The following is a 241,178-nucleotide window of genomic DNA, read 5'->3' as shown; positions in this document are numbered from 1 at the left end:
AGCAGCACCAAAATACAAAGTCAAGGACGTCAAGCAAAGACAGCCACTCCTTATTTATAGGGGAAATGATTTTTATTAAATAACATTGTGTATTGACATCAACTCATTCCTAAATTCAAAAACATACAGGAAGCCTTACTGCACCGTAAAAAAAAGTCAGTTTTATGAGAAAAATCCATTCAGATTCAGTAGTGATTTATAAAAACAATTCAGAATAAAACCACACCTACCAAGGAACTTTCAGACCATTACTAAAAAAAAAAGTCTGCTGGGGGTGGGGGGTAGACAGCTTTAAATTTTTCAGCATCCAGAATACCACAAGACATTCAAAAGGGTAGCAGCTGATTGTGGAACAGAGTTTTAAACATATAACGGTCTTGTGTTAGTACTATAAAGTTCTGAGACTAAGAAGCTCCAGGATGGAATCTCTAATATATTCCCGACACAGTGGCATGCTACCTGCATGACATGGCCTGGTTCACAAAAAATGCCCACGGCACATACTGTGTCAAGAGGCTGTGATGCTGGAGAGACAATGCTTTGTTCCAAAATGGAAAGGAAGAGGTGTCTCAGCATGCTGATGGCTAGGAGTCAAGCTCTACATTTAATCCCTTACTCTTTAGAAAAGCCTCCTGGTTTGGGTCCCGGCCCAAGAAGTTCCTTAGCATGTCTGAAGCATCTAATGATCCTCCTGGTTTCAGAATACAGTTCCTGTAATCCATACCAACCTATAAAACACAAACAAGATTGATGGAATTGGAATGTAGGAGTAACCAGAAGACAAACTATGCAAAGGTGACATAGAAAAATGAAGGAAAAGACCATATGGCCTAGCCAGTGTGCCCACCCATGCCTTCTACTATCTCTTCCTCTCCTTTTACAGATCCTATGTACTTGTCCCAAGCTTTCTTGAATTCAGACAGTGTCAGTCTCTACCACCTTCATAAATTCACCACCCTTTCTGTGAAGTATTTCCTCAGGTTACTCCCGAGTCTTTCCCCTTCATCCTATGCCTCCTTAATACAGATTCCTTTCAATTGGAGGTAAACAAACATCTATCATCTCTCCCGCCTTTCTTCCAAAGTATATGTACTGAGATCTTTAAGTCTGTCCCTATATGCTTTATAACAAAGACCACTAACCAGATTAGCAGTGACAAAATCTAGGATGGCTAGAACAATGTAAGAGCACAAGACAGAGAAGGCAGACCCAAGGGTGATGGGATGAGGTTAAAGCACTGGATCATGTGATCAATTACTTTGCAATTCATGGGTCCTTCCAGCTTGAAGCGTGTGTAGAACATATCTATAGAAAACACTTCACTCCAAAGGTAGCCATAATATTGGGCATCGTAGCCTCCTGCAAGATGACCGAAAGTGGCTGGCATGTTTGTACCTTAGAGATAAACATATGAAGAATCTATGAGATGGAAGTTCTCTGAAGCTCTTCTCCAGTCTTTCCACAACACTTAACATCATTTTCCAATGCTGCTCATTCTTTTATGCTTTCTCCCATCCATATAAACTTCTCCAAGCTCCAGCATCTCCATGTCCACCCAGGAACAAGAATATCTAACTGCTCTTTATTTATTTGCTACATTTGTACCCTACATACCTATTTGCAGGCTCAATAAAGCTTACATTATGTTACAAAAGATACAGTTATGAAGAGGTTTGTTCTAAATTAACATATTACTATATAAGAAATAAGGAAAATATGTCTGTGGAGTAATTTACATAAAACATAAAAAAACAAAAAACAATAATATATGATGATCAATAATGATAATATAGCTAATATAATCAATTCAGAGGGATCGGTAGGTGGTTGGTTTATAATTCACTGAAACACAGGTGATGACTGTAGAAAGGTTTTTCCACATGTAAAGCCTCTTTTACACAAGACAAAAGGAAGTTTGTCATTATTATGTTATGCATGCATGTATGTATACATAGGATCAGAGTTACAAATGTATAAATGCACTTTATCAAAAACACATTTATGCATCGATATTTATATCCCACATTATTATTATTTGTTACATTTGTATCCCACACTTTCCCACCTTTTGCAGGCTCAATGTGGCTTGCATATAACCGTTAACGGCGTTAGCCGAATACAGTCTGAACAAATACATCGTATGAATAAATACAAAGTGATATTGTGGTAGAATGAGGTACATGTATGTAGGTACAGTTGGGGGAATTTAGAGAGGGAAAGGGGGAAGAAGAGTCACGTAATGTCCGTTACAGTCTTTGGTTACATTGTGTCACAGGTGACCAGGTATTTTTATGTTGGGTTGGTGGGGTATACTCTTCTGAACAGTTTAATGTGGCTAACATTCAATTATATTACAATGAAATTTTAAGAAAATTATAGTAGTACTGGACTGAATGAACGTGATAGGTATACAACAGGAAATAAGCACAACCATTTATACTGGGGATAATTTGTGAGCGGGAGACTCATCCAGAGGCAGTTGGGACTCAGTCAGTGGGAGAAGGGTGCTAATGTACAGCACAAGCAGAAGGTGCAGGAGGACCTGAGCTGTGCCTGGGGCAGACCCTCTAAGTGACTGAGGGGTAGCCCCAGGCAGGTGGCTAGGTGTTCCGTTTCACCATGTTTTGCACTTTTCCTTATAATGTAAAAGAAAATTAAAATATTTATACCCCTCTGAGCTATGGTAGATGTGGGGGTAGAAGTTTGTTGTGGATCCCTCAGCAAAGGACAAGTCTGATTTTTATACAATACACTATGCTTACTATAAATGCCTAATTTGGGGGTGGGTTATATTTTAATAAACTGAATTTATTCACTAGCAAATCTGACTCCTAATATCTAAGACTCAAGTGTTCAGTAAATACCTTCTGATGCTGGGATCCCTAGTATTTCCTGGCACAGTCGGTCATACTCCTCTGCTGCATCCACATTTTCGTATGTATGTAGAATCTGGTCAAGTCTGGCCAGTACTATCTGACGCAGATTAAAGATACCTAAATAATGAATGCAAAGAGAAGAGCTTAGATAATCAAACAGGGCCTGTGTACAACATAACAAGGAGGTCGTTTTAGAAGTATATGCACATGTGTAAGTGGTTCAGTTTCAGGAAGTCACTATGTATGCTTGTAAAGATCGCCAGGACGCTGAGATTTCAAGGGGCTCATTTTAGACATGGCTAAGGTGGCCCAAAAATGTATTTCTTATTTTACAAAGGAAAAACATATTTGTCAGAAAAATCCCCCATCGACTTTTGTACCAGCACACATAGGTGCAGTATGTGAGCTTTCAGCATTGCTGTTTCAGCGCCAGCATTCACAATAATTTTGTCCATAGCCAAAATTATTGCTAGTTTCACTGCAAGAGCCCAGTGCTACCTGCTGCCTCTCACCCTGCCCTCAAGTTCTCAGGAGCAGAGTCTGTGCCAGCTGGGACAGATCTTCAGGAAGCCTGTTCTGCCTTCCCTCACAGGCAGTGCCTAGGGCAGCCCTCATTTCCCTTCTGCTCAAGGACCCCCATTTGCTCCTAAGAATTGTCCCAGCTGCACAGCAGTGTGCAGACACATGTCCTACTTCCGAGAAGCAGAGGTCAGTGGGGAGGGTACATAAGAACACAAATTAGGAGCAGATAAGAGGTGCAAGAGTACATGTGAATGTGTGTGGTGTGGACACCTCCATGCCCCCCCTCCCACCACAAACTGTTGCTGTCTTGGTGACGGCAAAAATATGGGGCATGTTCTGTGAGAAGAAATTATTTTGGCCACAGCCAAAATTGTGGCCAACAGTTCTACACCACTGGCACCATTTATATGTGTACGTCAGTGGTTCCCAAGCCTGGTCCTGGAGGCACCCCAGCCAGTCAGGTTTTCAGGATATCAACAATGAATATTCATGAGAGATTTGCATGCCCAATTTGTGTGCACATTTGCCAAACAAGCGAAACAGTGCTGCTACCTGGGTGATGGCATTCATTTAAATTTACATGTGCATATTTTGGCACCAGGATCCGCAAATAAATTGTATGTGAAGCATGAGAGGGTTCTAGGTGGATCAGGGGTGTTTCTGGAATTTGCACACAGTGTTAACAGAATAAGGGATATCTGTGCCTGTTTTAGGTGTGAGAATTTACACCAGGTTTCAGCTGGTGTAACTCATGCCTAAAACTGGGCGTGGATCCCGGTGCCAAATGCTGTTCTATAAATGGAGCCCAACTCTGAGCACCGTTCATAGAATAGTGCTTAGCGCTAATTCATTTCGGCACTATATACAGAATTTAGTCCCATATGTGTAAGTGCTGGTGCTTATATGTGGAAGCTGCCGAGTGATGCCACTCTGTTTTTCTCTGTATACTTTTATAAAGTCGATGCTTCCCCTGCATTTGCCAGAGTCCTATGTATTTTACAAAGCCTTTTGTAAAAATACCAGGGGAATTGTTGACATTCAAATTCCTTCCTTGCTCAGCTATGCAAACTTAGGCTTCAATTTTAAAGATAAAGCTCCCTGTGCAACCATCTCAGACAGCACAAAGTCAATGTTATTATGAAGACATTTGTGTGCCAGTTTCTCTTAGATGTAGAAATGAAAGGCCCATGCAGTGAAGAGGAATTCCTAGAGCATTTGATTTAATAAAAGAATACACACACCACACAGGATTTATTTCAACTACAATGGAAAAACAGACAGCGAAGAGTTCTATCCATGGCACAAAGCAGCAGATTAACAAAGAGGTTGCACACTCAAGACAAACTTTCTCAAGCTCACATTTACATTCTCCTATGCTGAATTCTACACAACAGTCACTCTACTGACCAGCCACCGACAGTACCTGTATTTGCTAGCCTGGAACTCACAAGTTTGTCCAGCAGCTCCTCAGACAAGGGACTGCCGGTTCTATAATGCTTGGACATGCGCCGAAGTGGCTCTCTTTCCCAAACCCAGTTCTCCAGCATCTGGGAGGGAGCTTCAACAAAATCCCTCTCCACACGTGTTCCACTGAACATTGCAAACTCTGCCTGCAAGACAAATGTGGAAAATAAAGGCAACTGCAAGGCAAATAATGGAATGAATACTGGGATAGAGACAGTAGTCTATATACAGACTAAGTAAACTGCCTTCCAGTAACACAGAAAAATCTAAAAACAAAAAACAAAGAGAGATTGAAAAGTTAAGAAAAAGACAAAGAAAAGAAAAATCCCACATTTGCCCCAGCTCGTCAAACTTACTACCCCACAAACATCCCAAAAGCCTGAACATAAAATCGTTTTTGCTACATAAGTCTGCATCCTTGATTGATCTGTACAATATATAGATTCATTCTTTTTTCACTCACAATTAAAATCTTCATTCTGAAGATGAGGAGCCAGTATGCAAAGGCCTAACAATGAGTATATGGGGATGAACACCAAGTACGAACATTGCTCTGCCTTCCAACTGCAGACACCAGTGTTTACCTGAGAGCACAGCTGATGCATTACATGCCCAAATTCATGGAAGTAGGTTTCCACTTCATCATGCTGCAACAGGGACGGGGCATCAGAAGTTGTTTTGGTGAAGTTTGCTACCATTGCCGCAATTGCGATCTGTCTGGAACCATCTGGCAGAAAACAACCAGGCTGGAGCCCAAAGCAAGCAGCATGCCCATACTTTCCATCCCTGAATGACAGACAGAAAGGATTAGAAAGTAGTAATTTAACAACTCACTCTGTTCGTCTGCTGAAGAGGAGCCAGGGTCCTGTTGGACCAAGTCAGAAGGAACATTAACATGTCCTGCGCTTTCCATGGAGAAGTGCAAGGATTTTGGGGGTGGGGATGATACGCTCACTTGTTCCTTTTTACTCTTCTGTCTAGGCCTTACCGTGGATGTAAATCCAGATAGAACTTCCCAATTAGTTCATCTGAAGCAGCATCCTTTACAGAATACAGCATTACATCTTCATGCCACACAGAAGCATCCTTTTCTGGTTGAAAAGTCAGGCCCAGCAGCTCTTGATAAATGTCTAAGAGACCAGAAGTCACCACCTCCAAGGGGAAATATTCCTTCAGTAGGTTCTTATCCACATTGTACATGGTCTCCTCCACCTGATTCATATAATAACGCATATCGTAGATATGGAGTTGCTCAGTAAACTCAAGTCCAAGTTTCTCACATTCTTTCCTCTTTAGATCTAACATAACTTCCCTCTCTTTCTTCCCCAGTGGCTTCAGTTTCTGAGACAACTCATCTAAAAGGCAAAATAAAACCATTCACACTGTGTACTAATATAGTATTAACTGTCTGGATGTAGAACTCATATCTTGCTGTTTTACAAAAGCTGTAAGATTCCCTTTGGAAGATGTTATGCTTTACTATTTTACGCACTGACTAGAAAAGCCCTCTGTAATGGCTAACAGAGCTGCATGCTCACTACATACTTCCAACTGCACACAAATCTCATTCTGGAAAATAAAGTTAGCTTTACAATGTTCCTCCAGAAGTTGAGAACAAGAGTATGTGTGTCTATCACAAGAAATGTTAGTTTTACGTGCTGTTATGTGTGGAAAAGAAAACTTTCAAAATGTATAGATGACAACCCCATTTAAAGACTGCCCAATGCAGTGTACAAAATAATCTTTTTAGAAATATTCCTATCTCACTCTTCTTTACACCCATTAGAAGCTTGAAGAGATGCAGGCAGAAGCACATGGTACCTAGGAAAGTGATCACATTCTTGCTGGTTTTAGCCATATTCATTTCCACAGCAAAGTCTGCATGACTGCTGAAATTTAGCAGTCTGGCTTTCTCAGCTCGCAGCTTCACTATCTCCTCAAGGATCTGACAATTTGCCTGCAACAAGAATGACATCAAGAGGTAAGCAGAGTACTGCCCCTGCCCCAAATTTGTACCAGGTAACAGGGCTACTGTTATTACCAAAGTTTACAACAGGTAACAGACATGAGGCTCACCCAGAACTTGTGTGAAACTATTTAGCCTAATACTGCTAGAAATGGCAAGAGATGAAAATATAATAGAGGAGAGAGGAAGGGAAGGCTTTGGTGTCCCGATTCACTGACAGAAGAGGAATCTGGCAACATGACATAGCTGGGCACAACTTACATCTTTACACCGAGAATTAAATGCTTGCTCCATCTTTTTGCGCGTCTCCAGCACAAAACATTTCTTCATAAGAGGAAAGTAGTGTGGATATTTCAGAGTGATCTTCAACTTTTCATCCTCCATCCTCTCCAGGGAGTTTATAAAATCGTCAGGAAGCCCTCCTGGAATAAAAGAACATTGAAAAAAAGAACATTAGGTAGATACAAACACCATTAATCTAGAAGGAAGACAGTTTTGAAACCATGGAACAAATGTCCTCCTCCTTCAAAACATAGTCCATGTGGGAAAGAGGACTGCTGGATCTGAGGATTATGAGCGGGGGCATGCAGCACAATGTCTTCTGCCCATCAGGGCCATATGAGCTGAGGATTGAGGAGAGATGGAAGATAGCTATTATTACAGTGGTGGTCCTTAATGGGTAATAAGTGATGCTATGCCACCCATCCATCCTTCCAAGTAGGTGAGAGTTCTTTCACCTGGATACAGATACTCCCCCCCCCTTCCAGATGTTAAGACAGAGGACTAAAAAGAGGGAAAGAAAACAAAATGAAATTGTATTTAATGCCATATATCTAACTTCCTTTGAAGAAACCTCTAGAGGCAACTTACAAACATTAAAAAAACAAACAAAAAAAAACAATGCATAAAACAGATAACCGATAACATTTCAAATACAGTAATAAACAGATCAACCATATCTATGATAATAGCTCAATTCACATCAACATGATTTTATATCGATGGCCTAATAAACTTATCACATATTTGAATGTGACTTCCTCAAATGCTCCGTGAGACAGCAATGCTGGAATAACTTTATGGAAATAAAGACAGTGCATAAGAAGTGTAAAAGCTCTATGAAATAGTCTCTTGCGAAGCTAGTATCCAAAGATTATTTCTTGTACATCTTATGCCTTGTTTTGATGTGATTGTGACTTCTTATGTGAATGTATGACATATCTGTTCCCCAGTGCATTTCCCTTGTTTGTCCAGCAGATGGTGTCTCTTTTTTTTTCTAAAGCTGTTACAGAAGTGACCGATTTTTCCTTCCTGAACTGTGAGGTAATTTTTAGCCTCAGTATGGGAGCACAGAGGTAAGCATCTCTGTTCTGAGACCCTGTTCAAGGCATGTGAGCAGTTATTATCCTGAAACTCCACAGGCACTACCCAGGTAGTGAAAAAGTGTTTACAAATAGATAAGATCTGGAACTCTTTGCCAGAGGATGTGGTAACAGCGGTTAGCATATCTGGGTTTAAAAAAGGTTTGGACAAGTTCCTGGAGAAAAAGTCCATAGTCTGATATTGAGACAGACATAGGGAAGCAACTGCTTGCCCTGGGATTTGTAGCATGGAATGTTGCCACGATTTAGGTTTCTGCCAGGTACTTGTGAACTGGTTTGGCCACTGTTGGCAACAGGATACTGGGTTAGATGGACCATTGGTCTCACCCAATACTGCCACATTTATGTTCTTTTGTTTAGAAAGTTTTAATATTGACCCTTATTCAGTTACCCGTTATTGCCTGTTACTTTTCCATCTGTTTTATATGGTTCACTGTTCTAATTCTGGCCCAGATGCATCAACCAAACGTAACAAAATCAAAATCGTAAAAGTACTTAGCAAATTTTAAAAAACGAAGAATGCATTAAAAAAACAGTTCAGAAATGTTCAGTGCGGTATTGAAAAGTACAAGGTATCATACGTCCGTAATCCCCGTCGGTAAAAGGACCCTAAAGCATGCGCAGAGCAGCCAAGCGTTATGCTGGCTGCTCTGCGCATGCCACTGTCAAAACAAAAAAACAAACAAACACGTGGCTCCCAAAATAAAAACAAAACTCAAAAAAGGACCGGGAGGGGGCAAAGGCACTCGTCAGGAGCGTCCTGTTTGAACGGCCTTGCCCCCCCCACCCCGTCCGAGGTTGCCGCTGCTCCCCGCATTATAAATTTAAAAAGCAAAACGAAGAAATCCTTACTTTAGAAGCCCCGGCCGGCCCCCTTCCTTTCCTCTGTATTCTGTCAACCCCACAGCTCCGCCTCCTGACTGACACCCTCCGCCCCACCTCCTTCGCGGGTCCTCGCCGCCATTCCCCCCCTCCATCGGGCCCCCTCCCTCTTACCGGGCCCGTGCAGCGCCTCTCACCTCTATGTGAAGGCGCTGCACGGGCAAGAAGATCAGCTGACGCCTCTGTCTTCCATTCTTCCTTCGAGTCTCTCTCCTTTTGGGCCCGCCCCCGTCTGACGTAAGTAACCAACGTCTTGCCCGTGCAGCGCCTTCACATAGAGGTGAGAGGCGCTGCACGGGCCCGGTAAGAGGGAGGGGGGCCCGATGGAGGGGGGGAATGGCGGTGAGGACCCGCGGAGGAGACGGGGCACAGGGCGGAGGGTGTCAGTCAGGAGGCGGAGCTGTTGACAGAAGAGTACAGAGGAATGGAGGGGGGCCGGCCGGGGCTTCTTAAGTAAGGATTTCTTCGTTTTGCTTTTTAAATTTATAATGCGGGGAGCAGCAGTGACCTCGGACGGGGTGGGGGGGCAAGGCCATTCAAACAGGACGCTCCTGACGAGCGCCTTTGCCCCCTCCTGGTCCTTTATTTTTTAACTTCTGGATTGCTTGCAGAGGGAGCGGGGAGCAGCGGCGACCTGGGGCGTCAATAAAGGACGCCCCTGGCGCGTGTTTTCACCCCCTTCTTTTTTTTTTTTTTAGTTCTACATTAGAGTTTTTAGCCGGAGAGCCCTAACGAGAGGTACAGACCTCTCGTTAGATTTCTCGGCGTTTTCCTTCGTTAAACCAATCGGAAAACGTTAGTGCATGTCATTTCAAAAGGGTTTCTACACTAATTGCTCATCTGCATTCCATTTTCGTTAGCTGCTACGGTCCTCGAAAAATGGGCTTTAGTACATGAAACGGTTGGCAATTTCTTCGATAAAGGGTTGTTAAAAGTTTTGTGCATCTGGGCCCCTGTGACAATAAATCTTGTTAGGTATTGGCTCTGTTGTCCTGGACTAAGAATCCTGGTGTAAGTAATGCCACACTGGGAAAAGACCAAGGGTCCATCGAGCCCAGCAGCCTGTCCACGACAGCGGCCAATCCAGGCCAAGGGCACCTGGCAAGCTTCCCAAACGTACAAACATTCTATACGTTATTCCCGGAATTGTGGATTTTTCCCAAGTCCTTTTAGTAGCATAAGTACATAAGTAGTGCCATACTGGGAAAGACCAAAGGTCCATCTAGCCCAGCATCCTGTCACCGACAGTGGCCAATCCAGGTCAAGGGCACCTGGCACGCTCCCCAAACGTAAAAACATTCCAGACAAGTTATACCTAAAAATGAGGAATTTTTCCAGTCCATTTAATAGCGGTCTATGGACTTGTCCTTTAGGAATCTATCTAACCCCTTTTTAAACTCCGTCAAGCTAACCGCCCGTACCACGTTCTCCGGCAATGAATTCCAGAGTCTAATTACACGTTGGGTGAAGAAAAATTTTCTCCGATTCGTTTTAAATTTACCACACTGTAGCTTCAACTCATGCCCTCTAGTCCTAGTATTTTTGGATAGCGTGAACAGTCGCTTCACATCCACCCGATCCATTCCACTCATTATTTATACACTTCTATCATATCTCCCCTCAGCCGTCTCTTCTCCAAGCTGAAAAGCCCTAGCCTTCTCAGCCTCTCTTCATAGGAAAGTCGTCCCATCCCCACTATCATTTTCGTCGCCCTTCGCTGTACCTTTTCCAATTCTACTATATCTTTTTTGAGATACGGAGACCAGTACTGAACACAATACTCCAGGTGCGGTCGCACCATGGAGCGATACAACGGCATTATAACATCCGCACACCTGGACTCCATACCCTTCTTAATAACACCCAACATTCTATTCGCTTTCCTAGCTGCAGCAGCACACTGAGCAGAAGGTTTCAGCGTATCATCGACGACGACACCCAGATCCCTTTCTTGATCCGTAACTCCTAACGCGGAACCTTGCAAGACGTAGCTATAATTCGGGTTCCTCTTACCCACATGCATCACTTTGCACTTGTCAACATTGAACTTCATCTGCCACTTGCACGCCCATTCTCCCAGTCTCGCAAGGTCCTCCTGTAATCGTTCACATTCCTCCTGCGACTTGACGACCCTGAATAATTTTGTGTCATCGGCGAATTTAATTACCTCACTAGTTATTCCCATCTCTAGGTCATTTATAAATACATTAAAAAGCAACGGACCCAGCACAGACCCCTGCGGGACCCCACTAACTACCCTCCTCCACTGAGAATACTGGCCACGCAATCCTACTCTCTGCTTCCTATCTTTCAACCAGCGGTTTATGGACTTGTCCTTTAGGAAACCGTCTAATCCCCTTTTAAACTCTAACAAGCTAACCGCCTTCACCACGTTCTCCGGCAATGAATTCCAGAGTTTAATTACGTGTTGGGTGAAGAAATATTTTCTCCATTTTAAATTTACTAAACTGTAGTTTAATCGCATGCCCCCCAGTCCTAGTATTTTTGGAAAGCGTGAACAGACGCTTCACATCCACCTGTTCCACTCCACTCATTATTTTATATACCTCTATCATGTCTCCCGTCAGCCGTCTCTTCTCCAAGCTGAAAAGCCCTAGCCTCCTTAGTCTTTCTTCATAGGGAAGTCGTCCCATCCCCGCTATCATTTTAGTCGCCCTTCGCTGCACCTTTTCCAATTCCATTATATCTTTCTTGAGATGCGGCGACCAGAATTGAACACAATACTCAAGGTGCGGTTGCACCATGGAGCGATATAACAGCATTATAACATCCTCACACCTGTTTTCCATACCTTTCCTAATAATACCCAACATTCTATTCGCTTTCCGAGCCGCAGCAGCACACTGAGCAGAAGGTTTCAGTGTATTATCGAGGACGATACCCAGATCCCTTTCTTGGTCTGTAACTCCTAACGCGGAACCTTGCATGACGTAGCTATAATTCGGGTTCTTTTTTCCCACATGCATCACCTTGCACTTGCTCACATTAAATGTCATCTGCCATTTAGCCGCCCAGTCTCCCAGTCTCGTAAGATCCTTCTGTAATTTTTCACAATCCTGTCGCGAGTTAACGACTTTGAATAACTTTGTGTCATCAGCAAATTTAATTACCTAGCTAGTTACTCCCATCTCTAAATCATTTATAAATATATTAAAAAGCAGCGGTCCTAGCACAGACCCCTGAGGAACCCCACTAACTACCCTTCTCCATTGTGAATACTGCCCATTTAACCCCACTCTGTTTCCTATCCTTCAACCAGTTTTTAATCCACAATAGGACTTTTCCTCCTACCCCATGACCCTCCAATTTCCTCTGTAGCCTTTCATGAGGTACCTTGTCAAACGCCTTTTGAAAATCCAGATACACAATATCAACCGGCTCCCCTTTGTCCACATGTGGGGTGGAGGGTGTTAGTATAGAGCACATGCCCAGCTGCAGGTGGGCATTGAGCAGTACAGAGGACAGACCCTCTAGGTGGCTGCAGGGTTAACCCCAGGTGGGTGCTAGGCGTTTCGTGACAGCGATTTATTCACTTGATATACTGCTTCCATCAAACAAGACAAAGGTGTTTGAAAGAGGAATATGTGCAAAGTAGATCTCTTGAGAGAAATGCCATACCATATGTACACAAGGGAGGCTGAGAGAGCCATGTTATATTGCTCACACACAGGTGGAGGAAGGGAAAGGGGTGTTCAGGAATAGGGGAAAATATGGGTCTTACCCAAGTTCTCTTTGGAGAAAGCCAGAAAAGTGTTATCTTCATTCAAGTTCTTGTTAAAATCAATACAGAGGTTGCTCAACTTTTTCTTAATGTTTTTAATTTGCTAAAAAGAAAAAAAGAAAAAAAATTAAGCCTTATTTAGGGTTTGTTTCATGGGATGCAGCTTAGCTGCACAATAACATTTCATGATGGTAACGGTCAGAATATTTCTTTCTACATGTTTCTGTCCATCTTGATTCAATTGTTTATTTTGCTATTGTCAGATGTGAGCAGGGATTGTGTCAGGGAGGAGGAAATAGCATAGAAGAAGCATCAGTTCACATCTCTCATATCTGTGTTGTCATGTGTTTATAATACACAATGGAAAACAGAATCATAATTTAAATGTGCAAGATTTGATAGAACTGCAGAAAGCATATCTCACTTCCTGTGTTGCCGGGGAGAGATGCAATCCATTTCTCTTGCCTAATTTGAGCAATCTTTCCAGATACCTCTTAGCTTCTGGCCTGAGAGCATCTGGAGACAACTTTTCCTGCAACAAAAATAAATTGATCCAAGGTTAGAAACAAGCAATCTAATGAAGTGTTCCTTTTCTGCACCATTGTTTTCACCCACTCATCACCAAACCAACAATGCTTAAAAAGTAAAGCAGAAAGTACAGCCCTGAGGTTCATTTTTGAAGGATTCACATGTGCAGATTCCCCAAAGCATAACCTTTCAGAACGTACCACATTTTAACAGGATTAAAAAAAGGTTAGGTTTAGGGCAAGAGGAAAACTGAATACATTACACAGTACACCCACAGTTCACTAGATCACCTTTCAATATAGATAGGGAAGGTATACACAAAGGAATGTAGTCCTAGAATTGAGAAATAGAAACAAATGGGGAAAGCATGCTGTACATGGCCCATATTTATTTCTCACATTATCCCAAACAAATTTGTGTTCAATGAGGCTTACAATAAACAGTATAGGATACATAGCTAAAAATAATGCATAAGAATAATTTGTTGTAAGAATCCAATTTTACAATACAGTACCATTAACGTACTGGGATTGCTATGGATGTTTAACATTTATTCTTTCCAACCCCTCTGCATGCCTATTTACACATTACCTCTCTGTTCTGTGTGTGCACTGCATGTGTTATGTCTGTGGGGTACCTGGAGGTGGGGGTACAGTTGCATGGAAGTACATTTCTTGGGTGTGGGCCAGTTTGCAAAGTGGTGGTGTAGTTGTGGGAATAGTTTTTGGGGATGGGCAGTTTGCAGGAAACGGGGTAGCTTTTGGGGGTATGGCAGTTTGCAGGGGGGGGGTGGAGCACTTGTAGAGGATAGTTTAGAAAGGTGAAGCAATTTGTCTGTCCCCATAAATATGTGCACAGTAAATTATAAACATATTTTAAAAATGAATAGAATAAGTAGTGTTTATGAACTTTGAATAATACAGATATACATTTGAACTTATGAAAACGAGTGAAACTAATGGTGATGGTGATAAAGAGAAACAAACTTCCATTGAGTTGTAATGATTTTGTTTCTCTTTATCACCATCACCATTAGTTTCACTCGTTTTCATAAGTTCAAATGTATATCTGTATTATTCAAAGTTCATAAACACTACTTACTCTATTCATTTTTAAAATATGTTTATAATTTATTGTGCACATATTTATGGTTTGTTCACTTAGGGCTTTATCCAAATGGATTAATTTTGCGCATACCAGGACAGAAATTAGCCTTCACCAGTACCGCTCTTTTCATCTTTTAAGATTGTACTGAATTTATCGTTTGTATATTTATTCATTCATGTTTTTCATTTACTGTTTTTTAGAAACTGCCACATCCCTGATGCAGGCAGATGCTGAAACATGGCTATGCTTGAATAAAGTTCTTTTGTTGCCATATTGGTGTCTGCCATCGCTTTGTTTCGTTTCTGCTTTCTCCTGACTAGGTTGACTATTGTTGATCAGAACAAAGAACAATTATAAAATAATAATGATAATAATAAAAATGTATAATTTTGGTAAAATGCAAAACATATATAAATTGAAAGAATAGCATCACTATGAATTGTATGTATACATAGATATTGCTTTGACTTAGTCTAAAAATGATAAAATTACCGTATTTTTCGGACTATAAGACGCACTTTTTTCCCCCAAAATTTGGGAGGAAAATGGGGGGTGCGTCTTATAGTCCGAAGGTAGATTTGGCTGGCTGGCTGGCAGGCCAACCGCCCTCCGAGTTCCGGATCACCGTCAGGGTTACCTCCTCCCCCCCCTCCCCCCCCCCCCCCGGCCCTGTCACCACTTCTCCCCTCACGCGATCTTCCCTGGTGGTCTAGTGACGTTGGGGCAGGAAAGAGCCCCCTCTTTCCTGCCCAGCGCGCTGCTCTCCATCCTCCTGTATGCAGCCTGACGGCGAGATTCAAAATGGCCACCGAGACTTCAATTCTCGGCGGCCATTTTGAATGTCGCCGAGACCGTCAGGCAGCAATGCATACAGGAGGATGGAGAGCAGCGCGCTGGGCAGGAAAGAGGGGGCTCTTTCCTGCCCCGACGTCACTAGACCACCAGGGAAGATCGCGTGAGTAGGGAGAAGTGGTGACAGGGTCGGGGGGAGGGATTCGGACAAGACGCACCGGAGCACCTAGGTTTTAGAGGAGGGAAAAGGGATAAAAATTTTTTTCCTATTTCCCTCCTCTAAAACCTAGGTGCGTCTCATGGTCCGGTGCGTCTTATAGTCCGAAAAATACGGTATATTTTTATGTAGTAAATCATATAACAAAATTTCAAAATACCAAAATTTGTGTATATGATATTGTTAAAGAAGAAAGAAGGATACATATACATCCTAGAAAGTCATGCATAAACATTCATTTGTGAATATATAAAGGTGAATTGAAATACTTTAAAAATATTTCAAAAATTTTTGTATCAACATATAAAAATTCAAGGAACTCAACACAAATCAAAATACATATAAATGAAATGTCCATGTTCATGTAGCTATCATAATTTGAAGCTTCATCAAGATGCAGATGCTGAAACATGGCTATGCTTGAATAAAGTTCTTTTGTTGCCATATTGGTGTCTGCCATCGCTTTGTTTCGTTTCTGCTTTCTCCTGACTAGGTTGACTATTGTTGATCAGAACAAAGAACAATTATAAAATAAAAATGATAATAATAATAATAAAAATGTATAATTTTGGTAAAATGCAAAACATATAAATTGAAAGAATAGCATCACTATGAATTGTATGTATACATAGATATTGCTTTGACTTAGTCTAAAAATGATAAAATTATATTTTTATGTAGTAAATCATATAACAATTTCAAAATACTAAAATTTGTGTATATGATATTGTTAAAGAAGAAAGAAGGATACATATACATCCTAGAAAGTCATGCATAAACATTCATTTGTGAATATATAAAGGTGAATTGAAATACTTTTAAAATATTTCAAAAATTTTTGTATCAACATATAAAAATTCAAAGAACTCAATACAAATCAAAATACATATAAATGAAATGTCCATGTTCATGTAGCTATCATAATTTGAAGCTTCATCAAGATTTATATCAAGAACACAGAAAAAAGAAAAACACAGATGAATTAACAGAGCTATAATTGGATTGATATTTAGTATGTTCATATAGATTTCCTAGACAGCAAGTATTGATGACAAATTCTTTTTGTGTCATATATTGTCAAAACATGTATGTATAAAAAACCATATGTTTTAAAATAGTAAAAGCCAATAATTAAAAAGATGTATATAAATGGCTTGCTAGATGGTGTTTTCTTTATTTGTCATAATTATTTAGGGTATTCTGTTTAAAAAGTGTATCAGGGAGAGTGTTTAATAAATCAACAAACTATTGTTGAAAGTGACTAGAGTTCTTACCAGGGTTTGATTGTGAAATATACAAGATATATAGGTCCAATGCCTATGAAAAAAACAGGATAAAATAAAATGAAACAAAAACCAAAAAAGTAAACATTACTATTGTTGGAAATAAATGTGTCACGCATGATTAATCCATTCTATTTAAACTATAAATTTGGAAAATAGTGTTGTATCTGAAACTGCTAAAGTGCATTAGTAAGGACTCAGTCTGCTATCTTGGAGAGGTCATAGAGTCTTTTCCTTATTACTTAGTTTGTAGACTCGCTAGTAATAATGAGCTCAAACTCTGCAAACGTTTTGCATAGATATGCTGTGTTTGCTTAAATTATATATCGAAGTATGTAAACGCTTTGTGTCGATGTGCTTATCCAGTGGCGGAAGTTTATTCTCGTGCTTAAGTGAAGAAAATCTTCAAAATCAAGCGATTCTGTCAAAACAGACAGCTGCAATGTAGGGAATAATCTCCTGCAATAGCCTTTTCTATAGTCAAAAAAAATCGGTGAGGAAGCCTGCTGTTAGTCTTTTGTAACAGACATAATGGCGCCGAAACAAGAAAGACGGAAATCACGTCAGGTGTGACTTCTAACGTGGTGATGGTGACGTGTTGATGCAGCGTAATTAGATGGTATACTGTTTTGCTTTTCTGATTAGTGCACACAGCATAAATGTAAATCTAAAGGGCATAATTTTTGGACGATCTCATTTTTAGTAAAAACAATTGGCAAAATCTGCCGGGCAGCCTGCTATTAATCTTTTAAAACACAGATAATGGTGCCAAAACAAGAAAAAAATATAAAATACCGTCAAGTCCGACATTCTAACGTGCTGACATACTAACGCTGCATCATTGAATGGTTTATTTTCTTAATTGACACGGCATAGATATAAATACAAGGCTTGAGTTTTAGATAAATCTAAATGTACATTAATCTGAGTGATACATATCTTGATTGAATAAGTGCTCTTCTTAGAATTTTTTGTTTTCATGTTTGTGAATACTCCTAGATGGAGAAATGTGTAAGAACAACACTTATTAATAAAAAATGTAAATGAAAAGAAATAGACAATTCCTAATTTATATTATGAAGGTTTGTTTTGTCAGTGAATATAAATAACATACATTATAATTAAACTAGTAAGAGAGGCCCGTTTCTGAGCCAATGAAACGGGCGCTAGCAAGGTTTTCGTCGGCAACACCCCCCCCTGCTAACCCCTTCGTTGTTGTGGCATTGCTCCGCCCTCAACGTAATGACGTTTGACGCGAGGGCAGGGCCCGTAGCTATTTCCCACCCGCCCGCCTCCCTGCCAACCCCTTCGTTGTTCTGCCCTTGCTCCGCCCTCGAGGGCGGGGCCCGTAGCAATTTCCCACCCACCCCCGCCTCCCTGCCTCCCAACCCCTTCGTTGTTCTGCTTCACCACCACGAACCTTCGAACCTTTTTGAGGGAAGTCAGGGCTTGGCTTCACTGACGTCACTGTCTTCAGAACGTTGAGGGTGAGTTTTATATATATAGATAAGTGCTCCCTGGTAAGAAAAACATAGGTTGAAAAGATGAATACACCTTATTGGGTGTTATTGTTTGAAAAAAATATATAAAACATGAAAAACTAAGAAAAAACAGTTAGATCCAATTCTGCGCAAAAGCGAAGATCACCAAAATTATGGGACTGTTCTATACAGTGTTGGACTAGGGGAGCTGAAACATTCCCTCGTCTGATGTTGCTCCTATGTTCAAGCGTTCTGGTTTTTATCTTACGAATGTTTTTTCCTATGTAAATCAATTGGCAAGGGCATGTGATTAGATATACCACTCCTTCTGTATTACAGTTTGAAGAGTGATTTAATAAGTAGGATTTCATAGTGCGTGGATGTATAAAAATTGTGATAGACCTAGATGACGCGCAAACCGAGCAGGACCCACAGGGTTTGTGTCCAATGATTGGCTGAAGAGGTGGTCTTATAGGTGGTAAAGCAGAAGGCCCAATGATTTCCTTAATATTTTTGCTTCTTGTATGAGCAACAGTGAGCTGTTTGTTTTTGAAGCAATCGTGGTTTTCCAAAATATGCCAATGTCTTCTTAATATTTTTTGTATATCTGATTAAAGGTTAGAGAATCTAAGGCTGTACACTATTTTGGGCTTCTTGCGTCTTAGATGTCCTTCTAAAAGTTCATCTCTATTTGCCATTCTAGCCCTGTTCAGTCCTTTTGTTAACACTCTCCTTGGGGTAGCCTCTGTTTAGAAACCTTGTTGCCATAGGAATTGCTTGATCTTCAAACTCAGTATAGTCACTGCAAAGTCTTCTGAGTCGAAGGAATTGAGAGTATGGTAAATTCTGCTTCAAGTTTCTATGAAAACTCTGAAAATGCATGAAATGATTTTTATCTGTTGGTTTTCTGTATATTGTAGTGGTGAAATTATATATGTTTTTCTTTATAAGGATGTCCTGATGCAGGCAGATACTGAAACATGGCTATGTTTGAATAAAGTTCTTTTGTTGCCATATTGGTGTCTGCCAGCACTTTGTTTCGTTTCTGCTTTCTCCTGACTAGGTTGACTATTGTTAATCAGAACAAAGGCATCCCAGATCCAGGAGTGCCTACTTAAATAAGCCACCTGTACATTGCGATGCCCTCCCAGCAACATGAACTGTTGATAATGCTTGCAGGTGAGACTCTGAACAGCACAGCAGAAGTGAGACCTCCTGGGTTACTGCTGCACTCCTCCCGTCTCCTTGCCCGTTAACATAGGCCACTACTGTTATGCTGTAGCATAATACGTCTGACCACTCTGCCCTGCCTGCAGAGTTCTTTGCGTGGCTCTGGTTTCCATACAATTGATCGATCAAGGTGATTCTGTTGCTGACCATTGCCCCTTACTACCTGCTTATGGCAGTGCACTCCCCAGCCAATTAGACTGGCATCTGTCATTAGCACCACCCACCTTGGAGTCTCCAGAACCATGCCCATTGATTGGATGCAAAGAATCTATCACTATTTCAAGCTTGTATGCACCAAGGCTGTCTACTGGAGGCAGCATTTGTAACTCAGACTGTACTGACTACTGATCCAGAAGAGAGCTCTGCAGCAGGTGCATATGTGCCTGCACCCACAGAACCTGCATGTAATTCCATGTTTCCAAAGCTCTCTGTGATAGAAGTGCTCAGATGTAGGTTTAGAATTTCAGACTCTTCTCTGCACAGAACAGCTTCCCTTTTCTTGTGGCAAATAAAGCCCCAAGACACTGGGAGGGTTGCAGGTTGCTCTTCTCAAAGCTGATCACCCATCCCAATGACTACAGCATTCAAGTCACCCATGAGGTAACTTTCCTGTTTTGTGTATTTATTACATTTTGGAAAATTAATCTCAGATCTGACCTTATCTCAAAATATTCTGCTTAGATTTTGTTTTGCTGCTGGGAAGGTGGTTTTGGCTAGAGCTTGGAAAACTGAAGGGGTGAATCACGACAAGAGGCTTCATAAACTATGGTATTTTTACGATATGGAGCACTTGTTGGCAGCTTGTAAGAAAACCCTGCGCAAGTGGGAAAAGATTTGGGGTCCCTTCGTTAAGCTGCGCTCTTCTTGAAGTGCTTTGTAATTTCCTTTTGCTGTTTTTGTGGTTTGGAGATGGTGTGTGTTTGGTTACTTGTTTGCTTTGATCTTCCATGTATTCTTTTTGGTTTCAAAAAAAGACTTTCATAAATTCAAAATAAAACAAAACTCCTTTGCGTGAACAGATGCAGTCGCTGACTGCAATGTCTCCATCAGGAAATGCAAGTCCCTCAGTGACCATTCAACCCTTTCATCTTTAGAATGGGACAGAAGGAGCCTTCTTTCTTTAGAACTACGAAGTAGATGCAATAACGTCCTGAATCCCCACATTTGGGAATGGGGACCACCATTCCCAAACTCTCCAAGATCTCCATGACCGCCATCTTCTTGGATGCAGCATGGCAAGGGGAAACAACAACAACAAACTCTGTGAGAGGGCAGGAAAACTAACTTCTTCTCCTACCTGATCAGTACCCATTGCTTGATGTAATCCCAGTCTATTCCTCAAAGAGCTGGTACAAATGCCCTCCTATATGTTTGAATGAGGGGACCTGCAGCCATCACTGGGGGCTGCTGCTACCTTTGTGCCAAGCCCAGCTCCTTTCCTGTCTGAACAAAAGGAACTGGATTTGGGATGGAAACCAAGAACACTGTGAGAAATCTATCCTGCCCAGATGGTAATGGCATGCCTTCTGGAATTTAGATCACCCTGACGAGGCACAAGCATAAGTAGACAAAGATCTCAATATGTATACTTTGGAAGAAAGGCAAGAGAGGAGATATGATAGAGACATTTAAATACCTGCGTAGCATTAAATGTACAGGAAGCAAGTCTCTTTCAAATGAAGTACTGGAATAGGATGAAGGTGAAAGGGGACAGACTCAAAAGTAACCTGGAGGAAATACTTCTTCACGGAAAGGGTGGTGAATTCGTGGAACGGCCTCCTGGTGGAGGCGAAAACTATTTCTGCATTCAAGAAAGCTTGGGACAAAGTACATAGGATCTTTAAGGGAGAAGAAGGAACAGCAGATAGCATGGATGGGCAGACTGGATAGGCCATATAGTCTTTATCTATTTTTCTAAGGCTAACTTGGGCTTATACTCTGGGGGTTTGATGTCCCCAGATCCTTTATCAACTGCTCCAAATCCTCTCCCAACAGCAGCTTCCCCTAAAATGGAAGCCTAATGAGCCGGGTCTAGGAAGCCGTATCCGCTGCCCAATTTCTCCTGACTAGGTCCATGGTTGACTACTATTGATCAGAACAAAGGCCTCCCAGACAATATCCAAGCCATAGGAGGCACCTAAAGGAACATTCCATAGACCATTATTAAAATGTTCTTGGGGAAAATCCACTGTTTATCTGAAGCTGACTCCATGGCAGTGAAAGGTTGAAGGGTTCGTGCTGCCTCTAACGCTGTATCCATCTCCTGAATTGACGTCACGTACTTCCGGGTTCGTCACAAACAGCACTGACCAACCATAGGATAGCAGCACAAGGCACAACCTCAACATCTATAGCCTTCCCTTCGAGTTTGTTCCCTCAGAGTCCTGCCCTCGCGGAAAGAGGAAATGACGTCAGCAGGCGGGACTCAGAGGGAACGAAGTTGAAGGGAAGGCTAGACGGGCAGGGCTTTCAAAGACGCAGCCGCTTCGACGGAGGTAAACAGGGGAACGAGGAGAATCGCTAGGTGGCTGGAGGGGGTGCAGGGGAGCGAGGAGAATCGCTGGGTGGCTGGAGGGGGGGTGGGCACGGGAGAGAAGAGCATCGCTGGGTGGCTGGAGGGGGGCAAGGGAAAAAGGAGAATCACTGGGTGGCTGGAGGGGGAGCAGGGGACAGAGGAGACTTGCTGGGTGGCTGGAGGGGGGCAGGGGACAGAGGAGACTTGCTAGGTGGCTGGAGGGGGGGCAGGGGAAAGAGGAGAATCACTGGGTGGCTGGAGGGAGGGCAGGGGACAGAGGAGACACACTTGCACCCAGCAGTCTCACTCTCTCTCTGTCACACACACACAGTCACTCTCTCACACACACTCTCTCAAACATACACTCCGACAAAAACCTTGCTAGTGCCCGTTTCATTTGTGTCAGAAACTGGCCTGTTTTACTAGTTTCTAGATAAGCAGCATAAAATGTATTGCACTGTTTTGGGATCTTGGATTGGTCACTGTTGGAAACTGGATGCTGGGCTTGATGGACCTTTGGTCTGTCCCAGTATGGCAATACTTATGTACTTATGAGATCACACAAGGCATCCAACTATGTATGCCAAGCTCAGATCCAAGCACAAACTCCTTTATCTCAGTCCTCCTCTTCCTGAGGATCCATCTGACCTTGCTGAACCCAGTGGAGACATGCCCTAGATATACAGGTATTACAGACCACTGCCTAGAACACCAAAAAAAAAAAAAACTACCTCAGAGGACTGCTTCAAGAATTTCCAGCTTCTGACCTTGGATATTCTTCAAGGCTACTCCATCCTCTAGGGGAATGGTAGATTTCTTAGTTACAGCTGTTACCAAAGCTTTGGCTGCTTCAGCTTTTTTTTTTCTCCTTGGGAGCCAATGGTTAAAGCTTCCCCAAAGACCATCCCACCAGCAGACCAGCTTCCAGCATCTCCCATGCTCTGAAATCACAGTACAGATCAATTGATGCAGCAGGAAGGCATTTGTGGACCTAGAAGGTCCCATCCTGGAGGGCATACTTAACGTCCTGCATCCTGAACTAGTGCCTCCAAGATGCTCTCAAGTGCCTATGTAATTAACACCAACAGCTGTTCCTTTCAAAACAGTTGGACCACTGAGGGGCCATCCTTTTCTGTTACTGGAGATGCCCTTACACAAAGGGATCCAGCACTGAGCTACTCTTCTCAGCCACACTGAAGGCCATTTCCTAGTCCAAACCCTCACTGGAGAGGACCAACTGAGTCTTCCAGCTTCCTCAGCTTTGCTCCAATTGTGGCTGCTTTGTCTGCAGGGGCTCAGCAGTGCCCCCCAGCCCTGGGACCCACTGAATGAGGCAGCAGAGTCCACTGGAGGACACCCTGAAAAAAAAAGGTCTGGGGTAGGAGTAAGAAATTCAGCGGAGAACAAAGAGATACAGCCATGTTTAAAGTCCTGGCAGAACTCAACAGTGGAGGATCCAATACAGCCACCACTCCCGCACTTTCAGTCCCTCTCATGCAGCACTAAAATGCAGTTCCCACCTCCTCCACACCTGTGCTGCCAGACTTCCCCACTTCTGGACAGATCTTCCAGCATCAAGAGGCCTTGATCAGACTGCAACACTACTCCCCCGTTGCAGGTACTGCATTGTCCAGCATTGTTTTTCAGCTCCCAGAGTGCGAGCAGTGCTTTGTGCACTCAGAAGGTACTTCCATGCTCCCACAACACACAAACTTTGATCTGCCCACTATCACATATGGAGGGGTCCTGCTCCCAGAACACTTTGCGCGGGTTTCTTGCAGCTTTCCCTCCTGGTGTGAAAGGAGTGTGAGCTGCACAGTACAGGCTTACAGTGGAGGCTGCATGCCACTAGCATTGCCAGATGTTTAATTTTTTATTTGGGGGGAACGACGACGACAAACTTTTATCCCAATCTCCAACTCTCCTCCCGCTGCAACCCCTAAATACTCAAGCCACCTGGTATCCACAAACACTGCCAGCGAAAAGAGGTCCTCCTCTGGTGGCTGGAAACTCTATCAATGGTGGCTGACAGCACGTTACATGGGCTGCCACTGTGCCAGACCCTGACAAATGCTCAGTTTTCACGTATGTGCAAAAACTGAGCATGCAGGGGAGAAGGCTGGCATGGAAGCCCATGGAATGAGTCATGACTGCCAGCACTGGAGAGTTTCTGGCTGCCAGAAGAGGACCTCTTCCACTGGTGGGGCTTGGTGATCCCCACCGGTCTTAGTGTCGCAATTTTGAGAGGGCCTGAGGCCAACCACTGCTGCACGCAGAAGCTCCCTCCTGCTGCCCCAAGCCAACAACAGGTTGCTGCCTGTTCTCCCCAGTGAAACTGGTCCTGCTCTGATCCAGGCTCAACATTACCTCTAGTGCCAAAAATGTCTTTTTTTAAATTTAAGCTTCAGCAGCTGGGGGTGGGGGACATGAAGACATTCAGGGACCATGAATCCTCTAGATGTTCTCCAAGCCTGTGAATAGGCCTGGAAGAATCCTGGCATTTTCCTCTCAGATATACTCAACTGGTGCATTAACTCTCCATCTAGGACCAGGAGCAGCCCCCACCAGATCCAGTTGCACAGTTATGTCTGCCACCATCTGCTGGAGACAGAGAATACTGGTGAGTACAGGCTGCACGGTACCAGGGACAGGGCGCACAAGAAGTTGTTCTCTGTCTCCAATCTGCTGGTTGGTGGACATAACCCACTGGTTCTGGACTGGTCTGGGGGACAATAGAAAATGTACACATGCACTTAGAGAGGGTAATTTTATAAAACAGCACCTAGGTTGTCAAGGTATATAGGCCTATGTTGCTTGTATTTTTATAAAATTAGCCCAGAGAAAGTAGGAGCACATGTTTATACCCTTCCTCAGGCAGCTGTAATTGTGCACATGTATGTGTTCCTAAGAACGAGGTACTGTATGTGTGTGTATATTATAAAATACTATATCCTGTCAATCTCTGCTCAGTTTGATTCTTGATAAACCACCTTTCTGTGTTACAACCAAAGTGGTTTACATATCACACACACACACGTACTACATTTTCTCTAGTGGACTTGCAACCTAAATCTGCATATACCATGTACAGTACACACTAATTTCTCTGTGCTTATATCAAGCGATTTTCTAAGAGCTACTTGAGCATAAAAACCACTGTTGTTGGATGGTACAAACTCCTTTTAGTATTTCCTTATTCAGGGATTAGAATATGTACATCTGTTGAGACTTTTCCCAGTTTGAAGACAATTATTAGAGAATTAGTCGGGTTCCATGTCCATGGCACTCCTGGCCCAGTCTTTACTAGCACTAACCTGCAATTGCTTGAGTCTTTGATACACATCTTGCCTCATGCTCATCTCCACATCAAACTCCGACAGCTTTTTGTCAGCTTCCGTACTAGCATTACGGATGTCTTTGTGAGGGGATACATGCTGAGGGAAATCCAGCATGTTCCTTTGAACTGTAACATTAGGAAACAGCATTATGTCACAGCCAGCTGCACAAAGTGTTTCATGGATATGTCACATAGCACACATGTGTTAGATGGATTGAGAACAGTTTGCAGTTTCCAGCTGCACTTCCGAACAGTGGGACAGTGCAGAGCTTCACACAATGCCACAACTTGTGCTGATCGAACAACATGGTCTTAGCTGGCAAATCTATGTTAGCAAATATACTATAATATCCTACTATTCAGTTTATCTCCTTCACCCTGCAACTGCTGCATTCCATAGAGACAGTTACCTTGTTGAAGTTGCTTCCATAACCCCAGATAACTTCAAATAAGTCTGACATGATTATTATTAGTATTATTAACTGCTTCAAACTCAAGGTGAAATATAAAAACCCACAGTATCAAAAGTATAATTCCAAATTTTGAACATGTAGATGGCAAGAATGAACAACTTAAAATTAACCCAAACAAAGGAAGATGCAATAATATGCTCTGCAGGATTTTACTAGCTATCTACTTTATAACTCCACTTGTAGAGTTAAAAAAATGGAACAGAGAATATAGTTTTTTATCCCACATTGGTAAATGTCTAATTAACTTCATAATACTACATTATGTGACCTACCTACCTCCCTGTCCCAATAATAGTACAGAAGCGTTTTTCAAATGCATTTACTTTAGTTAGAATGGATTTAAAATGGAAGAATGCCTCTGTTCCTATAAGATCAAAGATGTCACTTTAAGCATGGCAGCAGCGAAAGATAAAAAGTCAACATTTAACTACTAGTATTACTACTACTACTTCTTTCTATAGCACTACAAGATTTGAAAATGAAGAAATAAGACCTTACCTGCTACTTTTCCTTCCTTTAGGCCCTCCAAATCAGTCAAGACATTTGGGTTATGCATACCTAACAGCAGATGGAGACTGAAAATACTCAACTCTGAGAACTGTATAAAACCCCTGTGCAGTTCCCAGCTAGCCAGTATTTCTACGACAAAATGAAGTGAGATCCCTAATGGCTGTACTATTACTCATAATGTGCTTCTCCATCAGTATTTAATTAATTAACATTTTTTTCCTCCTAACAACTATGATCAGGAAAATCAGAAAAGTAAGACAGAGAATAAGAGAACCAGAAAAACCACAACTTCACATCTTCCATCAATGTTCAACAAAGGGTGGGCTCTTGACCGGTTGAGGGTCTAAAGGAAAGAAAATTAGTAGGTAAGGTCTAATATCTCCTTCCTCAGCAACCCTCCAGACCAGTCAGAATGCTTGGGAAATACAAAAACAGTACTCATTATGGGTGGGACCCCCAGAGAATAGGAGTCAAGACAGCTGCCAGCTACAAAAGGCCGCATCCTGCTGCACCTGAATATCAATCCTGTAATGCTTCAGGAAGGAGTGCAAAGTAGATCAAATTGCGTCTTACAAATATCCTGTGGCAAAATCAAACTCTCCATCCAGGAGGCTGCTCCCCCCCCCCCCCCCAGTGGAATGTGCCTTAAGAGGCTGAGGGAATCCTGCCCTTTGAAGAGATAGGCCGAAGTAGCCTTTCTTAGCCATCTCACCATGGTCACCTTAGAAGCTGCCACTCCCTTGTTGGGACCACCAATAAACAACCAACTTATTTGAGAGCCAGAAGTCTTTTGTTCTTTTTTAAAATATGCCTTCAAAACACTCATTTCATATTCAATCAATCAATCCTGCCAAATGACGATGAATCTCATCTCCAGACACATCTAACAGCAGTAAGGAAATATACTGATTTAATAAAAATCCATCACCACTTTTTTGGGTAAAGAAAGGGAACTGGCCTCAAAGAAACCTTCTCCAAGGGGGGGGGGGGGGGAAGGTGGGCTCCTGACACAAGGCCTGTAACTCCGAAATCTTCCAACCTTAAGCAATTGGATCCAGAAATACAGTCTTCAACATGAGATCTTTGGAAGTACTCAACACTGCCAAACCTAGATTCAGATTTCAAGGAGGAATGAAAGGCCTTTGGGGCAGACAAATAAGCTTAATTCTCCGAAGAAAAATGTACCAAATCTGAAGAGTAGCCAAGGATTTCCCTTGAATCTTTCCACGAAAGCAAGCTAACACTCCAACCTGCACATTCAGGGATGCCAAGGCCAAGCTCTGTCCAAACCATCCTGAAGGTAAATCCAACACTTCTGCCACTGAAGCCTGCAAAGAAAGACAACCTCTTTTCTGACATCATCCCTCAAATATACGCTAACCCCCGACATAAACTAATGACCTTAACATGGTGGAAATAACCTTGAAGGAAGAGCCAGGCCATAAGTAAGAATGGAGATGGGTCTGGAATTTGAACTGGGCCCTGAAACAGAAAATCACTGGTTCCCTGGGAGGTGAAAAGGAGCACCTACTGCCAGCTGCATCAGGTCCTCATGTCATGACCTGTGAGGCCAATCTGGAGCTACTAGGATCACTGGGCCTGGATGCAACTTTATTCACTGGGAACACAAAAAGAGGGATCTGGGCTGGCCACAGAAGAATCAATGCATCGATCCCTTCTGACCAAGCCTAATGCCACCTACTGAAGAACTGAGGCACCTAAGCATTGCTGAACATCACCATCAGATCTACCACTGGCTGTCCCAAAGCCCAAACTATGCTCTCGAAGATGTCTTGACTTACCATTCTCCCAGGTCCAAGGTGTGTTTGTCTAAGAAATTGGCCTGCACACCGTCTACACCTACTACATAAACCACAGAGATCCAAAGGGTGAGACTCTACCCAGTGCAGAAGAATCATCACCTTTGACACCAGACTACTCTTTTTGATGTAGCCCACCGCTGTGGCATTATGAAAGAGCACACAACGATCTTCCCTCAAGAATTGGTTGCAACCTTCCCAGAGCACAACAAATTGCCTGAGTTGCAGCCTGACCACTCCTCCATCCAGTGACCTTGCAATCACCTGACCGAGGCAATGAGCACCCCAGCCCGACAGGCTGGCATCCATAGTCACTACTGTCCATTCCAGAGACTCCAGGCTCATGCTCCTCTCTAAACTGACTCTACAGAGCCACCAATTAAAACTCCGTTGTGCTGTCTCTTGGAGGAGCAGTCGCATCCCCAAGCTGTGTCGCCGAGGGGGTCAGCAAGAGAAATGGGTCTGCTGCAGAGGATGCATGTGCGTTCTGGCACAAGGTGCTATTTCCAACGTAGCCACCATCGACCAACACCTGCACATAATCCAGCGCTCTGGGAGATCGGTCAAGGAGGAGAGCCCAAATCTGATCCTGCATCTTGAGAATTTATGTTTATTATCAAAATTTAATATACCACTTGGCTTTAACAGATCATGGTAGTTAACAATATAAAATCACAAATTTAAAAGAAAATGAATACAATTTATATTGACAGGAGAGACCTAACAGCATGCACTCAGAGCACTTACAACCAAAATATTCACAAAAGAGTATCATCTTCCCATTAATAGAATCCTAATAGATCCTAAATTGAGTTTGTTCAATAAAAGCAAATGCTGGCTTAAAATACAAGTAAGGTCTTAAATTTCTTTGAATTTAGTTCTGCATGTATATCTTTTGGAATAGCATTCCACAAAAGGGGTGCTAAACGAGAGAAAGCTCTTTCCCTTGCCCAGTTTCCCCTTTTCTAGTACGTGAAGGATCAACCATCCTAAAATCTTGCATCAATCTAAGAACCCTTCCTGGAATGTATGGGATAGTCAAAGTATTTAAATAAAAGGTTTCAACTCATAAAACACTATATAGTCTAAATTCTGGTTGATGGAAGATTGGACAGAAAGGAGGGCTCAAATCTGATCCTGCATCTTGAGATGTCCTGTCAACAGAAGACTCAGTCTTTTTGGCAACTCAGTCTTTCTGGCATATTGAACCGCACCCCCAAATATTTGAGGACCTTCAAGGGTGCGAGGTGACTCTTGGCAGCATTCACTACCCAACCAAGATGCTCCAAACACTGTACTACACGTGCTGTAACCTGCTTGCTCTGCTGAAAAGACTTTGGCCAAATCAACCAGTCATCCAGGTATAGATACACCAAAACACCCTCTTTGAAACTGCTGCCGCCACCACTACCATCCCCTTAGAAAAAGTGTGAGGCGCCATCACAATCTCAAATGGCAGCACACAAAACATAGGAATCTTTGATGAGACTGATGAATGTGAACATGAAGGTACACCTCTGTAAGATCCACCTCTGTGATGCACTGCGACAACAGAACACAGTCTCCATATGAAAGGAAGGAACCTTTAGAGCCCTGTTCTCTCTCTTTAGATTTAAAATGGGCCAAAAGGTATCCTCCTTTTTGAGGAGTAAAAAGTAAATGGAATAACTGCTGGTTTGCTCTTCCCCCGGAACAGGAACAACCCCTCGCAGTTGAAGGAGACGTTGCACCGGAAGCAACAGGGAGGCACACAAAAAAAGGCTGGAAATGGCCGCTCAAACTCTAAAAAAAAATGGTAAAGATCTCTCAACTGAGCTCCTACAGCCACCAGAGGATAGACCCAAACACCTTCATTGTGAACACCTGACCTGCCCGATGAACCCCAGGCCAGACATCCTCCACGATGACCCCCATCCTTTAGACCGAGATTATACACATCTATCAAGGGCTCATGGCTCACAATCTAGAACTGACTACTGGTTACTTTCCACTGAGTTGTTCTCGCGGGTGCGGGAGGCGGGAATAGGTCCTTATGGAGTATCGGACCATGCTTTTGTGTGGTGTGATCTGGAATATGGAGATGTGGGAGGTAAACAATTTTTTTGGCACTTCCCCCAGCAGTTATATCAAGATCCCCAGTTTAAAGAACATTTGTTGAACAAATGGGCAGAATATCAGCTTCACAATGAAGAATTTAGGCAGCAGCCGATTTTATATTGGGAAGCTGCTAAAGCTGTATTGCGGGGTGAAATTTTGCCATATTCCTCCTTTAAAAAGAAATCTCGAGATAGGGAAATATTAAGATTAGAGGAGCAGCTAGTCAAAGTTAGGGTTCAATACGGCAGGAACTCCTTGACCCAGGGCAGAAGTTCTTTGATAGCGCTTCAACAACCCTGAATGAACTCTTACATGAAAGGGCTGTGAAGTCGGCACAGTATTATAAATATCAGCTATTCTTACATGGGAATAAATCTGGTAAGCTTATGTCTACTCTGATTAAACAATCAAGGGGTTCGCGTATTATGGCACAAATATAAGGGGAGAATGGGTTGTTAGTGCGTACAGATTCAGAGATAGCTGCAGTTTTCCATCAATATTATCAAAAGTTATATGGACGCCCACAGGAGTTGCCTTTGGATGGAGATTTATATTTGGAGAATTTGGATCTGCCAAAACTGACAGAGAGGGAAAAATGTAAACTTAATAGGCCAATATAGAAGAGGAGGAAGTGGCCTTAGTGATTCAGCAGCGTGCTTTGTTTAAAGCGCCGGGGCCAGATGGATTTAGGGCCGAATTTTATAAGTTGTTATCCCCGTCAATTCTTTCCATTTTAAAATCATACTTCACACAATTTGTGGAGAGTGGAACTCTTCCGCAGTCATTCCAATTGGCTCAAATAGGCCTGCTTTTGAAACCTGGAAGGGACCCAGAAAAACCTTCTACATATAGACCTATCTCCCTTTTGAACATGGAGACTAAACTATTTGCAAACAGTTTGGCTAATTGGTTGTCTCAAGTACTCCCGAGGTTGATTTCGGAGCAACAAGTTGGGTTTGTGGCAGGGCGCACAATTACCCATAATATGCGGCAGCTCTTGCTCTCCATGGAACAAGTAGAGAAAGCAGCTACCCCTTCTTTATTTTTTTTTCCCCACTTTAAATATTTTTATTAATGAAGCAACTTGCAACATTCAAGACAGTACAGATAATGCCAAGTTGACCTAAAATATTGGACATCCATATAATATAACAGAAAGAACAAAACAACAACCCAGTCACCCTTATGGTGAAATTGAACTATCAACTCCCAATCACTATAAACAAGGGTCTACACCCTCAGCTCTGTCCTACCCCCTTAAATTTGTTCAAGCATATAATTGCCTCACTTCCCCCTCTTCCGTTCCTCCCTTCCCTACCACCACCCCCCCTCCCTTCCTCCCCCCTCCCCAACTATCACCCGTTCCTATCAAAGTTTGATTGTCCCCACCCATTCTTGCAGTTGAGACCATCCTCTCTTGCGCCTTAGCTCCCCATCTCTACAGTATGCCATTAAGCATTCCATAGCTATGAGTTGTTCTAATTTTGCTTTCCTATCCCCCAAGGAAGGAGGGCCAGTAACTCGCCACTTCCGAGCTATCAGGCATTTTGCTGCCGCCAGACCCCAATGTAACATTTTGCTCCGTTCCCATGAGTCACTGTCATTATACATCCCCAGCAAGCACACCTGTGGACTGCACACCATGGAATCTCCAAACATTCTTACCAATGCTTTTATCACTGCCTCCCAAAACGGTATCAACCGGGGGCAGGACCACCAAATGTGCAGAAATGAGCCCTTGTCTTTACCACATCTCCAGCACTGGTCAGAAGCATTAGGGTACATATCCCTAATTCTCTCAGGAGTGTAATACCACCTCGATAGCACCTTGTGTGCATTCTCTTGCACTAGAGCGCATGTGGAGGCCTTTTGAACCTCCCCACATATCCTCTCCCATTCCTGATCATTGAAGCAGCAATTTAAGTCTGATTCCCATGCTCCCTTGAAGCGAAAGGGGGCAGGGTCACTGCCTCTCATAAATTTGTATAGCACCGAGATGGATCTAGGCACCCTCCGTAATATACACCATAAATTCTCCAAGCTCTCCTTATCCTGAGTGCTGCCACCCCTCCATCCCATCGCTCCCATAAAATACTTAATCTGTAAGTAAGAAAAACGATCTCCTTCAGGGAGTCCATATTGTAACCTCAATTCCTCAAAGCTCTTAATCTGGGCCCCTTGGAGCACATCTCGAAAACTCGAAAGGCCCAAGTGATCCCATCGCACAAAACCTGATTATCCTTCCCAGCCCCGAACTTCGGCTCCCATCTTATCCCCGCCCTAGTGGAGACCCCATCTCCCTGTCCCTACTTCCTCTGAAAATGTGCCTAAGATATGGGTTATCCATGCCCGCCAACACCCCCCCCAATCCCTCAGTGGTCCATAGTAACGATTTTAAACCCCTATGTGGGAAGTACGATTGTTCCACTTGACCTGTTGGCTTAAGCCTGCCCCCTTCCCACTCCAGCACCATCTTGACCTGAGCAGCCTGATAATACCACTCAAGCCGAGGCATTGCTCTACCCCCTCTTTTAATCTCTCCCCATATCACCCTTCCCGCTAACTGGGGTTGTTTTCCGTCCCATACAAATTGCAATATCTGGCGTTGTAATTGCTGCATCTCCCGCTTGGGGACCGCCACTGGCAAACACTGAAACAGAAACAACAGCCTAGGCAAGACGTTCATCCTTATTACCGCCATCCTCCCCCACCACGACAGCCACAACCCTTTCCACCGTGATTATTCAATTCTAATGCACTCCACTATTTTGCCATAATTAAGTCCATAGACTCTACTCAGATCTCTAGGAATACAAACCCCCAGATACCTAATATGACTTCCGGCCCACTTAAAAGCAAACCTCTGCTTCAAACAGTTTTCTTCTTCCTGGGAGACCGAAATGCCTAATATTTTGCATTTCTCCATATTAATCCGCAACCCCGCATACTGTTCAAATTCCCCCAGGACATCCACCACCTCCTCCAACATTTTCCCTGGATCTGTCACAAAGCAACAGATCATCCGCATACAGTGCCATGCGATGTTCCCTTTTCCCCACTGTGAAACCCCAAAACTCCGGATAGCCATGTAACCTCTCTGCCAAGGGCTCTATATATATATATATAGCAAACAATAGGGGCGACAGGGGGCAGCCCTGCTTGGTTCCACGTTCAATAGCAAAAAAAGGAGGTATACCGGCCATTGATCTGTATACAGGCCTTCGGCGCTGCATACAAGGCTGCTATCCACCTGCAGAAATTATCCCCAAGACCCATACGCAGCATAACCTCTTTCAGAAACACCCAGTCAACCCTGTCAAACGCTTTTTCGGTGTCTAGTGTTAACAGTATTGCCCCTGGGAGTCTCTTCTGTGCTTCCCATTGCAAGTGGAGGGTACGGCGAATGTTGTCACCCACCTGTCGACCCGGGATAAACCCCGACTGGTCATCCCCTATCAACTTTGGTAGGACCCGTCCCAACCTGTTGGCCCACATCTTGGCCAGTATCTTTACGTCAACATTTAAAAGTGAAATGGGTCTATAGGAGCCACATACAGGGATCCTTTCCTGGCTTAAGCAACAAAGATATCCCTGCTTCCATCATTAAATTCGAGATCCCCCTTCCCTCCAATACTCCATTCCCTAGCCTGATAAGCTGGGGCCCCAACTCCTCCGCATAACACTTAAAAAACCGAGCGGTGTAACCATCCAATCCCGGGGCCTTCCCATTCGGGAGGTTCTTAATTACCCCATATACTTTCCCCCATCTTATCGGTTCTCCCAATCGTACTCGCTCAGCTTCACTAAGACACGGGAACTGTAGCTGATCTAAAAATTGTCCTATTTCCCCCCTACTCATATCCTCCCCCTTCTTATACAATTCTTCATAGTATGTCCCAAAGCTTCTAGATGTATCCACATCTGCATAATGCCAACCCCCCTTACCATCTCTCAGCCTTTGAATAAGTGTCTTCACTCGCCTCACCCGCAACCGACGTGCCAGAAAAGCGCTTGATTTATTAGCAAACTCAAAGGTCTGCTGTTTCAGCTTGGTTTGCATATATTCAATCTCTATCATTTGCAATTGTGCCAATGCTCCCCTTACTGCTGTAAGCTCCTCCCCCAACTTTTTTGTGGGTTGCCTCTTATGTTGTTTTTCCAGTTGCACTAGGTGAGCTCGTAACTCCAAGGATTTCTGACCTCTTTCTCTTTTTCTCCGTGCACCCCATTTAATAAAAACTCCTCTAACCACTCCTTTCATAGCGTCCATAAGGATCCATCATTAACCTCACCATTATCATTAAGTTGATAAAATTCCTGTATCGCCCTCCTGATGTCCTCCCTCACTGTTTCATCTCCCAATAGAGTCTCGTTGAGCCTCCATAGGCCCCCCCTCTGCCTACCCCCCAGCCCCTTAAACCTAGTCCATATAGGAGCGTGATCAGAGACCTGACAAGTCTCTATTTCTGCTGCTTCTATCATATGCCAACTGTTGCGGTGTACCCACAAGCTGTCTAACCTCGCAAAAGACTGTGCTGCATGTGAATAATGGGTGTAATTTCTCTGTGTTCCATGTAATAATCTCCAGCAATCCACTACCTCACATTCCTTCAAAAAGTTCAACAACGCCTTACGACCGGCACTTCCAACCCCCTCCTTCCCATGGAATGATCCAAATCCGCGTCTGGGGCAATATTGAAATCCCCCCCTATGACACTTGGCCTTTAATAAAACCTTGGATTTCCTCCTTCAGAGAATCAAAAAAATTGCTTCTGACCTTCATTAGGTGCATAAATATTAATAAATGTGATCTCCTTACCTTGTAGAAGTCCCCTAATCCCCAATCATCGGCCACTCGAGTCCCGAAATTCTTCTTGTATGCTTAGCCCACAGGTGTGCCGCACCATTATAGCTACTCCCCCAACCTTTCTGGCCTCCCGTCCCTGATGTACCAGTACTTCTCTAAAGGGCCGGCGCCGCAATAAATGCGTGTCTCTCGGTCTCAGATGTGTCTCTTGCATCATCGTCACATCCCATTTTAACCTATTCAATTCCTTAAAAACTCGGCCCCGCTTCCCCTGATGGTGAAGCCCATTCACATTCCAGGACCCTACTGTTAGTGTTTCCCCAGATCCCTCCCGCCTCCCCCCGCCTTCCCTCATCTTCACCCCTCCCCTTTTCCCTTTCCCTCCTCCCCTCTCCCAACCCCCCCCCTCCCTTTGCCGATCTCTGGTCCAGAAGATCAGCCATAGTAGGAAAAGTAACGTACGTTTCCAGATGCTTTGATCATATATATCATTAGACAAACCCCCCTCCCCACTCCTCTTATAACCCTTAAACACAGGCTACCCCCCCCCCTACTCGTGTCTGTTCCTTACCCAACTCTAACCCTCTATTTCCTCCCCCCCAAAACTCTCTTGTCTAACATCAAACTGCGCCAGCACAAGTCCTATGTGTGCTTTCTGAGCCACTCATACAGTCCGGATGTCTTCCTCTCCCAGAAACATCCCATCGTTCTGGCAAACCAGATCTTCCACTCTCTTCCTCTCCAGCCTCAGCAGTTCAGCTTGAAGTCAACACCACTATTCGGTATAACAGCCGCTCGTGACGCACTCCAATTTGGGTAGCACAGTTCCACCTGTTAAAGCGATTACTGTCAAAGCAACCAAGTGACTTGCCCCAAACTCCACATCAAGCATGCTAACCAGCTGTCCTTTCGAATCCAGGTTTGCTCTATTGTCCAGTGTAGCAAAGCGGTAACAACCCATGTGTCCGTAATGTCTCAGCAGCCCCCACTTTAGGAAGCCTGCTTGTCCCTCTTCTTTCCTCGCTCCACCACCACTTGCCATGCTGAATCTCTCCTAGGAGCCGCTTGAGTTCGTGATTCCTGATTCTGCACCGGTACATCTTGACATCCCATGGCCCGCAACGCCGACCACGCTTCCTCTGACGTTATAACCTTGCGGGATTTCCCATCTACTGTAATCCAAACTGCAAAGGGGAACAACCATCTGTATCTGATCCCCTTAGTACGCATATATCCAGTAACTTCTCTGAATGATCCACGCTTCATCGCTTCATCAGCGTTGTGCGTGCCAAATCCTGAAAGACCCCTATTTTGTAATTCTTCCAGGTAATTTCTTTGCTCAACCGGACCTGTTTCAGGATTAGTTCTTTTACGGGGAAGTCTAGAAAGCAGACAACCATATCCTTCGGGTTTGAATCTCTGCGGGGTCCCTGTGCTCGATGCACACGTTGAATGTGTATCTCCGGGGGGGGGGGGGGGGGGGGGGTGTCCGACCCCGAGGCCAAAATATGCTGGCATAGTTCTTTTATAACAGCCTCACAGTTGGAAAAAATATCTAGCTCAGGGATACCTTTAAATCTTAAATTGTTCCGCCGAGACCTATTCTCTAGGTCTTCAATTTGCTCCCTGAGCCGGCCCAACTCCTCCTGTTCCTCAGTTGCCTTCCTCCGCATAGAGTCCATCTCCGATTGAAGGGTCACCATCCCCCCTTCTACTTTGTCCACTCGGGACCCCAATTCATGCATCTCCGCTCTGATGTCTTTGAGGGCATTTTGAACATCTAATCGGATCCCCGCGAAGTCAGATTTTAAGTCTTGAAGCAGCCCTGCTACGTCCGATTGCAACATACTTGCAGCCTCTGCAGGTTCCTCGCTCCGTACCGTGTGTTCCTGTGGGGCATGTGCAGTCGCCATCTTGGATCCTCGCAGCTCCGGCCCCACTCTCCCTTCGTTCACTTTTTCGCGACGCTCCGGTGTATATCGAAATCACTCAAGGGTTTTTTTTGGTGGCATAGCCTGGAGGCGTACTCTCTGTCGTACTCGATCCGTCTCTCACTGTATGAGCAAGTTTGTAGTGCCAACAACTATCAGCCCCGGCAGAGCTCCTCCTTCAGACCACCACCTTGGATCGTGACGTCATTTCCTCCCAGCAATCCGTTTTTTAATCCAAACAAAATTATCCTGCAGATACCAGGTCAGGAGTTAGCTTCCAATGTCACATGTCACCACTCCGGCAACTCACTTTCTTCCTTAAAGATGTATCATATGCTGCAGGCTAGCAGTTAATTATCACAGCGTGAGCTCAATCCCAGTACATAAACTGCTTTTATTCTCCAAGTCTGCCTGTTACAGCCCGGTGCAAAAGATCCTGTCAGTCAACCCTCCTCCACACAGTCACTTCATAGCAAAGAAGGGAGACACAGTTCACAATGTAGGAAGCTCACAGATCACAGGGCTCCTGAGATAGCGAGGAATGCAGCCCTTCACATAAGAGACTCCTGGGCAAACACTGTACTGGGCTCCGGACAGGCAGCTGCAGCTCTCTGTGTCCTCCACGATATTCTCCAACTGTGCTGAAATCTTCACACGAGCCCCGTCTCTCAGCAGCCCAGGAATCCCTCGTAACAGGGATGTCCTGGCTCAGTGTTAGCTCACGCTGCTTCCCGCCTTGTCCTCAAGCAGCCTGTCCGACCCCCACCAGGTAGGAGAGAAGGAACTTTCATCTGCTGCTCTCTCCACTCTCTGGCCCAGATGCATTAAAGACGTCGGTAATTCCCGTTCCCTACCGATTCCATAGCGAATCGGTAGGGAACGGGAATGCATCAACGATAGGGAATGCAAATGAGCTACTCGTTGTAGCTCACTTGCATTCTCTATTCCTTCGGTACCTGAGTCGGAGAATCGGAACGTCCCTTTAGATTAGGCTCCTCTTCCTGGTCTCTTCAGCCAATCAAAGCGGGCTTAGCTGGCTGTTGTCAGCGAAACGCGCTCTGATTGGCTGAAGAGACCAGGAAGAGGAGCCTAATCTAAAGGGACGTCCCGATTCTCCGGCAACCAGGAAAATATAAAAGTTTTGCTGTGGAGGGGCGGCGAAGACAAAATAGAAGGGGGGAAAAAACACCAGCGCCGGCAGAGCTAAAAAAAAATGCAAAAAAAAAGACATCTCTCAGAAGCGCAGGGAGAGTATGTCCTTAAAGGACGCCCCTCACATGCATTCCCTGCTTTTTTTTTTTTCTACCTTTTTTTTGGGGCCCTTTTCCTTTCCGATTCCCTCACAGGAGCCCTAACGAGAGGTCAGACATCTCGTTAGGGTTCCTACGGTAAGGGAATTGGAAAAACGGTAGTGCATCTCATTATAATGGGCTGCAACGGTAGTGCAGCTCATTATAATAGCTTTTCAATCATTTGCATTCCGTTTTCGTTGCCTGCTACCGTAGCAGGGAAAATGCCCTTAGTGCATTCCCGGGGTGAACTACTTGCGTTTTAAACTGGCTGGAACCAGTTTAAAACGCAAGTTGTGGGCTCGTTAGGTTTTGTGCATCTGGGCCTCTGTCCCTTCTTCACAGCTCATTTATCCTCAGCTGCACAATCTCACACCTTCTCACCCTTCAATCCACACCTAATAGCCTGTCAGTGCCTGGGGAATCGCTGGATACCACATAGCCCCAACCGAGCCTCTTGTTTAAGCCTCCATTTTAGATGGTAACGTCACTTCCTCTGCTCACTATCCCTTCCTTATTAGTTAGCTTTGATGCTGAAAAAGCATTTGATCGGGTGCACTGGGAATTTCTTTTTGCGGTGTTGAGACAATATGGGTTTTCCGGGGGGGGGTTTTTTTGCAGGCGACATATGCGCTTTACAAATCACCGAGGGCAAAGATACAGGTTAATGGACAATTCTCCGCGGAGATAGGGATACATAGAGGCACTAGGCAGGGCTGCCCCTTGTCACAAATGCTTTTTGTCTTATCAATGGATCCTTTGATCAGGGATATTATGGGGAATCCTCTATATTTCAACTTTTTTATTGAGATCAAAAATTCTCAGAATTACAGTCTTCAGCAAGTATATATTGTCATACCTTCAAATTATACAGCAACTCAACGTTCAGATCCATTCTCATATTTTAGCCTTCTTAACTTTCTCTATATCCCCCCTCCCCTCACCCCCCCTTATACCTCATATAAATTCTCTACATAAACATCAAAACATTTACCCCCTATATTCATAATTTATTAAGGCTTAGGCTTCTCCCCTGATGTGATAACTTGGCTAAATAAGGATTCCAGAGCTTCAAAAATCGGGTTTTACGTTTAAATGAGCCTCTAACCTCTTGTGCTTCCCATGTAAGTACTTGATGTATTTGGTTACGCCAGTGCCAGAATTCTGGTGCGTCCGATGAAGTCCACTGTTGCAATATACATTTTCTTGCAATCAAACATAGCTTACGGCACAACAGCACCTCTCCCGCTCTGAGCCCCCCAAAGGAACCCGGGCAATCAAGCACCACTTGAATAGATGTCCCCTGAACATGGCTTGACATCAAAAGGGAGAGGAAAGCTGCCACCCTCCTCCAAAAACATCTTATAATCGGACATTCCCAGAGCCCATGGTATAGAGAATTATCAGCAACTTTACATTTCGGGCAAGTAGGTGTTTCAATTCCCCCCGCTCGAAATAGCTGGACCTGTGAAAAATAGGCTCTGTGAACAATTCTGTATGCACATTCTCGGTATCCTGCCCCGCTAATTAATTGGGGAATGCCCTTAAGATGAGCTGCAATATCCCAGAAAGCAAGATCACATCCCACATCCAACTCCCATCTTCTCCGAAGCTGGGTCAGCTCCTTCCCAGGTGCCAAAGACCAGATTTTCTTCTGTAGCTTGGATATGGCTGGCGCCTCCTCTGAGATTTCCGTAAATAAATTCTGTATTCTCTCTCCCAATTTAAACTTAAGTGCTTCTTTGTCAAGAGAGTGAACATAGTGCTTCAGCTGGCAGTAGGCAAAATTGTCACCCCAGCTAATTGATTCATGCGGAATCAAATTGTCCAGAGCTCTAGGCACCCCTGCTGATCTACCACTGCTCCCAAGTTACGGAGACCCTGAGCCTCCCACCGCGTAAACACTGAATTCTCCTGTCCAGGTCTGAACATTGGGTTCCCCCTTATCGTTAGAAGTTCTGATACCCTCGGGTCACCTCCAAATTGTTTACCCAGGAATCTCCACGCTTCCCATACAGGGCTCAGCAATACTGATTTTCTCATCAACTGAGGCAAGGACTTGTATATCCCCCTGCAGTAATGACACCAGCTGGTATGGTTTAAACAGCTCTTTTTCTATCTCCAGAGGTGTGTGGTATTCCGAGGCAAAGATCCAGTCACGCACATGTCTCAAATTGCATGCAATGTTATAGTATTTAATGTTGGACAAGCCTATTCCTCCCTGATTCCACCCCCCCCAGTAATGATGACATCCGAACCTTTGCCTTCTTATATGCCCAACAAAACTTCATCACTATACAGTAGAACATCCTTATATCTTTCTGTAATAACTGCAAAGGCAGAGTTTGCATTACATATAACCACCTGGGGAGAATTACCATGCGAATTAGACACACGCGCCCTGATAATGACAATGCCAGTCCTTTCCAGGCTTCCAATTGTTGTTTTGTTTTGTCTAACAGCCACTGCACATTTGTTCTATAAAGCACCTTTGTCCTTGGTGTTAAATAAATGCCCAGATAGCGGAATGAATCCTCCACCCATTTCAGTGGGAACTGTCCCCTCCATGTTCTACGAGTATCTGCTGTTATGGCCATCGCTTCCGACTTGTCGTAGTTTAATTTGAACCCAGAGTATGCCCCGAATTCTGAAAAAACTTCCAAAAAGATCACCTAATGACTCATGTGGGTTTGTTAGCAATACCAACAAGTCATTAGCGAAAGCCGCTACCTTAAATTCCTGTTCTCCAAGCCGCACCCCCCTAATTGTGGAACATTGATTTATGTCTCGGATTAATGGGTCCATATATATTGCAAAAAGTAAGGGCGACAGCGGACAGCCCTGCCGAGTCCCTCTCTTAATTTCAAATTCCTCAGAATACATTCCATTCACCCACAGCTTAGCTTTTGGTGATTCATACAATGCTGCTATCGCCCTCACAAACCATCCTTGGATCCCATATTTGTCCAAGGTAGAGAACAGAAAGGGCCACTCCACCCGATCGAATGCCTTTTCGGCATCGAAGCTAATCATAATAGATGATTCACCCCCAGCCTCCAGGCGTTCCAGGGATGCTAAAATACACCTAAGATTTCGTGCCACTGATCTTCCCTGAACAAACCCCACTTGAGCTTCATGAATAATGCATGGGAGGACACGTCTTAGCCTATTCACCAGTATCTTAGCAAATCATTTTACTTCTTGGTTGAGAAGCGAAATAGGTCTATACGAAGTTACTAAGGTGTGATCCCTTTTAGGTTTAGGCAAAACTAATATCTGGGCCAAGTTAAGATGTCCCGGCAAATGATCTTGGTCTACCCAGGCATTGAATGCGCGAGTTAAAGACGGTACTATCGAGTCTCCCAGCAATTTGTAAAATTCTGCTTTAAACCCGTCTGGGCCCGGAGATTTACCAAATTTACAACACCCTATTGCCCAACTCACTTCATCACAACTTATAGGAGCATTCAGAATTTTTCGTTCTTTCGATTGAATTTTAGGGGTTGAGACATTGTCCAGGTAAAGCTCTTCGCTTAGACCTCTCTCTTCCCCTGAGCCATACAGTGATTGAAAAAAACTTTGAAAAACGTCTCATCTCTTTATCTGTGTGGAGTAGTTTCCCCCCCTCATTCCTAATAGTTAAAAAAGTGTCTGGAAGAACTTTTAGACGCTATTAGCCTTGCCAGCATCTTACCACCTTTATTTCCTTGTTTGTAAAGTTGAAATTTATAGTACGTTTGTGATTTATCCGCCCGGTCATGGAGTAAGGCGTTCAGAGTTGTCTGGACTGTTATAATATCTTGTCTAATTTTGGGGGTTGGCTTTTTCCCAAATTGTTTTCGTAAGCTCAGTAGTTGTTTCTCCAAGCGTAAGATTTCTCTATCCCTGACTTTCTTATGATGACTTACATAGCTTATAATGTCCCCTCGCAGTACTTTCCCAACTTCCCAAAATAGTACTGAATTATCTTTTACCCCTTCGTTGAAGTGTGAATATTCTCCCCACTTACTCACTAAGAACTACTTGAACTTCCCAACATTATATAGGTAGCTAGGGAAAGACCAGCTTTTTTGCACCCCCTCCTGACTCCCCAAGTTCCAGGTCATCCAGACCGTCGCATGGTCTGAGATTATACAGGGGCCAACTTCAGCTTCTCCTACATCTGAAAAGAGCTCTCTCGAGATTAACAGATAATCGATCCTGGAATGAGTACCATGAGCCCTGGACTGATGAGTGTATTCCTTTTCTAAAGGGTGTAGTACTCGCCAAACGTCTATAAGGTTAAGTATAGAACAGAGGTCCGGCAAGCCCCTCGATGTTTGTGTCCCTCGACCCTGCACAGGATTAGATCTATCCAACTGCATATCCCAAGTCATGTTAAAATCACCCCCTAGCACCAATGGGACAGGGTCTACCTGAGTTAGTATTGATACTAGTTTCTTATAAAATTTAAGGTCAAGTTGATTAGGGGCGTATATACTTCCTAGGTTCACCGGCTGTCTAGCTATTACCGCCTTACAGAAAACAAAACGACCTTCTGGGTCTTTTAAAATGTTAGTGAGTTGCATGGCCACCCCCTTTCGGATGAGAATTGCCACTTCTCCTCTACGTCCCACTGCCGCCGAAGATACGCATTCCCCTACCCACCATTTCGCCAACTTGGCATGTTCACTCTCTGACAAATGTGTTTCTTGTAAAAATACTATATCAGCTCGGATTCGTTGTAAGTAATGCAGTATTTTTGATCTTTTTATGGGGGAGTGAATACCTCCCACATTCCATGTGATTATCTTAGTCATTTTTCCTTGCATTTAGTGTGTATTGTCCACCAGATAGTTACCTTATTGTCTGAGAGGAGCCAGCCCAGCCTCTGACCCCCCTTGTGTAATCCAGTAGTTCTCTTCCAAGCCCACACATCATATTGAGTAATTATCCAAAGTAATTGAGCCCTCATCCTTAGTGTTAATGCCCATCCACTTACTTCCCCTCCCTGAGACCCTCCCTTCCCTATCCCTCTCCCCTCTATCCCACCCAATACCGTCTTCCCAAACCCCTTCTTACCCCCAAGATCCCTCCCTAGGATCAAGTCACTTTAAACGCCGCCCCCTCAATCTCAAATCAGGCCTATTAACATAAATGTTTTAAAAGTTTTATTAATATCCCTTATGATATCTCAGTTATTTAACCCTACCCCCCTCCATCTCTCCAATTCCCTCCCACCTTAACATTCGACTTCTCTTCTTCAGATGAACCCCCATTTAAAAAAACAAATAATAATAACCATATCAATCAAACATGGATTCTTTCAATCATATATATAGTCCACATAAGGAGAGGAATAATTCTTCTTATCACCAGTCCCCGTATGTCAACAAGTTCTTGCTGTGGCTCTAAATTTCAACAATACTTCTTTATGCCATCGGGTTGTAAGTCCCCACAGTTCAATTTCACAGAAAAAATATATACAAAATCAAACCTTCTCCCTCGCTCTTATCGCATATGTCGGGCAGCTTATGTTTCCTCATTACTGCTTCAAATCAGTGATTCAGCGATTAGAATCCAACTGCCGCACAAACTTCTGCGCATCCTCAACGGAGGAGTAGGTGTTCGTTGATGATTGATAAGTGATCCGCAATTTTGCCGGGTACATCAATGCAAACTTAATTTTTCTTTTCACCAACTCAGTGCAAATCGGCGAAAATAATTTCCTTTGCGCCGACACACACCCCTGCCGAATAATCTTGGAAACATAAGATTTTTTGAGTGCCACAAATCAGCTCTTTCCCAGAGAGCAGTGCCTGTAATAGCGCTGTTTTATGCGCGAAATTGAGGATTTTGCAGATGACCACTCTGGGTCTTGTTGAATTCGCCTGCTTTATGCCCAACTGATGGGCCCGTTCGATTCTCAAGGGGCCCAGCTCCGTCGGCAGCTCCAGCTCCTTGTTCAGCCACGCCTCCAGGTACCTTTTCAAATCGTGGTCCCCTTGGTTTTCTGGTATGCCTACCAGCCTTAAGTTATTTCGTCTGGATCTGTTCTCCAGATCCTCGATTTTATCAGCGTAGGAGTCCACCAGTTTTTGTAATTTCGTTTGAGCCTCCTCGACTTTCTCCATGGGGTCTTCAAGTTCGCCAGTACGGCACTGAAAAGTCGCCATATCTTCTCCAATTTGTGTGACATTATTATGGAGAGCTTCCAGCTTTTGCTGTTAATGAGCCCAACTTTCTCTCCAATATTGTTTCCATGGCGGTGGTAACCTCTTCTACGATCTCGGCGGCCCATGCGGATCCTACCTGTGAGGCCGCTGGGCTCGCCGGAGCCGCCATCTTGTCGTCCGCCAATCTGCTTTTCTCCTTATCTTTGCGCCATCGCGGAGAAGTGTGTTGTTTAAAGTTGGGGCTTTGCTTCCTGTGGTGGTTCGCCGATTTTCTGGGTAACTGCAGTCACTTTTTTGGGATATTCTATGCTGATTCGGCTATGAGGGAGCAGGAGCGAAGCAGCTAGCGTCCGCTCCTCTGCATAGCGTCACGTGACCGCATGGGGAATCCTCTAATTAAAAGGTATTGAAATTGGCTCCCAGGTATTTAAGATATCACCATTCGCAGATGACTTACTGGTACATGTGGTGGATCCTCAGGTCTCCTTAGAAATGCTGATGGCGTGTTTTGTAGAATATGGGGATTTTTCAGGGTTTTGTTTAAATTTGGACAAATCAATAGCAATGCCCACTGAGCTGGTGGAAAGAGACAACTGGGTGGGTTCTTTTCCTTTAAAATGGGAAATGTCTCGTTTCAATACCTGGGTATTCAGCTACCTCGTCATACAGGGATGCTCTATAAGGTAAATATAGCTGTTTTGCTAGGTTATTGTAAATCCGTGCTTTTCAAATGGCAGCAATTTCCTCTCTCGCTTCATGACAAAATTCAGTTATTTAATATGGTACTGTTTCCGAAATGGCTATACATCCTTCAAATACTACCGCTTAGGCTTTTAAAAAAAGATCTTAACGCACTGTATAGGATGTTGTCCGTGTGTTGTTGGGGGGGGGGGGGTCGCAAACCAAGGATGCCTTTTAAGCAGTTACTTGGTTTGTGGAAATATGGGGGCTTTGGAGTACCGGATCTGTCCTTACATAATTATGCATGTCTACTCCATCACCTAGGGGATTGGATTCTAGAAGAGCAAGGTTATACCCCAAGGCAATATGGGAAAATTAGGTTCTTACCATGATAATTTTCTTTCCTTTAGTCATAGCAGATGAAGCCATTACGTATGAGTTGTGTTCATCAACCAGCAGGGGGAGATAGAGAGCACTCTCAGTGCCTCATGGCCAGCTAGCTCCACTGCCTCTTCAGTATTTGAAGCTTCCAAAGCAGTATATCAAACCTCAATGGGAATAACATGAACTTTCCTCACAGCGAACGATGGCCCCTGAACAAGGGCATGAACTCAAAAAAAGGAGGGAATGAACTCATCCTCCTGGAGGGAATAAACTCGTCCTCCACTTTGTATAAACAGAGGGAATACTTGCATCATCCTGGAGGAAATAAACTCATCCTCCCAAAACATGAACTGGAGGGAATGAACTCATCCTCCTATAACTGTAACAAGAAACCTGAAGACTGTTTTCCGACTCCCCAAGGAAGGAATATAACTTCAGGAAACAAGAACAGCACCTAAAATCAGAATCACTGCAATTCAGATGATCATACAGGGAGGGCTCATGGCTTCATCTGCTATGACTAAAGGAAAGAAAATCATCATGGTAAGAACCTAATTTTCCCTTCCTTGTCATCAAGCAGATGAAGCCAATATGTATGGGATGTAACAAAGCAATCCCTAAATAGGGTGGGAACAAGCCACACCACGCGCTAGCACCTGTGCTCCAAAACGCGCATCCCTCCAGGCAGCCACATCCAGCCTGTAATGTCGGGCGAAAGAGAGCTTAGAAGCCCATGTTGCAGCACTGCAAATCTCATGAAGAGATAGTGCTCCAGTTTCCGCCCAGGAAGAGGAAATCGCTCTTGTGGAATGTGCCTTAAAGGCTTCAGGCAGAGCCCGGCCAGACAGCAGATATGCTGAAAAGATAGCTTCCTTGAGCCAACGGGCAATAGTGGCTTTAGACACTGAAGACCCTCTGCGAGGACCTGCAAACAGCACAAAAAGATGATCAGAGGTCCTGAAAGAATTTGTAATTTGCAGATACTGCAACAGAGTCCTGCGCACATCCAAAAGGTGCAACTGCCCAAATGAACCTGGAAACTCCTCCTCAACAAAGGAGGGAAGCAAAATAGGCTGGTTTAGGTGAAACGCTGAAACCACCTTAGGCATGAAGGAAGGCACGGTCCGGACCGTGACCCCTGACTCTGAGAATTGCAGAAAAGGGTCTCTACAGGACAGCGCCTGGAGCTCTGACACCTGTCTCGCCGAGGTAATGGCCACTAAAAAGACGGCCTTCAGTGTCAAATCTTTCTCTGAAGCACGCCGAAGCGGTTCAAAGGGAGCACTCTGAAGGGCCTTCAATACTAACCCCAGGTTCCAAGCTGGACAAGGTGCCCACACGGGAGGATGGAGCCGAAGCACCCCTCTAAGAAACCGTGCCACATCTGGATGAGTAGCTAAGGACACGCCTTCAACCTTGCCACGCAGGGAGGCCAATGCTGCCACTTGCACCCGCAGGGAATTATAGGCCAAGCCTTTGTGTACACCATCCTGCAAAAAGTCCAGAATCGGCGAGACAGGAGCCCGCAACGGAGAAAGCGCTCTTGAAACACCAGACTTCAAACTGGCGCCAAATCCTGGCATAAGCCACGGAAGTGGAGCGCTTATGGGCCTGCAGGAGAGTGGAAATTACCTTATTTGAGTAGCCTTTATCTCTCAATTGCGCCCTCTCAATCGCCATGCCATAAGACCAAAGCTGCAGGCGTCCTCCATGGCCACCGGACCCTGTGACAACAGGTGCGGAACCAGAGGTAACGGGAAGGGAGCCTCCAACAGCATCTGTCGGAGGTCCGCATACCAAGGCCTCCTGGGCCAATCCGGGGCGATGAGCACCACTTCCCCTGGATGCAGCCGAATCCGCAGGAGCACTCGCCCTATCAAGGGCCACGGAGGGAAGACATACAGCAAGCCCAGGGGCCAAGGTTGAGCCAAGGCATCCAACCCGGCAGAGCGAGGATCCCTCAGTCTGCTGAAGAAGCATGGGACTTTGGCATTGGAACTAGTCGCCATAAGATCCATCACCGGCTTGCCCCATTTGGCACATATCTGCAGGAATACATCGTCTGCTAGTTTCCACTCCGCTGGATCGATCCGATGCCTGCTTAGATAGTCGGCTTGCACGTTGCTCTGACCTGCAATGTGAGCTGCTGACAGGGACTGTAGATGCAGCTCGGCCCAGTGGCAAATTTGTTCGGCCTGCACGGCTAGAGCTCTGCACTGAGTGCCGCCTTGTCGATTTATGTAGGCTACTGCTGTCGTGTTGTCCGACATCACTCGGACAGCCAATCCTTCCAGGGTCACTTGAAAGGCCAGAAGAGCCAGAAATACCGCTTTCAACTCCAGGCGGTTGATAGACCACTCCGACTCGTCGGGCATCCACAGACCCTGGGCATGCTTCCCCTTGCAATGTGCGCCCCAGCCCTTCAGGCTGGCATCTGTCACCACTAGGCACCAATTGGGGAGCGCCAGCGGCATTCCCCGCCACAACATGCTGTCCGACAGCCACCACTCCATACTGAGGCGGGCCACAGGGAACCAAGAAAGTCTGCACTGATAATCCTGAGATACTGGAGACCATCGTAGAAGTAGAGAATACTGTAGAGGTCTCAGGTGCGCTCTCGCCCATGGCACTACTTCCAAGGTGGCCGTCATCGATCCGAACAGCTGGACAATGTCCCAAGCTCGCGGGCGGGGCATCCTCAGGAGCAGACGGACCTGATTCTGAAGCTTGCACCGCCTTTGCTCGGGAAGAAATACATAGCCCGAGGCTGTGTCGAACCTGGCCCCCAAATATTCTAGAGATTGCGAGGGGGTCAGGTAACTTTTGGCAATATTGACGACCCAGCCCAGAGATTGAAGGACTGAAACCACTCTGGCTGTAGCTAGATGACTCTCTTTTTCTGAGTCTGCTCTGATGAGCCAGTCGTCTAGGTACGGGTGAACCCGTATACCCTCTCGCCTGAGAAAGAAAGCTACTACCACCCATTACCTTGGAGAAGGTTCGGGGAGCTGTGGCGAGGCAAAAGGCAAGGTCCGAAACTGGAAATGTTTTCCCAACACCGCAAACCGCAGAAACTTCTGGTGCGGGGGCCAAATTGGTATGTGCAAGTAAGCTTCTTTCAGGTCCAGAGACATGAGAAACTCTCCTGGCTGTACCGCCGCAATGACAGAGCGCAGAGTTTCCATGTGAAAATACCGCACTCTTAAGGACTTGTTTAGCTCTTTTAAGTCCAGGATCGGGCGAAAAGACCCGCCTTTTTGTGGCACCACAAAGTAAATGGATTAGCGGCATAGACCTTGTTCGGTGGGAGGCACCGGGGTCAAAGCCCCTATCTGGCACAGACTGTGCAGAGTCTCCTCTACCGCCGCCCGTTTGGCGGCAGAACCGCATTGGGACTCCACAAACACATCTCTCACTGGGGCATTGAATTCTATTCGGTATCCGTCTCTGATCAGATCCAAGACCCACTGATCTGCGGAGATTTTGGCCCACTCCTCGAAAAAGAGGGAAAGTCTTCCTCCGATGACAGGAAACGAGGAGGGGGCCGGCGCACCATCATTGAGAGGGTCGCCCCTGAACTCCAGGCCTTGAACCGGCAGCTGCAGAACGTTTGTCCGAGCAAAAGGAGTTTCTCTGCTGAAAGTGGGCACGCAAAGTGAACCCAGCAGCACGCCCCGGGCGGTACCTTCTAGCTTCACGGAAGCGAGGTCTGTAAGAAGAGCGGACCGCCTGACCCTTAGAGGAAGGCTTCGGCCTATCTTCGGGCAAGCGCTGAGGTTTGGAATCCCCCAGGCCTTTAACAATGTTTTCTAGCTCCTCACCAAACAGGAGAAAGCCTTGAAAGGGCAAATTCACCAACCTTTGCTTTGAGGCCATGTCCGCCGCCCAATGTCGTAGCCAGAGTGCGGCGAGCCGCCACTGCTACAGCCATTTGCTTAGCCGAAGCTCTGACCATATCATAAAGGGCGTCAGCCAAAAAAGAACAAGGCCGACTCCATCCGCGGAGCCACTTCAGATAAGGTCTCCGCTCCATCACCGGGCTGTTCCACTGCCTGCTGTAACCAAGCCAGGCAGGCTCTAGCAGCATAACAACTGCATGCAGACACCCGAACAGTGAGACCTGCCAAATCAAAGGACTGCTTCAGAGCTGAATCAAGCCTGCGGTCTTGAATATCCTTCAGGGCAACACCTCCTTCAACAGGGAGGGTAGTTCTCTTTGTCACAGCCGTGACCAGGGCATCCACTTTAGGCATTGCAAAGCGAGCCAAATGTTCCTCACTCAGAGGGTATAATTGCCCCTTAGCCCTGTAAACCTTCAAAGGTCCTTCGGGGTCAGCCCATTGAGCCGAAATAAGCTCTTGGAAGGAGTCATGCAAAGGAAAGGCTCGAGCAGGCTTTCTGGTACTAGCCATCCTTGGATTAACCGAGGAGGCTGTGCCACTCCCAGGATCTTCAATCGAGAGGGCTTGTAAGGCATCTGAAATAAGCGCTGGCAGCTCCTCGCGGTGGAAAATCCTCACCGCAGATGGATCATCAAGCTCCTGTGGCAATTCTGCACCCGACTCTGGCTCCTCAGCCCAAGAAGTTCTGCCAGACCCCTCAGAATCCTCATAGCCCAACCATGGGGGGAAAAGAGGGGTGCGCCACACTCAGAAGGGGAATTAGCCCTACTTATCAGGAGGATACGAAACAGGCATAGCCAACCCTAAAAGGCCAGGATCCACCGTGGGGGGGGGGGGGGGGGCAGGCAGAGGGTCCGAAGATCCCTGTGGAAGAGCTCTTTTAAGCATGTATGCCCTATGCAGCATTAAAACAAAATCAGGGGACAAAACCGCTCCCTGACCGCCCGGATCCTGCCCAGGGCTATCAGCTCTATTATTAGCCTCACTCAGAGGACCCCCCCCCCCCCCGGATTCAGGGCTCTCTGTTGCAACGGAGGCCGCGCCATGTGGAAAATCCAAAATGGCGTCCGCTGCTTGCTCAGAGCGCAAAAGATCGTCACTCTCCATGCTCGGGCCGGCTCTACCGTCTGTACAGCACGAATTACAGAGTCCCGCTGCTGATTTGCGCTTGCCACATTTAGAACAGCGCTTTACAGTCTCCGCTGCCATCGCCGAAAACGGCGGTAAAATTCAAAAATGGCGGTTCGCACCAAAAACGTCCCGATCGTGGGCCCACCCCGGAGGAGTCAGAAAACACTCTTCCCTCACTAGACCGAGTATCACAGCTCCGGTCCTGCAGAAGAATCTCAAGAAAAAAACCTCTTTTCCAACATCGCTGCGCTAAAGCGTGACGCAACTTTAATTATTTATTTTTAACGCTGTGAGGAAAGCAGAGGCAAAAGAGGTAAATAAAAACACTCCGGAGGCTCAGATAAGTGGGAAAGGCAGGGAAAGGCGAACCAATGTGCCTGCATCCACTGAGTGGGAAAGGACAGGGAACAGCAAGCTAATATGTCCACATTCACGGGGGCATGGGTAAGGCAGGGAAAGGGCTGACCTATGTGCCTTCAAAGTGAAGCTGCTATAGCCTCTAACACCCCAGCTAACAACTGGCAAGCCAGGAGCTACCCCCAGGCAGATTTTTGATGGAGCTCGAAGAAGCTGCAGCCACCCTGCTTGGGGAGATAGAGAATACTGAAGAGGCAGTGGAGCTAGCTGGCCATGAGGCACTGAGAAAAGTTGAGTGCTCTCTATCTCCCCCTGCTGGTTGATGGACACAACCCATACATAATGGCTTCATCTGCTTGATGACAAGGAAGAGGCAGCTTTCTATTCGCCCTGGCATGTAAATGCTCTTTTGCATTGCCCACAAAATTCCCTCCCGAAGGAGAGGAAGAATAGTGTGGTACTAAGGTCATTGCGTTTGGCATGGCGCTTTCTGGTGTTACAGTTAGAAGGTAGAGTCAATCTTTCAGACCAACTTCCGATTGGGGGAAATATGTGGTTTGCCCCTGAGAGGGAGAATGCCAGCTTCAATCGGTGGGCGAATAGAGGAATTTCCTTGATACAGCATATTTTAGACTCTGAAGGGCAGATGATTCCTTGGGAAACTTTGTTAACGACAAAGACAGTAGAGACGCAGGATCTATTGGCTTACCTTCAATTACGTCATTATGCGTTGTCACTGGATCAGGCGGCTCTTGTACCGTCTTTGGGTGGAAAGTTACAGGCTTTCTTTGATAAGTTTAGAGAGGGGGGCCTTTCGGTCTCTGGTTTACATAAGGCTTTGCAGGCAAATTCCCTAGGAAGAACCTATGAAGGTGTTAAAGAAAGATGGAATCGGGATCTAGGGAGATTTGGAATCGTAATATAGCCATTAAACTTGATCAAACGGATTCCATAGATTTCGGTAAGTGCTGAGTTGAGAGAATGCAATTTTGAACGTTACATAGGGCATATTTTACCCAAGACCGATTATTTAAGATAGGGGCAGTAGAGACCCCTGTGTGTCAGAAATGTAAGCAAGGAACAAACTCATATTTTCATTCCTTTGTAGGGGAGTGCAGGTGTTTTGGAGAGCAGTCTTCCACTATCTGGGGAAATTGCTTGGTTGTGATATACCGCTCACGCCGGCAACCGCGTTGCTGGACTCCTATGGACCAATTGCTAATGTTTGTCGTGGGCCACACATTTTGTTTCTTAGGAAAGCAGGGGTTTTGGCTGAGAAAATAATATTGGGGGTCTGGGTGGGGGAGGAAGTGCCATCATTTTGGGCGTGGAGAAATCGATTACATGCTCTGATGCTTTTAGAATGCCAATATGCTCGACTTACCCCTAGAAGGAAAAAAAAACTTTTCAAGCAGTGTGGGATATATATGTAGAATCCCTCCCGCATAGGGCTAGGAGTCTTTTGTTGAATTCTCTTTAAGCTGTAGGTCGCATAGAGTCGAAAAAAGATGCTCCATTGTTGCGGATTTTCCTAGAGAGCATAGAAGGGAGTCGGGAGGTCCCGCCCGGGTAGGGGTCTCTCTTCTCGGGAACTGAGAATTTTTTTTTCTTCTCTTTCTCATTCTCTTTGGGTGGGTTATGTAGCGGAGCTTAGAAGGGTGCAAGGGATGGGGAGGAGGAACTGTTAAGGTTAAAAATTCATTGCTGATGGTTATAGATGGGCTTTATCGGCAGAACTTTGATATACGGATTAAATAATCTAATGTAAAGCCTTGATATATGTCTCTTTTTGGGGGGGGGGCATATGGGGGTTATGTTCTCAATGAAGGGGTGGATTTATAGGAGGGATGGGGGTGGGGTTTATAAAGTTAAAATTTTGATGATGATCTGACTAAGCTTTGCTTTTGCTGTACCCATTTTCTTTTATGTATTGTTATGTGTTTTGATCTGTCATCAATAAAATATGTTGAATCATAAATATTCCAAATGGAATAAAACCCTTCAAAACCAAGGACCACCCTGGGGACTCTGTCCCTCCCCTCTCCACCCAGACCGGTACAGACTGTACATCCACCATCTGCTGGGAGACTGAGAAATATTAGCTAGCTGGGAACTGCACAGGGGTTTCATACAATTCTGAGTCAGGTGTTCTCAGTCTCCATCTGCTTGTAGGCGTGCACAGCTCAAGTGTCTTGACTGGTCTGGAGGGTTGCTGAGGAAGGCAAGGGTTTTTCAACAAAGAACTAGGTATTTGTCTACTACCCAACATTTTGCAGTTCAAATAAGAATTACACAGGTAACATGTATAAAACGGGTCAGCTAAGTATTTAGCACAGCAACTCTATTGTTCATTTGGTCTGTTTTTTGTAACTTAAAAAAAAATTCTTGTATTTTTAAAACAATACAAAAGCTAGGATCCTCCTCATCCAGCCTTCTTGTTACACAATACAAAGTCATTAAAATAACAGTCATAAAAAAAACCCTGCAAGACCTCTCTCTTCACTAACACAAATAAAATATCAGTGGCAGCAGAATTGAATGTTCACATACCTGTGTAATCCACCTCCATATCGGCAAGAACTTTCAAAGTATTTTCATAGGAAACATCACTAAGGTCCTGTAAGCCCACTTTGTCATACACCTCTTTGCATTTTTGTATAAGTTCTGTGGTCATCGCTGAGATTTGTTCTGCTGTCAGATCCCATCTCAGTTGATTCTCTGCTGTCTTGGAAGACCACATTTCCTTTTTGAAATCTACAAGTAGCAAAGTTTATACACTCTATATAAAAACATTTTTTTTTAAATAACAGATAAAGTAACAAAAGAACAGCCATACTGGGGTTCATCTAGCCCTTTATGCTGTTTCAAACAGTGGCCAATCCAGGTCACAAGTAATTGGAAGAACCCAACTAGCAGCAACAGTCCATGCTACCAATCCTTGTGCAAGAAATGGCTTCTCCATGTCTTTCTCAATAGCAGACTATGGACTTTTCCTCCAGGAACTTTCCAAACCTTTTTTTAAACCCAGCTATGCTAACTGCTGTTACCACATTTTAAGGCATAGAGTTCCAGAACTTATTTTTTCACGCAATTAAAAGTTATTTGTTCTTATTTGTTTTAAAAGTACTTCCATGTAACTCCATTGAGTGTCCCCTAGTATTTGTACTTTCTGAAAGAGTAAAGAGATCGATTCACTTCTACTTGTTCTACAACTCTCAGAATTTTGTAGACCTCAAATCATATCTCCCCTCAATCGTCTCTTTTCTACACTGAAGAGCCCAAACCACTTTTGCCTTTCCTCATATGAGAGGAGTTCAATTCCCTTTATCATTTTGGTTGCTCTTCTTTGAACCTTTTCTAATTCCGCTATATCTCTGATACAGCGACCAGAACTGAATGCAGTTCTCAAGGTGAGGTTGCACCATGAAGTGATACAGAAGCATTATAGTATTCGTGGTCTTATTTAGCATCCCTTTCCTGAGGGAGAGAGATGCTGGACAGACAGACAGAGAGAGAAAGAGAGAGAGAGAGAGAGACAGAGAGAGCGAGAGACACACAGAGACAGAGAGAGAGAGACACACACACACACAAACAGAGAAAGAGACACAGAGAAATAAGGAAAAATACAGAAAAAGGGATTTATGCTGGGGCATGTGGGGAAGGGGAGAGACGCTAATTAGTGGAGAGAGGAAGAGATGCTGGATCATGGGGGTCAGGGGTTGAAGGTGAAGGAAGAAAGCAGAGGGAAGAGGGTGCCAGAGACCTGGAGCAAAGGGAAGGGGAAGAGATCTTGGACCTAGGGAGGTAAGTGCCAAGTTAAGCAGAAAGAGAGAGGAACAAACTGGACTGAGGGGCAGAGACGCTAAACCTGGGAGGGAGGGGGAGAGGGAGCAAGTAAAAGATCACAGATTTGATACTCAGCCTCTCCGTGGTACAACCAATGGGGCAGGGGAGAGAGATGCTGGCCCCAGGACAGGGGTGCAGGAGAAAGAGAAGTGAGGGGGAGGAACAGCAACACAAAGGCGAAGTACAGGACAGATTGGAACACAGAATGAAAATGAAAAGAGAAGAAATATCAAATAGGAAGGAGACTCTGGAAACAGCAGAAGATGGATGGAACATGGAGGGTGGGGAAGAAGGGAATAAAGTAGATGAGTGGGACTGGGAAAGAGAAAGAGGGGAACATAGCAGAAGGTGGATGGTACTAGAGAAAGAAGAGGAACAGAGCAGAACATGGATGGTATGGGGGGGAGAAAAGCAGAAGATAGATGGGACTAGGGGGAAAGAAGAGGAACAGAGTAACAGAAGATGGATGGTATGGGGGGGGGAGAGGTTCAAAGCAGAAGATGGATGGGAATAGGGGGAAAGAAAAGGAACAGAGCAGAACATGGATGGGATGGGAGAAAGGGAACAGAGCATCAGCACACCTTAGTAAGAGGACCCCTGTGTATTTCTAAGGTCCACATTTGGGGGGGGGGGGGGGGGGGGAAGGAGAGGCTGAAGGAAGGGAGAAAGAGCTGGACTTTTGAAAAGGAGAAAGTCAAGGTGGTAGTGTCAGGTCTAGGGAAGGGGGACAGGGAAACTGTGCTGTCCCCCCTTGCTATGAATGTGAGAGGGGGCATAATGAGAGAAATTTCCCACTGATGGCTAATTTTTGTTAAAAAAAATTCTCCATCTATATATCTTCATTGTTTTGATATAGCAGCTTCCTATTCAGTTTGTTTTTTGTCTTTTTTTTTTTTTTAATAACCATAATGAATATGAAGGTGTACGTATACAAATGAATATGTTAATGTGCCACACCCCATCCTTTAACACCCCCCCCCCCAAATGAAACCGTTAAACTACGCCCATGATTAATGACTTTTGAACACGAGTCTTGTCTGAAAAACAAGGAGTACACCAAAGCCAAACCACAAAGGAAGTTAAGAGTTCAAATCCTACCAACACTCTTTGGGGGTCTTTTAGTAAAGATTAGCTCATGTTATCTGCCACAGGATCCATTTTATTCCTCCTATGCTTCAGATAACATGCCTTAATCTTTACTAAAAGATCCACTTTGTGACATTGAGCAAATCAATTAATTCTCTATTGCCTTGGGTACAAACTGTAAAGGCAATTCTATAAATAAGCACCAAGGGTTAGGAACCAAATACCTGCGTATGTTACAGAATAGCAGAACATATGTGGGCAATAGATGTCACAAATCAGAACTTACCTGCGTATGTGGTGGCACTATTCTGTTCCTGCATATGTGCAAGGGAGGCATATACTGTACAAGGGTGCAGCATGGGTAGGATCACAAGATTCATGTGCAACTTACAGAACAGTGTAAATTATATACAAAATTGCTGGCACAAACACACTTATGTCTGCCATTGACATGGCAAGGCGTAAGTGATTACGGCTACTATCTCCCTCTCTATTCTTGTATTCATAATGGCATGAACCCGCATACTTAACAATATAGAATACCGCTTGATGTCACTGTGTAGGGACAAAAGGCCCCTACATACTTATAATAGCTGGCACTACAATATAGACTCTGGTTAATGGAAACTTTCCTGCAGAAGCCCACTGCACCATAGCCTACAGACACAGAGACTGGTATGACTCTGCAAGATCTTACCAAGGTCTTTTGGAAAACCCCTGCCAGCTTGGCAATTATAACATCTGCATATTGTTTATTGGAACAAAGACTCATGATCAATTTGACCCTGAAGCATGATTCAGGTGAGACAATGTTGTGGTTCCCCCAGTCATAACATCCAAGACATGACTATTGTGCAAGATTTTGAGGGTCATTGTCGCCCCAGAACTGTATAAAAAGCCTCTGAAAGGGGTCACGTGACGCGATGAGCAGGAGAGGACGCTAATCGCGCTACTCCTGCCTTCTCCTCAAGAATCTTGTAAAATAATCACTCTCAATCAAGCTATAAACCCCCAAAACTAACAGCAAAAGCTGCCCAACATACAGCGATCGAAGAAAAGAGGCTTTTTGGAGAATATGGCAGCTAAAACACCCAGGAAAGAAAAAGAAAGGAACCGGCCACCGGATGACAAAATGGCGGCTCCGGCGAGCCCAGGAACATCGGCGGTGGGATCCGCATGGGCCTCGGAAATTGTAGGAGAGGTCACCCAGGCGCTGGAAGCTATCTTGGAAAAAAAACTGAGCACGCTGGACAGTAAGCTGGAGTCCTTACATGATAATGTGCATCACATCCAAGTAGATATGGCGCAGTATCAGCAAAGGGTGAGTGATACAGAAGACCGAACGAATAACATAGAAACAGAAGTAAATCGATTGAAAAAAATAATTAATACTTACTCCGATAAGACTGAAGACCTCGAAAACAGATCGAGGCGAAATAACATCCGAATCATAGGGCTCGCCGAAGATCAAGGTGACCGAGATCTGGCGGGATATTTAGAAATATGGCTGGCCAAGGAACTTCAGATACCAGACACGTGAGGACCGCTCCGAATCGAGCGAGCACATCGCCTGGGCCTTAGACAAGCGGCAGAAAGCAGGCCACGAGTGGTTATATGTAAAGTTCTAAATTTTGCTCACAAAAATGCAATTTTACAAGCAATGAGAAGTGGCAAAGAACTCCACAGCAGCAATCGAAGAGTCCTCTGTTTTCAGGACTATTCGGCTGCGGTAGCAGCGCAAAGGAAGAAATTCTCCCCGATATGCTCAGACTTGGTGAAGCGAAAGATCAAATTTTCCCTACTGTATCCAGCCAAGCTGAGGGTGAATTATCAATCGGATACCAAGATCTTTGCCACAGCGGAAGAAGTCAACGAATTTATACAACAGCTGGAGGGAGAGAAATGAAGCGCTAACTTCACCATGCGCGTGCAGAGTAAATGTATTGGACCTAGAAGAAGAAACTGTGAACTGCTAGCTGATTTAAATTACAGTTCAAAACTGCTGACATGAACAGCGCAGACAGAAAGATAATATGGAGAAACGACACGGGACTGAGACCAAACATAATACAATACTGACAGAGAACTTAAAGAATCAATAAGAGATATGATCGGTAAAGCGATGTTTATTGGATTACAACTGCTGCCGATTATGGAATTGGAACTTTGGACGGAAACCTGAATGACCAACTGAGCGAACTGATACACAAGAAGACCAATGGTCGTTAAATTGGCAGCAGCTGAACCAGTGGGACGTACAGAGGCCACAGATTTCTGAAAGTAGAAACGTAATGTTACACATAAGTGCAGAATTGATTATGATGATGTTTATAGTTCTGGTTTGCTTTATAAGGTTTAAGTGTTTGTATGTATCATGAGCAGAGAAAAAGGCTAATTTACTCTTGTAGAGTGGGGGGGGGGGGGGGGGAAACATGAGAGGGAGGATATAAAAGCACTTGGGTTGTGTGAGAAGCGAAGGAGATATAGGACAAATTATCATAGGGTCCAAGGGGAGGTGTTAAAATTAGATAGGGAAGAGACTTCAAGGATAGGGTTTCATGGGGAAAATACATATTGGAGCACAGGATATATATTTGAATGAGGAGAGGCGTTGGAAGTGACCTTATTCCGCAAGGAATAAAGAGTGTACAGAAAGGGGGGAGGAGGGTATGTGGGTGGAAAAGGGAAAGAGAGAAAGAGTTAATCTGACACTACAATTGCTATATGAGTGGAGAGAAAGACTTCAGAATTGGGCATTAGGTAATGGAGAGGGGAGCTGGAGGCTGGGCTGGCTCCTCTCGGGCATCAAGAGCACACAAATATGGACATGGATGGGCTACATCAGGCACATAAATTAAGGTTGTAACTTGGAATGTTGGGGGTATTCCCTCACCCATTAAAAGATCAAAAATTTTGAGACATCTTCAACGAATTCGTGCTGATATAGTATTTATGCAAGAAACTCACCTGACAGACATCGAACATGCTAAATTGAATACATGGTGGGTGGGGGAGTGCTTGGCCTCTGCAGCAGCGGAAGGGCGCCGAAGAGGGGTGGCTATCCTTATTAGAAAAGGAATCACAACTCAGATACATAAGATTGTAACAGATCCAGAGGAACGTTATATTTTCTCCCTCATTACAATTAATAGACAAAAAATTCTGTTGGGCAGTATATATGCACCAAATGTCTTAGACCTTAAATTCTACAAAAATCTAGTAGCAAAAATCACGCAATTGGAATCGGTGCCCATAATATTAGGGGGCAATTTCAATATGGCGTGGGACCCTCAATTAGATTGCTCCCACCCCAATGGAACCACTCAACGAACAAATACTAGGGGACTGCCTGATTTTTGCACAACGCTAGATCTCATAGATGTTTGGAGGACGTTACATCCAGGGACAAGAGAATATACACATATGTCAAGAGCACACGGAACCTCTTCTAGGATAGATTATCTGCTAGTTTCGCGCACACTCTTCACAACAATTAGAGATGCAGACATAGGACCATGTGTTATTTCAGATCACGCTGCGGCATACTTGACTTGGAGCGGAGGTCAGGATGAAGAGAGGCTAAGGGGATGGACGTTCCCAACTTATCTAGTAAAAGATGTGAAGTTTACAGAACACCTACACGAGAAATGGGCGGAATATAAACATTTCAATGAGGGGTCAGTGACAGAAACTACTAACTATTGGGAAGCCGCAAAAGTAGTTTTAAGAGGCAAGATCATAAGCTATACTACTCAATACAAACGTTCAAGAGACCGGGAAATATTAAGATTAGAGAAACAACTTAGGGGAGCAAATAGACAATATGGTTTGAATCCTTGCCCTCAACTTAGACAAGAGATACTAGAAATACAAACCGCCCTCAACTCTTTACTTCATGAGAGGGAAGTGAAATCCCAAATCTATTATCGTTATCAACTATATAAGCATGGGAGTAAAGGAGGTAAATTCTTGGCACGAGTTATTGCCCCTAAATATGCATCCAGAACCATTACTGCTCTTAAAAACGAGACAGGGAACCTGATACATACCAACCAACAGATCAGAACGGCATTTCAAACATACTACCAACAATTATATAGGTCCACGGAGCAAGACGGACTCCCGGGGGAAATGTATATGCAAAATATCAAGACCCCGAAGTTAACAGAGCAAGACCGTAGCCAACTAAATGCGGAAATTAGTGAAGATGAGATTACATGGGCTATAGGACATAGTAAAATAGGTAAAGCACCGGGCCCTGATGGGTATAAAGCAGAATTCTATAAAGTAATGGGGGAATCGATAATACCTACATTAGCTAAGGTGTTTAATGAATGGATAGAAAGTGGTAGAATGCCGGAACACTTGAACCTAGCACGTATAATAGTGTTTCCTAAACCTCACCGAAATGTGCAATTGGTAACATCATATAGACCCATATCGCTAATCAATCACGAGGCTAAAATATTCGCAAAAATTCTAGCAAATAGACTAGGCCGAGTTTTGCCTAAGATTATACATGAAGCTCAGGTTGGGTTTGTGAAGGATAGATCAGTAACAAAGAATATTAGACGAATTCTGACATCACTGGAACACTTGGGACATATCAAAGAACAAGCCTTAATAGTCAGTTTTGACGCTGAAAAGGCGTTTGACAAAGTGGAATGGCCCTTCTTGTATTCAGTGATGGAAGAATATGGATTACAGGGAAAGTTTATGCAGGCGGTGAGAGCACTGTATAAAGATCCTCGTGCACAGGTAATGGTCAATGAAACCCTCTCGGAGGAAATTCATATTGGAAGGGGAACGAGTCAAGGGTGTCCGTTATCACCACTACTTTTTGCGTTATATTTAGACCCACTAATTAGAGACATATACGAGTGTACAACAGTGCCTGGAGTGGATATACAACAACAGAAATTTAAAGTGGCAGCATTTGCTGATGACCTCTTAGTGATTTTAACGAACCCGAGAGATGCCTTGAATAATTTACTGGAAATCTTTCGAGAGTTTGGTGAATACTCGGGGTTCACACTAAATTTGGATAAATCAGAGGCCCTAGCTATAAATTGCGAAGCCCATAGCCTTTGGCCAGCAGACTTCCCCTTAAAATGGGCAAACAGCCATTTTAAATATCTAGGTATATTGCTTCCGGTAAACACAAGGGACTTATATCGGTTAAATATTAACAGGTTACGTGAACAGACAATGCAACAACTAGACTCCTGGAGTAACCTAATGGTGTCATTGGCGGGAAGGATATGTTTAACAAGGATGGTGATCCTGCCGAGATGGTTGTATGCCCTTCAGACATTGCCACTGCAACTTAAACAAATAGATATAAAATATTTTTATAAACTACTGATGCGCTTCTGCTGGGCTGGAAAGCGAGCTAAACTTCAGCAGAAGTTCCTATTGGGTGGGTGGAAACAGGGGGGAATGGGGATTCCCAACATTAAGTATTATAATATGGCTTGCTTGCTACGGCAGGCGAGAGATTGGTTACTTTCCACTCAAACTCATACTCCACTTGAATATGAAGAAGCTTACTTTGCTCCGTATAAACCTATCACGTTACTACATACTCAGAACAATATGCTTCCCAACAGAATTAGACATAGTGTACTGCTGCTGCCCATCAGAGGCGCGTGGAAATTCTTAGGAAAATTGCTGGGGGGAGACCCATCTGTCACAGAACTATTGACAATCAGGGGTAACCCGATGTTTTTACCGGGAATAGAGAACCAAACATTTGTTACTTGGGAACAAAATGGCATAGTTAATTTGCAGGATGTAATAAGGGACGATGGACATATAAAAAAAGGTAACACAGCTACAAACCATAAGGATGGCAAGTTGGAAGGACCACTTTGCACATTATCAATTACATCATTATCTACGCACTCTTAATAGAGAAGAGCTCAATAAGAAATTAGGGGACCGGATTAGTAGGTTTTATGAGGTAGTTTCTGAGAATGCTCCATCCTTATCAAGTATACATTCAAAACTATGGGAGTTGGTGCCTGGGAGGGAGGTAGAGCAGCTTCGGAAACGGTGGGAAGTAGATCTGGGAAGAGAACTGACAACATGGAATATTATTACACAAATAAAAGATATCCCAGGATAATAGGAGGGGCAGGTCTTAGGGAATGCGCATTTCGAATGCTGCATAGAGCTTATTTCACTCAGGTGCAATTGTATAGATCGGGGGGAATCCAGACGGCTACCTGTTTGAAATGTAATAGGACAGATAATACATTATATCATGCAATCTGGGTCTGCCCATTAATACAACGGTATTGGAGACAAATAGCTGCATTTTTATCTACTACTGTGAACAGTAGAATTGAAATGAATCCACTGATGTTAGTACTGGATATACGAGATACATATCCTAGATTAAAAGCAGAAAGAATAATGTTTTGTCGTAAAGTATGCTTGGTGGCAAGAAAATGCATAATGCAGCATTGGACTTCAATACATCCACCAACTTTTTGGCACTGGCGCAATCAGATACATCAGCTGCTGACCTGGGAAGCCAGAGAAGCGAAAGGAACATACAAACGAAAAATATATTTCCTTAAAATTTGGGGGTGTTACCTGGATGGGATGACTCAAAGAGGGAGAAGCCGAATTCTCAACACTTTGTAACAATAATTGTGTTAATTGTAGTGGTTCAATATACAAATAATAGGTTAAGTAGAGAGGGAGGGGGGAGAGATGTTAGCATATAATGATAGGTTGGATATATAATGTTAATGGGAACATTGGACATTAAAGCGATAGAAAGGACACAGAACGAATTTAAAATAATTAGGAATAGCATTAAACATGAGACATACGTGGATGATATCACTTTATTGCATAATATGTTAATCTACGATCAATAAATTCCAAATCAGTATGCTCAATCTCAAAGAGGGGGATGGGGGGTGGGAGGGAGGGAGGGAACAGGGGAGGGTGATATGTAAAATGATGTTGACAGAAGTTGATGTTATATATTGTTGACAGAGATGTATATGCTTCAAGATATGTTGTAAAGTATAATGACATGGCAAATATTCTAATAAAAAATGCTGAAACATAAAAAGCCTCTGAAAAGATAAGAGGTTATCTGAAGATCTGCTGATACACAGACCAGATAACTTAGCCCAGATCCGAGCAGCCATGACCACAAACATCGAAACAGCAAAGGAGGGGGTCAAAGTGCAGCTAGACGAAGACAAAAACAGCATCAAGGGCCTTCAAGCATGGGACAAGTCAAGAGTCTTATTATTAGAGAGACCCAACAAAGACTGTGTTTCGGCACACTATGCACATGTGTCAGGGGTCTATTCAAAAAAACATACAGAAAGGACACGTATAAAAACTAACAAAAAAAATTTTTGTAAAACAAATATTAAAATTATACATGACAAAATGTGAATGAGTGATCAACACCAGATGCTAATTACATGCAGAAATATTAATACAGTGTTGATATAATATCAACAAGTGACATGAAACAGTAAAATCCATGCCTAAATATAAATAAAGAGTTGATGTGAGAAACCATGAATTACATTGACAATTGATTTACCTTTTACTGATTTATTTTTTTCCCAATAATTTTATCCAGTTATTTTATGAACGATTTATTAGCTTTCTAATCTAAAAGGTGAAGAGTAAATGGTGCCCAAATCCAGTGAGTGATCCAGTGAATAATGAAAATTTAAAATGAAGAAATATTACTGCACCTCAACTCTTGAAAGATATATAAAAATATCAGCAAAAAAATAAACAACAACAGGATAGATCCCTCAATGGCCAAGATCTACAAAACAAAGGTAAAATTGCTGTGGGTAAAATTATAAAGTAATGAGCCGGTTGAGGCATATTACTAAAGGTGACAAATATGCCGGCCTTAAACACTGTTATGACAAAGAAAAAATATATACATTGAACAAGTTGTCTATTAGAATGGTGGGGGAAAAAAAAGGTAAAAAGAAAAAACATGATCTCATGTAAAATCATTGCCGAGGCAAGCCTTATGAGAAAACGTTGCCCATGCAAACTAAACAACTAGAAAGCAACAAAACAAGCGGAAGAAATCCAGAAAGACCAGACTGAAACCACAGATTCCCCACAACTAAACAACTAGACCATGTCCCACAAAGTGAAAGTAATCAATGCAAAAATGTGTAATTAGAACACGGGCTGAGAAGCACTCCAAGTTAACAAGATTCATTTAAACAAAAAAGTTTTTTTTAAGTTATATGGTCAGTGAAGGACACAAATTTAATAAGAACTTACTAAAAATGTAAGAATAAAACCATGCAACTTGTGAAAGCTAACAAATGTCAGACATTGAATGCAAAGTGAACTGTCATAAAGCCAACAGACATCAAACATTAAGGGCCTCTTCTATCAAGCCGTGCGGCAATGCCAATGAAGCCCATTCAAGTGAACAGTCTTTGCATTACTGTACAGGGACTGCTAACGCGGTTTGATAAAATAAGCCCTAAATGCGAAGTAAACTTCATAAGGCCAACCTTGAGTATATACATTATAAGAAGAAAGTTAAAACTAACCTGTTTAAATCCACAGCAACAAGCACTTTAAAAGTACAGTGGTTGCTCAGCGTTTCCTCAGATCAGGTCAGCACGCCAAATGAAAGACACAATCCATGCATCAGAATATTTATGAGGGGAACCGTGGGAAGATTGCTGCTTCGTGCGTAATTCATGAACATGTATATCCCTGCTTGTTGATGCATGTGGGGAAAACTATGAGAAAACTAAAAGGTCCGGATGATTGAACATAGGAGTAATATTAGAAGTAACACTGCAGCTCCTATTGTTCAGCACTGCCTAGATTTTTCCCATACCTTTTCCGATTTAAGATTTTTGGTTCTCAAGACTGTTAAACCGTCATGGCGTGGAGGCAATATTAACAACATTTTGTTATAAGAACAGCGTTTTATTTTTGAGCTAAACACTGTCTCTCCGGCTGGGTTTAAATGCAGAAATGATCTGTCAGTGTTTCTACAATCATAACTCAATAGTACATTTGTCTGTAACATTCATTATGGAATAACTTTTTGGATAATTGAGAATACTTTGATTTATCAATTTTTATATCAATTCTCAGTATACTTTTATCGTTAGTTACATTTTTGTCTCATTATGTATGTTTTGAATATAGAGAATTATGTTTATGGTTTTATATGCACTTTTAGATAACATGATTTCAACACTCTATTTTTAGTTCATTCCCCCTGCTCATCCAGTGTTCATTTGTTCTAATTAGTACTCTAGAACATATTTTATTTTTTTAATTTAAGCTAATGTATGAATTATCTTTACAGTCAGTTCTGTATTATGTAAACAGCATGTTTTCAAACTGCTTTTCACTTATGTGACTGCCTAAAATTCCAGTATTAGTTAGTGTGGAGTTCTTTTCAGGATTTCCCTTTTGGCAATTCTTGCCTTCCCCTTGTTTTAATATCTTAAAATATATATTTTTTTCTTTTCAGCACGTAACTCTTTTTTTTAGTATTTTTTTTTTTAATTACTAGTCCCAATATTAAATGTTTTAGTAACCTCGGAGCCTTGCCGTGGTTCATGAATTATGCATGAAGAAGTAAACTTCCTTCGGTGCCCCTCATACATATGGATTGTGTCTCCCATTTGGCATGCTGACACAAGGTGAGGAAATGCTGGGCAACCAATGTACTTTTCAAAAGTGTTTTTTTGCTGTGGATTTAAACAGGTTAGTTTGCTTCATTCTTACAATATGTGGTTTTAACTTTCATCTTATAATGTGTATATTCATCGTAATGAAGCTCACCATAATGACAGTTCACTTTGCATTTAATGTTTGACGTTTGTTAGCTTTCACTTAACAACATTTAAGGTGCTTGGTTTTATTCTTACTTTTTTGATAAGTTCTATTTAATTTTAGCATCTTTAGCCAAACATATAACTTATAAGAACATCAAGATCAAAAAAACAACACATGGTACATTTTCATGTTTTCACTCTCCCCCCCCCCCCCCCCCCAATAAGAAATACAAACAACAGTCTAGATCGCCCATGTTGCTTATTCACAGCAGATCACAGTGGGAGTTGCATCATGCCACCAGCAATTAAAATACATTTTCTGGCCAAGAAGGCTTTATGTAGAAGCAGGTTAGGCTCCGAGCAGAGGCCCGAAGAAACAAAATTCGAAAACAATTGAATATCCACCCAAAGGGGTAGCCTTCTGACCAGGATCATGGCAAAATAATTCAGCACCCACACCAAAATTATGTAATCACCTTGTTTAAAACATGTGCACCAACATGGCTGGTACCACTCGACAACACGGGCACTCAACCATACCTGCCATCCGAGCCAAGTATGCCCAATGAGGACAGATATACAGGTGAAACAAAAACTTGTACTGTTGTTCCTGAAAAGAGGCTGAGCGCGAGAGGCGCTTCCAGTGTTTCATTAGCATCTGGAGGCCATCCCCAGTAAAACACTCATCTCACAATTCCCGATTCCAAACACCAGCCAAAGCTTCATAGTCCCAGACAACTGTCAGACTACGCGGGCTAATCTGGTAGAAGGACAGGCCTGCCTTGGTTGTTTGGGACAGGAGCAATGTTTCTGTAAGCTTGTCCCCAGCATCCTCATTAAGGAGTAGAGGAATCCAAGGTACCAACATAATGTTGCACTTGCCAATAGGCCAATCAGTAGCTCGCAGAACCCCTCCTCCTGTAGCAGAGCAAAGGATTTCAGGATCCCATCCTCGGTAATAAGATCACAGACATAAGCCAATCCATTCTGGGACTAAAGCTTTAAACAAAGCTTTGCTGTATCAGGGTCCAAATCTCGATTTCCCCACAAAGGTAGTAACCTAGTATACCTGAATGTAACACACCTTTAGCTACTACTGAAAAAGGTATGAGAAAAATCCAAAATGCAGTAGAAGTCAGGGGGAGCTGCAACTGCTTACAAAGCCAGTGCCATTCCCAACGCATAGTTTTCAGAATATGATGTGCAGCAGCCGATATAATTCGCGTGAGATGTTTTGTATAAAGATAGTATAGCAAATGGGTGAATGCTATCAATTGTTGTTCCAAAGTCGTAGCAGTAAAAAAAAGGCAGTGCCTTTAATCCAGTCCACAAGGTGTCTCACAGTACAGGCCACATTATAATGTCTTAGATCAGGTAATGTCAGGCCTCCCCAACCAAAAGGCAATCACAGCTGTCGCAAAGATTATCTGGCCTTTTTGTAATTCCACAAAAACTAGTTTAAAGATTTTTGGAAAAAAGCTACATCATGGTTAGTAAGGTATATTGAATAAGCTATATGCCCAGTAAGAGACAATGGTAAAGAGGCCCACAAAGCAAAAACACCAAGCGACTTTTTCAGGAGAACTGTATAATTTTCCCTATAGGCATCAGTCACTCTACTGGTAAATCGCCAAATACTTCAACTAATGGTGCACCTTTTGCAAAGGAAAATCATCCCGCCAGTCCGGATATTGGTACCCCAGTATGGCCACGGACTCAGACCATGGGAGTGCATCAAGTGCAAAAGTCGAGTTAAGAACTGGCAGGGTTGAGTAAGGAGACAAAATATCAGCAGCGAAAGTCATACATTTCACAACCACCCCTCAATATTGAGACCACCCACCTCTGCATCTGCCCTCAGTGTCACCAAAAGAGACTCCAGTGCGAGAACGAATGAACAATGGTAACAGGGGACACCCCTACCTGGTGCCCCATGCCAAAGTGAAATATCCATAGAGCCCATCAATGTCAACAGAGGGGAGGAATATAACATTTTTATCATATCCAGAAAGGGACCCCCCCCCCCCCCCCCCCCCACCAAACCATACTTATCCAAAAAGGAAAACAGATAGCCCCAATGCACACAGTCAAATACCTTCTGGGCATCTAATCTTAATACCAAAGCCAGAATTTTCCCAACAGAACAAAAACCCAAGGCAGCCATGACCCTGTGGGCATTCCACACAGCCCGTCGAGACTTTTTAATAAGTCATGTAACTTGGATCGCTTCTCAGCCCATTTCTAATTACACATTTTTGTACAGATTACTTTCACTTTGCAGGACACAGTCTAATTGATTAGCTTGCACGGGCGATGTTTTTCCACGAAGTCAGTTTTTTTCTTTTTTTTACCATTCTAATGGACAATTGTTCAATGTTTATTTTTTCTTTTCATTTGTCATAACAGTGTTTAAGGCCAGCTAAGTTATTTATTTTTTATTTATTTATTAAATTTCAAATTTTTACAAATGAATATCAATTTGTAAGGTAATACAGAGAAACAGTTATAAGGCAATTACAAAATAAAAGATATATATATCTAATCGTAATATTCTAACTCTCCCTTTAGTAATATGCCTCGACCAGCACATTAGTTTATCATCTTACCCACAGCAATTTTATCTTTGTTTTGTAGATCTCAGTTGTTGAGGGATCCATCCTGATGGTTAAGAAATGGTAATATTCTTCATTTAAAATTTTCATTATTCACTGGATCACTCGCTGGATTTGGGCACCATTTACTCTTCACCTTTATTGATTTTTATCCAATTATTTATGAATGATTATGAGCACTCTAATCTCAACTGTCGATGTAATTCATGGTTTGAGACATCAACTATTTATATTTAGCTATGGATTCTACTATTTCATGTCACTTTTCATGGTTTTACATATTAACATTGTATTAATATTTCTGCATGTAATTGGCATCTGGTGTTCTCTAATTCACATTTGTCAGTTATTGTATAATTTCATATTTAAATCATTTTACTGAACATGCTCCAAACCATATGCAGCAACCAATAAAGTCTAGAACCAGAGAGCATATTCACTTTTTGTTTTTACAATAGACTCTTCCCATCCCACCATCCTCCTCCCCCGGGGACAGGCCAACCTAATAAATCTGCCCTATCACTTCAAGGGTGGGGCCAGAGAAGCGGCTTAACAGTTCTGGATCCTGCTGCGGGCAATCAGCATTAAAGTGGAACAAAAGGGTTCCCATGTAACCTGAAATTGATGGCCTTCTGGAAAGATCAAATAGTGCCTCTCCATCGACAGGGCAATCATCGCTGCACGCCAGTGTTGCACTGTGGGTACCTCCCTTGCAAGCCAATCATGGAAAATGACTTTTAGAATCATCAAAACTCTCCACAGATCAAAGCAAGATGCACCCCGGTGCCAAGGAATAAACCTGGACCGCAAGCCAAAGCACAGGTCTGATGTCACTTAACTATATGCTTCAAAAGGCATATAGTTAAGTGGACATATAGAGGACAGGACCTGATCCCAGAAGTTCTGAATCTGTGGGCAGGTCCATAACATGTGCACTAGGGAGGCCTCTGCATGTCCATATCCAAGACGAGAAGCATTCACACAAATTTTCATGTGGGGAATAATAGTCTCATGTTGACTTTATAGCAAAGCTCCCAATATGGTACATGAGCGGTTAAGGAGCAGAGGCCCTTGATTCCAGCAAACAAACTACCCTCAAGACACTGCCATGCCTAAAGCTGCAGACCATGCTTTCTCCAGCTTTACAAAGTTTGGGGGTGCTGCATGATCCTTGAGATGGCGGTGATGAGAAGTCAATGGAACCTTCCACTGCAATTCTAACTTCAGCTCCATGTCCACAGTCATCCAGTGCAGTAACATAGGAGCCCTTTTACTAAAGGGTTGGTGTGTGGCAACATGTTTGCCGTGTGCCAATCTAGAACTACAGCCGGGCTACCGCAGGAACCCTGTGGTAGTTTCAGCCCCCAGTGCTCCATTTCCGGTGCTACAAAAATATTTTCAATTCTGTAGTGCTGATGCTTAGCGCGGGAGCCCTTACTGCCACAATGGATGGCGGTAAGTGCTCTCCCGAGAAATGGCTGTACAACAAGTGGTAAAAATAAATGTCCTTTTACCCACTGTGGTAAAAGGGGGTCTCAGTGTGCACCAAAAACATTCTACCGCAGTTTAGTAAAATGCTGAAGTTGTAAGTAGGAAAACATCGCTTTGTGAGACAAATTAAATTCAGTTCACAAGGCTTCAAAGGTCTTAATGAACCCACCATCCTGCAGTAGTTGATACAGATAGGGTATGCCCTTGTACAACTGGCAAAGAATTCTGAGTCCGTTCCATAAGGAAATTCCTTGTTATGATGAATGGGGAGCAGTGGAGTAATGGAGGGGGTCGATCCTGGGGAACCAATACAGCTATCGCCACATGGCTCATAATTATTTTTTTTTTTTTGTTACATTTGTACCCCGAGCTTTCCCCACTCATGGCTGGCTCAATGCGGTCAGAAGTGAACATAATTCCTTGGAACAAAAGGCAGTGCCCATGGGCTAGCATGAAGGTAGTAACCAAAAAAGTATCTTGTCCAACAGGTCCAATTCTAGGGTGGTACAAGTAAAATAGTCTTCTCTCCTGAACCAATCATTGAGATGTAAGGTATTTAAACATCATTTGTTAGCATGAGATATTAAGGCAGCCCAGACACCCCACCCCCCAGGTAGAATTGCAATCCTACAAGGTAATCTTGGCCTTTTTCCTTGCCAAAAATACTGCTTAGATGTGTTGTTCTACAACAAGTGAACTTCAACTTCAAAGGCGGAGATAGGAAATTAGTGCTCCTCCAGCAAGAACAAAAATGGATTTACAGATAAACACTACACACCCAGGAGGGTTAAACTTGAGAATCGAGTGGAACCACTTTTTCTAAAAAGATTCTGCTGTAAGACTTCTTTAAATGTCTGGTTATGACAGGATTTTATTATGAAGGTAGGATTCTTTATTTAGGTTTTCATACTGATTAAATGCTCTGGGACACCTATAGGCTGGCATAAATGGAAGGAGTCTGACGTCATTATAAATAGGGAGCGCCATATTGAAGGCTCAGAACTGAATTAAGAAGAAGAGAGATTGCAGCAAATAAGTGAGGTTATGCTTGAGTTGTACACGGAAAGCGTGAAAGAACAGGGGAAGCTTTGCAATCGGCTACAATATTTGTATTTTTGCTTTAGACAGTTGCGTGACCATGGACACTGAAGAAGGACCCAAAACTCTGGCCACAGTCGGCTGTGGACAGCATCAGACTGTATGACTGCAAAGATAAGTTAAAAAGTTTTAACATTTCACTTGACTCTGATTTAGAGCAATTAAGATTCAGTATTGAACAAATAAATTTGGACACACTGGAGGTTTTATGCCAATGATGCAAGCGAGTACTCCATAAGTGTACGACAGTATAACTGCGAAGTTCGGCGTTACGTCACGACACGCGAGGCTTTTCCTCCAGTTTAAAGATGATAACACGCTGTTGAATATAGAAATGATTCTGATTAGCTTGTATAGTATTCCTTTATTTTGCTCAATTTGAGATTGAGAATAACATCCATTTACTGTCATTCCAATGCTGTGTTCTTAATTAAAATCTCAAAATAGAGCTGTCCTAGATATCCAATAATAAGAAATTCAAATAGCAGTATATGATATCCCAAATTAATCCTGATGTGTGTTTATAATAGGAGGAAAAAAACTCAAATTCAAAGGGAACACTCCGTTGTTAGACAACTAACATAAGGGAGAACCCTTAAATCATCATGGGTAAAAAACCTCCTTTTAACATGGCTACTGCTCAATACTCTTAGAAAATATATATATAACATAGTAACATAGTAGATGACGGCAGAAAAAGACCTGCACGGTCCATCCAGTCTGCCCAACAAGACAAACTCATATGTGTATACCTTACCTTGATTTGTACCTGCCTTATTCAGGGCACAGACCTTACAAGTCTGCCCAGCAGTATTTCCCGCCTCCCAACCACCAGTCCTGCCTCCCATCACTGGCTCTGGCACAGACCGTATAAGTCTGCCCTCCACTATCCTCGCCTCCCAACCACTAACCCCTCTTCCCCCCACCTGCTCCGCCACCCAATTTCGACTAAGCTTCTGAGGATCCATTCCTTCTGCACAGGATTCCTTTATGCATATCCCACGCATGTTTGAATTCTTTTACCGTTTTCATCTCCACCACCTCCCGTGGGAGGGCATTCCAAGCATCCACCACCCTCTCTGTGAAAAAATACTTCCCGACACCTTTCCTGAGTCTGCCCCCCTTCAATCTCATTTCATGTCCTCTCGTTCTACCGCCTTCCCATCTCCGGAAAAGATTTGTTTGCGGATTAATACCTTTCAAATATTTGAACGTCTGTATCATTTCACCCCTGTTCCTCCTTTCCTCCAGGGTATACATGTTCAGGTCAGCAAGTCTCTCTTCATACGTCTTGAAACGCAAATCCCGTACCATTCTTGTAGCTTTTCTTTGCACCACTTCCATTTTTTTAACATCCTTCGCAAGGTACGGCCTCCAAAACTGAACACAATACTCCAGGTGGGGCCTCACCAACGACTTGTACAGGGGCATCAACACTTCCTTTCTTCTGCTGATCACACCTCTCTCTATACAGTCTAGCAACCTTCTCGCTACGGCCACCGCCTTTTACTGTTTCGTCGCCTTCAGATCTTCGGATACTATCACCCCACGATCCCTCTCCCCTTCCGTACCTATCAGACTCTCACCGCCTAACACATACGTCTCTCGTGGGTTTCTACTCCCTAAGTGCATCACTTTGCATTTCTTCGCATTGAATTTTAATTGCCAAACCTTAGACCATTCTTCTAGCTTCCTCAGATCCTTTTTCATGCTTTCCACTCCCTCCCGGGTGTCCACTCTGTTGCAAATCTTAGTATCATTATATATATAATATGAACCGTTTATACTTTTTTTTTTTTTAACAGATAATCATGCACTTATCTTTAACTTTACAGTCCTAAAGCCACTGTCCACGGTGCGCTCAGCACAATCCTCCCGCACTTGTTTGACAGGTCTGTCAAAAGCCCAAACCTGTCAAACACAGGGGCTGGAGGTCCATGGGACCACCAGGCCCCAACTACCCCTGCCCCAAGCAACGGGGGCTGGAGGTCTGGCAGACCTCCGGTCCCACCAACGATCCCCCCACCAGGTGGGTGGGTGACCGACCAACCCCCCCCCCCCCAGCGACAGGGGTTCAGGGAGGACTGGAGATCCGGTGGGTCTCCAGCCCCCCCTAGTCCCCCAGCAAGGGGTCCCTGGTGGTCCAGTCCCCCCTACCTTGTGTGTTGGAGGAGGGAGGGTAGCCTGCCTCCCTCCTCTTCTTGTGAGGCCCAAAATGACGGCGCACAGCCCTGCCCAGTGTATCCTTGGATGCGCTGGGCGGGGTTGCGGCGTCGCAGGAAGAGGAGAGAGGCAGGCTACCCACCCTCCTCCAACACACAAGGTAGGGGGCACTGGACCACCAGGGACCCCTTGCTGGGGGACTATGGGGGGGGCTGGAGACCCACCGGATCTCCAGCCCTCCCTGAACCTGGGGGGGGGGGGACTGGAGGTCCAGTGGACCTCCAGCCCCCTGTCGCTGGCAGGTTTGTTGTTGGGGGGAATGGGGGCCTGACTGCTGGACAGGGCTCACCATTTCTCCCCAATGATCTGCAAACCCTAACGCCAGCTCGGAGCTGGCGTTGGGTTTGCTGCTGCCAGCGACCCAATCTTTGGCGCGCTGGCCGCTGATCATTGGGGATGAATATGTTTAGCTCGAGGGCTCTGCTCAGGGGGCGTTAGCAAATGCTGGCGCTAGCATGGCGCTAACAGCCTCTAGCGCCGGCGTTTGAATCTGATCATCCCCCTGCTAAAGGGCTACCTAACTGCAAAAGGTAAAACACAGATACAGCGGGATCCTCCAGGATTCGATTACAACAAAATCCTGAAGCCCACAGATCTGGCTTTTACACAGTTCCCCTGCCTAACTGCTTTTGATGTCATACAGGTAGTGCGCAGTGGCAGCGAAAACGGACACAAAATACATACTGGAAACATTATGTTTACACTGAGAAACATTACCAGTTTTCTGTAAATAATTTCTTCACACCCTACCTTCATTTTGAGTCATCATATAATTAATGGGCCCCATTGGCACAGAACCAACAGAATGATGAGGTAAATACAGACACCTCAGTAAAAGGAAAGCCGAACGTTAGAGACAGAATGTACGTGAACATCCGACACCGAGGTAACAGTTCTACTACCTGTAAGCACCAAGGCAACGCTCCCCACTCCTTGTTCCTTACCACTTGTCCCGGCGTGTGCCATGCTTCTTTCAGCTCCTCTTTAAACCCTATTTCTGAAATTGTGGGAGGATCCAAGGAGGAGCTTTAGGATATGACCGCTTTGCGTCAGAGTATCGCCTAGTTGCGTCTGCGCACGCATATAGTCTAGGACTCGGACTATCTGTGAGGAGGAGCTGACCGACATAACCCATCTATCTTGCGCATGCGCAGAAAGAGCTTCTCCGTGTGTGTATACAGACAATCCAACAAGGAGGTTTAATAAACAGAGTGGAAGTGAGACTATCTAGTCCACTGTTAGGACTATCTAAGTTTCCCCTTCCCAGCGTAGCCGTCTCCCCATTCACTCAAAACAAAGCAAGCAAACCTATGAGCTGCTGCACCCACATTGTCGGGTTTTTAATTGTTGAGCCATCTGTAACAAGTCTAAAGCTGTTATCAATTGGATAGGCAGTGCCTTAAAAGGTGGATGTCAACAGTTTTTGTTTTGTTTTACTTATTGGGCAGGTTTTTAATTTATTTTAAAGCTTCCTATATGTAGATATAAATATCATGAAATAATTGATTATCACTAAAACAGCTTAAACATATCATAGCTGCTAGAAACAGCAATTTTAACTTTAGTTTGTGCTCATTTTTGTACACTAGGAGTGGAGGAGTGGCCTAGTGGTTAGGGTGGTGGACTTTGGTCCTGAGGAACTGAGTTTGGTTCCCAGCACTGCACAGGCAGCTCCTTGTGACTCTGGGCAAGTCACTTAACCCTCCATTGCCCACTGCATAGAGCCTGCCATGAGTGGGAAATCACAGCGTACAAATGTAAAAAAATAAATACACTGTATACAACACAGATGGCCACATTTCAGTGAGGATATCCTGTTTCCTGATGGGTTCATCTTAAATGTTGGTGTAATCTGCCTTGGGAAGCCTGGTGTTATAAATATGATGGGATATATTGAAATTAAATTAAACTCTTCTTTCACTGGGGCACATATAATCACATCTTCATCTGTTTTGTATATCTTTACCTTTTAGATACACAAATGGACTAACCTTTTCCGGAGATGGGAAGGCGGTAGAACTAGAGGGCATGATATGAGATTGAAGGGGGGCAGACTCAAGAAAAATGTCAGGAAGTATTTTTTCAGAGAGAGAGTGGTGGATGCTTGGAATGCTCTCCCATGGGAGGTGGTGGAGAGGAATTCAAACATGCATGGGATAAACATAAAGGAATCCTGTTCCAAGGGAATGGATCCTCAGAAGCTTAGCCGAGATTGGGTGGCAGAGCCGGTGGTGGGAGACGGGGCTGGTGGTTGGGAGGCGGGGATAGTGCTGGGCAGACTTATATGGTCTGTGCCAGAGCCGGTGGTTGGGAGGCAGGGATAGTGCTGGGCAGACTTATACGGTCTGTACCCTGAAAATGACAGATACAAATCAAGGTAAGGTATACACAAAAAGTAGCACATATGAGTTTATCTTGTTGGGCAGACTGGATGGACCGTGCAGGTCGTTTTCTGCCGTCATCTACTATGTTACTATGGATTATTCTGTTGTTTGAGCATGTTTCATGGACAAGTGGTTTATAAGTCAAAATAATAACAATATTTTCTGTCAAACAGATCTCTTATTTGTGGAAACATAACTAAATGGGCTATAAGCCCCTAATGCAGACCATTGGTTTTCTTATATGTTGTTCTTGTGATGACTTATGCTGTGCCACACCTGGAAATACAGTGAGACAGAATATTAGAATTCATTAGCATCCAAAACTTATTTTTGATGTTTTAATCATCTTTATTAAAAGCAAAATATGTTGGTTGATAAGCTTGATACAGATAAAAATAAAAAAAAAACAGTAAACCATCCAACATGGCACAATAACAACTTTTACTTTTAACCCAAGAACCCTTCCCCTCCTCCCTCCCTATAAGCCCACCTGACTGTTTCCACTCGCCAAAATAACACAACAGGTGTACCAATCAGTAGGACTCAAAGCATTTCATAACAAGCACCGCCTCCACTGTATGCAAATCTCTCTCATGAATATTAATTGTCAATATCCTGACAAACCTGACTGCCTTGGGTAACTCCAGGACCAGGTTATCCTAACTACCATAAGAGGCAGACACTGTCGTATAATTAACATTATAATTTCATTTGTATTTGGGTAATAACTGAGAAAATGCTGTTAACAATTATATTACAACGCGTGAAGTTTACTTGGTTAACTTCTACTGTATATCAATCAGTAGTAAATAATAGTAATAATATTAAGTGCATTTTTTATAATATATCACTGCATTCTTCAAAACAGAAGGAGCAAGTTCCCATGAACCAGCTTTCAAATGCTCCCTGGTTTCAACCTAATACATGTTAAATGTGGGATATGAATGTCATAAATACAAAAATAGATAGAAACTTGGATATTTGAGCACCTGATTCTCATAAAATTATGTCTGTTTTAGTGGCCTATTACCAGGAGGAAAAAAATCTCTGCACAAATATAACATGTGCTAGGGTGTTGTCACAAGGCTGAAGCCGGTCTCCACCCAAGGAGGTTTTAAGTAAGTCAAGGAGGTTAGATGCACAGGAGACGAAGTGAACCTATCTAGTCCATTATATGAGCTGAAGCCAGTAGGCAGAGCTTCCAAGCAGTAGGCGGAGCTTGACGCCGTTTTAGTTTACCCAAAACAATAGCCAAAGATTATTAGAAATAAGGCACTGCCTATATGTGGTCCATCTGTACAAAGTCAAAAGCTGTTCGTTGGATAGGCAGTGCCTTAAAAGGAGGACAAAAGTTGTTTTTGGCTTTTATTTTTTACTTATTTGACAGCTTTTTAATTTTATTTTAAAGCGTCCCATATGTAGATATAAATATCATTAAATCAAAACTGAATATCACTAAAACAGATTAAAAATAATTATAGCTGATGGAAATAGCACTGATAAGGGTGTATTTAGTACTAATTTTGTGTACACTGTTCTATACAATACAGCAATACATGGCCAAATTTCAGTGAGGATATCCTGTTTACTGATGGGTTCATCCCAATTGTTGTTGTAATCTGCCTTGGGAAGTCTGGTGTTATAAAGACTGGAAGTAAAATTAAACTCTCCTTTCATTGAGACACAAAGAATCACATCTTCATTTCATCTCTTTTGTAAAACTTGATTATTCTGTTTTGAGCATCTTTAATGGACAAGTGGTTATCATAAGTCAAAACAAAAATAAATATTTTATTTCATGCAGATCTCTCATTTGTTTAAACCAGTGGCGTAGCCACAGGTGGGCTTGGGTGGGCCAGGGCCCACCCATTTATGGCTCAGGCCCACCCAACAGTAGCACATGTTTAGTGGTAACTGGTGGGAATCCCAAACTCCGCCAGCTGAAGATTTTCCCCTGATGGTAACGAAAACGCTACTCTCCATGACACCAGCACCTGCACATGCTCAGTTTTCAATGCATGCCTGCTGCTAAGGTAGAAAGAAGCGTTTTCCCACCAGCTGAGGTATATTTTTTTTATGGGGGGGGGGGCAGAACACTTGGTGCCCACCCAATTCTTCCCTAGGCCCACCCAAAATCTGTTGTCTGGCTACGCCCCTGGTTTAAACATAACCAAATGGGCTATATGTCCCTAATGCAGTCTATTGGTGTCCTGTTTCTAGTGGTGAGCCCTTAGCCCTTAGGACAGCCGAGCACCCCGAATCTTCACCCGCGGCGGCCGCCGTTCACCAAGGGTTGAGCCCTCAGCTGCAGGCGGCCAGCAGGACTGCTGGAACCGCGGGGTGACGGCTGACCTGGCTGGTAGTCAGTAACGCAGTCTTTAAGGGACGGCTAGCAAGGGCGGCTAGCACTCCGAGAGGGAAAAAGCACTGTCTCAGAATGAAGGCTAGCAGGACGGCTAGCCAAAGGCACAGTCTCTGAAGGATAGCTGGCAAGGGCAGCCAGCCAGTAGCACAGTCTCAGAAGGAGGGCTAGCAGGATGGCTAGCCAAAGGCACAGTCTCTGGAGGATAGCTGGCAAGGGCGGCCAGCAAGTAGCACAGTCTCAGAAGGAGGGCTAGCAGGACGGCTAGCCAAAGGCACAGTCTCTGGAGGATAGCTGGCAAGGGCGGCCAGCAAGAAGCACAGTCTCAGAAGGAGGGCTAGCAGGACGGCTAGCCAAAGGCACAGTCTCTGGAGGATAGCTGGCAAGGGCGGCCAGCAAGTAGCACAGTCTCAGAAGGAGGGCTAGCAGGACGGCTAGCCAAAGGCACAGTCTCTGGAGGATAGCTGGCAAGGGCGGCCAGCAAGTAGCACAGTCTCAGAAGGAGGGCTAGCAGGATGGCTAGCCAAAGGCACAGTCTTTGGAGGATAGCTGGCAAGGGCGGCCAGCAAGTCGCACAGTCTCAGAAGGAGGGCTAGCAGGACGGCTAGCCAAAGGCACAGTCTCTGGAGGATAGCTGGCAAGGGCGGCCAGCAAGTAGCACAGTCTCTGGAGGATAGCTGGCAAGGGCGGCCAGCGAGTAGCACAGTCTCAGAAGGAGGGCTAGCAGGACGGCTAGCCAAATGCACAGTCTCTGGAGGATAGCTGGCAAGGGCGGCCAGCAAGTAGCACAGTCTCAGAAGGAGGGCTAGCAGGACGGCTAGCCAAAGGCACAGTCTCTGGAGGATAGCTGGCAAGGGCGGCCAGCAAGTAGCACAGTCTCAGAAGGAGGGCTAGCAGGACGGCTAGCCAAAGGCACAGTCTCTGGAGGATAGCTGGCAAGGGCGGCCAGCAAGTAGCACAGTCTCAGAAGGAGGGCTAGCAGGACGGCTAGCCAAAGGCACAGTCTCTGGAGGATAGCTGGCAAGGGCGGCCAGCAAGTAGCACAGTCTCAGAAGGAGGGCTAGCAGGACGGCTAGCCAAAGGCACAGTCTCTGGAGGATAGCTGGCAAGGGCGGCCAGCAAGTAGCACAGTCTCAGAAGGAGGGCTAGCAGGATGGCTAGCCAAAGGCACAGTCTTTGGAGGATAGCTGGCAAGGGCGGCCAGCAAGTCGCACAGTCTCAGAAGGAGGGCTAGCAGGACGGCTAGCCAAAGGCACAGTCTCTGGAGGATAGCTGGCAAGGGCGGCCAGCAAGTAGCACAGTCTCTGGAGGATAGCTGGCAAGGGCGGCCAGCGAGTAGCACAGTCTCAGAAGGAGGGCTAGCAGGACGGCTAGCCAAATGCACAGTCTCTGGAGGATAGCTGGCAAGGGCGGCCAGCAAGTAGCACAGTCTCAGAAGGAGGGCTAGCAGGACGGCTAGCCAAAGGCACAGTCTCTGGAGGATAGCTGGCAAGGGCGGCCAGCAAGTAGCACAGTCTCAGAAGGAGGGCTAGCAGGACGGCTAGCCAAAGGCACAGTCTCTGGAGGATAGCTGGCAAGGGCGGCCAGCAAGTAGCACAGTCTCAGAAGGAGGGCTAGCAGGACGGCTAGCCAAAGGCACAGTCTCTGGAGGATAGCTGGCAAGGGCGGCCAGCAAGTAGCACAGGGAGAACCACTGTGACGGCTTCAGCAAACATCGAAACGGAAACAGTGAGTTCCCCTGTCTTCAGGTTTAAATATCGCGCCGTCCTGCCCCCTCCCCGGGAGAGGAACCAACCAACCTGACCCCAGGAGGCAATGGGGCCTCGGGATTGGTCGGCCCGCTCTCCAGGCGGGGTTTCAGGACCGGCGCGCCAATCCGGCGTGAGGTGGGCGGAGCCTCCGCGCTGGTCCGCCCTTGGAGGCGTCGATGCTGGCGCCGCCATCTTAGTTGGCGCAACGCCCCGCTCTCCGAGGCCGGCACTCGCTCCAGCGGGTCGCCGGTCCCCGCGACAGCGTCGGTCTCTCCGGAGGTCCCCCCTCGCTGCCCCGGGCGTCGCGAGGGCCGCCGATCATCGCCCCCTACACCCGGAGCGCAGGTAGGACCGGGGAACGAGACAATTGGTTTTCTTATATTTTGTCCTTGTGATGACTTCTACTGTGCCAAAACTGGAAATACAGTGAAATAACAGAATTCAGTAACATCCAAAGCTTATTAATTAACATTATAATTGTGTTCACATTTGGGTAATAACTGAGAAAATGCTGTTAAAAACTGACTTGAAGAAGAAATAAATATATATACATAACTGAAAAATGTTGTCACATTTAAACTGACTCTGGACTTCTCCATGAATGTAGTTCTGCCCTCAATATTTAATATATTTTTTTTAAATAGTAGTAATAAACAATATTAAGTGCATTTTTTTATAATATACCACTGCATTCTTCAAAACAAAAGGAGCAAGTTGCCACACAAACCATCTTTCTCTTTTGATCTAGACACAGTAAAACAATATTTTAAATGCTTGCAGGTTTCAACCTTATTTATGTGTAATGTGGAATATAGTTTTCATAAATAAGTAAACAAATAAATAAATAAATAAATAGATAGAAACTCTGACAGCAATAAAGAACAACAACATGGATGCAGTAGATCATATGTTTATTTGCTTTGTTATGAGTGTACTTGAATGACAGCTGTGTGTGGGAGAGGAATCAGAGATTAACCAAAGTGGCTTAAACGTTTTGATGTCATCCCGTTCCCAATGCAACCTCCGCTATCTTGGTACACCCGAAACAATTAAATTGATAGGGTGACAAGCTCCGCCTACTGGCTTCAGCCCATATAATGGGCCAGACTGGCTTATGCTGTCTCTTGTTATCTAACCTCAAGGAGGTTTAATAGACAGGAGATGAAGTGACGTCAAAACGCTGAAACCAATTAGGTTAGTCTGAGTTTTCCCTTACCCGCGGTGCTGTCAGGGCCGGTCTTAGCAAGTGCGGGGCCCTATGCAGACCAATTTGGTGGGGCCCCATCCTAGCCACACCCCCACCCTAGCTCCACCCCATTGATAAGATTATTCCATATTTAGAACATTTTTTTATTTATGAAATTTCAAATAAAGACAAATGAAGCTAAAGTTGTACAAAAAAACTAATTGAAATAATAAGCACAATGCTATCATGAAACCTCCCCTCCCCAGAAATTATTCAGTTCAAGTCCACTACAATTAGTAGTTCCAATTCTCATAACAAAGGAGAATAAAGCAAAAATATTAAGAAAAGATTCAGTACTTTCAGATTCCCCTATTACTCTGTAACCCATCAAACCTGAGAGGCAAGTAGCCACATCAGTTACTAAATAGTTTGAACTGATTGTACCTACTTTATATCAGATTTTGCTACATGATTTCCATTCTCAGATTTTAGCGTAGTAATCTTTTCTTCCTGTGATTGCAGTCTAGCTTCCAAATGATTAATTTGAGGTGTCATATCATTAATTACTGGAAGCAGTGTTTTATCTAAATCTGCTATTGCCATCCAAATTTTTATCAGGAGAAATATCTGCAGATCTATGTGAAAATAACCCAGATATGTTAGAAACAGCCTCTTCCAAGCTAGAAGATCTTACTTACTCAGCTTCTCCAGCAACTAATGTTGTTGGGCCAAATTCCTCTCAGGGAGGCAGACATTTCCAACCCTTGCATCGTCCGTAAGCGTCGTTAGATGAGAGAGACACTTCTCCTGATCTCCTGCCTGCATGGAATCCGATTTCGATTTGGCATAAGTGCATAACTGTTGGCGTCAGCAACGATGGCTCACCTCACGTCCTCACCAACTCCGACCAGGCTCCAGCTTTTCCCGCTCAGTAACTCCCGCCCTCGCGTCCGGAAACAGGAAATACATCAGAAGGCGGGACATTGAGCGGGAAGCTGGAGCCTGGAGGTGAGCCGTCGTGCTGCAACTGTCTGTCATCGCCGTCGGGGCTGTCGCTGCCTGGGCTGGCTCGCTGGCATCGCTCAGTTAGTCGCCAGGGTCCAGGGACTTGGGAGCTGACGGCGGGCTCAGCGGGCCCAAGCCAGGAGTGGGCGCCATGCCGGTGGTGACGGGAGCTGAGTGGCCGAGCCGCGGGAATGGGGATCATCTCAGGCGACTAAGGCGAGCAGCGGCGGAGGTCGGAGCGGAGTTATGAGCGAGGCAGAGTTGAGCGCGGGGCCCCCTTAGGCACGCCGTGCGGGGCCCCCTTAGGCACGGGGCCCTATGCGGTCGCCTTGGTCGCCTCTGCCTAAGACCGGCCCTGGGTGCTGTCATCCCCGTATACTCAAAACAAAGCAAGCAAACCTATGAACTGCTGTATCTACGTTGTTGTTCTTTATTGTTGGCAGCATTTTTATTTAATATCACTTATATTTTCAAACATGCCAGCTTGTGTAGCATACAGATGTACACAGAGGAAGCATAACAACGGGATAACTTTTCATAGGTAGAGTAGTAAGTTGTTATAAATCTTAATCAGTGATCAGTTGGAGGGGCTAGTTACAGGGACACCCTAGAAAGTGTTATGTTTGTGCAGAGATTTTTTTTCTCCTGGTAATGGGCCACTAAAACAGACATCATGTTATGAGAATCAGGTGCTTAACATTCAGAGTTTCTATCTATTTATTTATTGATGGCAGTCATATCCCACATTTAACATGTATTAGGTTGAAATATGGGGTATTTCAAAGTTTTTTTTTACCTGTCCCTAGATGGTTTGTGGGAACTTGCTCCTTCTAGTTTGAAGAATGCGATAGTATATTATAAAAATGCACTTAATATTGTTTATTACTATTATTTACTACTGGTTGATATACCGCAGAAGTTAACCAAGTCAACTTCATGCTTTGTAATATACTTTTTAATAGCATTTTCTCAGTCATTACCCAAATACAAATAAAATTATAATGTTAATTATATGACCGTGTCTGCCTCTTATGGTAGCTGTTGTTAATTAAAGCTGTGTTAGAAAAGTATTTGTAGGTGCGATTTTATTATACAGGCAAACGATACACTTCCAAAATACAAAATAGCAAGCACAAAAAGTATTAGTCGCCAAGTTTATACAAAGTTGATTATTTTCAGTGGAAAATAAATCTGTTGGCTGCCTGCTATGTGAATATTTCATCACTGTTTAATTATTGCTATCAAGTAGTACATATTTAGGCAGAGCCGTAGCGAGGGGAGCTGACACCCGGGGCGGGTCGCCGCTGCGCACCCCCCCCCCCCCCGGGTGCAGCACGGCGCACCCTCCTCCTGCTGGAGCGCACCCCCCCCCCGGAACGCATACCTGCGGCGAGGGACGGGCGGGAGGGCCGATCCACCCCGACTGCACGTTGCTGGGGTGTGTCGGCTCCGCACTGGTTCACTGCTTTCTCTGTCCTGGAACAGGAAGTAACCTGTTACGGGGCAGAGAGGGCAGTGCACCAGCGTGGAGCCGACACCCCCCAGCGGCGTGCACCCGGGGCGGACCGCCCCCGCCCCCCTTCCTACGCCACTGTATTTAGGGCATATGCCTTAAACATAGATTGTTTACATTTGTTTATCTAGATCTTACATGTACATGGTATTGCTTATTAAACCTGAAGGCAAAACCAAAGTGTGGTTAAACAATTTGGTATAAACTGTGTTGTTTATGGCTTTACCTGTTATGAAATGTTCTTAGGCCTACTGACCTGTACATCTGTTGTGTTATTTTGGGCTTATAGGGAGGAAGGAGAGTACAGGAGGGGAAGAGTTCTTGGGGTAAAAGTACAAATTTTTATTGTGCCATGTTGGATGGTTTACTGTTTTGTTTTTCTTGGTCTGTATGAAGCTTATTGTGAGAAATGTGTAAAAATATTGCTTTTTCACTTAATCGCAAAGATAGAATATATGCCCTGGTAGAAAGGAACTCTTTAGAGGTAAGGGTATAACTATATTTGTGTAGGCCCACATGAAGGTTTGAAGATAAGAAAATGTAAACCGTGTAGAAGAACTAACAATGAATAGTGGCTCTATCTATGGAAACGTTTCAGAAGGGACTGACATATGATGACCAGCTCTGATGTAACAGGGGGTAAATGTGATCCATATCCAATGAGAAACTTAGGGGTAGACACCTAATGTAACCAGAGAAAAAGAATATATAAACTGTAAAAATGAAGGAAGGGTGTGCCTGCTTGCTTTCAGAGACACCCATTCTTGCAAGAGTATATTTTTGAAACAATAAATTAATTAAGACTTATTTCACCAATTTGCTTTTATAAGTTATTTTTGTACAGGTTCTCAGGTTATCTGGGAGCTATTTATAACACTTATCAACCAACATGTTTTTCTTTTAATAATGATGATTAAAACATAAAAAATAAGTGTTGGATGTGACTGAATTCTAAAATCTCACTGTATTTCCACTTTTGGCACAGTATGAGCCATCACAATAACAAAATATAAGAAAACCAATGGTCTGCATTAGGGGCTTATAGCCCATTTAGTTATGTTTCCACAAATGAGAGATCTGTTTGACAGAATATATTGTTATTATTTTTACTTATAAACCACTTGTCCCTGAAACATGCTACAACAGAATAATCCATTTGTGTATCTAAAAGGTAAGTTCTACAAAACAGATGAAGATGTGATTATATGTGCCCCAATAAAAGGAGAGTTTAATTTAACTTAAATTTAGTTTAAATATATTCCATCATCTTTATAACAACAGGCTTCCCAAAGCAGATTACACCAACATTTAAGATGAACCCATCAGGAAACAGAATATTCTCACTGAAATGTGGCCATCCGTGTTGTATACAGTGCATTTATGTAGTTGTAGAAAAATGAGCAAAAAATACAGAGTTTAAAATCGATGTTTCTAGTAGCTATAATAATTTTTGAAGCTGTTTTAGTGATATCAAATTGTTAATTAATGATATTTATATCTACATATTGGAAGTTTTCAAATAAATTAAAAAGCTGTCCAATAAGTAAAAAAACAAAAACTGTTGTCCTCCACCTTTTAAGGCACTGCCTATCCGACTGAAACAGCTTTAGACTTGTTACAGGTGGACCAACAATTAAAAAACGACAATGTGGATGCAGCAGCTCATAGGTTTGCTTGCTTTGTTTTGAGTAAAAGGGAATGACGGCTACGCTGGGAAGGGGAAACTTAGATAGTCCTAATTGGCTTTCTTGCTTACAATGGACTAGATAGGCTTTCGTCTACTCCTGTTGATTAAACCTCCTTGTCAAGTATGTAACCAGCTGGCGGCGTAATGGCGTCACTTCCTGCAAATGCATTGACGAATCTTCCTTTATCGATGTTGTTTAGGCATGCGCTTAGAAGCGGTGTGCTTGTGGAAGGTTTATTCTGTGGTTAGTGGGGCTTTTGGGGGGTAAGTAACCTCTGTTTTTTCTAATATTACAAAGTAGAGAGTTCCCATGCTGTTTTTGTGTACTACCCCAGAATGTTCTCTATATTTTATGCTTGCATTACCTGAATCAAGGGAGCTGCTCATCCCTTTTGCTTCCTAGTACCGTATGTTTCTCATTACTCCATGGAGTGAGGGAAATATGATGGAAATATAGGAGTTAAAAAAGGAATGGATAAACACAAGATCCTTAATTCAGCGAAGTAGAGAAGATAACTCTAGGGGGTGCCGTGCGTGGTTGAAAGGGTAAGGAGGAAGATTAGATGCGTCTTAATCTCTTATCATGTTCTGCTTCTTTTCCAGTGTTGGTTGCATTGGATTTTAGGAGTGGTTGCACGTGCCATAAAGTTTAAAGCAACAGAAAAGAATCTAATTCTGGATAGCTGTATTTAATAGTTTAAAATAATTTGATATACTACCCTATTTGTAAAACAATTCAGAGTGGTTTACAACAATAAAATCAAAGTCAGAAAAGAACGCCGATAATAGAAGAAAAGCCATTCACTTCAAGAGCAATCAACCAACCAACCAACACGTAACCTTTGAACATTACTTCCCTGCCAATTGTCTATTTGAGTTTTCCGCCTTGTGTATTTGCTTGTAGTATTTGTTTATAAATCGTTTTGATGCTTTATGAAGGGTAGCATATAAAAAAATATGAAACAAGATGCAGTGTAGTGTAATATTTCTGTGCTTTGGGTGGCTGTAGAGCATGCACATGTATTTATGTTGCTATTCTAAACCACTGGGATTAAACAACAGAAAAACAGAAGACTTTTGTTATCTTACTGACAATTATCCAGGAGTGCCTTGCATAGACTAATCTTTTAATGAAGGGAGCTTGGTTTCAGATGGTTCTGTTATAGCTGAGGGAAACCTTTGCTGGTTAAGTAGTTTAACTGGATATTAAAATGCACAAACTATAAAATGAGCTGCAAAGTCGTTAAATCACGGGAGGATTGTGAAAAATTACAAGAGGACCTTACGAGACTGGGAGACTGGGCGTCTAAATGGCAGATGACATTTAATGTGAGCAAGTGCAAAGTGATGCATGTGGGAAAGAGGAACCCAAATTATAGCTATGTCATGCAAGGTTCCACGTTAGGAGTCACAGACCAAGAAAGTGATATAGGTGTCATCGTTGATGATACATTGAAACCTTCTGCTTAGTGTGCTGCTGCGGCTAAGAAAGCAAATAGAATGTTAGGTATTAGGAAAAGAATGGAAAACAAAAATGAGGACGTTATAATGCCTTTGTTTCAGTCTATGGTGCGACCGCACCTTGAATATTAAATTCTGGTCACCGCATCTCAAAAAAGATATAGTGGAATTAGAAAAGGTACAGAGAAGGGTGACGAAAATAATAAAGGGGATGGGACGACTTCCCTGTGAGGAAAGGCTAAAGCGGGTAGGGCTCTTCAGCATGGAGAAAAGGCGGCTGAGAGGAGATATGATAGAGGTCTATAAAATAATGAGTGGAGTTGAACGGGTAGATGTGAAGCGTCTGTTTACACTTTCCAAAAATACTAGGACTAGGGGTGCATGCGATGAAGCTACAATGTAGTAAATTTAAAATGAATCGGAGAAAATGTTTCTTCACTCAACGTGTAATTAAACTCTGAAATTCGTTGCCAGAGAATATGGTAAAGGCGGTTAGCTTAGCGGAGTTTAAAAAAGGTTTGGACGACTTCCTAAAGAAAAAGTCCATAGACCATTATTAAATGGACTTGGGGAAAATCCACTATTTCTGGGATAAGCAGTATAGAATGTTTTGTACTTTTTTTGGATCTTGCCAAGTATTTGTGACCTGGATTGGCCACTGTTGGAAACAGGATGCTGGGCTTGATGGACCTCTGGTCTTTCCCAGTATGGCAATACTTATGTATTTCTCTCAATAATGTATCCAAGGAACTGAAATATAAATACGGTAGAAGAAAGTTCCAGTCTTAATGGTTAGCTTCTCTACATCTAACGTCAGCCCTTAGCTTTCCTACTTTATTACTCTGTATCTGTCTCTGGTCTCTCTGTAAACTGTTATTCCCCAGTTTCTCATATCTTGGCAACCACATCTGGGTATATCGGCCAGCTAATGCAGTCTACTCCCCCCTCCCCCAGCCATATTATTATAGCAGCAGGCTAAGAAGTTCTCTATGTCTCCATTCAGTCCCTTACTCTTACCTCTGTATCAGTTCTGTCTCCTGTATGGACCGTTTCTGCCCTCTGTTTACCCTGTTCCCCTCTCCCCATTGATCTTGTCTGCTGAGCCATATTGTCGCTCCACCTGCTGTGGAGATACCTTTATCCCCACATTGGTGTGGTGCATTTCCTGTCTTTGTGCTCTTTTAGCTTTATACATCTGTTGGACACACTATATATATTGTCCTCAGTTCCCAGCCTGTGCATGCATGGTCCCATATGACTGAAACATGGAACATCCATACAGCCCAATCATGCTGGATGTAAAAAACAATGATCCTGATATGCACACTCTTAGGATGTCATTAGTACTTATGCTAAGGTTCAGATTTACAGTTTGCATGGCAATCTTTAGCTATAGCCGTGACAGACACATTAGCTAATTTATCAATGAGCATGCATAACTTATATAAAAAAAAAAAGTCTGAATTTGATATTGGCCTAGTAAAGTATGGAGTAGTATCGGAAGATGAGCAATCACACATGCTATGGACCTAAATTTTGAAACAGAAAAATGTCTAAAAAGTGTCATAAAGCACCATTTGGACTAAATTATTCTCAAAACGTCCAAATTGGTATTTTTGAAACCTGTTTTGCAGACATCTATGTATGCAATTTGGCTGTAGTGTATCCAAATCACAAGGGGTCATGGGGTTATTTTGAAGGCGGGATTAAGGTTCACCTAACACTTGGACATTTTACAGCCATAATGGAACAAAAGGAAAATGTCCTGAGCAAAAATCTAAACTGTTTGGTCCACACCTGTTTTTATAATGAATAAGGTACAAAAAAGTGCCCTAAATGACCAGATGACCACTGCAGAGAATTGGGTATGACACCCTCCCAACCCCCCCCAGCCCTAGATCTTATAGCCAGATCTATTAGAGCAGCATGCAGGTGAATGCAGTGCATGACCCCCTCCCAACCCTCCCCAAAATGTGAATAAAAATATTATTTACCAACGTCTGACAGCCTCAGATGTTATAGCCAGGTCTGTGCAGTGCAGTGCATTGTTGAGAAGAGGACTCAGGCCTGTGTCCCACTCTAATGTTACACTTGTGGGGGAAACTGTGAGCCCTCCAAAACTCACCAGAAACCTACTGTAACCCATATAGGTGACCCATTCACCCATAAGGGCTATTATAGTAGTGCTGTACAGTTGGGGGCAGTGGGTTTAGAGGAAGGGCTCAGCAGACAATATAAGAGAGCAACGGTGAGATGTGTACCTGGGAGCATTTATATGAAGTCCACTGCAACTCCCCCTAGGGTGCCCCGTTGCTCTCCTGGCATATCTGAAGGATCGGTCTACTAAAAATGCTGGTCCATTTTTCACTTGTACTTAAAAAAAACAAATGACTTAAAAAGATAACACACACAGTACAAAAGCTCGAAAATGGTAATGTTTCCTATTTGGATTTGGGACGTTTAGCACAAAACGTTCAAAGTCCGACTTAGATGTCATATCGAAAATGTCCCTTCATATCACTTTCTGTAACTTTGTTATAGGAGCATTAAATATGAACCCTACCGTGCCAAGTATAACCTGACAGTATATACAGGTTGTAAGCTATAGAACTGTAGGCTTTCATTGGCTGGGTCTTGGTGTTGGTTAAGTCATATAAAACAATTTATAAAACTCATTTTTGAAAATAAAGCTCTTTCTGACCTTTGAACTCATCTTAGAGACTGGAATAACCCAGCTAGTATTTTCAATTGATGAGAACCATTATAAGCACAGTTTCTAAATGAAAACTGGTATGGTACTTTGTACCCAGGAGCCTGCAAATTCACTGCAGAGTTTCCTTTTGAAAATTCACCAGCCATCCATACAGTAGAGGAGTATTTAAGCTGCAAATAAAATAAGTGAAAAGCAGCTTTGTGAAAAATGAAATCCTCATGTTTGCTTTTGAGTGCACCTCTTTTCCTTGTGCCCCAGAGACCACTGGCAGTTTTGGATGGGGTATTGTCCTTAGGTAAATCCCCATTTTACCCTTGGTATAAATTGCCCCTCAAAGTGCTTGATATCAGATCTTAAAGTTCACATCCTGAGCTGTTTTACAATGACATTGATCAAAGTCTATAAATGGCAGTTGATCATGCCTGCAGGGCAGTGCCAGTTCTTAGCTGTGTATCTTTAATGTCATCCTTCACCTGTTTTTGGAAAAATAAAGGTTTGATGTGCATATGCTGTACTTGTTAACGCTTCCATCTTCCCCTCCACACTCAGATGCTATCAGTAAAAACAATAGGAATGGAAAACGAACAGCATTTACACCCTCAAGTAGGTGCTGTTAAAATTGCCTGAGGTAAACATCCATAGAAGAAGGTGCTCACAAAACTTAGTGCCTATCTTTTTTTTTGTGTAATATACTTGTAGGCATATCTGGGGGTAGGATAGGCGGTTATACATGTGTTTTATAAAATACGTGCAAGAGTGCCGATGCTTGCCAGCACATATAATCAGAGGTTACTTCTGCCTCAGAGTAGGTGCAGCTTTGTGAAGGAGCTCTGTATGGTGCTATTTTATAAAGGCACACAGGCTCATATATTGCTGTTACAAAACAGGCACAGCATATGCACCTGTGTGTCTTTCCTGCCTAGGCACCCTGTTATAAAATTACCTTGAATGTGCTCAAAACCGCCCTGCTGCATGTATGAGTGAGAGTTGGTTTGCTGCAGTCATTAGGTAGGTTAAATTTTGTGCTGCTGTTTTCAAATTCAGCTCTTCGAGTGCCTTGGTGGGTTTGAAGGCCACAGACGTGTGCGGACAGGATGGAGAATAAATATCTGGCATATTCTATCATCCAGTTTTTACACGACCAGCTATGCCATGGTGGTCTGTCCCCTGATGCTCAGGAAAGTTTGGAAGGTAAGTAGCCTTCATAAGTGAAATACAGTCGACCCTCAATTTAACAGACTAATTGGGATAAGGAAGTGTCTGTTAAATTGAAATGTCAGTTTTCTTATTAAAAACCACAAATTTAGGTATGTGTGAGAACATTACATATCATGCATTTAGAAATAAAATTTTTTAATTTATATGTATGTACTGTATAAATCTTTTGGCATTCTTGGCTTCTGAAGTCTGAAATCTTGACTGCAATGTCAACACTGTCGTCATAATGCACTCACAGCTGCCGGCAATGTATCCATTAAATGTTAAATTGAGGGTTGACTGGATCTTACTTTTAAGCTTGTATCTGGCAAATGCTTGTGTTGTGCTCAAATGTGGAAGGGCTTGGAATTTCTGAGCAAGGTGTTTTAGATGTCGTGGGGGTTTTGCATTTACATTATTCTGGAGTTGGATTGGAGACTATTTTTTAATTCTGTTTTAAACCTAATTTATTACTGATTTTAATCCCACATTATGGGCTCCTTTTACAAAGCGGCGCTACCGATTAGCGTGTGTTGAATATAAAGCAGCCCATGGGAATTGAATGGGCTTCTTAGCATTCAGGGAGTTGTTGGTAGTCGGTAGTGCTGCTTTTTGAAAGGAACCCTTTACGTTTTGACAAGGATTAGATTGCAGAGACACAAAAAAAGAGGAGCAAAATTACAAGCTGTAGCCCAATGCAGCAAAAAGCACTGGTGAGCAATTGCTAGTCAGGGAGACAGTGGAAGAATAGAGACTGTTCCAATGAAACCCATGAATAAAGTAGCCAGTCATTTGGATTTCTACAGGTAAAATGAGAATTCTTTAGGATATCAACACTCAGGACTAACAATGTAGTAATTTACTTAGTTCCATGTATACACCATTTCCATATCATCAAGCTGATCAATCCATAGACTGGTGGGTTGTGTCCATCTACCAGCAGGTGGAGATAGAGAGCAAACTTTTGCCTCCCTATATGTGGTCATGTGCTGCCGGAAACTCCTCAGTATGTTCTCTATCTCAGCAGGTGGTGGTCACACACAGCAGCAGCTCTGGCTAGGCCTCCAAGCCTAATCCTTAGGTTTTGTTGAGGCCTGGGGTTGAGGGCTCTTTTGAGCAAGTGCAAACCTGGTGGTGCCAGGTCCCTCCTTTTCTCCCCCCTCCCGCTGGCTCCGTTTATAAAAAAAAAAAAAAAAAAAAAAAAATTTTAAACGTCTTTAAAGGCGTTTAATTCGACGTTTCTTTAAACGTTCATTGCAGCTACTCACTGGGACACCAGTTCGTTACAGCTCGGAGCGGCAAGCAGGTAATTTTACCTTTTTATAGCGGGCAGGGGGTTCCCCGATTCTTCTCCTCGTGGCAATGGCGTCGGAGGGCGAGGGCGCAAAGGGTCGCTCCCCGGATCGCTGGAGCGCTTCTAGAGGGGATGCGGGGGTTTTACAACCTGATTCGCCCTTGATGGGTGATAGTTTAGTGACCGATGAATGTCCCGGTCGTTCCTCCGGCGTGGCGGTTTTTTCCCGCCATAAACGCCCATCCCCTGCTCCTCGCCTCCGCCATCTTGGCCGGCCACGCGGCTCGGACGGCTTCTTCGGGGCCGCCCTTGAGGTTGGAGACATTAATGCCATGAACGCCCTTAATTTGGGCGACGGCACAAAAGCGGCTAAAGTTAAGCGCCGTTCTTCCCGCGCGGCTCCTTCACGGAGTTTCGCGCCGGACGCCATTTTGGATGCGCAGCATGTCTCTCCCCCGCTATTGCGAGCGCCGGTTGAGAGTGCGTCTAGGGCTGTTGCCCAGGCTGCGGAAGTGCACAGTCTGGGGGGTTTCTCCCCCGAGTTTGTTTTGCTGCTGCATCAGGCTTTCCTCATGCAAAACGCTGCCCCTGCTCCCTCTTCTGATAAAGAGGTTGAGGTTCCCAGAGGTAAACGCCCTCGGGTTGATTTCCAGGCCTTGGAGGACTTTTGTCTCCTCCGATGTAGATGAGGGCAGCGTGTCTGAGGTCTCCCAACGATCCTTTGCGGATTCCTTGGAGGAGATAGATCCCCGCTCGGATGGAGCGGATGACCCCTCTGCAGCGCGGCTTTTTAGCCCAGAGGATTTGCCCAACCTGTTGTTACAGGCCATGGACACTTTGAAGATTTCCTCTCCGGAGGACGTCTCTCCCTCAGCCCCTGTTGGCTCTGCCATTATGCTGGGGACGAAGCGCCCGCCTAGAACCTTCCACGTGCATGATGCCATGCACACCTTAATTGCGGCTCAATGGGATGTCCCGGAAACGAGCCTTAAAGTGGCTAGGGCTATGTCCCGCCTCTATCCTTTGGCTGTGAGTGAACGTGAGGCCTATCTGTGGCCTACCGTGGATTCTTTAATCACTGCGGTGACTAAGAAAACGGCGTTGCCGGTGGAAGGTGGCACGGCCCTAAAGGACGCCCAAGTCAGAAGATTGGAGGCGGCCTTAAGGTCGTCCTTTGAGGCAGCTGCTTTAAGTTTGCAGGCCTCAGTTTGCGGCTCCTATGTGGCCAGGGCGTGCCGGACTATGGTGCAGCGGGCTTCCCCCTCGGATCATTCCTTGAGGGCTGATTGGCCGGCCCTGGAATCGGGCTTAGCCTATTTGGCAGACTTGCTGTATGATGTCTGGAGAGCCTCAGCTAAAGGCATGGCTCAGACAGTCTCTGCGCGGCGGTGGCTTTGGCTGAAACATTGGTCTGCTGACCACGCCTCTAAATCCCGCCTGGCTAGATTGCCTTTTAAAGGCAAGCTGCTCTTTGGGGTCGAGCTGGACAAAATCGTGACCGATCTCGGCACGTCTAAGGGCAAGAAATTACCAGAGGTCAGGGCTCGGGTTAGTACTCGTCCCGATACCTCCAGAGGACGGTTGCAGGAAGCCCATCGGTACCGCCCGGGCAAGTCGGGTTCCTCTGCCCCCTCTTCCTTCAAGAGGAATTTCTCCCCCAAGCAGCATTCCTTTCGCAGAGACCGCCGTCCCGGAGGTGCTCCCTCCGGTCCTCCCCCAGGGTCTCGTACCCAATGACGGGGCCTTGGTCCACGCCCCAGTGCAGATTGGAGGACAGCTGTCCTCGTTTCTGGGCGAGTGGACCACTATAACTTCAGACGCGTGGGTGCTGGAAGTCATCAGAGACGGCTACAAGCTAGAGTTCTGCCAACCCTTAAGAGACGGGTTTGTACTCTCTCCCTGCAAGTCTCCGGTCAAGCTGTGGTAGTGCAGCAGACCTTGGACAACCTGATCCGCCTGGGTGCGGTCGTTCCGGTGCCAAAAAATCAGATTGGCAAGGGACGTTACTCCATTTACTTTGTGGTTCCAAAGAAAGGAGGTTCTGTCCGGCCTATCCTCGACCTCAAGGGGTCAATCGGGCCTGGAAAGTGAGGCACTTTCGCATGGAGACTCTCCGCTCTGTTATAGCGGCAGTGAAGGCAGGAGAGTTCTTGGCTTCCTTGGACATCAAGGAAGCGTACCTGCATATTCCCATCTGGCCTCCTCTCCAACGCTTTCTGCGTTTTACAGTCCTGAGACGACACTTCCAGTTCAGAGCCCTCCCTTTCGGGTTGGCTACTGCTCCGCGGACCTTTTCCAAGGTAATGGGGGTCATAGCGGCCTTCCTGCTAAAGGAAGGAGTACAAGTCCATCCTTATCTGGACGACTGGTTGATCCGAGCCCCCTCTTATGCAGAGTGCGGCAAAGCTATGGACCGGGTAGTTGCTCTTTTGAGCTCCCTGGGATGGATCATCAACTGGAAGAAGAGCCAGCTGCGCCCGACTCAGTCCCTGGTGTATCTGGGAGTTCGATTCGACACCCAAGTGGGCAGAGTGTTCCTGCCAGACAATCGGATTGTCAAGCTTCAGGCTCAGGTGGACTAGTTCCTAGTAGCCTCTCCTTTTGGGCTTGGGACTACGTGCAGCTGTTGGGCTCTATGACGGCCACGATGGAAGTAGTGCCCTGGGCCAGGGCTCATATGAGACCACTACAGCTATCTCTGCTGCTGCGCTGGACTCCGATGTCGGAGGATTATGCTGTGCGCCTTCCCGTGGACCCAGCAGTGCGCATGGCGCTGAGCTGGTGGACGCAGACAGACGAGTTGTCTGCAGGATTGCCTCTGGTGACCCCGGAGTGGATTGTCGTCACGACAGACGCCTCTTTGATGGGCTGGGGAGCCCACTGCTTGGGAAGGACAGCGCAGGGGCTCTAGTCTCCTGCAGAGGCAAGTGGTCTATCAACCTCCTGGAACTCAGAGCCATTCGGTTGGTGTTATTGGAGTTCATCCCGGTACTGGTGTTGAAGCCTGTACGGGTCCTGTCGGACAATGCCACGGCTGTGGCCTATATCAACCGCCAGGGAGGTACCAAGAGCGCCCCTCTAGCCAGGAGGCTATGAGTCTTTGCCAGTGGGCGGAAGCGAACCTGGAGCAGCTTTCAGCGGCCCACATTGCCGGAGTCATGAATGTCAAGGCGGACTTTCTCAGTCGCCATACCTTGAAGCCCGGAGAGTGGCAACTATCTGCTCAGGCGTTCTTGGACATCACGAAGCGCTGGGGCCAGCCGAGCCTAGATCTGATGGCGTCATCGGCCAATGGCCAAGTGCCGCGCTTTTTCAGCAGAGGACGGGACCCTCGATCCCTGGGAGTAGATGCTCTTCTCCAACAGTGGCCGACACAAGAGCTCCTCTATGTGTTCCCGCCCTGGCCCATGTTGGGCAGGGTGCTAGACCGGGTGGCAAAGCATCCCGGCAGGGTAATCCTGGTGGGTCCGGATTGGCCCAGACGTCCCTGGTATGCGGACTTGTTCAGGCTCTCAGTCGACGATCCTCTGCGGCTGTCAGTGGAGCAGGGCCTGTTACATCAGGGTCCCGTGGTGATGGAGGATCCCTCTCCCTTTGGTCTTATGGCCTGGCTATTGAGCGGCAGCGTCTGAGGAAGAAGGGCTTCTCGGACAAGGTCATCGCCACTATGCTGAGAGCGAGGAAGCGCTCTACTTCTACTGCTTACGCCAGGGTTTGGCGTATCTTTGCAGCATGGTGTGAAGCAGGCTCACTTTCTCCCTTCACTGCTCCAATTTCTTCAGTGTTGGCGTTCCTGCAAGAAGGTCTGGAGAAAGGCCTGTCGCTCAGTTCCCTTAAAGTCCAGGTAGCGGCTCTGGCTTGCTTCAGGGGCCGCCTGAAGGGTGCTTCCCTGGCTTCGCAGCCAGATGTGGTGCGCTTTCTCAAGGGAGTTAATCACCTGCGCCCTCCTCTGCACTCAGTGGTGCCTGCGTGGAATCTCAACCTGGTGCTAAGAGCATTGCAGAAGCCGCCTTTGGAACCCTTGTCGAGGGCATCTCTGAAAGACCTGACGTTGAAAGCAGTCTTTTTGGTGGCTATCACTTCAGCCAGAAGAGTTTCCGAGCTCCAGGCGCTCTCATGTCGAGAGCCTTTTCTGCAGTTCACTGAGGCAGGAGTGACTATTCGCACAGTGCCTGCCTTCCTGCCCAAGTTTGGTTCTCGCTTCTATGTGAATCAGCAGCTCTGTCTCCCTTCCTTTCGTAGGGAGGACTACCCAGAGGAGTACTCCGCTCTTGAATATCTGGATGTGAGACGAGTCATCATCAGATACTTGGAAGTGACCAATGATTTCCGGAAATCGGATCATCTGTTTGTCCTGTTTGCAGGTCCTCGTAAGGGTCTGCAGGCTGCTAAGCCTACAGTGGCAAGGTGGGTCAAGGAAGCCATTGCAGCGGCTTATGTGGCCGCGGGGAAGGTGCCGCCTATCTAGCTGAAGGCTCACTCCACGAGAGCTCAGGCGGCCTCGATGGCAGAGGCCGGATCCGTCTCCTTGGAAGAGATATGCAAGGCGGCAACGTGGGCTTCGGCTCATACATTCTCCAAGCATTACCGTTTGACTGTGGCTGCTCGGGCGGAGGCCCGGTTTGGAGCTTCAGTGTTGAGGTCAGGGATTTCTATGTCCCGCCCTGGGTGAGTACTGCTTCGGTACATCCCACCAGTCTATGGATTGATCAGCTTGATGATATGGAAGGTAAAATTATGTATAATCATACCTGATAATTTTCTTTCCATTAATCATAGCTGATCAATCCATAGCCCCTCCCAGATATCTGTACTGTTTATATTCTGGTTGAATTTTAGGTTCAAGTTTAGCCTTCAGTTACTTCAGGAGGACTTCGTGTTCAAGTTCTTCTTTCACTTGGATTCTTCAAGAGTTGAGACGAGTTTGTGTTACAGTGAGCTGCTGCATTCCTCTCCCCTCCGTTTTACGGGGCTGGATTGAGACATAAATTCTGCCGGCACTCCCTCCCGCTTCGTGCGGCTGTAGGGCAGCTTTGTACCCCTCCCGCTTCGGCGGTGTTAGGGTCAGTCAGCTCCTCCCGCGGTTGCGGTTGCAGGATAAGCCAGATCCCCCCGCATCGGCGGGTGTGGTGTCCCTCCCCCGCTCCGCGGGGATGAGCTGGACGGATTCCCCTCCCCCACTTGTGTGGGGATGAGCTGGGTTAATTCCCCTCCCCCGTTTCGGCGGTGGTGAGCTGGGCAGAGTGTCCCTTCGTGGGTGTAATTCTCTAAGTGCTGAGTCCTGCGGATGGAGCTTTGATATCGACATACTGAGGAGTTTCCGGCAGCACATGACCACATATAGGGAGGCAAAAGTTTGCTCTCTATCTCCACCTGCTGGTAGATGGACACAACCCACCAGTCTATGGATTGATCAGCTATGATTAATGGAAAGAAAATTATCAGGTATGATTATACATAATTTTACCTTGTAGAAAGGCACAAATCACCATTTACTATAGAAATTGGCAGCTCCTTCTAGTAGTATTGCGCTTTATCACAGTCCAGGAAAACTCCCCTGGGCAGACCAAATGGGTCAGTTGAATTTTATCTGCCATCCATACTATGTTTTGTCTTAGCATTTCTTCCTGTTCCTTTGGGCTTCTGCCTCTGCTGGAATGCTACATTTTGAGACTGGCCAGCTTGGACAGTGCTGCTTTGTCCTCTTCTGGAGGCACACCTAGCTAGTCAGGATTTTAGTATTTCTGCAGTGAGCTAGATTTGCATGGAGTGGGATCTAGTATATGCAAATTTATCTCATACATATTCATTTTGATAATCCCAAAAACTTGACTGGCTTGGTGTGTTCCAAGGAGAAGGTTGAGAAGCACTGACATAGGGGGTAACTTTACAAAGCTTGTTCTGCATGTAAAGTTAGTGCAGAAAAGGGCTTATACAGGACCATATATTCATGTATAAAGTGCACCTAGTTTTATACAATCTGTGCATAGGCATTCCTGGGGGTGTAATTTGTGTATACGTTACCCACTATCAGAAGAAGTGTCTGTAGGAGTAGTGTCTGGAACTATGTGCAAACAGTTTGAATGTATATATGAAATCTAATGTTTCCTTGTCATCAGCAGCAGATGAATCCATTACGAATGGGTTGTGTCCACCTACCAGCAGGGGGAAATAGAGAACACTGAAAACCATAGTGCCTCTAGGACGGCTAGCTCCATCTGCCTCTCAGTATTTCTCTATCTCCCAGCAGGGTTGGACGCAGCTTATTCAGCTCATTCAAGATTCTGCTTGGGGTGGCTCCTGTGTTTTTGCCAGTTGTAGCAGGGGTGTGTGGCTAAGTGGAGCTCACTTTAAAGGCACATAGGTTCGCCCTTTCCCTGCCTTTCCCACCCTCTTCTGCCTCCGGAGTGCCTCTGTAGCTGTTTGCCTCCAACTTTCCTCACAGCATTAAAAAAAACAAAAACCACGCTTTTCAGCGCTACTATTTCTGAGGCTTTTCCTGACAGTCGTGCAGCGTGACCGGAGCTCGTGGACTCGGTCCTTGGCGGTAAGAGCGGTACTCAGCTTCTCTGGGGAGGGCCCGCGGACGGCGTTCCGATCGGGGTGATTTGGATGGGAAGCCGCCATTTTGAATTTTATTCCACCATTTTTCGGTGATGGCTGCTGAGGGAGTTAAGCGCTGTTCCCGTTGTGGCAAGCGCAGATCAGCAGTGGGACTCTGTAAAATGTGCTGTTTAGACGGTAGAGCCAGTACAAGCATGGCGAGCGATGATTCTTCCCGCTCGATGGAGCTGGCAGCGGGCGCCATCTTGGAAGTGCCGCATGGTTCGACCCCCGCGGTTGTGGAGGAGTCAGAGCAGAGGGGCGCCTCGGGCCAAGGCTACCAGAGGAGCTCCGTTCCCCGTGGCTCCTTATTCTGAGACGGGAGGTCAGGGTGAGGTTTTCTCCCCCACGTTTGTGCTTATTTTACATAAAGCCTTCATGCTGAAAAGAGCTCTGCCGCAGGTGTTTGACACTGCGTTGCTACCTGGTCCCCCTCCAACGGATGATGGCCCGGGGCTGATGTCAGAAGTGGATGCATGCTAAGCATAGAGTGGGCCCCCCCCCCCCCCCCCCCCCCCGTGGTCGGGCTGTGGGGACTCTAAGGGATCTGGCAGGCCTTCGTGGTCTGAAGAGCCAGAGGAAGGTGCCGGTTTGCCACGATCTGGATGATCCCACTGCGGTCCGGATTTTCCATCGCGATGAGCTGCCAGCACTTATCTCTGATGCCTTACAGGCCTTCTCTATTGATGACTCTGTTCAAGGCGAGGCCTCCTCTGGTAATCCGAGGATGGCGAGTACTAAGAAGCCTGTTTGTGCCTTTCCTTTGCATGACTCCATCCAAGAGCTTATTTCGGCTCAATGGGCAAGGGCGATGGGGCATCTTTACCCTCTGAGTGAGGAGCACTTGGCCCGTTTTGGGATGCCTAAAGTGGATGCCTTAGTCACGGCAGTGACAAAAAAGACCACCCTCCCAGTAGAGAGAGGGGTCGCCCTGAAGGATATTCATCAGAGCGGTCTCGGCAGAAGAGAGTCGTCATGTAACAGCCAGAGTGGTCTCAGTACTGCAGTCTCTGGGTTGGGTCGTCAATATACCCAAAAGTCACCTGACCCCCTCTCAATCTCTAGAATATTTGGGGGTCCGGTTCGACACGGCCTCGGGGTTTGTCTTCCTATCCAACCAAAGGCGGTGCAAGCTTCAGAATCAGGTCCGTTTGCTCCTGAGGATGCCTCGCCCGCGAGCTTGGGACTTTGTCCAGCTGTTGGGCGTCAATGAAGGCCACCTTGGAAGTGGTGCCATGGGCGAGAGCGCACATGAGACCTCTGCAGATTGCCCTGCTTCAACGATGGTCTCCTATGTCCCAGGATTATCAACGCAGACTCACGTGTCTCCCTGCAGCCCGGCTCAGTATGGAGTGGTGGCTCTCAGACAGCATGCTGTGGCGAGGAATGCCACTAACGCTTCCCGATTGGTGCCTGGTGGTAACAGATGCCAGCCTGAAGGGCTGGGGATCACATTGGCTGGGAAGCTATGCCCAGGGTCTGTGGACACCTGAGGAAACGGGGTGGTCCATCAATTGCTTGGAACTGAGAGCGATATTTTAGGCTCTTCTGGCCTTTCACAAGACTCTGGAGGGACTGGCTGTCCGAGTTCTGTCGGACAACACGACAGCAGTGGCCCACATAAATAGACAAGGCAGCACTCAGTGTCAGGCGCTGGCCGCAGAAGCTGCTCAAATATGCCACTGGGCCGAGCTACATCTGCAGCTTCTGTCAGCAGCTCACATAGCAGGTCAGAGCAACATGCAAGCCGATGTTCTAAGCAGGTATCAAATCGACCCTGCGGAGTGGGAACTGGCAGACGAAGTGTTCCTTCAGATCTGTGCCAAATGGGGAACGCCCATTGCGGATCTTATGGCCTCAAGCACGCAGCTGTGGAATGCTCTACCTACAGACCTGAAAGCTATTGGCGAAATAATTAACTTCCACAAATCCTTGAAGACTCATCTCTTCCAAAAGGCCTACAAGAAAAATACATAGCCTACAAACTACTTCAACAATCCACACAGTTACCGCAGTTCATCTCTAACCTACCTAACACTTTCCGTCTATCCTCCCTTACCTAATCTTTAAACAGTAATAACTGTACTTGCTATCATGAAATGACTATGCCTATCTTCTCTTACCAACATTCAAAATATAAGAATTGTACCTGTTATCACGAAATGATTATGTCATAACCACACTCTGTAAGCCACTTTGAGCCTTCAAATAGGTGGGAAAATGTGGGATACAAATGCAATAAATAATAAATAAATGCCAAAGTCCCGTCCTTTTTCAGCAGACGGAGAGATCCGCGCTCGGTGGGGTTGGATGCCTTGGCTCAACCCTGGCCCCCGGGCCTCCTGTATGTGTTCCCTCCTTGGCCCTTAATAGGGTGACTTCTCCTGCGAATTTGGCTGCATCAAGGACTGGTGATCCTCATTGCCCCGGATTGGCCCAGGCGGCCGTGGTATGCGGACCTCCAGCGGATGCTGGTGGAGGCTCCCCTTCCCTTGCCTCTGGTACAGAACCTGTTGATACAGGGCCCGGTGACCATGGAGGATCCATGCCGCTTTGGTCTTACGGCCTGGCTATTGAGAGGGCGCAATTGAGGGACAAGGGCTATTCTAACAAGGTAATCTCCACTCTTTTTCAGGCCCGCAAGCGTTCCACTTCCATTGCCTATGCTCGGATCTGGCGCCAGTTTGAGGCTTGGTGTGTTTCTAAAGTGATCACACCTATGCGGGCTTCTGTCTCGCCGATTCTTGAATTTTTGCAGGATGGTTTACAAAAAGGCTTGGCCTACAATTCAATGCGGTTCAAGTGGCAGCCTTGGCATGTTTTCGGGGGAAGGTCGCTGGCCTCTCCTTAGCTGCACATCCAGACATTGCACGGTTTCTTAGAGGGGTGCTTCGGCTCCGTCCTCCTGTGTGGGCACCTTGTCCGGCTTGGAACCTGGGGCTAGTATTAAAGTATCTTCAGTGTTCGCCCTTCGAGCCGCTGAGGCGAGCTTCGGAGAAGGATGTGACTCTAAAGACAGTCTTTTTGGTGGCCATTACATCGGCGAGACGGGTGTCTGAGCTCCAGGCGCTGTCCTGTCGAGACCCATTTCTGCAATTCTCAGAGTCGGGAGTTACGGTACATACTGGGCCTTCCTTCCTGCCTAAGGTGGTTTCAGCGTTTCACCTAAACCAGCCTATTTTTCTGCCCTCCTTTACTAGGGAGGAGTTTCCGGAATCTTTTGGCAGTTGCACCTTCTGGATGTGCGCAGGGCTCTGTTGCAGTATCTGCAGATGTCAAATGCTTTCAGGACCTCTGATCACCTTTTTGTATTGTTGTCAGGTCCTCACAGAGGGTCTCCAGCGTCTAAAGCCATTATAGCCCGTTGGCTTAGGGAAGCCATTTTTTCTGCATATCTGCTATATGGCCGGCCTCTGCCTGATGCCTTTAAGGCACATTCCACAAGAGCGATTTCCACCTCTTGGGCTGAGACGGGAGCACTCTCTCTTCAAGAGATATGTAGCGCAGCTACTTGGGCTTCTAAGCTCTCTTTTGCCCGTCATTACAGGCTGGATGTGGCTGCCAGGAGGGACGCGCTTTTTGGAGCACAAGTGCTTGCGCGTGGTGTGGCTTGTTCCCGCCCTATCTAGGGATTGCTTTGAACATCCCATTTGTAATGGATTCATTTGCTGCTGATGACAAGGAAGGGAAAATTAGGTTCTTACCTTGGTAATTTTCTTTCCTTTAGTCACAGCAGATGAATCCATGATCCCTCCCTGATTGACTCTGTTTTGTGTTCAGTTTTTCCTGTAGACATGTTCCCTCATTGGGAGAAGTTGGAAAACAGTCTTCAGGATTTCTGTTCTACTACAGGAGGTTGAGTTCGTCCCTCCTTTGTGTTATTGCTCCTGTTCCGGGGCATTCGTTCGCTGTGAGGAAAGTTCATGTTATGCTACTTTGTGGTTTAACAGTGCTTTGGAAGCTTCAAATACTGAGAGGCAGATGGAGCTAGCCGTCCAGGAGGCACTATGGTTTTCAGTGTTCTCTATCTCCCCCTTCTGGTAAGTGGACACAACCCATTCACAATGGATTCATCTGCTGTGACTAAAGGAAAGAAAATGACCAAGGTAAGAACCTAATTTTCCCATAAATTTTGAAGGTGTAAAGGTACCTTTCTGGGATCATTTTCAAATGAGAATACATGAATATGGGTTGAACTTATAAAATTTTCTCAGGGTGTTGTCAGGTTCTGATGGCCGAGACTCTTCTTTTACTTGCTATGAGTGGTGAGCGTTGTTTCTTTAATAGTCCCCTGCCCAGATCAGCCTGAACAGAAGTCAGGTTCATAGCTGAACATCTTTATCGTTTGAGTAGTGATTGTTCTCCTGACCTCTTTCAGTTTGTAGGAAAGACTAGACCAGAGACAGGGTATAAGCAGAATATACATTTTGAATTTAAAATGAGCCTATCTGGTTTCTAATACTGATTATCTTGCTTATTCCAACCTGCATTATGTAGTAACTTAGTAGACGAACTGGCCCATCCAGTCTGCCCAGTTCTTGTTAACTACAAACAGTTACCAGCCACAAGAACACCCCTTTTGCAAAGAGGTTTTATGTATTTATGTTAAAAAAAAAAAAAAGTTGCACATGACAGTTTTAAAAGTGATTTTCCAAACAGTTGGCAGCCAGGTGTGTTTGGAATTGGCTGTATAAGGTCTCATTTAGTTTGCACCCAGCACCCTTCCTTTCCTTGGATTAAGCTACAACATTACTAGTACTAGTGTGGCTGTTGCCCAGATATCCAGTCTAGAAGATCATCATGGCCTTTATGGGAGGCAGCCTACCAGCAGTGATCTGGGGAGTTGTAGCTTATTTACATCATTGCAAGTTTAACAGCCATTGTAGCGCATGCTTATACTGCGTTTCTTTCTATAACACTCGAGACCTAACTTTGACGTATTCTTGTTGACATCTACCCAGTCTGTCTGGCCGATTACTCCTGCTACTTTGAAGCTGGTATTGACCCACTTACCTCAATGGCCCGCAGTGTTGCTAGTCATTGCTTCAGTTGCTCTTCCCATAGTTGTATTGCATTCATTTTGACTTATTTTCATTCTCATGTAGATAAGCTGAAGCATTTCTTGCATGGCAATATGCATGTGTATTATTAGCCCCACTTCCCATCCACTAGAACTTAATGTTTCTCACATGTGACATCTGAAGTAGGGACCTGTGTAATTCTTTCACTGGTTCACTAAATGGCATCAGGACCTGCAAAGCATCCTGTTTTCTACAGTTCTGATATGGCTGCTAGAATTTGCACTACTTTCATCTAATGCAGCCTTGCTTAGCATTACAGGGCATCTTGTACAGGTTGTCTTTCTGGCATTATTTACTTCAGTATGAATGACTGCTTCTGTTAGTGTAAAACAAAATTTATTTTCGTATGATACCTGGCTGATTTGTTTACTTTTCATACAGTAAATCATTTTGTGCATGGTTGAAGACAAAACATTAAACTAATGATCACAAAACAAATGCAGTGTTTCTGAATCAAAGAAATGCTATCCAGACTACCCTAAACTATACAACTTAGGATGAAAAGAGGCACATCAGTATTTTAAAACAATTAAAAATTGTAATTTTATTCCAACTAGACCTATATTTCTTGAACTGAAATATTAGTGGTGTATGTTTCCATAAGAAATGTTGACATCTCTTGAAATATATAGAAGTGAAGTGCAAAATCTCAGTATTTCCCTTTCATCCCCAGTTGCAATCCAGTGTCTGGAGACAGCCTTTGGGGTTTCTATGGAAGATCATAACCTAGCAGTTTCTAAAACACTACCCGAGATTTTTGCTGCAGCTTCGCTAAAGGTATGAGATCTGTACTCAGCGAACATTCATCCTGTAATAAGATCAAATTAGTTTCTATGAAACTTTCATTTGTGCAGTAGTGGAGGTAGATTACCTCTCAGCTGGAGCATCCCAGTGGGCAGCACAGGGAATATGTTGACTCTCTGTGAGATCCTTTGGGGAATAAGCTACTGTTTAATAATATGTGTGGATTTTTTTTCTTTCACAGGAAATTCCCTGTGTCACAGTGAATTCTGAAACAAACTCTCCATCAGACAGTGATACTGCTGAAGCTGAGAGGCTGAAGACAGAAGGTAACATAAGTGTCCAGACCTATAATTATGAGGGCTCATGCCGGGTGTTCTCACTGTAGTATTGTCCTTTAAAACTAAATATTGTATAGAGACTTAATCATGTGGCAGTCTTCAGTAACCTGAATAACATCTTTGTCTCTGCTATATGTCCACCAACCCTGCTTTCATTTTCTGATTGTATATACTTTGGTCAAGGGAGGCTTGCTATACCTACCTCTGTTAGTTTGGCGTGAATATTTTGTAAAGAATTATCTAAGCTGTGTTCCAGTTATAGACCAGTGGCGTCTATTCCACTGTTTTCAAAGTCATTGGACTGGTATGTGTACAACTGAATGATTATTTGGTAAAGCATAATGTTCTGCACTATTCACAATCAGGATTTAGATCCTGGCACAGTACAGAATTGATATTGGTGTCAATTATAAAACTAGGTCTTTTGTTATGTGAAAATTCTTATTCTGCAGTTCAGTCTATCCTCTGCATCTGATCTGGTGGATCATGATATTTTACTCTGAGGTAGGTAATATTGGTATCACTGATAAAGTTTTTTTTTTTTTTTTTGTCCACCAGATCTTTAGAGTGAAGCAGAATGGAGTTTTGTCTGATGGTTGGATGAACCCCTGTGGGGTTCTACAGGGGTCGCCTCTTTCTCCAACACTTTTTAAATGTATTCTTACATACCCTAGGTTGGGAGTTAGCAGATAAGGGATTTTAGTTATACAGATATCACTGTTAACATTTCAGTTCTTGAAACCCTGAAACATATTTCTTCATCTATTCAGTGTTGAATGTCAATAGGCAGTGTTTGGATGTTAAAACTATAAGCTTAAACTGAATATTGAAAGAACCAATTTTTTGTTATTAGACAATAATCCTGATCCAATGGTTGATCATTTCTTATAGATCAAGATAAATATCTTCTCTCCCCTGTCATCAAAATCCTAGGTGTTTTTGTAGATCAATCTCTCTCAACTAGAACCTCAGGTTAACTCTGGTTAAAAGCTCCTTTTTTTTCTAATGAGAAAATTAAGAATCCAAAGATTTGAGATCAAGAAGTTTAGACTGCTTATTCGATCTTTACTTTTGTCAGATTATTGCAACTTGATATTCTTGGTGCTCCTGGGTATATCCTTCGATTGGAAACAATTCAAAATACTGCTGTTAGACAAATGTTTTCCTTATGTAAAAGGACAGAATTCCTAAATTTTATGTGTAGCTTCACTGGCTCCCAATTGAAGCCAGGATTCAATTCCCACAGATCAATCCAGAGACTGGTGGGTTATGTCCCTCTGCCAGCAGGAGGTTCTTTATGGTCATGTGCAGCCATCCAAACCTCAGCATGCTCTCTATCTAGCAGGCGGATGGTCATAACACTGCAGCTCTGGATTTGGGACTCCTCGCCCGTTCCCTCGGGATGAGTTGAGGTACCCCACGGGATTGAGAGCTCGCTAAGGTGCTGAGCAGGGATACCTGGTCCTCCTAGGTTCCTCCCTTTCTCCCCCCCTCCCGCTGTTTCCTTCTCTGTCAGGAGCACGTGAGTGGTATTCTCCTAATTAAAAAAAAAAAGGGAAGAAAGAACAAGTTTGGTGTTCTCAAGCTCTCATAGTACCAGGACTTTGGTCTGAGGAACTAGTGGAGCGGGTGGGGAGGAGTGCTCCGTGAGTTGTTCAGACAGGGTGTATGGCAGCCCCTTCTGAGTCTGTTAAACGCTGCTCCCGATATGGGAACCGGAGAGCAGCGTCTGGAGCCTGTGATGTCTGTCCTCGAGCATCGTCGGGGCAGGGAGACTCGCCTTCGGGACGAGAAAAATTGGTCCTCGGGAGGAGAGCAGCGGGGACGGTTCCATTGTCCGGGAGGCCTTCCCGTCCGGCGGCCGATGATTTTGGCGCCGTTGAAAGGGCGATTGGCAACGGAGTCCGCGCCTGATGCATGGAAGCGGCGAACACCTGATTCGCAATCAGCTGGAGCCGCGGACTTAGTGCAGACAGGCTCCGAGGAAGCAGAGAAAGCGGTTCAGACAGCGTGGCATTTTTCCCGCTCTGAATCCCCTCACGCTGTTTTGGCAGACGCCATTTTGGGTTCGGGGGGAGAGCACGTGGCGGGGCCTTCCCGGGCCTTGTCTAAAAGCCCGTTGAATTCGGACGTACCTGCTGATGAGCTGCAGGTTGGTCAGGCGGAGCAGGGAGTTCCCTTTTCTCCCGAGTTTGTGCTGTTATTGCACAAGGCATTCCTGCTGAAACGCTCTGGGGGGGGGGGGCCCTTGCTGGAGATGACACCTTAGGGTCTTCTCAGGAGGAAGTTTCTATCCCCCCTTCTTCTCTGGCTAAGAGAACTCGTTTGGATAGCCGGGAGATGGATTTTGGGTCAGATTTGGGCCCTGAGGTAGAGGACGGTTAGTGACTTCCCAACTGACCCGGTCTGATTTTCTGGAGGAATAAATTCCGTCTGAAGGGTGTGATGACCCGATGGCGGCACGGTTGTTTTGTCAGGAGGAGTTGACGAATCTTATTGTTGGGGCCTTGGAAATATTGAATATCTCGGCTCCGGATTCTTCTGCGGCAGCTCCCTCTATTATGTCAGGGACTAAGCGTCCGTCCCATACCTTTCACATCCATGATGCGATGAGGGTTCTCATTGCGGCGCAGTGGGACACCCACGGAGGCGGGGTTGCGTGTGGCGAAGGCCATGGCTCGCTTATATCCTCTACCGGAGGATGAGAGAGAAGATTTGCGTTTGCCTACGGTAGATTAATTGATCACAGCGGTCACTAAAAGGACTTCTGTGTTTGTACAGCGCTGCGTACACTTTGTAGCGCTCTAGAAATGTTAAATAGTAGTAGTAGTACCTTGCCGGTGGAAGGCAGGACGGCGCTTAAAGATCCGCAGGATAGGAAGTTAGAATCTTCTTTAAAGGCATCCTTCGAAGTGGCAGCCTTCTGCATGCAGGCGTCTGTCTGCGGGACCTAGGCGGCCAGGGCATGTCTATCTTGGGTTCAGAAGGCGACCAACTCGGAAGAGCTAGTAGCAAATGTGCCTGCTCTCGAGGCTGGTCTCTCGTATTTGGGGGATTTATTGTATGATGTGTTGCGGGCTTCGGCCAAGGAGATGGCCCTCGCGGTGGTAGCCCGCCGTTGGTTGTGGCTTCGTCACTGGGCGGCGGATACGACTTCTAAGTCACGCCTTGCTCGTTTGCCCTTTTGGGGCAAACTTCTGTTTGGTGAGGATCTGGACCAGATAGTTAAGGATCTGGGAGATTCTAAGGGCCGTCGTTTGCTGGAGGATAGGCCTAGATCATCTCCTAGGGCGGTCCCTGCTCGGGTTCGGTTCTGTGAGGCGAGACAGTGTCGCCCAGGTAGATCGGTAGCCTTCTCTAAGCCCCGTTTTCCTCAGAAGCAGCAGCAGCCGTTTCGGGGGGAGTGCTGCTCGGCGGCGCGAGCTCCAGAAGCACCCCAGGCACCCCAGGACCTCGTGCCCAATGATGGGGCCTTGGTCCTTCTTCCAGAGTTAATAGGGGGACGGCTGTCCCTGTTCCTGGAAGAATGGACCAGGGTGACGTCAGGCGAATGGGTGCTGGAGGTAATCCGGGACAGTTACAGGCTACAGTTTGCTTGAAATCTGTCAGATTTGTTCTTGGAATCCCCTTGCAAGTCTCCAAGGAAGATGGCGGCGGTCAGGGACATGTTGGAAAATTTGATTCGCTTAGGAGCCGTGACTCCGGTTCCGGTGGCGCAGCAAGGTCTCGGCCGTTATTCCATCTATTTCGTGGTTCCAAAGAAAGGAGGTTCCTTTCGTCCGGTACTGGATCTCAAGGGTGTGAACAAAGCTCTGAGGGTGCATCACTTCCGCATGGAAACTCTGCAAGCGGTTATCGCCGCAGTTCAGCCAGGAGAGTTTCTCACTTCTCTCGATCTCAAGGAGGCTTACTTGCACATTCCCATTTGGCCGCCTCATCATCGGTTCCTGTGGTTTGCGGTTCTCGGTCAGCTTTTTCAGTTCCAGGCGCTCCCCTTCGGTCTAGCTACGGCTCCTCGAACGTTTTCCAAGATTATGGTGGTAGTCGCAGCATTTCTGCGGCAGCAAGGGGTGCTAGTGCACCCTTATTTCGACGATTGGTTGATAAGGGCGTTGTCCTTTCAGGACAGCGTCCAGGCGACAGACCAGTTGGTCAGTCTGTTACGGTCGTTGGGGTGGATTGTCAACCTGGAAAAGAGTCACCTGGATCCTTCTCAGGCCTTGGAATACCTTGGAGTCCTTTTCGATACCCGGGTAGGCAGAGTATTCTTGCCAGATGGCCGGAGGTTGAAACTGCAAGCACAGGTGCAGAGTCTTCTGCGCAAGCCAGCGCCCAAGGCCTGGGATTATGTGCAGGTGCTGGGATCAATGGCAGCTACACTGGAAGTGGTTCCGTGGGCCAGGAGTCACATGAGACCTTTCCAGTGACCCCTGTTGAGCCGCTGGTCTCCGGTATCGGAGGATTACTCAGTTCAGTTGCCATGGGAGCCGATGGTCAAGTTCGAAATGCGTTGGTGGCTCCGGAGGGACAAGTTATGTCTTGGAATGCCCCTGACAGTGCTGGAGTGGCTTGTGGTGACTACGGATGCCAGTCTTTCAGGATGGGGAGCCCACTGTCGGGGACTCACGGCACAGGGTGCTTGGTCTTGGATGGGGGCTTCTTGTTCCATCAATCAATTGGAACTGAAGGCAGTGAGGCTTGCATTGAAGGCATTTCAGGCGGTTCTGGAAGGGAAGCTGGTGCGTGTTCTCTCAGACAACGCAACGGCAGTGGCCTATATCAGTCGTCAGGGGGGCACCAAGAGTGTTCATCTGGCCAAGGAGGCGACGTGCCTATGCCGCTGGGCGGAAGAGCACTTGGAGCAGCTCTCGGCGGTGCACATAGCGGGAACGCTGAACACAGAGGTGGACTTTCTGAGTCATCACATGTTGGATTCGGGGCAGTGGGAGCTCTCCGCCCAGGCGTTTTCGTTGATCACGAGTCAGTGGTGAGTTCCGGATATGGACCTGATGGCACGGGCGGACAACACCAAAGTGATGCACTTTTTCAGCCGAGGCAGGGATCCCCAGTCGCGGGGAATAGATGCTCTTCTTTAGCCTTGGCCTCGGGACGTTCTTCTGTACGTGTTTCCGCCATGGCCTATGATAGACAGGATTTTGGGCCGTGTGGCGAGACGCCCAGGTCGAGTGATCTTTGTGGGTCCAGATTGGCCCAGGCGACTTCGAGTCGACAAGCCGTTGCGGTTGCCCTTTCATCGGGGTCTGTTGTGGCAAGGTCCCATCCTTATGGAGGATCCCTCCCCCTTTGGTCTTACGGCCTGGCTGTTGAGATGTAAAGGTTATCCGGAAAAGGTGATTGCCACTATGTTGAGGGCTAGAAAGCGTTCCACATCGAGTGTGTATGCTAGAGTGTGGAGAACCTTTGAGGCGAGGTGTGTGGAGGCAGGTTTTGTCAGCCTTTGACGCTTCGGTGCCTTCGATTCTGGTTTTTTTTGCAGGATGGTCTTGACAAGTCTCTGTCTTTGAGCTCCTTGAAGGTTCAAGTGGCGGCATTAGCTTGTTTTAGAGGACGTTTGCAAGGGTCTTCCTTGTCCTCTCATCCGGATGTTGTTAGGTTTTTGAAGGGAGTCAATCATTTGCGTCCTCCGTGGATGGCGGTTTTTCCTTCTTGGAATTTGAATTTGGTTTTGAAGGCTTTCCAGCGGCCTCCATTTGAACCGCTGTCTTTTTTTTATTTTTATTTTTTTTATTTAAGTGTGTGTGTTAGCATTTTCTTATCAAACAAACATCATACACATCGCATCCTAAACAGCATATCTTTACATCCCCATCAGAACTGTACAATATCCCTTCGCCCTTCCCCCTCCCCCCAGGGTATTCAGAAGGAGAAATCTTATCCCAGAACAAGGAGACAACCGCCTCCACTAGAGATCACACTGATAAACCCCTCCACCCCATGTATGCAGTCCATGTTTTTAGAAACCGAATCATACCACCTCTCCGTAAAGCAGTAAGTTTATCCATTAGACAGCAGTAGTCCACCTTAGTCAAAACCTGATCCACCGTTGGGACCGCAGTTTGTTTCCACATTCTTGCAATTAAAGTCCTGGCTGCTGTAACAATATGAGCCATCAGAGAGTGTTGCGAACCATGGCTCATCTGTGGTGAGATATTCAGCAAACATAAGCCTGGACTAAGGGTGACCGCAACTCCCAGGCCTCCCTGCAATCGGACTTGTAAGTTTCTCCAAAAATGTTGAATCACCGGGCAGTCCCACCATATATGCCAAAAAGTTCCTATGGACCCACATTTACGCAAGCATTGTGCCTCACCAGTTTTAAAAATGCGGGCTATTCTGCTAGGGGTCATATACCACTGATATAACATCTTGTACCAATTTTCCACCATTGGAGTGGCAACCGGACAATAGATTCTTATAAATCCGACCCCACCGGGCTGGATCATATTTAACTGCTAGTAAGGACTCCCACTTATGAACACAGCGTTCTAAGGGTTGGGATCTAAGTAATAGTGCATGATAAATCCTGGAGATTCCCCCTTTCCCCTCTCCATTCCTCATTGCCATTTCTAATTCCGTTACAGGCAGGGAACGTTCCGATTTTGCTCTCCGATACACAAAATCCCTGATCTGCATATAAGGAAATCTATCCTGATCTGTGAGGCCAAACTCATCCTGTAGGGTGTTAAATGAAAAGCAAGTCCCCTCTTCCCATATCTGCCCCAACAGACGCAAAGAAGCGGCTGACCATCGCCCATATACTCCCTCTACCCTACCAGGAGTAAAATCTGTCGCGTATATAATGGGTGTGGTCAAGTGATATTTACGCCCCAGAAACCAGACATTCCTACATCGTGCCCACTCACCCAGTGCCACCTTCATCTGACCAGTTAACCCCGATAGTAAGCCCCTTAGCAACGGCATGGGCAACTATGGTGCCACCCAAATAGGCACCCCTTTCAATCCACATTGTGCAGCATGGGTCCATAATTTAGTTGGCCCTTTCAGGCACATAGCTAACATTTGAAACAGAGCAGCTTTATAGTATAACCCAAAATGCCATGGGTTCCCATACCCCCATTTTTCCGAAGCTGATATAAGATCTTGCGGTTCACCCGAGGAGGTCTCTTACACCAAATAAAGGCGAACACCTTCTTATTAAGTGTGTGGAAAAATGTATGCGGAATAGCAACCGGCACAGCCATAAAGAGGTAAAGTAGCCTAGGCAGTATGGTCATCTTCACTGCCGCTATTCTCCCCATCCAGGACAAGCGAAGCCCCCCCATCTATCCAATTTCCGAAATAAGTCCTGCAATTTAGGGGGAAAGTTTTCCAGGTATCAATCCTCAGTTTTAGGTGTCAAAGTAACTCCCAGGTTTCTAATACCTTTAGGAGTCCATTTAAATGGGAACAGCGGTTGTAATTCAGCTTTGAGCCCCTCTGGAAATTGTAACGGCATGAGTTCAGATTTTTGAAGGTTAATCTTTAGGCCAGCGGCCACTCCATATTGCTTAAGAATCTCCATCACAGCTCTCAAAGAAGTCTGAGGGTGTGAAACCGTGAGCAGCACATCATCCGCATAAAGCAGAAGTTTAGTTTCTTGCCTCCCTATTCTGATACCTTGCACATCGGGATCCCGTCTAACTAGGATCGCTAGGGGCTCCATAAACAACGCAAACAGCAGCGGTGATAGAGCACATCCCTGCCGTGCGCCCCTATAATGTTCAAAGGGCACCGTATTGGAGCCATTAATCCGTATTTGGGACATGGGGTGTCGATAGAGCGCTGAGACCCAGTTCATAAACTGCCCGTTAAAGCCCACTCTTTTCAGCACTGCAAAGAGGAAGGGCCACAGCACTCTATCGAAAGCCTTCTCGGCATCCAAAGAGAGGAAAACCGCCAGTTGTCCCACCTTCTCAATCCGCTCCAATATATATTGTGCCCGCCTGGTATTATCAAAAGTTTGTCTGTTCGTTATAAACCCGGCCTGGTCCTCGTGAACCAGACGGGGCAATACTTTTTGCAATCGCCCAGCCAAAATTGTGGTCATGATCTTATAATCTGTCCCTAATAGGGAGGTGGGCCTGTAAGAGCCGCAGCTTTGAGGATCTTTATGAGGTTTAAGTAACAAAACAACTGTTGCCAGCCTCCACGATCTAGGAAGAGTCGTGTCCGCCTGTATGGCATTAAACAATCTAAGTAGTATGGGCGCTAAGAGTGATTTAAAGCATTTATAAAACCTATTGCTGTACCCATCCGCCCCTGGTGCCTTACCCCCGGGCAAGCCTTTAATGGCCCCTATCACCTCCTCCAGTTCTATAGGTGCGGACAGCATATCCTGCTCGGACCCCCTCAAAGTCGGCAAGTCCACCCCATCTAAAAAGGACTGCATATCAGCATCTGACAGAGGAGCTTCCGGCTGGTAAAGCTTCTGGTAATATTGCAGAAACACTCTCTGAATGTCCTCTATTTGATCCCAGTGCTGCCCCTCCTCATCGCTCACACTACCAATGGCATTCCGACCTGCCAGTTGTTGAACCGCTGTCTCAATTGTCGGTTAAGGATTTGACATTGAAGAAGGTGTTTTTGGTTGCGATTGCGTCAGCGAGGAGAGTTTCCGAGATTCAGGCTTTATCCTGCAGAGATCTGTTTCTTTGTTTTACGGAAGCAGGTGTGTGTCTCCAGATGGTTCCGTCTTTTTTGCCCAAGGTTGTTTCATATTTTCATATGACTCAACAGCTTTGTCTTCCCTCTTTTCATAAAGAGGATCATCCGACTGAGTTTCGAGCTCTCGGGTGTCTGGATGTTAAGCGGGCTATTATCAGATATTTGGAGGTGACTAATGACTTCCGTTATTTGATTCATTTATTTGTCCTTTTTGCGGGTCCTAGAAGGGGACAGCAAGCTTCTAAGGCAACGGTGGCTCGTTGGTTGAAAAGGAGTCATAGCCTCAGCTTATATAGCATTCGGTATGGAGCCGCTGGCTCAGCTTTGAGCTCATTCTACTAGGATCTCAGGTGACTTCTGTAGCAGAGGCTAGGTTGGTTTTGTTGGAAGAGATTTGTAGATTGGTCACCTGATCCTCGGTGCATACTTTTTCTAAGCACTATAGGCTGGATGTCGTGGCAAGGGCTGAGGCGGCGTTTGGTGCTTAGGTACTGCAAACTGGGATCTCAGGGTCCCACCCTATTTAAGAACTGCTTGGGTACATCCTACCAGTCTCTGGATTGATCTGTGGGACGCTATGGAAGGAAAAATTAGTTATTACCTGATAATTTTCTTTCCATTAGTTCCGACAGATCAATCCAGAGGCCCTCCCTGATAATTCTGTGTGGCTGTTTTGATGTTTTCTAGTTTTCAGGTTTGCAGTTCCAATGTGTTTGGATTGTTATTGTTTCTTCAGAGTTCTTTGGAGCAAATTCCTTGTTTACTGTGAGCTGCATGCGTTCCTCCTGCACTTGTGGTGGCAGGGTGTCCTTCAATTCTCAAATATAGGAGAATAGCTCTCGGTTGGGAGTTGGACATTTATATGGCTTTGATATGGATGATAATGAGGTTTGGATGGCTGCACATGACCATATAGAGCCTCAGAAGTTCTCTCTATCTCCGCCTGCTGGCAGAGGGACATAACCCACCAGTCTCTGGATTGATCTGTCGGGACTAATGGAAAGAAAATTATCAGGTAATAACTAATTTTTCCTTCTCTTGAATATTGCACCACTTGAATGGTGATTGCCCTGAATATCTAATATCCCACTTTGAATTTGTAGTTCCTTCTAGGAGTAGGACTATAAACTGTTCTGTTTGCCCTTTCTTCAGTTAAGGGTATTAAGCGATTTAAGATATGTCGGGCTTACGAAGCCCCTAAAGTCTTGTATACATATGCCACTTGTTTTACAATTAATCTTGAATACATTTATTTTAGGAAGATGTTATACATTTTTGTCTTTCTTTAGGAAATGAACAAATGAAGTTAGAAAATTATGAAGGTGCTGTATCTTTCTACACAAAAGCATTGGATCTAAACCCCACAAATGCTGTATACTTCTGTAACAGGTATGGATTTGAGTTCAGGTTTCTTGGTGTGTGATGAACAAAAATCACCTTTACTGAAACCCAGACTGCCATGATAGTTTGATACATACAGAAGATGAAAAAAACTGTCAGAATGGCTCTTTTGCATATATTGCAGTCATGATAGGATTTGATTTCTTTTAATAGTTTCTAAACCAAGCCTCTTTCAGAATTGAGTACTATACCAAGTGCATAGTACTGAATAAGATACTTAAACAATGAAACTCCAGAGTGTTTTAGGGTTTAAGAACTAGAGTTGAGCTGTACCAAATAGCATATTTTACTATTCATCCGAATACGAATAATGAAAAACATTTGGCCGAATATGAATAATGGACATTGAGCTTTAACATAACAAATAATGAAAGAAGCAATGTGAAATCAGTGATCGTGTGTATTTCAGTAGGATTTAGCAGAATTTTGATATCTGATGGCAACACCTAAACAAATAGCAAATGAAATATTCGTGTAAAAGTAAATGTAGATCGGTTTTGGGATGCTATTGAAAATTTGGCAAGTTTTCTTTCAAGAAAAACTAAACGTTCCAAATCATGTCAAACAAGTACTTTCAGAAAAAGTGGTCCCAGCATTACTGAAGAGCCTTTCACTCGGTACACTGGTTTGAGGAATGGCCAAAATAGCTTTAGCATATATGCTCAAGTTTGGATAAGTGTGTTCATGTTGTTTCCATTAGTCCTTGGTAAGCAGGGTTCTGCAGTGAATTTGTTGATTGATTTTAGTTTCAATCTCAGAAGGGTGTCGGACTTGTGCCATCATAGCATACTTGAGAATTAGAGCAGTCCCAAGCAGCCCAGAAGTCAAAATTGCCAGAAGAAACTTTTGTTTTTTAACAGGGAGGTTCAGCAGCTTTGTCTTGTCAAATCCTGGTTGTCCTGCTTGTCTGACAAATGTGGTGATTGGAATAATGTTCAGCAACAAGTTTGTGAACAGATGAGAAAAATTTCAGTTTTGCCTCTATTCGTTTTGGGTCAAAAGTTTCTGTCTGTAATTTAAAGCTTGGGTCAATGCAAGTAACAACAATAAGAAAGTAATCTTCATTCACAGTTTTCACCGTATCTGACAGCATTTTTTTTTTTTTAATTCCATCATCAGACAAGTTATTCAGGAATAGGAGCAAAACTACAGAAAGTGTAGATGACGATTTTCTTACTTTTGCAAGTTATTTGTTCAAATGGCTTCAATAGAGATATCACAGTGCTTTAACTTCTGTTTAAATGGAAAAGCAGTAGTATTTTTAAAACAGCACCATTCAGAATTGAAACCAGATGCTTGCATGTCAGAACTGGCATCACTGCACCTCGTGAACCTATGCCCATTCTCCCAACAGATGCAGTTCCCTGTTCTCTCCCCCCCCCCCCCCCCCCCCCCCCCCCCATTTTAGGTCCTGCTCAACCACAGCCATACTGCAAACTTTTTTTTTTTAACCTTAAAACCACTGCACTGGCTCTCACTGTCTGCTGTCTCAGAACTCAGAGTTTAAAGCTGCTCCAGCCCCCAACTTGGGGAAAGTGCAGGGGGTGGGACTTACCAGCTGCACTTCCCCCAGTCCCGGCTCTCAACTCCTGTGCGCAGTCAGACAGCGGGACTGCTGATCATATCATTGCGGGGGGCTGGCTCTGCTGCCTGCAGTGCTTCCAGTCCCTGGAGGTGGGTTTCCTCCAACTGTCACTGATTCTGCCAGAATTAACAGGCAATCCCTACTGGTAGTGGTTGAGCAGGTGAGTGGGGAGGAACTAAAAGGGATTTCATGAGGTGTGGCGGGAGAGAGAGTGTCACAATTGAACCCCAGATTATTTGACTTTAAATCACTATTTGGATGAATCAATTCAAATACGAATATTTGTTACAGCTCTAAAAGCAAGGTCTAGAAATGTAGAGCCTCAAAAGTATCATTTAACTCACAGTGAATCTACATGTCATAACCGCACTGTGTTTGTGTTAGTGGTTTTCTATAAATTATGCTACTGCAAAATAAACTGTTCTAGGACTTTTGGCACTTGCTTCAGAGGTGGACCAGATGAGCCCATCTGATTCGGTTTGCAGTGTTGAATCTGGAATATTTTTCTTTGGAAAATTTGCAAGGGCCCTTTTCAAAGTATACCCCTGGATTCTATATATGGCACCCAGAATCGGGCGTCAATTCAAGATATGCACCCAACTAAATTAGCTCACAATTCAGTTGGTGCCAGTAATCGAGTGCTAATTGGCACTAATCAGCACCAATTGAATTTGCATGCACATCTTGCTATGTGCTATTCTATAACAGTGTGCCCAAATCCCATAGTGTGCAACCTAGGCATGGGAGGAGCATGGGCAGGTCAGGGGGGTTCCTAAAATTTGCGTATAGTGTTAGAATACTAGGGATGTGTGCCTAAATTGGGCGCTGAGAATTACACTTGGTGTCAGCAGGCATAAGTCCTGGCACCTAAAGTTGGGTGCCGAAATTGGCACTCAGTGGGCCGATGATCAGAAGCAAACGCAGGCGCTAGAGGCTGTTAGCGCCATACTAGCGCCTGCATTTGCTACCGCCCCATTATCAGAGCCCCCAAGCACGTGAACAACGCGCTCGCAGGCTCCGAATGCAGCTAGCATGCTAATGCATGCAAAACAGGGCTCTTAGCACAAGTAGCATGCAAATGCATGTTAAGCCTATTCATCCCCAATGATCAGCGACCAGTGTGCCAAAGATTGGCTCGCTGTCTGCACAAACCCTACCAGCTCAGAGCTGGCATTAGGGTTTGCAGACCATTGGGGAGGAATGGTGAGGCCTGTCCAGCATGCATTTGCATGCTAGCTGGCCCCCATTCCCCCCAATGCAACAGACCCTCTCAGGAACCCCAAACCAACCCCCCTCCCTCATCAACAGGGGGGCTGGAGGTCTGGCAGACCTCCGGTCCCCCGACTCCCTCCCCCCGACACAGGTTCGGGGGGGGGGGGGCTAGAGATCCAGTGGGTCTCCAGCCCCCTAACCCCCTCCCCCCAGCATCCGTTCGTTGTTCCTGGTGGCCCAGTGGGCCAAGGGTAAGTCCCCCCCCACCTGGTGGTCTAGCGGCCCTTCTCTACCCCCTACCCGCAGTTCGATGCACAGGGTGCCGCCATTTTCCAGGCCACCTCCCTCCTCCAATTGCAGGTGGGGAAGGAACGCTAGACCACCAGGTGGGGGGGGGGGGGGAGGGATTTACCCGCGGCCTACTGGGCCACCAGCGACATCGGACGGATGCTTGGGGGGGATGGGGGGGCTGGAGACCCATCAGATGTCCAGCCCCCCCTGAACCTGGGGGGGGGGGGGACCAGAGGTCCGCTGGACCTCCTGCCTCTGTTTCGCTTGGCTCGGGTGGGGGTAGCTGGGGGTCTGGTGTGATAAATAAATTGGAGTGAATATTATAGAATAGCAGTGAGCACCTTTATTTTATATATATATATATATATATATTTTTTTTTTTTTTAAAGCACCATTTCCTGAATCTAGCCCATAATGACTAATCTTAAAATGCTGCACTTTCTGCTTTCTTCTAAAAACTATATGTGCTGTGCTTACTGTACTTGGCTTCTGTAGTTAATGCTGTTCAGTCATGGCAGCTTCCGTGGGTATTTTGTTTTTCTGTAGATTAAAAAAATAAAAATTTGGTTCATGAGTAAGGATTTGTGAGGTTATGAAGTCAGAAGGAAGCCTTTCTAGACCTAAGGAACCTGCAGCTGTGCCACTAAGCTTTTGATATCTCTCTCCTATTCAGGGCTGCAGCATATAGTAAGTTGGGAAATTATGCAGGAGCCGTGCGGGACTGTGAGCAAGCTATTGGGATTGACCCAAACTACAGTAAGGCGTATGGTAGGATGGGGTATGTACTGACAGCTCTCTCTTCGTGGAACCCTCAAGTTCTTGACTCGGCTCAAGAATAATAAGTCTAATGCATTAGGATGTTTAACTGCAGGGGGATGGGTTGCTGTAGCTTGATTTTCCTATCTTCCTAAATTTCCTACGTTTTAAATGTTTTTATTTTATGTAAACCGCTTTGATTCCTTTTGGAGAAGGGTGATATAGCAGCTTGTAAATAAATAAAAGCATAAGATGAGAAAGCAAAAATGTTTCATTTCTACTCTTGGGGCTTTATAAAAACAATATTTCTTGAGCAAGACTCTGAGGGGCCCTTTTACTAAAGCTTAGTGTTTGCTAAGCTTTAGTACAGTAGTCTCCAACATGCGGCCCTGGCAAGTCTGTTTGTTGCCCCATAACCAAAAACAAAAAAATGAAATTGACTCACCTGAAGGATGCGGCACTGTCTGGGTTGCGTGTGCCTGTGTGCCATGTGTGGTCACATTATGCTCATTCAACCCAGGGGAGCTTTGTGGGGCCTCTTCTCTACCTACCTCCTGACAGTGCCATACCCTTCAGGTGAGCCAATTTCAGTTTTTTGTTTCCGCGTGTACTAGTAGAGTAGAAATGCTTCAGAGAATGGGTGGATTGTGGGTGGTTTCATGAATAGGGATAAATGTCTGTACCCATTTGCTCAGATTTTATGAGCCATGCAAAGGCGCTTCATGTCCAGCTAAAATCAAACACTTCGGATTGACTTCGCCAAGTTGAACCCCCTCCATTCCCAGTTAGTCAAAAGATCCCATTGAGCTGGAAACATTATTAGTGATTCTGAACCTCATGAAAATTTCTAAACTTTAATGGAACTTCATAGGTGGAAAGTGAACATTTAAATCTTATATTTACTTTTCCCAGTTAGTAAAATTTGTATAATAAGGAGTCTCATGGGTTTTGCAACAGTTAGTAAGCCAAAATAAAGTGAGTGTTTTTTTTTTTTTTTTTAATATATTCTTGTAGAATTAAAATTAGCATTTAAAATTACATGTATAAGCCTAAAATATTTTGGTGGCCCCCCAGAGCTTTCTCGTGTCCACTTTGCAGCCTGTACATTAATTGGTTGGAGACCACTGCTTGAGTAAAAGGGCTCCTAAGTCTTTGAGTGTGCTCCATATCTGTGAGACACAAGGTATATACTAAGCAGGCAGGAGTTCATGGACGCATGAAACAGTTTTTAGTGGTGGTGAAGGAAGGGCAAAGCCAGAAATAAATTAGAGCCTGCAGTGTTGTACCAGAGAGGGGAAATGTACAGACTAAATGAACTTTGCTGTCGTATTTTTTTTTAATTTGTTTTTTTTTTTTTTTTTTGTGTTGAGCAGTAATGCACGTATCAATCAAACTATTATGTCCCCACAGTCTCTCTGTTGCCTTTATGCTCCACACTCTGTCTGGGAGATAGCATAGTATATTTATTTATTTATTTTAGAGCACTTTTACCTTATCTTATCCCACAGGATGCAGACTCAAAGTGGCTTACAAGAGACTGGAAAGGCTAACGCCAAACCAGAGATGAGAAGAAAAGGCACCTGGCTGTTTACAAGTCAGCTAAACTGTCTTGTGTAGGAGACTTGACAAAAGAAGCCACAGCCCCTGAAAGTTTCAAATGATATTGTTACCTATTTAATTGTTTGTTTTTTTTGTTGTTTTTATAGCTTGGCCCTTTCAAGTTTGAATAAGCACAGAGAAGCTGTTGTTTATTATCAGAAGGCACTGGCACTGGATCCAGACAATGAAACATATAAATCAAATCTGAAGATAGCAGAACAAAAGATGAGAGAGACTCCTAGCCCAGTAAGTATACTACTGAGTGCCCTGGGCATGTTATAGAGGGCTACTAAAACCAAGCTGAAAACATCACCCACCCTCCCAACCACAGATTCCACGCTTCTACCATCCAAAGGCCCTCCCTGGGCCTACGTTTAGAAGCACTAGTGGTGTTTTGGGGGCAAAAGTGATCCCCAGTCGCTCCTGCCCATGCCAGTTCCAATCTCAAAATCTCTGCTGTTACCTCCCGAGGAAGTCTTGGGAGTCATTTTGACAGCCGAGCTAGTAGGGGCAGGAGTCACTTTTCTGCCTCAAAGAGGCCACAGACTACCAGAGCTTCTAAGTTAGGCCTAGAGAGGGCATTTGGGTGGTGTGAGGGCAGTGGGCGGAGAGTGTTTGCATTGTGGTCATGGAGGAAGGGGTGTGGTTTCAGCTGAACATGCACTGGCCAGTTTTGGTGCTGAAACCGAAATTAATTCGGCCTCTAGCATGCTATATATGTTTTAATATGCAGTTTCAGGCATGCTTTCTGAGGGAACCATTTCATTTACATCTCTTTTGTTTGTGAAGAATATTAACCTGAAATGCCCCAAGCTTTCCTATGACTGGTAACATCTTGTAATTGTGAGAGGTTTCAGGATCACTTTGATGACTCTTCCAGGTTTGATTGGGGCACCATTATTAAAGTGAGACTAGAACTGGAATGGCTTTGAACACATTGCTAGAATTTCTTTATTCAAAAAGCAGCAAGGCAGATGGTCTGCCAAATCCAATATGGAAGATAAAACAACAAGACAGACCTTGTAAAAATCAGTTTTTATTAATAGATTAAAAGCTCCCAGAAATTGTGGTCATGCAGATTTTAAAAAGCAGCAGTGACAAAAGAGCACCTTGGATTACTCCATTAAAGGTTTAGATGGGAAATATCTGCTTCTAAATATACACATTGGTATCTATCCTCCAAAAGTGATCTAAACCAGCACTAAACAGCCTCTTCCACAAAAGAGAACGACCTAATGTGCCAAATGCAGCACACAAAATCCAACAGCACTAGCAATGTATCCAACCTATTGTCCAAATAAGTCCAACAGCTCTAACACTACATCCATGGTACTGTCCAAATAAGTTAGTAGTACTAGCAATATGTCAATGCTACTGTACAAATAGTCCAACAGCACTAGCATTGTGCAACAGAACAATTTCTACGCTATGAAGCTTTTCTAAACCCAGATTGGTACAGCTAGAACCCTCCCTGTTGAGGTATTCTGCAGTTGTGTTAAACTGTCTTTTCCTTTGTTCCACCAGACCAGTCTAGATGTCCATCAACCAGCAGATGGAGACAGAGATCAGTGAGCTGCAAGCTCTGCACTATAGAAGGCACTGTGCAGCCCCAGCTCATCAGTATTGTCTCCAGCAGATGGTGGCAGACATTCCTTTCAGTTTTGTTTTGTTGTCTTAGCTCCTGGTTCTTACATATATTTGTGGAGGGTTGAGGAGAATTTCTTTCTGGTTCAGGGGTTAAAGGTCTAGGACAGGGCTCCTAAATAATGCCATTGAGAGTGTCACTCCCTCCCTCCCTCCCCCAATCCTATATAATAATTTGCACCTCCAACATTCTACATCTGGATGCCTGGGTTCGTAACATCCATTCCCACTCATTGCCCCACCCTCGCGTCAAAACGTAATGACGTCAGAGGGCAGAACAATGAGGGGGAAGGGAACGCTGGAGGCGAGATGATATCAGGAGGAGAGAATCACAGGACATCGAGGGGAGGGAGGAGGAGAATTGATGGATGGGATGGGAGGACAGTCATAGGCGCCCTGTATAAAAGGCTTGGGGAGGCTAAGCCTCTCCAGCCCAACCGTGACCTTCCCCTGGCTGCTGCCCCCCCCCCCCAAAAAAAAAACGCAGGGCTGCCTGGTGCAGCAGCGCTGCAGCCAGGCAGCTCTCAGTCCCTCGGCTCCTTTCCGCCCTCAGCTCCCCAATCAACAGCCCTCCTCTCCGTTCCTCCCCCCCCCCCTTGCGCGTGTTTAACCCTTTTACTTTCAGGCGCAGTGACGGTAGTGAAGAGGACAACACAGTGGGCTCGCCTCCAGCTTCTCCCTTCCCTCTTGCAGTGTCCCACCTTCTGTGATGATGCATTTCCTTTTTCCATGAGTGCGGAACAATGTGTGAGGGAAGGGAGAAGCTGTGTTCTCTTCACTGTTGTCACTGCGCCTGAAAGTAAAAGGGTTAAACGCGCGTGGGGGGGAGGGAGAGGAACGGAGGGCTGTCAGGGAGCTGAGGGAGAGCAGGGAGAATCGCTGGACATGGATGGGAGGGCAGGGGGAGAGAAGAGATGGCTGGAATTGGAGAGGAGGGCAGGGGAAGAAGAGATCACTGGACAGGAGAGGAGGGGAGGGCAGGGCAGGGGGAGAGAAGAGTTGGCTGGAATCAGAGAGGAGGGCAGGGGGAGAGAAGAGATTGCTGGATAGGAGGGCAGGGGAGAGAGGAGAATTGCTGGATATGGATGGATGGAGGGGAAGGCAGGGGAGAATGGATAGTTGCTGGACATGGATGCATACAAATTAGAAGGGGGTGTTGCGGAAGCAGGGTTAGGGTGGGCTTAGGGTGTGCCTAACACTTGGATGTTTTACAACCATAATGGAACAAAACAAAAATGTCTAGGGTGACAGCTTCAATATTTTGGTCTAGAAATGTTTGTTTTTAGAATGAATAAGGCACAAAAAAGGTGTCCTAAATGACCAGATGACCACTGGAGGGAATCGGGGATGACCCCCCCCCCTCCCCATTGATGTGACAAAAAAAAAAACGTACTTACCAGCCTCTAAGACAAGATTCAGATGTTATAGCCAGGTCTATTAGCGCAGCAAGCAGGTCCCTGGAGTAGTTATAGTGGCCAATGCAGTGCACTATTGAGAGGTGGACTCTGGTCCAATCTCCCTCTACCTGTTCCACTTGTGGTAGAAAGTGTGACCCCTCTCTATACCTTATCAAAAGCCTACTGTACCCACTTTCACCCATAAAGGCTATTGTAGTGGTGTACAGTTCGGAGCAGTGGGTTTTGGAGGGTTCAGCAGACAAGATAGGGGAGCAACTGTGAGATGTGTACCTGAGAGCACTTAAGTCCACAACAGTGCCCCATTGCTTTCATGGGATGTCTGTGTGACCAGTCTACTAAAAATGCTGGCGGCTCCTGCATCCCAAAGGCTTGTTTGCGTTTTTCACTTGGACTTTTTTTTTTTTTCTAAAATGGACCAAAAGGTAAACGCACAGAGCATAAAAACATGTTACCTGTGGTATTTCTCAAAAAAAAAAAAAAGTTTTGCTGTTTCGAAAATAGCTATATTTCTTATTTGGATTTGGGACATTTAGAGCAAAACATCCAAAGTCCAATTTGGACATCATTTCGAAAATAAGTACAAAAGTACATAAGTAATCCAACACTGGGAAAAGACCAAGGGTCCATCGAGCCCAGCATCCTGTCCACGACAGCGGCCAATCCAGGCCAAGGGCACCTGGCAAGCTTCCCAAACGTACAAACAATTCTATACATGTTATTCCTGGAATTATGGATTTTTCCCCAAGTCCATTTAGTAGCAGTTTATGGACTTGTCCTTTAGGAAACTGTCTAACCCCTTTTTAAACTCTGCCAAGCTAACCGCCTTCACCATGTTCTCCGGCAACGAATTCCAGAGTTTAATTACACGTTGGGTGAAGAAACATTTTCTCCGATTTGTTTTAAATTTACTACACTGTAGTTTCATCGCATGCCCCCTAGTCCTAGTATTTTTGGAAAGCGTGAACAGACGCTTCACATCCACCTGTTCCACTCCACTCATTATTTTATATACCTCTATCATGTCTCCCCTCAGCCGTCTCTTCTCCAAGCTGAAAAGCCCTAGCCTCCTTAGTCTTTCTTCATAGGGAAGTCGTCCCATCTCCGCTATCATTTTAGTCGCCCTTCGCTGCACCTTTTCCAATTTCACTATATCTTTCTTGAGATGCGGCGACCAGAATTGAACACAATACTCAAGGTGCGGTCGCACCATGGAGCGATATAACGGCATTATAACATCCTCACACCTGTTTTCCATACCTTTCCTAATAATACCCAACATTCTATTCACTTTCCGAGCCACAGCAGCACACTGAGCAGAAGGTTTCAGTGTATTATCGACGACGACACCCAGATCCCTTTCTTGGTCCGTAACTCCTTGCATGACGTAGCTATAATTCGGGTTCTTTTTTCCCATAAGCATCACCTTGCACTTGCTCACATTAAACGTCATCTGCCATCTAGCCCCTCCAAATAACTTTGGAAGTCTATGTGCTATGAAAATACGCCTCTTAAGGTGTTTGGTCCATCTTGGAACCTTAATTTAGTTTTTCACAGTTTCTGGTAGCCCTTTTGAGCCTTTAAAAAAACTTCTTTAAAGGATATTTCCTTAAAATAGTTTCTCTTGTGGCTATTTCTTCAGCCAGTAGAGTTTCAGTACTACAGGCTCTTCTTGTCAGGATCTCTTGCATTTTACAGAAGCTGGGGTTTTGATTAGGAGGAAAGAGGAACTGCCCTGAAAGTTGTTGCCATTCCTTGTTAACCAAACAGTGGATTTACCTTTTTTCTGTATGAAGACTGAGGTCAAGAATTTAGAGTATTAAAATCTCTAGATGTTAGTTGAGTGTTGATGTATTATCTTGATGCCAAAAATAAGTTTGTTTTTTTGTTTTAAATAGATTTGATTAACTTTTTGTGTTATTTAGGGGGCCAAGAAAGGGTGAAGCTGTTGCAAAGGCGATTGTAGTGCACTGGTTGAGAGGCATTTTCTTCTTGGTCTTGGGGATCATTCAGTTAGGAGCATTGGAACTTCAAGGGCCGAGGCCCAATCCGTTTCAGCAGTAGATATTTGTAAGGTTGTCACTTTATGGTCTTTGCATTATTTTGTGAAGTTTTACAGATTGGATATACAGGCTAGGGAGGGCACTACTTTTGTTTAGTCAGTCCTTTCCTTTCAGCAGGGTTGTCTTCATCCCACCCAATGTGAACATCCCATCAGTTCTGGACTGGTTTTGTGGGATGAGAAGGGAGGAAAAATGTGGTTTTACTTTCTAATTTTCTTTCCTCGAGTCCAACCAGACCAGTCCCAGATACCCGCCCTATAGCCTGGAGTGGACCCCTCCCCGCCCTCTTTTCTTCCTTTTTTTTCCTATTGTGGAACTTTAAAGGAGGATTGTTTGACTCTGAAGGGTTCCTCAAGCAACCATGCCTCTGAAAGATATTACTTTGGTTCTTTTTTAATTTGTTTTGTCTTGAAGCTTGTTCTCTTTGTTCATTGTTACAGAAATACTGATGATCTGGGGCTGCGCGGTGCCTTTATAATGCAGAGCTTGCAAGCTTGCAGCTCATTGGTCTCTGTCTTCGGTTGACGGACATAACCCATCAGTTCTGGACTGATATGGTTGGACTCAAGGAAAGAAAATCAGTAGTAAGATCACATTTTTCTTTCTGCTAGATTTGATAGAACAGTTTGTAGCTAGTTATTCTCAGGTTTACTAGGATCGAACAAAGGGGCCCTTTGACACGGCGGCAGTAAGCCGAATGTGGGCTTACCGCTCGCACTTCCGGGGCTATTGCCAGTGGTAGTCTTGCCCCAGGTGCGTGCCATTTCCAGGGGAAAAAGAAAACACCCGGAAAAGGCTTGCATGACGATAATCCAGTGGTAATCGGGCATTGCCGCATGCTGCCCAGTTACTGCCGGGTTAGTGCGGTAGCCCTTATCGCCACCTCAGTGGATGGCAGTAAGGACTGCCCACTGCATGGCCATGCAGAAGGAGTTTTTTGGGGAGGGGGGAGGGTGCTATTACCGGCTGCAAAAAAAGAATGGCCCTGGTGTTTGGGAAAAATGGCTCCCGACGCTAGCGCAGGGCCCTTTTTCCTGCAGCTTGGTAAAAGGACCCTAAAATTTCTTCAAAAGCAGACAAACCACTGCATTTTCAAGCCTGAAGAACAATCTCTTGCCGTGGTAAATTATTTGCCATGTGCTGGAGCAAACTGTCTGTAGCATCCTCGGCAGGGTCAGAGAAGAGAAGGTAAAACAGCATACAGACATAAACAGTAACAAAAAAAGGAGCAACACTGGGCCGTCAAGATGGAGATAAATGTAGTTCTTTTTATTCTGAAAGAGACCCGACACGGGCCGTGTTTCAGCGTACAAACGCCTGCCTCAGGGTGAGTACCAGCAGATAGCCAGCCAGGAACTCTTGTTACTGTAACATCCTCAGCAGTAGACAGAAAGATTGAAGGGCATGGATGAAACGTGAGAGAGGGATAAATAGCATGAATTCATTTGTACTTCTGTAACAGAAAATTTTCTAAACATTTAAAACTAGGACTTCAAAGGTACAACATTGTCATGCTGTCCTTGACTAGCAACTCATTCCGTCTTTGACTAATAGCTTCAAGTTTGTCCATCTTTACTTAATTGTCTGTACTTTTTCCAGGTTCAGTTGAATGAATTCCCACTATTTTTTTCATGAAAAAAAGCAGAATAACTACCTTCAAATTGCTTCTTGAAGCAGTAATCAGATTTCTTTTTTTTAAGATTAAAATTTTGTTTTGAACTATTTGGAAGTTTCTGGAATAATTAGGAAAAATAAGTGGTTTTAAAAGCAAATAAGTGGTTTTAAAAGCTAATAAGTTTTATTTATCTTCTTGAGCTTCCCACTACATTTCTGCTCATGCTTTTGATTTACACTACACCCTTCCCAATGTTTTCACCTGTTTTTTTTTTATCATTCTAAGCTGATCAGTAAACCAGGGGAAGATTCTCAGTTTGATGCCAAACTTCCATATAATACCCCAACCTGTGAATTCAAAGTTTTCAGCTTTATCTTCTAAAGATAAAAACAGATACTCAGTTGTGAAAGGAAAATCATAGTAACTGAACTACCCAGTGAATCTTCTGCTTTTGTTTCCTACAAGACAGGTGGAACTGGAGGGTTCGATTTAGCAGGTTTGCTGAATAATCCAGGCTTCATGAGCATGGTAATTATGCATAGACACTTTGCATATAACCTTATATCACCTGAACTTGATGTGATATGGAAGAAGTTTCAATATCAAAATTCTTGTCTTTTGCTCCGAGTGTGGTTTTTAAAAATATTTATTAAACATGTATATAAAAGTACTGCAGCTACAAACAGTTTAGCATTGTAAACTGCATTAGTTAGATCTAGAAGGAATCTTGAGCCTGCTTTCTGTCTTTAAGCAAGTAAGCTAAAATTAGAGGGAGCAGGGACCATTTGAAACCTAATAAAACGTAGGATATCTCACCATCCTAGGCTATAATCTCCTTAGGGGGGGGGAGTGGAAGGAGAGAGCAAAACAGTAGCAACTGAATTAAAGGGAGAGCAGGGAGAAGCTGAATAACTATAGGTTGCTCTGGAAAAACCTGAGATACATTTTTATATCTGGAGGCACATTGGAAGGAGGTAAATATTAGCAGCATCCCCAGAATGGTGCGCAAAGGAGAAGTCTTGTTTGTAAGTGTCTTGAGTTTGCCAGATGTGGGCTGGAACCTGCCTACTGGAATATCAGCTTGTATGCTCTAAAAGGGGAGTTTAGTAACTTGGTATACTGCGTTTCATTTATTTATTTGTTAATTTGTACACCACATTTTCCCACCTATTTGTAGGCTCAATGTGGCTTACATAGTACTGGAGGGGCGTTTGCCGATTCCAGTGTGAACAAATACAATATGGTTTGTGGTAGGATAAAGTCCATATGGCAGAAGTCACATTAGGGATCATAGAGCGGAAGAGTTGTGTTATGTTCATTATGTGCTTTGATTATATGCTAAAGTGGCTTACAAGATAATAGCTGTCATAGTTTTTTTTGTTTGTTTGTTTTTTTGTTGAGGGACACAGTGTTAGAGATTCAGGATGTAAAAGATATATGTTTGAAGCACAGGGAGGGATAACTGTTAATCAGAAGCTGAAGTACTTTCCTGAAAGGCCAGTGAGAAAAGCCAGGTTTTGATCCCAGTTTTAAAATAAGATCTGAAAGCTCTTATCACTAACATGGCCTACAACAAATTCAAAAGGAAGGATACTACATAGCAGAAAAGTGATTCACACAGGGATGGAAATGCAAGATTAAGCTACAGGATATAAGGGAACATTCAGGGAAAGGAAATCGGCAAGTCTGAGATTTAGGCCAGGGCACCACAATAGAGTGCACGATGCATTAGCATCCGGGTTTTGAATAGAAGTCAGAAAGATGGGTAGCCAGTGAATCTCCTAACCATTACTCACTTGCCCTGTCCTTATTCTTACCTATTTATTCCCTTACCCTTAATTGTTCTGTCTGTTTACCTGTCTTATCTAGATTGTAAGCTCTTTGAGCAGGGACTGTCTTTTTGTGTATGGTGTACAGCGCTGCGTATGCCTTGTAGCGCTATAGAAATGATAAATAGTAGTAGTAGTAATATGATCAAACTTCTTAGCACAGCTGTATTTTGGATTGTTTGTTGAGGTATGGTAAGGGGCTATTTCAGACATAGTATTCCTTAGGCAACCAATGGAAGAATTCACTTGGGGATAGGCTAAATTAGATCTGGTATTTACAAATGGTCAGTACCACTGACGAACTCATAAAGGAAAACCTGTAAACTTTGAACCATGCTAAGATTCAGGTTCTAGGCGGACTTAAAAGGATGAGGGATAGGGCCTACTTATTTCTATCAAGAATCTGACAGGCATGTTGGTCGTCATCGAAAAGATGACAAATCTCTGTGTAAGGCTAGTTAAACAAGGTCAAAGGAAAAAAGATGGCTCTGGTTCTCCAAGGAGGAAGTAGAAATAGTAAGAGAAAAGCGAAAAATAGAGGTACAAGAGGACAGGCATATATGGTGGGGGAGGGGGTTGATTTGGTGGTAGTGATAAATTATGTTTCCTTAGCATCACCAACAGATCAGACTAGACGAATGGGTTATGCAATCTACCATCAGGTGGAGAGAGAAAATACAGAATTGAGTTCTGTGATAAGAGACAGCGTGCCTTTATTCCAATTCAGTATTCTCTATCTCCAGCAAGTAGAAGGTGGCACCTTCTGCAGCCTCTGTACTGATCTGAAGACACTTGCTCCTGGTTCAGGTTTCCAAGTGTATTTAATTTTGATATACCGCCAGTGGTGTACCTCCATGGCAGTTTACAATAATACAATTAGAATTTCATTTAAAAGAAGGAAATTGCATCATCTTTAAAGAAAATTGTAGGTATGTCTATGTTGTTCTGACCCAATGGCCCTGGTTCTAGTTAAGCTGTGGGTTGCTGTCTTGTTAGTTGCCCTTGGGGGGGGGGGTACACATAGTGGTGCGAAGTGCCCCCCCCCCCCCCCCAACTTAAACTCACTTTAAATTGGACTCCTTCCTCTTTAAAAAATAAAATAAAAAGGATGCAGAAACGGGCTAATTTTGCATGGAGCAGTGTGCAGGTTTGCCTGGGGAATGTTGTCTTTCCCGAAAAGCTTGTTTTGAGTGTCAGTCGGTGTACTGTATTTCTTTCACTATTAACATGCACATTGTATGCTTTTTTTTTTTTTTTTTGCAATCCACACAGTGCCCCCCCCCCCCCCCCCCCATTATATGCGTGGACGTGCTATACCGGTTTATTTTTACTTGTGGCTCATGATTTGATAACTATTTTGGTAAACAATTTGATTTATATGGTTATGTAGTTCTTCATGTTGTGTCCTATTCAGTCTATTAGCTCGGTTAATGCTATCGTATTCTGAAACCAAGCGGTAGGCTACCACTAAATACCATTAAATAACAATAGAGATCATGAAGACAAAAGTTTTAAGATATAACCAGGAATTTATTATTATCTTATTCTTATTTTCTTAATTAAAGAACTATTTTAAACTATTTACATAAATATTTTTAAAAGAACTTGAAAAATTTGATCATCCTTATCGCCTGAAGGCTCTTCAGATCCTTCAAAGTCCATTTTGTTGTCTGTGTTGTTCAAGCATTGCAGTGCAGCATGCAAGCGTTCTTTTGTGAAGTCTCTCAACAATGCATCATCAGTGTTGTCGTAATCTCCATTGCCACTGTCTGTTTTGGATTGTTCATGGCCTAAAACTCCTGCCTTCTTGAATCTGTTGCATATTATTATTTTGCCTCATGCCATGACCACCTATTTGCATTATGCATATTCAGCATAATTTGCTCGGTGTAATGTGTGTGTTCTGTCTGCATCCATTCTGAGCACATGAATGTCTTAAATAGATGGTTCATGGCCATATGCAAAGGCTGCAGCATGCAAGTTAGGCCTCTTGGAATAACTGCTATGTCTGTCCCAGCAGAATTGATCAGTTTTTTAAACACTTTTTTTCCTTTTGGGCTGCCATCACATTAAAAAGAAGCCACCTAGTTTTGCCTTAAAGCATTTTTTAAGCCATAGCCTCAATACCATTAGGTAAGTGTTCTCTTGTCATTGTTGCTCTTTTGAAAATTGTAAGCAGCTTCAGTTCAACATTGCTTGCAGTGCAAGCGAGGATGACTGAAGCATGTCCTGTTGTTGAAATGGCGACAGTCTTACTGCCCATAATTGCAACTGTTCACGTCACTGGTATGTCAGATGACATTGGAACCTTATCCATGTTTATGTCCGTGAGTGTGAAACGTAGCTCAGATATTTCAAAAGTCAATGGCCTTTTGCTTCCAGTTATCTGGAAGCCTCTTTCTTACTATTGTTCTCCTCAAAGACAACTAATTTATTTTCATAAATTTTGAAATCCATGCAACCAACATTAAAATCCTCAATGCCCCTTCCAACTGCCATTAGTTTGTCTTTCCTCTGAATGGCACCGTGGAAATAACTTGATTCTTGTTGTACTAGCCTACGAAACATAACATGAACCTTGATGGAGATTCTTTTAAAGCAGAGTTTTGGTGTAGTTGCTTTGGCAGTGCACGTGGCTATTTGCGGTGATTTGGCTTCCAGGGCTTGTTTTCGTTGGGCTGAGCGTGTTTTGGACAGGGAGTTCAATGAATGGGGGCTTGTGGACCAGAAGCTGGCTAAGTTGGAAATGGTGCCTCTGACTTGCTTCATGCTTTTGTCAAGTCATAGCACTCGATGTGGCGGTTAGGAGGTCTTTGTGGCTTCAGGACTGATCGGCTGATGCAGTGTCCAAAGCTAAGCTCTAAAGGTTTCCTTTTAAGGGCTCCTTATTTGGCAAGGAGCTTGACAAGCTGGTGAAGAGTCCCAGTGATACCAAGGTTCCAAGGCTGCCAGAAGATAAGCCCAAATCTGCAGGAAGAGGTTTTTCAGCAAGTGGCTGTTTTCATGAAGCACATCGCTACAGACCTGGTAAATTATTTCCAATGGACCCAGTCCTTTCGGGCGAACTGCAGAGGTGGCTGTAATTTCAGTCTTGCTGAAGCAGGGCCCAGTCATGGTTCTCAATGAGGGTGTTCAGGTCCACCCACCAGTTCCGGTCAGACCCAGATCACTTCAGATCAGTGGGTGCTGGAGATATTGCATGATGGTTATTCTTTGGAGTTCTTGCCATGCCTCTTGGAAGGTGAGGGCAGTGCAGGAGACCCTGCAGAGGTTGGTGAACCTTGGGGCAATCGTCCCAGCTCTGTGTGACGAGGTGGGCACGGGTCGTTATTCCATTTATGTTGTAGTTCCAAAAAAGGGGGGTTACCTTCCATCCCATCTTAGACTTGAAGGGGGTAAATTGGACCCTCTGTGTGCCCACCTTTTGCATGGAAACATTGCAATCTGAATAGTGGTGGTACAGCCAGGCAAATTTCTCACATCCCTGGATCCTCATGAAGGTGTATTTTCATATTTCCATTTTGCCTGCGCATCAGTGCTTCCTTTGCTTTGCAGTTTCGAGAAAGCATTATCAGTTGTGTGCATTGCCTTTCGGGTTGGCCACGGCCCTTTGGACCTTTTCCAAGGTAATGTTAGTCATGGCAGCGGCCCTCAGGAAGGAGGGCATTTTGGTTCAGTCTTACTTGGACAACTGCTGAGTCGAGTGAAGTCCCCCCAGGAAAGTATGTTGGCTACTGATGTGATTCAGTTTTTACAGTCCCTGGGCTGGATGGTCAATCTGGCCAAAAGCCATCTGGTTCCCTAACAGTGGTTGGAATATCTGGGAGTTCGATTCGAGAAGCAGCTAGGCCAAGTGTTTGTTTCTTCCAGAGGACTGGATCAGGAAGCTCCAGTTGTAAATTCGGACCTTTTCACAGTTTCTTTGTCCTCGGAAGCAGGATTATCTTCAGGTGTTAGGGTCCATGGCATTGAGCTTGGAAGGCTCATTTGCAACCGTTGCAGGCCTTGTTTCTGTCGAGGTGGTCTCCCTAGTCCCATCTAGTGGGGATGCCTCTTCCTCTGCGTGGTCTTGCATGGCACAGCTTGCGCTGATGGCCGGACTTAACCAGTCTTTCACAAAGTGTGTCTTTGGATCCACCGCTGTGGTCAAATGCCAGTCTTTTGGGCTGGGGTGCACATTGTCTGGGCTGCTTGGTGCAGGGTCAGTGGTCTCCAGAGGAGGCCTGTTGGTTGATCAGTTGGTTGGCGACCAAGGCCATTCGTCTAGCCCTGTTAGCTTTCCTCAATCTTCTCTGGGGCAAGGTGGTACGGGTCTTGTAGACAATGTGACAGCAGTGACATTCGTCAGTCATTGGGAGCACCAAAAGCTGTTTGGTGGCACAAGAGGTGGCTCTCTTGATTGTGTGAGCAGAGTGTCATTTTGTGGATTTGTCCGCAGTGCATATTTTGGGCCTGGAAATTTTCAAGCTGACTTTCTCAGCAGAAATGTGATAGATCTGTCTGTGGGAGACAGCACCTTCAGTCTGATTGTCAACAGGTGGGGCACTCCGATCATGGATCTAGTGGCCACTGTTAACAACACCAAGGCCCTGTGCTGCATCAGTCAGAAAGCTTAGACACACTGGTACAGACATGGCCGACTTGGGCTCCTTTACATGTTTCCTCCGTGGTCAATGATAGGCAGGGTTCTTCAGAAGATCAGTCATTAACAAGGTGCTGGTGGTGCTAGATTGACCCTGCAGACTGTGGTACAGGGACTTAGTTTGCTTCTGGTCACAGAGGATCTTCTGTCATGGGGTCCAGTTCAAATGTTCAACCTGGCTCCGTTCAGTCTTATGGCCTGGCTCTTGAAAGGGCTTGCTTTCAAAAGAGGGGATACTCGTAGACTGATTGCGACACTGTTGAGTTCCAGGAAGCACTCTACATCCTTGGCATATATTCGTGTGTGGAGTATTTTTGAAGGTTGGTGTGTCGATTGCCATGTTTCTCCATTTTGAGCGTCCTTACCGCACATCTTGGATTTCTTGCAAGATGGTGTAGACAAGGGTCTTCCTTGTGTGTGCAGGTGGCTGCTTTAGCTGATTTCCAGGGCATGATTCAAGGTAAACGCTTGACAGCTTATCTGGATGTAATTTAGTCTCTGCGCACAGTGTAGCTCCTTTGTCTGCTAGTCCCGTCATCTCTGCCTCCCTGGGGTTTTGTCAGTGTTAGTCCATCCTCCATTTGAACCACTGGAGAGTTGTTCCCTCAAGGATTTCACCTTGAAAATGGTTTTCTTAGTGGCTATCACTTCCAAACATTGCATCTCGGAGTTGCAAGTGCTTTCATGTCAGGAGCCTTTTGTTATGTTTTGTAAGGAATAACTAATCTTCAGTCCTTTTCCGTCCTTTTGCTGCTGGGGGAGCGTAAAGGCTCAGTGGAGCAGCAGATGTGAAAATTGGATATTCGCAGGGCATTAGACATGTATGTCTGCAGGGCGCAGGAGTTTCAGCATTCATAAACATATATAACACAGTAGATGACGGCAGAAAAAGACCTGCACGGTCCATCCAGTCTGCCCAACAAGATAACTCGTATGTGCTACTTTTTGTGTATACCCTACTTTGATTTGTACCTGTGCTCTTCAGGGCACAGACCGTATAAGTCTGCCCAGCACTATCCCCGCCTCCCAACCACCAGCTCCGCCTCCCACCACCGGCTCTGGCACAGACCGTATAAGTCTGCCCAGCACTATCCCCGCCTCCCAACCACCAGCCCCGCCTCCCACCACCAGCTCTGGCACAGACCATATAAGTTTGCCCAGCACTATCCCTGCCTCCCAGCACCGGCTCTGGCACAGATCGTATAAGTCTGCCCAGCACTATCCCTGCCTCCCAACCACCAGTCCCGCTTCCCACCACAGGCTCTGGCACAGACCGTATAAGTCTGCCCAGCACTATCCCCGCCTCCCAACCACCAGCCCCGCCTCCTGATCTTGACTAGGCTCCTGAGGATCCATTCCTTCTGCACAGGATTCAGCATTCGTATTGCTTCTTTCATTCTGCTGGGGAAAAGTTGAAAGATGAGGTGGCCTTTAAGGACATGATTGCTAGATAGATCAAGGAAGCTGTGGCATCAGTGTACCTATTGCAAAAGCCCATTTCCAGCCTTTCTTAGGCTCATTCCACTAGGTGACAAGCTGCTTCTTCGGTGGCATGTTCTCTGGAGGCCCCTCAGGACATTTCTAAGGCAGCTGTGTGGTCTTCTCTACATTTCCTTTGTACAGCACTATCGGTTAGATGTTCAAGCTTGTCAGGATGCAGTTTTTAGGGTGTGCATGTTGGAAGTGGGGTTCGTGGGGTCCCACCTTTAATGGTCTGCTTTGGTACTTCCCATTCATTTGTGCCGGTCCGGAGGGATGCTATAGAAAGCGAAATTAGGTCCTACCTGCTAACTTTCGTTCTTTCATTTTATTTTGTTCTTTCTCTCCAGACCGGCACAGAACCTTCACTTCAAAATTCTGTCTTGTGGGTCGTGCTGTAATATTGTTGTTCCCGTGGTCGAGGGGAGTTTGTTATGGGCAGCAGCATGTGGTCCTCTTGGTTAGCTGGGGGACTCTCAGCTCTGAGAGGGTGCCTTAGGTTAAGATGATGTTGGGTATTTGATAACCGACTGTAGGGGGACTGCACAGCCCACTTACTGGTACTTAGAAGTCAGTGGTTCTCAGTCTCCATCTGCTGGTAGAGGTGCATAACCCAATTGTCTGTGCTGGTCTGGAGGGACTAAAAGAAAGAGAAAATTAGCAGGTAAGGCCTAATTCCACCTTTATATACCCAATTTTGTTTGCATAGAAAGAATATAAAGTTACATTCATTGGTATTTTTTCTCAACAGGCCTCGAACTTAATGAACAATCCACAAGTGCAACAGCTGTAAGTATTTGCAGAAGCATCAAGTTTTGTTACTGTTAGACTGAGAAGATCTTCATGGGACAGAGCAGCTTGGGCCAGGAGGAATATAAGCAGGGTTGTGCTGGTAAATTGTTAACAGGGGGCTCTCTCTCGCCAGCAAAGTAAAAGAGAATTCAGGAGGGGCCCAAGCCCACATTTTGGGATCCATTTGTTAAAGTATCCATGGAGAACCGGCTCCCAAAATTCTTAAAAACTTAACAAATGGCTCTCGAGAGCCTGTGAGAGCCTGCTCCAGCACACCACTGGATATAAGGGAGGTGTAGTCGAACCCCAGGAGAATATGAAGGGCAGGGGAGTGGATTGGAATCATGGATGGGAGGAAAATTCTCATATGAAGCAGATTAGATCAGGAGGAGGGCATGTGCACAAGAGGCGAGGTGAATTGGGTCTGAGGGATGCACACAAGGGATGTGGGAGGTAGATTGGGCTTAGAGATGCTGTACATTCATAGACAAATGAAAATGGGCCTAGGTGCTGGTGATAGATAGGGCTCTTGGATGTTCATGGGTTGAGCATATTAGGTTTTGTCTTTCAATTATGTTGCCTTAGGATAGATGCATTTTCTAGTTTGCCAGGCTGGTAAGATCAGTGCACTATGAATAAAGCATCTGGAGTTGCTCAGTTAGGTTAAGAATGATGCACTTTTACCATTATCTTGAATTTAAAAATATTGTCTGTGCCAGGATGTCAGGAATGATCTCAGGTACTCACAACCCCATGACTGGGGCCGAACCTGGAGCCATGCCTGCCCCCGGTGATCTGGCCAACCTTATCCAGGCGTGAGTAAATGGGTGTGATTGCTTTGATACCAAGTTTGCATTTCAGTGCTTGAGTAAGAAGTATGTTTTCCAGAACTGTTATACTTCTATGTTTTTTTCTTGTACACAGAGGTCAACAGTTTGCTCAACAGATGCAACAACAGAATCCAGAACTAATAGAACAACTTCGAAATCAGATTAGGAGTCGAACCCCCAGTGCTGGCAATGAAGATCAACAGGAATGAGAGAATGTAGTGTATACAGGATCCCTGATTTTTTTTTTTTTTTTTTTTTTTTTGGGGGGGGGGGGGGGGGGTTGTGGGGAGAGGATTGATATACTAAAAGGGGTGTTGGGATAAGAGAAGGTTTGTTGCCCTATTAGGGAAAGGAAGGGGGAAAGGTTCATGAGTGTGAGCAGTCTGTAGCAGGTGAGCTTTCAGCAAGCTTTTGGATGTGTTTTTAAGTTCAGGTCTCATTCTTGTGTGTTTTTGTTGGTACTCTAGGCAGAATCATAAATGATTGCTTATTAAAGCACTTTATTAATCCAAATGACAGCCATTTGTCCATCAAACTGTTTGACCACAAGAACAGTAACCCCCCCCCCCATCCATAACAAATCGATGCCAAACCCCCTCCCCAAGTATACAAAAGCTGTTTTGACTCCAGGGAAAGCGTTACAGCTTGCTTTTCCGTGAGCATTAAGCTATTTGGTGCACTTCTCTATTGCCAGGAGGAAACCTTCAAATTTTTCTTAGCCACTGAACTCACTTTACGAATAAACAACCTTGGCATACTGTCCCCTCACCAGAAGGGACTTGGATATGTCTAACATTGCATCCGCTGGGAAAGCTTTACCTCTTGTCAAAAAAATACCCTTAATTATCTGACTTCCCAACTGATGATCCAAAGTACTCACTCTCCTTTTGCAGTTGAGAAATTGTTCTGAAGTGGCTTGATGCTATTTAAAGACCCTTATCCTTGAGATGTAGGACCTATGTAGGATTTTAAATTGCATTTATTTCCTTGTAAGTTGCTGCAGCCACCGCCATCTGCAGAACACCTGATTGTATCAATTGTTCCCTTCTGTAACCCTAAATCCCATTCCCACTTAGTGTCTAAAAACTTACCTGCCAATCTGTTTTCTCCAGAGACCATATTGCTTAATGTATTCTAGACCCATGAACCTGTTCTGAAACCTCCAACTGAAAAAAGTCTAGCAATTTCTCCATTAATCCCCCTGTTATAAATGTTTAAAACTCCCTAAGGGGCTGTGGTTGTAACAGGGTGTTTTATACCAAGGTGTTTTTATTGGCAGAGAGGGTTGCTCCCCTCCTTAGGCCTTATGGTAGTCCCTTTGATTGGCAAACTGTACAGAAAGTTTCTTACTGGCTTGTTGGTACGTTGTCAGTATAATGTATTTGACATATGTCTTGACTTTTGTTCTGCAGCTGTAGAAATATTTTCTGCCCATAGAAACTGGAAGCCATGTCTCATGTTGGAATGTCCAAGTGAAAGCAGAAAAATATGATGAGACCTGCATGTTTGACTGACTGATTCTCTGTCCTTTCCCATGTCCCTTTTCTGAAGAGCCAGCAAACTGTATAAACAAACCAGCAGTTCCCGATCACAACACTTTTATATATTCAGGTATTCTCCCAAACTTGAAGGAAGGTGGAACGATTTTAATTTCTGATCACCCACACAAGATGTCTGTTAAATCAAGAACTTCCAGGTCTGGCTTTTCATTCTAAAACCTGCAAAATCAAACTGTTTGAACTCCCATTGACAGAAGATCCTCATACACAAGGAATGTTAATCAAAGGCAAATAACCTGGGACCTTAAAATCAAGCTTGTGTTGTCTTATTCTTTTATTAAAGGTTGTTTGTACACAGGAACACTGCACTTTCCTTCTTTTTCTCTGTGATCTTCACACAAGTGTCTGGTTCCTGTATGTTGGAGCAGATGAGCCCTGGAGAATGTTTGCCCTAATTTCATTAGGGTCAGCTTCCTACTGTCACTTCTCACCACTCCCTCCCCCATGCTTTCTCTTCAGATGCTTTATTGGGGATATGATAACTTTGCAGAGGTTCTTTAGCACATTCACATATCCTTTGCTGTTACTCAGGTTATACAACTCCAACCCACTCTGGTTGTCTGAAAAATGCCAAGGTTTTTCTATATTGTAATGTCAAATATTGAGCTTCCACTACAAGTGAAACTGAATCTATAGTATTGTTTGGAACTTAAAGTTCTCTGTATGCAAGTGGAAGAGTGAGGAAGTCCTTACCTGCAGAGATAGAGGAGTGGTCAGAGGGTCAGTATGTTTAGACATGGTCATAAGGGCACAAGAGTGTCTCATCTGTATGTTGGGGGAGATAGGAATAGACCTATTATCTGTGCGATCAGTGGTTGCTAGGGGAGGTAATAATCTGAGATGTACTTCAGCACTTGCTGACTCTTAAGGCACATAAAACCAAGACTTACAGGCAGAAATGACTTATAAATTCAAGCCTATATCATCTGGATAATTTTTAAAATAGGACACATAGGTGAGCCTTCCAAAAAAGTGCCAATTTTATAAAAGCAATGTAGGCACCTATTTGCCTTTTATAAAATATACTCCCACAACTGCTCCAATAGTGCACAATTGCCAGTGCACACATTTGTCATTTATACTTGTTCTAAAGTTGATATAGATGTATATGTATATTATATGTGTAACAGCATATTTTGTAAACTTTGCCTCTGACTAACCTTTTCTCCCTGGAACACTTGCACACTGTGCATATATATATTTAAACAGCCATACAATTGCTTTTCTGAAGCATAAAACTAGCTTTGTGCATCAAAAAGCCTTTATGAAATTACTCCTCCTGTAAATAAGAATATTACATAGAGCCTGACTTGAATGGTGATAATTACTTGCACACATTTGCATCTGGTCTTATACCCAGATTTAAAAAAACATGTGTCAAATTTTGTTCCTTAGTCGTGTTCTTGTTAATGCCTTGGCTCTGTGTGAGTAAACTTGATTTCTAAAACTGCCACCATAGTATGGTTTGTGTAGATTTAGATGCAGGGCGTTTTTTGAGGGGGTACTTGGGGGTAGTGAGTACCAGCACCTTTTCCATTGTCTGCTAAAATTGACCCATGGTCCCCAAGTTATAATTAAAGAACTCAGTCTCTACACACCAATTCTGCCTTGTCATTGATTCTATGACTGGTTGCAGGCGGCCTGGCTATTGTGGGGTGGGTCCCTCAGTGATCACCCCACCCCTGAAGGGTGGCCTGGCATTTGAGTACTGGCACCTTTTTTGCTAGAAAAAAAACAGACTGTTTAGATGGATTATGTAGAGGCCACCCTAGGAAAGGATTTTATCACATGTACTTAATTTATATGCAAATGGAAAAATGTGTGGGATAAACACAGAGGAACCCTCGAAAAAAAAAAAAAAGACAACTAAAGCAACACTTAAACAGGGTAGAGGGGTGCAACCTTTATGAACCAGCAGGTACAACACTGGATGCTTTAGTGGGCAGACTGCATGGACCATACAGGTTTTTATCTACTGTCATTTACTCTTAACCTTTTCCTATGTACCTTAACGTTCCCCTGAGAAAAGTCACAACTATCCATGCTACCTCAGTCATACAGGATGTGACTGTTTCATACTGGCAGTGATGCTACAGTGCTTTATTCCTTCCAGTAGATTCAGAGGTGAAGTAGCGTAATGGTTATAGCAAGCAGATGAGAACCAGGGAAGCCAGGTAGAAATCCTACTGCTGCTTTTTGTGATCTTGGGCAGATTACTTAATCTTCCATTGCCTCAGGTACAAACTTAAATTGTAAGCCCTCTTGGGACAGGTAAATACATACTGTACCTGAATTTTATTTGCCTTTCATTCTTCAAACTGAAAGGTGCAAGCTAAAGAACAAGTCCTCATTCCCCCTACACTGGCATGGTTTTACACATTGCCTAAGTAATAACTTCCTTCATGTCCCTCCAGACCAGCCTAGACAGGGGTTATGCACTCCTACCAGCAAATGGGTGGAGATTGAGAACTACAGAATTATGGTGGAGCCTATAAGGTAGCTGTGCAGTCCCTCCTAGAGTCAGTATTTCTCAGTCTCCCAGAAGTTGGTAGAGGTGTGAGCCTGTACAGTCTCAACTGGTCTGGTGGGGTGGGGGAATGTTACTGGGGTCAGCAGTGTTTGTAATTCATTCTGGTTCCTAAGTTAGCTGCTTCTCTCTTATAGTTCATTCTTGGCTGCTGGTTGGGGCTGTGGCCCATGGGGGTAGCCAAGTCCCTTCCCTCCCTATTCCTCCTGGTTCCTTGGTCCTGAGGGGGCCTTTTTGTGCCTCAGCCCCTCGTGCTTTCTAGGGGCCTTGAGTGCCTGGGAGGTGAGCCTCAGCTTTTTACCACAAAGAGCAAAGTCTCTGGTTTGGCAGTACTCCGCAATCTTTTTGTTTTTGGCACCCAGGCTTCGCCTTGCTGGCAGGTGGTTTTCGGTAGTGGTCTCAGATGCCACTGCTTCCTCCAACAGCTCTTGATTTTGTTTCTAATTTTCAGTTGCACTATAATTCCTTTTATGGAGGTTTCATCTTCTGAGCCAGCAATTAACGTTTACTGTCATCAAGCACAGGTGCATTTAAAAGGGGTTGGATAAGTTTCTGGCCCAAACCTCCATTAAAAAAAAGTTGTTAGCTAGGTAGATTTGGCATAGTCCCCACTTATTCTTGCAAGGACTGGATCTACAATGGAATTGGCCAAGTACTTCTTGACCACCCGGATTAGAGACAAGAGCCTGGACTTTTTGATATGCCTCATCATCCTAGGTCTTACATTCTTAAGCATTCTTACACTGGTTTTTTACTTTCCAAAAATCAAGTAAATGTTTGTGTAATAAAAATAGATCATTATAGCATGTTTGGAGTTTGTTGCTTATGTTTTCAGCAAAAGCACCAGAGACAAGTTAATGTTTTATTGACTGATAGTGAAAAGAGAAAAAGTTTGTAAAGCAAGTTTCAAGAATAGGTAGAAGGGGGAATGTAAGCACCAGACTGAGCCTTGAATACTCTCCTAGTTCAGAGAAGTCAAATTTGACATCTTGGGGAGGGGGGGGGGTCCCTGTGCTGCCTTAGTCTTCCCCCCTCCTCTTTAGTCTTTTACTGTTACAGCCATCTATGCATCACTCCTTAGCATTGCCTTGTTCTTCATAATAAATTACTACAGTTTTCACAGTTTCTTCCCACAGTTGCCTGTAATGTTATTTTTAAAATGTTTGTTGCAGCTCTAGGCCTATGGGCAGTGTTTACTTCTACTTTCCATTTTCTTCTGAGCATGGCTGCATTGTTAGTGGCCGCTGTTCCCATGCTGCTTCAGATCTCCCCCTCCCTTCAGCAGATCAGTCAAGTGGGCAGCAGAAACATTACTAGCAGCATAGCTGATTTTTCACTTGTCTGAGACTGGGAGATCTGAAGTGCAAGGTGCACAGCATTAGGATCATTACAGACCCCCCCCCCCCCCCCCCCAAAAAAAAAAAAAAAAAAAAAACCATGGTCAGATGTTGCTGTGAGTACACACAGAACAAAACAGCTCTATAGTCCTTCCAGTGTAGCCTATGATGAATTTTCAGAGTTATTAATTTTGCTGGAAACAGATATATAAAAATGTTGTGCTATGCAACTTGATCAGTATCTGAAACCAGACCTCCATCATCCTGCTTCAGACTACTGAAAGCCTGGAACAATAGAACGGTCTGGGTGGATACTGGAAAGTTAATCACCACCCTTCTCCAAGAACAGAATTTGTATATTGACAGCAATCAAACAGACTGGATATAACAATAGAAAGCTCATCTACTTGAAAAACTCCCAGACAATGACCTTGGAATCACCTGCGAGTTCTTCTCCCTCATCTTTTACTTTGCTAACACTGCTAATGTTCTGCTGGCTACATTAAAAACCAAATGCTCACTAGACCCCATCCTTTCACTTGGTTGGGGAGTTCTAGCACAGGGCTTACTTCCACTTATTCTCCTCTTTATGAATCGAAGTCTCATGTTCTGTTCCCAGCATTTATAAAAAAAATCCTATACTACGCCCTATCCTCAACGTGACCTCTCTTGGTCCTAACTCAACCAGCTCATTACTGACCTGTTTCTAATTTATCTTTTCTTTCCAAACTTACCTCAAAAAATAGTTTGAACAACTTATTTCTCATACATCATCAAAGACTCAAGTTTATTAAAAATTTACTATCCCACCCAATGGCCATCTGGGTGGCGTACAGTTTAAAAAGAGAAAGGGGGGGGGGGGGGAATAATAACAAAGACAAACATGATACAGAAGGGATAAGGTAGAACTACAATGTAAAAATAGGAAAGAGTAGAGGAGTTAAAAAAAGCAAGGGAGGGAAACAGGTTTACCATGTCTATGTTGCCTCATCCAGATCAGCAAAGAATAAGCGTCTTGAAAAAGAAAAGTTTTAAGCTCAGTTTTAAAAAGTAGCAAAAAGGTGATCTGTCTGAGAAGGGACAGTAGGGAATTCCATAGTTTTGGACCTTGAAATATTAGAACACGGTGTGTCTACTATGTTCATAAAAAATTTCATGGTGAGTGGGAACGGTGAGAAGATTTGAGAGTACAAGTTTGAGAATAGGGAGTAGGGTATTGTGAGAGGTAAAGAGGTTCTGAGAAGGTGAGAGTTTTGAAGATTAGAAAGAGAATCTTATAGGTGATACAGTGTGTGACGGGTAACCAATGGGAGGTTTTAAGGTGACAAGTAATGTGATCATATTTTTTAAGGTGGTAAATGATTCTGATAGTGGGATTTCAACAATACCACAGTACAGAAACCATAATCACAGCTCTTCTTAGTGATCTTCATATAGTGCTTGATCAAGGTAACATTGCACTTGTCATTTCCTTAGATATCTCAGCAGTCTTCGATCTCATTGACCACTCCTTACTCATCTAGCTGATAAACTCTCAGGATCATTACTTAAATGGTTTTCTTTCCTGCAGGATTGGACCTTCTCAGTCTTTCTCTGGTATTACTTCTTCCAATTATTATCATCAGGTGTCCCCCAAGGTTCAATCTCATTGCCCCTACTCTTCAACATCATAAGCCTGCTAGCCACTCTTCAAACATAACATTAATTTCTACTTTTGCATCGATGATATTCTGCCCATTACAGACCTGCTTAAATGCATTGGCTGACTGGTAATATCATAGATTAGTTCTGAACCTAAAGAAGACACTGCTGGAGCATAGGAGCTTTACCGCATACTGTTTATTTCTATTACTCTTGTTCTCTCTTTTCACTACTTGGATGTTATCCTTTACTCGCCGTTATCTTTCCAACATAAAATTTCAGCTGTAGTAAAACCTGGATTTTTTATTTTACGCAAATTATGCCTTCTCAGTTTTCTCGATACTCCACAACTTTAGATGTTAATTCATGCTCTCTTAACATCTCACCTTGACTACTGCAATGTGGCTTATGAAGGCATATCTGGACATCTTCTTAAGTGTCTCCAACAGTACATAATACAGCAGCTAGGCTTCTTTGTGAATCAAAAAAATGTGATCACATCACTCCGGGATTTCTTTTAAATTACTGTAAGCCTACTATTTGGGTGTTCCATCTTTTACCATCTCTTATACAACATCAAGGGCCCCAATATGGGAAAATTAGGTTCTTACCGTGATAATTTTCTTTCCTTTAGACATAGCAGATGCAGCCATTACAGATGGGCTGTGTCCATCAACCAGCAGAGGGAGATAGAGAGCACACTTTTTTCAGTGCCTCATACCAGCTTGCTCCACTGCCTCTCTTCAGTATTTGAAGCTTCCAAAGCAGTATGGCAAACCGCAATGGGAATAACATGAGCTTTCCTCACAGCGAACGATGGTCCTACAACAAAGGGCATTAACTCAGAATGGAGGGAATGAAACATCCTGCCGGAGGGCATAAACTCATCCTCCACTGAGACATAACTGGAGGGAATAAACTCATCCTCCCAGAGGGAATAAACTCATTCTCCAAAACATGAAACTGGAGGGAATTAAGTCATCCTCCTTTAATTGAACAAGAATCCTGAAGACTGTTTTCCGACTTTCTCCCAAGGACGGAATCTCCAGGAAACACGAACAGAACCTGAAATAGATTTACAGCAGATAGCATCAGACAGGGAGGGATCATGGCTGCATCTGCTATGACTAAAGGAAAGAAAATTATCACGGTAAGAACCTAATTTTCCCTTCCTTGTCATCAAGCAGATGCATCAAAGCAATCCCTAGATAGGGTGGGAAGAAGCCACACCAAGCGCCAGCACTTGCTCTCCAAAATGTGCGTCCCTCCTGGCAGCCACATCCAGCCTGTAATGTCGGGCAAAAGAGAGCTCAGAAGCCCATGTTGCTGCACTACAAATCTCTTGAGAGAGTGCTCCAGTTTCGGCCCAAGAAGAGGAAATTCCTCTAGTGGAATGCGCCTTAAAGGCATCAGGCGGAGGCCGGCCAGCCGGCCGGCAAGCAAGCAAATAAGCTGAAAAGAGATTCTTTAAGCCAGCGGGCAAAAGTGGCTTTAGACGCTGGAGACCCTCTGCGAGGACCTGATAGCAAAACAAACAGATGATCAGAGATCCTGAAAGAGTAACTCGCAGATACTGCAGCACAGTCCTGCACACGTCCAACAGGTGCAATTGCCCAAAAGATTCTGGAAACTCCTCCTCAACAAAGGAGGGCAAGAAAAAATAGGTTGGTTTAGGTGAAACGCTGAAACCACCTTAGGCAAGAAGGAAGGCATGGTCCGAACCGTGACCCCGGACTCTGAAAACTGCAGAAAGGGTCTCTACAGGACAGCGCCTGGAGCTCTGACACCCGTCTCGCCGAAGTAATGGCCACTAACAACACGGCCTTCAGTGTCAAATCTTTCTCTGAAGCATGCCGAAGCAGTTCAAAGGGAGCACCCTGAAGGGCCTTCAGCACTAGCCCCAGGTTCCAAGCTGGACAAGGTGCACGCACGGGAGGACGGAGCCGAAGCACCCCTCTAAGAAACCGTGCCACATCCGGATGAGCAGCTAAAGACACGTCTTCAACCTTGCCACGCAGGGAGGCCAACGCTGCCACTTGCACCCGCAGGGACTTATAGGCCAAGCCTTTTTGTACACCAACCTGCAAAAAGTCCAGAATTGGCGAGACAGGAGCCCGCAGGGATGTGATCTCTCTAGAAGCACACCAGACTTCAAACTGGCGCCAAATCCTGGCATAAGCCACGGAAATGGAACGCTTGCAGGCTTGCAGGAAAGTGGTAATTACTTTATTGGAATAGCCTCTGCCTCTCAATTGCGCCCTCTCAATTGCCAGGCCATAAGACCAAATCGGCCGGTGTCTTCCATGGTCACCGGACCCTGTGACAACAGGTTGGGAACCAGAGGTAACTGAAGGGGATCCTATATGAGCATCTGTCGGAGGTCCGCATACCAAGGCCTCCTGGGCCAATCCGGGGCGACGAGAACCACTTCTGGATGCAGCCAAATCCGCAGGAGCACTCGCCCTATCAAGGGCCACATACAGTAGGCCAGGGTTGAGCCAAGGCATCCAACCCCGCCGCGCGAGGATCTCTCCATCTGCTGAAGAAGCACGGGACTTTGGCATTGGTGCTTGTCGCCATTAGATCCATCACGAGCTTGCCCCACTTGGCACATATCTGCAGGAACACTTCGTCTGCAAGTTCCCACTCCGCTGGATCGATCTGATGCCTGCTTAGATAATCGGCTTGCACGTTGCTCTGACCTGCAATGTGAGCTGCCGATAGAAACTGTAGTTGCAGCTTGGCCCAGTGGCAAATTTGTTCGGCCTGCGTGGCTAGAGCTCTGCACTGAGTGCCGCCTTGTCGATTTATGTAGGCCACTGCTGTCATGTTGTCCGACATCACTCTGACAGCCAATCCTTCCAGGGTCACTTGAAAGGCCAGAAGCGCCTGAAACACCGCTTTCAACTCCAGGCGGTTGATGGACCACTCGGACTCCTCGGGTGTCCATAGACCATGGGCATGCTTCCCCTTGCAATGTGCGCCCCAGCCTTTCAGACTGGCATCTGTCACCACTAGGCACCAATCGGGGAGCGCCAGCGGCATTCCTCGCCGCAGCATGCTGTCTGAGAGCCACCACTCCATGCTGAGTCGGGCCGCAGGGAGCCAAGAGAGTCTGCATTGGTAATCCTGAGATACTGGAGACCATCTTTGGAGTAGAGCACACTGTAGAGGTCTCAGGTGCGCTCTCGCCCAGGGCACCAGTTCCATGGTGGCAGTCATCGAACCAAGCAGCTGGACAATGTCCCAAGCTCGTGGGCGGGGCATCCTCAGGAGCAGACGGACCTGATTCTGAAGCTTGCACCGCCTTTGCTCGGGTAGGTACACATACCCCGAGGCTGTGTTGAACCTGGCCCCCAAATATTCTAGAGACTGCAAGGGGGTAAGGTGACTTTTGGCCAAATTTTCGACCCAGCCCAGAGATTGAAGTACTGAGACCACTCTGGCTGTTACATGCTGACTCTGCAGCAGAGTTTGCTCGAATGAGCCAGTCGTCCAGGTACGGATGAACCCGAATACCCTCTCGCCTTAGAAAGGCAGCTACTACCATCATAACCTTCAAAAAGGTGTGGGGAGCTGTGGCGAGGCCAAAAGGCAAGGCCCGGAACTGGAAATGCTTTCCCATCACCGCAAACCTCAGAAACTTCTGGTGCGGGGGCCAAATTGGAATGTGCAAGTAAGCTTCTTTCAGGTCCAGAGACATGAGAAACTCTCCTGGCTGTACCGCCGCAATGACGGAGCGCAGGGTTTCCATGTGAAAATGCCGCACTCTCAGGAACTTATTTAATTCTTTTAAGTCCAGAATAGGGCGAAAAGACCCTCCTTTTCGTGGCACCACAAAGTAGATGGAGTAGCGGCCGCAGCCGTGTTCGGCAGGAGGTACCAGGAACACGGCCCCTCTCTGAATCAGACCTTGTAAAGTCTCCTCTACCGCCGCCCGTTTGGCGGCAGAACCGCATCGGGACTCCACAAACACGTCTCTTACAGGGGCGTCGAATTCTATTCTGTAACCGTCGCTGATCAGGTCCAAGACCCACTAATCTGAGGAAATGCTGGCCCACTCCTCGGCAAAGAGGGAAAGACGTCCTCCGATGACAGGACTCGAGGAGAGGGCCGGCGCACCATCACTGAGAGGGTCGCCCCTGAACTCCAGGCCTTGAGCCAGTGGCTGTGGAACGTTTGTCCGAGCGAAAGGAGTTCCTCTGCTGAAAACGGACACGAGAAGTGAACCCAGCAGAACGCCCCGGGCGGTACCTTCGAGCTTCACGGAAGTGAGGTCTGTAAGAGGAGTGGACCGCCACACCCTTAGAGGAAGGCCGAGGCCTATCTTTGGGCAAGCGCTGGGGTTTAGCCTCACCCAGGCCCTTCACAATTTTCTCCAACTCCTCACCAAACAGGAGAAGGCCTTGAAAGGGCAACTTCACTAACCTTTGCTTAGAGACCATGTCCGCCGCCCAATGCCGTAGCCAAAGAAGACGGCGAGCCGCCACTGCTACTGCCATGTGTTTAGCCGAAGCTCTGACAATATCATAAAGGGCGTCAGCAAGAAAGGACAAGGCCGACTCCATCCGCGGAGCCACATCTGAAAAGGGCTCCGCTCCATCACCGGGCTGTTTCACTGCCTGTTGCAACCAAGCCAGGCAGGCTCTAGCAGCATAACAACTGCATGCAGACGCCCGAATAGTGAGACCTGCAATTTCAAATGACCGTTTAAGTGCTGATTCCAGTCTACGGTCTTGAATATCCTTCAGGGCAACACCTCCTTCAACAGGGAGGGTAGTTCTCTTCGTCACAGCTGTGACTAGGGCATCCACTTCAGGCATAGCAAAGCGAGCCATATGCTCCTCACTCAGAGGGTATAATTGCCCCATAGCCCTGGAAACTTTCAAAGGTCCCTCGGGGTCAGCCCATTGAGCCGAAATAAGCTCTTGGATGGAGTCATGCAAAGGAAAGGCTCGAGCAGGCTTTTTGGTACTAGCCATCCTAGGATTCACAGAGGAGGCTGTGCCACTGGCAGGGTCCTCAATAGAGAGAGCCTGCAGGGCATCAGAAATAAGCGCTGGCAGCTCATCACGGTGGAAACTCCTCACCGCGGAGGGATCGTCCAGATCCTGAGTCACTTCTGCACCAGACTCTGGCTCCTCAGACCATGAAGGCCTGCCAGAGTCCTCCGAATCCTCGCAGCCTGACCACCGGGGGGGGGGGGGGAGGGAAGGAAGGGGGGGGGAGGGAAGGAAGGAGGTGCAGCACTCTCTGAAGGGGAATGAGCCCTTCTGCACTTCATATTCTGCCAATTATCATGAAATAACGCCTCAGAGGGCATACCCAGGCTAGAATCCACCGGGGGGGGGGGGGGGGGGGGGGCATTAGAAGAGGCCCATGCCGGGCTTTGTGGGAGAGCTCTTTTAAGCATGTATGCTTTATGCGTTAATAAGACAAAATCAGGGGAGAAAAACTCACCCTGGGCACCCGGATCTCTGCCGGGGCTAGTAGCTCCCATATCAGCCTCACTCCGAGGCCTCCCCCCAGGCTCAGGACTCTCCGTCTCAGCGGAGGTTGCGCCATGTGGTAAATTAAAAATGGCGCCCACTGCCAGCTCAGAGCGCGAAGAATCGTCGCTCGCCATGCTTGGGCCGGCTCTAACGTCTGTACAGCATGATTTACAGAGCCCTGCTGCTGATCTGCGCTTGCTACACTTGGAACAGCGCTTTACTGTCTCTGCAGCCATCGCTGAAAACGGCGGTTCACGCCAAAATCGCCCCAATCGCGGGCCCACCCCGGAGGAGTCAGAAAACACTCTTACCTCATTGGACCGAGTATCACAGCTCCGGTCCCACAGAAAAAGGCAAGGAAAAACCCCTGTTCCAGCATCTAAGCGCTTTTTTTTTTTTTTTTAACGCTGTGAGGAAAGCAGAGGTAAATAGAACTCCGGAGGCTCAGGTGAGTGGGAAAGGGCGAACCTATGTGCCTGCATCCACTGTTGGTGGGGAAGGACAGGGAAAGCTAAGCAATGTGTCCACATCCACAGAGGTATGGGTAAGGCAGGGAAAGGGCGAACCTATGTGCCTTTAAAGTGAAGCTGCCATAGCCTCCAACACCCCTGCTAACAACTGGCAAAAGCACAGGAGCAACCTCCAGGCAGATTTTAGATGGAGCTCGAAGAAGCTGCAGCCACTCTGCAAGGGGAGATAGAGAATACTGAAGAGAGGCAGTGGAGCAAGCTGGTATGAGGCACTGAAAAAAGTGTGCTCTCTATCTCCCTCTGCTGGTTGATGGACACAACCCATCTGTAATGGCTGCATCTGCTTGATGACAAGGAACTATCGATTCCCATCAACTGGTACCACCTGGCCCCAGGAAGGCTCACTATAAATCCAGAAGACATACTGCTTTCTTATTCTTGGCCCTATAGAACAAACTGCCCCCTTTTCTACATGCAGAGTAATCATTCCCAAAATGTAAGGCCTTGTTAAAAACTTACTTTTTTTCAAAAAGTTTTTGGAGTGCTGCTTTTGAGCTCAATGTCTGAAATTGAGAATTTTTATTTAAGGATATGATTTATTGGGGTATATCAAATACAATAAAACAAACTAAACCATATGCTATTGAAGTATTTTAAATTTCATTTATGATAGTTTATCTTTAGGACTTTTATGTACAAAAATATATTGCTTGGTAATTGTAAACTGCAAAAATATAAAATACTACAAAACAAAAAACACTATTTTCAATTGTGTTGGCATCCTTGGCAGGTATTCATGCCTGTTCATCACTTCCACAGTGTTGTTGGATCATATCTGCAGCTCTTGCTCATTGACCTTCATGGTCCACACCTCCCGTGGGATGCACTCATTTGAAAAGGATCAATGCAATTTTTTTTCTGTCCTAATCCACCACTTCCAGATTTCCCAGGGCATCCTAGAAAAGAAGAGAAAATGAATATCAAATTCAGATAGGAAAAAGAAAATAAGACACCCCCATCTGCAATGCTGGCTTGATATCATCACACTTTCACTGTACCTAAGAGATTTGCATAGACATGCCTGTCATGCATCTAAGAATAACTTGTGGCTGTGACCCAAAGAGGCATCTTGGCCAGGTCAGAGGTATGCAGTTTGCTGATTTTGCAACGGTCTGTTTGGAGCCTTAGTAAATACTCAAGCAGACATTCCTGTGGTTATCATATTTCTAGCAATCGGGCACAAACCAATCACATATCAATATGTTATTGTGATTTGAAGGACACTTCTGGTAAGAGTTTATAAAAATGCACGTGCCAGAGGTGAAGTCAGCAATGGTATCTTGAGAACCAATTCAGATCTCACAGAGAAAGACAACACTACGAGCCAGCTGCATGAGTGAAGAGACAACCCAACATTAACAGTAGCATATGACCTCGATGACATTCTAAAAGCCTGTGAACACTCTGGGTTTAGGTTACTAACTTTTATAACAGGGAGTGTGTGTTAGTTCATCTGACATCTGTATATTTTTATTTCATTTTGCCCTTGTACCTTATTAGTAAACAAGAGGGTATTTTTTTAACTCAGCCAGCTAATATAAGATGTGCTTGTTTCCAGAGTTCTAAAGCCATTATTTACATATCTATGTACAGTAGGGGTCAGCGTGATTACTGGTTTACCCTCACAGGGTTGTGCCCGTCAACTAGCATATGGAGCCAGTATCTACGGCTACATGGTGCTCGTAAGGGATGAATCACACAGAACTATTTCATTTCTATTTACAGCAGATAGATAGTGATGGTACACCATGCAGGCCCTGTTCTGGATAGGCCAGGAGCTCTCCTCAACCAGTTCCACAGGTGAAAATTGAGTTCAGCTTCCTTTCAACATTCAAAAATAAGAAGCGACAAGCTGTTTTAGGCAATACCTGGAGGAATTCAAGCCCCTTCCCTTGAGAAAGGCTGTCTTGAGGTTGAGGTGCCTCTGAATAACTAAAAAGCGATTATGTAAAGCTGGCTCCTGGACCTGGTGGAAATCTGTATTCCAACTGAGGAGCCCCCTGTGGTCAACTGCAATGTTGGATGTCTTCATAAACTAAGGTGATTTCAGTTTTCAGAGGGGAAAACTCAGGAATGAATCCCTTCCACCACTGCCGCATTACACCATCCCTATGTAACAACTAGAGGAATTTGCCTTCAGAAAAACAGCAAGTATAATTTATCTTACTTCTTGCTTGTGCAGGTGAGCTGTGTGCTGCAGTGCAATTAAAGTGCCTCTTTCAGATCTGCCTTGACAGAATTGGGTGGGCTGTCAGTGCTGGGAGCAACACCAAAATTTGGCCACCAGTGGGATGGCTTTCTTCTGAGTGGGCTGATTATGCTATTTTATAAGTTTAGAATCAGTGGTGCACAGCATGGGAGAAGCTTTCAAGGTCTTCATTCAGATCCTGACTCAGAGCTCCTGGTCTAGTTTTGGCTGAAAGGCAACAAGGCAATGCACTGCTTGCAGGAGCTTGCCTCTTCCAATGTTGGAAACAGCGGTACCTCCAATGGATAGGCACCATTATGGTCAGATCCTTATTGCACCATGGGTAGAGCTTTTTCGGCAATCTCATGTCTGAGCACTCATTCCTTTAAGCACGGAAGTGGTAGCTATTTTACTTTCTTCCCTGCCAGAATTGACAGCTGCAGAAACTGCATTGGGCCAAGGTACAGAAACATTTTGGCACAGTGGTGCTGACTTTTTCTACATTTTGTTCAACAAGCTGAGGCACAGAGGTACAGTTTTTACCATTGCTCTTTTAGCATTGCCCTGCACAGCAACTCAGTTCAGGGTGGAAGTTGTGGCTCAACTTAAATAGTTTAAGAGATTTTAGGTTGACCTCTGAGGGTGGCACACAATGCTTCACTTTATCAAAGCTTGGTCAAGAAGTTCCCCAGTCAGAAGGTAACTACTCTACAGTGCCTGACTAACTTTGAGGGAAGCAAGACTATTCACTCTGCACTGGGGAATTTTGCAGCAGCTTGTTGTTTTTCACTGCTTGGGGTTATTTTGGTTTGGTAAGCTAGAAACAGAATACACTATTTTCCTCTACGACCCTCCAGACCGGTCAAGGCGCGTGGGTTATGTCCTCCTACCAGCAGAGGGAGACTGAGAAACACTGAGCTTTTGAATACTGTATATATAACCTGTGCAGTACATCCACTAGCCAGTATTTTCTCAGTCTCAGCAGAGGTAGATGGACAGCCTGTGCAGTCTTCAATAGTCTGGTGAGGTAGCTGGATTATACGGTTAAGGGATTTATTCTCTGATTGCCAAATTTAATGTGTTTTCACTATTCCCTGTACGTGGTTTAAAAAAAAAAAAAAAAAAAAAAAAAAAAAAAAAAAAAAAAGTAAGTGCTTCGGGGCCCTGGGTCCAGTGGGGCCCAGTTTTTCCCCCCTGGGGTGTCACACCTGTGTTCAGGTCCCTCCCCCTGTGCTGCTCTCCTTGGAGACCCTGGCAGCTTTGTGCCTCGGCTGCTTTTCTAATATTGTAGCCTTGAGAGCCCCTCACTTCTCAGCTGCCAAAATTTGGGTGATGTCTCTTTAAGAGCTATCTGAAGCTGTTTCTGCATAGGAACGGACGGCAGGTCCGTTCCCTGTTTGTAGCGAGTGAGAGCAGTGCGAGTGCTTGTGCTGGGGAAGCGGTGAGTGAAAAGTTTCTTTTGGCGCCGTTTTGCACAGCGTGTTGGGAGCTTCGGGGTCATGGCAGGCAAACTCCTTCGCTGTCGCGCGTGCTCGCGCCGAGGAGTAGAAGCTCCGGGAGGTCAGTGCCGGTTGTGCGGCGAACCGAAGCAGGCCTCGCCGATGGCGGCACCCCCGGTATTGAGCGCGGAGGTCCCGGCGAGTTCGGGGGTGTTGGGGGCGGCAGGAGCGTCGGCAGGGACGGTTTCGGCGAATTTAGTTTTGGCGGGAACGGCCGCCATTTGGATTCCGCGCGTCCCGCGGAATCAGCTGTTTTTGGCCCTGCTGCTCCCGGATCGGCTCCAAAAGGGGGGCCTGAGGGTACAGGAGGCGTTGGTTTTCCGCCGGATTTTGTTTGGACCCTCTATCAAGCCTGGAAGGCGGGACCCACTCCTTTAGGGGAGGGGCCTAGTTCGGCAGTGTCTAAGAGGCCTCGTTTTGAGTGGGACGACGAGGAGGGATTCTCTCCTGTAGGCTCTGAAGGTGCTTTTAGTGATGTAGGGGACCCTGAGGGGTTTGAGGGTCCTCAGGATCCGGAGTTGGTGGTTCCTGGGGAGGACCCCTCCGTAGTGCGGATTTTTCACAGGGAGGAGCTTGCGGAGCTCATTGAGCAGGTCTCTTCAACCCTTAAGTTTGAGCAGCCAGAAGCGGCTTTGGGGGAGGCTAGACAGGTGGACCCCTTGGTTAAGGGGATTCAGAGGCAGGCTAGGTCTTTTCCCATGAATAAGGACATCCGGGATATGGTGTTTCAAGAGTGGCATTCGCCGGATTCTCCCTGTAAAGTGTCTAAAGCAATGTCTAGACTGTACCCGCTCCCACAGGAGGATAGAGATTCCTTTAAGGCACCCACAGTAGATGCGGTGGTGACAGCAGTTACAAAAGCCACGGCTATTCCGGTGGACGGGGGGACTGCTCTCCGGGATCCCCAGGATAGGAGGCTTGAGTCCTTCCTCAAGCGGAGTTTCGATTTGTCGGCCCTGGCCCTGCAGGCCTCGGTTTGTGGGGGGCTGGTTGCGCGGGCGTGTTTCCGATGGGCCGAGAAGCTGCTTGATGATTCAGTGGAGGTTGGGACCTCCGGTGTGCAGGAATTAGCCAAATTGGAAATGGGATCGTCCTTTTTGTCGGACGCGCTGTATGATTTGCTCCGTGCCTCGGCCAAGAATATGGCTATGCTGGTGGGGGCACGTAGAGCACTGTGGTTGCGAGGTTGGGTCGCAGATGCGGCTTCCAAAGCCAAGCTTTGTTCGCTTCCTTTTAAGGGGTCCATGCTTTTTGGTGAGGATTTGGATAAGTTGGTGCGCGGGCTCAGTGATACCAAGGCCCCTCGCCTTCCGGATTTTCGTCCTAAGGCGGCTTTCAGGGGTACTTCCTCCCGAGGTCGGTTTAAGGAGGCTCGCCGGTATAGGCCCGGGAGGACTAGTGGTCCCTTTAGAGGTCGGTTCTTTCAGCGCACTCAGTCCTTTCGGGGCAATCGGCGCGGAGGGCGTGATTTTCCCGCAGGAGGACAGGCGTCGGGGCGTAATTCGCAATGAAGGTGTGCGGGCCCAGGCTCTGGTTCGGGTAGGGGCTCGGCTGAGTCTGTTTTACCAGGACTGGGCCCAAATCACTTCGGATCATTGGGTTCTCGAGGTGGTGCGAGACGGATACGCTCTGGAGTTCGACGGCCCGCCTCCCGAAAGGTTTCTGGAGTCTCCTTGTCATTCGAGGCTCAAGCGGGCAGCGGTGCGGGACACTCTGGCTCGTTTGATCAGTCTGGGGGCGGTGGTCCCTGTTCCCCCCGCTCAGCGCCGCTTGGGCTGCTATTCAATCTATTTTGTGGTCCCGAAGAAGGAGGATGCCTTTCGGCCTATACTAGATCTGAAGGCGGTCAATGCAGCTCTCAGAGTCCCCTCTTTTCGCATGGAGACATTGAGGTCGGTCATTGTCGCGGTGCAGGAAGGGGAGTTTCTCACGTCTTTGGATTTGACGGAGGCTTATTTGCACATCCCCATTCGGGCCGCTCATCAGCGATTTCTGCGCTTTGCGGTTTTAGGAAAGCATTTTCAGTTTTGTGCTCTGCCTTTCGGATTAGCAACGGCTCCTCGGACATTTTCCAAGATCATGGTTGTAGTGGCGGCGGCCTTGCGGAAGCAGGGTATTCTGGTGCACCCGTACCTGGACGATTGGTTGATTCGGGCCAAGTCCCAGTCGGAGAGCGAGGTGTCTACTGCTCGGGTGGTGCAGTTTCTTCAGTCTCTGGGCTGGGTAGTGAACTTCGCCAAGAGTCACCTGGTGCCGTCGCAGTCGCTGGAGTATCTGGGAGTTCGTTTCGATACCAGAACCGGTCGAGTCTTCCTGCCGGGCCCTCGGATTTGCAAGTTGCAGGGTCAGATTCGTCTGTTCCTGTCGGAGGCGGCTCCGACGGCCCGGGAGTATCTACAAGTCCTAGGGTTGATGGCGGCCACCATAGAGGTAGTTCCGTGGGCCCGGGCGCACATGCGGCAGTTGCAGTCAGCTCTTCTCAGTCGGTGGTCACCCCTGTCGCAGGAGTTGGACGTACGTCTTCAGTTGCCGGTAAGCCCACGCCTCAGTCTCCGGTGGTGGCTAAACCCAGGAAATCTGGACACGGGAATGCCGTTGGAGGCTCCACAGTGGGTGGTCCTCGTCACAGACGCCAGTCTTCAGGGCTGGGGGGCCCATTGTCTCGGTCAGGTAGCTCAAGGTCGTTGGTCCCAGGTAGAAGCTCAGTGGTCCATCAATCGTTTGGAAACTCGGGCCATTCGACTGGCGCTTCTGGCGTTTCAGAGTGTGCTGTTGCGGAAAGCAGTCCGGGTGTTCTGCGACAACGCCACCGCCGTGGCTTATGTCAACCGTCAGGGGGGCACAAAGAGTCAGGCGGTCGCGGAGGAGGCGGCGCTGTTGTGTCAGTGGGCGGAGGTTCATCTTCTAGCGCTCTCCGCGGCACATGTGGCTGGAGTAGACAACGTGGAGGCAGATTACCTAAGCAGGCATGCTCTAGACCCAGGAGAATGGGCGCTTCATCGGGCGGTGTTCAATCGCATTGTGTCGGTCTGGGGACTTCCCGTGATGGATCTCATGGCAACAGCCCGCAATACTCACGTTCAGAGGTTTTTCAGTCGACGGAGGGATCCGCGAGCGGAAGGCATAGACGCGCTCCTGATGGTTTGGCCGCAGGAGTTGCTGTATGTGTTTCCTCCATGGCCGTTGGTCGGTCGAGTGGTTCAGCGCATTGCTCGGCATCACGGTCAAGTGATTTTGGTAGCCCCGAATTGGCCGCGTCGGCCGTGGTACGGAGATCTGGTTCGGTTGGCAGTAGCGGACCCTCTGCCGTTGTCAGAGTCAGTGGTGTTGTGTCAGGGACCGATAGTTATGCCGGATCCGGCTCGGTTCTCGCTTACGGCCTGGCTCTTGAGAGGCACAGGTTAAGGAAGAAAGGTTTTTCGCCCAGAGTTATCGAGACGATGTTGAGTTCGCGTAGGCAGTCCACTTCGTTGGCGTATGTCCGGGTCTGGAGAGTATTTGAGCATTGGTGTGCGGGTAGACAAATTCTTCCCTTTCGAGCGTCGGTGACAGATGTCTTGGAGTTTTTGCAGGATGGTATGGACAGGGGTCTGGCCTTGTCTTCTTTGAAGGTACAGGTGGCAGCTTTGTCGTGTTTTCGTGGAAAGATCCAGGGGAAGTCGTTAGCTTCTAGTCCGGATGTGGTTCGATTTTGAAGGGTGTTAAGTTACTGCGGCCGCCCCGGCGGCGGATGGTGCCTCCGTGGGATTTGAATCTCGTACTGGATGCTTTGGTGAGGCCGCCGTTTGAGCCCTTGGTTTCTGTTTCGGATAAGGATCTGTCCCTAAAGACTGTGTTCTTGGTGGCTATTACTTCAGCCCGGCGGGTGTCAGAACTTCAGGCTTTGTCTTGTAGAGAACCCTTTTTGTCCTTTTCCAAGGAGAAGGTTTCGTTGCGCCCGGTGCCGTCCTTTGTGCCCAAGGTGGTTTCAGAGTTCCATGTGAATCAAGTTATTTCCTTGCCAGTCTTGGGTGATTCTGCGGGGGATGCGGAACAGCGTCGACTGGCCAAGTTAGATGTGCGAAGAGTCTTGCGCTGTTATATCTCCAGAACTCGGCACTATAGACTGTCTGATCGCTTGTTCGTTCTCCATGGTGGTGCAAGAAAGGGTGCGGCAGCTTCCAAAGCTACAATAGCTAGGTGGTTGAAAGAGTCAATTGCGTCGGCGTATTTGCTGAAGGGCCGCGTGGTCCCTAAGGAATTTTCGGCTCATTCTACCAGGGGAATGGCGACCTCCTGGGCGGAGAGTAGTATGATTCCGCCGTTAGATATTTGTCGAGCGGCGGTTTGGTCGTCATTGCATTCGTTTGTTAAGCATTACAGGATTGATGTGCATGCCAAGGACGAGGCAGGCTTTGGGGCTGCAGTGTTGACCTCTGGCCTTCGTGGTTCCCGCCCTTAGGATGTTTACTGCTTTGGTACTTCCCACGCGTCTTGACCGGTCTGGAGGGTCGTAGAGGAAGGTGAAATTAGATCTTACCTGCTAATTTTCTTTCCTCTAGACCCTCCAGACCGGTCAAGGCCCGCCCTGTCTGTACTTTAGGCCAGGAGGTTTTGTTTGGTCTGGTCTCTTTGTTGTTCTATCTTGGCAGCTGTTGAGTGTGGTTTCTATGTTTCAGACTTTTGTTGGTCTGAGTCTGGTTAGGTGTGACCGTGTTTGAGAGTCCACCTGTGGAAGCACACACAATAAAAAGGGCACAATGAAAGATATGAAGAAAGTGTCCAGTTGGCAGTGACCACGTACAGGGTTGTTAGTTGTAGTTGCTGTTTTGGTTTCTCTGCTTTGTCAGGGTTATACTGGCTAGTGGATGTACTGCACAGGTTATATATACAGTATTCAAAAGCTCAGTGTTTCTCAGTCTCCCTCTGCTGGTAGGAGGACATAACCCACGCGCCTTGACCGGTCTGGAGGGTCTAGAGGAAAGAAAATTAGCAGGTAAGATCTAATTTCACCTTATTTCTGCTGTCTCTTAGTGACTATTCGCTCCTGCTTGTAGAGGGCCCTAATGTTCGGAGGAGCCGGTGCTGTCACTGGCTGAGCGCAACCAAGCACAGTTCATGCTCTGATGCTTGCCACTGTTTGACAGCCAATTGTAGGATGTTTTCAGCACAGTTTTAGGTAATCTGTAAGCAGGATGGTCTTTTTTTTCTATTCTGAAGAGTAGGCCTCAATGATGGTCATGTTGTCCTGCATCATTCTAAAAAAAAAAAAAAAAGAGTGGCAGCCATTTTGTTTTCCTGCCTCCTGCAGTTATCCAAGTTGGTTCAGGCCCTACTCAGAGGACATATTTACTTCTCTCTCGTCCTGATATAACAGCATTATCTGGAGAGTCCTTTTTTTAAAGTTTACACAGTTCATCAGCTCCATTTCATAAAGTCTGTCATTCATTTTATAGTACCCTTCACTGAATCAAGGACTTTTGTGCTTGGTCCTCTAGAAACCACTTTTGAAATTCTAGAAGTGCTAAGATTCAAATGCTTAACTTCAGTAGTGTCACAATTGGTCTCCCTGAAACAATCGCTAGATATCTTTTGTGAATGGAAATTATTTTTCCCACAGTTCCATGGTCTCAGCATTCCTCAAGAGGTTGCTGAGTTGTTGCAAATCCTTAAGGCTCCTAACCTTCTGTTGGAATGCCATCTTGGAGTTTTTAAACGATTCCAGAGCTTTTTCTTCCTTCTATTCGCATGAGCTGTCTGGTTGGACTCTAGGAGCAGATCTCAATGCTCAAAGTCTCTTTGAGTTTGCACCTTTCAGAACCGAAGGATGAATAGGTCACCACTCTGATATTGTTCTGGAGGTATGTTTTGCTTGTTCAATTGAAGGGTGCAGTGCTGAAGCCTATGAGGTATGGTGTAGCAGGACCATAGCTTTCTTCCCTTTTTTGCGTTTGCAGCTTCTCGGGTCCTGACAGTATAGAGTTGTTCCTACCTGAAATCTCCTGCACCCAGTTTGCCTTATCTCATCAGCTGCATGAACTGGGAGATGAAATCTTGGTGAACAGGTTCACCACCTTTTCTCCCTTGGGGAACTGTTCCTTTTCTAGTGTGGTTCAATCTTTAATATCCCTGGGGTAACAAGCCCAAACCTGTCTTGTGCCTAATATTTGTCACTAAAAATCACTTCTAGGATGATCTGGTTTCCTTTTTTCATCCTGTTTTTCTCCATTTTATAGGTGGTTAGTTCCCTTTGAAGCAAGCATTATATGCAGGTCATTCCCTTCTAGGAGTTCCGAGCATTAACAGAACCCTTCATTATGGTTTTCTTGCTTGTGGAGTGCCTTTCCAGCATCCATGTTTTTAATCCCTTGAGTTTAGGTTCTATTGCTCAACATTTTCCTCAATCACAGTTCTTCTCACCTTCTTAGTGTGAGTTGGGGTTTTCTGTGTGTTCCTGCTGTGGAGAGTTATGCATGACAGATTCACTCTCTTTGCGATCCATAGTTTAAATGTCCCTCAGTACTGTCCACTAAACATCACGATTTCCTTCTTAGCCTCCAATGGTATATTTTAGGCAATCTTTCAATGTTTAGAATAATTTAATTTTTATACTTGCATATTTCCTTCTGTATTCTGCTTTTAATTGAGTTTTGGTACACATTGCTGTGCAATTCACTCCCCTTCTTGGTCCTAATTGTTGTATTGAGTATCCATTAACCTCATTCTCATATTGTAAACCGTTAAAAATCAGTGATTCATATATTCCAAAACTTTTTTTTTTAACTAAAAAAATTAATTTTGAAAATGTTGTGTTATTAAACACTGGAGGTTTTTTAGGACTGATGACAAAGCAGGGCAGGCCATTAGTCCAAGTTTGACTTCAGACATGACCTATGCCACTGAAGTCCTTTTCCTCCTGTTAATTTTTACAGCAAACTGAATGTTACTTGCAGTTGGATTTCGTGATATTTTCACTAAATAGCCATAATAGTTCTGCATATGTCAAGCCATAGGACTGCAGTCTCTACCATCTAGCTTGTGCATTCCTTCAGTCTAGCAACACTTCATTACTTCTTCTCATATAAAATGATAGCCATCTCCATCTTGGAAGTGCAAATAGTCTGGATGGGAAGCTCAGCAATCCAACTTCTTTATTCCAAGACTGGAAAAAGGGTGGAAAACAATGTTTTCGCAGAGGCTACACCAGATTGCAGCTCTCACCAGACTGTACTCCAACTCCTCAGATTTAGAGTCCTTTCTCTGTCAGAAAGGATCAGCTGCTCCAATTTCTCAAAAGAGAACTCACTTCTCCTAGGGTTTGGTTACTGAAGTCTATGGTTTCAATCTTATGTCTTAGTTCTACCGAGTTTCCCTTCAGAACTGGAGTTAGGCATAGGAGGCTTTGTCATCCTGTTCTCAGGTTACAGATTATCCATTCATTTAGGCCTACCTGGAATGGTGCTACTGTACCTTCTGTTGGTACCATACAGATATAATTCTGTATCCCTTTCTCCGTCTGAACAGAACAAAAGACTCCTGATCCACTGGCACCAGTGAAAGTAGAGCTAACCTTCTCTTCAGAATAAAAAGAAAAGTCTTGAAGAAGAAAAAGTTCATGGAATACTTAGGAGGAGTGTTTTTTGGTTTGCTTGTTTTTTTAACACTTTCACTTTTCTTTAAGTGCCTCAATTTCCCTAGTGCTTCCTCCTTACTAATAAGAATGAAGTACATGTGTTATCTCCTCCTCTACTCTTAGGCAGCAAAATCCACTATGAGGAATGGGGCTATGGGGATAAAGTAATAGACTTTAGCATATACTTAGGGATGAGGTGGCCTCTTCAGAGGTTTTTCAGAGCTATTTACTCTGCTGATGTTGGACTTGGTAGGTGAAGTTCCATGTAGTTGCTCCGATGGATCTACATTGAGTAGATTCATAGTCGCTCCTTGTTCATTCAAAAAGCATGAGCTGGGCTCATGATGGAGAATCTATTAGCAGAGGTTTCATATCCCATTCATATTCTGAACTGCTTTGCTACTGGTCTGATGAGGATGCTACAGATGGAGAATTAGATCTTAGCTATTAACTTTCTTTCCTTTAGTCCCACCAGACCTGTCCAGATGCCCCCCTAATATATCCACTTTCTCTAAATGTGTTCCTTTTCTTCTATTTTTTTATACTCTATTTGCTTCTGTGGCTCAGTCTTTTGTTCTGACAGATTAGCCTTTCCGCATTCTTTAGAGTAAACATACAGACTTACATTATGTATAGCAACTCAAGGGAAGAGGACAAAACCTACTTCAACAAAATATGATCCTTTGCTTTGTCAGGCAAAATACTGAATATCTGTGCCTGCATAGTGCCCTTAGGGAGCAAATCACACATATCTGTTGTCTTTCTGTCTCCATCTACTGGTTTATGGGCACAACCTACAGGTACTGGACTGGTGTGGTGGGACTAAAGGAAAGAAAATTAGCAGGTAAGTTGCCAGAACAGTGACATTAGGAAACAAACAGTGGTTTTCAGCAATTTCCTTCTGAGTACAGAGGTGTCCATCTGCTGACCAGTCATGATGTCCTGGGAGATGTACTATCTGCCAAGTGTCAAGGTTCAAGATGTTACGGCAACTTTGCCGAGACTCATCAAGCCAACTGACTGTTATCCGATGCTGTTCATCCATGTTATTTATTTATCTATTAGGATTTATTTACCACCTTTTTGAAGGAATTCACTCAAGGCAGTGTACAGTACGAACAGATCAAACATGAGCAATAGGCAATTACAGCAGTAAAAATATTCAAAAACAATACAAAGTATGGCATGGTATACTACTTACAATGTCCAAACAATATGTAATAGAACATTATAATTGATAGTGAAGGGTAAAGCAAAGATGTAACATACAGATAGGTAAGAAAGTAGGAAGAGTTAGAAAGTAAGGTGAGTGATTTAAAGGAAGTTGCACATGAGATCAGATAGATGGTTAAACATTATTTCAGCTAGGGTATGAGTAGATAAACATGTCCTGCTGCAGTATATGCAGCCAGAGTCACTTCTTATGTGTGTGAGTGAGACTAACAAGTTAGTTACCTCCTCCATTAAAGGCCTGGCTGAAATTTGGAGGGAAGTACCTTGCACTATCAAACGTGTAACTTTATGGTTATGGTAGAGAGAGTGAACCACATTGGGAGGATTGACAAGAACTCCAACTGCAGACCTGTCAAGGGTAAAGCCAAGGCCGAGAAGCTTGCATCCTGGAGATGAATGCATGGCTGTGTGGATGGCGTCAGAGTGCGTTTCAGAGTCCTGAAAAGATATTGCCCATGTAAGAAGAGAAGAAGTGTCTTCAGCAGCAGACACCTACCCTACTGAAGAGGGCTTTAAACTAGAATTATTGGGGGATGGATGATCAAAGCCCTCAGGTGTGAAACATTAAATCTCTACAGAAATGGGAAAAAGGGTCAACATCTAGAAAGCAGTGTATACTGATGCCCATAATATGTGAAATAAGGTTCTGGATCTAGAGGCTGTGATGGAAAAGGCTGACTTAGATTTAGTGGTGGTCACAGAATGTGGAAGAACTAAAGGACATACAGGGAACGGGGCACTGTGAATTAATCTGGAAAGAGGGAATGGAAATTAACAGTGCAACTCGGAGCTCCACACAGTGCCTGGACATGCATATAGTCAACAAAACTACAACAATAACAGACTGGATCACAACAGATAATCTTGATCTCCTACTCATAAGCGAAACCTGGATCCACGACCAAAAAAACCCCATACTTCTAGATCTGTGTCCCCCAGGATACAAAATCACTCACTGGACAAGAAACGGAAAAAAAGGAGGAGGAATAGCCATAGTATACAAATCCCAATTTACTATCACAACCACAGCCGAATCTATTCTTCCCCAACTTGAAACTGCCTCAGTTAGAATCAATCACCTAACCCTGCAGGAACACCTTAACGTTGTCCTTTTATATAGACCACCAGGCAACTGGCAAGACTGCCAAACACACCTGATGGACTTCATAAGTGAACATGTGTGTCTCTACCTCTAACCTTCTTATAGTAGGTGACATCAACTTACACCTTGAAGATCTTAACTCATCAAACACACGTGAATGCAAAGACTTCCTTCAACTACGGGACCTCCATTGGCCAAGCATGCAACCAACCCATATAAAAGGACACACACTAGACATTATCACACATAAATTCTCCCCTGACTCAAATCTAGTACTAACAGATACACAATGGACATACTTCAAAGAGAAAATCGAAAAGTTACGACTCACGAAACCTGCCAATACCACCGAATACGTCAAACTCCTCGACTGTCTGGACCCATACCCTGGTGAATATCCAGCTGACAGAACCTGGACCAACTTTGACACATTATCGGACAATACCGTCTTCCAAACCCTTAAAAGGTTTGCTAAGTCATACTGCAAATTAGACATATGTCCCAATAACCTTATAAAATTTGCTCCTCAACAATTCGTATCAAACCTCACAAAACACCTGAACTATATGCTACAAAACGGACTCTTCCCAAAGGATAAAGGAAACATCCTACTCACCCCTATACCCAAAGATGCCAAGAAAAGCACAAGAGACCTAACCAACTACTGCCCAGTAGCATCCATCCCTCTAATAACCAAACTAACAGATGGGATGGTGACCAAACAACTGACCAACTACTTAAATAAATTTTCAATACTTCACGACTCCCAATCAGGTTTCCGATCAAACCACAGCACCAAAACAGTACTAGTTACTCTTCTGACTAAATTTAAACAAGCTATAGCAACAGGTAACAATATACTTCTTTTACAATTGGACATGTCCAGTGCCTTCGACATGGTTGATCATTAAATATTATTATACATCCTAGAATATTATGGAGTTGGAGGCAGCGCTTAAGTGGTTTAAAGGATTCCTCACCACAAGATCATATCAAGAGACAACAAACTCAACTACGTCAGCCCCATGGATACCTGAATGCGGAGTCCCTCAAGGATCTCCCCTCTCGCCAACCCTCTTCAACTTAATGATGATACCCTTAGCCAGGTTATTATCCAACAAAAATCTTAATCCATACATATACGCAGTTGACGTAACAATCTACATCCCTTTTAAACATGACTTAAAGGAAATTACAAATGACATCAACCAAAGCTTCCACATCATGAACTCATGGGCGGATGTGTTTCAGCTAAAACTCAACGCAGAAAAAACACAATGTCTTATACTCACCTCACAACACAATACAAACAAATTCACCACAATAAACACACCAAACCTGGCCCTTCCTGTTTCAAACTCCCTGAAAATTCTTGGAGTCACCATCGACTGAAACCTTACTCTTGAAAGTCATGTGAAAAACACAACCAAAAAGATGTTTCACTCAATGTGGAAACTTAAAAGAGTAAGACCTTTTTTCCAAAGGACCATCTTCCGCAACCTGGTACAATCAATGGTGCTGAGCCACCTAGACTACTGCAACGCACTATACGCTGGGTGTAAAGAGCAAATCATCAAGAAACTTCAAACAGCCCAGAATACTGCAGCCAGACTCATATATGGTAAAACAAAATATGAAAGTGCAAAACCCTCAAGAGAAAAACTACACTGGCTTCCATTTAAAGAACGTATTACGTTCAAGATATGCACCCTCACTCACAAAATCATTCACGAGATGCCCCAGCCTACATGCTAGACCTAGTAGATTTACCCCTCAGGGATGCTAAAAAATCATCCCGCACATTCCTGAGCCTTCACTTCCCTAGCTGTAAAGGCCTAAAATACAAACAAATGCATGTGTCAAGTTTTTCCTGAGCACCCAGCAATGGAATGCACTACCGCTTAACCTCAAAACTATCTACGAACTAACCAACTTTCGTAAATCTCTAAAGACCCGAACTTTAATCTCTGGAATGTACGGACGGGACTCCTCTCCTTGTGGCTGTCTACGAGCTGTGCTTCTAAATCTCTAACACAGTCTCTAGGCGGAGGAAGCAGACACTAAAACAAAACCAAAAAACCCAACCAATTCACTCACTACCCAGCATCTCTCCCCCATCCCCCACCCGATCTGGCATCAAACATTCCTCTCCCTCTAATTTCAGGTATCTCCTCCTCATTTGCAAAACTCCACCCGGTCCTACAAACTTACCTTTCAGGTCGGCAGCAGCAGCATAATAATAATCCACATTGTTGCTGTGATTAAGCTCTCTTCTGACGTGACTTCCTTTTTCCGGCGGGGCGGAGTGAATTGTTGTTGCTGCCGGCGACTTCAAAGATAACAAGTTTGAAGGTGGGATGGTGAGAAGGGTCGAGATTGAGGGACCGATGGTGGACTGTGGGTTGGGAGGAGAGGGGACACAGCCAGTTAGATCGGGAAGAGTAGCAGAAAGAGGGACAGGTATCAGAACATGGTTTCGGGTCTGAATGCGTGTGAAGAGAAGTATTTGGAGTGTGACTTGTTATTCCTGTTATTACAGTCTTATCTCACTATTACAACCATTACTTCTCCAGTCTCACCTTGCTGTTTGTTATCACTAGCACAGACTTACCTAATCATTACACCATATCACCTGCCACCTTACTATCACACTTATCACTATCACAATTTAACCTCATTACCCTCACGATCACAGGCCTCTGCATTCTCATCGGTATCAGGTCACCCTAACGCAAAATTATCAACAGTTTTTTAAACTTCAGATTGATGAGCTTATTGTCTTTATTCTAATTATTTTAGATTCTACTTTTTCTTTGCTTTGATACTGAAAGGGAACGTTGAAAAATTTAATTTGAATAAACTAAAGATTATTTATAGCAATGTATTATTTACCTTTTGAAAACCTCACCCAGTATGGTGAATAGTGTATTAAGTAACAGGAAGCAAACATGGACAAAAAAACGAAGGAAGCCAGGTTTCAAACCACACTGCTGCCCCATGTGACTTTGGGCAAGTCACTTAACCCTCCTTTGCATCAGGTGTAAGCTAGAATGAAAGTCCTCCAGGGGACAGGGAAAAACCTCCTGTACCTGAATGTGAGTTGTGAACTAAATCCAAATGACCCATGGTACTACAGGCCTTACACACTAAATACACTTGTCATGAAAGCCCCCAATAGAAAGACTGCACTTGCAGTGCAGAACATTCATACAACAAAAATCAAGTAAGAAAGCATATAACCCATGCTACATACCATCTCAGGTGCTAGTAACCCTTAGTACAAAGAAAGTAAGACCTAGCATTCCACCTGTTATCCTACTCCCATGAAACACCTTAGATATCATTTTGAGTACTTGCCCAGATTATATATGTATGCCACAGAAACACTAGTAGTGCCATCCAGTTTGTCATCCCTACTTGTAATGAAGCCTTGTTTTTTTCTAAAAAGACAATTTCTGGTGGGACTTGAGAAATTCCTCTCTTAGGGGCTCTTTTACTAAAGCTTAGCACATGTTAATGAATATTATTAACGTGCGTTAAGTGCTAAGAATCCCATTTTATACCTATGGGCTTCTTAGCATTTAGTGTGCACTAAGCTTTAGTAAACGAGCCCTTTAAATGAGATGCCATTATGATTTATAAAATGTGATAGTACTGTCATTGATTTCATTTGGGAACAGTCATAGAATTTCCTGGATTTTCTTATTTGAACTCAAACCATTCCAGACACTAACTAATGTTGTGGGGGTTAGTTTGCTTTTTTAGTTCTTAATGAGTCGTATGCATTACATGCAGAGCTGTTGTTTAGAATGTGAAACTGAGTAATATAAATTTCTTTGCTTGGTCCTTGTACAGAAGGATGATTTCCATTAAACTTAATCCTGCAGGGTGTATGAGATGATGGATCAACCACCAAAGAGTCGGTTCTGTCCTTGATGCTGAGCTTTTACCCAGAAAAGTTAATTCTGAATCATCAAAGATGAAGATTATAGTTGCTAAAGTGTTGTGCTTGCTGGGTGTGTTTTCCCTCATGATGCTTGGATCTTTGCTACCTGTTAAAATAATGCAGGCAGATTCTGGGAAAGCACTTCACTCCCGGAAGATTCTCACACTCTGCAATTCTTTCTCTGGAGGAGTGCTCCTGGCTACATGCTTCAATGCCTTGCTTCCTACAGTGCGAGAAAAGGTAACATATTACCCCCATTTTTTATGACTTTTGTTTTTTTCTGCTAAGCTGAGGAGTAGGATTGTCCTTAGATTTAACTTGACCCCAAACATTTTAGAATCAGCCATTGACAGATTGGTAGTAGAGTATGCAGGCCTGCTTCAATATTATCATGAATGAACCCTGGAACATTTTGAAAGGATATAGAAGAAAGAAAATGCTTGATTGTGATATGAAATGTTGGCAAAGACACTGGGTCCTCTACCAGCTAAGTGGATATATAGTAATAATAATCTAATCTAATCTTACACTTTTATCATGCCTTTTCAATTACAATAACCTTTTCATTGTGTGAAAAGATAAAATACACTAACATTCAAACTAAAGCTTATTCTTTAACTGTCCTGTTCATATCACAATCAAGCATTTTCTTTCTTCTTCTATATCCTTTCAAAATGTTCCAAGTTGGATGGAAACTGACACAAAGGGTAAATTTCAAAAGAGGCCATCTAGATGCTAACATAGCCAGCTATCTTTAGGATGTTCTTTGGTCAAAATACAGCCTGCTAGTTTGTGGTTGAAAATAGGCTTAAATTATGAAATGGCCTCTTAACTTTGCAGATCAGCACTGAACATTTAAAAACAACCATATATTGTTGTCCCAACCAGAATCTATCTCCTCAAATGGCCTTCATTGGGTGGCTAGCTAGAGTTCGCTACCAGAGCGATTTTTGACTTAAGGAAATGAGGGCTTATTTTATCAAACTGCGCTAGCGGTTGGCATTGCCACTTGGGAACCGCTAGAGCGGCTTGATAAAGAGGCCCTTTGCCAGCTAACGTTTTAACTTCCAAGTATATTTCTTTGAATATTGACCCCAATAGTAACAAGTGGGATAACAACCTCACTTCAACGTTGTAATTTGACAAGACGTTTCCCCTATCATTGTCATTAATGTTGAGGTTCTCTCTGGATAAGCAGGATATATCCTTCACACATGAATGGTGTCATCCCAAATAGTGCCAAGACTAATCAACTCTTTTAGAGCCCAGATGTTTCCAGAAAACACCTCTCGGCATGTGTGGAGGAGTAGCCTAGTGGTTAGTGCAGCAGACTATTATTCAGGGGAACTGATTTTGATTTCCACTACAGCTCCTTGTGACTCACTTAACCCTCTATTGCCCCAGATACAAATAAGTACCTGTATATTTACCATGTAAACCATTTTGAATGTAGTTGCAAAAAACACAGGCAGTATATCAAGTCCCATTTTCCTTTCCCCTGGTGTGTGACTGTTGCTCCTCCCCCCGTCTACTTTATTTGCCTAGCAAAATGGGAATGTATCGGCTCTCTCCTTTATTTCATTGATTAAAAAAAAAAAAAAAGTGGGGAAAGCATGCAGAGCATGGCTTACGGAATTCTTTACAACCTCTGTGCTCATGTGTGTGTGCATGCGCATTCACATGTACTGAGTGTAGAAGAGCAAGAAACGCTTCAGCTTACAGGCCATTTTCTGATTGTAGATTACAGTGCACTACAACATATCAATTATATAACAATGGTGGAAATCTCCGCTTAAATTAAGCTTTTTCTTGAGTAACTTATGCTCTGTCCTTCAATGTCAGGAGCGCATCTGTTCCACAGACTCCCAACAACTGGCCTGTGCCCCCAGACCCACACATAGCAGAGTTGATTCAGCCTGCATGCACCTAAGAAGCAACAACTGGAAAGAAAAAGAGAACAGGGGCATCCCCCAGGAGCCATATCGGTCAAATAGAGGGAATTTTATGAGTGATGTGAGGCACTTCCTGCTGTAGCAATTTTTTGTACTGGGAGCAGTGCACACTGGCAGGCTAGTTTTAATTTGGCCAGAGAAAATTTCTCATGATATCTCCCCTCTCCTACCTTTCTTCCAAAGAATACATATCGAGGATCTTTAAATCTGTCCCCATACACATTATGACAAAGACCACTGACCATTTTAGTAGCTGCCCTCTAGACTTACTCCATCCTGTTTAAATATTTTTGAAGGTGCTGTCTCCAGAATTCTACACAATATTCTAAGTGAGGTTTCACCAGAATCTTTATCTTTTTCCTGTTGGCCATTCCTCTCACTCTGCAACCCTGCATTCTTCTAGCTTTTCCCATCGCCTTTTCTACTTGTTTGGTCACCTTAAGATCACCACATACGATCACACCCAAGTCCTGCTTATCTTTCATGTACAAAAGTTCTTCATCCCTTAAACTGTACTGTTCTCTCAGGTTTTTGCAGCCCATGAGGGCACAGCAGTGGAATGGCTCGGAAGACCTGATCGCGACCCAAACTGGCAGCCGCGAGAGCCACGTGTGTAGCAACCTGGGTATTGCAGCAAAGAGTTGCGGTGGAAAGACTCAGTGGAGGAGCAGCCCGTGTATCACAGTGTAACATAGCGGCAGAGTGACTCAGTGGAGGAGCAGCTCCATGGTAGAGCAACTTGGAAAACCCAATGTACTTGCTGGCAGGTGACTGAGGATAAACGGGGAGCCATGAGAAACATGTGCACAGTGGCCTGTGCACTACCACAGGGGAGAGAACAGAAGCCATTGAGTAAAGCTAGCAAGGCCTGGCTGGAGATCTCCTTTTGTGTATGCCGAGCCCCAATAGCAACCGCTAGTGTGCCGGAGTAATACTCCCCTCGGGCGCGGTTTTTCTGCAGTACGAAAGACCTCCATTCCTTTGTCACCCTCTGCTCTGGCAAAGCAACCTTACAGACCAGGGTGGACACACTGACTGCTCATATCGAAGGACAAATTGAAAACCCATGAAGGAGGAGGCAAGGTGAAGAGTATGTTAGCAGCTGAAAAAGCAAAGAAAAGACAAAGTAGCAAATAAAGCAGGTGAAACAGGTCAGAGGGACACCACAAAAAAAGAGGAAAAATAATAACAATAATAATAATAGTGTAATCTGGCCATATCACCTATTATGACCCCGACCCACAAGCCTGCCATCCTGAGCCGATTCGGCACCTACCCAACACCCCGCCAAAGTGGCATCACCCTAAGAAGTAGAGAGATCTTCCAGGCTAACACTCAACCTGAAACCACACTCAACACAGATGGAGGACTCATGTCAGCTAACCAGTTAAGCGGATCCGAGACGAACAGAGGGTAGAATATCTCTGACCGTAACAACCCTCACGACCCCACCACCCAAGGTGATGCTCTCCTTCTAGGAGACTTCCCTCCTCCAAGGCATAAGGCCTTCCATCAAACAAATCACACTCCACCTGAAATTATTGCTATCACACTGCTTATTTTCCCACGAAAAAGGGAACATAATGCTAAGTGCAAGCACAATCATGGACAGCATAATCAAACAATTAATGGACTATTTAAATTACTCCTCAATCCTCCACAAATCCCAATCCGGATTCAGGCCTGGATACAATACTGAAATGGTACTCATGACACTACTTGCGAACATCAGATAAGCTAAGGCAAAAAAAAGATTCTATTCAATTTGACATGTTGATCGCATTTGACATGGTTGATCACTTGACATTACTACGACAAGTAGACAATTTTGGCATAGGGGGAGTTGTACTAAATTGGTTCAAAAGCTTCCTTCCATCACGTTTCTACGAAGTAAAAATGGGAACCACTACCTCTCCTCATTGGAAACCTGAATTTGGGGAACCACAAGGCTCTTCACTACCTCCATTACTATTCAACATAATGATGGTACCCCTTCCTAGTGCATTCGCAAAAAACAGATTCAACCCATTCATATATGCAGACGACATTACAATCTACATCCCTATCGAAAAAGACACATCGGAAATTAAGCACAAAATCCAACACGGTGTATGGAATCTTGGACAACAGCTTTCAAATTCCAGCTCAACAAAGAGAAAACCCAATGCTTAGTACTGACTTCAACTCACTGTAAAACCAAAATACTGCCACTAGATTTGGATGGCATGAAGCTTCCAATAGAAGACCACTTGAAAATATTAGGAGTCATCTTAGATTGTGAATTGACCTTTGAAAAGCTGGCCGCAAAAGTCACCAAAACTATGTTTCATACTATGTGGAAATTGAGACAAATAAGAAATTGTTTCCAAACAACCATCTTCTGCATGTTAGTGCAGACCCATTTGGACCCATTTGGACTATTGCAATGGAGTATTTGTAGGCTGTAAAGACTCAACCCTCAAAACGCTACAAACAGCCCAGAACACCACCACAAGACTTATATACAGAAAACCCAAATTTGTTAGTGTACACCCATTGATGAAAGATCTCCACTGACTTCCAATTAAAGCACGGATATCCTTCAAAGTATGTACAATGATTTACAAAGTAATCTACGGATTAGCAACTAGCTACATGATATACCTAATTGACCTCCCGATGCGAAACTTGGCTCAAAAGTCTCATAATTATGTGACACTCCACCTCCCACGATGCCAGAACATTAAATACAAAACAACACACGCAGCAAATTTTACCTACTTAGGTGCACAACTCTGGAATTCACTACCAAAGAATATACGTAGCATAACCAGCTATGTCAGATTCAGGAAACACGTAAAAGCTTTGTACTTTAAGGAACATTTCCCAAAAGAATCCACATAATCAATCAAGCAATCCAATATAATTCACAAATAAACTCCTCATTAACATGCCCAACTGGACAATTTTCTTCTATCACATCAATGTCTTTTTAGCGAACAATTTAACCAGTCACACAACCCTCTCCTTTTCACCTTTCTTCGATAATCTTTCCACATAAATTTACCCTCTCAATATGCAATTCGATCAAAATGCACCTACTTTGTAATTATTCCACTCTGGCTTCAAACATCAGCTCTCCTGCTTCCACACCCACACCTTATTATTAGCCACTGTGTCAACTTGACCCTACAGTATACCACCCTGTTTGTTTCATTAACTCCTCCTGTTTGTACCGTATACCTTCACTGTAAGCCACATTGAAACAATTGACTATTGTGTAATGTGGGGTATAAATGACTAAATAAATAAAAACAAAATCCACACCATCAAAGGTGTCTACCCCATTGTAGATTTTGGTATCATCCACACAGAAGCAAACCTTAGCAGACAGCCCTTCAGCAATATCACTTACTAAAATGTTAAAAAGAACCAGCCCAAGAACCGAACCCTGAAGCAACCACTGGTAACATCCTTTTCCTCAAAACAAGTTCCATTTACCAGTACCCTCTGTCGCTTTCCACTCAACCAGTTCCTAACCCAGTCAGTCACTTTAGGGCCCATACCGAGGCACTCAATTTATTTATTAGTTGTCTATGCGGAACCATGTCAAAGGTTTTACTAATATCTAAATACACCACATCTAGCGCTCGCCCTCAATCCAACTCTCTGGTCACCTAGTCAAAGAAATTTAATCAGATTTGTCTGACAAGACCTGCCTCTACTGAAACCATGTTGCCTCGGATCCTGTCATTACAACGATATAGAAAAATTAAACTTCAAGTGGTCAACAAGTACAAACCTGAACATACCCTGCCACCTCTTTCCTTTATATTTGATGGAGTTCCTTTCTTTTTATGATTTTAATTTGTACACTGCTCTGATTCACCTGAAGGGTGGTATATTAAGTCAAAATAAACTAAACTATTATTCTCTGTTTTAAAAGCATTTCCATTAAGTTACTTACCACAGAAATCAGACTTACCTGGCCTATAGTTCCCAACCTCTTCCTTACTTCTGCTTTTGTGGAGAGGGACCACATTTGTTGTTCTCCAGTCCTCCGGGACCACTCCCTACTCTAGAGAAACATTGAAAATGTAAGCCAGTGGAGCCACTTCAGTACCCTTAGATGTGTGCCATCCGGCCTCATCGCTTTGTTCACCTTTAGTTTAGCCAGCTCCTCACGAACACAGTTCTCCGAAAATCGTTCAGGGACTACCATGCCTATTTGTGTTTGTCTAATGCAGTTATGCTCCCGGCCCTTCAGCTGTGATCACAGAACAGAAATATTTGTTAAGCAATTCCTCCTTATCTTTATCAGCTTCACATAATCCTCCCCTTCACCTTTGAGTCTCACAATGCCACTTTTGCACTTCCTCCTATCACTAATATATCTAAAAAAATGTGTTGCCTCCCCCCCCCCCCCCATTTTACCGTAGTTTATAAATGCTAATCTCTTTTTCCTTCCCTCTTTCCAGATAGACCCACAGGGCCTCTTCTTTACCCTGTGGGTCATGCAATTGTGGCTTTAATATTGTCTTTAACATATAATGCCATGCCCCCTCCCTTTCTTCCTACCCTGTTTTTCTTGAACAAATTATATCCCAGTATAACTATATCCCAGTCATGATTGTTTGTGAACCATGTCTCTGTGATTTCCACTAAATCCAAATCAGCCTCTTCCATCACAGCCTGAAGATCTAAAACCTTATTTCCCATTCTTGGAGCATTAGTGTATACTGCTGTCCAGATGTTGCCCCTTTTTCCTATACGTGTAGAGGTATTTAATGCTTCACTTACCTGGGGTCTTTGATCACCCTGCCCCCAGGGTGGTCAAAGCCCCCAGGTTGGAAGAGGCCTGATTTAGTCTAGCCTGGTGATTTAATATGAGTTGTCTAACAAAGGGAACAGCCTTGGAGGCACCTGAGTGGATAATAGTCACAGGGGATTCAGTTCTCCTCAATTGGGGGGGGGGGGGGGGGGGGAGGTCCATTGTCTTGACCAGGTGGCTCAGGGCACTTGTTCCTGACCAAGGCCTTGTGGTCCAGCAATTGCTTGGAAACTCAGGCTAATCAGAAAACCTTATGCTCAATCCAGCATCTGCTGCAGGGCAAGGCAGTCAGAGTATTTTATTACTACTACTACTTATCATTTCTAAAGTGCTACTAGATGTACGCAGCGCTGTACACTTGAACATGAAGAGACAGTCCCTGCTCGACAGAGCTTACAATCTAATTAGGACAGACAAACAGGACAAACAAGAGATAAAGGAATATTAAAGTGAGGATGATAAAATAAGGGTTCTGAAAAAGTGAATAAGGGTTAGGAGTTAAAAGTAGCATCAAAAATGTGGGCTTTTAGATTTGAAGATGGCCAGAGATGGAGCTTGACGTACCGGCTCAGGAAGTCTATTCCAGGCATATGGTGCAGTAAGATAAAAGGAACGGAGTCTGGAGTTAGCAGTGGAGGAGAAGGGTGCAGATAAGAGAGATTTACCCAGTGAACGGAGTTCCCGGGGAGGAATAGTAACATAGTAGATGACGGCAGAAAAAGATCTGCACGGTCCATCCAGTCTGCCCAAGAAGATAAATTCATATGTGCTACTTTTTTATTTGTACTGTCCTCTTCAGGGCACAGACCGTATAAGTCTGTCCAGCCTTATCCCCGCCTCCCAACCACCAACTCTGCATCCCACCACCAGCTCTGGCACAGACCGTATAAGTCTGCCCAGCACTATCCCTGCCTCCCACCACCGGCTCTGGCACAGACCATATAAGTCTGCCCAGCACTATCCCCGCCGCCCAACCACCAGCCCCGGCACAGACCGTATAAGTCTGCCCAGCACTAGTCCCGCCTCCCAACCACCAGCTCTGCCACCCATTCTAGGCCAAGCTCCTGAGGATCCCTTCCTTCTGCACAGGATTCCTTTATGTTTATCCCACGCATGTTTGAATTCCGTTGGATGTAGGGAGAGATGAGAGTGGAGAGGTACTGAGGAGCTGCAGAGTGAATGCACTTATAGGTCAATAAGAGGAGTTTGAACTGTATGCGGAAACGGATGGGAAGCCAGTGAAGTGACTTGAGGAGAGGGCTAATATGAGCATAACGACACTGGCGGAATATTAGTCGTGCAGCAGAATTTTGAACAGATTGAAGAGGAGAGAGATGGCTAAGTGGGAGACCTGTGAGAAGCAAGTTGCAATAGTCTAAGCGAGAGGTGATAAGAGTGTGGATGAGGGTTCTGGTAGTGTGCTCAGAAAGGAAAGGATGAATTTTGGTGATATTATAGAGAAAGAAATGACAGGTTTTAGCAGTCTGCTGAATATGTGCAGAGAAGGAGAGGGAGGAGTCGAAGGTGACCCCAAGGTTACGAGCTTATGACACAGGAAGGATGAGAGTGTAAACCACAGAAATAGAGAATGGGGGAGGAGGAGAGGTTGGTTTAGGGGGAAAGATAAGAAGCTCAGTCTTGGTCATGTTTAGTTTCAGATGGTGCTGAGACTTCCAGGCAGCAATGTCAGACAGGCAGGCTGATACTTTGGCCTGGATTTCAGCTGAGATTTCTGGTATGGAGAGGTAGATCTGGGAGTCATCAGCGTAAAGATGATACTGAAAACCATGGGATGAGATCAGAGTACCAAGGGAAGAAGTATACATGGAGAAAAGAAGAGGTCCCAGGACAGATCCCTGAGGTACACCAACTGACAGTGGGATAGAAGTAGAGGAGGATCCACTAGAGTATACACTAAAGGTACGCCGGGAGAGATTAGAAAACCAGGAAAGAACAGAGCCCTGAAATCCAAGTGAGGACAGCGTATCAAGGAGTAGGCTGTGATCAACAGTGTCAAAAGCAGCAGACAGATCGAGAAGGATGAGGATAGAATAGAGACCTTTGGATCTGGCCAGGAACAGGTCATTGGAGACTTTAGCAAGCGCTGTTTCAGTTGAATGAAGGGGGAGAAAGCCAGATTGAAGTGGATCAAGAATAGCTTGAGATGAAAGAAAGTCAAGGCAATGGCGGTGAACAGCACGTTCAAGTATCTTGGATAGGAAAGGGAGGAGGGAGATGGGGCGATAGTTGGAAGGACAGGTAGGGTCCAATGAAGGTTTTTTAAGGAGTGGTGTGACTACGGCATGTTTGAAGGCATCAGGAACAGTCGCAGTGGATAGTGAAAGATTGAGGATATGACAGATAAAAGGGATAACAGTAGGAGAGATAGTGTTACTTTGTAACCCATACATTGTAAGCCGCACTGAACCTGCTATCGAGCGGGAAAGAGCAGGGTATAAATGCTACAAATAAATAAATTAAGTAGATGGGTGAGAATAGGATCAAAGGAACAGGTAGTTAGTTTCAAGGAGGAAATAAAATGTGTAGTTTCCTCTTCAGTGATTTCAGAAAAGGAAGAAGGGGTTGGAGGGTTGAGAGAATGGACTAAGGGAAGGAGAGGTAGAGGTGACCTGGTTGAGAATTAAAATTTAATCTTGTGAACCTTATCATGAAAGTACTCAGCCAGAGTCTGGGGGGAAAGTGAAGGGGGGGGGGGGGGTTGGAGGTGAAGGCATTTTGAGGAGAGAGTTCAGTGTGGAAAAGAGACGTCGAGGGTTTGAGCCAAGAGAATTTGTCAACTGGATGTAATAGTCCTGGTTTGGCAAGTAAAAGAGCAGACTGGAAGAAGGTAGCAAGAATTTGAAATGTATGAAGTCAGCATGGGCACGGGATTTCAGCCAAAGGCAGAGTGGGCACAGGAACGTAGGTAGCGGATTCTAGAGGTCAGCCAAGGCTGGGGTTTGGTACGTGTTACAGAACAGGGAATGGGAGGAGCGAGAGTATCCAGGGCAGAGGAGAGAATAGTATTATAGGAAGAGACAGCCTCTTTGACAGACTTGGATAACATAGTGGTAGAGAAGAGATTTGAAACGCTGGAGGACAGAGTATTGGTTAAGATTGGACGGGACTGGGGAGGAAGGTGTTTGTGTGAAAGTTATCAGATGATGGTCAGAGAGGGGAAGAGTTGAGGCACAGAAACTGGAGAGTGAGCAGTTTGAGAAAAGGATAAGATCAAGACAGTGGCCATTCTGGTGAGTGGGGGCAGTGGAGCAAAGTTGAAGATTGAAAGAGGATGTTAAAGCAAGAAACTGAGAAGCATAAGAGTCAGAGGGATCATTAGCATGAATGTTAAAATCCCCAAGAATGAGGGAAGGAGATGAAGGTTCAAGAAAGAAGGAAAGCCAGGCATCAAAGTCAGTGAGAAAGGAAGAAAGGGACTTATCAGGGGGGTCGATAAATGACTGCTACTCAGAGAGGCAGAGGAGCAAATAGATGGATGGAGTGGACTTCGAAGGAAGAAAAACAGTGAGACTGAGGTAAAAGAAGAGGTTGAAATCTACAAGAGGGTGAAAGTAGTAGCCTGACACCACCTCCGCAGCCAACCGGGCGAGAAGTATGGGAGAAAAGATAACCTCCATGGCATAGGGCCGCAACTGAAGCAGAGTCTTCAGGGTAAAGCCAAGTTTCAGTTGGGGCAAGCAGATGGAGAGTACGAGAGATAAAGAGGTCATGGATGTAGGAAAGTTTGTTACAGACAGCGTGGGCATTCCACAGAGCGCAAGAGAAAGGCAGGGAAGAAGGGGGGAGGAGAGGAACAGAAGTTAGATTGGAGATATCACGGTGTGACCTGCACAAATAGGATGAGAGCTGATGTGGAGGACCAGGATTGGGATTAATGTCCCCAGCGGAGAGCAGGAAAAGGAGCAAGAAAGTATGGAGAAGAGTAGGAGAGGTATGATGACAGCGACGAAGGCGAGATGTACTGAGATAGAAAGGAGATGGATGAATGGAAGGAAGGAAATGTTGGAGGATGAGAGCTGAGAAAAAGGAAGAGGAAAAAAGAGATGGTGAGATGATGAATACAGAGGGTGGACAATGTGTTCCTGCAGTGTATAGTGGTTTCAGATGGAGAAACAGATTAGGAAGAGACAGTATCTGATATCGCTGCCTGGATGTCTCAACGTCATCTGAAACTTAACATGGCCAAAACCAAGCTTCTCATCTTTTCCCCTAAACCCACCTCTCCTCTCCCCCCTTTCTCTATTTCTGTGGATGGCACTCTCATTCTCCCTGTCTCATCAGCTTGTAACCTTGGGGTCGTCTTCGACTCCTCTCTCTCCTTCTCTGCTCACATTCAGCAGATTGCCAAAACCTGTTGTTTCTTTCTCTATAACATCAGCAAAATCCGTCCCTTCCTCTCTGAGCACTCTACCAGAACCCTTATCCACACTCTTATCACCTCTCGCCTAGATTATTGCAACCTGCTTCTCACTGGCCTCCCATTTAGCCATCTCTCTCCTCTTCTATCAGTACAAAACTCTGCTGCGCGACTCATTTTCTGCCAGAGTCGCTATGCTTATATTAGCCCTTCTCTTACTGACCTATAAGTGCATTCACTCTACCGCTCCCCAGTACTTCTCCACTCTTGTCTCTCCCTACCCTCGGGTACTCCGTTCTGTGGATAAATCTCTCTTGTCTGTCCCCTTCTCCTCTACTGCTAATTCCAGACTCCGCTTTTTACCTTGCTGCACCTTACACCTGGAATCGACTCCCCGAGCCTGTATGTCTAGCCCCGTCTTTGGCCATTTTCAAATCCAGGCTAAAAGCCCACCTCTTTGACGCTGCTTTTGACTCCTAACCACTACTCACTTGCCCTGTACCCTTTTATCCCCACCTCTTTAATTCCCTTACCTCTTAGTTGTTCTGTTTGCCTGTCCTATTTAGATTGTGAGCTCTTTGAGCAGTGACTGTCTTTTCATGTATGGTGTACAGCGCTGCGTATGCCTTGTAGTGCTATAGAAGTGATAAGTAGTAGTAGTACCAACAACACCTCAGTAGTGGCTTATTTCAATTCTCAGAGAGGAACAAAGAGCTTGCAGTTGCGATGGAGTGCACCATTCTTTTTTGTTGGATGGAGAAATACATATAGGTGTCGCCGGCAATGCACATAGCAAGGACCCAGAATATTCAGGCAGACCTGAGCAAGCACACTCTGGATCCAGGAAAATGGAAATTGTCAAAGATGGCATTTGTCATGCTCACACAGTGCTGGGGTTTTCCAGCAATCAATTTGATGGCATCAGGATGGAATGCCAAAGTGCCCCATTAGTTCAGTTATTGTAAAGACTCAGGGACAGCATAGTTAGGTGCCTTAATTTAATGTGATCCTCAATGGACATGTTGTACATATTTCCCCCCTTAGCCTCTGGTGGGCTGAGGGCTAAAGAAGATAATGTCTCATCCAGGACTGGTGATTTTAGTGGTACCAGATAGGCCCAGGGTGCCGTGGTTTGCAGACCTTGTTCGTTTACAAGTAGAGAAGTTCTACATTTACCGCCTGGCTTCTTTGGCAAGGCCCAGTTGTCACAGACAACCCATCTCCCTTTTATCTGACACTCTCCTGTAGACTACAAAATGCAATATGTCAACAGTGGACGCTAGAGTTTGGATGATATGTGACCAGGCCTAGTGTAAAGAAAGAGCAATTCCATCTTCCTTAGCATCCCTCCGGACCGGACCAGGATTGGACTGTTGGGTTGTGCCCGCCTACCAGCAGGTGGAGACTGAGAAAAAACTCTGACTCTAGAGAGCCAATAGGAGCCCTGGCCATGTGACCTTAGCCTCAGTATTTTCTCAGTCTCTCAGCAGGTAGGAAGTGAGCCCATTAGTCTCTCTCTCTCTTTTTCACTATAAGATATTACAGATATATTTATAATACTTCTTCTGTGCCTGGAATCGTAATTAGAGGCTTGACAGGGTTTCTTTTCTTTCTTTGACAGCCTCTGGGGTGTTAAACTCGGGTGTCTCGAGTCCACCCCCCTTCCTCCCCATCTCCCTGGCTTAGCAGGGAAGGGCCGTCCCTTTCTCTGGAAAGGTGTACCGTCTTTGGGAGAGGCAGCCACTTTTAATAGGCAGCTGTTTTTAAAGAATTAAATCAAGTAAAAGAAAATTAAAAGAATTAATTCAAATGAAAGGAATTTAAAGGAAGTAGTTTTTGATTTCCCCAGGCTTATAACGAGCAGGTAGCTCTTCTGTCTTATTCTGTTTGAAGAGTCTTTATTTTCTTTTCTGGCGGAGCTATTTAAAAAAAAAAAAAAAAAAAAAAAATGAAAAGTCAGCGTCTGTGACTTTAATCGGTGGTTTTTTGTTATCTTCATTATTTTTCCTCTGCTATCCGGCGTTGTTAGCGGCGGTAGTTGTAAAAAAAAAAAAAAAAAAAAAGAAGAGGCACGAACTGTTAAGCGCGTGCTCGCTCTTGGACAGGTCTGTATAGCTTGGGAGCTGTATTGACGGTTCCTGTCGGGCCAGAGGCTAAACCATGTTTTGTGCGACATCGGAGGTTATCTGTTTTTCAGCGGCACGGATTTCCTGCTTCTTCGTCGGTCTGGTCAGTGGTTTTCTCCCCCGAACTTTATTCTTCTCATTTTGGCGCGCTTGGCCGCCATTGTTTTGCTTGCAGCTGCAATTTCCATTGATGCGGCAGCGTTTTTCTGCTTTTACTGTGTTTGGCTGTTTGTGCAATGGAAAGGAGATATTGTTTCTCCGGTAGTTGGGGCAATTGGTAGTATATTTTCCCCGCAATTAATTTTTACATGTATTTTTCAAGCTATTAAAAAAAAAAAAAAAAACAAAAAAAAAAAAAACGAAATGTTACGATGCGAATGGCGCTCATTTTGTTTTTCCCTCTGTTTTTTCTCCGTCGGGGACTTTTTGGTTGCTAGCAATGTTGTGAATTAAAGTGCAGCTCAGTTGGCGATTTCTTTGTTCTTGGCAAGACTCCGATTTCAAAGTGCAGCTCAGTCGGGAATTCTCTGTTTTAGACAATGGGGCGAATTAAATTATATCTCAGCTCCAAAATAACCAATTTCCTATTCCTTTCCCTTGTGTGTGATGTTTGGAGGAAAGGTCTTTGCTATTGTCTAGCGCATTTTTTATGGAGGTCCAGTGTGTGTCACTCTGTGTCTTTCTCATTTCCTGGTGAATAGGACTACATTGTCTAATAGTCAATTGATTAGTACTTTACAAATCTGGCCATAATATCTTAGCTCCTTTCAAGCATTTCCCTTCATGGCTATGATGTTATACAGTGTTTTAAGAACTTAACAAACATTTTCTATGGCATAGGCTATCTGGTTCAGGTGCCATTGTTTGGTACTTTACAATGCTGGACATAAGATCTTAATTCCTTTCAGGAAATTTTCCTCCGTGGCTATGTTCTTATACAGTGTTTTAAGATCTTAACAAACGTTCTCTAGAGCGTAGGCTATATGGTTCAGATGCCATGTGCAATGAAATACATTGTCTGATACTCAATTGTTGCGTACTTTGCAATTCTGGACATATGGTCTTACTTCCTTTCAGCAATTTTCTTTCATGGCTATGCGTTCTCTTTGGCATAGCAGATGACAGTTGCATAGGCTACATGGTTCAGATGGTTCTCATATTCTAGGAGACTCAGTCCTGTCTACCGAGCACCCAGTTTTCTCAGATGCCTTAGAAGGCATGTTTTATTCACATCTTCTCTACTTTCCAACTGTCTTGGAGTTTCTCATGTGTTATCTTAGTTTTCTTCTAGGACTTACAAGATATATGTCCACTTAGGGAGTAAAGTTATCAGGTCAATTTGCATTTTCTCCCACTTAAGGATAGTGGGAGGTCCTCATGCCATCTACTTGTATTTTTGTTTCCTCTATCTATTCAGCCTGGGCACATGGTAAACATTCTGGTTTTGTCCAGTATGACCATCCATAACATCTGCTATCCCTTTCTCTTCCTTACAGATTTTAGGGTCTTGTTTCAGGCTTTCTTGACGTCAGGTACAGTCTTGTCTCCTGTGGCACAAATTCACCACCTTTTCCGTAATAGGTATTTTCCAGGTCTATTCCTTTTCATTTTCATTTTATTCTTCCTCTCTCCAGAGTTTTTTTCTCTTGGAAGGAGATTCACTCATTTTCTGTGCATTTTTTGCCATAAGGGCATAAGTGTTGCCATAATGGGAAAGGCCAAGAGTCCCCATCCTGTTTTCAGATGGGGTCAATCCAGATTGCAAATACCACATTCATTCTTGTGAGTGTGCATCTGTTCATCTCTGTACATCTCAGTGAGGAAGGAGACATGACATGATACGAGGTTTGGGGAGATCCGGTAAAATTAAAGGCCAGTGTGTCTCAGTCCACGCTCAACATATGGTGATCCTTTCATTTTCATTCTATATGTCCTCATTCCAGACCTTCCTTTCAATTGGAAGGGGATTCTTTCACTTCCTGTGCATTTTTGCTATTAGTATATGAGTATGGTCATACGGGGAAAGTCTAAGAGTCCATTAACCCCAGCATCCTGTTCTCAGTTGTGGTCAATCCAGTTTGCAAGTACCACATTCATTTCTTATGGATGTGGGTCGGTACATCTTAGTACAGCTCAGTATAGGAGGAGTAATGTCCGTGATACGAGGATGATAAGGTCCTCATTACCAGTTTTCTTGCCCTGCTCTTCGGTCTCGCGTCGGCTCCGCGCACTTTTTTCTTAAGTTATGGTCATAGTAGCAGCGGCGCTCATGAAACTACGTCTCGTCGTTTCATCCTTTCCATAGATGTCTGGTTCATTACAGACAGTCTTATTGGCAGAGTTGTCAGGTCAAGCAACAGGTGGTGCATTTCAGGCACACCCTAGGTTATGGGGTGCATGTAGCCAGGTCTCTCATTTGAGCTCTCTTTTGAGCTCTCGTGTGATCTCATTAGATTTCATAGCATGTTTCTATTTTTTCTCTCTTTGTTTAGTCAAGTTGGCGCAGACTGTTTTTGTCTTCTCTACAAGCGTCCCACTTTCTGTTTTCTCTGGATGTTCTTGGGCCTTCGGCCATTACCTTGCTCTATTTTGCAGAGTAAAATTTTACTTTCTAGCTCCCAAGAAGGAATTTTTTCTTCATTCGCTTTGGAGTCTCGGTAGTCTTTTTTGGGCAGCTTTTCACTCTGTCAATTTTGTGACCATTGAAGAAAAAAAAAAAAAAAAAAAAAAAAAAAAAGAGTTCTCAGTGGATAGTACCTTAAGGGGAGGTCCCAGTTCTACAACTATTTCTTTTCGCTCTGACCTTCCATGTGCCTCGCTTACTCTCTTGCTAAAAAGACTTGTCAGCGGCAGAGATAGATGCCCTCTCCTATCCAGATATTTATCTCTGATGGAATCCCTCCGCTCAGTTGGCCTCTGTATTCTCACTAGTGGTCTGGTGGTTGAGATTGAGCATTCTTCCTGCAGGTGTGCCGGGAGCATATACACAGTGACCAGTTTTTTGATGGCTGCATCTGTGAAAATATATATGTATATTTATAGTTCTACTACATAAGTACATATGTAATTCCACACTGGGAAAAGCTCAAAGGTCCTATTGAGCCCACCTTTCTGTCCACGGCCAATCCAGACCATGAGCACCTGGCTAGATTCCTAAACGTACAAACATTCTATACATGTTGTTCCTGGAACTGTGTAGTGTTTTATGGACTTCTATATGTTTCTAACAGATGAAAGGTACTAACAAGTGTCTACTGTTGATTTATTCCCGTTTTCACTAATTGGGGTCTACGACAAGAGTCTCAGGTGATTGGCTTGCAGAGGCAACAGCTACAGATGATTCTTTCTCTCTCAGTTGAATTGCGCTCTGAGATATGTTTTTTTTTTTTTTTTCATGTTGGGTAACTGCAGCGGCTGTCAGTTTATTTGGACCTTCAGTCTAGTTTGCAGCAAGGATTTAGGTACCTTCTTCTTCTGCATACTATTTAACTGCATTCTTGTTTTTACCTATTTAGCTTCTAGTGATCAGGTACTTTCTCACTGACAGGCTTGACATACTTCCAATCTGTTGCTAGGTCAGCAATAGTCTACAATATCTGGAGTATTGTACTTCAGGATTTCGGTTTCCACTTTCTCAGCTGAGGTAGTTTCATTGCAATTTTTTGTTTCCAGGCGGCTCTGCTTCTACCTTTGTCATCCTTCTTTCAGTCGTTTTTTCTCGAGTCTCTCTGTCCTTTGCGCTGCACTGATGCGGTAGGGGACAATATATAGCGGCCACTTGGTAGGGGACAATGTTCAGCGTCGCTTGGACTTTTCAGCCTCAGCTTTTTTGCTTTGTAGTCATTCTATTTAGTTTATTGGCGGTTCTTGGATCGTCAAGCTTTGGCTTCGTATTAATCCTAGTTTGGGTGTCTTCAGGGACTCTACCACATTCTCAATGTCTGTCCCTCCCGTAAGATTACTGCTTTGGTACTTCCCAACAGTCCAATCCTGGTCCGGTCCGGAGGGATGCTAAGGAAGGAGAAATTAGATCTTACCTGCTAATTTGCTTTCCTTTAGTCCCTCCGGACCGGACCAGGCCCCTCCCGTGTTCTATCAACTCTTTAGATTCTTTTATTAAGTTTGGAAGTGTACTCGTTCCTTTACCACACGTGGAATGTTTAAAAAAAAAAAAAAAAAAAAAAAAGATTTTGCGTGGTCCATACCACTTCTCTGGTGGTTGCTGGTGAGCTCGGTTGCTGGAATATATATAAAACCTTAATGGGTCATACCACTTCTCTGGTGAGAGTTGCTGGTGAGTTCAGTTGCTGGAATATATATAAAGCCTTAAATATGTCATACCACTTCTCTGCCGAGAGTTGCTGGTGAGCTCAGTTGCTGGAATATATATATATAAAACCTTAATGGGTCATACCACTTCTCTGGTGAGAGTTGCTGGTGAGCTCAGTTGATGGAATATATATGAAACCTTAAGTGAGTCATACCACTTCTCTGGTGAGAGTTGCTGGTGAGCTCTAATATGAATGGGCCATGCCACTTCTCTGGTGAGAGTTGCTGGTGAGCTCTAATATGAATGGGCCATGCCACTTCTCTGGTGAGAGTTGCTGGTGAGCTCAGTTGATGGAATATATATAAAACCTTGAGTCATACTACTTCTCTGGTGAGAGTTGCTGGTGAGCTCTAATATGAATGGGCCATGCCACTTCTCTGGTGAGAGTTGCTGGTGAGCTCTAATACAAATGGGCCATACCACTTCTCTGGTGAGTGTTGCTGGTGAGCTCTAGTACTCGGTTTTGCCGAGGAATTTGTGGCTGCTAGGATTCCATACGGCACAGAAGTTCTTTCTTTCTTTCCTGCTTTGTTATTCAAATACTGAGGCTAAGGTCACATGGCCAGGGCTCCTATTGGCTCTCTAGAGTCAGAGTTTTTTCTCAGTCTCCACCTGCTGGTAGGCGGGCACAACCCAACAGTCCAATCCTGGTCCGGTCCGGAGGGACTAAAGGAAAGCAAATTAGCAGGTAAGATCTAATTTCTCCATTTCTTCTAACGATGGACCAACTTTTATGTTTATTGAAGGATAGGAAACAGAGAGTGGGGTTAAATGGGCAGTATTCACAATGGAGAAGGGTAGTTAGTGGGGTTCCTCAGGGGTCCGTGCTAGGACCGCTGCTTTTTAATATATTTATAAATGATTTAGAGATGGGAGTAACTAGCGAGGTAATTAAATTTGCTGATGACACAAAGTTATTCAAAGTCGTTAAATCACGACAGGATTGTGAAAACTAACAAGAGGACCTTACGAGACTGGGAGACTGGGCGGCTAAATGGCAGATGATGTTTAATGTGAGCAAGTGCAAGGTGATGCATGTGGGAAAAAAGAACCCGAATTATAGCTACGTCATGCAAGGTTCCACGTTAGGAGTTACGGACCAAGAAAGGGATCTGGGTGTCGTCGTCGATAACACACTGAAACCTTCTGCTCAGTGTGCTGCTGCGGCTAAGAAAGCGAATAGAATGTTGGGTATTATTAGGAAAGGTATGGAAAACAGGTGTGAGGATGTTATAATGCCGTTATATCGCTCCATGGTGCGACCGCACCTTGAGTATTGTGTTCAATTCTGGTCGCCGCATCTCAAGAAAGATATAGTAGAATTGGAAAAGGTGCAGCGAAGGGCGACTAAAATGATAGCGGGGATGGGACGACTTCCCTATGAAGAAAGACTAAGGAGGCTAGGGCTATACAGCTTGGAGAAGAGACGGCTGAGGGGAGACATGATAGAGGTATATAAAATAATGAGTGGAGTGGAACAGGTGGATGTGAAGCTTCTGTTCACGCTTTCCAAAAATACTAGGACTAGGGGGCATGCGATGAAACTACAGTGTAGTAAATTTAAAACAAATCGGAGAAAATTTTTCTTCACTCAACGTGTAATTAAACTCTGGAATTCGTTGCCGGAGAAAGTGGTGAAGGCGGTTAGCTTAGCAGAGTTTAAAAAGGGGTTGGACGGTTTCCTAAAGGACAAGTCCATAAACCGCTACTAAACGGACTTGGAAAAATCCAAAATTCCAGGAATAACATGTATAGAATGTTTGTACGTTTGGGAAGCTTGCCAGGTGCCCTTGGCCTGGATTGGCCGCTGTCGTGGACAGGATGCTGGGCTCGATGGACCCTTGGTCTTTTCCCAGTATGGCATTACTTATGTACTTATGTACTTATGACAGGCTCCAGAAGGAATTAGCCTTGGCCTCCCTAAATGTTCAAGTAGCAGTGCTGACTTGTTTCCAAGCTCATTTGGAAGGGGTTTCCTTGAGCTGTAATCCAGATGTAGTTAATTTTTCTTAAGGGAGTTGCCCATATATGTCCTCTGCTATGTCGGGTAGTTCTGGCTTGGAATCTCAACAACCATACAAGGGCTGGCAGCTGCACTTTTCAAACCTCTAAGACAACCTTTCTTGTAGCTATTTCTTCAGCCACAAAGACTTTAGAGTTGCAGGCTCTTTCTTGTCATGACCTCCTTTTTATGCTTTAAGGAAGTGGGAGTTTCAGTCAGAACAGTTCCCTCCTTTCTCCCAAAAGTGCTATCAGCTTTCCTAGCTAATCAAGTGGTAGAGTTACCAAGTGGGAAAATTGGGGGAATGAGTTTAAAGCTTCTGGATGTTTGAAGAATGTTGCAATACCTGAAAGTCACAAACGAATTTCAAAGGACAGGCCATCTTTTTGTACTATTTGGTGAACCTAGAAAGGGTGAAACTGCTACAAAGGCAAGAATTGCTTGGTTGTTGAAAGAGGTCATCCCTGTGCAACACTTTTTCAAAGCAAGTGGTAGTTCTTTCTACCCTTCGTTCCTTGCAAGACCTATGGATGGTGATTCTGGTTCTGAGACACAAACTCAGTCAGGATCGTTACTCCATTTATTTCATTGTACCAAAGAAAAGTGGGTCCCACTGTCTGGTTCTGGACCTAAAAAACGTGAATAAATTCATAAAGGTCAAACATTTTCACATGGAAACATTACATTTCATCTTGGCAGCAGTGCAACCAGCGGCCATTTGGCCTCTGCAACAATGTTTTCTTCATGTTGGAATTTTGGGGCAGCATTTTCAGTTTCAGGCCATGCCTTTTGGCCTGGCTACAGCTCCCAGAAGATTTTCCAAGGTGGTGGTGGTGGTTGCAGCATTTCTGAAAAAGGAAGGAATCAGGGCACATCCCTTATCTCGAAAACTGGCTGATCAGGGCTGCTTCGGAGAGGAGAGTCATCAAGTCACCTCCAGAGTTATTGTGCTATTACAATCCCTCAGTTGGGTGATCAGTCTTCTCATCTCGTCCCGTACCAGACTCTGGAGTATCTGGGAGTTCACTTCGACAGAGCTCAGGGCAAAGTGTTTTTTTTTTACTGGACCAGAGAAGGACCAAACTTCAGGAACAAATTAATTGGTTGTTGCAGATCCCAAATCTCTGCATGCATGTCCAGGTACTGAGTTCCATGGCAGCGACCTTGGAGGTGGTGTGTTGTGCCAAAGCTCATATGTGTCCAACAATCCCTTTTAAGCTGGTGGTTGCTGGTTTCTCAGGCTTACAATGTGTGTCTCCTTTGGATCCTCATGTGAAGCACAGCATGTCATGGTAGCTTTAGCCTACCAATCTACAGTGGGGCATGCATTTGGTGTCACCCCCTTGGACTAATGCCAGTCTCACAGGATTGGAAGCTCATTGTCTTCAGCACAATCCTTAAGGGCTCTTTAACGCTATGGAAGCACAGTGGCCAATCAATCACTTAGAGAGCTCACAGTGGTTTGGAATGCTCTTCGGGCCTTTTCATGCTCTTCTGGAGAGCAAACCAGTTTGTGTTAACTCGGATAACAGAAAAGTGGTGGCTTACATCATCGGACAAGGAGGCACTCGCAGTATGCCCTTAACGACGGAGGCATGTCTTCTCTTTCTTTGAGTGGAGAAACATTTACAACATTTGAGCAGTGCACATAGCGAGGCTGCTCAATGTACAAGCAGGTTTCCTCAGCAGGAAATCCCTGGACCCAGTGGAATGGGAATTGTCATCAGATGCCTTTAAGATGGTCACTGAGAAGTGAGGGTTGCTAGCGATGGATCTCATACAACTCATCTCAATGCCAAAGTGCCCTGGTTCTTCAGCAGAAGAAGGGAATATGGTTCAGAGGGGCTGGATACTCTTCTGCAGCCTTGGCCAGAAGCAGATCTTTGGTATGTCTTTCCATTGTGGCTGGTGAGAGGGAGGATTCTGCAAAGGTTCCTTCATCATCAGGGGTTAGTCATTCTGATTGCGCAGATTGGCCCAGAAAGCTGTGGTATCTGGATCTAATTCGACTTCTGGTGGATGAGTCATTCGATCTACCCCTAAGTCCAGGCCTTCTCTGTCAATGTCCCATCAAGATGGAAGAGCCCTCTCGCTTTGGTCTTTCAGCTGGCTCTTGAGAGGTCAAACTTGAGAAAAAAAGGTCATTGCAACTCTACTTCAAGCACATAAGCACACAACCTTGGTAGCATATGCTCGAGTCTGGAGGACGTTTGAAATTTGGTGTTCTGAATGGGCATTATCTCTGTTTAGTGCTTCGTTGCCACATTTGTTGGCTTTCTTGCAAGAAGGCCTTAAGAAAGGCCTGGCCTATAATTCTCTTCAAGTACAGATGGCAGCTCTGGCCTGTTATTGAGATTGCATTGTGAATTCATCCTTAGCTTCTTATCCGGACGTAGTCTGTTCCTTGAGAGGGGTGGGTTATCTCAAGCCCCCTCTTCACCAACCTTGTCCCAAGTGGAACTTTAATTTGGTGCTCAGAGCTTTGCAAAGAGCTCCGTTTGAACCCTTGAAGAAAGCTTCTTTGAAGGATCTTAGACTTACATCTGTTTTGTTTTTTTGTCTGTTGCTATTGCCTCGGCCCGCTGAGTTTGCTACAAGCGTTGTCATGTACAGATCCATTTCTTCGTTGGACAATACACATAGTTCCGTCTTTTCTTCCTAAGGTGGTTTCAGCATTCCATTTAAACCAACCTATATTTTTCCCTCCTTTAGGAAAGAGGATTATAAAAAGGATTTTCATGGCCTGTAGTATTTGGATATTTGAGTCCTTCTTCAGTATTTTTGGATGACTAATGAGTTTAGGCGCTCAGATCATCTATTTGTTCTCCTTTTGGATCCGAATCGGGGTAATGCGGCTTTCAAAGTGACCATTGTTCATTGAATTAAAGAGGCTATAGCCTTTGCTTATCTTCTCATGGGCAGTCAGTTTCCATTTTTTTCTGCATGCTCATTCTGCTTGAGCTATGGCTACATCTTGGGTGGAGTCAAGAATTTTCTCTCTTGAAGAAATCTGTAGAGTGGCAACTAAGGCCTCCTTGCATACTTTTTCCAAACATTATCTCTTGGATGTTGTGGCCCGAATGGAATTGGTTTTTTTTTTGAGCATCAGTTCTTTTCACAGGATTGGTGAACTCCCACCCTACATAGGGACTGCCTTGCTACATGCCACAAGTCTCTGGATTCATCTGCTGCAAATACTAAGGAATGAAAAATGATACATTTTACCTGATAATCTTCTTTCTTTTAATCACAGCAGATGAATCCAGAATCCCACTCTCTTCCGCACTGCAGTTTTCCTCTTCCTTCATTTCTCTGTTTAGGGTTTTTGCTGTTTGAGTTTTCCAGTTTCAATTTTTTGTGATTCTGCTGTTCATATTGTACATCTGTGAGGAAGGAGAAATGTTGTGCCTAATTGTTTCTTCTGCTTTGTTACGAGAAATAGTAACTGACTAAGGCATATACCCCTATAATATAGAGTTCAATTCAGTGCTCTCTATCTCCACTGTTGGTAGATGGTCATAACCCACAAGTCTCTGGATTCATCTGCTGCTATTAAAGGAAAGAAAATTATCAGGTAAGACATAATTTTTCCGCATTCCACCTGTGTTATTCTGTAAATACATGCCTATTTTACATAGCATGTGCATTTGTAAGGGGCATATATGTACATGGGCAGAGTATGGGCAAAGCTCTCACTTATGCACATAACATAAAATACAGTAATTTATGCATGTTTATTTTATTTATTTGCTACATTTGTACCCCACATTTTCCCACCTATTTGCAGGCTCAGTGTGGCTTACATTATATTACAAAAGATATAGTTATGAACAGAATAAGAGGTTTGTTCTAAATTAACATATTACTATGTAAGAAATAAGGAAGGTATGTCTGTAGAATAATTTACATAACACATAATAAAAAGCAATAATATATGATGACCAATAATGATAATATGGCTAATAATAATCAATTCAGAGGGATCAGTAGGTGGTTGGTTTAGATATAGAATAATCAAGTTCTTAAGGAGGATTCAATAATTTCCTGAAGTCTGTCGTTACATGTTATTTTTATAGTGTTCGGTAGTTTATTCCATGCTTTTGTGCAGAGGTATGTGAAGGTAGATGCGTGTAGTGATTTGTAGTTGAGTCCTCTACAATTAGGGTAGTGGAGGGTTAGGAAGGTACGCGACTAACTGTTGATGTTTCGTGCCAGTAAGTCAATTAGGTCTGACATGTATGAAGGAGCTTCACAATGGATGATTTTATAGGTTAATGTGCAAATTTTGAAAGCAATACGATCTTTTAGTGGAAGCCAATGCAATTTTTCTCTGAGGGGTTTGGCACTCTCATATTTCGCCTTACCGAATATGAGTCTAGCTGCGGTATTTTGTGCAGTCTGAAGTTTCTTAATAGTTTTTTCTTTGCATCCTGCGAAAATGCAGTTGCAATAATCCAGGTGGCTCAGTACTAATGATTGCACCAGCGTACGAAATACTTCCCTTGGGAAAAAAGGCTTCACTCTTTTTAGCTTCCACATTGCAAAAAACATTTTCTTTGTCACATTCTTTGCATAGTTGTCAAGGGTGAGATTTTGATCAATAGTAACACCCAGGAGTTTCACGTTATTCGCAACAGGGAGAGTGTGGGATGGTGTGTTTATATTAGCGTAAATGTTGCTGCCACATTCAGGCGCTAGCATAAGTGTGGGCACCTAGCTGTTGGGCATGCCAATACTGGCTTACTCTTGTATTCTAGAATGGAACCTTGATGCCTTGGTTCCACTGTAGAATATGCTCCTACCATGTGGTCTCAGGGCAACTAAATGGAGATACCCAATTATATCATTACCCCCACAGTGTTAAGCGCATGCATGCATACTTAGGAAGAAACCATAGGCACCAAATACATTTGCTTTCATAATGTTAGAAGTCTTAGTGTGACAAAACACTTGCATAAAATAGTGCTATAAAGCATATTCAGCAAGGTGTGATGAGTTAAGCGAATCAAGATGCTGTAGGAAAGCATTGTTTGACTTTACATTGAGAGCCTATGATTCTTGGTTTTTAGTGCTAGTTCACTGCAACATCTAATCCATGTCTTATTCTTTAGTTTTCAGAAATTCTTAAACTGGGAAATATATCCACAGACTATCCACTGGCAGAGACGGTCATGCTGCTGGGGTTCTTCCTTACTGTCTTTGTTGAGCAAGCAGTTCTGGTTTTTCAGAAGGAGAAACCTTTTTACATTGACCTGGAGACCTTCAATGCAGGATCAGATGTTGGCAGTGACTCCGAAAATGAGAGCCCCTTCATATCAACCCCACATGGGCACAGCCTATGTGAACTGAGCCATAGCCACCACTCCCACAGCCGTGGCCTTAATATGGCTTTCACTGGTTCTAGTCCCCTACGACTCTTCAGTCTTGTATTTGCTTTATCAGCACATTCCATCTTCGAGGGCCTGGCTTTGGGGCTGCAGGAAGAAAGTGATAAAGTTGTGAGCCTCTTTATTGGTGTGGCTGTTCATGAAACACTGGTAGCCATAGCCCTAGGAGTCAGCATGGCAAACACATTGCTGTTACTGAAGGATGCAGCTAAATTAGCTATGCTGGTGAGCATGATGATTCCTCTAGGCATAGTAATTGGCATGGGCATCGCAAGTGCTCAGAACCTAGCCAGCAATGTGGCCTCAGCGTTGCTCCAGGGCATTGCAGGAGGCACAGTCCTCTTTGTTACTTTCTTTGAAATTCTGGTGAAAGAGCTAGAAGAGAAAAATGAGCGTCTCTTAAAAGTGCTCTTCCTAGTGCTGGGTTATGCTGTCCTTGCAGGTCTGGTCTTTTTCAAGTGGTAGAGATGGAAATTGTGATAGCATAGACTGAACAGCTGCTCTGGGAACAGGCAACATAATTTCTAATAGGAAGCCAATAGTCTGTATTTTAAACAAAACTACTGAAATAGGAATATTAAAATAAAATACAGTGTTGAATGCTCAGGGGGCAGTTTCCTTTGACATGAGCTCTTAGCGTTAAGGGTAATGGTGTTTTGAACAAATGGGGAGGGGGGTGTAGGACTAGCCCTGTGGTTGATGTATAGTGCTGTGTGCTGCAAGGTATGGATTCTGAGCTTAGATCCCTTGTTCACCAGGGTCATTGAAACTTGGGTACACCACAGAGGTGGCACACTCAGGTGTGCAGCTTAGAGGAGGTAGTCCTCCAGTCCTTGAGCCATTTGGAAAAGCTTAGCTGGATAAAGGAAAAAAAAAAGAGAGAATCCTAGCATGATTATGATGCGTTGACGTCCAGGAAGGGAGGGAAGCTGTCTGCTGTTACTGTGGCAACATCTGCCAATCACAGAAAATGGTGCTAAGAGATAATTTTGGAGAAAAAACATCCCTCCAGCCCTCGGGGCCAGCAATCATGCTACCTGGAGTTATGGGATTTACAAAAAAATTGATAAAATTGGAGGGGAAAAGATGTTAAGAGTTCTATGCCTGGAGATGTTTCATTGTAACTCTGTGTGAAAGTGTCACCTCTGTAGATCTTGCACATGTTTGTTCATACATAGTATGAACTTTCTGGTTTGCATGTACAGGAGTTAAGACAGTCTCAGATGCACAAGCTATTCAAGAAAAACTGGAATAGGGCAACTACCACTTAACTTTAAAATAAATAGCCAGGAAACTTGCTAAATTTTATCACATGAAAGTGCTCTACAGTGAAAGCATTCTGTGCTTGAATTATACTTTACCTGGAACACTGGCACTGCCTGGGTTACTCGTTACCCAGAGCTCTTGTTCATAGGGGCATTCACTGTCTCTCTAACACTGGCACAGCCTGGCTTACAGCCTAACATTTTTTTGGAATATGAAGCGGGAGGTTTTTTTTGCCAAGAAAATGCATATTCTGTGTGTTGTGTCTGAAATGAACTGCATGTACATTTGTTAGTAATCAGATTTAAACTTTGTTTTCAGAATTTACATCTTACCAGTTTGTGAGAACTTTTAATGTGATCGTTTTAGACAGTGAATTTTTGTGGTTTCTGTAGCTTCTTTATTGCCTTGCTCTGATTCATTAAGAAGATATTTTTAAATTGTATGTCATTGTTGAAAGTTGAATTACACAAACATAAAATAAATGTTTATACATTTATTATTACACAGTAGTACATGTTTAGTACTCACACGTGAATTCTTACCCTGAGTCTTCTGAAAGTATACTATGTGCTAAATATTGAAAAAACTTGGAGTCTGATTTTTTCTAAGTGTAAAATTAAAGTAACTGACAGAAACGCATGCAGCTGTCTGTGAATTTAATCAATCTATAGAGGCCTATTTTCAAAGCACTTAGACTTACAAAGTTACATAGAGGGGCATAATCGAAAGGGGCGCCCAAGTTTTCCTGAGGACGTTCTCGCAGGACGTCCCTGCGAAGGGGCGTGGAAACCTGTATTATCGAAACAAGATGGGGGTCCATCTTTCGTTATACGGTCGGAGACGCCCAAGTCGCGAAATTTAGGTCGACCTTCGAGATGGTCGTCCCCGATTTTCAGTGATAATGGAAACCGAGGACGCCCATCTCACAAACGACCAAATCCAAGCCATTTGGCCGTGGGAGGAGCCAGCATTCATAGTGCACTGGTCCCCCTGACATGCCAAGACACCAACCGGGCACCCTAGGGGGGCACTGCAGTGGACTTCAGAAATTGCTCCCAGGTGCATAGCTCCCTTATCTTGTATGCTGAGCCCTCCAACCCCCCCCCCCCCAAACCCACTTCCCACAACTGTACACCACTACCATAGCCCTAATGGGTGAAGGGGGGGGCACCTACATGTGGGTACAGTGGGTTTCTGGTGGGTTTTGAAGGGCTCACATTTACCACCACAAGTGTAACAGGTGGTGGGGGGAGGGGGAGGATGGGCCTGGGTCCGCCTGCCTGAAGTGCACTGCACCCACTAAAACTGCTCCAGGGACCTGCATACTGCTGTCATGAAGCTGGGTATGATATTTGAGGCTGGCATAGAGGCTGGAAAAAATATTTTTAAATATCTTTTTTGAGGGTGGGAGGGGGTTGGTGGCTATTGGGGGAGTAAGGGGAGGTCATCCCCAATTCCCTCCTCTGGTTATCTGGTCATTTAGGGCACATTTTTGTGGCTTGGTTGTAAGAAAAAAAGGACCAGGTAAAGTAGTCGAAGTGTTCGTCAGGGACGCCCTTCTTTTTTCCATTATTGGTCAAGGACGCCCATGTGTTAGGCACGCCCCAGTCCCGCCTTCGCTATGCCTCCGACACGTCCCTGTGAACTTCGGTCATCCCCGTGACGGAAAGCAGTTGAGGATGCCCAAAATCGGCTTTCGATTATGCCGATTTGGGCGACCCTGTGAGAAGGACGCTCATCTTGTGATTTGTGTTGAAAGATGGGCGTCCTTCTCTTTCGAAAATAAGCCTGATAGTAACCTATGGAACTTTGTAAGTCAAAGTGCTTTGAAACTGAGCCCCACAGTAACATTGTAGATGACAGCAGGTAAAGATCTGTATGGTCCATCCAGTCTGTCCAACAAGATCAACTCATTACATATGGTATGATGTGATACTTCATATATATATACCTGATCTTGATTTGTCCTTGCCATTTTCAGGACACAGACAGTAGAAGTCTGCCTGTCCTTGTTCCAAATTTCTGAATTTGTCGAAGCCCCTGAAGAGCTCTACTGCAGCACATCCAAATCTATTCATCCACGATCAGGGCACAGACCGAATAAGTCTTGCTTTGCTTCCCAAATAGCGGTGTTGCTACCTAATCTCCGCTAAGCCTCTTTGAATCCATTCCTTCCAAACAGGATTCCTTTGTGTTTATCCCCCACACTTTTTTGAATTCTGTTACCGTTTGCATCTCCACCACATCCCGCGGAAGAGCATTCTAGGTTCCTACCACCCTCTCCGTGAAAAAATACTTCCTGACATTATTCCTGAGTCGGCCCCCTTTCAACCTCAATTCATGTCCTCTAGTTCTACTACCTTCCCGTCTCTGGAAAATGTTTGTCTGCGGATTTATACCTTTCAAATATTTGAATGTCTGTGTCATATCACCCCGGTTTTCTTTCCTCCAGGGGTATACATGTTCAGGTCAGCAAGTCTCCTCGTATATTTTGCTATGCAAAACCCATACCATTTTTGTCGCTTTCCTCTGAACTGCTTCAAGTCTTTTTACATCCTTAGCAAGATACAGCCTCCAGAACTGAACATAATACTTCAAGTGGGGCCTAAGCAATGATTTGTACAGGGGCATCAACACCTCCATCTGCTGGTTATATCCCTCTCTATGAAGTCTAGCATCCTTCTGGCTGCAGGCACCACCTTGTTGCATTGTTTCGTCACCTTAAGATCCTTGGACACCATAACCCCCAGGTCCCTCTCCGGAGCCGATCTTACAATCTCTCCCCTCCTATCTGATACATCTCTTTTGGATTTCTGCACCCCATGTGCATCACTCTGCACTTCATCGCATTAAATTTTAACTGCCAGACCTTGACCATTCTTCCATTGTTTGGCGATCCCTTCTCATGGTTTCTACTCTCTCCAAGGTATCCACTCTATTGGCTATCTTTGTGTCATCTGCAAAAAAAGCAAAAACCTTTCCTTCTAACTCTTCAGCAATGTCTCTCACAAATATATTAAACAGAATCGGCCCCAGCACCGACCCCTGACACACTCCACTACTCACTTTCCTTACCTCTGAGCGGATTCCATTTACCATCACCCTCTGTCGGTCAACCAGTTTCCAATCCAGTTCACCACTCTGGATCCCAAGTTCAGCCCTCTCAGCTTATTCGTCAGTCTTCTGTGAGGGACTGTATCAAAGGCTTTGCTGAAATCTAAGTAGATTGTATCTTGCGTATGTCCTTCATCCAGTTCTTTGGTCACCCAGTCAAAGAAGTCAATCGGATTCATTTTGGCAGGATTTTCCTCTGATCTTGCAACCTTGCAATCAACTATCCTTTCCTTCAGCAGCAACTCCATTATTTTTCCTACCACTGACGTGAGACTTACAGGCCTATAGTTTCCCACTTCTTCCCTGTTTCCGCTTGTGTAAAGAGGGACCACATCAGCTCGTCTCCAGTCCTGCTGAACCTCTCCCATCTCAAAAGATCTATTGAATAAATCCTTAAGAAGTCCTGCCAGGACTTCTCTGAGCTCCCTCAGTACCCTGGGATGAATCTCATCCGGCCCCATAGATTTGTCCTCATTCAGATTTTTCAAGCTGTTTATAAATGCTTTCTTCCGTGAACTGTGCAATATCCACTCCATTCCCAGATATTCCCTTGGCAGCAAACCAGTGAGGATACTGACCATTTAAGCCTACTCTCTGTTTTCTATCCTTTAACCAGTTTTTAAACCACAAGAGGACACTACCTCCTATCCCATGACTCTCCAATTTCCTGTGGAGTCTCATGAGGTACTTTGTCAAATGCCTTTTGAAAATCCAGATACCCCAATATTGATCGGCTTACCCTTTATCCACATGTTTGTTCACCCCTTCAAAGAAATGTAATAGATTGGTGAGGCAAGATTACCCTTCACTAAATCCATGTTAGCTTTGTCTCATTAATCCATGCTTTTGAATATGCTCTGTAATTTTGTTCTTTATAATACTGTACCATTTTGCCTGGCACCGACATCAGGCTCACCGATCTATAATTTCCTGGATCTCCTCTGGAACTTTTTTTAAAAATCAGCATTACATTGGCCACCCTCCAATCTTCTGGAACCATGCTTGATTTTAAAGATAAATTATATATTACCAACAGTAGTTCCGCAAGTTCATTTTTCAATTCTATCAGTACTTGGGGATGAATACCATTCGGTCCAGAAAATTTGCTACTCTTCAATTTGTCAAATTGTGCCATTACATCCTCTATGTTTATAGAGATTTCATTCAATTTCTCTGACTCGTCAGCTTTGAATATCATTTCTTGGTGAAGACCGAAGAAAAGAATTCATTTAATCCCTCCACTATGGCTTTGTCTTCCCTGAGTGCCCCCTTTACCCCTCGATCATCTAGCAATCCAACTAATTCTTTTGCCGGCTTCTTGCGTTTAATATACCTAAAAATAATTTTTACTATGTGATTTTGCCTCCAACGCAAAGTCCCTCTTTGCCTTCCTTATCAGCACTTTGCATTCTTTATCAGCACTTTGCATTTGACTTGCCATTCCTTATGCTGTTTCTTATAATTTTCAGTCGGTTCCTTCTTCCATTTTCTGAAGGATTTTCTTTTATCTCTAATAGCTTTCTTCACCTCACTTTTTGGTCTTCCTTCCTCCTTTTTTAATGCATGGAATATATTTGGCCTGGGCTTCCAGGATGGTATTTTTGAACAGCACCCACACCTGATGTAAATTTTTGACCTTTGCAGCTGCTCCTGTAAGTTTTTTTTTCCATCATTCTTCTTATTTTATCAGACTCCTTTTTGAAAGTTAAATGCTAACGTATTGGATTTTCTGTGTGTACTCACTTCAAAACCGATATCAAATCTGATTATATTATGAGCAGCACCATCACCTCCTGCACCAGAACGTGCTCTCCATTAAGGACTAGGTCTAGAATGTTTCCTTCTTTTGTTGGCTCCTGTACCAGCTGCTCCATAAAGCAGTCCTTGATTTTGTCAAGGAATTTTTACCTCCCTAGCATGCCCTCATGTTACATTTACCCAGTCAATATCAGGTAATTGAAATCACCATTATTATTGTATTTCCCAGTTAGCCTCCCTAATTTCTGTTAATATTTCTACATCCATCTGTTCATCCTAGCCAGGTGGACGGTAGTACACTCCTATCACTTACCCTTTTCCCCTTTACACATGGAATTTCAATTCATAGGGATTCCAAGATGTGTGCATGCAAATCTGTGTCATGCATATTCATTGCAGATATCCTGAAAACCCGCCTGGTCAGGTGGTTCCCGAGGACTGGGTTGAAAACCACTGCTATAGACCATGTACAGTGGTACATTAAAAAGATTCTCATGTACACAGGCAAGGGACTCCAGAACAAAGAGCTATGCTGCAGCACTATTATCAATTGCTAAACAATACTGCCCTGCAATGGCAGAAGGAAATAAGTCCACTTAGGCACTTTACTTATTTAAGCATATCTATAATCTAGGAAGTATGTCCTATCATAATGTATATTGAACTTCTGCACAGCCCCTTTGGATCCTCAATATTTCAGAGGCAAAAGGCAGTAAGTTCATTGCAGAGATATGAAGCAAAACATGTTTTTTTTTCCATTTTCTCATACAGCCAAAATGGACCTACTTCCTTCTGCCATTGAAGGGCAGAATAACTCTTAGTTGTAATCATCAGTCCTGATCCCTAATCATTACTTATGTTCCTATTAATTTTTTTCTATTTATCAGCACCCTATTTTAAACAACAAATTCTGTCTTGACTTGGTACTAAGTTTTGTTGTAGAAGTCCTGCATCGGGGACAATCCCTGCTGAAATTGTTAGAGTGCCCTAGCTTGCTCCTTTTGGTTGCATACATTTCTCCCAGTGTTTCTTAGCATTTTCTGATCTTCACTTGTTCAAACGCATCTGAACAAATATACCAAGAGAAAATGTATGAAGTCAGATAGACAGACAGACCCTATGTTTTTATGTTGACCCAGTGTTACTGTCTTAAAAATTGGGCCTTACCTTTTACATCTGTTGCATTAGGTGGGGTAGACCAGGCTGTATCTCGATGGAATGATACTCCAAGCAGCTCTTGATTTGAGGATTATAGCTATGTCTAGTGTTAGGCATTGTTTCCTTGGTTTTTGGAGGGCTTAAGGTAGTTGAGGAGAAAACAGGCGTTCTGAGTGATAGTGGAAGAAGGTAAAGTTTGGATACTAAGGACTCTTATATGATTAAGACGGAGTATAAGAGTGTTGTTGATAGGGAGACATGTGCCTATTATCAAACATTGGTTATTGATACACTGTATCACCCCAGGGAACCTTTCTGTTTGGTGCTTTCTTTGACACAGGATTCCAAACCTTTGTAGTTGATTATATTGTTGCCGCCAAATGATTTCAATTATGTTTTTCCTGTTGCTACTGATTTTGTGTTTGCTAGTGCACTTTAGTAGTGTATTTTAATTTGGTTGATGAATTGGAGATTCAGGTGATTTTATTTAAATAACTTTATTAAGAAATGCAAAAGCACAATACAAAACAAAGTTCAAACTTTCAACATATGCCTATATCACCTTATTCATTATAATACAGTTCAGTTTTTAATTCAAAGTTGACCTACTCTATACTCCCTTCCCCACTTTCCCCTCTTCTCATAATTAAAATTGCAGCCCATCAATGAGTGTGCTGTGCATTCTTATAGTCAGAGAGTTCAAGAATGTCTCCCAAATTGCCAAATATCATTTTATTGCTTTCTTCTCTAGTCTCTCAGCTGTCAAATGCTCCATCTTCAATAAAGTATATATTTGGTTTCTCTACATACTAGGATTAGATGGCTCAGACTGTATCAAAATCAGTAATAAGAAATGAAGGTGTCAGACCAGACATGGTGGTAAGAATACAGAAGACTACTGATAAATACATTTTTCAAAAGTACAGGTGACAGGGCTGTGTTTTGCCCAGCAGGGGTTGCTTTGGGGGCTAGACATTGCTGTCAAAACAAATAAAACCACTATATGAGAACAGTAAAATTAAAATCATAAAAACATAATTGCAATAAGATCATCAAACCTCCATTGCCCATGTAAGCTGCATTGAGCCTGCCATGAGTGGGAAAGCGCGGGGTACAAATGTAACAAAAAAAAAAAAAAACAACAACAACACAAACTGAAAGCACTGCTTGAACCTCACATTATAAAAAACTACATAAGATAATGAATACATTAGAGCCTGGCATAAAAAACAAGCAACATGATATATGCTTATATCCAGAAGGTCCCTATCCCCTCTCTTCCCTGGGGAGTTTTTTCTCCTTCCATAACAAGTAATTTTCTTCCCTTATTTCAACATTTAAATTTCCTACGTCTTGGGGGTCGCCACCTCTCAACAACTACAGCACCTTTAGCAACCCACAGCTAGGGAATCACCTACTAGTGTGCCTGCATATACCCCCTGCTTGTATGCAGAGAAAGTTGCTTACCTGTAATGGAGATGCAGCCACACTTATCTGCTCACCAGCTCTGCTGACCTGCTACATTCTCTTCTGCTATTGTACAATCAGACCTCATTCCGTGCTAGCAAACTCACAACACAAGAATCTCTTGCATGCCTACAACTGCAAAAATTAATGAGCTAGGGGAGAGCTCTGACACATTGGCTCTATAGAATTAAATCACCAACTGGTATAACTGTATTCCCCTGCTGTCCACAGAAGCAACTTTCCTTTCTTCTAGAAACTGCTGGAATAATCTTTAAAAAAACAAACGAACAAAAAAAAAACACCAGGCCTTTTCCAAGAAATCATCCAAGTGAGTCAGCACCACCTTCTCTATCACCCAAGGCAACTTTCAGTTATAGTGGAACCCCAATATAATGCTATGATTGGGATCCATAAAATATTGTGTTAAATGCGGGGTCAATAGAATATGAAACACAATTGAACCAACAATTGATCTGTTGCAAAGGGAACTGTATAAATAAATGGAAGCCACGACATGATCACATTATATGCGGATTCATGTTATTGTGGGGCGTGTTAGATCAGGGTTCCACTGTACTAAATTTAAAACATATCTTTTCGCTCAGGCCTATCCTCAAGCTAATCAACTTCAAATCTAGTCATTGTTGGGCAACTCCCTTGACAGTAATGTATTTTCACAGTCTTTGTCTTCTGTTAGCATTTCCCTCCTTTTGTGGCTTAGGGTTTTATTAATTTTAATGCTTCTATATTTTATTTTCTTCCCTTCTATTATTAATTAATGTTTGTAATCTAGGCCCTCTTTTCTTATTATCCTGCCTCATTTTCCTTTCAATTTTATTCATTTTTTTACTATTGTGAACAACTTTGTAATGATTTGCAATATATTAAATAAAAGTGAATTGTGAATAATGAAGAAATAGGGCAAAAACTTGATGCAACATTCGGATCCAGAGCAGGACTTTTCAATAAAAGATGAATTGTGGCTAATTTCAGAGTCTGGAAAACAATCCTCACTCAAAGAAGCATTTACAATAAAGATCAATGCAGGAACGTGAGAGTAAACAGAGCACAGGATTTCAGAATACTGATCCTGAGAAGACAAGGTAGGCTTAAAAGAGTTTAAGGTCAACTGACTCTATGAGGACTGTATTGACTTGATGCGACAACACACTGCACAGCCATATTGGTGTTTTCGGCCAGATGGGCAATAGATGGACCAGCCTATCGAGAGAGCGCACTGAGCTTTTGCCCTACAGAAAAAAAACTTCTCCCCAGGATATCATAGTACACCATACCAGTGGCATAGCCACAGGTGGGCTGGGGCTCACCCATTTAGGTCTCAGGCCCACCCAACAGTAGCACATATTTAGTGGTAGCTGGTGGGGAACCCAAGCTCCATCAGCTGAAGACTTCCTCCTGATGGGTAATAAAAACGCTATTCATACCGACACCTGCTCATGCTCAGTTTTCAGTGCATTTCTACTGCAGACTGCCAAGGTGGAAAGAAGAAGCGTTTTCCTGACAGCTGAACTATTTGTTTTTTTTTGGGGGGGGGGGGGGGGAGAACACTTGGTGCCCACCCCCTTCTTGCCTAGGCCCACCCAAAATCTGTTTTCTGGCTATGCCCCTACACCATACATTATGGGTTGCCAGGTCTGCAGGTTTCCCGCCAAATTGGGCGACTTTCTGCGACCCGTTGTGGGCAATTTTTGCCAACTGCGGGAAATTGGGCGGCTTTTAAAAAGCCATGTTGCGGATTTGGGCAGTTTTCTGGGGCTTCTATTGGTCCAATTTGGTCCAATAGAAGCCCCGCAGAGGCTAGGTTAACGATGTCGGGGGCGGGGTTAGTGACGTCGGCAGCTACATTGGGGGCGGGGTTAAAGACGGAGGAGGGTTTGATGACATCGAGGGTGGGGCGGGGTTTAACTTTGTGCGGGTTTTGGGTGGGGAAAATTTTTTCAACCTGGCAACCCTGCATACGTACATGATTAAGAGGTCCTTTTACTAAGCTGCAGTAAAAGGGCGCCTGTGCTGGCATCAGCATGTGTTTTAGACAATCAACGAGGCCCCATTTTACCGCAGCAGGTAAAAGGCTGTCTTTCTTTTTTAAAGAAATGGCCGTGTGGCAAGTGAAGTGAACCACTTGTTGCGCAACCATTTCAGGGGGGGGGGGCACTTACTGCTACCCACTGAGGTCATGGTAAGGTAAGGGCTACCGTGCTAACCGGGCAGTAATTGAGCAGCACACAGCACTGGGGTGGCATTTGATAATGGGAGGTGACTAACAGTGCTGTAGATACTCAATTGCACATTTGTAGATATGGGAAGATTTCAAATAAAAAGCTGTCAAATTTAAAAATAATCCCTTTCCCTCCACTTTTTAAGGCACTGGCTGTCCGTTATTTTTTAATAAGCTTTTGATATTGTTTTGAGTGAACTAAAACGGCGGCAAGCTCCTCCTTACTGGCTTCAACCCTCATAATGGGCTACATTGGCTCATGCCGTCTCCTGATGTTCTCAATCTAACCTCCTTGGGTATCTCTCCCTCATTCTGAACCCCGCTCCTCCCTGTCCTACCTCAAAATCAAACTTGAAGATCGGCGGCGGCTTCAAATAGTCACTTTCCTTCGCCTGCCGCCGGGCCGCGTCCCACACTCCCCGTGCCACCCTTTTACGCAACTTCCTGTTTCCGGCGGGGCGGGACGCGGTTGAAGGAAAGCCCCGGCAGATTTGTGTGTCACTTGCTGCCGCAGATCTTAAAGACAAGTTTAAAGGTAGGACGGGCAGGGGTTGAGAATGAGGTAGAAGAAATGCTGCATTTCGGATGGGGAGTAGAGGGGAAGTATGCTGGACAGGGCTATCCTTGGTCCTTGAATGTGTGTGTGAAAAGGGGTGCTCGGCGTGTAAGGGCATCCTATGCCTTTGACTTGGTATCTCTGCTTTTTTTTCTTCCAACTGCCCTTCAATGCCGGTCTTTCCTTTACTTATTTAGTTTGGTATTATCTTCTGTATACCTAGCTTGCCCTTCCCCTTATTTGCGTGCCCTGCCCTGTCTGTTGTGCTGTGCTCTCCGCCCTGCTTGAACCTCTTCTCGGCCTACCCTCTTAATGTTTTTAATTATGTTGCCTGAGCCTCTCTTGTTCTGTTTATGGTGCCACTGCCTACCTAAGCTTTCATACTCGAACTGTCCTTCTCTTACCTAGAAGGTCCATGTAATAACGTGCGTTTCAGTCTGTAGGTATAATGTACTCGGACCCAACAAATGGAAATGTATATGTTAGTATTTGTAAAACAATTCCTCCTTTGTATGTATAATGTTGTGTTTGAACAAACATAATGGTACAAATTATGCAAAATCAGGGACCTTTTACGTAGGTGTATTAGGCTCTAACATGCACGTAATGCAGCTTAAAATGATGCACCATAGGATGTGCTTGGTTGTCCTGCAGTAAGTGCATGCTAAAAATATTTTAACTTATTTTTTGAGGGAGTTTGTCAGAGGGTGGGCATTTCTGCACTAATTGGCACACTACATTGCTGCATGGTAAAAGGTTAGCATAGGAATAGCATGTGAGCCTTTAACACCCATAAAATGGGTGGCAGTAAATGCACATGTGCTAATTTTTTCTTAATGGCCATGTGCTAATGGCAACGTCAGTACATGCTCAAAATATGGTGCTTGCTGATATATAGAACACTTGAACATGTGCAGAACAATGTATCACAATTAAAGAAACCGCCCATTCAGTCATATTCAAACCTGTAGGTTCAACTGTCTAGTCAGGACACGAACCATGAAGGAACATAGTATACTAGCCGTTAAGCCCGTAACAACGGGCTAGTTTTTTGTTTTTCCTATGGCCTCCCCCTGTCCATCAAACCTGCTCTCTCCCCATGTCCAGCAACCCTCCTCTCCCTCCCTCCCATCCGCTCCATCCACCCGTATCCATCGACTGTTCTCTCCCCTACCCTCCATCCTCGGGCTCCCATCCACTGCGATTGTGACCTTGCCCTGTCGTCCCCACCACCGCCATTTCGCCGTCCCCCCCTCGGCATCACCCCCCCCCCTCTTTCCGCCGTTGTCGTGTCGTCAGTTCTCCATCGCTGCATCTGTTTTCCTCAGTTACGCCCCCTCCTTCCCTCCCTGCGCCCTCCTCTGATTTCCACACCCATGTCCAAGCCCTCCTCCCTATTGGGCTATACTGCTGGTGGAGGCGGGGCTTGGACTTCTACACACTCAGTGTTCCAACTCTACTGCGCATTTGCAGGTGAGTCGGTCACTTGCAGTTTATATGTTTGATGGTATTTTTATATTTTTTGTATTGGCTTTTTTTTTTTTTTGCACCTGTGATAAAAACATGCACAAGGGTGCACTAAGGCCACAGGGATCTGCAGTTAGCTAAAAAAGATTTGGACAAGTTCCTGGAGGAAAAGTTCATAGTCTGTTACTGACACAGACATGGGGAAGCTACTGTTTGCCCTAGGATTGGTAGCATGGACTGTTGCTACTTATTTGGGTTTCAGGTACTTGTGACCTGAATTGGCCACAGTTGGAAGCAGGCTACTGGGCTAGATGGACCATTGGTCTGACCCATGATGTCTATTCTTATGTTCACCGCAGATCAGATAATCAAGGGGTCCTTTTACTAAAGAATCATGCAAATAACTTTAGAAGCAGTTTTTGAATAGCAAAACTACAGGACCGTACAGGTCTTTTTCTTCCGTCACCTACTATGTATGTTACTATGTTACAGGTGAAAAATTGCAGAATTTGGTCATTTTTCTACAAGGTTTAGCTACACCCCATGGAGTTTTTGTAATAAAGCGTTTGATTTTTGTATTAATGCTTCCATAAAAATGTTATCAAGAATCCAGGATTGTTGGACATGCAATGAAGTTACACGGTAGTACATTTAAAACAAGTAGGAGAAAATACTGTTGCTTAACGTAGAGTTAAGCAGTGAAAGCAGTTAATGTAGCTGGGTATAAAAATGGGTTGGACAAATTCCTGGAGGAAATGTTAAGGCAGACCCTGGGGAAAGCCTCTGCTTATCACTGGGTGTAAGTAGCATAGAAACTGTCTGATTTTTAGGTGCCTTCCAGGTGCTTGTGACCTGGATTGGCCACCCTTGGAAACAGGATTGTGGGCTTGATTGACAATTGGTCTGGCTAGGTATAGCAGTTGCTGTTATGTTCATTTTATATAATTATATAGATGAGCTGCTATCATTTAACCCCCCCCCCCCCCCCCCCCACACACACACACGAAAACCCTATTGGGGGTTACTCAACTCTTTGATCCTTTTTTACCTTGTATTATATCTCATCAGGAGTAAGATCAAACAATATTCCCGATAATCTGTGGTCATGAAAGAACAGGTTTTTTTTCCCACCTTGGGTGAATCTCTTCATAAAGGTGGTTAATAAATATTAATATATGATATAAATGAATATTGTGATTTTTTTTTAATTTCATATTAAACTGTATTTTAAATGTTTTTGATAAATAACGAACATTGTTATTTGAGACTGATGTCTTTAGTAGCCTTTGTATATAATATCCCTTGTTAATATAAACACGTTTTCCTTGCATAAGTAATATTTTTATTTTTTATTTAGGTTTACCTCACACCTTTTTATATTGGCGAGATATTTCATATTTCAATTTGGTGATGTCCACTTCTGATCTCTGATACTATAATTTTTAACTGTGTGCTTGATTATTTGACTAGAAAGATGACAGTTTGAAACCTTGATTTTTAGTCCTGATTTTCCTAAGTTTACCTGCAATCCCCCTTTGTACTTCAGCTGTTGTTGTTTTGTTTTTTTGCAGCATCTGCTGCTCCAGCCTATGTTATATTGCTGTAAAGATTTCCATTTTGTACTGATCCTTGATGCTTTGTAACTGTCAGGACTATTCCTGCTTCCTCACTGTAAGGTATCTCTGCACTGCAGACATTTCCTTTTTGTCAGCTCTCAGTACCCTAGACATGCACAGTGCTCAAAATTGCCAATTCACTCCAAGTCATGAGTGGCCCATTCAGTTCATTATTATTTTTTAAGTCGAAGAGGTGTTTGGAGTTTTGGACCTCCTGTTCTTTTCACTTGGAACCAGCGCTGGAATCTGATCCTGTGAGCCTTCATTCACAACAGAGAGTTGTACAGGGAAAGAAATTTCACCTGGCCCCGTTGGAATCTCCTCCATTCCCGACCATCCCTGCATGTAATATCCGCCATCTCCACCCATCCCCTGTGCTAAAATAACCCTATGTTTGGTAAAATAACTCATCTTAACAGTTGCCATGTTGATATTTCCTCTCTCAGTGCTTATGGGGATTTCAATGCTATCAACCATATCCATTAAATGCTTTTAGTGCTATTATAATTGCCATGACACAAGGAAAGGATAGGTATGCTGGCCTGGCACTACTTCCTTGGGAACCCCGCAGGACCTGCGTCCATCCCACGGGAGTCCTGTGGACTTGGAGGGGATCCCTGTGGGACTCCTGCTAACCCCGTTCCCGTGCAGCTGTCTAATTCACAACAGCCTGTGAATTTCCTCCCCTAAGCCCCATGGTACCCAGTCTGCTCGTTTCAACTTTGGTCTTGGGATAAGACCTATTTGCCAAAGCTCTGTTTGGAATATTGCAGTAATAAGCCCTAACATTCAGCCACTAAATTTCACCCTTAAGTTCAATCCCATAGGCTTTGACTGTTGCCTCTGCAGCAGCCCCAGCCAATCTGGAGATCAGAAAACCTAACTCAAGATTGAGGCCCTGATATGCAAAGTTTACCATGCTGGGAATGTCTGATTTGTGACTAGTTAATCCAGTTTATTGTGCACATTATTCAGTGAGTAATGCACAAAGAGGTCCTGAGTGGCTTTTACCATTCACGGTAGCAGCCAACGAGCATTGTATGCAAATGTATTAACAACGAGCTGATTAGTATTTAAATGTTCATTCCGAGCAGTGCAGAGAAAGGAGCACCTACCTTTAACGAGGACATTTTTATGGTAGGTCAGGAGCTGTCATAGCATGACGGTGGCTTCTTGGTGGAGCAGTCGGCTGTCATATTTAAATAGTATTTGCACGTGTGTGACCCCTGCCCGTAACAACACTGTGAAGAAGTTGCCTCGGTACAAAAAAAGCATATTGTGGAGGTGCACCCACAGCACCAGTACTTTGAAAAAAAGCTACACGTGGCTTTCATACGTGCACATATAGACAGTAAACCCCCTGGGGCATGAAAGTTTTTTTTTTGTTTGTTTTGTTTTGTTACATTTGTACCCCGCGCTTTCCCACTCACGGTAGGCTCAATGCGGCGTACATGGGGCAATGGAGGGTTAAGTGACTTGCCCAGAGTCACAAGGAGCCTAAAGTGGGAATCAAACTCAGAGTTCCTCGGTTCCCCAGGACCAAGGTCCACCACCCTAACCACTAGGCCACAAGTTGGCATGGAACCCCACAAAAGGAAACTTTTAACATCCTGGGTGGTTTATTTCTTATAAGCGTGTATGAAAGCTGTGTGTAGCAATGGAACACCGTGGAGGCAAGTCCATAGTACATGCTGTTCTGGCCATGCACATAGCATCGAAGCTTAGTGATTGTCCTATGCATTCGCAGCTTAGCGGGTGGCTGTTCTATGCATGTACTGATGCTTTCCCTACCAAGCTGCTTGCTGTAATTGTGAGCAGCTCATTTGCATGAGATTTCCTTTGAGCATTGCTTGCTATTTCAAACTCCTTAACTTTTACTGGGGATCTGAAAGCAACCTGTTTTTTTATGGAAACTTTGTGCTGCGGCACCTGAATCAGAGACTCTCTGCATGGCAGTGCACAGCACCAGGCTTGTCCAGTTCCATTTTTTAATTTTATTTCTCGAATTCTGGGGTAGAATAGAAGACTGGATTAGAGCATTGCACAAAACTTGGAATTAGTAGAGTTGTGCAGCTCAAGCATTTTTGTCATTTCCTTTATCAGTTCTGGGAATGTTTTTTTTTTTTTGAAGGGGGGGGGGGGTCTTTTGTCTTGTTGTTACTGGAGCAGTGTTAAGAGTTGCATGCTCTTTTGGGAACATACACTATTTGTGAACAGTGCACACTTCTTCCTGATGGTTCACGCATATATGGAACAGAGGGAAACTCTGTTTGCAAACAGTGTGCACTATTGACAACACATGAACACAATTTTGTTGGGGGGTTTTGCCCTGCTTGGTTTTGTTTGCCAATTACATGAGAAATGTTAACATTTCCTGTGTCATTTCAAACAAATGTAGATTCCTGTTGGTTAGCAGCATTGTGCAGACTCCTGCCTCAGGGCTGGCTCAAGATGTATCATCTAAAGCAATACTAGTAGAGGAGAGCAGGAGATATCTGGTTCTCATCCCTGGTGGATTCAGTTACAGAGGGGCTGATAAGTACTATTGCTGCTTCCTTCTTCAGCATGTCTAGAATGTTGGTAGGGGAGGAAAAAAGGATAACCCATCCGCTAATTCCAGGCTGACTCTGGTGTGGGTGAGACCCTGGGCAAGTGGTGCCCTGTGGCCATATGCCCCAGACATGAGGAGTGACACACCTCCAGACACACACAGCTCCAATAGAGAGAGAAGTTGGGAGCAGTGTGGCGCTTCAGATATGGACATGCTTGGAACAGAGGGAGTGGGTTAGGTTGGCAGGGGGCCATGTGATGCTTCCTGTAGCATTTTTTTTGTCACATTCCACTTATTGACTACTCTGCTCATCTGAAGCCGATTCTGACTAATCCCAATCAAATTAGTTCTTCCAGCTTTTGCTTATGGCTTCAACAACATAGCAATGTATTAGGATGGGTCATGAGAGCTATGCCCAGATCAACCTTTTTACCCCACACATCATCTAGGGACTTAAGGGGGGAGGCCAGGAGCTAAAGTTGGTTTGTTTGACCTCCAACCCTTTCTTTCCTTTTTTTTTTTTTTTTGTTGCCAGGACCGACAGCAACAGCAAAGTTAGTAAATTTGTTTCAATGGGTAACCTTAAATTGATTGCCATTTTTGTGGCTCAGGCTGCAGTGATGCACACTGTGATGTTTGGTTACCTGGACTAGGTACATTGTAGTAGTTCTGTGCTCATATACAGGAAATGAAGGTAGTTTCTGCTATTAAGTGTTGCTGAAGAAGGAGGTACCCCCTAGGCTTTGGATCAAGCAAGTTCCTTGAACTGGCCTTTAAGACTATCTGGGAGGGTCTGAAGAATAAGAAAAAATAATTTAAAAAGTGATGGTATTTGTATTTATTTTGACATGTATGAAATTTTGTAATCTGTCCAGATGTGGTGATGAACAGTTTCTAGGTTGTTTTAAATAAATGTTAGTTTGTGATGGGTTCTATAGATTTATAAAACAGCACTAACTCATACTTCCCCTATTTCATGCTAATATATTGCAAATAGTGAGGGTTTTTCATATGTATAATGTAGCACAGCAATCAGTCTGATGCCCTGAACAATACTGACAAAACTTGGGATGTGCAGGAAAAGCATATGACCCTGATTTAGACCTCATGTCATCACCTGTGCTCGATTTTATATACCAGAAAGGTTTCAGAATGGATATCAGGAAGCCTTCCCTGTTGTTGGATATAGGAGACACTGCATCATTGATCTTTCTGCTGCTGCTGCTACTGGAACCAAATAGATGCATTTGGTAGCTCATAGGGGGGTCTTTTACTAAAGATTAGTTCATGTTATCTGCAGCAGGGCTTAAAAGAATAAAATGGATCCTGTGGCAGATAGTAAAAGACCCCTATAGTCTTCTTTAATGGTGACTGGTTCACACTCCAGGAAGCGGCATAATCCTCTTTAGTAGAGATCAGATTCTGTTCTTCTGTAGGATTGGCTAGCTCGCACTGCAGTGTAGTAATGACTAGTTTATAATCCTTTTTAGTGGAGCTCAGTTTGTATTTCTCAGCAGTGGTGGCTGCCTCACTATCCTATATAGGACTGTGTAACTCAGTGCAGTGATGGCTAATTTTATAATCCTCTATAGGGCTGACTAACTCATACTGTGGTGTAGTACTGGCTAGTTTATAATCCTCTTTAGTGGAAATCAATTTATTTTCCTCTAAACAGTGGCTACCTCACTATCCTCCTATAGGGCTGGTTAATTCACACTGCAGCATGTGATTGAGATGATGGTGCAGGGAAGAGGACCTGGGAAACATTCTGAGAAAGATGGCACTTATTAAAAAATGATGGTGGATCACCAGTATTTGAAAAAGGAGATAGTCGTTAAACTGGGGGAGCATATGGGTATCTCAATGGAGAGGTTGCAACAAAGACAAAAAGTAAGCTAGTTGCCTTTAAGGGAAGAGCAGACAAAGAGTAAAGATTGTAAATTATCCCTGTCAACTGCTAAGTAGCTTTTAGATACAAACAAAAAAATACATTTTGGAATGTCTCTATACAAATGCTAGAAGTCTAAAAAAATAAAATGAAGAGCTAGATGTAATAGGCATCAACCTGGTAGGAGGATAACCAATGGGGCATTGTGTTACCACGGTACAAATTATATCACAATAATAGGGTAGATCAGATTGGAGGGGGATGGCACTATATGTTAGAGGGCATCACATCAAACAGAATTAAAATACAATAGGAAACAGATTGCAACGTGGAATCCTTATGGATAGAAAGTCTTTGTGAAGGGAAAGACAAAACTGATAAGGCTATACTACTGTCCACCTGGCCAGAACAGATAGATAATCAAATGTTAACAGAAATTAGGAAAGTTAACAAATTTGGCAACACTATAATGATGGTTGATTTCAATTACCCTAATACTGACTGGATAAAAGCTACGTCAGGAAATAAAGTTACTAGATAAAATAAATGACTGCTTCATGGAGCATTTGACAAGAGGAGGAACTAGATCTATAGTTCTTAGTGGCATGCAGGACTTGGAGTGAGTGGTAATAGTGTTGAGTTCACTTGCCTATGGTGTTCATGACATGATCAGATTTGAGTTAATAAACTGGTGTGAAGACGCTAGAGAAAATCTACTGTGTCGGCATTTAACTTTGAAAGCACAACAATGATAAAACTATGAGGAAAAATGCTTATGGAAAAAAAAAAGCTAAAAGCAGCTTCAAAGATTAGGAGTTAAAATCGGGCATGGGCATTGTTTAAAATTACCATCTTGGAATCTCAGACTAGATTTATTCCACATGTTAAAGGTGGAAAGAAGAACAAACGACAGTTGGCATTCTTAAAAAGTGAGGTGAAAGAGGTTATTAGAGTCAAAAGAACACTTAAAAAATGGGAAAATGATCTGGATGAAGAAAACATTGGCAAATCAAATGCAAAGCACTGATAATAAACATATTAAAAAGCAATGATGTTATGTTTAGTGCTCCCAGTTTTATATACATTGTTAGTCTGTGGTATTATTTATTCATTTACATATTTTAGTGATCATTGCTTCTTAATTTGATACTAACACTAGTTTTGTGTGTTTAACAGTTTTAATAGCCCCTGACGCAGCCCCAGAAGAGGTGAAACATGGCTGTATTGGGCTACTGTTTATTTTAATTGTTGTTATGAATATATACTTCTGTGAGGACCAGTTCTTTTGATTTGCTCTTTTTTTTTTTTTTGCACCACGTTGGATCCTACCTGCTCCTGGTTATAAAGGATATAAGCGGGGGGAGACTAGAGAACTGCAGATATAATTTTTAAACTTAGTAAAATGTCCTAACATATTACTCAAATGTCTGTCTTCAGAGCATTAATATAAAATTCTGCTGACTTCTGAAAAAATCCGAGCAATTGCCAATCCTGACTTCCTGAGTCCCAAACACATTTCACAGGGCCCCTCTAAACATGTGGACACAAAGTATGTGGAAAGTTTGCCAATGGCTTGATCTGGCCCTTCCCATGGCAACAGATGTTAATTGCCAAAACAACAATAGTGGAAAATGCAATTCCTTTCTTCTCAACAAAAGCTCAGATTGTAAATGTGAGGAGCAAGAAAGAATATAATAAAACTCAGTCATTTCTAAAATTGAGTATTATATTCTTACTTGCTCCTCACATTTACAGTCTGAGCTTTTGTTGAGAAGAAAGGGGTTGCATTTTCCACTATTGGTTGTTGTGGTGGATTTTTTTTCTCTCCATTTTTTGATTTTTACTTTTGAACAGACATTGGCAATACACATTGCAATCAGCAAGAAAACTATGATTCTTGGAAGTAGTTTTCAGAATAGAATTAATAACAAAGAAAATGTTAATATTTCAATACCTTTTTATTTCATTTCCTGTATATACAGCTGTGGGTTGGATTGTGTTTGTATATGTGTGTCCGTTCTGGGCTGTGTGTGTGCTGGGCATCTGCTGTGTCTGTAGGGAGTTAGCTAGGTTTGAGGGAGAACTTGTGTGCTGGCAAGTTTGAGAGAGAACAGGTAGTTTGGACCATATAGGGATAGTTATGGGGGAGCAGTTTGTGGGGTGTTGTTTCAGTAGCGGATAGGGTATTTTTGGGTATAGGGGATAATTTGTAGAGGTTTGTCAGTTTCTGAGTTGGTGGAGTACTTTTTGGAGTGGGACAGTTTTTAGAAGGTGATGTGGCAGTTTGCAGGGGGTGCTTTTGGAGATGGCGTAGGTTGCAGGGAGGTGTGGTAGATGGGGGTAGTTTTTGGCCGAGGAGGCAGTTTGGGGCGTGGGCAGTTGTAAGGAAGTAAGTTGTTTTCTTTTTTTTTGTGGGGGGGTGGAGCAGTTTGGAGGTTTGGAAGAGTAAATGGCCTTGAAATTCTCAAACTAATTTTGCTCTGTGTAAGTTTCTATGTTACAGAAGCTGGAATTCTTTTCCTACAGAATCCCCTTTCCCGTGTAATCTCTGGTCTGATTTGGCTTTTTTCAAACTTGCTATCCAGCATGCCATAGAAATGCACTGTGTCCTTTTACCAGTTTTTCCCTCATGTCATTAAATAATTATTTTGCCCCCAAACATTTTCAACCCCTTTTGTATAATTCTTTATAACTTCCATTGAACTGGAAAAAATAATTACTGAACCCATAGACAAACATGGTTTAATAGTACAGAATCAACATGGATTTAGCCAAGAGTAGACTTGCCCCATCAGTTTGTGACTTTTTTTTTTTTTTTTTTTTTTGTAGGGGTGAATAAACGTGAAATAAAGGTGAGCTGGTTAATGAGACTCCTGAGGAAATTTTAAAAAAGCTGTGAGATAGGAGGCAATGTTTTGTTTTGGATTGAGAGCTTACTAAAAGATGGAAAACAGAATAAGGTTACATGGACAATTTTCTCAGTGGGGGAAGGTAAATAGTGGAGTGCTCCAGGAATCTGTACCCGGGACTGGTGCTTTTTAACATATTTATAAATGATTTGGAGATGGGAACAATGAATGAGGTAATCAGATTTGCAGATGATATAAAATTATTCCACGTTGTTAAATCACACTCAGGTGGTGAGAAATTGCAGGAAGGCCTTATCAGACTGGAAGACTGGGCATCCAAATGGCAAGCCAGGTGAAAGTTAATGTGGACAAATGCACATTGGGAAGACTAACAAACAGTAGCTACATTATGCTAGGTTTCATGTTGAGTCAGAGGAAAAAGATTGAGATGTCATTATGGATAATACATTGAAATCTTCTGCTCAGTGTGCATCGGCAGCCAAAAAAGCAAACAATATTGGGAATAATTAGGAAAGGAATTGAAAATAAAACAAAAAAAATATTATGATGGTGGAGGAAGTGATGTCGTTGTCCCGAATGGCGGTTTAGCTCCGGAGTTCCCTCTTCTCCCCTGCTTTAAATCTGCTAACATCCTTGTTCATTAGCAGCCAAAGCTTACCATTTTGCTGTTTTTTGATCTCTGTAGCTTTGCAGCTTTGCTTCATGGCTTGTAAAGTGAAAACTGTAACTGAGAGATGCTACCAATCAGATTGTAAGCCAGCTGGGAGGGCAGCCTCATGCCACGCTTCTTTAGGCCCCGACTCCGTATCTGAATCAGATGCATTGGGCTCAGTGTCTGAGTCCGTTAATTCCACTATGGCCGCTTGGGGTGTTTCCCGCAAGCTATGGAGGTGCCTTGATGAAATGCACAAGGAGATGCAGGAGGAAATTATAGCTAAAATTGACTCTGTTCATTACAGTCTCAGGGAATTGGGTGCAAGAGTGGAGACCTGGAGGCATGTGCTGATGAACACGCTGTGGCACTCGATGATAATATATGGATATGAGCGGATGAGTTTTAAGCTAAATACGATTGTTTTTTATTTTTATTTCCATTTTTGCTCACACCTTTTTCAGTAGTAGCTCAAGGTGAGTTACATTTAAGTACACTGGATATTTTGTCCCAGGAGGGCTCACAATCTAAGTTTGTACCTGAGGAAATGGAGGGTTAAGTGACTTGCCCAAGATCACAAGGAGCAGCTGTGGGATTTGAACCGGCCACCTCTGGATTGCAAGACCGGTGCTCTAGCCACTAGGCCACTCCTCCACAATGACTGACTTCTTAAGGTAGATGATTTGGAAAAGGGGGGTAGGTGGAAAAATTTTGAGTTTGAGGTATACCCAAAGCAGTGGGCCAAGAAGATGTTGGTGTAGAGGCATATTTTCAAAGTACTTAGCCTTCCAAAGTTCCATAGAAACCTATGGAACTTTGGAAGGCTAAGTGCTTTGAAAATATGCCTCAAAGTGGTTCAAATGTTATGTGCCCATATTATGAGCCCCGATGGAGAATCGGAACCTGTTGAGCTGGAATGGGCAATGATGTTGGCAAAGTAGTTCAAAACTCTGTGCCCATGTTCTGGGCTGGCCCGATGGAGAATCGGAACCTGTTGAGCTGGAATAGGCCTACTATCCGCTTGGTCAGTTGCCCCACAATCGCCCCCGCAACATAATTGTCCACTTTGCAAAATTTGTAGTGAGAGAACGGGATGGATTTATCAGTGCGCAAGAAAATGGGGCCTGCTGCATTATCAAGTATTTCACTGTTTATCTTTTGCTTACACTTTTGAAGTGCAAAGAAATTTAAACCAATTTTGGAAGTTCTTGTTTGAGGAAAAAAAATCCCTTATCACTGGATTTTATTTTCTTTTGCGCTAGTGTAAGATTCACCATGTGAAAACAGTTGCTGAGGTTTGAAGAATTTTAAAGAAGACTGCACAGTTCCCATTGTGTGTTTTGCCTGCTACTTCATCCATAGTTGCTCCAGTGACAAGTTCAAGAGGGAGCTACTTGAACTTTTTTTTTTTTTTTTAATGGATTCCGAGTACTCTTTTTACTTTTGGCAGGCTTTTATTGTGCCTTCCTGTACATAATTTCTGGGCATTCTCCGCGTTCTCCTTTTATTTTTCTCTCGGGATATTGTTATTCACTGTTAGCTTGCATTTTTTTTTTTTTGGGTGGGGGGGTAGATTGTGAACCTTCAGGGAGGTGGGTTAGTACCTCTTGTACGTCATGTATGTCTTGTTGTTTTTGTGTGTGTGTGTGTGAGTTGTGTGTTGTTTTAGGATTGAGTGGGCACGTGCGAGAAGGGAGGGAGAGGGGTTTAGGGACCCTTTTACTAAGGTGTGCTGAAAAATGGCCTGCGGTAGTGTAGATGTGTGTTTTGGGTATGCAGGATCATTTTTCAGCACACCTGTAAAAAAAAAAAATGCGGGGTGGATGGGAGGGGTTTGTTTTCTGTTCTGATTGAGAGTGAGTGGGGGGGTATGGATGAGAGAGTTCCTTTTTCTAGGCTGGGTATTTTTTATGCTCTTTCCTAGTACTTTATGGAGATTGATCTAAAAGGTCTAACGTGAAATGTTAAGTGTCTTAATTCTCCATGAAAGAGGCATTTATTGCTCAGATCAAATCTTTTTTATACCCCAGGTAGTAATGTTACTAGAGACTCATTTGAGTTGGTTGTGAGTCTATATCTATATTGAGCCTGCAAAAGGTGGGAAAATGTGGGATACAAATGTAACAAATAAATATCTACTCAGTTTTATAAGATATTATTTGCTTCTGATACTTTTGCGGGCTAAAAATTGGGGCGTCCTTTTTATTTCATAACATCTTTCATAACAGCTTATCAGTGCATGTTGAGAGGGTGAAGAGAGACCGGAGGGGGTGCTAACCTTTTGCACATGTCAAACATGACGACTTTGTTTACTTATGATACTGTATATGCCCCCAATACTGGACAAGCCCCTTTCTTTAGGAAAGTTTCCCATTTACTTTCTACTTTTGTGGTGGGTAAATTGATCCTAGGTGGGGATTTTAATGCTTGTTTGCAGTCAGCCATGGATTGCACTGGAACCTTCTCAGTGGATGATGCACACAACACCAAAGCCTTCCAGCATCTTACTCGTGCCCTTGGTGTGACAGACACTTGGAGGCTGGCTAACCCTCGAAGACGTGATTTATAAACATTTTACTCCCATTCCATAGATTCTATTCTAGATTGACTACATACTTGTGGATGTTGCCTCTTACTGCTGACTTTGTGTCTTCCATAGGAATAATTAATTGTAATTGCTATATCTGATCTCGCTTCTACCTGGATAGATCTTCATGATATTGGAAGTGCTTTTAGAACTACACGTTGGTCTTTTAATAATGCCTTGTTAAAGGATGAGTCTCCCTGTCAGGCTTATAGAGTCATGTTAAAGGATTATCTTGTTCTCAGCCTTGACTCGGGCCCATCGCTGGGGGTGATATGGGATGCCCTTGAGGCTGTCCCTAGGGGCTTCTTTATTAGGGAGGCCTCATGGAGGAAATGAAAGGAAAATGTTCTCATTCAGGGATACACTGCCCATGTCTTTGCTTTAGAACAGCATAAGCGCACAGGCTCTGAAGCTGTTTTCAGGCAATTACAGGCAGCTAGGTTGCAGTTGGATAGCTGCTTCACTGCAAAGTTTAGTTATGCCTTGGCTAAGCTTAAATGTTTGGCTTATGAAACTAATAACAAAGTGAGCCAGATGTTGGCATTGCGTTTATGCAGACAGCAAGCTGACTGGAGCCTATACAAAATTAAAGATAAAGATGCTGTTTGCTGACTTCTGGATACAGGAATAGTTTAAGGAATACTATAGTTACTTTTACACTGCGGACCACTCGATTGGCTTGGCGGCTATTACTTGGCCAAGCTTGCTCTTCCTTGGATGGCCAAATTAATGTTAAGAAAGTATTGCAGGCTATTAGATCTCTTCGTGCTTACAAATCCCCAGGCATGGATGGCTTTTCAGGGGAATTTTATATGGCCTTTGCCCCTGAACTTGCTCCCTTGCTTACGGTGCACCCATGATGCAGGCCTGGATTGTAGTGATTCCTAAGCTACAGAAAGACAAAGCAGCCTGCCAATCCTATTGCCCCATTTCAGTGCTTAGTACGAATGTAAACATCTTAGCAAAGGTTTTAGCTAATAGGCTTATTGTTTTCTAGCCATCGTTAGTGCATCCTGATCAAGTGAGCTTTATTCCAGGTAGGCAAGCCTCAGATAACATTTGTAGAACTATTAATGGGATTAGCTCACTCTACCCATACTTCAATGTGCCTTCTTGGTGTTGAGCTGAGAAGGCCTTTTGATCATGTTCATTGGCCTTTTATGGATGCAGTTTTAACCAAATTCAGCCTCGGCCCTTTCTTTCAGGCTTAGATTAATGCTTTTTATGTGAAGCTCCAAGCCTCAAGCAGGGGGACGAGGCAGGGTTGCCCCCGTCTTCCCTGCTTTTTGCTGTAGTGATGGAGCCCTTAGCAGCAGTGGTGAGAGCGTGTCCTGACATTAGGGGCCTCTCTTGGGTGACACTGAACTTTTACTTTTTTTTGCTGATAACATACTACTGTCCATTACCAATCCAAGTGCCTCCTTTCCTTATCTATTAAAATTTTTGTGGCACTATGCTGCTGTCTCGGGCTTCAAAATGAGAATTAGAACATTTGAGGCCTTTATGTTAACCTTGACAGTGGCTGCTATCTTGCATTCCAGCAATCTTTTAATATTAAGTGGGAGGAACAAAAACATTAAAAACTTGGTGGGAACAAAGATCAAACACTTGGGAGGAAGCTACTGCTTGCCCTGGGATCAGTAGCATGGAATGTTGCTAAAATTGGGTTTCTGCCAGGTACTTATGACCTGGGTTGGCCACTGTTTGAAGCAGGATACTGGGCTAGATGGACCATTGGTCTGACCCCACTATGTCCATTCCTTGCGTTCTTTTATATAACAGCAGATTATGCTGGTTTATTTCAGGCTAGTTCTCCAGCTTTACTGAGGGAATTGAAACTTGATTTAGATTGTTGGGACCACTTACCTTTGTCCTGGTTTGGGGGTATGGCCATGGTAAAAATGAACCTTTTGCCTAGGCTGTTGTACTTGTTCAGGTCCTGTCAGTGGCGCTGCCTAGGTCTCTTGTTTCTTACCTCCAGAATGGAATAGCAAATGCCCTAGGTTGCCCTAAAATATTCTCTACAGGGGTAGGAAGCAGGATGGCCTTGGAGTCCTTAACTTCATTCTTCACCAGGCAGCTCAGGCACATACAGCAGTAGAGTGGTTTCAGGCGCATCCTCACAAGCTCTGGATTGCTATTGAGCAAACACAGGTGGGCCCCCAGTTTGGCCTCCTTGTTGTGGATGCTTCCCAAGCATAGGGTGCTTGCTCCTACAGTCTGACCACTCGATTTACACTTTTTTGGTTTGGGACCGAATGGGGGACACTTTTGACTTTTGAACTATCCAAGTTCTCTTCCTCTTTTTTTTTTTTACCCTCCCTGGCAGACCTTGGGGATTTTTAGATGCTGGCAAGTGACTCAATTTGGGGTCAACTATTTGACACTGATTTTACTTTCTTTTGAAGAGCTGGCTCATAATTGCTGCCAAGTGACTACTTTGCATATTTACAGATGACTCATTTTTTGACTTCCAGATCTATTAAACCTGTAGTCACTAGAGGAAATAATTTTTTTGTATTCTTTTTTTCTTTTTTTAGGTTTGTGTGAAGATTTCCAGAACACTCATAAACATACCTCTGTGTTGTATCGATATCTTGGCTATAAGATGCCATTTCATTTGTCTCATAGAGTTTAAGTGAGAGGCTGAATTGGGTCCCCCATTATGAGAGATGTGATTGGAGGACAAGGAATCAGCTTTACCGTGTTTATCTAGCGCTGCTAACTTTCAATAGAATGGGTTAAAACATGTATCGCTGGTATCTTACTCCAGCCAGACTCCACAGCATTTTTTCGGCTGTTTCACTGTTTTGTTGGAGAAACTGTAGTATGAGAGGTACTATGGGACAACTCTGGTGGACATGTCGTAAGATTAGACCATACTGGAAAACAATATAGTACAAATTGCAGAGCTGGCTGGGACTTAGGATATCTTGGGATCCAGATATTTATTTGCTTAATAAATCCGTTCCAGGTACACTTTTGATGCAGCAGCGCCTTATTCAGCATTGCCTCAATGCTGCTTCTGTCACTGTGGCCGCTGCCTGGAAGTCTGAAGCTGTTCCACTTGTCTGTAAATAGATTACAAAACCTTTGCATATAGCCAACATGGAACAGCTTATGGCAAAAAATACTTTGACCAAGTGCGAACGCATCTGAGAACTCTTCCTTACTCACTGTCCTCAGTGATCTTTTATTTTAGTCTGGGTGTTGATGGGGGTTTGGGATAGGGAAACTTTTGTTTTGTATCTCGCTTACTTAAAATTAGAGGTTTATGTTTGAACTGTGTTACTTGGGAAGTGCCCTTTTTATTTGTATGCTTATTCTGACGTAGTTACTCATGGTACGCTGTTCATCTCTTTGTATTGATGCTGTTTTGCTTCAAATTTAAAAAAATAAAAACCCTATAAAAATACAATTAAAAAAAAGATTGTTATGATGGTATATCAAATGCATGATCCATTCCCATAATGGCTCTGATTCGCACCTTGAGTCTGGTTTTAATTCTGGTCGCTGCATCTATTAAAAAAAAAAACAAATTGGAAAAAAGTACAAAGAAAGATGGCCAAATTGATCTAAGGGGATGGAATGACTCCAGGAGCGGACTGACCATTCGAGTAACCAGGCAGTGCCCAAGGGCCTAGAGGCTCTAGGGGGCCCAGAGGCAGTTCCCCCCCCCCCCCCCCGCTGCCGCGGCAAACTACAGCCCCCCCCCCCCCCCCCCCCCGAGGCTCAGTGGTCCCTGGTCTCATCTGGAAGAGCCCAGGTGGTCTAGTGGCCTCTGTGGGGCAGGTAAGAACAACACTCTTTCCTGCCCGCTGCCAATATTCTGCCCGGCACCTCCGTTTATTTTAAAAATAGTGGCTGAGACTAGTCTCGACACTCATTTTGAAAACATGGCGGCGCCAGGTAGAATAGCGGTAATGGGCAGACAGGAAAGTGTGGGGTTCTTTCCTGCCCCTCAAAAAGCCACTTTACTACTAGGGCCTTTCTCTCATATATACTATCTGCTACCACATTTGCTTATTTCCGATCTGAGGAAGAAGGGCAACCTTCGAAAGCTAATCAAGAAATGTATTAAGTTATGTCCAATAAAAAAGGTGGTATCTTATTTTCTTTTCCATGTTTTATTTTGTTTGATTTCTATTGATAACAAGGTAGAACTGGGAAGAGCCCACTGAGGCTTGGGGGTTGTAGTGTGCGGGAGGGGGGGGGGCAGCTGTGGCGGTAGGGGAGGGTTGTAGTGTGTGGGAGGGGGGTGGTGGTGGTGGCAGTGGCCAGGGGGGCCCAATGACCTTTACAGCCTGGGGGCCCAGTTCACTGTCAGTCCACCCCTGAATGACTCTTATATGAGGAAAGGCTAAACATGCTGGGGCTCTTCAGCTTGGAGAAGTGGGAGCTCACGGTGGGGGGATATGATAGAGGGCTATAAAATCCTGAGTGGAATGGGTAAACGCACATTGTTTACTCTTTCAAAAAGTAAAGCGAGAGGGAGCATGCCATGAAAACACTTTTAAAACAAATTAGTAAAAATATTGGACAAATTCCTGGAGGCAAAGTCCATAAATCATTAAGATGTAGACTCCATGAAAGCCACTGCTTATCTCTGGGGGTAGGTAGCATGGAATCTTGCTACTTTTTGGGATTCTTTCAGGAAGCAGGATACTGAGTTAGATGGACCTTTGGTCTGATCCATTATAGCAGTTAAGTTTTATGTTCAGTGTAATAATGGCTATATTAAATTTCCCATTAGTGGAGATCAGTTTATATTTCTCTATAGGACTGAGCTAGCTCATGCAGCAGCATGCTAGTTTATAATCCCTATCAGTGGCAACTAGACTTGCATTCCTCTATAACTGTGGCCACCTCACTATCCTTTATAAGGCTGTCTTTTTAGCAGTGGCTAGTATTGGCTCACTTGTTTTTGAGACTGTCCTGGAGAGTTATTTGTAAGTGACATAAGCACTTATTTTAAGTTTTCTCCTTTTCAGAAGTAAATTAGTTTGCTGTTATTTCCAACACTCATTATGTTTTTCTGATTTGTATTATAGGTGTGAATGAAGCTGCCATTATAATGCCTGAGCAAAGTAATGATTATCGGGTAGTGGTGTTTGGGGCCGGAGGTGTTGGGAAGAGCTCCCTGGTTCTGCGCTTTGTAAAAGGGACATTCCGAGACACCTACATCCCCACTATTGAAGATACCTATCGGCAAGTAATCAGCTGTGATAAAAGTGTCTGCACACTGCAGATCACCGATACAACTGGTAGCCACCAATTCCCAGCCATGCAGAGACTCTCAATCTCTAAAGGCCATGCTTTTATCCTTGTTTTCTCTGTCACCAGCAAGCAGTCTGTTGAAGAGCTGAAGCCCATCTACCAGCAGATCCTACAGATCAAGGACAGCATAGAGAGCATCCCTGTTATGCTAGTGGGCAACAAGTGTGATGAGACACAGCGTGAAGTGGAGACAAAGGAAGGTGAAGCTTTGGCAAAGGAGTGGAAATGTGCATTCATGGAGACCTCGGCAAAGATGAATTACAATGTCAAGGAACTGTTCCAAGAGTTGCTCAACCTGGAAAAAAGGAGGACCATGAGCCTCAACATTGACGGCAAGAGGTCCAGCAAGCAGAAGAGGGCAGAAAGGATCAAAGGGAAGTGCAGCCTCATGTAGACATGACATGCTGGAGAAGTCATTCCTTTCATTTTCTTTTTATTTATTTTTTATTCTTTCAGTGAATTAGAAGTTGGAAAGAGAGCATCAGATTCAGAAATCTTTATTTGCAGCATTTTATCACTGTGATTGCCTTGGCCAGTGGCCTGGCACCTTCTCCTAGCATTTCCATCTGTATTTTTCTACTTCCAATACTTACTTTCCCACTGTCTCATGAAATTATGAGATTAGGTTTTAATGAAGAGAGCTTGGACTTATATGATGAGGGGAAAGACTATCCTCTTTAACAATATTTATTTATTTATATATTTATTTATTTATTTATTTGAACGTCATATGCTGCTATTCATAATATTCTAAGTGGTTTCTAATAAAATATCGACATTTGTAAAACAAATGCATAACAAGACCACCCAACCTGGCTTCCCACAACTAATTACATGTACCTTCATTTATTTATTTAGATTTTGCTCACACCTTTTTCAGTAGTAGCGCAAGGTGAGTTACATTCAGGTACACTGGATATTTCTCTGTCCCAGGAGGGCTCACAATCGTTTGTACCTGAGGCAATGGAGGGTTAAGTCACTTGTCCAAGATCAGAAGGAGCAGCAGCAGCGGGATTTTAACTGGGCATCTCTGGATTGCAAGACCGGTGCTCTAACCACAAGGTCACTCCTCCACTCCCATTGATTTCTAATCTGCTACTTTGTGTTAACAACTTAATTCACATCGGAATTCCTTCTTGAACCTAAATGGTTTCTAGTTCACGTAGACGTGACTTTTGTTATCACGCTTCGCTGTTGATTTTGGCTGCCTGTTCAGTTGAGCTATTCAGCATTGCTCATTCAAGAAGGGTTCCTGAGAACGTTTTTGCCCCTTATGGAAGGAACCTTCCCAGACCATGATATTTCTGGTGGAAAGGGATATGTTTGAGTCAGGAATTGCCTCTGATGGAAGAGGACTCCCCTCAGCACGGGGTAGTTCTTCTTGTGGATGAAGTATCTACCAGCTTGCCTCTTACCTCTTATGGAAAGAACATCCCTGGGTGTGGTATTACCTTTGTTAGAGAAAGCATCCCTCAACATAGCAGTGCCTCTTTTATGAATGAGAAGCTCTTCTTCATGGAGAGAGTGCCCCTAAGCCAAGAAATGCTTCTCGTGGAAGGAGCATCCCTGAGAGGTTCTTTTGAATGTGGTGTAGATGCAGATAAACTAATTTACAAAACCGTTATGTCCTAAGATTACATGTAACACTGCAGTTTTGTGTTTTACTCTTTGTCTGTACTGATGTAATTTTCTGAAGAAGTCCAAATGCAAATGGAAACGAATAATAGAGCTTTTTCACCAAGTCATCGCCGACGCAGTTTGTGGAACCTTAGTTATGCATATATTGCTGCTTCCCATAGAATATATCCAGCAGAATTATCCGTAACTCAGTTAAAGGGCATTTTCACACTCTGGCATTGTTCAGAGTAGCTGTTGCATTCTTGAAAGAAACTCTGTGTAACTAGATGATGAGCTGGAAAGTCAGATACTCCCCTTCACATCTGGACTTTAAAATGTGGGAGGAGGGTTTGGATTTTGGGATCCCAGAAAAAAAAAAAGTAACATAAGCTTCCTGGACCAGATTAGGAATTTGAATAATTGGACAGACAGAAAACGAGTGTATTTTGCTTCTGCTTTCTGCAGTTAGAGCAAAGCTACTACTGACATTGGACATATATAATGGAGCAATTGATGCAGTATATAAGCTTGAGGGGAGGATTTCATATCCTATCCCTCTAAAATAACTTTTTTTTTTATTAGACCAAAACCAAGAATGCTCTGATTATTAATATTAGTGACATGTATATTCACTGTAAAGCATGTGTGTAGATATATCTATGGATTTAGCTCATGCCTTTTTCCATTATAGCACAAGACAAGTTAACATTCAGGTATAATAGGTATTTTTCTGTCCCTGGAGGGCTTCCAATCTTTGTACCTAAGGCAATGAAGGGTAAAGTGAAATGCCCCAGATCAGAAGGAGCCACAGTGGGATTTGAACCCAGTCTTCCTAGATTCTCAGTTTGCTATTTGAGCCATTAGGCTACTCTTCTATTTACATGTAGGTGTTGCTCACCACTTACAAATGTTGGGCTATGAGACTTATGATTAAATGAAATATTGCTATCTATATTTATAGACAGCAATATATATATATATATATAAATATAAAATCTCCCAAGAAGGTGATACATGCCTGTAGTCAACCAGCAGCGTGCAAATGTGTGCATTAACACGTGTGCCCACTCTGCTGAGATGAGTGCCTGTCCAGCTCCATGGAAGATGGCAGCTGATCATCTGGCTTTGCCTACATGAGTTAGTAGATTCAGTAAACAGCTGTGATTGGCCTGTGCAGCAGCACCAGTGAGACACTGGGGGCAAGTGCTGGGCTCACTGTAAATGTTTTGTAAGTGTCTGTGTGTGTGTGTATATTGCCTAATTTGTTTTTATGTTGAGTGGGAAAGCGCGGGGTACAAATGTAACAAAAAAAATGATTTATGAGCTAATTAATGTGAAGTTCAGGGTTGAGTTTACATCCTGATCACTGTTTGGTCTAGAGCATGCCACTAGAGTCCAGTGTCATCAGCTTCCTCATTCTTCGTACAGATGGATGATAGTGAGGGGGTGATGCATGTGCACTCTTTTGCCACCTGCGATTATAAAGGTTGTGTCTGTTCTTAAGAATGTGCCAGTAGCATTAGCAAAACAGATGGGTCCTAACATACTCGTTTTACTTTTATTTATTATATATACTGGATCATGAGACATCTTTCTATCTTTAAGGTGACATTGCTTCTGGTTTTCTTCATAATTGTGCTCTAAAAGGATTAAAGGAGAGGAAGTCTAACCATTTGGAATGCATGGCCTTTTTGCAGAGGCATTAACAGTTTGAGCACTGGAATGGCTGAGTAACACAGAATTCCACATAGGTATTACCAGGGATGTTTTTAAGCTGGGAAAATAACCCACACACATACAATAATATATGCTGTTTTGACACTCACCCCCACTCCTAATTTTCCATTTATATAAATAGCAGGTGCAAATACCTAGGCAGTTTTTGTTTGAAAATTATTGTAGCTGTAGCATTCTAAAATATGGGTTAACTTACTGCTTGGTGGGCTAATAAAAATTGTTCTCACCAAAACTTGGTGGAAGATTTCTGTGGTCTCAAATAGCCTCACAGTATTCATAAGAGGGCTTGAACTGTCCCGTGTGGTTCTGTGACAGTGTGATTCATTCCCAAGCATTTGGCAAATATGAGACTGTGACACTGGGCTCTCTGGGCATGCTCTCAAAAGATTCTTTTGGGAGAGGAGCTATGAAGAAAGATGTTGCTGCAAATGGCTGCTATTTTTATTTATGTATTTTATTTTAGCTGCAGCAGCTATACCCCTAGAAAGCCAGAAAATGGTTTACAAAGTAACAATAAAATCAGCCCAAGTTAAAAGAAGGTATTAAAACAGGGATTAAAAACAGCAGATACAGGAAGAAGGGGAACAAAAGAGAAAGAAATGAAAAGGAAGGATAGGGCAGCAGCGACCTCAAAGACCTTCTGGAAGAGGTGAGTTCAATAAGAGAGGGAGAGAATGGTTAAAGTCTGAATGTTAGGTGGCAGAGAATTCCAAAGCTTGGGATCAAGGTAACTGAAAGCAGATTCAGGGGAGAACTGGCTTTTGGTTTTTTTTAAGTGTAAAATGCAGACAATGGGTATGTGATCTAGCACTAAGATGTACTAAGCTCTCTAACATTCAAAGTCTTACAGTATGCAGAATCAGCACTTACCCATGGTCATCTCTTTCTCCAAGGTGACTTCTGGCTTTAATTACGTACTCATCTTGCAGTCAAAAGCACAATTTACTACTACTTCAATTACTTATTTCTATAATGCTACTAGACATATGCAGTGCTGTACACAAATATGTAATAGACGGCCCTGCTTGATAGATATTTTTAATCCAAGACAGACAGACAGACAGACAAGCAAATAAGGGATTAGGGCTTTTCATTTATTATGAGAATGGTTAAAGCACGGGTTCTGGACTGTTAACAGCAGTTTCAAAAAGGTGGGCTCTTAACCTGGATTTGAATAGGGCCAGAGACGGAGCATAATGTACCAATTAAAGTCTATTCCAGGGGTATGGTGCAGCAAGGTCGAAGGAATGAATTTGGTGATGGAGATGGCAATGTCTATATTAGTGTTTTATCAAAAAATTAAAAACTTAACCCCTATTCAACAAAACAGCACAAATTCTAGCATTTAGGACCTGCCTTTACTTCCCTAGATGTAAGCTGACTAAGGAGTATAAACGTTTTTTTTGGAAGTGCTAGAGCTACATGCTCAGAAGTGATTCATAGAAGCACAGAATTCTAAAAGCAAGCGAGTTTCCAAAGTAAAAATTGACCTATTTAATCTAGTGCTAAAAAGTAGATTTTATTTTTGCATGAAATTTTAGGATTTATTTTTAGTAAGCTAGCAGTGACCTAAATGCCACCCAAGCAGTCCCTTCAGGGAAGGAAGAGGGCCAAGGAAGGAGGGAACCCACTTGCAGCTGAATCATTCTGTGCTAGGGACCCTTCAATTGAACCACTGCCTCCTTTACCATTTTTATTGGAATTTGCTTCTGCTCCTGTCTACCATCTGGAACTTTAGAGTTGTAATTTCATTGTATTTAGTTAACGTACTTTTTTACAGAAATGCCTCTTTGACCCATTCTCAACCCAATGGCTAACGTCAGACAACAGATCTTAGTGGCTTTCTCCTCTTACCCCTGCCCCCCCCCCCCCCCCCCCCACTCACAAATCCTCAGCTGAGGGCTTTAATAGAAGACGTGGCTTTTTTTCCTGATGTTAAATTTATTCTGGATATTTCTATACTTTTATTCATATATGGACAGAGACAAAGCTCTTATGGTTAACCAGCGAGTTTGTTTGTCTAATAAAGATCCAAAATGAGGTAGGAAAGCCTCAGTATGACTTAATGTACTGTAAATTATAAAGATTTTTTTTCTTTGACTTTTGTAAAGTTGAGGTACAATAATCATGCTATTTCATGTAGAAAAAGAAATGTCGAGCCAGCCCAGCCATTCTGCCTTTGGTGCTCAAGCTGCAGGAGAAGGCAGATGGCTTAAAGAAAACTTGGGGGAAAAGGTTTGAGGAACAGCTTTACATTTTTTTAAGGGTGGTGTAAATCTAAGATTGAGAGGTAAATCCCAAAGGGTAGGGCCAGTGTCCTGAGTGCTGTTTCTCTAGATAATTCATAATGGATCATTCTGTAGGACAGGGTAAGCTGCAGCTTCTGCTCTGAGGAACAGGGATATAAAGGATGTGAAGATGACATAAGTACATAGGTATTGCCACACTGGGACAGACCAAAGCCATCAAGCCCAGCATTCTGTTTCCAACTGTGGCCAATCCAGGTCACAAATACCTGGGAAGATCCCGAAAAAGTTCAATACATTTTATGTTTCTTATCCCAGCAATAGCAGTGGATTTTCCCCAAGTCAATTTAATAATGGTCTATGGACTTTTCCTTTAGGAAGCTGGCCAGACTTTTTTTTAAACCCTGCTAAGCTAACTGCATTTACCACATTCTCTGGCAGTGAATTCAAGAGTTTAATTACACATTGAGTGAAGGAGTTGCTAAGATTTTGAATGGAATTCTGTAAGTTATTGGTAGCTAGTGGAGTCCTTCAGTAGTGGCTTACGTTTCAGAGGCAACAGAGTATAAGTACTTGTTTCTTCCCTTCTGTGATACATTCTGTTCATACATTAAGTCTCGGCTTGAAAAGAAAGATTTGACGAGAATCCTCTGCACTTCTCGCAGCACATGGAAACCGCCCTCAAAAGAGGACAGGCTCTGTCTTTTTAGTTAGTGTTAACAAATTCTGGTCCTTGAGTGTATCAAACATCCGTTTTTCAGGATTTTTCAAATGATTATACATGCAATCTATTTATATACTAGCCAGAATTGCCCATCAAAAATGACAGAGGAGGTGATTTCTCCACTCACCCTCCTACCTTTGTCTATTCACCAGCCTATGTGGTCATTTTTTCTCCCACAGCAGAATCTTCCATCTGCCCTGTTGTCTTGTGTGGGTGAGAGTGGTGGTTAATATATGCCATTTATGAGTAGTATGACTAAGTTATGCAATGGCAGACACTTGGAGCCTGGGTTCCTCACCACTTGCCAGTAAGTATATTATAGACATTGATATATATGTTCCAAGCATAGGGGTTAATCTTAAAAACACTTGTTTGAGGCGAGTGAGTTCTGAAGTTTTCTGCCATCTCTAGCATAGTTAGAGGAGATGAAGGAAAGTTAAGGTACTATTACTTATTTCTGTTGTGCTACTAGGTATACACAGTACTGTATAGACGCACATAAGAAAGAGACCTGCTCCATGGAGCTTAGAATCTAATCATCCACAATTTTATAGTCATTCAGCCGGCAGCTAATGCAAATATTATTAAGATTCTACTTTGCTTTTCAATTTCTATGTGGTTCACAAAGAGAAAACACAGCTAGGAAGCAGAGTTTTTATAAGAGTGGAATATCTTTTATTCTAGATTAATGAAGCACTAGTCCATGCACAATCCACTTTCCATAAAAGGCAAACTACATAATATTAAAGAAAGCTCATTGACAAATAAGATATTACTGTTTGATACTTTATGATCTTGTACTTTCCATTATGTGACTTGTAAATTTCTGCATCTTCTGATATTATAACTCCAATAGGCCAGCATGTGTAAAGTAACAAGCCAAGAAACACTGAGACTTAAGAGTGCACTGTAGCATTTATTCTAGAAATAGTCTTCCTAAAATTAAACTGCTCCTGCATCATACAAGGTGCGTCTCTTTATTTTGTAATTAAACTGTATTGACCTGATATTCAAATGCACTTATCTGTAAGGTGTGCCAGTAGTGTACACACCCCTTGTCAGACCCCTCTCCCCCCCACACCTTAAAATCCTGTCTGCCAGTCTGTTTCCGTCTTCAGCCGGGCAGCATCACTCATAGGATGCCTGTGACCTGCACCAGAACTCCTGTTCGGGAAGGACGTCCTGATGCAGGCCGCTGGCAGCCTATGAGTGATGCTGCCTGGCTGAAGACTGCAGCAGACAGGATTTTAAGGTACAGGGGCAGGAGACTGGGGGTAGCAGTAGCGGCTTGAGGGGGGAACACACCCCCTGTACAATGTTCTGGTTATGGCCTTGCTTATCTGGGTAGCAGTACTATCTGGATAAGTGTTGCTGACTAGGTTAGTTAGCAGTTTTCAGTATAAAAATTATCTGAATAGTACACACTGACCTGATGCTAGCTGCATGGTGTGAGGGTTGTCCCCAGAGATATTAGTTAGTGGCTATATTCAGTCTGTTACTGGATAACTACCTGGATAAAGTTAAGACAGCAAAAAAGCTTCCCTAACGTTAATCAGTTAGGACTCTGTACCACTGCTGTCTGCATATTCAGCGCTGGTAACTATGCAGATACCGGTGCTGAAGATCTGGATTAAATTCAGCCATGAAGGCTGGTGCAACTGAATATTGCCCATATTATATTTGTTGGTGTTTATAAATGAGCATTTTTTACTAAAGCTTAGCATGCACTAATTGCTGCGCAACCCATATCTGGGGGGGCCACATGGCACTTAGCGAATGCTAAGCTTTAGTAAAAGGTCCCCAAAGTGAATCAAGACAACAGAAAAGTATTATAGGGGATAGTTTTATAGCAGGGGCGTAGCTATGGGAGACTGGGCCCCTGCAAATTTCATCTGGGCCCCTGGTTTGTCTGGTGGGGGTCCCCAACGCCAGCCAGCGTGCACAGGAGCAGCAAGAAGAAAGAAGAGCAGGGGGAAGAACGCAGCTGCGCCGGAGACCGGCACGGAAGGCTTCAGCTAGCGGGGGTTGGGGACCCCTGCCAGCAAAGGTATTTGTTTGTGAGGGGAAGGGGTGAGGCAGTGGGGCAGCACTCAAAATGTGCCTCCAACCTCGGGCTCTGGCCCCTCCCACCATGAGGTCTGGCTACGCCCCTGTTTTATAGTGCCCATGGTATCAAAGACAGTGCATACACTTTTTGCTACGTGGACTAGCAGCATCTAGGGCTTCTTTTACAACGCTGCGCTAGTGATTCCCATGTGCCAAATGAGAGGAAACCCATAGGAATTGAATGGGCTTCTTTTCATTTACCGCGCAGGAATGGTTAGTGCGGCTTTGTAAAAGAGGCCCACAGTTTCAGCTTGGAACAATAATGCATTTTCTTCCTCTGAGTCCATGCAAATCAGGTGCACAATTTTGTAAAAGCTCATTTTCACAGCAACACTTCATTACCTGCAGAAATGGCAATGAAAATTGCCCTTACCTTTTTGTATATATACATATGTAAAGTACACACATTAATAGATAGCACATACTTTTAAGGGGGCTGGCTGTAGATTGGGAGGAGCTTTGGCAGAATAGTGATGAATGTATGTATTTTATAAAATACATGTGTATGTGCATGGAGAGAGTGCACAAATTACACCTTCAGAGCAGTTGTAATTTGTGTGTTGGTTCATGTCTGCTTTATAAAGGTACATATGGGCACCTTTTTGACAAAGACACCATATTATGAAATTGGTCCAATGAGGACACTTTAAAAGCTATGTGCTAGGGAATGGCCTTTTTGAAGATTGCCCACCCTCCCTGTGGGAAAAAGTGCATGCTGATAATGTCTGGCTCTAAAAATCTATTGTTTTGGTTGCTGCTGTTCTTTACTGCCCTAGGTGACTACCTAGTTTGCTTGATGGTAAAGTCAGCCCTAATAAGCAGAATCCCTTTTAGTGAATCCACACTCTGCTCTGCTTCTTTTTTATTGTCCACGGGTTTTGCATCAAATTAAATCGATTGTTGTATACTGCTACTATCCCCAGTGGAAAAAACGCACTCAACATCCCATTGTCAGAAGGTCAGCAGTGACAGTTTTGAACAGCATTTGTGTTTTATGATTTTTCAAAATATTTGGTCTACTTTTGCTGACAGCATTTTTTGAGAACTTTATCATCACTGTAAGCTTTCACTAATTTCTGCTGCATTGCTAATATTCTATAGGTCTATATAATAGTTGCTAACATTCACACAATGATTATGTTTGTGTATAAATATTTAGAATAATGGCATATACACGAATAGGGAGGCTCCAGCATGACAGAGCTGCCTTGCAAAATCTCCCTCTTGAATGTGGGTAGCTTGGCTACACTCCAAGATAGGAGCATGGTCATGGGGAGGGGGGTAGAGGGGATTTTTTTTTACATTCCCTTTTCTAGTGTGGGGTTGGTTTGGGTGTTCTCTAAGCATTGGGGAAAGTATAGCAAATGATGTTATTAGATCTGGTCACTAGAGGGAGCCAAAAGGGGTATGTCCATGTAATGAGCTGAAGGGATAGCTAGGGGGGGGGGTGCTCATGGTATAGGACCTGCCCTTCCCTGAAGAGACATCCAGGGGCAGCTCTAGAGTAGGTGAGGGAAAGGTGGAGAGAGTTCTGGATCTGGACCTTTCTAGATCCAGGGGCAGGGGCCTAAAGAGGTGGGGAGGATTATTAGCCACCTTATAAAGAGCACCCTCTGAGGAGGAAAAGGAGGACTGGGCTGTGAAATGAAATGAAGCCAAGCCAAGTCAAGTCTAGTCTCGTCTCATCTCATCTCGTCTCCTGGAGGAGAGCCCCTGGAAGTGGAGAGAGAATGATCCCTCTAAAAACCAAGAAGGTACCTACCTGGTATGACCTTTGGTAGTAATGGAACTCTTTATTATTGGAAGTTGAATGATATGCTGGAAAGAAGTTGTTCCCCACAACAGTGGAGCAGGGTGCTAATAAAGGGGATCTGCATCTGGTATAGAGTGAATTTGCATATTGATGAAAGCTGAGAAACCAGGGTTATAGTCCCAAGAAGGGTGACAGGGGGCCCATCAGGGGTACCAGAAAAGTGATCTGTTACCAGAGGATACAGCAGGCAGGCATGTCCATGAACTGGTGGTAAATGAGGGAGTCACCCTGAGTTAAAGGGGAAGTACAAACATTGAGACCAAGTTTACAGGCTACCATAGAGGCGCCTTGTCTCTGGGCCTTTCTCAGAAGCAAAGTGCTAGTGAGCCCTACCTGAGGGCTTCTGATAATGGACAGGAACTACAAGAGCGCCCTCAGCACATGAGTACCCCTGGAGGACTACAATGTCAAGTTGTACCTGCTGTATACTGCTTTGGGTGAATTTCTTCATAAAGGCAGTTAATAAATCTCTATAAATAAATAGGTAAGTATTTGGGCATGTCTATCCCCAAATGGGCTTATATTTATAAAGTGTAACTGATACAAGGGATAACATAGCACAAGGAATATCAGGAGGGAAAGTGAGATTTGAACCTTGGTGCCTCTGGATCTCTGCAGAATGCTCTAATCACTAAACCATGCCTTCCTCTTTTTATACTAGCAATTCCTTTCAGAATTGCCTTGATCATCTTTACTTTTACTTGTGACCAGAAATAACAAAAATTGACAACATCTGATTTCATCTTCATCCTCCTCTTTTTGTTGTTGTTTTAGATTATGTACAATCCACTTTCTTCATTTTAATAATAATGAACACAATTTTTATGTACCATCAAAACTTATAGTCATGATGGCTTACAGCAACAATTTAAAATTTAAACTCTCACTGAATGAACAAAAACTAATTAAAAAAATGTCAGATCAACAGTACAGTTTTATAGGCTAGGGACTGTGATTCAAAATAATTTCTTTTGAGAAGATATCAACTGTACAGCGGAAGCCACTGGTAGATGAAGCTTAATGACATGCACTTAACGGCTAGGTCTAATACAGGATCTTAATCACAGTAAAGGAGCCAGATTATTAGGACTCAATCCATACAGAATTTGAAAAGAAACACACAATGGCAGTCATTTTACAAGTGTTGTTCACACTTACATGTTTTAATCCTGCCACATATGTTTTCATGGCCAAAACATATAAACCAGTATTTTACAAAAGGGCAGGACAACATTTATTTATTAGGATTTATGTACTGCCTTTTTGAAGGAATTCACTCAAGGTGGTGTACAGTAAGAATAGATCAAACATGAGCAATAGGCAATTAGAGCAGTAAAAATATTCACTTAACAATACAAAGTATGGCATACTATACTACTTACAATGTCAACAATATGTAATAGAACATTTTACTTGGTAGTGAAGGGTAAAGCAAAGATGTATCTCGTAGATAGGTAAGAGAGTAAGAAGAGTTAGAAAGTAAGGTGACTGATTTAAAGATAGTTGACAATAAGGTCAGAGAGATGGTTACATATTATGTTAGGGTAGGAGTGGATAAATATGTCCTGCTGCAGTACGTACAGCCCGAGTCACTCCTTGGGTGAATGAGTGACACTAACGAGTTAGTTACTTCTTCCATTAAAGGCCTGGTTGAACAGTCAAGCTTTCATCTGCTTCCTGAAGTAGAGAGAATGTTTAAAACCACCAAAATGTATAAGATTGCCGGAGGCTGTATGGGGACTTGTTAAGGGCAGTGCTGTGTTAGTGACATGAATTCTTGATTCCAGCTAGAACACCAATGTACATCAAATGCCAGATGAATGTTGGGATTAGCTGCCTTTAAATCACAAATAAGTGCCACCGCATCATGAGCCTGAGTCTGTTTGCATTGGTCAAGTGCAAGAGGGCCGAGAGTGAGTCTGTGAGCTCAATTGCCATTTCTATCCACCCAGGGCTGTCATCTGAAACTTCTCCATCTCCACACCTGCTACCTTCCCCACCTTCCAATATCATGCCAAATACATTTTGCCCCTCCCCCTCTGGGGTGCAGCAGGTCCCTTCCGTGATCCTGTCTGGTTCTCAGCATGGTCGTGGTTTTTTTCTACCTTTGTTGTCTGGTGACTGTTTTTCTGATCATGCTGGCCCAGTATCCGATTCTGCTGCTATCTGTCCTCTTAACTCCGTTTCCAGGGCTTCCTTTCCATTTATTTCTTTACTTTCCGCCTTTCTTCTTCGTTTCTTGCCCTACATCCTTAAGTAAAAGCTGGGTCCTCTGCATACGACTGTCCAGTGGATCCAGCTTCTGCCTATTTTCTTCATCTATGTGCAGTTTTTCTCCTCTCTTCCTTTTCCCTCATCTCTTCTATTCGCCTTCCTCACTCTTCCATCCATGTCCAGCATTTCTTCTCTCTCCCTTCCCTCTCCTCCATCCATGTCCAGCAACCCTCCTCTCCCCTGCCCTTCCATCCATCCATGCCAGCAACCCTCCTCTCCCCTGCCCTTCCGTCCATCCATCCATCCATCCATGTCCAGCAACCCTCCTCTCCCCTGCCTTTCCGTCCATCCATCCATCCATGTCCAGCAACCCTCCTCTCCCCTGCCCTCCATCCACCCATGTCCAGCAACCCTCCTCTCCCCTGCCCTTCCCTCCATCCATCCATGCCAGCAACCCTCCTCTCCCCTGCCCTTCCGTCCATCCATCCATCCATGTCCAGCAACCCTCCTCTCCCCTGCCCTCCATCCACCCATGACCAGCAACTCTCCTCTTCCCTCCATCCATCCATACCCAACAATTCTCATCTCTGCCCTGCCCCTATCCATTCATACCCAGCAATTCTGTTCTTGCCCCTGCCCCCCTCTATCTATCCATACCCAGCAATTCTATTTTCTCCCCTGTCCCCTCCCTCCAGCCATCAGCGATTCTCCTCTCTCCCCTGCAATTCCCTCCGGGCTCCATCCTTCCCTCCCATTCAATTCCACCTGCCTGCCCTCTTCTCCCCCCCAAAATTTACAGTGGGAGCAGGCTGAGCTCCTGCATCTGCCTCCCTCTCCCAGACGCTGCCTATCGCCGCCATGATCGCAGGATCTACCTCCCTCCGTCTCTCAGCACTGCCACTCATCAGCAGCAGCAGCGCCGGTAGCGAATCATACACGCTGCCTTCTAACCCGGAAGCGTCTTCTCTGCCGCGTTCCGCCCCCATTATCAGAACTTCCTGTTTCTGCTGGAGCTGGACGCGGCAGAGAAGACGCTTCCGGGTTAGAAGAAAGCAGCGTGTATGATTCGCTACCGGCGCTGCTGCTGCTGATGAGTGGCAGTGCTGAGAGACGGAGGGAGGTAGATCCTGCGATCATGGCGGCGGTAGGCAGCGTCTGGGAGAGGGAGGCAGATGCAGGAACGGAGCTCAGTCTGCTCCTTCCGCTCCGCTGCCTCCACTGCTGGGTGGGCCTGAACCCAAACTGGGTGGGCCTATGCCCACCCGTGGCTACGCCCCTGGTATATTGCTTAACCCTTCATTGTCTGAAGTACAAAATTAGATTGTTAACCCAACATGGATTGAAGTACTTCTGAAAAACATGTGAGCAAAATCTAAACAAACATTTTGCACCCCAGGGGCAGTGCAAATTGTTATTCAGTGCTAAACATTTTGTACCACCACAAGTAGCACTAGACATTTTCTCTTGCAGGCACTGAATAGACACAAGGGATGCAATAGGGACCTCATGGACACCATGGATTTGTCCTATGGGAGCAGGGCATGATGGTGTGAGCTCATGTGGGCCCACTTTCAGCTTTATAGGAACTCTTGGGTAAAATGGGGGTTTTTTCCAGACATTTTTCATTGCCACATTGATGTGCTAAACATTTTGAGATGCCTTAGTTGGAGAGCAAAGAGATGTATTTATTTATTTATTTATTTATTACAGTTGTACCCCGCGCTTTCCCACTCAAAGCAGGTTCAATGCGGCTTACATAGTAATTGGGATTACAAAGTATTGGTGGAGAAAAATAAGTTGAGTATTATTAGAATAATAAAAGAAATAAGAATGTAGAAATGCAGGGATGAGCGGAGTAGGAGGTATGAGCAAGCGTAAGTGAGCGATTGGAGGGTAGATGAGGCGGAGGGGAATGGGTAAGAGTGAAGGGAGTAGGAGAGGTGTGAGTAAGGGTACGTGAGCATGTCAAGTTTAATTTGAGCTTCTATGTTTAATCCTGTATTTGTAAAATATATCACAGGCTCTATACATTTTTCCTAAAACGTCTATAGGCTGACATCCACAACTTTTCTAAAATGGCACTGCATGTCTTAAATTCAATCTAAGCAATGATCAGTAACCAGTACAAAGGTTTTCAACAGTGAGGTCACTCTGGCACAGGGGTAGGCAACCTGCAAGACCGTGAGATTCATATATATAAAATAAATCATTAACCAGAGGTTTGTATAATTTAAATACTGTATTTGGCTATTCTGAAAATATTTGTAGTTCAAGCAGTTTCTTTCCATCATTTTTAGTTACATTTTTACTTATGTATTTATCACAGAAGGTCTCTAGAGCACTGTTATTTCCGGTTATGACTTATGTAATGTTGCAGCCTGCTAGGGCTACTACTGACGTTCAGGTGCCCACCCCTGCTCTAGCAAATTACATTTACAACTGTATTTTATACCTGTAGTTTTGATAATAGCTTCTTTGTAATACCAACTATAACACATTACAATAATTTAGATGCAAAAAAATAAGTGCTTGAACTATTTTATGAACAGATCTGACGCAAACAAGTGTAATTTAACAAACATTGCAGACATATGTCGAATTTGATTTCCTCAATCTAAATCAGAATCTATCAACATTCCTAAACTAACATCCAGCTTCAGGTCTTGTGATGGTACAGAATTGCTCTTCCCCCCCCCCCCCAAATAATAATATAGTTTTGTCAGGATTCAATTTTAAGCACAGATTAGGAGAGAGAATCCTTCCATTGGAGATCTGCACTCGCACCATTCTGGAGTTTACCCTGTCCTTCAGGCCTTTGGGAAAGCAGAAATGCGTCATTTGCTGGTTGCCAAGGGAACCATCACGTGTCTAGCATTTTAAATCTTTCCTCAGTGTGTGTGTATATGTGTAAGATGGGGGGGAAGGGAGAACCAAGGAAGGCTGCTTAAGAATAATAGGAATAGGACAGGCAAACGTGATGAAGAGAATGAATCGGTGTATACAGAACTCCACTACACCAAGTAATTATGAATATATCTATGTCTATATAGAGAACCAATTTATCAAGAGAATTCATCCGTTTAATGCCTATAGAAAAAACGTTTTCTAAATGAGGCATATGTGTTGGTACAGAAGTCCTCCATTTGGTACTGTGGCAATTTAAATTTGAACTAAAGATGAATCAGGTTGTTTAAGCACTGAAGCAGCAGCAATACAATTTGTTTCATTTCCTTAATTGTCCCTTCCAAAGGGCCAGAGCTCTGTTTAGTATCAATTAAACAAAATGCAAAATTTGAAAAGTCTGCAGCAGTGTAGACACACTTGAAGGAGTAAGCAAAATGAGAAGGGATCCACAAGAACTAGAAGATTGGTCAAATACTTGGCAGTTAACCTTCAACCTGAAGAAATGTACAGTGATACATGTGGGGTGCAGAAACTGTACGTCTATTAATTAAAAATCAATTACATACCTACCTAAAGAAAAAATATCTGAACTTTAGGATGAATTTGTTGAACGTGGAGTAAATGTATACCAATCACACTCTTATACACTACTTTTTAAAATCTGAGATGCTGTTAAACTCTTCTTAACCTCAACCTTAAAAAAAAAAAAAAAAAAAAGAGATCTTACCAAGTTGTCAGAATCTCAAAATGTGTATGGTCCAGGAGAGGGATCTCAGGGTACCAAACAATGTTACAAGGCACTGGCCAAAGCCAGAAGGATGTTAGACTGTACAGAGAAGGTCATAATGTCCTGTGCCAGTCATTACCGAGGCCACACTTGGAATATTGTGGTCAGTTGTTCTCAATCCAGTCCTTAGGGCACACCCAGCCAATCAGGTTTTCAAGATCTCCACAATGAATAGGTATGCACACAGATTTCTATCATGCATATTCATTGTGGAGATCCTGAAAACCTGACTTTGTGGTTGGGGTGTGCCCAGAGGACTGGGTTGAGAAGCACTGCCCTTAAAGAAGAGGAAGCACAGAGGAGATAAGAAACAGCTATTTAAATAACTGAAATTTTTTTTGGTGAACATATGTCTTTTCAAATGGAGGGGAAACTATAGCACTAGATGACATGATGTAAAGCTACAAGAAAGTTGAATCAGTAGACACAAACAGATGTTCTGTATCCAACTCTGCCCATTATCATGAGCGCTGCCTCTATGCACCATCCACGCAGCCATGAATCAGGCAGGACCCTGGCACTGTCTCACCTGTGCAGCAAAAACAGAAGCAAAATACTCTGCACAAACACCACACAAGCAGCCAAAACAGAGCAGAAATAGTTCAAAAGGGAAATTGATTTATTGGCTGAAGTTGAGATTTCCCCTTCTCTGGGCTGTCTCACCTGGGCCTAGCTATTCTCCTACCACCAGCAGGGATTAGCCCTTGGGAACCTACATGAAGTTGTTGACAGTGGTGGCAATGCAAGTTTACAACAGCAAAGCACCTCCATAAAGCACCAGGGACTTGATACTGATACTATGCTGCTCCAGCTTACACCAAGCTCTTTGCCTCAGCAATTTTCTGCTCCCAATTTGGGTACCCTCTTCAGGAGCACCACAGTGGAGCACTGAAGCATCAGCGATACACCTCTTATCCCCCATCTATAAGAAGCCTGGGGATGGGCTCCGTGCACAACACTGAACTGTTGCAGATTCAACCCAACCTCTACCACTTGTGGTCATGATGGGGTGCAGCAGTCCTTCACTTTAGGTCTAAGCTTTCTGGAGTACCCTAACATCTTTGAAAGGGAGAGGTGCAAGTGAAAGCTCTGACAGTCTCTGGTGTGGATTACCCAGACCACAACATGGCATATCTTCTAGTGCCTTCAAAATCAGCTTCTCAGAACAACACTATAGTAAAGAGGAAAAAAAAGTGCACTGGGGCTTACCATTCTGATCCCAATACATGTCTGCTCTTGGTGCTGACAGATCCAAAGACTACTCCAATGAAGACAAATTGGGGTCATACGGTTTCCTTTTCCCTGCCTTTCCTTTCTTAGTCTATTTGAATTTTTAAACTGCCTTGATTTGTCTATTTGATCTCAAAAAGCAGTCTAGCAAGTACAATACAGTCTCAATTATCCAATGGATAAGTGAAAAGTCAGATAATATGGAAAACAATGGGGACTCCTCACAATGCATTTAAAACATATTTTATGCAAGAAGAACAAGCATAGGGTGTTCTTTAATTTAAAGAAATGTTTTTTGTTTTTTTTAAACAATCAGCAATAAAAACATGAAAAAAAAAGTTGTACAGCAGGTAATTTGAGCACAAATACAGAGCAGTATACACAGCACTTGTACAACAGACAAAGTGAACAGAAATACTGTACATGTACAGGACCGAGCAAGGAAAACCAAATTTATTAACTGCATATACAGAAATACAGAACCAAGCAGATCCTCATTTCTCAAGATCACTGTGCTGTCTTCTCAAGCCAAAACCAGTGTGAAGCAGAAATCAAGGCAGCAGACCTAGAACTGGAAACTCTCCGGATCCAAGAATGAGAGTAAGAAAAAAGAAAGTACTGTAAATGTAAATGAACAAAACAGGAATACAGTAGATGTACATACAGTACCGCATAAAACTCACTGTGCACAAGAATCTTACTATGGTTCTGTTTCTGAAAAGCACGGCCTCAGATCAAAAATGGTTCCCACCTGAAAACATCTTTAATGTTCACTTTCTTTTGTAGTTCGTTTCTGCTCTATAGACTAAACAACTTTTTCCTTCTTTTCACTTGCCAAAAATTGCTGCCACCCTCACCACACAAGCGGGGGTCACAGTCCAAAAATTACTGCCATGGTATAAAAGCAAGGTCTTGGCTTAAAAGTTTTTCTACAGTTCCCTCACTGCATAAGCAGAGTCCCAGTTTAAAAAATGATGATTCCCTTGCATAGAACCATGATCTCAAAAAATAAAATTAATGCATGAAAGCATGGTCTCAAATCAAAAAATGGTTCCCTCACTGCAAAAGCAGGGTCCCAGATCCAAAAATTCATGCGTAGAAGCATAGGCTAAAATCACTAAGAAGAGAAGCCACTCGCTTCTTAACTCATTTGAGGGGTACATTAAGGAATATCAGCTGCACCACAAGGTTCTCTTCCAGAAAAGCACGTTCAGATCAAAAACCACAGCTTCCTTGCAGCATGTGAAGCCAGAAAACAGGAAGAGAAGCTGTGTGCTTCTTAATGGCAACATGATGAAATCACTGGGGGGGGGGGGGGTCTGTTGTATATGCCGATGGTCGGATTAGCGAAGGTCAGATAAGCGAGACTCTACTGTATATGGAATAGATTAGAAAAGGTGATAATAGGCAACTATTTTTGGCTCAGAGACTTTATTTTACTGATGAGTTTGATCACTGCTTCCTTGAGTAGAGAAGGCATGAACTACA

At 44.2% G+C, this 241,178-nt stretch overlaps 4 protein-coding genes across 9 annotated transcripts; 3 read left to right on the top strand and 1 right to left on the bottom strand.

Annotated features, from left to right (window-relative positions):
- Positions 1 to 385: 385 nt before the first annotated feature.
- Positions 386 to 74,017, bottom strand: THOP1 (thimet oligopeptidase 1). Its single transcript, XM_030219202.1, has 13 exons — positions 73,941 to 74,017; positions 53,412 to 53,615; positions 25,302 to 25,450; positions 13,259 to 13,366; positions 12,835 to 12,937; positions 7,090 to 7,250; positions 6,684 to 6,819; positions 5,851 to 6,217; positions 5,447 to 5,648; positions 4,822 to 5,008; positions 2,865 to 2,993; positions 1,259 to 1,395; positions 386 to 728 (listed from the first exon to the last, which is right to left on the bottom strand). Exons 1-13 carry the CDS (start codon positions 74,002 to 74,004, stop codon positions 585 to 587), a joined length of 2,091 nt encoding a protein of 696 aa, XP_030075062.1. The 5' UTR covers positions 74,005 to 74,017; the 3' UTR covers positions 386 to 584.
- An 11,066-nt stretch (positions 74,018 to 85,083) lies between these two features.
- Positions 85,084 to 138,055, top strand: SGTA (small glutamine rich tetratricopeptide repeat containing alpha). 2 transcript variants are annotated; one of them, XM_030219139.1, is made up of 12 exons: positions 85,084 to 85,190; positions 90,145 to 90,291; positions 103,949 to 104,052; positions 104,261 to 104,345; positions 114,332 to 114,431; positions 118,205 to 118,309; positions 119,994 to 120,132; positions 127,089 to 127,151; positions 135,325 to 135,362; positions 136,085 to 136,180; positions 136,290 to 136,410; positions 137,608 to 138,055. In XM_030219139.1, exons 2-11 carry the CDS (start codon positions 90,195 to 90,197, stop codon positions 136,402 to 136,404), a joined length of 942 nt encoding a protein of 313 aa, XP_030074999.1. In that variant the 5' UTR covers positions 85,084 to 85,190; positions 90,145 to 90,194; the 3' UTR covers positions 136,405 to 136,410; positions 137,608 to 138,055. The 2 variants fall into 2 exon arrangements, with proteins under 2 accessions (XP_030074999.1, XP_030075000.1); XM_030219140.1 differs by lacking the exon at positions 127,089 to 127,151.
- Positions 138,056 to 165,135: 27,080 nt separating this feature from the next.
- Positions 165,136 to 192,712, top strand: SLC39A3 (solute carrier family 39 member 3). Of its 5 annotated transcripts, none has more exons than XM_030219135.1 (3): positions 165,136 to 165,267; positions 166,803 to 167,101; positions 191,571 to 192,712. In XM_030219135.1, the coding sequence occupies exons 2-3, from the start codon at positions 166,895 to 166,897 to the stop codon at positions 192,309 to 192,311; spliced, it is 948 nt and encodes a 315-aa protein (XP_030074995.1). In that variant the 5' UTR covers positions 165,136 to 165,267; positions 166,803 to 166,894; the 3' UTR covers positions 192,312 to 192,712. The 5 variants fall into 5 exon arrangements, with proteins under 5 accessions (XP_030074995.1, XP_030074993.1, XP_030074994.1 ...); XM_030219133.1 differs by having other exon boundaries at positions 166,771 to 167,101; XM_030219134.1 differs by having other exon boundaries at positions 165,136 to 165,312; positions 166,771 to 167,101.
- Positions 192,713 to 203,327: 10,615 nt separating this feature from the next.
- DIRAS1 (DIRAS family GTPase 1) lies at positions 203,328 to 223,204 on the top strand. The gene is made up of 2 exons (XM_030218820.1): positions 203,328 to 203,383; positions 222,087 to 223,204. The coding sequence occupies exon 2, from the start codon at positions 222,110 to 222,112 to the stop codon at positions 222,704 to 222,706; it is 597 nt and encodes a 198-aa protein (XP_030074680.1). The 5' UTR covers positions 203,328 to 203,383; positions 222,087 to 222,109; the 3' UTR covers positions 222,707 to 223,204.
- The last annotated feature ends 17,974 nt before the right edge of the window (positions 223,205 to 241,178 follow it).

The sequence above is a fragment of the Microcaecilia unicolor genome, chromosome 11 (genome assembly GCF_901765095.1).
Source record: "Microcaecilia unicolor chromosome 11, aMicUni1.1, whole genome shotgun sequence".
Lineage (NCBI taxonomy): Eukaryota > Metazoa > Chordata > Amphibia > Gymnophiona > Siphonopidae > Microcaecilia > Microcaecilia unicolor.
This window is presented reverse-complemented; position numbering and strand designations above follow the sequence as displayed.

What these genes read in the sequence shown, in the direction of transcription:
- SGTA (XM_030219139.1), top strand. Translation starts at nt 90,195, where the DNA reads ATGGAGAATAAATATCTGGCATATTCTATCATCCAGTTTTTACACGAC. An exon ending in TGAGAGAGACTCCTAGCCCA is followed by an intron (nt 120,133 to 127,088) that starts GTAAGTATACTA and finishes GTTTCCTACAAG; the next exon opens with ACAGGTGGAACTGGAGGGTT. An exon ending in AATCCACAAGTGCAACAGCT is followed by an intron (nt 135,363 to 136,084) that starts GTAAGTATTTGC and finishes TGTCTGTGCCAG; the next exon opens with GATGTCAGGAATGATCTCAG.
- THOP1 (XM_030219202.1), bottom strand. Translation starts at nt 74,004, where the DNA reads ATGGCACACGCCGGGACAAGTGGTAAGGAACAAGGAGTGGGGAGCGTT. An exon ending in TATGGAGGTGGATTACACAG is followed by an intron (nt 25,451 to 53,411) that starts GTATGTGAACAT and finishes CTAATGTTACAG; the next exon opens with TTCAAAGGAACATGCTGGAT. An exon ending in TTCCAGGCTAGCAAATACAG is followed by an intron (nt 2,994 to 4,821) that starts GTACTGTCGGTG and finishes TTCATTATTTAG; the next exon opens with GTATCTTTAATCTGCGTCAG.
- DIRAS1 (XM_030218820.1), top strand. Translation starts at nt 222,110, where the DNA reads ATGCCTGAGCAAAGTAATGATTATCGGGTAGTGGTGTTTGGGGCCGGA.
- SLC39A3 (XM_030219135.1), top strand. Translation starts at nt 166,895, where the DNA reads ATGAAGATTATAGTTGCTAAAGTGTTGTGCTTGCTGGGTGTGTTTTCC. An exon ending in TTCCTACAGTGCGAGAAAAG is followed by an intron (nt 167,102 to 191,570) that starts GTAACATATTAC and finishes CTTATTCTTTAG; the next exon opens with TTTTCAGAAATTCTTAAACT.